Source organism: Manis pentadactyla, chromosome 10 (assembly GCF_030020395.1).
Source record: "Manis pentadactyla isolate mManPen7 chromosome 10, mManPen7.hap1, whole genome shotgun sequence".
NCBI classification, from domain to species: Eukaryota; Metazoa; Chordata; class Mammalia; order Pholidota; family Manidae; genus Manis; species Manis pentadactyla.
In genome coordinates this window covers 71,619,673-71,879,164 of record NC_080028.1, presented here as the reverse complement: position 1 = coordinate 71,879,164, position 259,492 = coordinate 71,619,673, and the positions used below count along the sequence as shown (strand labels likewise).

Genomic DNA, 259,492 nt, shown 5'->3' with positions numbered 1-259,492 from the left:
GCTACATTGTTTCCCCGTGACCCCACACACACCAGGTGCACCAATCATAACACCCCTTCATGAATCCTCTTCTCCCTTCCATACCCCCTCCCCTTTGGTAATCGCTAGTCGCTTCTTGGAGTCTGTGAGTCGGCTGCTGTTCTGTCCCTTCAGATTTGCTTTGATTTAATACTCCACAAATGAGGGAAATCATTTGGTACTTGTCTTTCTCCGCCTGGCTTATTTCACTGAGCATCATCCCCTCTAGCTCCATCCATGTTGTTGCAAATGGTAGGATATGTTTTTTTCTTATGGCTGAATAGTGTTCCATTTTGTATATGTGACACCTCTTCTTTATCCATTCATCTACTGATGGAGACTTCGGTTGCATCCATATCTTGACTGTTGTAAATAGTGCTGCAGTAAACATAGGGGTGCATATGGCTTTTTGAACCTTCGGTCTTGTTTTCTTTCGGTAAAATCCTAGGAGACAAATTCCAGGGTCAAATGGTAGTTCTATTTTAAGTTTTTTGATGAACCTGCATACTGCTTTCCACAATGGTTGAACTTGTTCACATTCCCACTAGCAGTGTAGGAGGGTTCCCCTTTCTCCACATCGTTGCCCCCATGTGTTGCTGTTTGTCTTTTGGATGGTGGCAATCCTTACTTGTGTGAAGTGGTATCTCATTGTGGTTTTGATTTGCATTTCTCTGATGGCTAGCGATGTGGAGCATCTTTTCATGGGCCTGTTGGCTATGTGTTTTTCTTCTTTGGAGAAGTGTCTGTTCAGACCCTCTGCTTATTTTTTAATTGGATTTTTTGCTTTTTGTTTGTTGAGGTGCATGAGCTCTTTATGTATTTTGGATGTCAGCCCTTTGTTGGATATGTCATTTATGAATATATTCTCCCATAGTGTAGGATGCCTTTTTGTTCTATTGATGGTGTCCTTTGCCCTACAGAGGCTTTTCAGCTTGATACCGTTCCATTTGTTCATTTTTGCTGTTCTTTCCCCTGCCCAGCGAGATATGTTCATGAAGAATTTGTTCATGTTTATGTCCAAGAGGTTTTGCCTGTGTTTTTTTCTAAGAGTTTTATGGTTTCATGACTTACATTCAGGTCTTTGATCCATTTCAAGTTTACTTTTATGTGTGGGGTTAGACAATGATCCAGTTTCATGCCCTTTCATGTTGCTCTCCAGTTTTGCCAACAGCATCTTGCTCTCTTCTTTTGTGGTTTGATGAGTTTCTTTAGTTGTACGCTTATATTCCTTTCTCTTTCTCTTTTGTGTCTTTACTATAGTTTTTTGCTTCGTGGTTACCATGAGGCTTACATGTAACAACTTACCTCTATAACCACCTATCTTAAGTTGATAACAACTCGAGTTTCGTCCCATTCTAAAACATTTTTACTCTCCTTCCCCCAACATTTTATATTTTTCATGTCATTGTTTACGTCTTTGTATCTTGTGTATCCTTTAACTAATTATTGTGATAATTATTTTTATTACTTTTGTATTTTAACCTTCATAGTAGCTTTATAAGTAATTAATCCACTACCTCTATTATATATTTACTTTTCCAGTGAAATGCAGTTTTCATATGCATCCTTGTTAGTAATTATTGCCCATTCTTTTCAGTTTAAAGAGAACCCTTTAGTATTTCTTATAAGGCAGTTTAGCATGATAAACTCTGTTAGGTTTTGCTTGTCTGGAAAAAAATCTTTCTCTCCTTCAATTCTGAATGATAACTTTATTGAGTAGAATATCCTTGCTTGAATTTTTTTCTTTCAGCACTTTGAATATATCATGTCACTTCCACCTGGCCCACAAAATTGCACTGAAAAATCTTGCTAGGCTTTTGAGGGTTCCCTTGTATATAACCAGTTGCTCTTCTCCTGATGCTTTTAATATTCTCCTCTTGTCTTGAAATTTTGACATTTTAATTAATGTGTCCTGGTGTGGATCTCTTTAGGTTCACCTTTTTTGGAACTCTTTGGGATTCCTGGATCTTGATGTCTGTTTCCTTCACCATGTTAGGGAAGCTTTCAACCATTATTTCACCAAATAAGATTTCTGCCCCTTTCTCTGTCTTTCTCCTTCTAGGAGCCCTATAATGCAAATATTAGTCTGTTTGATGTTATCCTATACGTCCCTGAAACTATCTTCCCCTTTTTTCATTCTTCTGCTCTGACTGAATTCCACTGTTGTGACTTGCTTTTGATCAAGGAAATGTTAACAGAAGGGACATGTGCCTCTTGAAGGCAGAGGCCAGTGCCTAGCTGAAAACATTCTCTTTCCCTCTGCTCTGCTGAATGGCAGTGTCCCAGATGGTTATGGCTCTGTGGGCCTGGGTTGCAATGGGAGAATGATCAGAGCATAGCCCCAGGTGACCAAGGAGGGGCACTGTTACAGGCTGAATGTTTGTGTCCCCTCAAAATGCATTGTGATATTTGGAGGTGTGGCCTTTGGGATGTGATTAAGTTTATACACGTTCATGAAGGATTTGTGGGCTTATAAGAAAAGACACCAGAGAACTTATTCTCTTGAATGCTATCATGCCATGGGAAGGACGCATTGAAAAGTTGGCCACTGAAAGCTAAGAAGAGAACCCTCAGTAGCCACCAAATCTGCTGGCCCCTTGACCTTGGACTTCCTAGCCTCCAAAACTGTCAGAAATAAGTTTCTGTTGTTTAAATCATTCAGCCTCTGATAGTTTGTTCTAGCAGCCTGAGCAGCCTATGACCACCAAATTGCACAAATGGAATTTGGGTGGTGTTTGTTACTGCACCATGACCTCATCTATCTTGACCAATATAGCATCCGAAACCATGGATTAATCACTGTGCAATACTGCCTCTTCACTGCCACCAGAAACTTCTTTAGGAGACTTAATATTACTGAACAAGCCCTTTATAGTGTATTGCAGTCCAAAATGAAAGAAACCTAAAAGAACACAAAATTAACAACACAAAGGAAGAGCAAACACCAAGCCAGGTACATTGGCCCTTTAGCTCACCCATAAGCTGCAGACAGTTTCGTTTCTTCTTTCACTTAAACCAGAGTGTGGGGAAGTTGGCCTTGGGCTAAAGGTGATAAAACAGCTCAGAGCCAGAATGTAAAGAAGTACAAAGCTAGGAAACCCTGCTGAGTGAGTCCTGCAATGGCAGATTCCAAGGCAAAGATGTTCTTCCTCTCTTCTCTCCCTCTAACATAGATTTCTGAATGTCCCTCAGAAGCCTTGTTTGCTTGTAGGCATAAAAAGGCTAATTTGACTGGAGCCAGGTCTCGGGGTCGTCTGCTAGTTTCCCAAGAAGATTCCCTTTGAAGATCAGCTCCTCTGAACTCCTGCTTTCTCTCAGTGAAGTCGGGGTTCTTGTTTGCAAAGTCGAAGAATGAACTTAGCAAACACCCAAGGTAGGAGAGCCAGGGAGAGGCTTTTATTGAGAAATAAAGTGAAAGGAAAGAGCTCCTGCCTCACACCGGGAGGGGACAAGAGAGCCCAGGGTGGTGCGTTGTCTAGGGGATTTATAGTTCCTTGAGGATTTTCAGGAATGTGGGTAAAGGGCTAGGGGTGCAGACTTGTACCATGTGCCCTGCCCCCAAGGTGGGCTGGGTTGTTGTCTGTTTGCTAGGGCTGTTTACAGTGAAGTCAGGGGTTATGCTGAGGTACCGTTGCGGAACACTCAGACATTCCAGGCCAAGTTGTTCCTGGCCTTTTGACCTTTAACTGATCTCACTGAAGATGTCTATATTCCTAGTCTGGTATCCTTTATATTGTTACATTGCCTTGACTGTAAATATCCTGCCTTACTTTTTCCAGAGGATCTCACCCTACTCTGACTACACCCAAGGCCCCTGTCTCATCAGCACTGTCCGAAGTGTCACAGTCTGTCATGTGTTAAGAGTTTTTTCAAAGTGGCTTCACTCTGATTTCCAGGGTGTCCTGATTATTTCCAATTTTAAGGTTCACCGTGTCTTTTCAGGGAAGTTGGATTTCTTCCTTTCAAATCATTGACTGCCACCAACAATCGCAAGACACAAAGCATGCAGACAGTGGTATCTGTATCATTAGATGATTTGAGAGGCAGAAAAATATCCTCCCATTCAATAAATATTGGTCACATGCCCACTCCATACTAGGCACTATGCCAGGCATCAAGGCATAACAGTGAATTCATTTTATATGTGGTTCTTACCCTAATGCAGTTTTCCATCAGGTAGGGGAAACAGAAAAAAAAAATGTAATAAATTAAGTACATATAATTGTGGAAGTGCTATTAAGGAAAAGGCATGGTGCTAATATACAGAATGAAAGAGGTGAGTGTGGGTTTGGGGGAAGAGAGTCTGATGTTAGTTTGGGGTCTTCCAAGAAGCACTCACAAAGGACGATGTGAGGTAATGCAAATAATGAGTATTTTGGGCTGAGTTGTTCCCCACCCCACCCGAAATTAATATATTCAAGTCCTAACCCCAGACCCCATAGCTCAGATTGTGACAGTATTTGGAGATGAGGTCATTCAAAAGGTGGTTCAGTTAAAATGAGGGCATTAGGGTGTGCCTAGTCCAACCTGAATGCTGTCCATATAAGAAGAGATGCCATGTAAGGGATGGGCATGCCCAGAGGAAAGGCCCTATGAGGAGGCAGTGAGAAGGCAGCCATCTGCAAGCCAAGGAGAGAGGCCTCAGGAGACCCAAACCTGGGACCCCTTTGGCTTGTGCTTGCAGCCTACAGAACTGTGAGAAACAAATGTCAATTGTCTAGGCCGCATGGTCTATGGTCTTTGATTACGGCAGCCCTAGAACACTAATGCAGTGAGTTACCCCAGCAGCTACTGAGGCAGGATGAGCTGGGGAGGGACAAAGCAGGTGCTGCCTGTTCCCCATGCAGCACTTGTTCAGGTGGGCTGTATAACTGATGGAACAGTGTCCCCCAGAATTCTTGTCCACCTGGAAATAGGGTCCTTGCAAATGTAAATAGTGGATGATCTCAGTCTAAAAACAATCCTGTATTTAGAGCGGGCCTTAACTTTAATGACTGGTGTCTTCCTAAGAGAAAGAAGAGGACAATGTAGACAGACACACAGAGAAGAGGCCACGTCAAGATAGAGGCAGAGATTGGAGGGATGCAGCCACAAGCTGAGGAATGTCTGGGACCACCAGAAGCTGGAAGAGGCAAGGAAGATTTCTCCTCTAGAGCCTTCAGAGGGGGTACAGCCCCTTGATTTAAGACTGAAGACCTCCAGAACAATGGGAGAATAAGTTCCTGTTGTTTTATGCAACTCCATCTGTGGCAGTTTGTTACAGCCGCCACAACAAACTAATAGAGGGGAAGATGTGCCTCTGAACGGCCCATAGGACCATGAGGAAAGAAAGATAGGGACTTTGCCCAGCTTCCTCCTATGTGCTGTTTCCCTCTAGGAGACCGCGGCCCTGAATCCGTTTGCCTCCTGCTGCCACTTTGGCAACTATGTGTGATAGTGGGGTTTCATCCAGGTCTGAAAATTATCAGGGGAGCCAGACCCAGATCCAGGTAGGGGAAGTGGCTGAAGGCCCAGGACAAGGGCACTGAGGTCATCTGAGCAGGAGATACTATGTGTCCAGTATAGATACCTGACTCTTGTGGCTGTGGTGAGAATTAAATAAAAGAATATGTGCAATGGGTAAACACAAAATGCGGTCTGTCCGTACAATGGAATACTGTTTAACCTTAAGAAGGAAGGAAATTCTGATAACATGCTTCAGTGTGTCTTGTAGTTCAATCTTGAGGATATTACGCTAAGTGAAAGAAGCCAGTGCCAAAAAGATAAATAATGTATGATTCTTCTTGTATGAGGTTCCTAAAGTAATCAAATTCATAGAGTCAGAAAGTAGAATGGTGGTTGCCAGGGGCTGGCAGGAGGGAAGATTGGGGAGTGAGGGTTTAATGGGCATAGAGTTTTAGTTTGGAAAAATGGAGAATTCAGAGATGGATGGTGGTGATGACTGCTCAACAACGTGAATATACTGAATACCACTCAATTGTACATTTAAAAATGGCTAAGATGTCTTCAACGAACTGGAACAAATAGTTCAAAAATTCATATGGAAACACCAAAGACCCCGAATAGCCAAAGCAATCCTGAGAAGGAAGAGTTAAGTGGGGGGGATCTCGCTCCCCAACTTCAAGCTCTACTACAAAGCCACAGTAATCAAGACAGTTTGGTAATGGCACAAAAACAGAGCCACAGACCAGTGGAATAGAATAGAGACTCCAGACATTAACCCAAACATATATGGTCAATCAATATATGATGAATGAGCCATGGACATACAATGCGGAAATGACAGTCTCTTCAACAGATGTCCAGGGGTTGAAAGCTTTATCCCCCCGTAGAACTGCTGTCGGTTTTCCCTCATCCTGTGACTCACAGGACAGAGTGGACCGCCCCCGAGGGCTGAAAGGCTCTGGATCGGAGGCCCAGCACGGAGTCACGCCAAGACTCACCCCTGCCGCTGCCCCACCCGGTGACAGGTGGGGCCGCGAGGGCGACCAGGTCCCCGCCTCTTCGCGCTGCCTGCCGGGAGCCGGAGCCTCTTCCGGTTGCTCTGGGCCACGGAACTCCGACTCCCATCGACCCCCGGGAAACCGCAGCGGGGACGCGCGGGCTCTGTCGGAACGCGTAGTTCCGTCTTTGGCCGTGCTTCATAGCCGGAAGCGGGGACGAACGGGGCTGAGAACTACCGAGGTGAAGGTACGGGAGGCGGCGAGGGGTCAATCTGCGCGGTAGTGGGGTGGCCGGTGAGGCAGTCAGAGGTGCCTGGGTTGGGTGGAAGGACATCGGCTCGCACACACGAGGAGGGTTGAGCCGCCGCCGCCGCCGCCGCCTTTGTCGCGAGTGCGAAGTAGGGACTGGAGCTGCTGCCGCGGTGACGCCGGGGACTCTGTCGCTAGCCCTCAGCCCTTCTGTCTCCCACTTCCCCGGGTCAGCGCGGCCTGCTCCTCCCCGGCCCGTCGCCCCCGCCTCCATTTCCCGCCCTCTCTTCACCACACACACGGTCCCCCCGATCATGGATCCGGGCAGTGGCGGCGGCGGCGGCGGGGGCAGCAGCAGCGGGAGCAGCAGCGACTCAGCGCCCGACTGCTGGGACCAGGCGGACATGGAAGCCCCCGGGTCGGGCCCGTGCGGCGGCGAAGGCGGCCCCTTGGCGGCGGGGGCCGCCGAGGCCCAGCGTGAGCACCTCAGCGCGGCCTTCAGCCGGCAGCTCAACGTCAATGCCAAACCCTTTGTGCCCAACGTCCACGCCGCCGAGTTCGTGCCGTCCTTCCTGCGTGGCCCGGCCCAACCGGCGCCGGCGCCGGCGCCAACCACCACGGAGCCTGCAGTGGCGCGGGAGGCCCTTCGGGCAAAGGGGCCGGGACGCGGAAGCAGCCGAGCGGGAGGCCGGAGCCCACCTTGGTGGGGTGTGGGGACACGTCTGCGGTTCGCCTCGCAGGGCGGGGTACGCGCGGCCTCGGGGCCCGGCGGCACGTGGGGCGCTGACAGCGGCGCCGGGCGCGGGCAGCCCTGTGTGGGGCGGCCCGGGCGCGGCGGAGGGCCTGGAGGAGCGGTAGCTGCGTGTCGGCGACATGGGAGGGATCTAGAGCCCGTCCCTTCCCCGGGGGCCGCAGCTACCTACTAGAACTGAAAACCGTATGGGACGGAGAGGGCCCGCGGCCATCAGTACCATGAGGCCCAGACGTGGGACAACTGGAACCAGGAGGTGGGTGGGCGTTGAGCGAGCCAGACTCAAGGAGCTGGGAGGACGAGCGCCCGACTTTTCCTTCACCTTATGCCTAGGTGAGAGAGCGTTTCTTGCTCCAATTTCTATTATTGAAACTGTAATTAACGTTTTGGATATCTGGCACCGAAGTGTCCTGCAGGAATCCCAAGATGCATTGTAGTCTTGGGATCCCGCAGAAACTGTTGGCCATCACTTCAGAGGTCTTTCAGTTTTGTAAAGCATTGTGTAAGCTTGTAAAGTTAACAGTGTCAAAAGTAAGAGGTCCTCCCGTAATGTGTATAGGAAACTACATTGATTTGTGTTCTCTTTTTCTTAAGTGGTGCTTGTCTTCTTAGTGACACGTTTAGAATTTTAATTTCGTCAAAATCGGATAGCTTATTCAGGCTGTGTGGTATTGTAAGTCACTCTTTATGTTCACGTGTCAGTAATTAGCCTGTTCAGATACTTGGTATTATAGCTTACTAGTTGTCACGTGCCGTTCTGACCATAGCTAGTAGACTGTTTTGTGTGTTTTCAAGTCAGGTTTGGTCTTTAAAAAGCTTTCTGTATTTCGGGGCTGCTTAAGTGATAGGATGACATGCTTTCGGGTACTGATCTTGTGGGAATGTCAGATGTGTGAAGTTAACTATTCTCCCCTGTATGAAAAAGTGCTTATTTTACGAACTGTCAATATTGGCTTAAAGAGAGAAAGGAATGTACCTTCGTGAGCCAGGGTATTGGAGAACCATATCACAGATGTTCTTGGCAATTTGTGAGAATCGATTGTTGATTTCTCTTTGAAGTTCCACGTTGTATTTCCTAGATAAATGGACATCATAAAAGTCTCTGGGAGTTTAGCTTCTTCAGAAACTTGCCACAGTTTCTGTATTAGAGGCAGAGAGCTTGGAGAAGTACTTCTGTGAAGTAAGTACATATATGAGCACAGTTTGAATTTGGTTGTTTGATTTTCTTGATGTTTTGCCTTTTAACAAGGAAACTTAGTATTTATTTCTTTGCTTAGATCAAGCAGTTTGGCCTACTTAAATAAAGTTCACTTACCAGCCCCTAAAAGTGCCCGGTTCCCCATACCTTATCATGCAGATTCCTTTTATCCAGCCATTTTCTTGTTTCTTTTTTGGCCGTCCCTCCTCACTCTGGAGCCACCAGCACCACTCTGGCTAGACTTGGAACTCCATTTCCAGCTTGTCCATCCATCAGCCAGTGAGTCAGGAAGGGACAGCCATCCTCAGAGCAGTGATCTGGAGTAGACATTGTTGGGTGACTAGGTAGGTAGGTTGGGTGACTGTTAGGTAGAAGAGCTGTCTTTCCTCTTACTGGCATTTGCCAACTTGCTGGTTTATTCTTAATCCTTTTCTCTGTGACACTGTTAGAAGTGGAGATGTAAAAATATCTAAGGAAGCGGTTATAAGAGAAGTACTTTCTTTGTTACTTGGTGGTCAGTTTTTTTCAGTTATATCAAACTGTTTTGGTGTTACTGACTTTGTCAACTGCTTCTACAAAATGCCAGTTCATATTTTTAAAAGTGTCCTCCTTAGGGTTGTCTATTGGAAAAGAATGGTTTCTAAATTGAGGTCCAGAGAGATGTGGGACTGTTGGATTGCATGTTTGAACCCATAGAGGTCCATAAAGTACCACCATCATAGCAGAGAACTATGCCTGGAAGAAGCAAAGAAAAAAATTGGAACTTGCCCTTAGAAATTTACAAAGGGGGAGCCATAAAAGTTGCAAGTTTTTTTATAGTGAGGAAATAAACAGAAGGGGAGCATCTTTTCTTTGGTTGTTAAGCCCTTGTTGAGATTTGTTGTGGGTCCCTGTTTTTAAACTAGATAGGAGGAAGAGCTCTTGAAGGAGGAAGTCTAGAGGTAGAACACTGAATGACTTCCTAACTGTTCCTGTCTAGGATGAATATCTGTCATTTCTCCTGAAAACAGGCTAGTTGGGTTTTTCTGGTGGTTCCTTGAGCAGCCAGTTGCCATAAATGTTTTTGCACAGTGTCAGAAGGCTGCTGGGTGGTTATGCCTGTTTCCAGCCATCCCAAGTCAAAACTTGGGATTCCGTGTTGATCTTAGCTCTCAGAAAAAGTAATACAGGTTTCCAACGGAATGATTAAGTAGAATACAAATTAAGTGTAACCAAGTGTAATTCATTTAAGTTCAGTTCTCTACAGATCCAAGTAAATTGACTACGTGATGCTCTTTAAAGTAGAAGTCCTGAAATGAATGAAAATGTGGAAGACAAGGGTTGTGTGTAAGAGAACAAACATTTTCTATGCTAGAATGTACATATTTTACTTATTTTGAGTTTCAATTTGCACACAGTTCATTCTTTTTTATTGTTGAATGAGAAGTAAGTTTAGCGATTTAATTCAGGATTACTTGGTGTCTTAGTCCATTTGGGCTGCTGTGTAGTACAGTACCACAGACTAGGTAGCTTGTAAACAAAATTTTTATCCCTCACAGCTCAGGAGGCTGGAAGACCGCGATCAGGGTGCCACCCTGGTCAGATGAGGGCCTCCTTCCCTCTCTCAGATCAGATTGCTGACTTCTTGTTCTCACATGGTGGAAGGGGCAAGGGAGCTCCCTGGGGCCTCTTTTATAAAGGAGCTGTTTGTAAAATGCATTCTTGAGGGCTCTGCCGTTAGGACTTATGTCCTCCAAAAAAACCCCACCTAAGTCCAATACGTGAGGCATTAGAATTTCAACATATGAATTTTGGGGGGGACACAAACATTTCAGAGCATAGCACTTGGACTTGTAGAGCATCCAGGCTTCTGTAGTAATGGTGTGGTGTCCTTTCCACCACCGCACCCTTAGCATCTCTCAGAACTCTGCCAGTAAAAAATGAATATAGAATAAAAATAAAACCAGCGGTCCTCAGAGGAGGAACTATCTCCAAAACATAGCACATTGTATTATGGAACCTGAATTTTAAAGAGAAATGTTCTGTTTCATAGTACTTGGTTTTTGATGGGTGTCTTTTAATGGGGAAGGAATGTTCTTTTTTTTAGTGACAGAGATATAATTCACATATCACAGAATTCACTGTAGTGGTTTTTAGTATATTCACAAAGTTAATGCAACCGTCACTACTACGTGGTGGTTGCTTGTTAATCACTGAGTAGTCTCAAAAGTGACCTCTTCAGGGTCACCAGAGTAGAGTGCAGAATCTTACATAATTGCTTTGTTCAGAAGGCCTCTTAGGCTTTATTATGATTTTAAGTGATACCTGTTGACTGAGAGATAAGTTTAGACAGAAGATAGGTGAGGTTCTTGACTGGATTTTCCTTTTCCCATGAGACTGAAATCCCTGCAGTAACAAAGTCTTCAGTGGGACAGTAAGTAAAGTAGGCAGAGAAGGTGAGGGGAAAATACTGTTCCAGGAGTGTTATTTCTTTTCCTGCCTCGTTTTCTAGCTAGTTATTTCTTACCTTGACTTAACCAATTATTAGATTTGGGCTCTTATTTCCTGATTTTACATGCTTGCAATGGCTCCAGCGTGAGGATTTAGGGAGTAAGCGAAGGCATTACATGAACCAGTGCTTTCCTTGTGAGCAGCTATTTGAACTGGTAAGAAATTTTGATTGAGAATAGGCCCTCTTTGGAGCAGCTTTTATTTACTGCAGCTTTTGTACATGGCTTTCTTCTGTCCCTTGTTTTTCACCTTCTCTGGAATTGTACTGCAAGAAAAGATAGCGATTAAAATTTCTCAGGGCGAGTTAGGGAAGTAGAGTAGATGACAAGTTTTAAGTCTTGTTTTGTTTTTGTTTGCTGGGGAGGAAATGTCTTAAAGTGTTAAAATATTACTGTTTTTCTAGTCGAAGAGAAAGGAATGAAAAGGATTCGATAGTCTTTTGTGGTGAGTTAGCAGTATTAGAATGGAAGTTTTTGAGATGTAAGTCTGGTTTCTGCTCAGAATGATGTATAGCAATTAATGAACAAACATTCACGTGTTTACAGAATGCAGGATACTGTGCTGGGCACTTGAAGTGACACCACAAGATGAATTAATCGTAGTCCTGGAGTCTAGAAAGAAGTCAGACCCCCAGTTTACTCTAATGGAAGACATAACGTGGTTGAGAGGGTTTCAAAGCTGAGCAGAGGAGTTGTTCATAGGTGCCCTTGTGTAAATCATTTCAGTCTTGTTATACTAATCGTAAGCCTAGAGATACATTTTCTGGTACCTGTTCTTTGTTAATACCATAAGTGTCTTTTAAGTTCAGATATAATTCACATAAAATTTACATTTCTTGTGTTTCGGTATTTTATTTCAGCTTGCTAGGAAATTGCTAGAGTAGAGCATCAGTTACCTTTTTACGCAGCTTGTGAGTTACTGCCATTACGGCTGGTGTATCTATTGGGCATGTTAATTTAGAATTTCATCATTATATTCACAGTTCTTAAATTAACTGGGAAGCAAGAATATGGCCACTATTTGGAAGTTCTTGGTTATTCTGACATCCTAAGGACGCTTAAAAAGCTGTCATTTGTTGATTCATACCAAAGCTTCTTAAAAGTAGTGTCCTTGTTTTCAGTAGAGTTTAACAAAGCAGGCTAGGGTATTTTTTTCCTAAGTGACTTTGTTTTAGGAAATCTAGTTGTCACAGTACTCCAAGTTGAGCCAGTTCCCCATCATAATTCTGCTTACTAGGTGAGAGAAACAGTAAGGATTTTTTGAGCATCTTTCACCAGCCTAACCTAAGAGTGGTTACACCCAATCCAAACCACATTCCAAACAGGTAATTGTAAGCCACTGACCTTGAACAAAGCAGAAAGTGCATGCCTTAGAATGTTGTTGGGGCAATCTCTGGGTTGACCGTTTCTGTAGAACCACAGTGGGCCACTGTACTACTCAGTGGTGTGTCCAGTTCCTTTGGATGGTTGGTTTTGGTTGCAAGGTAAGTGTATTTCTGTTCCCTTTGTACCTTAATGGGGCTGTCTGCAAAGTATTTTAAGTTCACCTACAATTTTTTTTGAAGTAAATAGGATATACATTATAAATAAACCTGTTTTAGGGTTGTTTGAAAAACATAGTGGATCTTAGTTACTCTACAGAAAGCCCACTCAGGTGGATGTGTGTCATTGCTTTTAGTGAATGAATAGTTCGTAGAATGTTAGGGCTGGAAGTGACCCTGGCAGTAGTACAGTCTTATCAGATAAAGAAACTGAAGCCTACAGATAGTGACTCCAATTCAGCAACAGTGGAGTCTGGAATCTGTTTGCCAACTGCTAGCTTAGTGCCCTTTCAATTACACCGTGCTGTTGACCGGGGAGAAGGGCATCCCTGGGGCTAACATCTTGACCACCAACCAGCATGGATTTCCTGAGAGAGGCCCTAGAATTTGCCTTTCTTGTGTTTATTCTTCAAAAGTTTTGTTAATATGGGGCTTTGAAAAGCTTGTAATGGTAAACTTATTGAGCAGTTACTTGCTTCATATGCTTTTATCTTCACAACAATCTTTTGAGGTTATGTTGAGCCCTTTTATAGATAAGAAAATTAAGGCTCAGAAAAGCTAAATAAATGAGGTGACATCTCCTAGTAAGTGGAGGAGCCAGGGTTAGACTCTACGTCTGATTTCAAAGTTTATTCTAGTAATAATAACTCAGCTAGTCTTCTCCCTGTGATTTGCTATGAAAAGGTCTTTTTGGCTGAGACACTTTTTCAGCAACTGAGTCCGTGAGATTGTGGCCTATGGCACCGCCTCCCTGTTCTGTCTCAGTAGTAGCAGGGTGACGTTGTGATAAGTAGGCAATGCTCTACTTTGAAATCACTTCTTCCTACATTTTAGGAAATAATGTGAGATAATTTGAAACAGTTCTGTTCACCGCTATAGCATTGTACCTTTTTATTTTGAGAGCATAGGTAGTTAAGGCAAAACCATGGACATTTCATGTGTTGTGTGGGCGTTTGGTTGTGATGTCTGCCTTTACTGGTTTTCAGTATTGTCTGTGGGAGAAAAATACCTCAGGCAGGCGGATTTGGTTGGGAGTGTATGGTCATCTGGGTGCTAGAGAATTTTTAGTTTCTTATGCAAATTGTACTTCAGCATCTCTTCAGTATTGTTTCTCTAACCCCTTCTTGGAAAACTGACACATACAAAGTTGTTTTTAGTCTATCGAACCCTGATGGAAATGCAGTAAATATATAGGTGGACTGCTACAGATGGTGAGAAAACTGAAGTGATAAGACTCTAAGGAACTAGTGACCTCTGAAAACCAAAAGAAACGGCTGCAGTCCAGGCACAGTGAATTACATACTTACTCGGTACGTACACCGTTTCAGCCTGTGGAGACTTTACAGGAGATGGGAAAAGGCTCTGTATTTCAGAAAACCACACTCATTCTGGAAGTTTCTAATGTCTTAGGGAACGAAAACTGAGATCTGTGTGTGGGTGTGCTTACAGCTGCAAGAAGGGTCCTACCCTAGAGGAGCTCAGAAGAGCCATCATAAGCTGGGTAATGGGGTGGGTGGGGGGTGGGATAAAAGTGGAAAGATTTGTACTACAATTGAGGAGATTCCTTAAGAGGATCTAGAACTGTGCACTTATGGCTCTTTAAATTAATTAAAACTAAATGTTTCAATTAAAAATTCAGTTTCTTGGTCATAGCCACCTTTCAAGTGCTTAATAGCCACAACGTGGCTAAGTGACAGTCATATCACAGCACAGAAACAGAACATTTCCATCATTGCAGAAGCTTGTATTGGACAGAATTTTGTCACAATGTTTCTCACTTCAAGGTAGCGTAAGACACTTGTGACTTTTGCGACAGCACTGAAGTTTTTATTCATTAATAATGAACACCATTTAGCCAACAGGACTAAGAAATTTAAGTAGGATGACTTTTGCATATTGTTGTTTTGTGTGTAAAGAGATGAAAGATTAGTTTTATACATATAAAGCAGTACACATTTAAGTTGCTGATTTATGGACTATGTGGGTTAAGCAATTTAAGAATTGGCCAGACTTTTATATTTAAAATATAACTTGAATTGAAACCTGGTTTTCACAGCCCACCACGAGTGTGGCCTTCACTGTACCCATGATCTGGCCAAGTAAGATCTCCGTGTTAAAGTCCTTTGATCCATAATCAAATCTTTAAAAAAATTGTATTTTTAAAAATTGAGGTGAAATCCATATGACATGAAATTAACCATTTGAAAGTGAACAGTTTGGTGGCATTTGGTACATTCACAGTGCTGTGCAGCTTACTACCTCAAGGTTCCAAACAGTCTCATCGCCTCCAAAGGAAATCATACTTTTCAAGCAATTGTTTAACACTCCCCTTTTCCCAGCTTTTGGCAACCACCAAGCTACTTTCTGTGTGTATGAATGTACCTATTCTGAATATTTCATGTGAATGGAATTGTACCTGTGATCTGTTGTGTCTGGCTTATTGCACCATTATCAAATTTTAACTAGTTTTAAGATTCACAGTATCATCTTTGTTAAACCATAGGCAGTACTGTTGCCTGACTGTCTTTTGGTAAAATCTTTCACTTCTTGTTTTAAAATTTTGGGTAATATACCTTTTATCACAGCCAGTTCATTAATCTTCCTTTACCATAAAGGATAGCATTCGTTTCTTTTAATTTGAGGTATGGCAGTTTTATTAACTAGTACACTTCTGATAAACTTTCCCACCTAATTAGAATTGTTCTTTTTTGAATACTTGATGAGGGTGTGTACTTGATGAGGATGTATCTTCTGAACATGGAGATACCATTAGGAAATATGAAACTGATTTCATTCCTTGGGAGGTTGACTAACTTCTCTTCGACTAGCAGATATGAAGTGTGCAGGACTTGGAAATCAAGCCCCAATGGTTATGTTTGCCAGCCATGAACAAGTGACTTTGGAGCTGGTAGAATTACAAGCCTATGCTCATTAGTAGCGAGTAAATCTGGATGTGATGTATATTATGAATAATAGGAGTAGAATGAGAAAGGGTTGGAGATGTGTGTGAGAGAAGAGACTGGGTACAAATACACTGACAAGTTTAAATGTAAAGAACATGTTGCTGTATCTGTGATTTTTCTGGTTCATTGCTCCAAAAACATCAGTTCGCAGATGTTGCCACCATTGCCATTTGAATTGTAACGTGATCCGTGGTCTGAATGCAAGGATAAGCTTTTTTTCTTCCATCCTGGGGAAACTATTGTCAGCTTCTTATTTTGAGGCCCTTTAATGTCATCATTACGTGTATATTAATAACTTAATTGCTGTTTGTACTTGACCCTGTCCCTGCCTCTGTAAGCTGTACAAACTCAAGACAAATGCATTATAAATGTAGGGTGTTTTGAAAAATGAAACCATGAACAGATTTTTATTATGCTGCGTTATGCAGCCATGGAGGTAGTCTTATGACTGATGTCACTGTCCTGAGAGGTGCCTTACAGCCTTAGGCATGTATTGTATATTTGTAAATCTAAGAGTTGGTTGTAGAACCAGGTGTTGAGGTGTGTGTACTGTTGGGTCTTATAAAGCCCATTTGCAGTTTGGGATGTCTTATAAGTGATGAGAGAGCCCCCCATACTGATTGTCTCCGTCTTCCTTGCCTTACAATGCTTGACCATCCTAACTGTGTCATCACTTACTCGGTTTACTTTTACTGAGGGATTTTCAGCAGGGGCTGTCTGAGGAAGGGCAAGGTGGCATTTGTGTAACTTGGAGAAGCCCATTCGAATATGTCAGAATGTTTGGTAAGTTACCGCTTACTTCATAGGGTTTGGGGGGAGCTTAAATAAGATAGCAATCAGCACATGAGGGCTCAATAAAAATTTAAAGGGATTTAGGGTAATTTGCCACAACCTCCAACCCTGCCTCCAGCACTGTGGATTTGTGAGTGTTTCTATCCCTGTCTGGCCCATAATAGATGTGCAGTACATGTTAGTTGAGAGAATTGAACTGATGGCTCATTACATATTAGGGAGTGGGGAGTCACTTGTTGAATATCTCTTAGGTGCGAGGAGTTCTTTAATTGAAACTAAACAAATGCTTATTCTCATTCAGTGCTCTAAGCAGTTCTCTCAGGCAGATGACATGCCATTTCCATGATTCAGTGAAATAATTGCCTCTCACAACTTGTACATGACACTGTAGGTTTTAAAGCCAGGAGTCAGCCCAGTGCTGGCCTCTCAGCACCAGCGTCTGCTGCCTCCTCCATCCTGAGGTTCGCACGTCAGCCTGATCACCTAGCACTGCCTGACTTTCTCTGGAAGTTGAGTGATTTTTCCTTACTATACCTGTAAACTTTTCTTTTAAATAGGAAGTGAAAAAAAAATCTTTTGTGAAGTACAATTCCTCTTCCTTCCAAACCTAGTTCAAATGCTTTTTCCATTTCTGTTAACATCCTGCTAATCGCATAGGTTGGGGTGTCTTAGACCCTTCACTCTTCCTTCCTGCACCTGTCCGGTGTCACCCCTGTTACCTCTGTGTTTAGCCTCTCCTCTCCAGCTGCACTGCGCCGCGGTGGGAGCCATGCTGATGTTGCTGGCTGAGGTGTCTTTCCATTCAAAGGTCATCCAAATACCACTGTGTAGGATCATCTGCAGCTGCGACGCTCAGCATGTCACTTCTCAAAAGATCTTGGTTGCCCTTTACCTTTCAGGGGCAAGAAACTCCTTTCTTCACTACTTCATATTATGGAAGATTGGGCCCAAAACTTTTCTTGACTTACAGGTCTTAACACTCCAGGGGAGTGAGTTTAAATGTAACTTTGAGAGATTATGAATTCACTGTTTATTGGTGTGCAGGATTCATGTGACTTCAAATTCTTCAATGTCTTTTTTGCATCTTGGAGATTCTTTAAAGCAAGGGCACTTTCATACCGGAGTATCATTAGGCTTTCAGATATAAAAATAAACTTAAACATTTAAGTATCAGTATATATTTCTCATACATCTCTTTCAGTAATATCATAAGTAGATTTTCAGCGTGACAATTGTGGAAACTGGATTGTTTCTTGATCTTAGAATTCTAATAGAGGGACAAAAACAGTGTCATTTTAATCATCATTTCTGAGATGTCATAAGGGCCCATACACATTTCAGGGACTTTATATGAATGTCCTTTGTACTTTCTTGGTATCAAATAGAACTTATTCCAGGATCTTGATGATAAAATATGTATGATTATAGAATTTTTAAAAGGGCTAATCATAGCCTTCTTTGACTACAGCTACCAAGAGAAACTAGAGAAGTAATGTGTCTTTGTTGAGCAAAATCTTACTAATCTGATCTGTGTATGCTGTTGATTACTCTTTAAATATCTGTGACAGAAAAGTTTTTGAAGCAAAATACGAGAACAAGCATACTTTTATGAGTACATTTCCATTACTGAAAAGGTTTCAAAATTGGCTGTGATTGGCAGATTTTTAGAAGTAGGTTAAACAGACTTATAGTTTGAAAACCTGAGTTAGTTGCCATTAGTTAGGTCTGGATTGTTGAGATTTTTGTTGGGTTATTGAATTTATGTTTTTACTGTATTTTAGAACATAAATAAAATGGATGTGTAATTTCAATTTTTAATAGAACTTATTTCTATTAAATAGCACCTGTGGAACTTTCTCAAGAGGAACAATTGTTGTGTGAAGGTAAGCATCTACAAGATGACTCTTTGAATATCTAATTGAAAAAACATTTAAGTTGTCTGTAGTGTATAAAGCTAAATATTGTTTTGTAAATATATATTATATCTCAATTTCTTGTCCAGGTTCAAATTCAGCTGTTAGCATGGAACTTTCAGAACCTGTTGGTAAGAAAATTTCTGACCATATGAATACAGTATTATGAAACTCTTTCACTCTCAAGATTTAAGGTGCACATGTAAGTGTCATGATTATTGTAATGCCTACATTTAACACTGACATTGAATCTTTGTGTTTGGATTGACAATGCCGTGATACATTTAGTAGTTGTCAATATAGAAGAATTGGGTGGAAGAATGGTAAAGTCAGTTTAAATAGTTATACTTGTTCCATTTACTTTGTGAAAAATTTCCTTCCTTTTTGTAACTTTCTTATTTTTAAGGGTTTTATATTTCCAAAAAGTTGATACCAAAGATATTACTTGTAGAGGAAAAAGAAAAGAGCCCCTAAATCCTGTGTCCTGGTTTTAAACTTTCCCTTTTTTCCACTGTCAGGGCATTTTGACGCTGGAGTTACTGGGCTGTTACAGATGATACATCTCCTGTTCACACTTTGTTTGTCCTTATGAAATGAAGCTTTATAAAAATAGCAATCTCTTGTAGTCTCTGAGTCAGAGCTCTGATGTCAGCAGTGAGGCCAGCTTGAAAGCTATTATCCATTTCTGTTGTGAAAGATACTTTCCTATGTGTCACTAGACATTGGAAAGTGGAACTAAATATGCAAAGTTCTATTTGTTGTTTGAAAGCATCTGTGTTTTAAAGTATAGACTATAAATATTTTACCAGAATACTGAGTTAAAATACCTTATTTCAGTAGAAAATGGGGAGACAGAAATGTCCCCAGAAGAATCATGGGAGCACAAAGAAGACATCAGTGAAGCAGAGCCAGTGGGTGGCTCCTTTGGAGGTGGAAGGCCCCCAGAGGAAAGTGCCCAGGAGATGATGGAGGAGGAAGAGGAGGTACCAGAACCCAAATCTGTGGATACACCGCCAGGTGCTCCTAAGAAGGAACATGTAAATGTAGTATTCATGGGGCATGTGGGTAAGTTGCATTCACAGCAATAAGAAATGACCAAAGTTACTGCGTACAACAAACAGAACATCTTCGCTACTTGGAGATGTTTAGTGAAACTGAATGGAATTGATCTAAAATGTCTTGACTTTTAACTTGAATTTTTGGCTGGCAAAAAATTGTCAGCACTTTATTCTTGAAGGTTGGACCGATTGACAGTTGTATAATGGAATAGAAGCTGGAAGAAAATAAGCTACAGTATATTTCTATGATGCATAATTGGTCTCTACACCACCGATGATGGCTCAGCATATTATGACATTTATTAATTAACATTCTAGAAAATGTGCCTATTTTTTTATGTGAACTTCAGTTATTCTGTTAACTTTATAGGATTGACTTTACTATGTAGTTTGATTTTGCGTAATGTAAGAAATTAATTGGAGTGAGTTCTGGATGCTAGTCAGGTTGCTGGTTTAGCACAAAACAAAACCCTATTTTATTTATTCAGGTGTTCTCTGTCTGACTTACTCCCAAAATTGTGAAAGGAAAATACAGGATTATGTGTCCTTTTTCCTTCTCTTTATCTCTGGCTTCCCCTATTCTTTTTCAGTAGCGAGAACCCTTTTGAAATTTGTAAAGGCACACCGACCACCTAAATGGAGCTCTCAGTCCTGGTCTGCTCTTGCTGTCCACTGAGGCTCCACTGCGGTAATTTATATTCTGTTGTTGCTGTGCTCTAAGCTAACGGTCAGGGAGGAATCTGTCCAAAAATTCATTTCTTTATCAGTAAAGTAGTTCTCAGTCATTGTTGAGCTGCAGGAGATCTTAGCAGCTTCATTTTACAAAGAGGAAGGTAACCAGCCAGAGCGTGTGCCCCAAATTCCTATCATTTCAGTTGCTGTTGCAAGATGTAATTATATCAGCTGAATGATGCCTTCAGTTGTTGGTGTTTTTAATTGTTGGTATTTGGGGGTTTTGTCTTTTACACCTGGTTTACACATTGTTGATGATTACTTTTAGATGCTGGCAAGTCAACCATTGGAGGACAAATAATGTAAGTATTTTCTGTTAAATAATAGTTAATTTAATGGAATGTTTTGGGCATTGCAAACATTCACACAAAGGGGGATAAAACAGATTACCCCAACTTAAGAAAAATTAATAATAAAATGACATTACTTGTAGGGAAAGCTGATGTTAAGTAGTTTTTGCAGTATGATCGTTGTTAGAATTTTCTGATGGAATTTAGGTCTTCTCTAAAATCTTCTGTCATCACCACCAGGAGCATAAATGGATTTATGAAAGCTGCGTTTTAGATTTTTTAATAAAAACTAATACAGAATCCTAGATTATGGGAAATGTCAGTCTGCTTTGAATATAATTTTCTTGGGAGTAATGAAAAGCAGTACTTGAATTAGGTGCATGGGGGAAAGTTTTTTCTAATCCATCAACTCCTTAAATTTATAATCAAAGATAGGTGGTTGGCTAACATGCTAAGATTAGAAGATATGAAAACACCATGGTTGAACTTTGGTGATGTATTCTAATATTGAAAATCTTTTTAATTAAAAGGCTTTTCTTTTTTTTAAATTGAAGTATCATTGATTTACAGTGTTTTAGTTTCAAACGTACAACACAATGGTTCAACAGTTACGCATATTATTAAATCCTCATCCTCTCTAGTGTGATTACTGTTGATCAACGTAGAAATATGTTACAGAATCATTGACTATGTTCTCCATGCTTTACTATTCTGACCAAATTATACTGTGATTGTGAATTATTGTGTCCTTTTATCCCCCTCAGCCTCTTTCCCCACCAGCTTGGTAACCATTGGTCACTTCTCAGTGTCTGAGTCTACTGCTGTTTTGTTCCTTCTGTTTTGCTTTGTTTTTATATTCCACAAATAAGTGAAATCATATGGTATTTGTCTTTGTCTGGCTTGTTTCCCTGAGCATAATACCTTCTAGATCCATCCATGTTGTTGGAAATGGCAGTATTTCTTTTCTTTCTATGGCTGAATAATATTCCATTATGTATATGTACCACATCTTTATCCTTTAGATAAATTTATCTATCCTTCATTCTATTGAAATTTATCTATCTTTTATTTTATTGATGGACATTTAGGTTGCTTCCATACCTTGGTTATTGCAAATAGTGCAGCAATAAACATAGGGGTGCATATGACTTTCAAAATCAGGGATTTTGTGTTTTTTGGGGGGGTAAATTACTGGGTCAAATGGTATTTCTATTTTTAGTTTTTTGAGGAACCTCCATACCGTTTACCACAGCAATTGCACCAATTTACATTCCCACCAAAGTGTAGGAGGGTTCTCCTTTCTCCACATCCTCAGCAGCATTTGTTATTTCTTGTCTTCAGAGAGTGGCCATCCTGACTGGTGTGAGGGGATACCTCAGTGTGGTTTTAATTTGCATTTCCCTTATGATTAGCGATGTGGATCTTTGCATGTGCCTGCTGGTCCTTTGTATTTCTTCTTTGGAGAAGTGTCTGTTCATGTCCTTCCCCCAGTTTTTAATTGGGTTATTGTTTTTTGGGTGTTGAGGCACATGAGTTCTTCATATATTTTGGATGTTAACACTTTATCAGATGGGTTGTTTACAAATATATTCTCCCCTACTGTAGGATAAGGCCTTTCATTTTTAATCCCTCCTAAATCAGACCCATTTCTTTAAACTATATCATCAGAGGATTCAGAGGGCTTATCTTCATGGTTTTGCTTTAAATAGTCTTAGTTGGTAATCTTGCCAGTTACTTGTGAAAATTTCCACAACAGACCCTAAAAGAAGCTATTAAAAAGGAATCCTTACCTAAGGCTCTATGGATGGACATGTTGGGCCCACTTTATGTATTTTAGAAGAATATATTTTTTGCTTATTGGCTGTAATTTTGGTTGGCATTTTCCTGGGCTTCTATGGTTGGTTGGAAGCATGCTCTGTAGATGACTGCAGAGCACACATAGAGATGAAGGCCAGAACAGGAAGGCTTTGATTTGGATAGATTGTGGCAAGGGAATGGTTAGTTATTACTAAGGAATTATTTTAAAATTATAATCTCTTTTTGACAAATATTTATAAAATATTAAATATTGAAATGTATTAGGCCTAATTTCTTGGACAACACTGTTGGAATTAATTTTGTTTAGTATTTACATTTGCTTTTTAAAAAAATTTTTATTCTGAAATAATTTGGCTTGGAGAAATGTTGCAAAAACAGTATAGGCTTCCTATTTGTCTTTCATTCAGCATACCTTAACGTTAACATTAAATAACTATAAATTAATTAAATAAATTAAATTAAATAACATTAAATAACTATAGTACAGTCATCAAAACTAGGAAGTTAACATTGGTGCAAAATTAACTAAACTATGTAGGTCTGACTTGAATTTTACCAGTTTCTCCACTAATGTAGTTTTTCTGTTCTAGAAGGGTGCACTGCATTTATTTGTTAAGTCTCCTTATTCTCCTCTCACTTGTGACATTTACTCAGTCTTGTCTTTCATGACCATCATCATTTGAAGAGTGCTATTCAGTGGCTTTATATGTTCTTGTATTGGGTTTGAGTGATGCTTTTTACAAAAAAATTGAGTATATAGATTTTGGGCAAAATATCACCGAAGATACATTGTACTCTTATCAGAGCATTCAGTCAGGGGTACATAATGTCAGTATTCGGCATGTTTTGTTGATTACTGGTGATATTAGTCATGATTACTTGGTTAAGGTGATGTCTGCTGGGATTCTCCAATGTAAAGTTATTTTTTCCCTGTTATCCTGGGGAAGATAATTTGAGACTATGTAAATGTCTTTTCCACAGAGATTTTCTGTGATTGCACCATCTATCCAGTGGTACCTTTACTTTAAAATAGTTGGTTTCTGAAGTTGGAATTCCTAAATTCCCTTAACTTCATTGAATAATTTGTGAGTAATTAAGTGCTTCTTTTGTCTTCAAATGTTTTCGGGTATTTGACTGGAATGGTTGACAAAAGGACACTTGAGAAATATGAAAGAGAAGCTAAAGAGAAAAAGAGAGACTTCGTATAATAAACTTTTATGATAATGATAAATACCTTTTAGGGAAATGCTGCCTGCTTAATGCTTTTGCAGTCTACTAAGATGTAAGTTCATGAAGTCTAAAATTGTGTCGTAACAAAGGAAAAGCTTCCCTTCCCCTCACAGCACACAGCAGATCAGTTCGTCATGACTTTATAACTTACACAGACAAAACTTGGAAACATCCAAACATCCTGTTGAGTAATAGACTTGTTCAGTAAATTATAAAACACTTATTTAATTGGGTCATTACCTGACAACTAAATGCATTTATAGAATTTATAATAAGCAGTAGTAGAACTTAGATTGCGTTGGAATTCAGGGAGAAAGCAGGTGACATGATAGTACTTCAGATATGATCATTAATTATGTAAATACTGGGAAGAAGAAAAGCATATGGACAGAATGGAAAAAATCTATTGAATACACAGCATCAGGTAGCAGTGTAACTCATGACCGGAGGAGCTATTTAGGTAGATAGTGGCAGCCTTTCAGAGACAGTAGAAAACGGAGGCCACGGCTGCAGTTCCAGAGTTGGGAGCAGGGACAGCGACTGGGGGTGAGAACCTTGTAGGCACAGGAGCAAAGGCCCAAAGGCAGAGGCGAGCTTATGTGTTCATGAGCAGAGAAGAGTCAGGTTTGGCTAGAGGTTTAAAAAGGAAAGTGAGATAAAAATGACATTAAGAGACAGGCAGAAAGGAAGATCATTTCCGGCATGTAAAAAAAAATTTCTTTTTGGTATCAATCTACAATTACCATAAGAACATTATGTTTATTTGGCTCCCCCCTTCACCAAGTACCCCGCACAAGCCCCATTAGAGTCACTGTCTGTCAGCGTAGTGAGATGGTGTAGAATCACTACTTGTCTTCTCTGTGTAGCCTAGCCCTCCCCATAAACCCCCACATTATACATGCTAATCATAATGCCGCCTTTCTTTTACCCTGCCCTTATCCCTCCCTTCCCCCCCATCCTCCTCAGTCCCTTTCCCTTTGTAACTGTTAGTCCATTCTCGGGTTCTGTGATTCTGCTGCTGTTTTGTTCCTTCAGTTTTTCCTTTGTTCTTATACTCCAGAGATGAGTGAAATCATTTGGTACTTGTCTTTCTCCACCTGGCTTATTTCACTGAGCATAATACCCTGTAGCTCTATCCATATTGTTGCAAATGGTAGGATTTGTTTTCTTCTTATGGCTGAATTATATTCCATTGTGCATATGTACCACATATTTTTTATCCATTCATCTACTGATGGACACGTAGGTTGTTTCCATTTCTTGGCTGCTGTAAATAGTACTGCGATAAACATAGGGGTGCATATGTCATTTTCAAGATGGGCTGCTGTATTCTTAGGGTAAATTCCTAGAAGTGGAATTCCTGGGTCAAATGGTATTTCTATTTTGAGCTTTTTGAGGAAATTCCATATAGCTTTCCACAATGGTTGAACGATTTTACATTCCCACCAGCAGTGTAGGAGGGTTCCCCTTTCTCCACATCCTCGCCAACATTTGTTGTTGTTTGTGTTTTGGATGGTGGCCATCCTTACTGGTGTGAAGTGATATCTCATTGTGGTTTTAATTTGCATTTCTCTGATGACAAGTGATGTGGCGCATCTTTTCATGTGTCTATTTGCCATCTGAATTTCTTCTTTGGAGAACTGCCTGTTCAGCTCCCCTGCCCATTTTTTAATTGGATTATTTGGTTTTTGTTTGTTGAGCTGTGTTAGCTCTTTATATATTTTGGATGTCAACCCTTTATCAGATCTTTCATTTATGAATATATTCTCCCTTACTGTAGGATGTCCTTTTGTTCTGTTAATGGTGTTCTTTACTGTACAGAAGCTTTTAAGCTTGATATAGTCCCATTTGTACATTTTTGTTTTTGTTTCCCTTGCCTGGGTAGATATGTTCATGAAGAAGTCACTCATGTTTATGTCCAAGAGATTTTTGCCTGTTTTTGTCTAAGACTTTTATGGTTTCATGACTTACATTCAGGTCTTTGATCCATTTTGAATTTACTTTTGTGTATGGGGTTAGACAGTGATCCATGTTTCCTCCTTTTTTGCAGTCATCACCTCAGCCTTTGGAGCTATGACCCTGACCACCAGCAGCGGGACCAGTAGCTCAGTCTTTGGCAGCACCACCTCATCGCCCTTGACGTCCAGCGTGTGAGCAGGTCCCGCTGGCAGAGGGCACTTTCGGATGAGCATGGATGCCCCCCACAGCAGCTCCACCACTGGGATATTTGGCTTTGGGTCAGGACGGAGTGGGAGAACTGGTCTCAAGAACCCTTTCTGGGGAGGGTTGAATCCGAACTCCCTGGGTGCAGCTGGCCAGAGCACACCCTCTACCTTCCACATGGCCAGCACACCTCAGGACACGTCTGGGATTGCAGGTAAGATTTGGAGTGGACTCGGTCTGCAGTGCAAGGCACTGTTTTAAGTGCTGACCCAGTCTTTGCTTTTAGAGCTGTACGCTGTGGTGAAGATTTAGATGTTATCACAGAAGTTATCTGTAACAGCATCAGGTACCATTGTAACTCATGACCGAAGTTGCTATTTAGGTAGAAAGCAGCAGCCTTTCCGAGACAGTAGAAAACTGAGGCAATCACCGCAATTCCAGAGTTGGGAGCAGGGACAGCGGCTGGGGTTCAGGACATTGCAGGCACAGTAGCAAAGGACCAAAGGCAGAGACAAGCTTATGTTTTCATGAACAGAGAAGAGCCAGGTGTGGCTAGAGGTTTAAAAAGGAAAGTGGGATAAAATGACATTAAGAGACATGCAGAAAGGGAGATTATTCATGGCCCTTAAAATTTTTTTTTTGGTATCAATCTTCAATTACCTGAAGAACATTATATTTACTAGGCTCCCTCCTTCACCAAGTACCGCACACATACCCCATTATAGTCTCTGTCCATCAGCATAGTAAGATGCTGTAAAATCACTACTTGTCTTCTCTGTATAGCCTAGCCCTCCCCGTGTCCCCACACATTATACCTGCCAATCATAATGCCCGCTTTATTTTACCCGGTTCTCATCCCTCCCTTCCCCCCCATCCTCCTCAGTCCCTTTCCCTTTGGTGACTGTTAGTCCATTCTTGGGTTCTGTGATTCTGCTGCTGTTTTGTTCCTTCAGTTTTTCCTTTGTTCTTATACTCCAGAGAGGAGTGAAATCATTTGGTACTTGTCTTTCTCCACCTGGCTTGTTTCACTGAGCATAATACCCTCTAGCTCCATCCATGTTGTTGCAATTGGTGGTATTTGTTTTCTTCTTATGGCTGAATTATATTCCATGGTGCATTTGTATCACATCTTTTTTTATCCATTCATCTACTGATGAACATGCAGGTTGTTTCCATTTCTTGGCTGTTGTAAATAGTGCTGTGATAAACATAGGGGTACATCTGTCTTTTTCACACGGGGCTGCTGTATTCTTAGAGTAGATTCCGAGGAGTGGAATTCCTGGGTCAAATGGTACTTCTATTTTGAGCTTTTTGAGGAACTTCCATATTGCTTTCCACAATGGTTGAACTATTTTACATTCCCACGAACATGGTAGGAGGGTTCCCCTTTCTCCACAGCCTCGCCAACATTTGTTGTTTGTGTTTTGGATGGCGGCGGGCCTTATTGGTGTGAGGTGATAACTCATTGTGGTTTTAATTTGCATTTCTCTGATGACAAGCGATGTGGCGCATCTTCTCATGTGTCTGTTTGCCATCTGAATTTCTTCTTTGGAGAACTGTCTGTTCAGCTCCCCTGCCCATTTTTTTATTGGATTATTTGCTTTTTGTTTGTGGAGCTCTGTTAGCGCTTTATATATTTTGGATATCAACCCTTTATCAGGTCTGTCATTTATGAATATATTCTCCCTTACTGTAGGATGTCCTTTTGTTCTGTTGATGGTGTTCTTTACTCTACAGAAGGTTTTAAGATTGATATAGTCCCATTTGTTCATTTTTGCTTTTGTTTCCCTTGCCTGGGCAGATACGTTCATGAAGAAGTCACTCATGTTTATGTCCAAGAGATTTTTGCCTGTTTTTGTCTAAGACTTTTATGGTTTCATGACTTACATTCAGGTCTGTGATCCACTTCGAACATACTTTTGTGTATGGGGTTAGACAATGATCCATGTTTCCTCCTGTTTTGCAGCCACCACCTCGGGCTTTGGAGCTACGACCCAGATCACCCGCAGCAGGACCAGTTCCTTAGTGTATGGCAGTACCACCCCATCACCCTTCATGTCCTGGGTGCCAGCAGGCCCCGCTGGCAGTGGGGGCTTTGGGATGAGCGTGGCTGCCCCCAACAGCAGCTCCACCACAAGGACGTTCCACTTTGCGGCAAGGTGGAGTCGGAAAACTGGTGGTACAGCACCTTTCGAAGGAGGCTTGATTTAGAAATCCCAGGGTGCTGCTGGACAGAATACATCCTCTGTCTGCCACGTGGCCAGCACGCCTCAGAACACATCTGTGTTTGCAGGTGAGATTTGGAATCGGCTCGGTCTCCAGTGCCAGGTGCTGTTTTAAGTGCCGACACAGTCTCCGCTCTTGGAGCTGTACGCTGTGGTGAAGAGACAGATGTTATCACAGTTGTTATCTGTGAACAGCATTAGGTAGCAGTGTAACTCATGACTGGAGGAGCTACTTAGGTAGTCAGCAGCAGCCTTTCTGACACAATAGGAAACAGGCCAGGGCCACAGTTCCAGAGTTGGGAGCAGGGACAGCAGCTGTGTGTGTGTTGCAGGCACAGGAGTAAAGGCCTGAAGGCAGAGATGCGCTCATGTTTTCATGAGCAGAGAAGAGCCAGGTGTGGCTAGAGGTTTAAAAAGGAAAGTGGGATAAAATGACATTGAGACAGGCAGAAAGGAAAATCATTCATGGCCTTTTAAAATGTATTTTTTTTTGTATCAGTCTACAATTACATGCAGAACATTATGTTTACTAGGCTTTCCCCTTCACCAAATGCCCCCCCATACTCCATTACAGTCACTGTCCATCAGTGTACTGAGGTACTGTAGAATCACTACTTGTCCTCTCTGTGTTGCTCAGCCCTTCCCGTGCACCCCCCCACATTAAACATGCCAATCATAAGGCCCCCTTTCTTTTTCCCTGCCGTTATCCCTCCCTTCCCACCCATCCTCCTCAGTCCCTTTCCCTTTGTAACTGTTAGTTCATTTTTGGGTTCTGTAATTCTGCTGCTCTTTTCTTCCTTCAGTTTTTCTTTGTTCTTATACTGCACATATGAGTGAAATCATTTGTTACTTGTCTTTCTCCACCTGGCTTATTTCACTGAGCATAGTACCCTCTAGCTCCATCCATGTTGTTGCAAATGGTAGGATTTGTTTTCTTCTTTTGGGTGAATAATATTCCATTGTGTATGTGTACCACATCTTTATCCATTCGTCTAATGATGGACTCTTAGGTTGCTTCCATTTCTTGGCTGTTGTAAATAGTACTGCCATAAACATATCGGTGCAGCTGTCTTTTTCAAACTGGGCTGCTGTATTCTTAGGGTAAATTTCTAGAAGTGGAATTCCTGGGTCAAATTGTATTTCTATTTTGAGTTTTTTGAGGAACCTCCATACTGCTTTCCACAATGGTTGATCTAATTTACATTCCCACCAGCAGTGTAGGAGGGTTCCCCTTTGTCTGCAAACTCACCAACATTCGTTGTTGTTTGTCTTTTGGATGGTAGCGATTCTTACTGGAGTAAGGTGATACTGTTTCCTCCTTTTTTGCAGCTACCACCTCGGGCTTTGGAGCTACGACCCAGACCACCAGCAGTGGGACCAGTAGCTCAGTGTTTGACAGCGGCACCTCATCACCCTTCATGTCTGGGGTATCAGCAGGCCCTGCTCACAGTTGGGGCTTTGGGGTGAGCGTGGCTGCCCCCCACAGCAGCTCCACCACTGGGGCATTCAGCTTTGGGGAGGACAGAGTGGGAGCAGTGGTGGCACAGCCCCTTTCTGGGGTGGCTTGAGTAAGAACTCCCTGGGTGCAGCTGGCCAGAGCACACCCTTTGCCTTCCACGTGGCCAGCAAGCCTCAGAAAACGTCTGTGTTTGCACATCAGATTTGGAATGGGCTCGGTGCCGGAGTCCAGCTCCAGCTGAGGTGTGGGTCACGAAGGAAAGGACAGCGTCAGCGAGTGAGATGAATGAGGAGACAAAACACACAATTAAAGTTGTAACATCTCCTGACATCAAGCGGCAGGGTCTTCATTTTTGTATCTTTCTACGGTTTTCATAATGTTGAACATTTTTTAAAATTATGAATAATACATTACTTTTTCTGTCAGTTTACATAATTTCAGCTTATTACCCTTAAGGAAATATCATTATTTCTTCTAATAGTAGCCATTTAAGATTTAATTTTTAACTTTCCCCTAGTCTATTTTGATTGGTAAATCATGTAAGCTACGTGTTAGGTGCTAAACAGAAAATGGCGTAAGACAGCGTGTGGGTTAAGCGTGTGGGCTATGATTTTTACTTTAAGCGTGTAAGATTATATAGACTTTTAGATATGTGTCTAAGGCTATATAAAGTTTAAGCAGGTTATATAAAATGCAATCTATATGTCTTTTGGTTATTAAGTGTAACTATATTATTAATTAAATCCTATCCTACACATGTGGGTTGAGGCTTACATCTGAAATCTAGGGACGGTACTCCTATCACCCATTCCTTAACATTCCTATGAATACAATAAAAACACCTTATTTTTTTATAATATTCATTCCACAATTTCAGATGTTTACACCTTTCTTCCTGCGTTTACAGGCACCAGGGCCTTGCAGTCCTCTTTATCCTTTATATAATAACACTAAATCTGCTCTTACTACCTTACTATTAATATAATAATATTTTATAAATTTATCATAAACTTTTATATATGGGATATTTGTCAATATAAATTTTATTTTGATCATAAATTCTTCCTATGAGAGGGTTACCAGAGGTGTCTTCTAATATTATAAGCAACATAAGGGGGGCCCTGGGCAGTGGGGACTATTAATCTTTATTACTTTGCTGTTTCATATAAGTTTCTTGGGAGAATGGGTTTTTCCATGGCCTAGGTTCCCATAACTCCTTCTCTGCCAATATTCTAAAGAAATCCTGGTTAGTCATGTTTGAATTGTTACAAAGGGGAGGACAAACTGCATCTAGTTTTAAGAGAGGCCTGGGCTGTTCTGCCTCACTTATTTGTGGCAGTACGCCTGGAACGGTTGGTCCCATAACACTGCTTTCATTTCCGGAATTGCTGCTTTGATCAATATTTTGGGTTATGTTATTTACTAAAAGTGAATAAATCTTAATTACATAAGATTTCCCATATATGAGCCCAATCACCAACATCATAACTGCAAAAATAAGTGCGGGAATTAGCAGGGGCCAGCTATGAGGTTTCCTGTTTTCAGGATTCCTCCTCGTGCCTGGACCTTGTCAAACAGCATGAGCAGCATGGCCTGCATCAGCTCGGTCTGCAGTGCCAGGTGCTGTTTTAAGTGCTGACACAGTCTCCGGTCTAGGAGCTGTACGCTGTGGTGAAGAGAGAGATGTTATCACAGATATTATCTGTAAACAGTGTCAGGAAGCGGTATAACTCATGACCAGAGGAGCTATTTAGGTGGTCAGTGGCAGCCTTTCTGAGACAACAGAAAACGGAGGCCATGGCGATAGTTCCAGAGTTGGGAGCAGGGACAGTGGCTGGGGGTGAGGACCTTGCAGGCACAGGAGCAAAGGCCCAAAGGCAGACACAAGCCTAATGTTTTCATGAGCAGAGAAGAGCCAGCTGTGGCCAGAGGTTTAAAAAGGAAAGTGGGATAAATTGACATTAAGAGACAGCAGAAAGGAAGATCTTTCATGGCCTTTTAAAATGTTTTTGTTAAAATACTAATGGAAGTCACTATAGAATTTCAGGCAGAAGGAAGTGATTTTATTTGCCATGTGGAAGATGCATGATAAGTAGTTTGGGCCCTGGTAGATTCCGTTTTCCTCACTGAATGAATATAAGTGCTCCTTGGCGCGGGTTAGAGGGAGTTGTGTACCAAGGAGGGCCTCTCTCAGTAGTCATTTTGGAGAGGGGGAGAAAACGACGTGTGAGAGCTGTGCCGGGCAGTTCTGAAGTCTGGGAAATTGTGGTTAGGAATTTGAAGCAAGGCCAGTCAGCACAGTTGTGTCTGTCCAGCAACATTCAGTCTTGAGGTGTGGACCTAAAATCAGTGGATAGAGAGTAAACCCAACCTGGTTAAATGGCACAGGGAACAGGAGGAGCAGGGGGCTGACTACAGGCCCTGATGAGGCAGACGATCCAGAGTGGGTGCGGTTGGCACGGGAGCAGGGACAGCACTGTGCTCGCAGCCGAGATCTAGGGGCAAGAGCAGTTCCGGGTTGTGATAAGGTGTGACCCCCTGAGGTTGGGTGTGGGGGAAGAGTACATTGCAAGGTCAGCACCTCGGGTGGCACCCTCCCCACCTCAGGCCTAGACAGATACAGTTACATGTGAGAGGACCTTCCCAGAGAGCTGCTGTGGAGGGTAGCCCAGCACTGGGCAGGAGACTCCATGAGGGCAAGCATGTGCAGGAGACCGAGTTCGAGTGGGCCTCTGGGAGGATGGGGGCTGACTGTGGGGTGGGGCTGCGGTGAAGTAGAGGAGAGGTGGCAGGCAAACGGGGAGGAGACATAACGTTAGTCCTGATAGAAGAGAGGTCCACTCAGTGTCCCCCTCAGCTGAGTTGTGGTGCCCAAGGGAGTGCAAAGGTTCTCCTCAGGTGGCCAAAGGACAGCTCGGGCTCTGCTGCAGTGGTGGGGGGGCAGGCTCACCTGGAGCACAGGGGTTAGGACCCAGTCACCCGTGTGCTTCCTTACCAAGGGGTGAGCTGGATAGTGGTGTGGGCTAAGGGATCCTGTGGGGATGCGTTTGCAAGCTCACCTCCCCCCAGTTCATTACCGCCTGCTTTGACACCTTTTGCTTGTGGGCCTAGTTTCCACTTCTTTGCAGTCTCTCCATTCTAGGCACATCCACACCCACCTTTGGTCAGAACACCCCTGGGGTAGGTGCATTGGGCAGCAGCCTCTCCTCTGTGGTGTCCTCAGCACCTGCCCAGGGCTTTGCTGGACCTGGAACCTTTGGTAAGCCACAAGTCTCTCTAGTCAGGGTGACCTGGATATTCCTTGAAGATGGGGTGGGGTTGTTGGGGTAGCATTGTCTATTTTCCTTGGTCCTTGTCTCCACCGCAAAAAAGAATCAAAAGGCAGAGACACAGCAGTGAAGCAGAGGAAAAGTTTTATTTAAAGTGCTTACAGAAAAAGTGCAGGCAACTTCAGAGAGAGACAGCACCCTGAAAGGTTGAAAAGAAAGTTTAAAGTGAAAAGGTTATGCACTTAGAAAGTGCAGGCGACATCAGGGAGAGGAGCGCCCTGAGAGCTTGGGGGTTCCCCCTTTTAAGGATTCTTCAGGAATGTGACTAAGGGCTGGTGTTGCAGACCTGTTGGGTGGTCTTTGAATAATACTTAGAACTAACTTAACACAAGCAACTTCCTGCTGTGATTTCTCCCTGGGAGCTGAGCCTTCTTGGTCTGGGAGCATATCAAACAAGACTGCCTGGGGGTGCGCCCCCAGGGTGGGCTGAGATATTGTCTGTTTGCTAAAGAGTAAGTTAAGAATCTTACTTCTTAACTTCCTGGGTATTAAAACACAATCTTATTTTTAAGATGAAATCCTTCCTGCCTGTGACTATGTTGTTTATGCTGGGCTGGCTTGCCATTATTAATCGCCCAGATTGCAAACTACTTGATTAGGGCCAAAGGAGAAAAAAAAAAAAACAGCATGTAGGTTAAGTCAAAAAAATAAGGTAGGCCTGCATGATTAACACAATAAAGCCATGGGTTATGCTGAGGTACTATCCTTTCTCTGGGGAATATTCAAACATTCCAGGACAACATTTTAAAATTCCATATCCAAATCTCACCTGCAATCCCAGAGGTGTCCTGACGTGTGCTGGCCATGTGAAAGATAGAGGGTGTGTGCTCTGGCCAACCACATCCACGGAGTTCGGATTCAACTTTCCCCAGAAAGGGTTCCTGAGACCAGTTCTCCCACTACGTACAGATCCAACGCCGAATGTCCCAGTGGTGGAGCTGCTGTGGGGGGTAGTCATGCTCATCCGAACGCCCCGAATGCCAGCAGGACCTGCTGACACCCTGGATGTAAAGGGCAATGAGGTGGTGCTGCCAAAGACTGACCTACAGGTCCCGCTGCTGGTGGTCAGGGTCATAGCTGCAAAGGCCAAGGTGATGGCTGCAAAAAAGGAGGAAACATGGATCATTGTCCAACCGCATACACAAAAGTAAATTCGAAATGGATCAAAGACCTGAATGTAAGTCATGAAACCATAAAACTCTTAGAAAAAAACATGCAAATATCTCTTGGACATAAACATGAGCAGCTTCTTCATGAACATATTTCCCCAGGGAAGTGAAACAAAAACAGAAAAGAAAAAATGGGACTACATTAAGCTTAAAAGCTTCTGTACAGTAAAGAACACCATCAACAGAACAAAAGGACATCCTACAATAAGGGAGAATATATTCATAAATGAAAGATCTGACAAAGGGTTGACAACCAAATATATAAAGAGTTAACACGGATCAACAAACAAAAAATAAATAATCCAATTAAAAAATGGGCAGAGGAGCTGAACAGACAGTTCTCCAAAGAAGAATTTCGATAGCCAATAGACACATGAAAATCTGCGCCACATCGCTTGTCATCAAAGAAATGCAAATTAAAACCACAATGAGGTATCACCTCACACCAGTAAGGATCGCCGCCATCCAAAACACAAACAACAACAAATGTTGGCGAGGATGTGGAGAAAGGGGAACCTCCTATGATGGTTGTGGTAATGTAAAATCGTTCAACCATTGTGGAAAGCAATATGAAGTTTCCTCAAAAACGTCAAAATGGAAATACCATTTGACACAGAAATACCGCTCCGTGGAATTTACTCTAGGAATACAGCAGCCCAGTATGAAAAAGACATATGCACCACTATGTTTATCTCAGCACTACTTACAACAGCCAAGAAATGGAAACAACCTACATGTCCATCAGTAGATGAACGGATAAAAAAATGTGATACATATGCACAATGGAATATAATTCAGCCATAAGAAGAAAACAAATCCTACCATTTACAACAACACGGATGGAGCTAGAGGGGACTATGCTCATGAAATAACGCAGGAGGAAAAAGACAAATAACAAATGATTTCACTCACATGTGGAGCATAAGAACAAAGAAAAACTGAAGGAAGAAAAGAGCAGCAGAATTACAGAACCCAAAAATGAACTGACAGTTACCAAAGGGAAAGGTACTGAAGAGGATGGGAGGTAAGGGATGGATAAGGGTTGGGAAAAAGAAACGGGGCCTTAAGATTGGCATGTATAACTTAGGGGGGGCACGGGAAGGTCTGAGCAGCAAAGAGAAGAAAAGTAGTGATTCTACAGTACCTCAGTACACTGATGGACAGTGACTGTAATGGGGTATGGGGGGTTATTTGGTGAAGGGGAAGCCTAGTAAACATAATGACCTGCATGTCATTGTAGACTGACACCAGAAAAAATACATTCTAAAAGGCCATGAATGATCTTCTTTTCTGCCTGTCTCTTAATGTCATTTTATCCCACTTTCCTTTTGAAACCTCTAGCCACACCTGGCTCTTCTCTGCTCATGAAAACATGAGCGCATCTCTGCCTTCGGGCCTTTACTCCTGTGCCGGCAACACACTCACACACAGCCGCTGTCCCCGGTCCCAACTCTGGAACTGCGGCCATGGCCTCAGTTTGCTATTGTGTCAGAAACGCTGCCGCTGACAACCTAAATAGCTCTTCTGGTCTTGAGTTACACTGTTACCAGACGCCGTTTATGGATAACTTCGGTGATAACATCTAAATCTTCACCACAGCTTACAGCTCCAAAAGCAGAGACTGTGTCAGCACTTAAAACAGCACCTTGCACTGCAGACCGAGGCCATTCCAAACCTCACCTGCAATCCCAGACGTGTCCTGAGGTGTACTGGCCAGGTGGAAGGTAGAGGGTGTGCTCTGGCCAGCTGCATCCAGGGAGCTCGGTTTCAACGCTCCCCAGAAAGGGTTCTTGAGACCAGTTCTCCCACTCCGACCTGACCCAACGCCGAATGCCCCAGAGGTGGAGCTGCTGTGGGGTGCAGCCATGCTCATCCCAAAACCCCCACTGCCAGTGGGGCCTGCTGATGCCCTGGATGTGAAGGGCGAGGAGAGGGTGCTGCCGTTCACTGATGTATTGTTCCCACAGCTGGTGGTTTGGGTCACGGCTCCAAAGCCCGAGGTCATGGCTGTAAGAAAGGAGGAAACATGGATCATTGCCTAGCCCCACACACAAAAGTAAATTCAAAATGGATCGAACCCCTGAATGTAAGCCATGAAACCATAAAACTCTTAGAGAAAGACAGGCAGAAGTCCCTTGGACATATACATGAGTGACTTCCCATGAATATATCTCTCCAGGCAAGGGAAAGAAAAGCAAAAATGAACAAAGGGGACGATATCAAGCTTTAAAGCTTCTGTACAGTAAAGGGCACCACCAATAGAACAAAAGGGCATTCTCCAGTATGGGAGAATATATTCATAAATGACAGATCCGATTAAGGGTTGACGTCCAAAATATATAAAGAGCTAACACACCTCAACAAACAAAAAGCAAATATTGCAATAAAAAAATGGCCAGGGGAGCTGAACAGGCAGTTCTCCAAAGAAATTCTGATGGCAAATACACATGAAAGGATGCGCCACATCGCTTGCCATCAGAGAAATGCAAACTAAAAGCACAATGAGATATCACCTCACACCAGTAAGGATCACCGCCATCCAAAACACAAACAACAACAAATGTTGGCGAGGATGTGGAGAAAGGGGAAACTCCTATGACGGTCGTGGTAATGTAAGATCGTTCAACCATTGTGGAAAGCAATATGGAGGATCCTCAAAAAGCTCAAAATAGAAATACCATTTGACACAGAAATACCGCTCCGTGGAATTTAATCAAGGAATACAGCAGCCCAGTATGAAAAAGACGTATGCACCCCTATGTTTATCGCAGCACTATTTACAACAGCCAAGAAATGGAAACAACCTACATGTCCATCAGCAGATGAATGTATGCACAATGGAATATAATTCAGCCATGTGAAGAAAACAAATCCTACCATTTGCAACAACATGGATGGAGCTAGAGGGAACTATGCTCAGTGAAATAAACCAGGTGGAGAAAGACAAGTAGCAAATGATATCACTCATATGTGGAGCATAAGAACAAAGAAAAACTGAAGGAAGAAAATAGCTGCAGAATTACAGAACCAAAAAAAGAAATAACAGCAAAGGGAAAGTGACTGAGGAGTATGGGAGGGAAGGGAGGGATAAGGGATGGGGAAAAGAAACGGGGCCTTATGATTGGCATGTATAATGTAGGGGGGGCACGGGAAGTTCTGAGCAACACACAGAGGACAAGTAGTGATTCTACAGTACCTCAGTACACTGATGGACAGTGACTGTAATGGGGTATGGGGGATCATTTGGGGAAGGGGGAAGCCTAGTAAACATAATGATCTGCATGTCATTGTAGACTGATACCAAAAATAAGTACATTTTAAAAGGCCATGAATGATCTTCTTTTCTGCCTGTCTCTTAATGTCATTTTATCCCACTTTCCTTTCTAAACCTCCAGCCACACCTGGCTCTTCTCTGCTCATGAAAACATGAGCGCATCTCTGCCTTCGGGCCTTTACTCCTATGCCGCCAACACACTCACACACAGCTGCTGTCCCTACTCCCAACTCTGGAACTGCGGCCATGGCCTCAGTTTGCTATTGTGTCAGAAAGGCTGCCACTGACTACATAAATAGGTCCTCCGGTTATGGGATTCACTGCTACCTGACGCTGTTTACAGATAATTCTGTGATAACATCTAAATCTTCACCACAGCATACAGCTCCAAAAGCGGAGACTGTGTCGGTACCTAAGACAGCGCCTGGCACTGCAGACCGAGCCCATTCCAAATCTCACCTGAAAACCCGGGCGTGTTGTGATGCGTGCTGGCCACATGGAAACCAGAGCGTGTGCTCTGGCCAGCTGCATCCAGGGAGCTCGGTTTCAACGCTCCCCAGAAAGGGTTCTTGAGACCAGTTCTCCCACTCCGACCTGACCCAACGCCGAATGCCCCAGAGGTGGAGCTGCTGTGGGGTGCAGCCATGCTCATCCCAAAACCCCCACTGCCAGTGGGGCCTGCTGACGCCCTGGATGTGAAGGGCGAGGAGAGGGTGCTGCCGTTCACTGATGTATTGTTCCCACAGCTGGTGGTTTGGGTCACGGCTCCAAAGCCCGAGGTCATGGCTGTAAGAAAGGAGGAAACATGGATCATTGCCTTGCCCCATACACAAAAGTAAATTCAAAATGGATCGAACCCCTGAATGTAAGCCATGAAACCATAAAACTCTTAGAGAAAGACAGGCAGAAGTCCCTTGGACATATACATGAGTGACTTCCAATGAATATATCTCTCCAGGCAAGGGAAAGAAAAGCAAAAATGAACAAAGGGGACGATATCAAGCTTTAAAGCTTCTGTACAGTAAAGGGCACCACCAATAGAACAAAAGGGCATTCTCCAGTATGGGAGAATATATTCATAAATGACAGATCCGATTAAGGGTTGATGTCCAAAATATATAAAGAGCTAACACACCTCAACAAACAAAAAGCAAATATTGCAATAAAAAAATGGCCAGGGGAGCTGAACAGGCAGTTCTCCAAAGAAATTCTGATGGCAAATACACATGAAAGGATGCGCCACATCACTTGCCATCAGAGAAATGCAAACTAAAAGCACAATGAGATATCACCTCACACCAGTAAGGATCACCGCCATCCAAAACACAAACAACAACAAATGTTGGCGAGGATGTGGAGAAAGGGGAAACTCCTATGACGGTCGTGGTAATGTAAGATCGTTCAACCATTGTGGAAAGCAATATGGAGGATCCTCAAAAAGCTCAAAATAGAAATACCATTTGACACAGAAATACCGCTCCGTGGAATTTAATCAAGGAATACAGCAGCCCAGTATGAAAAAGACGTATGTACCCCTATGTTTATCGCAGCACTATTTACAACACCCAAGAAATGGAAACAACCTACATGTCCATCAGCAGATGAATGTATGCACAATGGAATATAATTCAGCCATGTGAAGAAAACAAATCCTACCATTTGCAACAACATGGATGGAGCTAGAGGGAACTATGCTCAGTGAAATAAACCAGGTGGAGAAAGACAAGTAGCAAATGATATCACTCATATGTGGAGCATAAGAACAAAGAAAAACTGAAGGAAGAAAATAGCTGCAGAATTACAGAACCAAAAAAAGAAATAACAGCAAAGGGAAAGTGACTGAGGAGTATGGGAGGGAAGGGAGGGATAAGGGATGGGGAAAAGAAACGGGGCCTTATGATTGGCATGTATAATGTAGGGGGGGCACGGGAAGGTCTGAGCAACACACAGAGGACAAGTAGTGATTCTACAGTACCTCAGTACACTGATGGACAGTGACTGTAATGGGGTATGGGGGATCATTTGGGGAAGGGGGAAGCCTAGTAAACATAATGATCTGCATGTCATTGTAGACTGATACCAAAAATAAGTACATTTTAAAAGGCCATGAATGATCTTCTTTTCTGCCTGTCTCTTAATGTCATTTTATCCCACTTTCCTTTCTAAACCTCCAGCCACACCTGGCTCTTCTCTGCTCATGAAAACATGAGCGCATCTCTGCCTTCGGGCCTTTACTCCTGTGCCGCCAACACACTCACACACAGCTGCTGTCCCTACTCCCAACTCTGGAACTGCAGCCATGGCCTCAGTTTGCTATTGTGTCAGAAAGGCTGCCACTGACTACATAAATAGCTCCTCCGGTTATGGGATTCACTGCTACCTGACGCTGTTTACAGATAATTCTGTGATAACATCTAAATCTTCACCACAGCATACAGCTCCAAAAGCGGAGACTGTGTCGGTACCTAAGACAGCACCTGGCACTGCAGACCGAGCCCATTCCAAATCTCACCTGAAAACCCGGGCGTGTTGTGATGCGTGCTGGCCACATGGAAACCAGAGCGTGTGCTCTGGCCAGCTGCATCCAGGGAGCTCGGTTTCAACGCTCCCCAGAAAGGGTTCTTGAGACCAGTTCTCCCACTCCGACCTGACCCAACGCCGAATGCCCCAGAGGTGGAGCTGCTGTGGGGTGCAGCCATGCTCATCCCAAAACCCCCACTGCCAGTGGGGCCTGCTGACGCCCTGGATGTGAAGGGCGAGGAGAGGGTGCTGCCGTTCACTGATGTCTTGTTCCCACAGCTGGTGGTTTGGGTCACGGCTCCAAAGCCCGAGGTCATGGCTGTAAGAAAGGAGGAAACATGGATCATTGCCTTGTCCCATACACAAAAGTAAATTCAAAATGGATCGAACCCATGAATGTAAGCCATGATACCATAAAACTCTTAGAGAAAGACAGGCAAAAGTCCATTGGACATATACATGAGTGACTTCCCATGAATATATCTCTCCAGGCAAGGGAAAGAAAAGCAAAAATGAACAACTGGGACTATATCCAGCTTAAAAGCTTCTGTACAGTAAAGGGCACCACCAACAGAACAAAAGGGCATCCTCCAGTATGGGAGAATATATTCATAAATGACAGATCCGATTAAGGGTTGACATCCAAAATATATAAAGAGCTAACTCACCTCAACAAACAAAAAGCAAATATTGCAATAAAAAAATGGCCAGGGGAGCTGAACAGGCAGTTCTCCAAAGAAGAAATTCTGATGGCAAATAGACACATGAAAGGATGCGCCACATCGCTTGCCACCAGCGAAATGCAAACTAAAAGCACAATGAGGTATCACCTCACACCAGTAAGGATCACCGCCATCCAAAACACAAACAACAACAAATGTTGTCGAGGATGTGGAGAAAGGGGAACCTCCTATGATGGTCGTGGTAATGTAAAATCGTTCAACCATTGTGGAAAGCAATATCGAGGATCCTGAAAAAGCTCAAAATAGAAATACCATTTGACACAGGAATACCGCTCCGTGGAATTTACTCTAGGAATACATCAGCCCAGTATGAAAAAGACGTATGCACCCCTATATTTATCGCAGCACTACTTACAACAGCCAAGAAATGGAAACAACCTTCATGTCCATCAGTAGATGAACAGGTAAAAAAATGTGATACATATGCACAATGGAATATAATTCAGCCATAAGAAGAAAACAAATCCTACCATTTACAACAACACGGATGGAGCTAGAGGGGACTATGCTCATGAAATAACGCAGGTGGACAAAGATAAATAACAAATGATTTCACTCATATGTGGAGCATAAGAACAAAGAAAAACTGAAGGAAGAAAAGAGCTGCAGAATTGCAGAACCCAAAAATCCTACCATTTGCAGCAACATGGATGGAGATAGAGGGGACTATGCTCAGTGAAATAAGCCAGGTGGAGAAAGACAAGTAAGAAATGATATCACTCATATGTGGAGCATAAGAGCAAAGAAAACTGAAGGAAGAAAAGAGCTGCAGAATTGCAGAACCAAAAAATGAACTAACAGTTACCAAAAGGAAGGGGACTGAGGAGTATGGGAGGGAAGGGAGGGATAAGGGATGGGGAAAAGAAACGGGGCCTTATGATTGGCATGTATAATGTAGGGGGGGCACGGGAAGTTCTGAGCAACACACAGAGGACAAGTAGTGATTCTACAGTACCTCAGTACACTGATGGACAGTGACTGTAATGGGGTATGGGGGATCATTTGGTGAAGGGGGAAGCCTAGTAAACATAATGATCTGCATGTCATTGTAGACTGATACCAAAAATAAGTACATTTTAAAAGGCCATGAATGATCTTCTTTTCTGCCTGTCTCTTAATGTCATTTTATCCCCCTTTCCTTTCTAAACCTCCAGCCACACCTGGCTCTTCTGTGCTCATGAAAACATGAGCGCATCTCTGCCTTCGGGCCTTTACTCCTGTGCCGCCAACACACTCACACACAGCTGCTGTCCCTGCTCCCAACTCTGGAACTGCGGCCATGGCCTCAGTTTGCTATTGTGTCAGAAAGGCTGCCACTGACTACATAAATAGGTCCTCCGGTTATGGGATTCACTGCTACCTGACGCTGTTTACAGATAATTCTGTGATAACATCTAAATCTTCACCACAGCATACAGCTCCAAAAGCGGAGACTGTGTCGGTTCCTAAGACAGCGACTGGCACTGCAGACCGAGCCCATTCCAAATCTCACCTGAAAACCCGGGCGTGTTGTGATGCATGCTGGCCACATGGAAACCAGAGGGTGTGCTCTGGCCAGCTGCACCCAGGGAGTTTGGATTCAAGGCTCCCCAGAAAGGATTCTTGAGACCAGTTCTCCCATTCTGTTCTGACGGAGAGCCAAATGCCCCAGTGATGGTGATGCTGTGGGGGGCAGCCACGCTTGTGCCAAAACCCCCACTGCCAGTGGGGCCTGCTGACACCCTGAACGTGAAGGGCACTGAGATGGTCCTGCCCAACCCTGAAGTACTGGTCCCACAGGTGGTGGTCTTGGTCACTGCTCCAAAGCCGGAGGTGATGGCTGCAAAAAAGGAGGAAACATGGATCATTGTCTAACTCCATACACAAAAGTAAATTCGAAATTCATCGAACCCCTGAATGGAAGCCATGAAACCATAAAACGCTTACAGAAGGACAGGCGAAAATATCTTGGACATAAACATGAGTGACTTCTTCATGAGCATATCGCTCCAGGGAAAGAAAAGCAAAAATGAACAAATGGGACCATATCAAGCTTAAAAGCTTCTGTACAGTAAAGGGCACCACCAATAGAACAAAAGGGCATCCTCCAGCATGGGAGAATATATTCATAAACGACAGATCCGATTAAGGGTTGACATCCAAAATATATAAAGAGCTAACACACCTCAACAAACAAAAAGCAAATATTGCAATAAAAAAATGGCCAGGGGAGCTGAACAGGCAGTTCTCCAAAGAAGAAATTCTGATGGTAAACAGACACATGAAAGGATGCGCCACATCGCTTGCCCCAGCGAAATGCAAACTAAAAGCACAATGAGGTATCACCTCACACCAGTAAGGATCACCGCCATCCAAAACACAAACAACAACAAATGTTGTCGAGGATGTGGAGAAAGGGGAACCTCCTATGATGGTCGTGGTAATGTAAAATCGTTCAAGCATTGTGGAAAGCAATATGAAGTTTCCTCAAAAACCTAAAAATGGAAATACCGTTTGACACAGAAATATCGTTCCGTGGAATTTACGCTAGGAATACAGCAGCCCAGTATGGAAAAGACGTATGCACCCCTATGATTATCACAGCACTATTTACAACAGCCAAGAAATGGAAACAACCTACATGTCCATCAGTAGATGAATGTATGCACAATGGAATATAATTCAGCCATAAGAAGAAAACAAATCCTACCATTTGCAACAACATGGATGGAGCTAGAGGGAACTATGCTCAGTGAAAAAAGCCAGGTGGAGAAAGACAAGTAACAAATGATATCACTCATATGTGTGAGCATAAGAACAAATGATATCACTCATATGGGAGCATAAGAACAAAGAAAAACTGAAGGAAGGACAGAGCAGCAGAATTACACAACCCAAAAATGAACTAACAGCTACGAAAGTGAAAGGGACTGAGGTGTATGGGTGCGAAAGGAGGGATAAGGGTTGGGGGAAAGAAACGGGGCCTTATGACTGGCATGTATAATGTAGGGGGGGCACGGGAAGGTCTGAGCAACACACAGAGGACAAGTAGTGATTCTACAGTACCTCAGTACACTGATGGACAGTGATTGTAATGGGGTATGGGGAGTCATTTGGTGAAAGGGAAGCCTAGTAAACAATGATCTGCATGTCATTGTAGACTGATACCAAACGTCAGTACATTTTAAAAGGCCATGAATGATCTTCTTTTCTGCCTGTCTCTTAATGTCATTTAATCCCACGTTCCTTTTTAAACCTCTAGCCACACCTGGCTCTTCTCTGCTCATGAAAACATGAGCGCATCTCTCTCCTCGGGCCTTTACTCCTGTGCCGCCAACACACTCACACACAGCCACTGTCCCTGCTCCCAACTCTGGAACTGCGGCCATGGCCTCAGTTTGCTATTGTGTCAGAAAGGCTGCCACTGACTACATAAATAGCTCCTCCGTTTATGGGATTCACTGCTACCTGACGCTGTTTACAGATAATTCTGTGATAACATCTAAATCTTCACCACAGCATACAGCTCCAAAAGCGGAGACTGTGTCGGTTCCTAAGACAGCGCCTGGCACTGCAGACCGAGCCCATTCCAAGTCTCACCTGAAAACCCGGGCGTGTTGTGATGCGTGCCGGCCACATGGAAACCAGAGGGTGTGCTCTGGCCAGCTGCACCCAGGGAGTTTGGATTCAAGGCTCCCCAGAAAGGATTCTTGAGACCAGTTCTCCCACTCCGTTCGGACGGAGAGCCAAATGCCCCATTGGTCGAGATGCTGTGGGGGGCAGCCACACTTGTCCCAAAGCCCGCACTGCCAGTGGGGCCTGCTGACACCCTGAATGTGAAGGGCACTGAGATGGTCCTGCCCAACCCTGAAGTACTGGTCCCACAGGTGGTGGTCTTGGTCACTGCTCCAAAGCCGGAGGTGATGGCTGCAAAAAAGGAGGAAACATGGATCATTGTCTAACTCCATACACAAAAGTAAATTCGAAATTGATCGAACCCCTGAATGGAAGCCATGAAACCATAAAACGCTTAGAGAAGTACAGGCGAAAATATCTTGGACATAAACATGAGCGACTTCTTCGTGAGCATAGCGCCCCAGGGAAAGAAAAGCAAAAATGAACAAATGGGACGATATCAAGCTTTAAAGCTTCTGTACAGTAAAGGGCACGACCAACAGAACAAAAGGGCATCCTCCAGTATGGGAGAATATATTCATAAATGACAGATCCGATTAAGGGTTGACATCCAAAATATTTAAAGAGCTAACATACCTCAACAAACAAAAAGCAAATATTGCAATAAAAAAATGGCCAGGGAAGCTGAACAGGCAGTTCTCCAAAGAAGAAATACTGATGGTAAACAGACACATGAAAGGATGCGCCACATCGCTTGCCACCAGCGAAATGCAAACTAAAAGCACAATGAGGTATCACCTCACACCAGTAAGGATCACCGCCATCCAAAACACAAACAACAACAAATGTTGGCGAGGATGTAGAGAAAGGGGAACCTCCTATGATGGTCGTGGTAATGTAACATTTTTCAACCATTGTGGAAAGCAATATCGAGGATCCTCAAAAAGCTCAAAATAGAAATACCATTTGACACAGGAATACCGCTCCATGGAATTTACTCTAGGAATATGCAGGCCAGTATGCAAAAGACGTATGCACCCCTATGTTTATCGCAGCACTATTTACAACAGCCAAGAAATGGAAACAACCTACATGTCCATCAGTAGATGAATGTATGCACAATGGAATATAATTCAGCCATAAGAAGAAAACAAATCCTACCATTTGCAACAACATGGATGGAGCTAGAGGGAACTATGCTCAGTGAAATAAGCCAGGTGGAGAAAGACAAGTAACAAATGATATCACTCATATGTGGAGCATAAGAGCAAAGAAAAACTGAAGGAAGAAAAGAGGTGCAGAATTGCAGAACTAAAAAATGAGCTAACAGTTACCAATGGGAAAGGGACTGAGGAGTATGGGAGGGAGGGGAGGAATAAGGGATGGGGAAAAGAAACGGGGTCTTATGATTGGCATTTATAATGTAGGTTGGGCACAGGAAGGTCTGAGCAACACAGAGAGGACAAGTAGTGATTCTACCGTACCTCAGTACACTGATGGACAGTGACTGTAATGGGTTGTGGGGGTTCATTTGGTGAAGGGGGAAGCCTAGTAAACATAATGATCTGCATGTCATTGTAGACTGATACCAAAAGTCAGTACATTTTAAAAGGCCATGAATGATCTTCTTTTCTGCCTGTCTCTTAATGCCATTTTATCCCACGTTTCTTTTTAAACCTCTAGCCACACCTGGCTCTTCTCTGCTCATGAAAACATGCGCGCATCTCCGCCTTCGGGCCTTTATACCTGGGCCGCCAACACACTCACACACAGCCGCTGTCCCTGCTCCCAACTCTGGAACTGCGGCCATGGCCACAGTTTGCTATTGTGTCAGAAAGGCTGCCACTGACTACATAAATAGCTCCTCCGTTTATGGGATTCACTGCTACCTGACGCTGTTTACAGATAATTCTGTGATAACATCTAAATCTTCACCACAGCATACAGCTCCAAAAGCGGAGACTGTGTCGGTTCCTAAGACAGCGACTCGCACTGCAGACCGAGCCCATTCCAAATCTCACCTGAAAATCCGGGCGTGTTTTGATGCGTGCTGGCCACATGGAAACCAGTGGGTGTGCTCTGGCCAGCTGCACCCAGGGAGTTTGGATTCAAGGCTCCCCAGAAAGGATCCTTGAGACCAGTTCTCCCACTGTGTTCTGACGGAGAGCCAAATGCCCCAGTGGTCGAGATGCTGTGGGGGGCAGCCACGCTTGTCCCAAATCCCCCACTGCCAGTGGGGCCTGCTGACACCCTGAATGTGAAGGGCACTGGGATGGTCCTGCCAAACCCTGAAGTACTGGTCCCACAGGTGGTGGTCTGGGTCACTGCTCCAAAGCCGGAGGTGATGGCTGCAAAAAGGAGGAAACATGGATCATTGTCTAACTCCATACACAAAAGTAAATTCGAAATTGATCGAACCCGTGAATGGAAGCCATGAAACCATAAAATGCTTACAGAAGGACAGGCGAAAATATCTTGGACATAAACATGAGCGACTTCGTGAGCATGTCGCTCCAGGGAAAGAAAAGCAAAAATGAACAAATGGGACCATATCAAGCTTAAAAGCTTCTGTACAGTAAAGGGCACCACCAACAGAACAAAAGGGCATCCTCCAGTATGGGAGAATATATTCATAAACGACAGATCCGATTAAGGGTTGACATCCAAAATATATAAAGAGCTAACACACCTCAACAAACAAAAAGCAAATATTGCAATAAAAAAATGGCCAGGGGAGCTGAACAGGCAGTTCTCCAAAGAAGAAATTCTGATGGCAAATAGACACATGAAAGGATGCGCCACATCGCTTGCCACCAGCGAAATGCAAACTAAAAGCACAATGAGGTATCACCTCACACCAGTAAAGATCCCCGCCATTCAAAACACAAACAACAAAAAATGTTGGCGAGGATGTGGAGAAAGGGGAACCTCCTTTGATGGTCGTAGTAATGTAAAATCGTTCAACCATTGTGGAAAGCAATATGAAGGTTCCTCAAAACCGTGAAAGTGGAAATACCATTTGACACAGAAATACCGCTCCGTGGAATTTACTCTAGGAATACAGCAGCTCAGTATGGAAAAGACGTATGCACCCCTATGTTTATCGCAGCACTATTTACAACAGCCAAGAAATGGAAACAACCTACAAGTCCATCAATAGATGAATGTATGCACAATGGAATATAATTCAGCCATAAGAAGAAAACACATCGTACCATTTGCAACAACATGGATGGAACTACCGGGAACTATGCTCAGTGAAATAAGCCAGGTGGAGAAAGACAAGTAACAAATGATATCACTCATATGTGGAGCATAAGAACAAAGAAAAACCGAAGGAAGGAAAGAGCAGCAGAATTACAGAACCCAAAAATGAACTAACAGTTAGCAAAGGGAAAGGGACTGAGGAGTATGGGTGGGAAGGGAGGGATAAGGGTTGGGGGAAAGAAACGGGGCCTTATGATTGGCATGTATAATGTAGGGGGGGCACGGGAAGGTCTGAGCAACACAGAGAGGACAAGTAGTGATTCTACAGTACCTCAGTACACTGATGGACAGTGACTGTGATGGGGCATGGGGTGTCATTTGGTGAAGAGGGAAGCCTAGTAAACATAATGATCTGCATGTCATTGTAGACTGATACCAAAAATAAGTACATTTTAAAAGGCCATGAATGATCTTCTTTTCTGCCTGTCTCTTAATGTCATTTAATCCCACGTTCCTTTTTAAACCTCTAGCCACACCTGGCTCTTCTCTGCTCATGAAAACATGAGCGCATCTCTGCCTTCGGGCCTTTACTCCTGTGCTGCCAACACACTCACCCCCAGCCGCTGTCCCTGCTCCCAACTCTGGAACTGCGGCCATGGCCTCAGTTTGCTATTGTGTCAGAAAGGCTGCCACTGACTACATAAATAGCTCCTCCGGTTATGGGTTTCACTGCTACCTGACGCCGTTTACGGATAACTTCTGTGTTAACATCTAAATCTTCACCACAGCTTACAGCTCCGAAAGCAGAGAATGTGTCAGCACCTAATGCAGCGCCTGGCACTGCAGACCGAGCCCATTCCAAATCTCACCTGAAAACCCGGGCATTTTCTGATGCATGCTGTCCACATGGAAACCAGAGGGTGTGCTCTGGCCAGCTGCACCCAGGGAGTTTGGATTCAAGGCTCCACTGAAAGGGTTCTTGAGACCAGTTCTCCCACTCTGTTCTGATGCAGAGCCAAATGCCCCAGTGGTGGAGCTCCTGTGGGGGCCAGCCTCGCTTGTCCCAAAGCCCCCACTGCCAGTGGGTTCTGTTGACACCCTGGATGTGAAGGGCGCTGAGTTGGTGCTGCCAAACCCTGAAGTACTGTTCCCACAGCTGGTGGTCTGTGTCACAGCTCCAAAGCCGGAGGTGATGGCTGCAAAAAAGGAGGAAACATGGATCATTGTCTAACCCCATACACAAAAGTATATTCGAAATTGATCGAACCCCTGAATGGAAGCCATGAAACCATAAAACTCTTAGAGAAGGACAGGCGAAAATATCTTGGACATAAACATGAGCGACTTCTTCGTGAGCATATCGCTCCAGGGAAAGAAAAGCAAAAATGAATAAATGGGACTATATCCAGCTTAAAAGCTTCTGTACTGTAAAGGGCACCACCAACAGAACAAAAGGGCATCCTCCAGTATGGGAGAATATATTCATAAATGACAGATCGGATAAAGGGTTGACATCCAAAATATATAAAGACCTAACACACCTCAACAATCAAAAAGCAAATATTCCAATAAAAATGTGGGCAGGGGAGCTGAACAGGCACTTGTCCAAAGAATAAATTCAGGTGCCCAATAGACACAGGAAAAGAGGCACCACATCACTTGTCATCAGAGAAAAGCTAATTAAAACCACAATGAGATATCACCTCACACCAGTAAGGATCGCCACCATCCAAAAGACAAACCACAACAAATGTTGGCAAGGATGTGGAGAGAGGGGAACCCTCCTACAGTGTTGGTGGGAATGTAAATTCGTTCAACCACTGTGGGAAGCAATATGGAGGTTCCTCAAAAAGCTCAAAGTAGAAATATCATTTGACCCAGCAATACCGCTCCCAGGAATTTACCCTAGGAACACAGCAGCCCGTTTTGAAAAAGACAGATGTACCCCTTTGTTTATCGCAGCACTATTTACAACAGCCAAGAAATGGAAACAACCTATGTGTCCATCAGTAGAGGAATGTATGCACAATGGAATAAAATTCAGCCACAAGAAGAAAACAATTCCTACCATTTCCAAGAACATGCTTGGAGCTAGAGGATATTATGCTGAGTGAAATAAGCAAGGCGGAGAAAGACAAGTACCAAATGATTTCACTTATCTCTGGAGTATAAGAGCAAAGGAAAAACTGAAGGAACAAAACAGCAGCACAATCACAGAACCCAAGAATGGACTACCAGTTACCAAAGAGAAAGGGACTGAGGAGGATGGGTGGGAAGGGAGGTATAAGGGCAGCGAAAAAGAAAAGGTGCATTATGATTAGCGTGTATAATGTGGTTGGGCACGGGGAGTGCTAGGCTACACAGGAAGATGAGTAGTGATTCTACAGCATGTTACTACACTGATGGACAATGAATCCAATGGGGTTTGTGCGGGGTACTTGGTGAAGAGGGGAGCCAAATAAACATAACGTTCTTAAGGTAATTGTAGATAGATACCAAAAAGAATAAAACATTTTAAAAGGCCGTGAATGATCTTCCTTTCTGCCTGTCTCTTAATGTCATTTTATTCCACTTTCCTTTATAACCTCTAGCCACACCTGGCTCTTCTCTGCTCATGAAAACATAAGCTCATCTCTGCCTTCGGCCTTTGCTCCTGTGCCTGCAACGTCCTCACCCCCAGCCACTGTCCCTGCTCCCAACTCTGGAACCGTGGCCATGGCCTCAGTTTGCTATTGTCTCAGAAAGGCTGCCGCTGACTATATAAATAGCTCCTCCGGCTACAGGTTTCACTGCGACCTGACGCTGTTTACAGATAACTTCTGTGATAACATCTAAATCTTCACCACAGCATACAGCTCCGAAAGCGGAGACTGTGTCAGCACTTAAGACAGCGGCTGGCACTGCAGACCGAGCCCATTCCAAATCTCACCTGAAAACCCGGGCGTGTTCTGATGCATGCTGTCCTCATGGAAACCAGAGGGTGTGCTCTGGCCAGCTGCACCCAGGGAGTTTGGATTCAAGGCTCCACTGAAAGGGTTCTTGAGACCAGTTCTCCCACTCTGTTCTGATGCAGAGCCAAGTGCCCCAGTGGTGGAGCTCCTGTGGGGGGCAGCCTCGCTTGTCCCAAAGCCCCCACTGCCAGTGGGTTCTGTTGACACCCTGGATGTGAAGGGCGCTGAGTTGGTGCTGCCAAACCCTGAAGTACTGTTCCCACAGCTGGTGGTCTGTGTCACAGCTTCAAAGCCGGAGGTGATGGCTGCAGAAAAGGAGGAAACATGGATCACTGTCTAACCCCATACACAAAAGTAAATTTGAAATTGATCGAACCCGTGAATGGAAGCCATGAAACCATAAAACGCTTAGAGAAGGACAGGCGAAAATATCTTGGACATAAACATGAGCGACTTCTTCGTGAGCATATCGCTCCAGGGAAAGAAAAGCAAAAATGAATAAATGGGACTATATCCAGCTTAAAAGCTTCTGTACAGTAAAGGGCACCACCAACAGAACAAAAGGGCATCCTCCAGTATGGGAGAATATATTCATAAATGACAGATCCGATTAAGGGTTGACATCCAAAATATATAAAGACCTAACACACCTCAACAAACAAAAAGCAAATATTCCAATAAAAATGTGGGCAGGGGAGCTGAACAGGCACTTGTCCAAAGAATAAATTCAGGTGACCAATAGACACAGGAAAAGAGGCACCACATCACTTGTCATCAGAGAAAAGCTAATTAAAACCACAATGAGATATCACCTCACACCAGTAAGGATCGCCACCATCCAAAAGACAAACCACAACAAATGTTGGCAAGGATGTGGAGAGAGGGGAACCCTCCTACAGTGTTGGTGGGAATGTAAATTCTTTCAACCACTGTGGGAAGCAGTATGGAGCTTCCTTAAAAAGGTCAAAATAGAAATCCCATTTGACCCAGGAATCCCACTTGTAGGAATTTACCCTAAGGGAAGCAGCAGCCCGTTTTGAAAAAGGCAGATGCACCCCTATGTTTATCTCAGCACTATTTACAATAGCCAAGAAATGGAAGCAACCTAAATGTCCATCAGTAGATGAATGGATAAAGAAGATGAGGTACATATACACAATGGAATATTATTCAGCCAAAAGAAGAAAACAAATCCTACCATTTGCAACAACAGGGATGAAGCTGGAGGGTATTTTGCTCATTGAAATAAGCCAGGTGGAGAAAGGCAAGTACCAAATGATTTCACTCATATGTGGAGTATAAGAGCAAAGAAAAACTGAAGGAACAGAACAGCAGCAGAATCACAGAACCCAAGAATGGACTACCTATTGAAATGGACTAAAGGGAAAGGGACTGAGCAGGATGGGTGAGAAGGGAGGGATAAAGGTAGGAAAAAGAAAGGAGGCATTACAAATCACATATATAATGTGGGCGGGGGGCAAAGGAGGGCTGGGCCACACAGAGAAGACAAGTGGTAATTCTACAGCATCTTACTACACTGATGGACAGTGACTATAATAGGGTTCGTGGGGGGACTTGTTGAAGGGGGAAGCCTAGTAAACATAATGTTCCTCATGTAATTGTAGATTAATACCAAAAAATAAAACATTTTAAAAGGCCGTGAATGATCTTCCTTACTGCCTGTCTCTTAACGTCATTTTATCCCACTTTCCTTTATAACCTCTAGCCACACCTGGCTCTTCTCTGCTCATGAAAACATAAGCTCATCTCTGCCTTCGGGCCTTTGCTCCTGTGCCTGCAACGTCCTCACCCCCAGCCGCTGTCCCTGCTCCCAACTCTGGAACCGCGGCCATGGCCTCAGTTTGCTATTGTCTCAGAAAGGCTGCCGCTGACTACATAAATAGCTCCTCCGGTTATGGGTTTCACTGCTACCTGACGCTGTTTACAGATAACTTCTGTGATAACATCTAAATCTTCACCACAGCATACAGCTCCGAAAGCGGAGACTGTGTCAGCACTTAAGACAGCGGCTGGCACTGCAGACCGAGCCCATTCCAAATCTCACCTGAAAACCCGGGCGTGTTCTGATGCATGCTGTCCTCATGGAAACCAGAGGGTGTGCTCTGGCCAGCTGCACCCAGGGAGTTTGGATTCAAGGCTCCACTGAAAGGGTTCTTGAGACCAGTTCTCCCACTCTGTTCTGATGCAGAGCCAAGTGCCCCAGTGGTGGAGCTCCTGTGGGGGGCAGCCTCGCTTGTCCCAAAGCCCCCACTGCCAGTGGGTTCTGTTGACACCCTGGATGTGAAGGGCGCTGAGTTGGTGCTGCCAAACCCTGAAGTACTGTTCCCACAGCTGGTGGTCTGTGTCACAGCTTCAAAGCCGGAGGTGATGGCTGCAGAAAAGGAGGAAACATGGATCACTGTCTAACCCCATACACAAAAGTAAATTCGAAATTGATCGAACCCCTGAATGGAAGCCATGAAACCATAAAACTCTTAGAGAAAGACAGGCGAAAATATGTTGTACACAAACATGAGCGACTTCTTCTTGAACATATCTCTCCAGGGAAAGGACAGAAAAGGAAAAATAAACAAATGGGAGCAGCCCAGTTTGAAAAAGACAGATGCACCCCTATATTTATCGCAGCATTACTTACAACCGCTAAGAAACTGAAGCAACCTAAGTGTCCATAAGTATATGAATGGATAAAGAAGAGGTGGTACATATACACAATGGAATATTATTCACCCATAAGAAGTAAACAAATGCTACCATTTGCAACAACATGGATGTGCTAGAGGGTATTCTGCTCAGTGAAATAAGCCAGGCAGAGAAAGAAAAATACCAAATGATTTTACTCATAGGTGGAGTATAAGAACAAAGAAAAACTGAAGGAACAAAACAGCACCGGAATCACAGAACCCAAGAATGGACTAACAGTTACCAAAGGGAAAGGGACTGGGGAAGATGGTAGGGATGGGAGGTGTAAGGGTCTGGAAAAAGAATAGCACATATAATGTAGGGGGGTGGCCATGGGGACGTCTGTGCAACACAGAGAAGACAAGTAGTGATTCTACAACATCTTACTATGATGATGGATAGTGACTGTAATGGGGTGTGTGGCGTGGACTTGGTGAAAGGGGGAGCCTAGTGAACATAATGTTCCTCATGTAATTGTAAATTAATGATAACAAAATTTTTTAAAAAATAAAAGAAACATACAGATCTTCATTTTGTTCAATAAATTAGAAATTGTTAATACATAAAAAAAAAAAAATGAGCAGAGTAGTTGAACAGTTCTCCAAAGAAGAAATTGCTCCACATCGTTAGTCATCAGAGAAATACAAATTAAAACCACAATGAGATATCCCTTCACACTAGGAAGGATCGCCACCATCCAAAAGACAAACAACAACCAATGTTGGCCAGGTTGTGGAGAAAGGGGAACCCTCCTAAACTGTTGGTAGGAATGCAAATTAGTTCAACCATTGTGGAAAGCAGTATGGAGCTTCCTTAAAAAGGTCAAAATAGAAATCCCATTTGACCCAGGAATCCCACTTGTAGGAATTTACCCTAAGGGAAGCAGCAGCCCGTTTTGAAAAAGGCAGATGCACCCCTATGTTTATCTCAGCACTATTTACAATAGCCAAGAAATGGAAGCAACCTAAATGTCCATCAGTAGATGAATGGATAAAGAAGATGAGGTACATATACACAATGGAATATTATTCAGCCAAAAGAAGAAAACAAATCCTACCATTTGCAACAACAGGGATGAAGCTGGAGGGTATTATGCTCAGTGAAATAAGCCAGGTGGAGAAAGGCAAGTACCAAATGATTTCACTCATATGTGGAGTATAAGAGCAAAGAAAAACTGAAGGAACAAAACAGCAGCAGAATCACAGAACCCAAGAATGGACTACCTATTGAAATGGACTAAAGGGAAAGGGACTGAGCAGGATGGGTGTGAAGGGAGGGATAAAGGCAGGAAAAAGAAAGGGGGCATTACAAATTGCATATATAATGTGGGCGGGGGGCAAAGGAGGGCTGGGCCACACAGAGAAGACAAGTGGTAATTCTACAGCATCTTACTACACTGATGGACAGTGACTATAATAGGGTTCGTGGGGGGACTTGTTGAAGGGGGAAGCCTAGTAAACATAATGTTCTTCATGTGATTGTAGATTAATACCAAAAAATAAAACATTTTAAAAGGCCGTGAATGATCTTCCTTACTGCCTGTCTCTTAACGTCATTTTATCCCACTTTCCTTTTTAAACCTCTAGCCACACCTGACTCTTCTCTGCTCATGAAAACATAAGCTCATCTCTGACTTCGGGCCTTTGCTCCTGTGCCTGGAATGCCCCCAACCCCAGCTGCTGTCCCTGCTCCCAACTCTGGAACCGCGGCCATGGCCTCCGTTTACTATTGTCTCAGAAAGGCTCCCACTCCCTACCTACATAGCTCCTCCGGACATGAGTTACACTGCTACCTGACGCTGTTTACCGATAACATCTGTCTCTTCACTACAGCGTAGAGTTCCAAGAGTGTAGACTATGTTGGTACTTAAAACAGCACCTTGGCTCTGCAGACCGAGCCCATTCCAAATCTCACCTGCAAGCACAGATGTGTTCGTAGGTGTGCTGGCCACATAGATGGCAAATAGTGTGCTCTGGCCAGCTGCACCAAGGGAGTTCTGACTCAGGCATCCCCAGAAAGGGGCCGTGCCACCAGTTCTCCCACTCCATCCTGCCACAAAGTTGAATACCCCAGGGGTGGAGCTGCTGTGGGGGGCTGACACGCTCATCCCAAAGTCCCCAGTGCCAGCGGGGCCTGCTGACACCCCGGATGTGACGTGGGATGAGGGTGTGCTGCCACCGCTGATGGTGGTCTGGGTCGTAGATTCAAAGTCCGAGGTGGTGGCTGCAAAAGAGAAGGAAATGAGGATCACTGTCTAACCCTATACACAAAAGTATATTCGAAATGGATCAAAGACCTGAATGTAAGCCATGAAACCATAATACTCTTAGAAAAAACATAAGCAAAAGTCTCTTGGACATAAACATGAGTGACTTCTTCATGAACATATCTCCCCCAGCAAGTGAAACAAAAGCAAAAATGAACATATAGGACTATATCGTGCTGAAAAGCTTCTGTACAGGGAAGGACACCATCAATAGAACAAAAAGGCATCCTACAGTATGGGAGAATATATTCATAAATGACAGATCTAATAAAGGGTTGACATCAACAATGTATAAAGAGCTCACACACCTCAACAAACAAAAAGCAAATAATCCAATTAAAAAATGGGCAGAGGAGCTGAACAGACAGTTCTCCAAAGAAGAAATTCAGATGGCCAACAGACACATGAAAAGATGCTCCACATCGCTAGTCATCAGAGAATTGCAAATTAAAACCGCAATGAGATATCACCTCACACCAGTAAGGACTGCCACCATCAAAAAGACAAACAACAAAAAATGCTGGCTAGGATGCAGAGAAAGAGGAACCCTCCTCCCCTGCTGGTGGGAATGTAACTTAGTTCAATCACTGTGGAAAGCAGCATGGAGGTTCCTCAAAAAATTCAAAATAGAACTACCATTTGACCCAGGAATACCACCTCTAGGAATTTACCCTAAGAATGCAGCAGCCCAATTTTAAAAAGATAGATGCACCCCTATGTTTATCGCAGCACTATTTACAATAGCCAAGAAATGGAAGGAACCTAAGTGTCCATCAGTAGGTGAATGGATAAAGAAGATGTGATACATATACACAATGGAATATTAATCAGCCATAAGAAGAAAACAAATCCTACCATTTTCGTCAACATGGATGGAGCTAGAGGGTATTATGGTCAGTGAAATAAGCCAGATGGAGAAAGACAAGTACCAGATGATTTCACTCATCTCTGGAGTATAAGAACAAAGGAAAAACAGAAGGAATAAAACAGCAGCAGAATCACAGAACACAAGAAAGGACTCACAATTACCAAATAGAAAGGGACTGGGGAAGATAGGTGGAAAGGGAGGGAGAAGGGGTGGAAGAAGAAAGGGGGCCTTATGATTAACATGTATAATTTGGGGGGGGCATGGGGAGTGCTGTGCAACACATAGTAGACAAGTAGTGATTTTGCAGCATCTTACTACGCTGATGAACAGTGACTAATGGGGTATGTGGGGGGGACTTGGTGAACGGGGGAGTCTAGTAAACATAATGTTCCTCAAATAATTGTAGATTAATGATACCACAAAATAAAAAAATTGGAGGAAACAGCTGTGGTGCTGCCAAAGGCTGACAGGGTGCTGGAGATGGTGCCAAAAAGAGAGGCTGCGGGTTTCAATCCACAAAAACCTGACCACACGGTGCTGCCAAAGGTGGGCTGGGGTGGGGCCAGGGCTGCTGAGCTTCCCCCACCTAGGCTTACCTTACCCCAAACCCCCCAGGTGGCCTGGGTTATGCTATACGAGTCTGGGCCACCTTTCTCCCTTACCAGACCATAAACTCCGTAGGACAGGAACATCTCTCTCTGTAACTACCAAGCCCCACACAAATCAAGGCTCAGTACGTGTTTCCAGTGGGCTGTGGTCCATGTGCCCTCCATACACTACCGTCAACACATGGATTCGTTCATCAACTTACCCTGTTCTCCCTGGGACTCCTTGTTTACTGGTGGAGCGGAAGAGCCAGATCCCTGAGGACCGTCCTCTTCTCTGTAAGAGGAAGAGGCACAATTAAGTTTTGAAAAGCACTTCTAAACTTTTAGGTGGAGCCACCCTCTATCCCTACCTACTTCTTAGACCCTCCTAACTACCAACTGACCAAAGTCTAGAACAACCATGACTAAGATCTCAGTGTGTCAAGACAACAAAAAGAAGCAAAGAAAATTCCTAAAGAAATGAAGGGAGGCAGTTCACAGAAGCCATAGAGACACCTTTGTCTTAAAAGAAGCAGAAAACAATCTTCAGAACCTTACATAAAACCTGCCAAGTTTCTGAGAGTCCTAGTCACACCTCTATCTCTAAGAAAGCGGCATTCTAGTCAGGCACCTAGGGGTTCAGCTGGGGTCTAGACTGTGAAGCCTGCTGCCCACCCTCATCAGTCACTCTGTTCACTCTGTCCCATGCAAGCCCTTCCCCTTATGCCCCAGCCCCTCACGCTGTAGCATGAGGGGAAGCAGAGGCTGGTGTGGTCACACTATGTGACGACTGCAAGAGATGAGAGCAATTCAGGGTGGCACCATCTCTGCCCTTTAGATGTGCACCGTTTTGATTCTCCAAATCGAAGTCTCAGAAAGCCTAAGAGCCAAGTAAATTTCCCTCCTTTCCCACCCTCTCAATAATCCACACAGCGAATCACCCATTACCTCATTTTCTTTTCTGGACTCTCTCGTGTCTGTGAGAGGGACGAGGCTGGGCTGGAGAAGGGTGAGGCACTGGGACACCTCTTCCAGAGCTAAAAGCCAAACACAAGTCACGTGACTGACCTTGGGAATAACATAGGATCTGACCTTCAACATAATTCTGTGACTCTAATCCATCACTGTATATAAAGTCTCCTTTTCAAGTGACTAAAAAAACATTTCTTTCTGAAGTGGGGCTTCTGAAAAGTGAGTCAATTGCCAGTATTTGAAAGGGTTGTCATTGGCCAAAGTTGGAAAAGTTGCATCAGAAAGAGCAGCTACACTATACTGAGGATCATGAAATGTTTATAAAATATCATCAGTTCATAAAGATAACACAGCAAGAATCATACTGGTCACCTTTGGAGTTAACTACGGCATCAGTGCCTGCTTATTATCCTGCCACTCCAATAGATAGGGTTTGTTCTTCTATCTAGAATTACGCAGACCTTCAGTTAACAAATGCAGAGGGAAGGACAGAATTAGAACATCACCATTTTGCCACAATGGACATAGACAAAGGCAAAATATGGCCGCTAAAATCAGCAGGTGAAAAGCTCATAGGAACAATAAAGTGAAGGATCAGACTGACAACTGAGCCCAGTGGGAGGCAACCACACAGCACCTGCTCCCGATGTGATGCGATCAGAAGTGCACAGCAGCACCTCTGCCCGAATCACTAAGCTCGACACTCATCAAGCCTCAGGAGCCAACTGCCCATTTACAGGGAAAATAGGGATAGAGTAATTGTCAAAATGGCACCATGATGAAAACAAAATCCAGAATGTAGTAAATTCTATAGAACATAATGACACAGACTTTTCAAAAGTTAAGAAAAAGCGTAGTAGTAGTACCGTTGATTGAGTCTAAGAGAGGCCTGACATCCCCGCTGCGGGGGAGGGCGCGCGCAGCCGCTGCCCCAGCCCATGTGCTCCGCGCCTGCGGCGGCAGCGGCAGCAGTCGCGGGGACAGCCCGCGGGGGAAGCCTGACATCTGGAAGCCGCCAGGGCGTGCCCGCCGCGTGGGCCTGGGGCGCCAGGGGAGGCTGCGCTGTGAGGCCGGTGACCTGCCGCCTGCGGTTCCTCAGACGGGCCGAGGCGCTGGGAGCCGGGGCCCGGCAGCTGGGATAGCCGGCATCCTGGCGGGGCCAGCGCAACCCGGGGCTGTGTCTGGCGCGCCCCAGGACCGCGGAGGGGTTCTGCCAACGTGGAGAGTTTGCCGGGCCGTCCAGCCGGCCTGAGCAGCGTGCCCGGGGAGGCAGAGGCCCCGGTGCATGCGCGCCTCCCCCGGTCGACCCCGCAGCTGCCCGTGACGAGGGGGTGGCTTCCCGCGCGGCTGCGTGGCGGGCCGTGGAAACGCGGGCTCCGCTCCCGGGGGACCAAAGGGCGGTGGAGGGCGTGTCCCTCGCCCCACCCACCCCGGCGTCCTGGCGCCCTGCCCCTGGCGTGGTGCCTCGAGCATCATCGCTCCGCCCAGGCCTGTTAAAAAGTTGATTATTTTTACCCTGTCTGCTTGTTAGGCCATCAGATACAACCTTGTATAATGCTAAGTCTGAAGCGCTGAGTGTGAATTAAGTCCCCTGAAATGAAAATTTCAGTACTTATTTTGGTGGCACTTCTTGAATGCTTACTATGGACAGTGTAGACGCATCAACACTTTACATGTACTGCCTCACAACTATCTTATGAAGTAGGTCAAAATCATTATTTCCATAAGTGTACAACCTTACCTTCAGATTTTTTGTTACATATATGAGTTAAATACCTTTAATGCTAAAAAAAAAAGAGTCTAAGAGACATGTGAACCAAACACAATGAGTTGATTTTTGGTCCCTGATTCAAAGTAACTGTAATAAGACAGTGAGGGTAAGAAGGGCAAATTGGAGTGATGATAACTAACATTAAGTCATTATTATTCAGAGGAACAGAGGCATTGTTTTTATTAATGTTCAAAAAGTTTTAAAAATACACTGAAGTACCTACAGGTGAAACCACATGTTTGTACTTTAAAACACAAGAGGAAAACCAATTTGGGGTGGGGGTGTTGATGGATCAGGACTGACAAAACACTGTTAACTGCTGGAGCCACATGGAGGTTCACTATGATATTTTTCCTTCCTTTTGTGTATGTATGACATTTGATATAAAATTGTAAGGGGCAATGACTATGTATGTCAGGTCTGTTGTGATCACTGATTGAGGAAATGTGTGTACAGTGCTCAGCAGAGGGCCTAGTGCAGAATAGATCCAGGTAAAGCTTCGTACTATTATGCTCTGCATTGTCATAACTGCTTGGCTGGGGCCTTCATCTCCTATATTTGTCATTTATCATTAATGTGTCATTTATATTACTCTAAGAGCCTTCTGTATGGATGAAAACTTATGTCAAATTCTTTCTCCTCTCAAAAACCTCCTTCACGCATGTCTTACTTTTTTTCCAGCTCCGATATATTGGGTGCCTGCTTACTGACAAGCACTGTAATGGGTGCTTTTCAAACATTACCATCAATCTTTATAACGATCCTTTAGAGATGAGAAAAAGAGAGTTTAAGTCATTTACCTGGCCAAGAGTCTATAGCTACTAAGTGCCAAAGCCAAGATTTGAACCCAAGTCATTCTGGTAGCAAAACTTGATCTGTTCTCCAGTCTATACTACATCCTTTCTAAAAATAGTTATAACCACTTATTTTTAAAACTTTCATTAAATTCCCAGTGCCTAGAGGATGAATTTACGACCCAATGCAATTCAGACTCAATCTACCTTTTTAATCAAATTAGTACCATTTTTTGAATTATTCATCCTCTGTCTATTTATCTATAATAATGGCTCTGTCTTGTGTCAGGTTTCCACATAGGCATTCTGGGCTTTCTAGTTTGTTCCACTGGTCCATAGCAATCATTCAAGGGTTGGTAACTGCTGTTAGCTTAGAGGTGATCTCAGCATCTGACAGAAGGTGGCTAGTAAACACTGCATAATCAACTAATAAATGCAAAGAACCCACTTCTGCCACACCACCAGGTGCGTGTACCTGAGAGATGCCTCCAGTAGAAGTGTAGGAACTGGTAATGGCATTGCGCCTGGACATACGGATGCCACATGTGCACGTGCCCTTCGAGCAGCTCACAGCAGGGGTGCAGGTTCTCTTACGCAGCTCACCATCTGAGCTCGGGGAACTGAGGCCTCTCTTCAGAGGCCCAGGCCTAACAGGGAAATAAAAGGGGAAAACACAGATGTGCTACTGAAAGTCACCAACATTGTTTTAAGGCTTGATCCACGGTCACAAAACTGTTCTAACGCAATGGAAAAGGATAATGTTGTTAATTTTACTGTTAATTCAGCTAAACATGTCTCACAAAGTCAGAAAGGGAAAGCTCAGTATATAAAAAATTAAAAGTATGATTCTACTTACATATACTGTAGGAAACGCACACAAATCTATAGTGACAGAATGGGGACCAATGGATGCCTGGCAACGGAGACAGTATGAGAGGGAGATTTTAAGGCTTCACCAAGGGGCATGGGGAAACTTCTGGCAGTGATGGTGATGTTCATTATCTTGACTGTGGTGATGGTTTTGTGGGTGTGGAATTTAGACAAAATAGTTATTGTGGCAAGTTACTCAAAATGTTCCTCTCTGATTTCAAAGAGGAAAATTTATAGGACAATAATTCTGATAAGGATACATGTCAAAATTGATCAAATGGTACACTTCAAAGAGGCACAGTTTATTTATGTCAATTATACATCAATAAAGGTGTTAAAAAAAAGTTTAGGAGGAACCAACCACTTTTTCTAAGATTCAAACTGAAACAGAAATTCCCTAAACATCTTTCCTGTGAAATAGTCATCCAACCATTGTGACAGCACTGATGGCTCACTGACTCCTGGCTGATGAATGTCAATCACAGAGCAGTTTATCCCTGCACTAGATGCAAACATACTTTCTCTTTCACTTACTTCACCTATGGATCCCATCTGGAGCCAAGCGAAGCCAATTGTCCTCCTTTCATGTGATAGTCCTTCAGATTTTTGCAGGCCATTATCCTTCCCTCCCTCATTTCTTTACACTGGTGAGGATTTTCTCTTCTGGGCTAGTGCTTATGTACCTTTAGAAACCCCTCACCCACCACCACCCCGGGACATCTTGAGTTGCTTCACTCTCTCGCAGTGAGTTTCGGTTTGTGTCTGCCTCCTCTTGCAGGGCAGCACAGCCAACCAGCAGCACTCCGTGGACAGCAGGACTAAGGCACTCAGGACCACCACTGACCGGCCTCCTCCTAGTCTTTGTTCTGCTATCAGCCCAGAGTAGGAGCATGTTAAGCTTTTTTGGCAGCCATATCATCGTGCTGACTCAGTTTAAAAATGTAACTTAGTCCAAGCCTTTTCACACACATTTCCAACCTCTTTCCCTCCCAGCCAATTCTTCCTCAAATATAATTAAGCTAAAAGGCAGAAATCTCACATTTTTCTTAAATTTCGTACTGCTGCATTCTATCCATTGCACAAACCTTGTGATCTTTTTGTTACATACTTGGTTATTCAGTGTATCTACAAACCCTCTTAGCCTTAGCATATTTTATGCATATTAAAGAAAAATAGTAAAAGAGAATTAGATAAAATAGTTATTGTGGCAAGTTACTCAAAATGTTCCTCTCTGACTTCAAAGAGGAAAACTTACAGGTCAATAAGTCTGATAATGACCCTTTCCCAAACAGGAAACCTCACCCAGATGGATTCTCACTTACTCAGGCACAAAAGCAGCAGGGACTCCGTTGGCCACCTCGGGCTTAAAAGCTGAATGGCCACTCCCACTGCTGTCATGGCACCTGTGACAAATCACAAACCCTCAGTTAGATGATACGACCTCTCCTTTAAAGCATACTCTCATATTCCTGGGATCTTATACTCTTTCTACAGAACATAGGTTCATGCTAGACAAGAAAAGGTTGCCTCAGTTCTCAAAGATTCAGGAAGGTCAATTTATTCTAGGACTGTCCTAATCTAATAAGAAAAGTATAAAAATGCATCAAGACCTTTTGAACTATTCCGGTGTACTGATTATTTGCTAACTTCTCACCAAAGCACTGCAATCACAAATTTAATATCCTACCATCTGTAAACTAAAGACAAAAAAACACTTTAGCGACCCACCCTCACACATCCCCCAGTGCTCTCACTTAGTTCAGTCTGTAAGAGAAGAACTTCACAGGTCACAGATAAGGGCCTGCGCATGGTGCACATAATCACTGCTTATTCCAATTATGGGAAAGACAACACAGAGCCTTCAGTTATAGGCTCACTGGGGTCTAGACAAATTACCAACCTGGAGAACATGAGAAACCTGTTTTGACCATAAGAATAGTTATTTTCTCTCTGACTCCCAACACACCATCTCCCTCTGCCACTCCTGCTTAGTTGGCTGACATGAGCTCAGACTGCTCACTTGTAAAGCATATCCCTAGTATTCTTTACCTGATCTTCTAACGTTACTTCCAATCAATCTTCCAATGAACACACTTGCATTTATTAGTATTTCCTTACCTAATGTTGCCATCTACAGTATCAAAGATGGCCAGCTGTGAACCTGCAGGTTATGGCTAACCTGGTGTAACTGATGAGGACAATGGTTCTATTTCTCAAATGTAGGGCCCACTGTCTCCTCAGAGCATGTTTCCTTGACTACCTTATATACAGAGCTCCCCCTTTGTCATGACCCTTTTATAGCACTGCTTTTTAAAAATCTTTATGTACTTACAATCTATAATTACCCTGTTTCATTGATTACCCAAGTCCCAGGAGACCTTTGTCTTGCTCACTGCTCTATCCACAGTACCTGCAGTAGGCTCTGGCACATGGTGGGTCTTGGAATTTGTTGAGTTACAACAAAATTCTTAACTGACTCCTTGGAAAGCCACAAGCAGTTCTGCAGCTTTCTCAGCACCTACAACTTCCTCTCTTTCCATCGAGGAAACAGACTGCTTCCTCTATTTTTGTTACATTTTCAAAAACCAAATGATGAAACTGGTTTTATTCTCATTACTCATAAAGCTACCATACTCCAGTCTTCACTGTTCTTTGCTAAGTATTTCCTTCATCACAAACATGACACCTAAGCTGATGGTCACCTCTAAATATCTGACCACCACAAGGGTAAGACTTTCAGCATTCTCTCAAAATAAAATTTAACACATTTATATCAAAAGTATGAAGCTGATGTGGCCAGTAACTGTTGGCTTTTCTCTAGTACTTATGGAAAAGGTATATTACAAAATGTATGTAACCTGTGCCTAATGAAAGGCATAGCATTAAAGCTCTTGTTACCAAGCTCTTCCATGAAAGCCAAAGAAGGGGACCTGCCATTCACACACAGGAGGTGGCCTCTGATTCTTTTGGGGAGTGATCTCTCTTTCAACAAATCCCAGGAGCCCATGTGGGAGGCACGTTGAGTACTCTGCAGGGCATGTTACCTTCTTTTGTCCTCCTGACCAGCAGCAGATATTTGGTCTTCCTCCTCCTCCACTGTCCTTTTCTTCCTCTTCCAACGTTCGAGGGCAAGCAGAACAGCCTCCTTTGACCACGGGTCTGGGGCCTTAGGGATCTGCGCTGCTCTGTAACAGAAAACAGGATTCTAGCATTAAGATATTCTGATCATCATGCTACATAGCATGAACTTCAGGTGCTGGAAATCAGAAGCTATCCAACAAGCAAAAGGGTAATTTATACACTCACACAAATGGCCCTTAGCTGTTAAGCTACAGTCTTGGGAAAAATCCAGAAAATAAAAAACTGCTCAATAACTGGAACTTGAGATTTCTCCCTCACATAAGGAGATTCTTCCTTTCCTTTGAGTTACAGATATTCTCTCAGATAACAACTGCAGGAGAATAAAGTGAACACACTGGGAGTCTTTTCCTCCATGCTTACATTGGAAAACGAGCCAGGTTGCTCCCGGGAGGAGCGATCCTCACTGTCGAAGGCCTGCACACCACTCTGGAACTACCACGAGACAGCACACGCTTCCTGTGACCGCCATTCCGGCACAGCGTGGCAAGCACACAGGAATACCGGCCCTGCTGGATTGGGTATCGTCTTGGACGTGTTATGCCAAAGTGGTGTGGTGAAGTCCCACAGACCCTGTGGAGAATGGGAGACACATTATGGAATCAAAGCAGCTTAGAAGAATGACAGAAAGTTTAAATTCCGTAAGAACCATATGGGTTCAGTTATTTTCCAGAGAGCTTAAGCCTCTAAGCAATACAAAATATAGCATTTTTATGGCTTCCCCCATTCCACCTAAGGGCAGAAAGTGCCAGGTACTTAACAGCTGTAACTGCAATGGATTCAAAAACGTTGAGAGGGAAATCGAAAAACTGCCCACACAAGTCAAACGACAGTGGAAGAAAAGTGTGCGTATGGATGTGCAGGGACAAATTTTACAAGAATCCTTCAATCCCTTATGCTAACTCATCAGAAATGTACACCCAAAGTCAAACATTTTAAAAACCTGAATGTTCACCTTTTCAAATAAATGTACTTATCAAGGATCTGCTGTTGTCACTGAAGTTTTCAATTTTGCTGTTTATACTCAACTGGGACTAAATGAAAACAACAGTCTTTTTAAACTAATCATCTTTATCAGCCAAGTTATATCCATTCAGGAGGTTTCCTGGGAACATCACTTTGAGGTGAGCTGATACAATTTATTGGTCCAAAGACAGAAAATTAACAAAACCTATTAGAGTACTATACTTTAAAGTCAGAAGGTATTCTTACCTGAAGCAGGTATATTTTAAGTGATTTACCAAACATTCTGCTAAACTCATACTGTGTTAAAGTTCAGAGTTTTAAGAACTGAAAGAAAGACTTGCAACAACATGGATGGGGCTAGAGGGTATTATCCTCAGTAAAATAGGCCAGGCAGAGAAAGACAAGTATCAAATGGTTGCACTCATCTGTGGAGCATAAGAACAGAGAAAAAACTGAAGGCACAAAACAGCAGCAGACTCACAGAACCCGAGAATGGACTAACAGATACCAAAGGGAAAGGGACTGGGAAGGGTGGGTGCGAAGGGAGGAAGAAGGGGAATAAGGGGCATTAGGATCAACATACATGGTGTAGAGGGGTGGGCACGGGGAGGGCAGTATAGCACACAGAGAAGACAAGTATTGACTCTACAGCATCTCCCTACGCTGACGGACGGTGAATGTAACAGGGTATCAGTGGGGGACTTGATAATGGGGGGAGCCTAGTAAACACCGTGTTGCCCATGTAACTGTAAACTAATGATACCAAAAAGAAGTTAAAAATAAAAAATAAAAGGAATAGAAAAATGACCCAAAAAAAGGAACTGAAAGAAGGGAACAGTTCTATCAGCACAACTCATAGCAAAGGCTAAAGGGGGGGGCAGGTGGACCGGCACGAAGGTGTTTGAAGAGGTGAAAAGGGCACAGAACCCACTTAGGACTTAAGAAAAAAAAACTTTCGAACTCAAGCCCTCAACGGTCTGGAGAGGGTCAGCGTCTTACCGGCGATGAGGCCTCCGAGGGGACCTGAAGAAACGAGTGGGTACTGAAGGGGGAATGCGATCGCGAAGGGCCGAGGGAGGCGGTGGGCCGGGGAATGCGGCGGGGCGGGGCTTGCCGGGCTTGCGGGGCGGGCGGGGCTTCCGAGGAAGGCCGGGCGCCGGCTCCTGGCCTCCGGAACGGGGGCGGGCTGCGGGGGGCAGAGCTTGCTCAAAACCCCTCCCATTTGGGAAGATAGCGAGCTCTGTCCGGCGGCGAGCGGCTTCCGCGGCTCTCTCCGCTAGACTGCCTGCCTTCGCTCTCGCGCGTGGGCTAGAGGCGGGCGGGCATTGTGCGCTGGCGGCGCGCGCTGCCAAGTTGCCGGGAGACGGCGCGCGATTGGCAGCTCGGGGCTCGCGTCTCAGGCGCCCTGAGGCCGCGCTGCGACCCCCGCCCCCAGCCAGCTCTGCTATCGCGGTCGCCCCGGGCACCAGGTGCTCAGCAGGACACCCGTTGGCGAGACAGCGAAAAAGGAAAAGGGAAAGAAAAGCGTGGAAGTCTTTCTTTAATGTCAATTGGTATAATGTGAACTTTTTTTTCTTTTTTACTTTTTCATTAACGTATCATTGACATACACTGCTCTGAAGGTTTCACAAGAAACCTTCAATGTGGGTACTACCTCCACCGATATTATCGAGTACCCCCTATACCCCATTGCCGTCGCTCTCCATCAGCGTAGCACGATGCCACGGAGTCCCTACTTGTCTTCTCTGAGCTACATTGTTTCCCCGTGACCCCACACACACCAGGTGCACCAATCATAACACCCCTTCATGAATCCTCTTCTCCCTTCCATACCCCCTCCCCTTTGGTAATCGCTAGTCGCTTCTTGGAGTCTGTGAGTCGGCTGCTGTTCTGTCCCTTCAGATTTGCTTTGATTTAATACTCCACAAATGAGGGAAATCATTTGGTACTTGTCTTTCTCCGCCTGGCTTATTTCACTGAGCATCATCCCCTCTAGCTCCATCCATGTTGTTGCAAATGGTAGGATCTGTTTCCTTCTTATGGCTGAATAGAGTAACATTTTGTATAAGTGCCACCTCTTCTCTATCCATTCATCTACCGATGGCCACTTAGGTTGCTAAAATACCTTGGCTGTTGTAAATAGTGCTGTAATAACCAGACAGATGATTTCTCACCTGAAGCAGGTATATTTTAAGTGATTTACCAAGTATTCTGCTAAACTCATACTGTGTTAAAGTTCAGAGTTTTAAGAACTGAAAGAAAGATTTGCAACAACGTGGATGGGGCTAGAGGGTATTACGCTCAGTGAAATATGCCAGGCAGAGAAACACAAGTATCAAATGGTTGCACTCATCTGTGGAGCGTAAGAACAGAGAAAAAACTGAAGGCACCAAACAGCAGCAGACTCACAGAACCCGAGAATGGACTAACAGATACCAAAGGGAAAGGGACTGGGAAGGGTGGGTGGGAAAGGAGGGAGAAGGGGAATGAGGGGCATTAGGATCAACATACATGATGTAGGGGGGTGGGCACGGGGAGGGCAGTATAGCACACAGAGAAGACAAGTAGTGACTATATAGCATCTCCCTACGCTGATGGACAGTGACTGTAACGGGATATGAGGGGCGGACTTGATAATGGGGGGAGCCTAGTAACCACCGTGTTGCTCATGTAACTGTACACTAATGCTACCAAAAAGAAGGTAAAAATTAAAAATAAAAGGAATAGAAAAGTGACCCAAAAAAAGGAACTGAAAGAAGGGAACAGTTCTGTCAGCACATCTCATAGCATAGGCTAAAGGGAGGCAGCTGGACGCGCACCAAGGTGTTTGGGGAGGTGAAAAGGGCACAGAACCCACTTAGGACTTAAGAAAAACAAAACTTTCAAAGTCAAGTCGTCCACGGTCTGGGGAGGGTCAGCGTCTTACCGGCGATGAGGCCTCCGAGGGGACCCGAAGAAACGAGTGGGTACTGAAGGGCGAATGCGGTCGCGGCGGGCCGAGGGAGCCGACGGGGCGGGGCTTGCCGGGCTTGCGAGGCTTGCGGGGCGGGCGGGGCTTCCGAGGAAGGCCGGGCGCCGGCTCCTGGCCTCCGGAACGGGGGCGGGCTGCGGGGGGCAGAGCTTGCTCAAAACCCCTCCCATTTGGGAAGATAGCGAGCTCTGTCCGGCGGCGAGCGGCTTCCGCGGCTCTCTCCGCTAGACTGCCTGCCTTCGCTCTCGCGCGTGGGCTAGAGGCGGGCGGGCATTGTGCGCTGGCGGCGCGCGCTGCCAAGTTGCCGGGAGACGGCGAGCGATTGGCAGCTCGGGGCTCGCGTCTCAGGCCCCCCGTGCCGCGCTGCACCCCCACCCAGCCACTTCTGCTCCCGCGGTCGCCCCGGGCACCAGGTACTCAGCAGGACACCCGTTGGCGAGACAGCGAAAAAGGAAAAGGGAAAGAAAAGCGTGGAAGTCTTTCTTTAATGTCAATTGGTATAATGTGAACTTTTTTTTCTTTTTTACTTTTTCATTAACGTATCATTGACATACACTGCTCTGAAGGTTTCACAAGAAACCTTCAATGTGGGTACTACCTCCACCGATATTATCGAGTACCCCCTATACCCCATTGCCGTCGCTCTCCATCAGCGTAGCACGATGCCACGGAGTCCCTACTTGTCTTCTCTGAGCTACATTGTTTTCCCGTGACCCCACACACACCAGGTGCACCAATCATAACACCCCTTCATGAATCCTCTTCTCCCTTCCATACCCCCTCCCCTTTGGTAATCGCTAGTCGCTTCTTGGAGTCTGTGAGTCGGCTGCTGTTCTGTCCCTTCAGATTTGCTTTGATTTAATACTCCACAAATGAGGGAAATCATTTGGTACTTGTCTTTCTCCGCCTGGCTTATTTCACTGAGCATCATCCCCTCTAGCTCCATCCATGATGTTGCAAACGGTAGGATCTGTTTCCTTCTTATGGCTGAATAGTGTAACATTTTGTATAAGTGCCACCTCTTCTCTATCCATTCATCTACCGATGGCCACTTAGGTTGCTAAAATACCTTGGCTTTTGTAAATAGTGCTGTAATAACCAGATAGATGATTTCTCACCTGAAGCAGGTATATTTTAAGTGATTTACCAAGTATTCTGCTAAACTCATACTGTGTTAAAGTTCAGAGTTTTAAGAACTGAAAGAAAGATTTGCAACAACGTGGATGGGGCTAGAGGGTATTACGCTCAGTGAAATATGCCAGGCAGAGAAACACAAGTATCAAATGGTTGCACTCATCTGTGGAGCGTAAGAACAGAGAAAAAACTGAAGGCACCAAACAGCAGCAGACTCACAGAACCCGAGAATGGACTAACAGATACCAAAGGGAAAGGGACTGGGAAGGGTGGGTGGGAAAGGAGGGAGAAGGGGAATGAGGGGCATTAGGATCAACATACATGATGTAGGGGGGTGGGCACGGGGAGGGCAGTATAGCACACAGAGAAGACAAGTAGTGACTATATAGCATCTCCCTACGCTGATGGACAGTGACTGTAACGGGGTATGAGGGGCGGACTTGATAATGGGGGGAGCCTAGTAACCACCGTGTTGCTCATGTAACTGTACACTAATGCTACCAAAAAGAAGGTAAAAATTAAAAATAAAAGGAATAGAAAAGTGACCCAAAAAAAGGAACTGAAAGAAGGGAACAGTTCTGTCAGCACATCTCATAGCATAGGCTAAAGGGAGGCAGCTGGACGCGCACCAAGGTGTTTGGGGAGGTGAAAAGGGCACAGAACCCACTTAGGACTTAAGAAAAACAAAACTTTCAAAGTCAAGTCGTCCACGGTCTGGGGAGGGTCAGCGTCTTACCGGCGATGAGGCCTCCGAGGGGACCCGAAGAAACGAGTGGGTACTGAAGGGCGAATGCGGTCGCGGCGGGCCGAGGGAGCCGACGGGGCGGGGCTTGCCGGGCTTGCGAGGCTTGCGGGGCGGGCGGGGCTTCCGAGGAAGGCCGGGCGCCGGCTCCTGGCCTCCGGAACGGGGGCGGGCTGCGGGGGGCAGAGCTTGCTCAAAACCCCTCCCATTTGGGAAGATAGCGAGCTCTGTCCGGCGGCGAGCGGCTTCCGCGGCTCTCTCCGCTAGACTGCCTGCCTTCGCTCTCGCGCGTGGGCTAGAGGCGGGCGGGCATTGTGCGCTGGCGGCGCGCGCTGCCAAGTTGCCGGGAGACGGCGAGCGATTGGCAGCTCGGGGCTCGCGTCTCAGGCCCCCCGTGCCGCGCTGCACCCCCACCCAGCCACTTCTGCTCCCGCGGTCGCCCCGGGCACCAGGTACTCAGCAGGACACCCGTTGGCGAGACAGCGAAAAAGGAAAAGGGAAAGAAAAGCGTGGAAGTCTTTCTTTAATGTCAATTGGTATAATGTGAACTTTTTTTTCTTTTTTACTTTTTCATTAACGTATCATTGACATACACTGCTCTGAAGGTTTCACAAGAAACCTTCAATGTGGGTACTACCTCCACCGATATTATCGAGTACCCCCTATACCCCATTGCCGTCGCTCTCCATCAGCGTAGCACGATGCCACGGAGTCCCTACTTGTCTTCTCTGAGCTACATTGTTTTCCCGTGACCCCACACACACCAGGTGCACCAATCATAACACCCCTTCATGAATCCTCTTCTCCCTTCCATACCCCCTCCCCTTTGGTAATCGCTAGTCGCTTCTTGGAGTCTGTGAGTCGGCTGCTGTTCTGTCCCTTCAGATTTGCTTTGATTTAATACTCCACAAATGAGGGAAATCATTTGGTACTTGTCTTTCTCCGCCTGGCTTATTTCACTGAGCATCATCCCCTCTAGCTCCATCCATGATGTTGCAAACGGTAGGATCTGTTTCCTTCTTATGGCTGAATAGTGTAACATTTTGTATAAGTGCCACCTCTTCTCTATCCATTCATCTACCGATGGCCACTTAGGTTGCTAAAATACCTTGGCTTTTGTAAATAGTGCTGTAATAACCAGATAGATGATTTCTCACCTGAAGCAGGTATATTTTAAGTGATTTACCAAGTATTCTGCTAAACTCATACTGTGTTAAAGTTCAGAGTTTTAAGAACTGAAAGAAAGATTTGCAACAACGTGGATGGGGCTAGAGGGTATTACGCTCAGTGAAATATGCCAGGCAGAGAAACACAAGTATCAAATGGTTGCACTCATCTGTGGAGCGTAAGAACAGAGAAAAAACTGAAGGCACCAAACAGCAGCAGACTCACAGAACCCGAGAATGGACTAACAGATACCAAAGGGAAAGGGACTGGGAAGGGTGGGTGGGAAAGGAGGGAGAAGGGGAATGAGGGGCATTAGGATCAACATACATGATGTAGGGGGGTGGGCACGGGGAGGGCAGTATAGCACACAGAGAAGACAAGTAGTGACTATATAGCATCTCCCTACGCTGATGGACAGTGACTGTAACGGGGTATGAGGGGCGGACTTGATAATGGGGGGAGCCTAGTAACCACCGTGTTGCTCATGTAACTGTACACTAATGCTACCAAAAAGAAGGTAAAAATTAAAAATAAAAGGAATAGAAAAGTGACCCAAAAAAAGGAACTGAAAGAAGGGAACAGTTCTGTCAGCACATCTCATAGCATAGGCTAAAGGGAGGCAGCTGGACGCGCACCAAGGTGTTTGAGGAGGTGAAAAGGGCACAGAACCCACTTAGGACTTAAGAAAAACAAAACTTTCAAAGTCAAGTCGTCCACGGTCTGGGGAGGGTCAGCGTCTTACCGGCGATGAGGCCTCCGAGGGGACCCGAAGAAACGAGTGGGTACTGAAGGGCGAATGCGGTCGCGGCGGGCCGAGGGAGCCGACGGGGCGGGGCTTGCCGGGCTTGCGAGGCTTGCGGGGCGGGCGGGGCTTCCGAGGAAGGCCGGGCGCCGGCTCCTGGCCTCCGGAACGGGGGCGGGCTGCGGGGGGCAGAGCTTGCTCAAAACCCCTCCCATTTGGGAAGATAGCGAGCTCTGTCCGGCGGCGAGCGGCTTCCGCGGCTCTCTCCGCTAGACTGCCTGCCTTCGCTCTCGCGCGTGGGCTAGAGGCGGGCGGGCATTGTGCGCTGGCGGCGCGCGCTGCCAAGTTGCCGGGAGACGGCGAGCGATTGGCAGCTCGGGGCTCGCGTCTCAGGCCCCCCGTGCCGCGCTGCACCCCCACCCAGCCACTTCTGCTCCCGCGGTCGCCCCGGGCACCAGGTACTCAGCAGGACACCCGTTGGCGAGACAGCGAAAAAGGAAAAGGGAAAGAAAAGCGTGGAAGTCTTTCTTTAATGTCAATTGGTATAATGTGAACTTTTTTTTCTTTTTTACTTTTTCATTAACGTATCATTGACATACACTGCTCTGAAGGTTTCACAAGAAACCTTCAATGTGGGTACTACCTCCACCGATATTATCGAGTACCCCCTATACCCCATTGCCGTCGCTCTCCATCAGCGTAGCACGATGCCACGGAGTCCCTACTTGTCTTCTCTGAGCTACATTGTTTCCCCGTGACCCCACACACACCAGGTGCACCAATCATAACACCCCTTCATGAATCCTCTTCTCCCTTCCATACCCCCTCCCCTTTGGTAATCGCTAGTCGCTTCTTGGAGTCTGTGAGTCGGCTGCTGTTCTGTCCCTTCAGATTTGCTTTGATTTAATACTCCACAAATGAGGGAAATCATTTGGTACTTGTCTTTCTCCGCCTGGCTTATTTCACTGAGCATCATCCCCTCTAGCTCCATCCATGTTGTTGCAAATGGTAGGATATGTTTTTTTCTTATGGCTGAATAGTGTTCCATTTTGTATATGTGACACCTCTTCTTTATCCATTCATCTACTGATGGAGACTTCGGTTGCATCCATATCTTGACTGTTGTAAATAGTGCTGCAGTAAACATAGGGGTGCATATGGCTTTTTGAACCTTCGGTCTTGTTTTCTTTCGGTAAAATCCTAGGAGACAAATTCCAGGGTCAAATGGTAGTTCTATTTTAAGTTTTTTGATGAACCTGCATACTGCTTTCCACAATGGTTGAACTTGTTCACATTCCCACTAGCAGTGTAGGAGGGTTCCCCTTTCTCCACATCGTTGCCCCCATGTGTTGCTGTTTGTCTTTTGGATGGTGGCAATCCTTACTTGTGTGAAGTGGTATCTCATTGTGGTTTTGATTTGCATTTCTCTGATGGCTAGCGATGTGGAGCATCTTTTCATGGGCCTGTTGGCTATGTGTTTTTCTTCTTTGGAGAAGTGTCTGTTCAGACCCTCTGCTTATTTTTTAATTGGATTTTTTGCTTTTTGTTTGTTGAGGTGCATGAGCTCTTTATGTATTTTGGATGTCAGCCCTTTGTTGGATATGTCATTTATGAATATATTCTCCCATAGTGTAGGATGCCTTTTTGTTCTATTGATGGTGTCCTTTGCCCTACAGAGGCTTTTCAGCTTGATACCGTTCCATTTGTTCATTTTTGCTGTTCTTTCCCCTGCCCAGCGAGATATGTTCATGAAGAATTTGTTCATGTTTATGTCCAAGAGGTTTTGCCTGTGTTTTTTTCTAAGAGTTTTATGGTTTCATGACTTACATTCAGGTCTTTGATCCATTTCAAGTTTACTTTTATGTGTGGGGTTAGACAATGATCCAGTTTCATGCCCTTTCATGTTGCTCTCCAGTTTTGCCAACAGCATCTTGCTCTCTTCTTTTGTGGTTTGATGAGTTTCTTTAGTTGTACGCTTATATTCCTTTCTCTTTCTCTTTTGTGTCTTTACTATAGTTTTTTGCTTCGTGGTTACCATGAGGCTTACATGTAACAACTTACCTCTATAACCACCTATCTTAAGTTGATAACAACTCGAGTTTCGTCCCATTCTAAAACATTTTTACTCTCCTTCCCCCAACATTTTATATTTTTCATGTCATTGTTTACGTCTTTGTATCTTGTGTATCCTTTAACTAATTATTGTGATAATTATTTTTATTACTTTTGTATTTTAACCTTCATAGTAGCTTTATAAGTAATTAATCCACTACCTCTATTATATATTTACTTTTCCAGTGAAATGCAGTTTTCATATGCATCCTTGTTAGTAATTATTGCCCATTCTTTTCAGTTTAAAGAGAACCCTTTAGTATTTCTTATAAGGCAGTTTAGCATGATAAACTCTGTTAGGTTTTGCTTGTCTGGAAAAAAATCTTTCTCTCCTTCAATTCTGAATGATAACTTTATTGAGTAGAATATCCTTGCTTGAATTTTTTTCTTTCAGCACTTTGAATATATCATGTCACTTCCACCTGGCCCACAAAATTGCACTGAAAAATCTTGCTAGGCTTTTGAGGGTTCCCTTGTATATAACCAGTTGCTCTTCTCCTGATGCTTTTAATATTCTCCTCTTGTCTTGAAATTTTGACATTTTAATTAATGTGTCCTGGTGTGGATCTCTTTAGGTTCACCTTTTTTGGAACTCTTTGGGATTCCTGGATCTTGATGTCTGTTTCCTTCACCATGTTAGGGAAGCTTTCAACCATTATTTCACCAAATAAGATTTCTGCCCCTTTCTCTGTCTTTCTCCTTCTAGGAGCCCTATAATGCAAATATTAGTCTGTTTGATGTTATCCTATACGTCCCTGAAACTATCTTCCCCTTTTTTCATTCTTCTGCTCTGACTGAATTCCACTGTTGTGACTTGCTTTTGATCAAGGAAATGTTAACAGAAGGGACATGTGCCTCTTGAAGGCAGAGGCCAGTGCCTAGCTGAAAACATTCTCTTTCCCTCTGCTCTGCTGAATGGCAGTGTCCCAGATGGTTATGGCTCTGTGGGCCTGGGTTGCAATGGGAGAATGATCAGAGCATAGCCCCAGGTGACCAAGGAGGGGCACTGTTACAGGCTGAATGTTTGTGTCCCCTCAAAATGCATTGTGATATTTGGAGGTGTGGCCTTTGGGATGTGATTAAGTTTATACACGTTCATGAAGGATTTGTGGGCTTATAAGAAAAGACACCAGAGAACTTATTCTCTTGAATGCTATCATGCCATGGGAAGGACGCATTGAAAAGTTGGCCACTGAAAGCTAAGAAGAGAACCCTCAGTAGCCACCAAATCTGCTGGCCCCTTGACCTTGGACTTCCTAGCCTCCAAAACTGTCAGAAATAAGTTTCTGTTGTTTAAATCATTCAGCCTCTGATAGTTTGTTCTAGCAGCCTGAGCAGCCTATGACCACCAAATTGCACAAATGGAATTTGGGTGGTGTTTGTTACTGCACCATGACCTCATCTATCTTGACCAATATAGCATCCGAAACCATGGATTAATCACTGTGCAATACTGCCTCTTCACTGCCACCAGAAACTTCTTTAGGAGACTTAATATTACTGAACAAGCCCTTTATAGTGTATTGCAGTCCAAAATGAAAGAAACCTAAAAGAACACAAAATTAACAACACAAAGGAAGAGCAAACACCAAGCCAGGTACATTGGCCCTTTAGCTCACCCATAAGCTGCAGACAGTTTCGTTTCTTCTTTCACTTAAACCAGAGTGTGGGGAAGTTGGCCTTGGGCTAAAGGTGATAAAACAGCTCAGAGCCAGAATGTAAAGAAGTACAAAGCTAGGAAACCCTGCTGAGTGAGTCCTGCAATGGCAGATTCCAAGGCAAAGATGTTCTTCCTCTCTTCTCTCCCTCTAACATAGATTTCTGAATGTCCCTCAGAAGCCTTGTTTGCTTGTAGGCATAAAAAGGCTAATTTGACTGGAGCCAGGTCTCGGGGTCGTCTGCTAGTTTCCCAAGAAGATTCCCTTTGAAGATCAGCTCCTCTGAACTCCTGCTTTCTCTCAGTGAAGTCGGGGTTCTTGTTTGCAAAGTCGAAGAATGAACTTAGCAAACACCCAAGGTAGGAGAGCCAGGGAGAGGCTTTTATTGAGAAATAAAGTGAAAGGAAAGAGCTCCTGCCTCACACCGGGAGGGGACAAGAGAGCCCAGGGTGGTGCGTTGTCTAGGGGATTTATAGTTCCTTGAGGATTTTCAGGAATGTGGGTAAAGGGCTAGGGGTGCAGACTTGTACCATGTGCCCTGCCCCCAAGGTGGGCTGGGTTGTTGTCTGTTTGCTAGGGCTGTTTACAGTGAAGTCAGGGGTTATGCTGAGGTACCGTTGCGGAACACTCAGACATTCCAGGCCAAGTTGTTCCTGGCCTTTTGACCTTTAACTGATCTCACTGAAGATGTCTATATTCCTAGTCTGGTATCCTTTATATTGTTACATTGCCTTGACTGTAAATATCCTGCCTTACTTTTTCCAGAGGATCTCACCCTACTCTGACTACACCCAAGGCCCCTGTCTCATCAGCACTGTCCGAAGTGTCACAGTCTGTCATGTGTTAAGAGTTTTTTCAAAGTGGCTTCACTCTGATTTCCAGGGTGTCCTGATTATTTCCAATTTTAAGGTTCACCGTGTCTTTTCAGGGAAGTTGGATTTCTTCCTTTCAAATCATTGACTGCCACCAACAATCGCAAGACACAAAGCATGCAGACAGTGGTATCTGTATCATTAGATGATTTGAGAGGCAGAAAAATATCCTCCCATTCAATAAATATTGGTCACATGCCCACTCCATACTAGGCACTATGCCAGGCATCAAGGCATAACAGTGAATTCATTTTATATGTGGTTCTTACCCTAATGCAGTTTTCCATCAGGTAGGGGAAACAGAAAAAAAAAATGTAATAAATTAAGTACATATAATTGTGGAAGTGCTATTAAGGAAAAGGCATGGTGCTAATATACAGAATGAAAGAGGTGAGTGTGGGTTTGGGGGAAGAGAGTCTGATGTTAGTTTGGGGTCTTCCAAGAAGCACTCACAAAGGACGATGTGAGGTAATGCAAATAATGAGTATTTTGGGCTGAGTTGTTCCCCACCCCACCCGAAATTAATATATTCAAGTCCTAACCCCAGACCCCATAGCTCAGATTGTGACAGTATTTGGAGATGAGGTCATTCAAAAGGTGGTTCAGTTAAAATGAGGGCATTAGGGTGTGCCTAGTCCAACCTGAATGCTGTCCATATAAGAAGAGATGCCATGTAAGGGATGGGCATGCCCAGAGGAAAGGCCCTATGAGGAGGCAGTGAGAAGGCAGCCATCTGCAAGCCAAGGAGAGAGGCCTCAGGAGACCCAAACCTGGGACCCCTTTGGCTTGTGCTTGCAGCCTACAGAACTGTGAGAAACAAATGTCAATTGTCTAGGCCGCATGGTCTATGGTCTTTGATTACGGCAGCCCTAGAACACTAATGCAGTGAGTTACCCCAGCAGCTACTGAGGCAGGATGAGCTGGGGAGGGACAAAGCAGGTGCTGCCTGTTCCCCATGCAGCACTTGTTCAGGTGGGCTGTATAACTGATGGAACAGTGTCCCCCAGAATTCTTGTCCACCTGGAAATAGGGTCCTTGCAAATGTAAATAGTGGATGATCTCAGTCTAAAAACAATCCTGTATTTAGAGCGGGCCTTAACTTTAATGACTGGTGTCTTCCTAAGAGAAAGAAGAGGACAATGTAGACAGACACACAGAGAAGAGGCCACGTCAAGATAGAGGCAGAGATTGGAGGGATGCAGCCACAAGCTGAGGAATGTCTGGGACCACCAGAAGCTGGAAGAGGCAAGGAAGATTTCTCCTCTAGAGCCTTCAGAGGGGGTACAGCCCCTTGATTTAAGACTGAAGACCTCCAGAACAATGGGAGAATAAGTTCCTGTTGTTTTATGCAACTCCATCTGTGGCAGTTTGTTACAGCCGCCACAACAAACTAATAGAGGGGAAGATGTGCCTCTGAACGGCCCATAGGACCATGAGGAAAGAAAGATAGGGACTTTGCCCAGCTTCCTCCTATGTGCTGTTTCCCTCTAGGAGACCGCGGCCCTGAATCCGTTTGCCTCCTGCTGCCACTTTGGCAACTATGTGTGATAGTGGGGTTTCATCCAGGTCTGAAAATTATCAGGGGAGCCAGACCCAGATCCAGGTAGGGGAAGTGGCTGAAGGCCCAGGACAAGGGCACTGAGGTCATCTGAGCAGGAGATACTATGTGTCCAGTATAGATACCTGACTCTTGTGGCTGTGGTGAGAATTAAATAAAAGAATATGTGCAATGGGTAAACACAAAATGCGGTCTGTCCGTACAATGGAATACTGTTTAACCTTAAGAAGGAAGGAAATTCTGATAACATGCTTCAGTGTGTCTTGTAGTTCAATCTTGAGGATATTACGCTAAGTGAAAGAAGCCAGTGCCAAAAAGATAAATAATGTATGATTCTTCTTGTATGAGGTTCCTAAAGTAATCAAATTCATAGAGTCAGAAAGTAGAATGGTGGTTGCCAGGGGCTGGCAGGAGGGAAGATTGGGGAGTGAGGGTTTAATGGGCATAGAGTTTTAGTTTGGAAAAATGGAGAATTCAGAGATGGATGGTGGTGATGACTGCTCAACAACGTGAATATACTGAATACCACTCAATTGTACATTTAAAAATGGCTAAGATGTCTTCAACGAACTGGAACAAATAGTTCAAAAATTCATATGGAAACACCAAAGACCCCGAATAGCCAAAGCAATCCTGAGAAGGAAGAGTTAAGTGGGGGGGATCTCGCTCCCCAACTTCAAGCTCTACTACAAAGCCACAGTAATCAAGACAGTTTGGTAATGGCACAAAAACAGAGCCACAGACCAGTGGAATAGAATAGAGACTCCAGACATTAACCCAAACATATATGGTCAATCAATATATGATGAATGAGCCATGGACATACAATGCGGAAATGACAGTCTCTTCAACAGATGTCCAGGGGTTGAAAGCTTTATCCCCCCGTAGAACTGCTGTCGGTTTTCCCTCATCCTGTGACTCACAGGACAGAGTGGACCGCCCCCGAGGGCTGAAAGGCTCTGGATCGGAGGCCCAGCACGGAGTCACGCCAAGACTCACCCCTGCCGCTGCCCCACCCGGTGACAGGTGGGGCCGCGAGGGCGACCAGGTCCCCGCCTCTTCGCGCTGCCTGCCGGGAGCCGGAGCCTCTTCCGGTTGCTCTGGGCCACGGAACTCCGACTCCCATCGACCCCCGGGAAACCGCAGCGGGGACGCGCGGGCTCTGTCGGAACGCGTAGTTCCGTCTTTGGCCGTGCTTCATAGCCGGAAGCGGGGACGAACGGGGCTGAGAACTACCGAGGTGAAGGTACGGGAGGCGGCGAGGGGTCAATCTGCGCGGTAGTGGGGTGGCCGGTGAGGCAGTCAGAGGTGCCTGGGTTGGGTGGAAGGACATCGGCTCGCACACACGAGGAGGGTTGAGCCGCCGCCGCCGCCGCCGCCTTTGTCGCGAGTGCGAAGTAGGGACTGGAGCTGCTGCCGCGGTGACGCCGGGGACTCTGTCGCTAGCCCTCAGCCCTTCTGTCTCCCACTTCCCCGGGTCAGCGCGGCCTGCTCCTCCCCGGCCCGTCGCCCCCGCCTCCATTTCCCGCCCTCTCTTCACCACACACACGGTCCCCCCGATCATGGATCCGGGCAGTGGCGGCGGCGGCGGCGGGGGCAGCAGCAGCGGGAGCAGCAGCGACTCAGCGCCCGACTGCTGGGACCAGGCGGACATGGAAGCCCCCGGGTCGGGCCCGTGCGGCGGCGAAGGCGGCCCCTTGGCGGCGGGGGCCGCCGAGGCCCAGCGTGAGCACCTCAGCGCGGCCTTCAGCCGGCAGCTCAACGTCAATGCCAAACCCTTTGTGCCCAACGTCCACGCCGCCGAGTTCGTGCCGTCCTTCCTGCGTGGCCCGGCCCAACCGGCGCCGGCGCCGGCGCCAACCACCACGGAGCCTGCAGTGGCGCGGGAGGCCCTTCGGGCAAAGGGGCCGGGACGCGGAAGCAGCCGAGCGGGAGGCCGGAGCCCACCTTGGTGGGGTGTGGGGACACGTCTGCGGTTCGCCTCGCAGGGCGGGGTACGCGCGGCCTCGGGGCCCGGCGGCACGTGGGGCGCTGACAGCGGCGCCGGGCGCGGGCAGCCCTGTGTGGGGCGGCCCGGGCGCGGCGGAGGGCCTGGAGGAGCGGTAGCTGCGTGTCGGCGACATGGGAGGGATCTAGAGCCCGTCCCTTCCCCGGGGGCCGCAGCTACCTACTAGAACTGAAAACCGTATGGGACGGAGAGGGCCCGCGGCCATCAGTACCATGAGGCCCAGACGTGGGACAACTGGAACCAGGAGGTGGGTGGGCGTTGAGCGAGCCAGACTCAAGGAGCTGGGAGGACGAGCGCCCGACTTTTCCTTCACCTTATGCCTAGGTGAGAGAGCGTTTCTTGCTCCAATTTCTATTATTGAAACTGTAATTAACGTTTTGGATATCTGGCACCGAAGTGTCCTGCAGGAATCCCAAGATGCATTGTAGTCTTGGGATCCCGCAGAAACTGTTGGCCATCACTTCAGAGGTCTTTCAGTTTTGTAAAGCATTGTGTAAGCTTGTAAAGTTAACAGTGTCAAAAGTAAGAGGTCCTCCCGTAATGTGTATAGGAAACTACATTGATTTGTGTTCTCTTTTTCTTAAGTGGTGCTTGTCTTCTTAGTGACACGTTTAGAATTTTAATTTCGTCAAAATCGGATAGCTTATTCAGGCTGTGTGGTATTGTAAGTCACTCTTTATGTTCACGTGTCAGTAATTAGCCTGTTCAGATACTTGGTATTATAGCTTACTAGTTGTCACGTGCCGTTCTGACCATAGCTAGTAGACTGTTTTGTGTGTTTTCAAGTCAGGTTTGGTCTTTAAAAAGCTTTCTGTATTTCGGGGCTGCTTAAGTGATAGGATGACATGCTTTCGGGTACTGATCTTGTGGGAATGTCAGATGTGTGAAGTTAACTATTCTCCCCTGTATGAAAAAGTGCTTATTTTACGAACTGTCAATATTGGCTTAAAGAGAGAAAGGAATGTACCTTCGTGAGCCAGGGTATTGGAGAACCATATCACAGATGTTCTTGGCAATTTGTGAGAATCGATTGTTGATTTCTCTTTGAAGTTCCACGTTGTATTTCCTAGATAAATGGACATCATAAAAGTCTCTGGGAGTTTAGCTTCTTCAGAAACTTGCCACAGTTTCTGTATTAGAGGCAGAGAGCTTGGAGAAGTACTTCTGTGAAGTAAGTACATATATGAGCACAGTTTGAATTTGGTTGTTTGATTTTCTTGATGTTTTGCCTTTTAACAAGGAAACTTAGTATTTATTTCTTTGCTTAGATCAAGCAGTTTGGCCTACTTAAATAAAGTTCACTTACCAGCCCCTAAAAGTGCCCGGTTCCCCATACCTTATCATGCAGATTCCTTTTATCCAGCCATTTTCTTGTTTCTTTTTTGGCCGTCCCTCCTCACTCTGGAGCCACCAGCACCACTCTGGCTAGACTTGGAACTCCATTTCCAGCTTGTCCATCCATCAGCCAGTGAGTCAGGAAGGGACAGCCATCCTCAGAGCAGTGATCTGGAGTAGACATTGTTGGGTGACTAGGTAGGTAGGTTGGGTGACTGTTAGGTAGAAGAGCTGTCTTTCCTCTTACTGGCATTTGCCAACTTGCTGGTTTATTCTTAATCCTTTTCTCTGTGACACTGTTAGAAGTGGAGATGTAAAAATATCTAAGGAAGCGGTTATAAGAGAAGTACTTTCTTTGTTACTTGGTGGTCAGTTTTTTTCAGTTATATCAAACTGTTTTGGTGTTACTGACTTTGTCAACTGCTTCTACAAAATGCCAGTTCATATTTTTAAAAGTGTCCTCCTTAGGGTTGTCTATTGGAAAAGAATGGTTTCTAAATTGAGGTCCAGAGAGATGTGGGACTGTTGGATTGCATGTTTGAACCCATAGAGGTCCATAAAGTACCACCATCATAGCAGAGAACTATGCCTGGAAGAAGCAAAGAAAAAAATTGGAACTTGCCCTTAGAAATTTACAAAGGGGGAGCCATAAAAGTTGCAAGTTTTTTTATAGTGAGGAAATAAACAGAAGGGGAGCATCTTTTCTTTGGTTGTTAAGCCCTTGTTGAGATTTGTTGTGGGTCCCTGTTTTTAAACTAGATAGGAGGAAGAGCTCTTGAAGGAGGAAGTCTAGAGGTAGAACACTGAATGACTTCCTAACTGTTCCTGTCTAGGATGAATATCTGTCATTTCTCCTGAAAACAGGCTAGTTGGGTTTTTCTGGTGGTTCCTTGAGCAGCCAGTTGCCATAAATGTTTTTGCACAGTGTCAGAAGGCTGCTGGGTGGTTATGCCTGTTTCCAGCCATCCCAAGTCAAAACTTGGGATTCCGTGTTGATCTTAGCTCTCAGAAAAAGTAATACAGGTTTCCAACGGAATGATTAAGTAGAATACAAATTAAGTGTAACCAAGTGTAATTCATTTAAGTTCAGTTCTCTACAGATCCAAGTAAATTGACTACGTGATGCTCTTTAAAGTAGAAGTCCTGAAATGAATGAAAATGTGGAAGACAAGGGTTGTGTGTAAGAGAACAAACATTTTCTATGCTAGAATGTACATATTTTACTTATTTTGAGTTTCAATTTGCACACAGTTCATTCTTTTTTATTGTTGAATGAGAAGTAAGTTTAGCGATTTAATTCAGGATTACTTGGTGTCTTAGTCCATTTGGGCTGCTGTGTAGTACAGTACCACAGACTAGGTAGCTTGTAAACAAAATTTTTATCCCTCACAGCTCAGGAGGCTGGAAGACCGCGATCAGGGTGCCACCCTGGTCAGATGAGGGCCTCCTTCCCTCTCTCAGATCAGATTGCTGACTTCTTGTTCTCACATGGTGGAAGGGGCAAGGGAGCTCCCTGGGGCCTCTTTTATAAAGGAGCTGTTTGTAAAATGCATTCTTGAGGGCTCTGCCGTTAGGACTTATGTCCTCCAAAAAAACCCCACCTAAGTCCAATACGTGAGGCATTAGAATTTCAACATATGAATTTTGGGGGGGACACAAACATTTCAGAGCATAGCACTTGGACTTGTAGAGCATCCAGGCTTCTGTAGTAATGGTGTGGTGTCCTTTCCACCACCGCACCCTTAGCATCTCTCAGAACTCTGCCAGTAAAAAATGAATATAGAATAAAAATAAAACCAGCGGTCCTCAGAGGAGGAACTATCTCCAAAACATAGCACATTGTATTATGGAACCTGAATTTTAAAGAGAAATGTTCTGTTTCATAGTACTTGGTTTTTGATGGGTGTCTTTTAATGGGGAAGGAATGTTCTTTTTTTTAGTGACAGAGATATAATTCACATATCACAGAATTCACTGTAGTGGTTTTTAGTATATTCACAAAGTTAATGCAACCGTCACTACTACGTGGTGGTTGCTTGTTAATCACTGAGTAGTCTCAAAAGTGACCTCTTCAGGGTCACCAGAGTAGAGTGCAGAATCTTACATAATTGCTTTGTTCAGAAGGCCTCTTAGGCTTTATTATGATTTTAAGTGATACCTGTTGACTGAGAGATAAGTTTAGACAGAAGATAGGTGAGGTTCTTGACTGGATTTTCCTTTTCCCATGAGACTGAAATCCCTGCAGTAACAAAGTCTTCAGTGGGACAGTAAGTAAAGTAGGCAGAGAAGGTGAGGGGAAAATACTGTTCCAGGAGTGTTATTTCTTTTCCTGCCTCGTTTTCTAGCTAGTTATTTCTTACCTTGACTTAACCAATTATTAGATTTGGGCTCTTATTTCCTGATTTTACATGCTTGCAATGGCTCCAGCGTGAGGATTTAGGGAGTAAGCGAAGGCATTACATGAACCAGTGCTTTCCTTGTGAGCAGCTATTTGAACTGGTAAGAAATTTTGATTGAGAATAGGCCCTCTTTGGAGCAGCTTTTATTTACTGCAGCTTTTGTACATGGCTTTCTTCTGTCCCTTGTTTTTCACCTTCTCTGGAATTGTACTGCAAGAAAAGATAGCGATTAAAATTTCTCAGGGCGAGTTAGGGAAGTAGAGTAGATGACAAGTTTTAAGTCTTGTTTTGTTTTTGTTTGCTGGGGAGGAAATGTCTTAAAGTGTTAAAATATTACTGTTTTTCTAGTCGAAGAGAAAGGAATGAAAAGGATTCGATAGTCTTTTGTGGTGAGTTAGCAGTATTAGAATGGAAGTTTTTGAGATGTAAGTCTGGTTTCTGCTCAGAATGATGTATAGCAATTAATGAACAAACATTCACGTGTTTACAGAATGCAGGATACTGTGCTGGGCACTTGAAGTGACACCACAAGATGAATTAATCGTAGTCCTGGAGTCTAGAAAGAAGTCAGACCCCCAGTTTACTCTAATGGAAGACATAACGTGGTTGAGAGGGTTTCAAAGCTGAGCAGAGGAGTTGTTCATAGGTGCCCTTGTGTAAATCATTTCAGTCTTGTTATACTAATCGTAAGCCTAGAGATACATTTTCTGGTACCTGTTCTTTGTTAATACCATAAGTGTCTTTTAAGTTCAGATATAATTCACATAAAATTTACATTTCTTGTGTTTCGGTATTTTATTTCAGCTTGCTAGGAAATTGCTAGAGTAGAGCATCAGTTACCTTTTTACGCAGCTTGTGAGTTACTGCCATTACGGCTGGTGTATCTATTGGGCATGTTAATTTAGAATTTCATCATTATATTCACAGTTCTTAAATTAACTGGGAAGCAAGAATATGGCCACTATTTGGAAGTTCTTGGTTATTCTGACATCCTAAGGACGCTTAAAAAGCTGTCATTTGTTGATTCATACCAAAGCTTCTTAAAAGTAGTGTCCTTGTTTTCAGTAGATTTTAACAAAGCAGGCTAGGGTATTTTTTTCCTAAGTGACTTTGTTTTAGGAAATCTAGTTGTCACAGTACTCCAAGTTGAGCCAGTTCCCCATCATAATTCTGCTTACTAGGTGAGAGAAACAGTAAGGATTTTTTGAGCATCTTTCACCAGCCTAACCTAAGAGTGGTTACACCCAATCCAAACCACATTCCAAACAGGTAATTGTAAGCCACTGACCTTGAACAAAGCAGAAAGTGCATGCCTTAGAATGTTGTTGGGGCAATCTCTGGGTTGACCGTTTCTGTAGAACCACAGTGGGCCACTGTACTACTCAGTGGTGTGTCCAGTTCCTTTGGATGGTTGGTTTTGGTTGCAAGGTAAGTGTATTTCTGTTCCCTTTGTACCTTAATGGGGCTGTCTGCAAAGTATTTTAAGTTCACCTACAATTTTTTTTGAAGTAAATAGGATATACATTATAAATAAACCTGTTTTAGGGTTGTTTGAAAAACATAGTGGATCTTAGTTACTCTACAGAAAGCCCACTCAGGTGGATGTGTGTCATTGCTTTTAGTGAATGAATAGTTCGTAGAATGTTAGGGCTGGAAGTGACCCTGGCAGTAGTACAGTCTTATCAGATAAAGAAACTGAAGCCTACAGATAGTGACTCCAATTCAGCAACAGTGGAGTCTGGAATCTGTTTGCCAACTGCTAGCTTAGTGCCCTTTCAATTACACCGTGCTGTTGACCGGGGAGAAGGGCATCCCTGGGGCTAACATCTTGACCACCAACCAGCATGGATTTCCTGAGAGAGGCCCTAGAATTTGCCTTTCTTGTGTTTATTCTTCAAAAGTTTTGTTAATATGGGGCTTTGAAAAGCTTGTAATGGTAAACTTATTGAGCAGTTACTTGCTTCATATGCTTTTATCTTCACAACAATCTTTTGAGGTTATGTTGAGCCCTTTTATAGATAAGAAAATTAAGGCTCAGAAAAGCTAAATAAATGAGGTGACATCTCCTAGTAAGTGGAGGAGCCAGGGTTAGACTCTACGTCTGATTTCAAAGTTTATTCTAGTAATAATAACTCAGCTAGTCTTCTCCCTGTGATTTGCTATGAAAAGGTCTTTTTGGCTGAGACACTTTTTCAGCAACTGAGTCCGTGAGATTGTGGCCTATGGCACCGCCTCCCTGTTCTGTCTCAGTAGTAGCAGGGTGACGTTGTGATAAGTAGGCAATGCTCTACTTTGAAATCACTTCTTCCTACATTTTAGGAAATAATGTGAGATAATTTGAAACAGTTCTGTTCACCGCTATAGCATTGTACCTTTTTATTTTGAGAGCATAGGTAGTTAAGGCAAAACCATGGACATTTCATGTGTTGTGTGGGCGTTTGGTTGTGATGTCTGCCTTTACTGGTTTTCAGTATTGTCTGTGGGAGAAAAATACCTCAGGCAGGCGGATTTGGTTGGGAGTGTATGGTCATCTGGGTGCTAGAGAATTTTTAGTTTCTTATGCAAATTGTACTTCAGCATCTCTTCAGTATTGTTTCTCTAACCCCTTCTTGGAAAACTGACACATACAAAGTTGTTTTTAGTCTATCGAACCCTGATGGAAATGCAGTAAATATATAGGTGGACTGCTACAGATGGTGAGAAAACTGAAGTGATAAGACTCTAAGGAACTAGTGACCTCTGAAAACCAAAAGAAACGGCTGCAGTCCAGGCACAGTGAATTACATACTTACTCGGTACGTACACCGTTTCAGCCTGTGGAGACTTTACAGGAGATGGGAAAAGGCTCTGTATTTCAGAAAACCACACTCATTCTGGAAGTTTCTAATGTCTTAGGGAACGAAAACTGAGATCTGTGTGTGGGTGTGCTTACAGCTGCAAGAAGGGTCCTACCCTAGAGGAGCTCAGAAGAGCCATCATAAGCTGGGTAATGGGGTGGGTGGGGGGTGGGATAAAAGTGGAAAGATTTGTACTACAATTGAGGAGATTCCTTAAGAGGATCTAGAACTGTGCACTTATGGCTCTTTAAATTAATTAAAACTAAATGTTTCAATTAAAAATTCAGTTTCTTGGTCATAGCCACCTTTCAAGTGCTTAATAGCCACAACGTGGCTAAGTGACAGTCATATCACAGCACAGAAACAGAACATTTCCATCATTGCAGAAGCTTGTATTGGACAGAATTTTGTCACAATGTTTCTCACTTCAAGGTAGCGTAAGACACTTGTGACTTTTGCGACAGCACTGAAGTTTTTATTCATTAATAATGAACACCATTTAGCCAACAGGACTAAGAAATTTAAGTAGGATGACTTTTGCATATTGTTGTTTTGTGTGTAAAGAGATGAAAGATTAGTTTTATACATATAAAGCAGTACACATTTAAGTTGCTGATTTATGGACTATGTGGGTTAAGCAATTTAAGAATTGGCCAGACTTTTATATTTAAAATATAACTTGAATTGAAACCTGGTTTTCACAGCCCACCACGAGTGTGGCCTTCACTGTACCCATGATCTGGCCAAGTAAGATCTCCGTGTTAAAGTCCTTTGATCCATAATCAAATCTTTAAAAAAATTGTATTTTTAAAAATTGAGGTGAAATCCATATGACATGAAATTAACCATTTGAAAGTGAACAGTTTGGTGGCATTTGGTACATTCACAGTGCTGTGCAGCTTACTACCTCAAGGTTCCAAACAGTCTCATCGCCTCCAAAGGAAATCATACTTTTTCAAGCAATTGTTTAACACTCCCCTTTTCCCAGCTTTTGGCAACCACCAAGCTACTTTCTGTGTGTATGAATGTACCTATTCTGAATATTTCATGTGAATGGAATTGTACCTGTGATCTGTTGTGTCTGGCTTATTGCACCATTATCAAATTTTAACTAGTTTTAAGATTCACAGTATCATCTTTGTTAAACCATAGGCAGTACTGTTGCCTGACTGTCTTTTGGTAAAATCTTTCACTTCTTGTTTTAAAATTTTGGGTAATATACCTTTTATCACAGCCAGTTCATTAATCTTCCTTTACCATAAAGGATAGCATTCGTTTCTTTTAATTTGAGGTATGGCAGTTTTATTAACTAGTACACTTCTGATAAACTTTCCCACCTAATTAGAATTGTTCTTTTTTGAATACTTGATGAGGGTGTGTACTTGATGAGGATGTATCTTCTGAACATGGAGATACCATTAGGAAATATGAAACTGATTTCATTCCTTGGGAGGTTGACTAACTTCTCTTCGACTAGCAGATATGAAGTGTGCAGGACTTGGAAATCAAGCCCCAATGGTTATGTTTGCCAGCCATGAACAAGTGACTTTGGAGCTGGTAGAATTACAAGCCTATGCTCATTAGTAGCGAGTAAATCTGGATGTGATGTATATTATGAATAATAGGAGTAGAATGAGAAAGGGTTGGAGATGTGTGTGAGAGAAGAGACTGGGTACAAATACACTGACAAGTTTAAATGTAAAGAACATGTTGCTGTATCTGTGATTTTTCTGGTTCATTGCTCCAAAAACATCAGTTCGCAGATGTTGCCACCATTGCCATTTGAATTGTAACGTGATCCGTGGTCTGAATGCAAGGATAAGCTTTTTTTCTTCCATCCTGGGGAAACTATTGTCAGCTTCTTATTTTGAGGCCCTTTAATGTCATCATTACATGTATATTAATAACTTAATTGCTGTTTGTACTTGACCCTGTCCCTGCCTCTGTAAGCTGTACAAACTCAAGACAAATGCATTATAAATGTAGGGTGTTTTGAAAAATAAAACCATGAACAGATTTTTATTATGCTGCGTTATGCAGCCATGGAGGTAGTCTTATGACTGATGTCACTGTCCTGAGAGGTGCCTTACAGCCTTAGGCATGTATTGTATATTTGTAAATCTAAGAGTTGGTTGTAGAACCAGGTGTTGAGGTGTGTGTACTGTTGGGTCTTATAAAGCCCATTTGCAGTTTGGGATGTCTTATAAGTGATGAGAGAGCCCCCCATACTGATTGTCTCCGTCTTCCTTGCCTTACAATGCTTGACCATCCTAACTGTGTCATCACTTACTCGGTTTACTTTTACTGAGGGATTTTCAGCAGGGGCTGTCTGAGGAAGGGCAAGGTGGCATTTGTGTAACTTGGAGAAGCCCATTCGAATATGTCAGAATGTTTGGTAAGTTACCGCTTACTTCATAGGGTTTGGGGGGAGCTTAAATAAGATAGCAATCAGCACATGAGGGCTCAATAAAAATTTAAAGGGATTTAGGGTAATTTGCCACAACCTCCAACCCTGCCTCCAGCACTGTGGATTTGTGAGTGTTTCTATCCCTGTCTGGCCCATAATAGATGTGCAGTACATGTTAGTTGAGAGAATTGAACTGATGGCTCATTACATATTAGGGAGTGGGGAGTCACTTGTTGAATATCTCTTAGGTGCGAGGAGTTCTTTAATTGAAACTAAACAAATGCTTATTCTCATTCAGTGCTCTAAGCAGTTCTCTCAGGCAGATGACATGTCATTTCCATGATTCCGTGAAATAATTGCCTCTCACAACTTGTACATGACACTGTAGGTTTTAAAGCCAGGAGTCAGCCCAGTGCTGGCCTCTCAGCACCAGCGTCTGCTGCCTCCTCCATCCTGAGGTTCGCACGTCAGCCTGATCACCTAGCACTGCCTGACTTTCTCTGGAAGTTGAGTGATTTTTCCTTACTATACCTGTAAACTTTTCTTTGAAATAGAAAGTGAAAAAAATATCTTTTGTGAAATACAATTCCTCTTCCTTCCAAACCTAGTTCAAATGCTTTTTCCATTTCTGTTAACATCCTGCTAATCGCATAGTTTGGGGTGTCTTAGACCATTCACTCTACCTTCCTGCACCTGTCTGGTGTCTCCTCTGTTACCTCTGTGCTTATCCTCTCCTCTCCAGCTGTACTGCACCGCGGTGGGAGCCATGCTGGTTTTGCTGGCTGAGGTGTCTTTCCATTCTAAGATCATCCAAATACCACTGTGTAGGATCAATTGCAGCAGTGAACCAAGCATGTCACTTCTCAAGAGATCTTGGTTGCCCTTTACCTTTCAGGGGCAAGAAACTCCTTTCTTCACTACTTCATATTATAGAAGATTGGGCCCAAAACTTTTCTTGACTTACAGGTCTTAAAACTCCAGGGGAGTGATTTTAAATATAACTTTGGCAGATTATGAATTCACTGTTTATTGGTGTGCAGGATTAATGTGACTTCAAATTGTTCAGTGTCTTTTTTGCATCTTGGAGATTCTTTAAAGCAAGGGCACTTTCATACCAGAGTATCATTAGGCTTTCAGATATAAAAAGAAACTTAAACATTTAAGTATCAGTATATATTTCTCATATATCTCTTTCAGTGATATCATAAGTAGATTTTCAGTGTGACAATTGTGGAAACTGGATTGTTGCTTGATCTTAGATTTCTAGTAGAGAGACAAAGCCAGTGTCATTTTAATCATCTTTTCTGAGATGTTGCAAGGGCCCATACACATTTCAGGGACTTTATACAAATGTCCTTTTTTTATTTTATTGGTATCAAATAGAATTTATTCAAGGATCTTGATGGTAAAACACGTATGATTATAGAATTTTAAAAGGGCTAATCGTCGCCTTCTTTGACTACAGCTACCAAGAGAAACTAGAGAAGTAATGTGTCTTTGTTGAGCAAAATCATTAATCTGATCTGTGTATGCTGCCGAATACTCTTTAAATATATCACAGAAAAGTTTCTGAAGCAAAATATGAGAATAAGCATACTTTTATGAGTACATTTCAGTTACTAAAAGGATTCAAAATTGGCTGTGATGGGTAGATTTTTAGAAGTAGGTTAAACAGACTTATAGTTTGAAAACCTGAGTTAGTTGCCATTAGTTAGGTCTGGATTATTGAGATTTTGTTGGGTTATTGAACTTATGTTTTTAATGTATTTTAGAACATAAATAAAATAGATGTATAGTTTCAATTTTTAATAGAACTTATTGCTATTAAATAGCACCTGTGGAACTTTCTCAAGAGGAACAGTCGTGTGAAGGTAAACATCTACAATATGACTCTGAATATCTAATTGAGAAAACATTTAAGTTGTCTGTAGTGTATAAAGCTAAATATTGTTTTGTAAATATATATTATATCTCAATTTCTTGTCTAGGTTCAAATTCAGTTGTTAGCATGGAACTTTCAGAACCTGTTGGTAAGAAAATTTCTGACCATATTAATACAGTATTATGAAACTCACTCTCAAGATTTAAGGTGCACATGTAAGTGTTATGATTATTGTAATGCCTACATTTAACACTGACATTGAATCTTTGTGTTTGGATTGACAATGCCGTGATAAATTTAGTAGTTGTCAATATAGAGGAATTGGGTGGAAGAATGCTAGTCAGTTTAAATAGTTGTACTTGTTCCATTTACTTTGTGAGAAATTCCTTCCTTTTTGTAATTTTCTTATTTTTAAGGGTTTCATATTTCCAAAAAGTTGATACCAAATATATTACTGGTAGAGGAAAAAGAAAAGAGCCCCTAAATCCTGTGTTCTGGTTTTAAAGTTTCCCTTGTTTCCACTGTCAGGGCATTTTGACGCTGGAGTTACTGGGCTGTTACAGATGATACATCTCCTGTTCACATTTTGTTTGTCCTTATGAAATGAAGCTTTAAAAAAATAGCAATCTCTTGTAGTCTCTGAGTCAGAGCTCTGATGTCAGCAGTGAGGCCAGCTTGAAAACCATTATCCATTTCTGTTGTGAAAGATACTTTCCTATGTGTCACTAGACATTGGAAAGTGGAACTAAATATGCAAAGTTCTATTTGTTGTTGAAAGCATCTGTTTTTTAAAGTAGAGACTCTAAATTTTTTACGAGAATACTGAGTTAAAATACCTTATTTCAGTAGAAAATGGGGAGACAGAAATGTCCCCAGAAGAATCATGGGAGCACAAAGAAGACATCAGTGAAGCAGAGCCAGTGGGTGGCTCCTTTGGAGGTGGAAGGCCCCCAGAGGAAAGTGCCCAGGAGATGATGGAGGAGGAAGAGGAGGTACCAGAACCCAAATCTGTGGATACACCGCCAGGTGCTCCTAAGAAGGAACATGTAAATGTAGTATTCATGGGGCATGTGGGTAAGTTGCATTCACAGCAATAAGAAATGACCAAAGTTACTGCGTACAACAAACAGAACATCTTCGCTACTTGGAGATGTTTAGTGAAACTGAATGGAATTGATCTAAAATGTCTTGACTTTTAACTTGAATTTTTGGCTGGCAAAAAATTGTCAGCACTTTATTCTTGAAGGTTGGACCGATTGACAGTTGTATAATGGAATAGAAGCTGGAAGAAAATAAGCTACAGTATATTTCTATGATGCATAATTGGTCTCTACACCACCGATGATGGCTCAGCATATTATGACATTTATTAATTAACATTCTAGAAAATGTGCCTATTTTTTTATGTGAACTTCAGTTATTCTGTTAACTTTATAGGATTGACTTTACTATGTAGTTTGATTTTGCGTAATGTAAGAAATTAATTGGAGTGAGTTCTGGATGCTAGTCAGGTTGCTGGTTTAGCACAAAACAAAACCCTATTTTATTTATTCAGGTGTTCTCTGTCTGACTTACTCCCAAAATTGTGAAAGGAAAATACAGGATTATGTGTCCTTTTTCCTTCTCTTTATCTCTGGCTTCCCCTATTCTTTTTCAGTAGCGAGAACCCTTTTGAAATTTGTAAAGGCACACCGACCACCTAAATGGAGCTCTCAGTCCTGGTCTGCTCTTGCTGTCCACTGAGGCTCCACTGCGGTAATTTATATTCTGTTGTTGCTGTGCTCTAAGCTAACGGTCAGGGAGGAATCTGTCCAAAAATTCATTTCTTTATCAGTAAAGTAGTTCTCAGTCATTGTTGAGCTGCAGGAGATCTTAGCAGCTTCATTTTACAAAGAGGAAGGTAACCAGCCAGAGCGTGTGCCCCAAATTCCTATCATTTCAGTTGCTGTTGCAAGATGTAATTATATCAGCTGAATGATGCCTTCAGTTGTTGGTGTTTTTAATTGTTGGTATTTGGGGGTTTTGTCTTTTACACCTGGTTTACACATTGTTGATGATTACTTTTAGATGCTGGCAAGTCAACCATTGGAGGACAAATAATGTAAGTATTTTCTGTTAAATAATAGTTAATTTAATGGAATGTTTTGGGCATTGCAAACATTCACACAAAGGGGGATAAAACAGATTACCCCAACTTAAGAAAAATTAATAATAAAATGACATTACTTGTAGGGAAAGCTGATGTTAAGTAGTTTTTGCAGTATGATCGTTGTTAGAATTTTCTGATGGAATTTAGGTCTTCTCTAAAATCTTCTGTCATCACCACCAGGAGCATAAATGGATTTATGAAAGCTGCGTTTTAGATTTTTTAATAAAAACTAATACAGAATCCTAGATTATGGGAAATGTCAGTCTGCTTTGAATATAATTTTCTTGGGAGTAATGAAAAGCAGTACTTGAATTAGGTGCATGGGGGAAAGTTTTTTCTAATCCATCAACTCCTTAAATTTATAATCAAAGATAGGTGGTTGGCTAACATGCTAAGATTAGAAGATATGAAAACACCATGGTTGAACTTTGGTGATGTATTCTAATATTGAAAATCTTTTTAATTAAAAGGCTTTTCTTTTTTTTAAATTGAAGTATCATTGATTTACAGTGTTTTAGTTTCAAACGTACAACACAATGGTTCAACAGTTACGCATATTATTAAATCCTCATCCTCTCTAGTGTGATTACTGTTGATCAACGTAGAAATATGTTACAGAATCATTGACTATGTTCTCCATGCTTTACTATTCTGACCAAATTATACTGTGATTGTGAATTATTGTGTCCTTTTATCCCCCTCAGCCTCTTTCCCCACCAGCTTGGTAACCATTGGTCACTTCTCAGTGTCTGAGTCTACTGCTGTTTTGTTCCTTCTGTTTTGCTTTGTTTTTATATTCCACAAATAAGTGAAATCATATGGTATTTGTCTTTGTCTGGCTTGTTTCCCTGAGCATAATACCTTCTAGATCCATCCATGTTGTTGGAAATGGCAGTATTTCTTTTCTTTCTATGGCTGAATAATATTCCATTATGTATATGTACCACATCTTTATCCTTTAGATAAATTTATCTATCCTTCATTCTATTGAAATTTATCTATCTTTTATTTTATTGATGGACATTTAGGTTGCTTCCATACCTTGGTTATTGCAAATAGTGCAGCAATAAACATAGGGGTGCATATGACTTTCAAAATCAGGGATTTTGTGTTTTTTGGGGGGGTAAATTACTGGGTCAAATGGTATTTCTATTTTTAGTTTTTTGAGGAACCTCCATACCGTTTACCACAGCAATTGCACCAATTTACATTCCCACCAAAGTGTAGGAGGGTTCTCCTTTCTCCACATCCTCAGCAGCATTTGTTATTTCTTGTCTTCAGAGAGTGGCCATCCTGACTGGTGTGAGGGGATACCTCAGTGTGGTTTTAATTTGCATTTCCCTTATGATTAGCGATGTGGATCTTTGCATGTGCCTGCTGGTCCTTTGTATTTCTTCTTTGGAGAAGTGTCTGTTCATGTCCTTCCCCCAGTTTTTAATTGGGTTATTGTTTTTTGGGTGTTGAGGCACATGAGTTCTTCATATATTTTGGATGTTAACACTTTATCAGATGGGTTGTTTACAAATATATTCTCCCCTACTGTAGGATAAGGCCTTTCATTTTTAATCCCTCCTAAATCAGACCCATTTCTTTAAACTATATCATCAGAGGATTCAGAGGGCTTATCTTCATGGTTTTGCTTTAAATAGTCTTAGTTGGTAATCTTGCCAGTTACTTGTGAAAATTTCCACAACAGACCCTAAAAGAAGCTATTAAAAAGGAATCCTTACCTAAGGCTCTATGGATGGACATGTTGGGCCCACTTTATGTATTTTAGAAGAATATATTTTTTGCTTATTGGCTGTAATTTTGGTTGGCATTTTCCTGGGCTTCTATGGTTGGTTGGAAGCATGCTCTGTAGATGACTGCAGAGCACACATAGAGATGAAGGCCAGAACAGGAAGGCTTTGATTTGGATAGATTGTGGCAAGGGAATGGTTAGTTATTACTAAGGAATTATTTTAAAATTATAATCTCTTTTTGACAAATATTTATAAAATATTAAATATTGAAATGTATTAGGCCTAATTTCTTGGACAACACTGTTGGAATTAATTTTGTTTAGTATTTACATTTGCTTTTTAAAAAAATTTTTATTCTGAAATAATTTGGCTTGGAGAAATGTTGCAAAAACAGTATAGGCTTCCTATTTGTCTTTCATTCAGCATACCTTAACGTTAACATTAAATAACTATAGTACAGTCATCAAAACTAGGAAGTTAACATTGGTGCAAAATTAACTAAACTATGTAGGTCTGACTTGAATTTTACCAGTTTCTCCACTAATGTAGTTTTTCTGTTCTAGAAGGGTGCACTGCATTTATTTGTTAAGTCTCCTTATTCTCCTCTCACTTGTGACATTTACTCAGTCTTGTCTTTCATGACCATCATCATTTGAAGAGTGCTATTCAGTGGCTTTATATGTTCTTGTATTGGGTTTGAGTGATGCTTTTTACAAAAAAATTGAGTATATAGATTTTGGGCAAAATATCACCGAAGATACATTGTACTCTTATCAGAGCATTCAGTCAGGGGTACATAATGTCAGTATTCGGCATGTTTTGTTGATTACTGGTGATATTAGTCATGATTACTTGGTTAAGGTGATGTCTGCTGGGATTCTCCAATGTAAAGTTATTTTTTCCCTGTTATCCTGGGGAAGATAATTTGAGACTATGTAAATGTCTTTTCCACAGAGATTTTCTGTGATTGCACCATCTATCCAGTGGTACCTTTACTTTAAAATAGTTGGTTTCTGAAGTTGGAATTCCTAAATTCCCTTAACTTCATTGAATAATTTGTGAGTAATTAAGTGCTTCTTTTGTCTTCAAATGTTTTCGGGTATTTGACTGGAATGGTTGACAAAAGGACACTTGAGAAATATGAAAGAGAAGCTAAAGAGAAAAAGAGAGACTTCGTATAATAAACTTTTATGATAATGATAAATACCTTTTAGGGAAATGCTGCCTGCTTAATGCTTTTGCAGTCTACTAAGATGTAAGTTCATGAAGTCTAAAATTGTGTCGTAACAAAGGAAAAGCTTCCCTTCCCCTCACAGCACACAGCAGATCAGTTCGTCATGACTTTATAACTTACACAGACAAAACTTGGAAACATCCAAACATCCTGTTGAGTAATAGACTTGTTCAGTAAATTATAAAACACTTATTTAATTGGGTCATTACCTGACAACTAAATGCATTTATAGAATTTATAATAAGCAGTAGTAGAACTTAGATTGCATTGGAATTCGGGGAGAAAGCAGGTGACATGATAGTACTTCAGATATGATCATTAATTATGTAAATACTGGGAAGAAGAAAAGCATATGGACAGAATGGAAAAAATCTATTGAATACACAGCATCAGGTAGCAGTGTAACTCATGACCGGAGGAGCTATTTAGGTAGATAGTGGCAGCCTTTCAGAGACAGTAGAAAACGGAGGCCACGGCTGCAGTTCCAGAGTTGGGAGCAGGGACAGCGACTGGGGGTGAGAACCTTGTAGGCACAGGAGCAAAGGCCCAAAGGCAGAGGCGAGCTTATGTGTTCATGAGCAGAGAAGAGTCAGGTTTGGCTAGAGGTTTAAAAAGGAAAGTGAGATAAAAATGACATTAAGAGACAGGCAGAAAGGAAGATCATTTCCGGCATGTAAAAAAAAATTTCTTTTTGGTATCAATCTACAATTACCATAAGAACATTATGTTTATTTGGCTCCCCCCTTCACCAAGTACCCCGCACAAGCCCCATTAGAGTCACTGTCTGTCAGCGTAGTGAGATGGTGTAGAATCACTACTTGTCTTCTCTGTGTAGCCTAGCCCTCCCCATAAACCCCCACATTATACATGCTAATCATAATGCCGCCTTTCTTTTACCCTGCCCTTATCCCTCCCTTCCCCCCCATCCTCCTCAGTCCCTTTCCCTTTGTAACTGTTAGTCCATTCTCGGGTTCTGTGATTCTGCTGCTGTTTTGTTCCTTCAGTTTTTCCTTTGTTCTTATACTCCAGAGATGAGTGAAATCATTTGGTACTTGTCTTTCTCCACCTGGCTTATTTCACTGAGCATAATACCCTGTAGCTCTATCCATATTGTTGCAAATGGTAGGATTTGTTTTCTTCTTATGGCTGAATTATATTCCATTGTGCATATGTACCACATATTTTTTATCCATTCATCTACTGATGGACACGTAGGTTGTTTCCATTTCTTGGCTGCTGTAAATAGTACTGCGATAAACATAGGGGTGCATATGTCATTTTCAAGATGGGCTGCTGTATTCTTAGGGTAAATTCCTAGAAGTGGAATTCCTGGGTCAAATGGTATTTCTATTTTGAGCTTTTTGAGGAAATTCCATATAGCTTTCCACAATGGTTGAACGATTTTACATTCCCACCAGCAGTGTAGGAGGGTTCCCCTTTCTCCACATCCTCGCCAACATTTGTTGTTGTTTGTGTTTTGGATGGTGGCCATCCTTACTGGTGTGAAGTGATATCTCATTGTGGTTTTAATTTGCATTTCTCTGATGACAAGTGATGTGGCGCATCTTTTCATGTGTCTATTTGCCATCTGAATTTCTTCTTTGGAGAACTGCCTGTTCAGCTCCCCTGCCCATTTTTTAATTGGATTATTTGGTTTTTGTTTGTTGAGCTGTGTTAGCTCTTTATATATTTTGGATGTCAACCCTTTATCAGATCTTTCATTTATGAATATATTCTCCCTTACTGTAGGATGTCCTTTTGTTCTGTTAATGGTGTTCTTTACTGTACAGAAGCTTTTAAGCTTGATATAGTCCCATTTGTACATTTTTGTTTTTGTTTCCCTTGCCTGGGTAGATATGTTCATGAAGAAGTCACTCATGTTTATGTCCAAGAGATTTTTGCCTGTTTTTGTCTAAGACTTTTATGGTTTCATGACTTACATTCAGGTCTTTGATCCATTTTGAATTTACTTTTGTGTATGGGGTTAGACAGTGATCCATGTTTCCTCCTTTTTTGCAGTCATCACCTCAGCCTTTGGAGCTATGACCCTGACCACCAGCAGCGGGACCAGTAGCTCAGTCTTTGGCAGCACCACCTCATCGCCCTTGACGTCCAGCGTGTGAGCAGGTCCCGCTGGCAGAGGGCACTTTCGGATGAGCATGGATGCCCCCCACAGCAGCTCCACCACTGGGATATTTGGCTTTGGGTCAGGACGGAGTGGGAGAACTGGTCTCAAGAACCCTTTCTGGGGAGGGTTGAATCCGAACTCCCTGGGTGCAGCTGGCCAGAGCACACCCTCTACCTTCCACATGGCCAGCACACCTCAGGACACGTCTGGGATTGCAGGTAAGATTTGGAGTGGACTCGGTCTGCAGTGCAAGGCACTGTTTTAAGTGCTGACCCAGTCTTTGCTTTTAGAGCTGTACGCTGTGGTGAAGATTTAGATGTTATCACAGAAGTTATCTGTAAACAGCATCAGGTACCATTGTAACTCATGACCGGAGTTGCTATTTAGGTAGAAAGCAGCAGCCTTTCCGAGACAGTAGAAAACTGAGGCAATCACCGCAATTCCAGAGTTGGGAGCAGGGACAGCGGCTGGGGTTCAGGACATTGCAGGCACAGTAGCAAAGGACCAAAGGCAGAGACAAGCTTATGTTTTCATGAACAGAGAAGAGCCAGGTGTGGCTAGAGGTTTAAAAAGGAAAGTGGGATAAAATGACATTAAGAGACATGCAGAAAGGGAGATTATTCATGGCCCTTAAAATTTTTTTTTTGGTATCAATCTTCAATTACCTGAAGAACATTATATTTACTAGGCTCCCTCCTTCACCAAGTACCGCACACATACCCCATTATAGTCTCTGTCCATCAGCATAGTAAGATGCTGTAAAATCACTACTTGTCTTCTCTGTATAGCCTAGCCCTCCCCGTGTCCCCACACATTATACCTGCCAATCATAATGCCCGCTTTATTTTACCCGGTTCTCATCCCTCCCTTCCCCCCCATCCTCCTCAGTCCCTTTCCCTTTGGTGACTGTTAGTCCATTCTTGGGTTCTGTGATTCTGCTGCTGTTTTGTTCCTTCAGTTTTTCCTTTGTTCTTATACTCCAGAGAGGAGTGAAATCATTTGGTACTTGTCTTTCTCCACCTGGCTTGTTTCACTGAGCATAATACCCTCTAGCTCCATCCATGTTGTTGCAATTGGTGGTATTTGTTTTCTTCTTATGGCTGAATTATATTCCATGGTGCATTTGTATCACATCTTTTTTTATCCATTCATCTACTGATGAACATGCAGGTTGTTTCCATTTCTTGGCTGTTGTAAATAGTGCTGTGATAAACATAGGGGTACATCTGTCTTTTTCACACGGGGCTGCTGTATTCTTAGAGTAGATTCCGAGGAGTGGAATTCCTGGGTCAAATGGTACTTCTATTTTGAGCTTTTTGAGGAACTTCCATATTGCTTTCCACAATGGTTGAACTATTTTACATTCCCACGAACATGGTAGGAGGGTTCCCCTTTCTCCACAGCCTCGCCAACATTTGTTGTTTGTGTTTTGGATGGCGGCGGGCCTTATTGGTGTGAGGTGATAACTCATTGTGGTTTTAATTTGCATTTCTCTGATGACAAGCGATGTGGCGCATCTTCTCATGTGTCTGTTTGCCATCTGAATTTCTTCTTTGGAGAACTGTCTGTTCAGCTCCCCTGCCCATTTTTTTATTGGATTATTTGCTTTTTGTTTGTGGAGCTCTGTTAGCGCTTTATATATTTTGGATATCAACCCTTTATCAGGTCTGTCATTTATGAATATATTCTCCCTTACTGTAGGATGTCCTTTTGTTCTGTTGATGGTGTTCTTTACTCTACAGAAGGTTTTAAGATTGATATAGTCCCATTTGTTCATTTTTGCTTTTGTTTCCCTTGCCTGGGCAGATACGTTCATGAAGAAGTCACTCATGTTTATGTCCAAGAGATTTTTGCCTGTTTTTGTCTAAGACTTTTATGGTTTCATGACTTACATTCAGGTCTGTGATCCACTTCGAACATACTTTTGTGTATGGGGTTAGACAATGATCCATGTTTCCTCCTGTTTTGCAGCCACCACCTCGGGCTTTGGAGCTACGACCCAGATCACCCGCAGCAGGACCAGTTCCTTAGTGTATGGCAGTACCACCCCATCACCCTTCATGTCCTGGGTGCCAGCAGGCCCCGCTGGCAGTGGGGGCTTTGGGATGAGCGTGGCTGCCCCCAACAGCAGCTCCACCACAAGGACGTTCCACTTTGCGGCAAGGTGGAGTCGGAAAACTGGTGGTACAGCACCTTTCGAAGGAGGCTTGATTTAGAAATCCCAGGGTGCTGCTGGACAGAATACATCCTCTGTCTGCCACGTGGCCAGCACGCCTCAGAACACATCTGTGTTTGCAGGTGAGATTTGGAATCGGCTCGGTCTCCAGTGCCAGGTGCTGTTTTAAGTGCCGACACAGTCTCCGCTCTTGGAGCTGTACGCTGTGGTGAAGAGACAGATGTTATCACAGTTGTTATCTGTGAACAGCATTAGGTAGCAGTGTAACTCATGACTGGAGGAGCTACTTAGGTAGTCAGCAGCAGCCTTTCTGACACAATAGGAAACAGGCCAGGGCCACAGTTCCAGAGTTGGGAGCAGGGACAGCAGCTGTGTGTGTGTTGCAGGCACAGGAGTAAAGGCCTGAAGGCAGAGATGCGCTCATGTTTTCATGAGCAGAGAAGAGCCAGGTGTGGCTAGAGGTTTAAAAAGGAAAGTGGGATAAAATGACATTGAGACAGGCAGAAAGGAAAATCATTCATGGCCTTTTAAAATGTATTTTTTTTTGTATCAGTCTACAATTACATGCAGAACATTATGTTTACTAGGCTTTCCCCTTCACCAAATGCCCCCCCATACTCCATTACAGTCACTGTCCATCAGTGTACTGAGGTACTGTAGAATCACTACTTGTCCTCTCTGTGTTGCTCAGCCCTTCCCGTGCACCCCCCCACATTAAACATGCCAATCATAAGGCCCCCTTTCTTTTTCCCTGCCGTTATCCCTCCCTTCCCACCCATCCTCCTCAGTCCCTTTCCCTTTGTAACTGTTAGTTCATTTTTGGGTTCTGTAATTCTGCTGCTCTTTTCTTCCTTCAGTTTTTCTTTGTTCTTATACTGCACATATGAGTGAAATCATTTGTTACTTGTCTTTCTCCACCTGGCTTATTTCACTGAGCATAGTACCCTCTAGCTCCATCCATGTTGTTGCAAATGGTAGGATTTGTTTTCTTCTTTTGGGTGAATAATATTCCATTGTGTATGTGTACCACATCTTTATCCATTCGTCTAATGATGGACTCTTAGGTTGCTTCCATTTCTTGGCTGTTGTAAATAGTACTGCCATAAACATATCGGTGCAGCTGTCTTTTTCAAACTGGGCTGCTGTATTCTTAGGGTAAATTTCTAGAAGTGGAATTCCTGGGTCAAATTGTATTTCTATTTTGAGTTTTTTGAGGAACCTCCATACTGCTTTCCACAATGGTTGATCTAATTTACATTCCCACCAGCAGTGTAGGAGGGTTCCCCTTTGTCTGCAAACTCACCAACATTCGTTGTTGTTTGTCTTTTGGATGGTAGCGATTCTTACTGGAGTAAGGTGATACTGTTTCCTCCTTTTTTGCAGCTACCACCTCGGGCTTTGGAGCTACGACCCAGACCACCAGCAGTGGGACCAGTAGCTCAGTGTTTGACAGCGGCACCTCATCACCCTTCATGTCTGGGGTATCAGCAGGCCCTGCTCACAGTTGGGGCTTTGGGGTGAGCGTGGCTGCCCCCCACAGCAGCTCCACCACTGGGGCATTCAGCTTTGGGGAGGACAGAGTGGGAGCAGTGGTGGCACAGCCCCTTTCTGGGGTGGCTTGAGTAAGAACTCCCTGGGTGCAGCTGGCCAGAGCACACCCTTTGCCTTCCACGTGGCCAGCAAGCCTCAGAAAACGTCTGTGTTTGCACATCAGATTTGGAATGGGCTCGGTGCCGGAGTCCAGCTCCAGCTGAGGTGTGGGTCACGAAGGAAAGGACAGCGTCAGCGAGTGAGATGAATGAGGAGACAAAACACACAATTAAAGTTGTAACATCTCCTGACATCAAGCGGCAGGGTCTTCATTTTTGTATCTTTCTACGGTTTTCATAATGTTGAACATTTTTTAAAATTATGAATAATACATTACTTTTTCTGTCAGTTTACATAATTTCAGCTTATTACCCTTAAGGAAATATCATTATTTCTTCTAATAGTAGCCATTTAAGATTTAATTTTTAACTTTCCCCTAGTCTATTTTGATTGGTAAATCATGTAAGCTACGTGTTAGGTGCTAAACAGAAAATGGCGTAAGACAGCGTGTGGGTTAAGCGTGTGGGCTATGATTTTTACTTTAAGCGTGTAAGATTATATAGACTTTTAGATATGTGTCTAAGGCTATATAAAGTTTAAGCAGGTTATATAAAATGCAATCTATATGTCTTTTGGTTATTAAGTGTAACTATATTATTAATTAAATCCTATCCTACACATGTGGGTTGAGGCTTACATCTGAAATCTAGGGACGGTACTCCTATCACCCATTCCTTAACATTCCTATGAATACAATAAAAACACCTTATTTTTTTATAATATTCATTCCACAATTTCAGATGTTTACACCTTTCTTCCTGCGTTTACAGGCACCAGGGCCTTGCAGTCCTCTTTATCCTTTATATAATAACACTAAATCTGCTCTTACTACCTTACTATTAATATAATAATATTTTATAAATTTATCATAAACTTTTATATATGGGATATTTGTCAATATAAATTTTATTTTGATCATAAATTCTTCCTATGAGAGGGTTACCAGAGGTGTCTTCTAATATTATAAGCAACATAAGGGGGGCCCTGGGCAGTGGGGACTATTAATCTTTATTACTTTGCTGTTTCATATAAGTTTCTTGGGAGAATGGGTTTTTCCATGGCCTAGGTTCCCATAACTCCTTCTCTGCCAATATTCTAAAGAAATCCTGGTTAGTCATGTTTGAATTGTTACAAAGGGGAGGACAAACTGCATCTAGTTTTAAGAGAGGCCTGGGCTGTTCTGCCTCACTTATTTGTGGCAGTACGCCTGGAACGGTTGGTCCCATAACACTGCTTTCATTTCCGGAATTGCTGCTTTGATCAATATTTTGGGTTATGTTATTTACTAAAAGTGAATAAATCTTAATTACATAAGATTTCCCATATATGAGCCCAATCACCAACATCATAACTGCAAAAATAAGTGCGGGAATTAGCAGGGGCCAGCTATGAGGTTTCCTGTTTTCAGGATTCCTCCTCGTGCCTGGACCTTGTCAAACAGCATGAGCAGCATGGCCTGCATCAGCTCGGTCTGCAGTGCCAGGTGCTGTTTTAAGTGCTGACACAGTCTCCGGTCTAGGAGCTGTACGCTGTGGTGAAGAGAGAGATGTTATCACAGATATTATCTGTAAACAGTGTCAGGAAGCGGTATAACTCATGACCAGAGGAGCTATTTAGGTGGTCAGTGGCAGCCTTTCTGAGACAACAGAAAACGGAGGCCATGGCGATAGTTCCAGAGTTGGGAGCAGGGACAGCGGCTGGGGGTGAGGACCTTGCAGGCACAGGAGCAAAGGCCCAAAGGCAGACACAAGCCTAATGTTTTCATGAGCAGAGAAGAGCCAGCTGTGGCCAGAGGTTTAAAAAGGAAAGTGGGATAAATTGACATTAAGAGACAGCAGAAAGGAAGATCTTTCATGGCCTTTTAAAATGTTTTTGTTAAAATACTAATGGAAGTCACTATAGAATTTCAGGCAGAAGGAAGTGATTTTATTTGCCATGTGGAAGATGCATGATAAGTAGTTTGGGCCCTGGTAGATTCCGTTTTCCTCACTGAATGAATATAAGTGCTCCTTGGCGCGGGTTAGAGGGAGTTGTGTACCAAGGAGGGCCTCTCTCAGTAGTCATTTTGGAGAGGGGGAGAAAACGACGTGTGAGAGCTGTGCCGGGCAGTTCTGAAGTCTGGGAAATTGTGGTTAGGAATTTGAAGCAAGGCCAGTCAGCACAGTTGTGTCTGTCCAGCAACATTCAGTCTTGAGGTGTGGACCTAAAATCAGTGGATAGAGAGTAAACCCAACCTGGTTAAATGGCACAGGGAACAGGAGGAGCAGGGGGCTGACTACAGGCCCTGATGAGGCAGACGATCCAGAGTGGGTGCGGTTGGCACGGGAGCAGGGACAGCACTGTGCTCGCAGCCGAGATCTAGGGGCAAGAGCAGTTCCGGGTTGTGATAAGGTGTGACCCCCTGAGGTTGGGTGTGGGGGAAGAGTACATTGCAAGGTCAGCACCTCGGGTGGCACCCTCCCCACCTCAGGCCTAGACAGATACAGTTACATGTGAGAGGACCTTCCCAGAGAGCTGCTGTGGAGGGTAGCCCAGCACTGGGCAGGAGACTCCATGAGGGCAAGCATGTGCAGGAGACCGAGTTCGAGTGGGCCTCTGGGAGGATGGGGGCTGACTGTGGGGTGGGGCTGCGGTGAAGTAGAGGAGAGGTGGCAGGCAAACGGGGAGGAGACATAACGTTAGTCCTGATAGAAGAGAGGTCCACTCAGTGTCCCCCTCAGCTGAGTTGTGGTGCCCAAGGGAGTGCAAAGGTTCTCCTCAGGTGGCCAAAGGACAGCTCGGGCTCTGCTGCAGTGGTGGGGGGGCAGGCTCACCTGGAGCACAGGGGTTAGGACCCAGTCACCCGTGTGCTTCCTTACCAAGGGGTGAGCTGGATAGTGGTGTGGGCTAAGGGATCCTGTGGGGATGCGTTTGCAAGCTCACCTCCCCCCAGTTCATTACCGCCTGCTTTGACACCTTTTGCTTGTGGGCCTAGTTTCCACTTCTTTGCAGTCTCTCCATTCTAGGCACATCCACACCCACCTTTGGTCAGAACACCCCTGGGGTAGGTGCATTGGGCAGCAGCCTCTCCTCTGTGGTGTCCTCAGCACCTGCCCAGGGCTTTGCTGGACCTGGAACCTTTGGTAAGCCACAAGTCTCTCTAGTCAGGGTGACCTGGATATTCCTTGAAGATGGGGTGGGGTTGTTGGGGTAGCATTGTCTATTTTCCTTGGTCCTTGTCTCCACCGCAAAAAAGAATCAAAAGGCAGAGACACAGCAGTGAAGCAGAGGAAAAGTTTTATTTAAAGTGCTTACAGAAAAAGTGCAGGCAACTTCAGAGAGAGACAGCACCCTGAAAGGTTGAAAAGAAAGTTTAAAGTGAAAAGGTTATGCACTTAGAAAGTGCAGGCGACATCAGGGAGAGGAGCGCCCTGAGAGCTTGGGGGTTCCCCCTTTTAAGGATTCTTCAGGAATGTGACTAAGGGCTGGTGTTGCAGACCTGTTGGGTGGTCTTTGAATAATACTTAGAACTAACTTAACACAAGCAACTTCCTGCTGTGATTTCTCCCTGGGAGCTGAGCCTTCTTGGTCTGGGAGCATATCAAACAAGACTGCCTGGGGGTGCGCCCCCAGGGTGGGCTGAGATATTGTCTGTTTGCTAAAGAGTAAGTTAAGAATCTTACTTCTTAACTTCCTGGGTATTAAAACACAATCTTATTTTTAAGATGAAATCCTTCCTGCCTGTGACTATGTTGTTTATGCTGGGCTGGCTTGCCATTATTAATCGCCCAGATTGCAAACTACTTGATTAGGGCCAAAGGAGAAAAAAAAAAAAACAGCATGTAGGTTAAGTCAAAAAAATAAGGTAGGCCTGCATGATTAACACAATAAAGCCATGGGTTATGCTGAGGTACTATCCTTTCTCTGGGGAATATTCAAACATTCCAGGACAACATTTTAAAATTCCATATCCAAATCTCACCTGCAATCCCAGAGGTGTCCTGACGTGTGCTGGCCATGTGAAAGATAGAGGGTGTGTGCTCTGGCCAACCACATCCACGGAGTTCGGATTCAACTTTCCCCAGAAAGGGTTCCTGAGACCAGTTCTCCCACTACGTACAGATCCAACGCCGAATGTCCCAGTGGTGGAGCTGCTGTGGGGGGTAGTCATGCTCATCCGAACGCCCCGAATGCCAGCAGGACCTGCTGACACCCTGGATGTAAAGGGCAATGAGGTGGTGCTGCCAAAGACTGACCTACAGGTCCCGCTGCTGGTGGTCAGGGTCATAGCTGCAAAGGCCAAGGTGATGGCTGCAAAAAAGGAGGAAACATGGATCATTGTCCAACCGCATACACAAAAGTAAATTCGAAATGGATCAAAGACCTGAATGTAAGTCATGAAACCATAAAACTCTTAGAAAAAAACATGCAAATATCTCTTGGACATAAACATGAGCAGCTTCTTCATGAACATATTTCCCCAGGGAAGTGAAACAAAAACAGAAAAGAAAAAATGGGACTACATTAAGCTTAAAAGCTTCTGTACAGTAAAGAACACCATCAACAGAACAAAAGGACATCCTACAATAAGGGAGAATATATTCATAAATGAAAGATCTGACAAAGGGTTGACAACCAAATATATAAAGAGTTAACACGGATCAACAAACAAAAAATAAATAATCCAATTAAAAAATGGGCAGAGGAGCTGAACAGACAGTTCTCCAAAGAAGAATTTCGATAGCCAATAGACACATGAAAATCTGCGCCACATCGCTTGTCATCAAAGAAATGCAAATTAAAACCACAATGAGGTATCACCTCACACCAGTAAGGATCGCCGCCATCCAAAACACAAACAACAACAAATGTTGGCGAGGATGTGGAGAAAGGGGAACCTCCTATGATGGTTGTGGTAATGTAAAATCGTTCAACCATTGTGGAAAGCAATATGAAGTTTCCTCAAAAACGTCAAAATGGAAATACCATTTGACACAGAAATACCGCTCCGTGGAATTTACTCTAGGAATACAGCAGCCCAGTATGAAAAAGACATATGCACCACTATGTTTATCTCAGCACTACTTACAACAGCCAAGAAATGGAAACAACCTACATGTCCATCAGTAGATGAACGGATAAAAAAATGTGATACATATGCACAATGGAATATAATTCAGCCATAAGAAGAAAACAAATCCTACCATTTACAACAACACGGATGGAGCTAGAGGGGACTATGCTCATGAAATAACGCAGGAGGAAAAAGACAAATAACAAATGATTTCACTCACATGTGGAGCATAAGAACAAAGAAAAACTGAAGGAAGAAAAGAGCAGCAGAATTACAGAACCCAAAAATGAACTGACAGTTACCAAAGGGAAAGGTACTGAAGAGGATGGGAGGTAAGGGATGGATAAGGGTTGGGAAAAAGAAACGGGGCCTTAAGATTGGCATGTATAACTTAGGGGGGGCACGGGAAGGTCTGAGCAGCAAAGAGAAGAAAAGTAGTGATTCTACAGTACCTCAGTACACTGATGGACAGTGACTGTAATGGGGTATGGGGGGTTATTTGGTGAAGGGGAAGCCTAGTAAACATAATGACCTGCATGTCATTGTAGACTGACACCAGAAAAAATACATTCTAAAAGGCCATGAATGATCTTCTTTTCTGCCTGTCTCTTAATGTCATTTTATCCCACTTTCCTTTTGAAACCTCTAGCCACACCTGGCTCTTCTCTGCTCATGAAAACATGAGCGCATCTCTGCCTTCGGGCCTTTACTCCTGTGCCGGCAACACACTCACACACAGCCGCTGTCCCCGGTCCCAACTCTGGAACTGCGGCCATGGCCTCAGTTTGCTATTGTGTCAGAAACGCTGCCGCTGACAACCTAAATAGCTCTTCTGGTCTTGAGTTACACTGTTACCAGACGCCGTTTATGGATAACTTCGGTGATAACATCTAAATCTTCACCACAGCTTACAGCTCCAAAAGCAGAGACTGTGTCAGCACTTAAAACAGCACCTTGCACTGCAGACCGAGGCCATTCCAAACCTCACCTGCAATCCCAGACGTGTCCTGAGGTGTACTGGCCAGGTGGAAGGTAGAGGGTGTGCTCTGGCCAGCTGCATCCAGGGAGCTCGGTTTCAACGCTCCCCAGAAAGGGTTCTTGAGACCAGTTCTCCCACTCCGACCTGACCCAACGCCGAATGCCCCAGAGGTGGAGCTGCTGTGGGGTGCAGCCATGCTCATCCCAAAACCCCCACTGCCAGTGGGGCCTGCTGACGCCCTGGATGTGAAGGGCGAGGAGAGGGTGCTGCCGTTCACTGATGTATTGTTCCCACAGCTGGTGGTTTGGGTCACGGCTCCAAAGCCCGAGGTCATGGCTGTAAGAAAGGAGGAAACATGGATCATTGCCTTGCCCCATACACAAAAGTAAATTCAAAATGGATCGAACCCCTGAATGTAAGCCATGAAACCATAAAACTCTTAGAGAAAGACAGGCAGAAGTCCCTTGGACATATACATGAGTGACTTCCAATGAATATATCTCTCCAGGCAAGGGAAAGAAAAGCAAAAATGAACAAAGGGGACGATATCAAGCTTTAAAGCTTCTGTACAGTAAAGGGCACCACCAATAGAACAAAAGGGCATTCTCCAGTATGGGAGAATATATTCATAAATGACAGATCCGATTAAGGGTTGATGTCCAAAATCTATAAAGAGCTAACACACCTCAACAAACAAAAAGCAAATATTGCAATAAAAAAATGGCCAGGGGAGCTGAACAGGCAGTTCTCCAAAGAAATTCTGATGGCAAATACACATGAAAGGATGCGCCACATCGCTTGCCATCAGAGAAATGCAAACTAAAAGCACAATGAGATATCACCTCACACCAGTAAGGATCACCGCCATCCAAAACACAAACAACAACAAATGTTGGCGAGGATGTGGAGAAAGGGGAAACTCCTATGACGGTCGTGGTAATGTAAGATCGTTCAACCATTGTGGAAAGCAATATGGAGGATCCTCAAAAAGCTCAAAATAGAAATACCATTTGACACAGAAATACCGCTCCGTGGAATTTAATCAAGGAATACAGCAGCCCAGTATGAAAAAGACGTATGCACCCCTATGTTTATCGCAGCACTATTTACAACACCCAAGAAATGGAAACAACCTACATGTCCATCAGCAGATGAATGTATGCACAATGGAATATAATTCAGCCATGTGAAGAAAACAAATCCTACCATTTGCAACAACATGGATGGAGCTAGAGGGAACTATGCTCAGTGAAATAAACCAGGTGGAGAAAGACAAGTAGCAAATGATATCACTCATATGTGGAGCATAAGAACAAAGAAAAACTGAAGGAAGAAAATAGCTGCAGAATTACAGAACCAAAAAAAGAAATAACAGCAAAGGGAAAGTGACTGAGGAGTATGGGAGGGAAGGGAGGGATAAGGGATGGGGAAAAGAAACGGGGCCTTATGATTGGCATGTATAATGTAGGGGGGGCACGGGAAGGTCTGAGCAACACACAGAGGACAAGTAGTGATTCTACAGTACCTCAGTACACTGATGGACAGTGACTGTAATGGGGTATGGGGGATCATTTGGGGAAGGGGGAAGCCTAGTAAACATAATGATCTGCATGTCATTGTAGACTGATACCAAAAATAAGTACATTTTAAAAGGCCATGAATGATCTTCTTTTCTGCCTGTCTCTTAATGTCATTTTATCCCACTTTCCTTTCTAAACCTCCAGCCACACCTGGCTCTTCTCTGCTCATGAAAACATGAGCGCATCTCTGCCTTCGGGCCTTTACTCCTGTGCCGCCAACACACTCACACACAGCTGCTGTCCCTACTCCCAACTCTGGAACTGCAGCCATGGCCTCAGTTTGCTATTGTGTCAGAAAGGCTGCCACTGACTACATAAATAGCTCCTCCGGTTATGGGATTCACTGCTACCTGACGCTGTTTACAGATAATTCTGTGATAACATCTAAATCTTCACCACAGCATACAGCTCCAAAAGCGGAGACTGTGTCGGTACCTAAGACAGCGCCTGGCACTGCAGACCGAGCCCATTCCAAATCTCACCTGAAAACCCGGGCGTGTTGTGATGCGTGCTGGCCACATGGAAACCAGAGCGTGTGCTCTGGCCAGCTGCATCCAGGGAGCTCGGTTTCAACGCTCCCCAGAAAGGGTTCTTGAGACCAGTTCTCCCACTCCGACCTGACCCAACGCCGAATGCCCCAGAGGTGGAGCTGCTGTGGGGTGCAGCCATGCTCATCCCAAAACCCCCACTGCCAGTGGGGCCTGCTGACGCCCTGGATGTGAAGGGCGAGGAGAGGGTGCTGCCGTTCACTGATGTCTTGTTCCCACAGCTGGTGGTTTGGGTCACGGCTCCAAAGCCCGAGGTCATGGCTGTAAGAAAGGAGGAAACATGGATCATTGCCTTGTCCCATACACAAAAGTAAATTCAAAATGGATCGAACCCATGAATGTAAGCCATGATACCATAAAACTCTTAGAGAAAGACAGGCAAAAGTCCCTTGGACATATACATGAGTGACTTCCCATGAATATATCTCTCCAGGCAAGGGAAAGAAAAGCAAAAATGAACAACTGGAACTATATCCAGCTTAAAAGCTTCTGTACAGTAAAGGGCACCACCAACAGAACAAAAGGGCATCCTCCAGTATGGGAGAATATATTCATAAATGACAGATCCGATTAAGGGTTGACATCCAAAATATATAAAGAGCTAACTCACCTCAACAAACAAAAAGCAAATATTGCAATAAAAAAATGGCCAGGGGAGCTGAACAGGCAGTTCTCCAAAGAAGAAATTCTGATGGCAAATAGACACATGAAAGGATGCGCCACATCGCTTGCCACCAGCGAAATGCAAACTAAAAGCACAATGAGGTATCACCTCACACCAGTAAGGATCACCGCCATCCAAAACACAAACAACAACAAATGTTGTCGAGGATGTGGAGAAAGGGGAACCTCCTATGATGGTCGTGGTAATGTAAAATCGTTCAACCATTGTGGAAAGCAATATCGAGGATCCTGAAAAAGCTCAAAATAGAAATACCATTTGACACAGGAATACCGCTCCGTGGAATTTACTCTAGGAATACATCAGCCCAGTATGAAAAAGACGTATGCACCCCTATATTTATCGCAGCACTACTTACAACAGCCAAGAAATGGAAACAACCTTCATGTCCATCAGTAGATGAACAGGTAAAAAAATGTGATACATATGCACAATGGAATATAATTCAGCCATAAGAAGAAAACAAATCCTACCATTTACAACAACACGGATGGAGCTAGAGGGGACTATACTCATGAAATAACGCAGGTGGACAAAGATAAATAACAAATGATTTCACTCATATGTGGAGCATAAGAACAAAGAAAAACTGAAGGAAGAAAAGAGCTGCAGAATTGCAGAACCCAAAAATCCTACCATTTGCAGCAACATGGATGGAGATAGAGGGGACTATGCTCAGTGAAATAAGCCAGGTGGAGAAAGACAAGTAAGAAATGATATCACTCATATGTGGAGCATAAGAGCAAAGAAAACTGAAGGAAGAAAAGAGCTGCAGAATTGCAGAACCAAAAAATGAACTAACAGTTACCAAAAGGAAGGGGACTGAGGAGTATGGGAGGGAAGGGAGGGATAAGGGATGGGGAAAAGAAACGGGGCCTTATGATTGGCATGTATAATGTAGGGGGGGCACGGGAAGTTCTGAGCAACACACAGAGGACAAGTAGTGATTCTACAGTACCTCAGTACACTGATGGACAGTGACTGTAATGGGGTATGGGGGATCATTTGGTGAAGGGGGAAGCCTAGTAAACATAATGATCTGCATGTCATTGTAGACGGATACCAAAAATAAGTACATTTTGAAAGGCCATGAATGATCTTCTTTTCTGCCTGTCTCTTAATGTCATTTTATCCCCCTTTCCTTTCTAAACCTCCAGCCACACCTGGCTCTTCTGTGCTCATGAAAACATGAGCGCATCTCTGCCTTCGGGCCTTTACTCCTGTGCCGCCAACACACTCACACACAGCTGCTGTCCCTGCTCCCAACTCTGGAACTGCGGCCATGGCCTCAGTTTGCTATTGTGTCAGAAAGGCTGCCACTGACTACATAAATAGCTCCTCCGGTTATGGGATTCACTGCTACCTGACGCTGTTTACAGATAATTCTGTGATAACATCTAAATCTTCACCACAGCATACAGCTCCAAAAGCGGAGACTGTGTCGGTTCCTAAGACAGCGACTCGCACTGCAGACCGAGCCCATTCCAAATCTCACCTGAAAACCCGGGCGTGTTGTGATGCATGCTGGCCACATGGAAACCAGAGGGTGTGCTCTGGCCAGCTGCACCCAGGGAGTTTGGATTCAAGGCTCCCCAGAAAGGATTCTTGAGACCAGTTCTCCCATTCTGTTCTGACGGAGAGCCAAATGCCCCAGTGGTGGTGATGCTGTGGGGGGCAGCCACGCTTGTGCCAAAACCCCCACTGCCAGTGGGGCCTGCTGACACCCTGAACGTGAAGGGCACTGAGATGGTCCTGCCCAACCCTGAAGTACTGGTCCCACAGGTGGTGGTCTTGGTCACTGCTCCAAAGCCGGAGGTGATGGCTGCAAAAAAGGAGGAAACATGGATCATTGTCTAACTCCATACACAAAAGTAAATTCGAAATTCATCGAACCCCTGAATGGAAGCCATGAAACCATAAAACGCTTACAGAAGGACAGGCGAAAATATCTTGGACATAAACATGAGTGACTTCTTCATGAGCATATCGCTCCAGGGAAAGAAAAGCAAAAATGAACAAATGGGACCATATCAAGCTTAAAAGCTTCTGTACAGTAAAGGGCACCACCAATAGAACAAAAGGGCATCCTCCAGCATGGGAGAATATATTCATAAATGACAGATCCGATTAAGGGTTGACATCCAAAATATATAAAGAGCTAACACACCTCAACAAACAAAAAGCAAATATTGCAATAAAAAAATGGCCAGGGGAACTGAACAGGCAGTTCTCCAAAGAAGAAATTCTGATGGTAAACAGACACATGAAAGGATGCGCCACATCGCTTGCCCCAGCGAAATGCAAACTAAAAGCACAATGAGGTATCACCTCACACCAGTAAGGATCACCGCCATCCAAAACACAAACAACAACAAATGTTGTCGAGGATGTGGAGAAAGGGGAACCTCCTATGATGGTCGTGGTAATGTAAAATCGTTCAAGCATTGTGGAAAGCAATATGAAGTTTCCTCAAAAACCTAAAAATGGAAATACCGTTTGACACAGAAATATCGTTCCGTGGAATTTACGCTAGGAATACAGCAGCCCAGTATGGAAAAGACGTATGCACCCCTATGATTATCACAGCACTATTTACAACAGCCAAGAAATGGAAACAACCTACATGTCCATCAGTAGATGAATGTATGCACAATGGAATATAATTCAGCCATAAGAAGAAAACAAATCCTACCATTTGCAACAACATGGATGGAGCTAGAGGGAACTATGCTCAGTGAAAAAAGCCAGGTGGAGAAAGACAAGTAACAAATGATATCACTCATATGTGTGAGCATAAGAACAAATGATATCACTCATATGGGAGCATAAGAACAAAGAAAAACTGAAGGAAGGACAGAGCAGCAGAATTACACAACCCAAAAATGAACTAACAGCTACGAAAGTGAAAGGGACTGAGGTGTATGGGTGCGAAAGGAGGGATAAGGGTTGGGGGAAAGAAACGGGGCCTTATGACTGGCATGTATAATGTAGGGGGGGCACGGGAAGGTCTGAGCAACACACAGAGGACAAGTAGTGATTCTACAGTACCTCAGTACACTGATGGACAGTGATTGTAATGGGGTATGGGGAGTCATTTGGTGAAAGGGAAGCCTAGTAAACAATGATCTGCATGTCATTGTAGACTGATACCAAACGTCAGTACATTTTAAAAGGCCATGAATGATCTTCTTTTCTGCCTGTCTCTTAATGTCATTTAATCCCACGTTCCTTTTTAAACCTCCAGCCACACCTGGCTCTTCTCTGCTCATGAAAACATGAGCGCATCTCTGCCTTCGGGCCTTTACTCCTGTGCCGCCAACACACTCACACACAGCCACTGTCCCTGCTCCCAACTCTGGAACTGCGGCCATGGCCTCAGTTTGCTATTGTGTCAGAAAGGCTGCCACTGACTACATAAATAGCTCCTCCGTTTATGGGATTCACTGCTACCTGACGCTGTTTACAGATAATTCTGTGATAACATCTAAATCTTCACCACAGCATACAGCTCCAAAAGCGGAGACTGTGTCGGTTCCTAAGACAGCGCCTGGCACTGCAGACCGAGCCCATTCCAAGTCTCACCTGAAAACCCGGGCGTGTTGTGATGCGTGCCGGCCACATGGAAACCAGAGGGTGTGCTCTGGCCAGCTGCACCCAGGGAGTTTGGATTCAAGGCTCCCCAGAAAGGATTCTTGAGACCAGTTCTCCCACTCCGTTCGGACGGAGAGCCAAATGCCCCATTGGTCGAGATGCTGTGGGGGGCAGCCACACTTGTCCCAAAGCCCGCACTGCCAGTGGGGCCTGCTGACACCCTGAATGTGAAGGGCACTGAGATGGTCCTGCCCAACCCTGAAGTACTGGTCCCACAGGTGGTGGTCTTGGTCACTGCTCCAAAGCCGGAGGTGATGGCTGCAAAAAAGGAGGAAACATGGATCATTGTCTAACTCCATACACAAAAGTAAATTCGAAATTGATCGAACCCCTGAATGGAAGCCATGAAACCATAAAACGCTTACAGAAGTACAGGCGAAAATATCTTGGACATAAACATGAGCGACTTCTTCTTGAGCATAGCGCCCCAGGGAAAGAAAAGCAAAAATGAACAAATGGGACGATATCAAGCTTTAAAGCTTCTGTACAGTAAAGGGCACGACCAACAGAACAAAAGGGCATCCTCCAGTATGGGAGAATATATTCATAAATGACAGATCCGATTAAGGGTTGACATCCAAAATATTTAAAGAGCTAACATACCTCAACAAACAAAAAGCAAATATTGCAATAAAAAAATGGCCAGGGAAGCTGAACAGGCAGTTCTCCAAAGAAGAAATACTGATGGTAAACAGACACATGAAAGGATGCGCCACATCGCTTGCCACCAGCGAAATGCAAACTAAAAGCACAATGAGGTATCACCTCACACCAGTAAGGATCACCGCCATCCAAAACACAAACAACAACAAATGTTGGCGAGGATGTAGAGAAAGGGGAACCTCCTATGATGGTCGTGGTAATGTAACATTTTTCAACCATTGTGGAAAGCAATATCGAGGATCCTCAAAAAGCTCAAAATAGAAATACCATTTGACACAGGAATACCGCTCCATGGAATTTACTCTAGGAATATGCAGGCCAGTATGCAAAAGACGTATGCACCCCTATGTTTATCGCAGCACTATTTACAACAGCCAAGAAATGGAAACAACCTACATGTCCATCAGTAGATGAATGTATGCACAATGGAATATAATTCAGCCATAAGAAGAAAACAAATCCTACCATTTGCAACAACATGGATGGAGCTAGAGGGAACTATGCTCAGTGAAATAAGCCAGGTGGAGAAAGACAAGTAACAAATGATATCACTCATATGTGGAGCATAAGAGCAAAGAAAAACTGAAGGAAGAAAAGAGGTGCAGAATTGCAGAACTAAAAAATGAGCTAACAGTTACCAATGGGAAAGGGACTGAGGAGTATGGGAGGGAGGGGAGGAATAAGGGATGGGGAAAAGAAACGGGGTCTTATGATTGGCATTTATAATGTAGGTTGGGCACAGGAAGGTCTGAGCAACACAGAGAGGACAAGTAGTGATTCTACCGTACCTCAGTACACTGATGGACAGTGACTGTAATGGGTTGTGGGGGTTCATTTGGTGAAGGGGGAAGCCTAGTAAACATAATGATCTGCATGTCATTGTAGACTGATACCAAAAGTCAGTACATTTTAAAAGGCCATGAATGATCTTCTTTTCTGCCTGTCTCTTAATGCCATTTTATCCCACGTTTCTTTTTAAACCTCTAGCCACACCTGGCTCTTCTCTGCTCATGAAAACATGCGCGCATCTCCGCCTTCGGGCCTTTATACCTGGGCCGCCAACACACTCACACACAGCCGCTGTCCCTGCTCCCAACTCTGGAACTGCGGCCATGGCCACAGTTTGCTATTGTGTCAGAAAGGCTGCCACTGACTACATAAATAGCTCCTCCGTTTATGGGATTCACTGCTACCTGACGCTGTTTACAGATAATTCTGTGATAACATCTAAATCTTCACCACAGCATACAGCTCCAAAAGCGGAGACTGTGTCGGTTCCTAAGACAGCGACTCGCACTGCAGACCGAGCCCATTCCAAATCTCACCTGAAAATCCGGGCGTGTTTTGATGCGTGCTGGCCACATGGAAACCAGTGGGTGTGCTCTGGCCAGCTGCACCCAGGGAGTTTGGATTCAAGGCTCCCCAGAAAGGATCCTTGAGACCAGTTCTCCCACTGTGTTCTGACGGAGAGCCAAATGCCCCAGTGGTCGAGATGCTGTGGGGGGCAGCCACGCTTGTCCCAAATCCCCCACTGCCAGTGGGGCCTGCTGACACCCTGAATGTGAAGGGCACTGGGATGGTCCTGCCAAACCCTGAAGTACTGGTCCCACAGGTGGTGGTCTGGGTCACTGCTCCAAAGCCGGAGGTGATGGCTGCAAAAAGGAGGAAACATGGATCATTGTCTAACTCCATACACAAAAGTAAATTCGAAATTGATCGAACCCGTGAATGGAAGCCATGAAACCATAAAACGCTTACAGAAGGACAGGCGAAAATATCTTGGACATAAACATGAGCGACTTCGTGAGCATGTCGCTCCAGGGAAAGAAAAGCAAAAATGAACAAATGGGACCATATCAAGCTTAAAAGCTTCTGTACAGTAAAGGGCACCACCAACAGAACAAAAGGGCATCCTCCAGTATGGGAGAATATATTCATAAACGACAGATCCGATTAAGGGTTGACATCCAAAATATATAAAGAGCTAACACACCTCAACAAACAAAAAGCAAATATTGCAATAAAAAAATGGCCAGGGGAGCTGAACAGGCAGTTCTCCAAAGAAGAAATTCTGATGGCAAATAGACACATGAAAGGATGCGCCACATCGCTTGCCACCAGCGAAATGCAAACTAAAAGCACAATGAGGTATCACCTCACACCAGTAAAGATCCCCGCCATTCAAAACACAAACAACAAAAAATGTTGGCGAGGATGTGGAGAAAGGGGAACCTCCTTTGATGGTCGTAGTAATGTAAAATCGTTCAACCATTGTGGAAAGCAATATGAAGGTTCCTCAAAACCGTGAAAGTGGAAATACCATTTGACACAGAAATACCGTTCCGTGGAATTTACTCTAGGAATACAGCAGCTCAGTATGGAAAAGACGTATGCACCCCTATGTTTATCGCAGCACTATTTACAACAGCCAAGAAATGGAAACAACCTACAAGTCCATCAATAGATGAATGTATGCACAATGGAATATAATTCAGCCATAAGAAGAAAACACATCGTACCATTTGCAACAACATGGATGGAACTACCGGGAACTATGCTCAGTGAAATAAGCCAGGTGGAGAAAGACAAGTAACAAATGATATCACTCATATGTGGAGCATAAGAACAAAGAAAAACCGAAGGAAGGAAAGAGCAGCAGAATTACAGAACCCAAAAATGAACTAACAGTTAGCAAAGGGAAAGGGACTGAGGAGTATGGGTGGGAAGGGAGGGATAAGGGTTGGGGGAAAGAAACGGGGCCTTATGATTGGCATGTATAATGTAGGGGGGGCACGGGAAGGTCTGAGCAACACAGAGAGGACAAGTAGTGATTCTACAGTACCTCAGTACACTGATGGACAGTGACTGTGATGGGGCATGGGGTGTCATTTGGTGAAGAGGGAAGCCTAGTAAACATAATGATCTGCATGTCATTGTAGACTGATACCAAAAATAAGTACATTTTAAAAGGCCATGAATGATCTTCTTTTCTGCCTGTCTCTTAATGTCATTTAATCCCACGTTCCTTTTTAAACCTCTAGCCACACCTGGCTCTTCTCTGCTCATGAAAACATGAGCGCATCTCTGCCTTCGGGCCTTTACTCCTGTGCTGCCAACACACTCACCCCCAGCCGCTGTCCCTGCTCCCAACTCTGGAACTGCGGCCATGGCCTCAGTTTGCTATTGTGTCAGAAAGGCTGCCACTGACTACATAAATAGCTCCTCCGGTTATGGGTTTCACTGCTACCTGACGCCGTTTACGGATAACTTCTGTGTTAACATCTAAATCTTCACCACAGCTTACAGCTCCGAAAGCAGAGAATGTGTCAGCACCTAATGCAGCGCCTGGCACTGCAGACCGAGCCCATTCCAAATCTCACCTGAAAACCCGGGCATTTTCTGATGCATGCTGTCCACATGGAAACCAGAGGGTGTGCTCTGGCCAGCTGCACCCAGGGAGTTTGGATTCAAGGCTCCACTGAAAGGGTTCTTGAGACCAGTTCTCCCACTCTGTTCTGATGCAGAGCCAAATGCCCCAGTGGTGGAGCTCCTGTGGGGGCCAGCCTCGCTTGTCCCAAAGCCCCCACTGCCAGTGGGTTCTGTTGACACCCTGGATGTGAAGGGCGCTGAGTTGGTGCTGCCAAACCCTGAAGTACTGTTCCCACAGCTGGTGGTCTGTGTCACAGCTCCAAAGCCGGAGGTGATGGCTGCAAAAAAGGAGGAAACATGGATCATTGTCTAACCCCATACACAAAAGTATATTCGAAATTGATCGAACCCCTGAATGGAAGCCATGAAACCATAAAACTCTTAGAGAAGGACAGGCGAAAATATCTTGGACATAAACATGAGCGACTTCTTCGTGAGCATATCGCTCCAGGGAAAGAAAAGCAAAAATGAATAAATGGGACTATATCCAGCTTAAAAGCTTCTGTACTGTAAAGGGCACCACCAACAGAACAAAAGGGCATCCTCCAGTATGGGAGAATATATTCATAAATGACAGATCGGATAAAGGGTTGACATCCAAAATATATAAAGACCTAACACACCTCAACAATCAAAAAGCAAATATTCCAATAAAAATGTGGGCAGGGGAGCTGAACAGGCACTTGTCCAAAGAATAAATTCAGGTGCCCAATAGACACAGGAAAAGAGGCACCACATCACTTGTCATCAGAGAAAAGCTAATTAAAACCACAATGAGATATCACCTCACACCAGTAAGGATCGCCACCATCCAAAAGACAAACCACAACAAATGTTGGCAAGGATGTGGAGAGAGGGGAACCCTCCTACAGTGTTGGTGGGAATGTAAATTCGTTCAACCACTGTGGGAAGCAATATGGAGGTTCCTCAAAAAGCTCAAAGTAGAAATATCATTTGACCCAGCAATACCGCTCCCAGGAATTTACCCTAGGAACACAGCAGCCCGTTTTGAAAAAGACAGATGTACCCCTTTGTTTATCGCAGCACTATTTACAACAGCCAAGAAATGGAAACAACCTATGTGTCCATCAGTAGAGGAATGTATGCACAATGGAATAAAATTCAGCCACAAGAAGAAAACAATTCCTACCATTTCCAAGAACATGCTTGGAGCTAGAGGATATTATGCTGAGTGAAATAAGCAAGGCGGAGAAAGACAAGTACCAAATGATTTCACTTATCTCTGGAGTATAAGAGCAAAGGAAAAACTGAAGGAACAAAACAGCAGCACAATCACAGAACCCAAGAATGGACTACCAGTTACCAAAGAGAAAGGGACTGAGGAGGATGGGTGGGAAGGGAGGTATAAGGGCAGCGAAAAAGAAAAGGTGCATTATGATTAGCGTGTATAATGTGGTTGGGCACGGGGAGTGCTAGGCTACACAGGAAGATGAGTAGTGATTCTACAGCATGTTACTACACTGATGGACAATGAATCCAATGGGGTTTGTGCGGGGTACTTGGTGAAGAGGGGAGCCAAATAAACATAACGTTCTTAAGGTAATTGTAGATAGATACCAAAAAGAATAAAACATTTTAAAAGGCCGTGAATGATCTTCCTTTCTGCCTGTCTCTTAATGTCATTTTATTCCACTTTCCTTTATAACCTCTAGCCACACCTGGCTCTTCTCTGCTCATGAAAACATAAGCTCATCTCTGCCTTCGGCCTTTGCTCCTGTGCCTGCAACGTCCTCACCCCCAGCCACTGTCCCTGCTCCCAACTCTGGAACCGTGGCCATGGCCTCAGTTTGCTATTGTCTCAGAAAGGCTGCCGCTGACTATATAAATAGCTCCTCCGGCTACAGGTTTCACTGCGACCTGACGCTGTTTACAGATAACTTCTGTGATAACATCTAAATCTTCACCACAGCATACAGCTCCGAAAGCGGAGACTGTGTCAGCACTTAAGACAGCGGCTGGCACTGCAGACCGAGCCCATTCCAAATCTCACCTGAAAACCCGGGCGTGTTCTGATGCATGCTGTCCTCATGGAAACCAGAGGGTGTGCTCTGGCCAGCTGCACCCAGGGAGTTTGGATTCAAGGCTCCACTGAAAGGGTTCTTGAGACCAGTTCTCCCACTCTGTTCTGATGCAGAGCCAAGTGCCCCAGTGGTGGAGCTCCTGTGGGGGGCAGCCTCGCTTGTCCCAAAGCCCCCACTGCCAGTGGGTTCTGTTGACACCCTGGATGTGAAGGGCGCTGAGTTGGTGCTGCCAAACCCTGAAGTACTGTTCCCACAGCTGGTGGTCTGTGTCACAGCTTCAAAGCCGGAGGTGATGGCTGCAGAAAAGGAGGAAACATGGATCACTGTCTAACCCCATACACAAAAGTAAATTTGAAATTGATCGAACCCGTGAATGGAAGCCATGAAACCATAAAACGCTTAGAGAAGGACAGGCGAAAATATCTTGGACATAAACATGAGCGACTTCTTCGTGAGCATATCGCTCCAGGGAAAGAAAAGCAAAAATGAATAAATGGGACTATATCCAGCTTAAAAGCTTCTGTACAGTAAAGGGCACCACCAACAGAACAAAAGGGCATCCTCCAGTATGGGAGAATATATTCATAAATGACAGATCCGATTAAGGGTTGACATCCAAAATATATAAAGACCTAACACACCTCAACAAACAAAAAGCAAATATTCCAATAAAAATGTGGGCAGGGGAGCTGAACAGGCACTTGTCCAAAGAATAAATTCAGGTGCCCAATAGACACAGGAAAAGAGGCACCACATCACTTGTCATCAGAGAAAAGCTAATTAAAACCACAATGAGATATCACCTCACACCAGTAAGGATCGCCACCATCCAAAAGACAAACCACAACAAATGTTGGCACGATGTGGAGAGAGGGGAACCCTCCTACAGTGTTGGTGGGAATGTAAATTCGTTCAACCACTGTGGGAAGCAGTATGGAGCTTCCTTAAAAAGGTCAAAATAGAAATCCCATTTGACCCAGGAATCCCACTTGTAGGAATTTACCCTAAGGGAAGCAGCAGCCCGTTTTGAAAAAGGCAGATGCACCCCTATGTTTATCTCAGCACTATTTACAATAGCCAAGAAATGGAAGCAACCTAAATGTCCATCAGTAGATGAATGGATAAAGAAGATGAGGTACATATACACAATGGAATATTATTCAGCCAAAAGAAGAAAACAAATCCTACCATTTGCAACAACAGGGATGAAGCTGGAGGGTATTTTGCTCATTGAAATAAGCCAGGTGGAGAAAGGCAAGTACCAAATGATTTCACTCATATGTGGAGTATAAGAGCAAAGAAAAACTGAAGGAACAGAACAGCAGCAGAATCACAGAACCCAAGAATGGACTACCTATTGAAATGGACTAAAGGGAAAGGGACTGAGCAGGATGGGTGAGAAGGGAGGGATAAAGGTAGGAAAAAGAAAGGAGGCATTACAAATCACATATATAATGTGGGCGGGGGGCAAAGGAGGGCTGGGCCACACAGAGAAGACAAGTGGTAATTCTACAGCATCTTACTACACTGATGGACAGTGACTATAATAGGGTTCGTGGGGGGACTTGTTGAAGGGGGAAGCCTAGTAAACATAATGTTCCTCATGTAATTGTAGATTAATACCAAAAAATAAAACATTTTAAAAGGCCGTGAATGATCTTCCTTACTGCCTGTCTCTTAACGTCATTTTATCCCACTTTCCTTTATAACCTCTAGCCACACCTGGCTCTTCTCTGCTCATGAAAACATAAGCTCATCTCTGCCTTCGGGCCTTTGCTCCTGTGCCTGCAACGTCCTCACCCCCAGCCGCTGTCCCTGCTCCCAACTCTGGAACCGCGGCCATGGCCTCAGTTTGCTATTGTCTCAGAAAGGCTGCCGCTGACTACATAAATAGCTCCTCCGGTTATGGGTTTCACTGCTACCTGACGCTGTTTACAGATAACTTCTGTGATAACATCTAAATCTTCACCACAGCATACAGCTCCGAAAGCGGAGACTGTGTCAGCACTTAAGACAGCGGCTGGCACTGCAGACCGAGCCCATTCCAAATCTCACCTGAAAACCCGGGCGTGTTCTGATGCATGCTGTCCTCATGGAAACCAGAGGGTGTGCTCTGGCCAGCTGCACCCAGGGAGTTTGGATTCAAGGCTCCACTGAAAGGGTTCTTGAGACCAGTTCTCCCACTCTGTTCTGATGCAGAGCCAAGTGCCCCAGTGGTGGAGCTCCTGTGGGGGGCAGCCTCGCTTGTCCCAAAGCCCCCACTGCCAGTGGGTTCTGTTGACACCCTGGATGTGAAGGGCGCTGAGTTGATGCTGCCAAACCCTGAAGTACTGTTCCCACAGCTGGTGGTCTGTGTCACAGCTTCAAAGCCGGAGGTGATGGCTGCAGAAAAGGAGGAAACATGGATCACTGTCTAACCCCATACACAAAAGTAAATTCGAAATTGATCGAACCCCTGAATGGAAGCCATGAAACCATAAAACTCTTAGAGAAAGACAGGCGAAAATATGTTGTACACAAACATGAGCGACTTCTTCTTGAACATATCTCTCCAGGGAAAGGACAGAAAAGGAAAAATAAACAAATGGGAGCAGCCCAGTTTGAAAAAGACAGATGCACCCCTATATTTATCGCAGCATTACTTACAACCGCTAAGAAACTGAAGCAACCTAAGTGTCCATAAGTATATGAATGGATAAAGAAGAGGTGGTACATATACACAATGGAATATTATTCACCCATAAGAAGTAAACAAATGCTACCATTTGCAACAACATGGATGTGCTAGAGGGTATTCTGCTCAGTGAAATAAGCCAGGCAGAGAAAGAAAAATACCAAATGATTTTACTCATAGGTGGAGTATAAGAACAAAGAAAAACTGAAGGAACAAAACAGCACCGGAATCACAGAACCCAAGAATGGACTAACAGTTACCAAAGGGAAAGGGACTGGGGAAGATGGTAGGGATGGGAGGTGTAAGGGTCTGGAAAAAGAATAGCACATATAATGTAGGGGGGTGGCCATGGGGACGTCTGTGCAACACAGAGAAGACAAGTAGTGATTCTACAACATCTTACTATGATGATGGATAGTGACTGTAATGGGGTGTGTGGCGTGGACTTGGTGAAAGGGGGAGCCTAGTGAACATAATGTTCCTCATGTAATTGTAAATTAATGATAACAAAATTTTTTAAAAAATAAAAGAAACATACAGATCTTCATTTTGTTCAATAAATTAGAAATTGTTAATACATAAAAAAAAAAAAAATGAGCAGAGTAGTTGAACAGTTCTCCAAAGAAGAAATTGCTCCACATCGTTAGTCATCAGAGAAATACAAATTAAAACCACAATGAGATATCCCTTCACACTAGGAAGGATCGCCACCATCCAAAAGACAAACAACAACCAATGTTGGCCAGGTTGTGGAGAAAGGGGAACCCTCCTAAACTGTTGGTAGGAATGCAAATTAGTTCAACCATTGTGGAAAGCAGTATGGAGCTTCCTTAAAAAGGTCAAAATAGAAATCCCATTTGACCCAGGAATCCCACTTGTAGGAATTTACCCTAAGGGAAGCAGCAGCCCGTTTTGAAAAAGGCAGATGCACCCCTATGTTTATCTCAGCACTATTTACAATAGCCAAGAAATGGAAGCAACCTAAATGTCCATCAGTAGATGAATGGATAAAGAAGATGAGGTACATATACACAATGGAATATTATTCAGCCAAAAGAAGAAAACAAATCCTACCATTTGCAACAACAGGGATGAAGCTGGAGGGTATTATGCTCAGTGAAATAAGCCAGGTGGAGAAAGGCAAGTACCAAATGATTTCACTCATATGTGGAGTATAAGAGCAAAGAAAAACTGAAGGAACAAAACAGCAGCAGAATCACAGAACCCAAGAATGGACTACCTATTGAAATGGACTAAAGGGAAAGGGACTGAGCAGGATGGGTGTGAAGGGAGGGATAAAGGCAGGAAAAAGAAAGGGGGCATTACAAATTGCATATATAATGTGGGCGGGGGGCAAAGGAGGGCTGGGCCACACAGAGAAGACAAGTGGTAATTCTACAGCATCTTACTACACTGATGGACAGTGACTATAATAGGGTTCGTGGGGGGACTTGTTGAAGGGGGAAGCCTAGTAAACATAATGTTCTTCATGTGATTGTAGATTAATACCAAAAAATAAAACATTTTAAAAGGCCGTGAATGATCTTCCTTACTGCCTGTCTCTTAACGTCATTTTATCCCACTTTCCTTTTTAAACCTCTAGCCACACCTGACTCTTCTCTGCTCATGAAAACATAAGCTCATCTCTGACTTCGGGCCTTTGCTCCTGTGCCTGGAATGCCCCCAACCCCAGCCGCTGTCCCTGCTCCCAACTCTGGAACCGCGGCCATGGCCTCCGTTTACTATTGTCTCAGAAAGGCTCCCACTCCCTACCTACATAGCTCCTCCGGACATGAGTTACACTGCTACCTGACGCTGTTTACCGATAACATCTGTCTCTTCACTACAGCGTAGAGTTCCAAGAGTGTAGACTATGTTGGTACTTAAAACAGCACCTTGGCTCTGCAGACCGAGCCCATTCCAAATCTCACCTGCAAGCACAGATGTGTTCGTAGGTGTGCTGGCCACATAGATGGCAAATAGTGTGCTCTGGCCAGCTGCACCAAGGGAGTTCTGACTCAGGCATCCCCAGAAAGGGGCCGTGCCACCAGTTCTCCCACTCCATCCTGCCACAAAGTTGAATACCCCAGGGGTGGAGCTGCTGTGGGGGGCTGACACGCTCATCCCAAAGTCCCCAGTGCCAGCGGGGCCTGCTGACACCCCGGATGTGACATGGGATGAGGGTGTGCTGCCACCGCTGATGGTGGTCTGGGTCGTAGATTCAAAGTCCGAGGTGGTGGCTGCAAAAGAGAAGGAAATGAGGATCACTGTCTAACCCTATACACAAAAGTATATTCGAAATGGATCAAAGACCTGAATGTAAGCCATGAAACCATAATACTCTTAGAAAAAACATAAGCAAAAGTCTCTTGGACATAAACATGAGTGACTTCTTCATGAACATATCTCCCCCAGCAAGTGAAACAAAAGCAAAAATGAACATATAGGACTATATCGTGCTGAAAAGCTTCTGTACAGGGAAGGACACCATCAATAGAACAAAAAGGCATCCTACAGTATGGGAGAATATATTCATAAATGACAGATCTAATAAAGGGTTGACATCAACAATGTATAAAGAGCTCACACACCTCAACAAACAAAAAGCAAATAATCCAATTAAAAAATGGGCAGAGGAGCTGAACAGACAGTTCTCCAAAGAAGAAATTCAGATGGCCAACAGACACATGAAAAGATGCTCCACATCGCTAGTCATCAGAGAATTGCAAATTAAAACCGCAATGAGATATCACCTCACACCAGTAAGGACTGCCACCATCAAAAAGACAAACAACAAAAAATGCTGGCTAGGATGCAGAGAAAGAGGAACCCTCCTCCCCTGCTGGTGGGAATGTAACTTAGTTCAATCACTGTGGAAAGCAGCATGGAGGTTCCTCAAAAAATTCAAAATAGAACTACCATTTGACCCAGGAATACCACCTCTAGGAATTTACCCTAAGAATGCAGCAGCCCAATTTTAAAAAGATAGATGCACCCCTATGTTTATCGCAGCACTATTTACAATAGCCAAGAAATGGAAGGAACCTAAGTGTCCATCAGTAGGTGAATGGATAAAGAAGATGTGATACATATACACAATGGAATATTAATCAGCCATAAGAAGAAAACAAATCCTACCATTTTCGTCAACATGGATGGAGCTAGAGGGTATTATGGTCAGTGAAATAAGCCAGATGGAGAAAGACAAGTACCAGATGATTTCACTCATCTCTGGAGTATAAGAACAAAGGAAAAACAGAAGGAATAAAACAGCAGCAGAATCACAGAACACAAGAAAGGACTCACAATTACCAAATAGAAAGGGACTGGGGAAGATAGGTGGAAAGGGAGGGAGAAGGGGTGGAAGAAGAAAGGGGGCCTTATGATTAACATGTATAATTTGGGGGGGGCATGGGGAGTGCTGTGCAACACATAGTAGACAAGTAGTGATTTTGCAGCATCTTACTACGCTGATGAACAGTGACTAATGGGGTATGTGGGGGGGACTTGGTGAACGGGGGAGTCTAGTAAACATAATGTTCCTCAAATAATTGTAGATTAATGATACCACAAAATAAAAAAATTGGAGGAAACAGCTGTGGTGCTGCCAAAGGCTGACAGGGTGCTGGAGATGGTGCCAAAAAGAGAGGCTGCGGGTTTCAATCCACAAAAACCTGACCACACGGTGCTGCCAAAGGTGGGCTGGGGTGGGGCCAGGGCTGCTGAGCTTCCCCCACCTAGGCTTACCTTACCCCAAACCCCCCAGGTGGCCTGGGTTATGCTATACGAGTCTGGGCCACCTTTCTCCCTTACCAGACCATAAACTCCGTAGGACAGGAACATCTCTCTCTGTAACTACCAAGCCCCACACAAATCAAGGCTCAGTACGTGTTTCCAGTGGGCTGTGGTCCATGTGCCCTCCATACACTACCGTCAACACATGGATTCGTTCATCAACTTACCCTGTTCTCCCTGGGACTCCTTGTTTACTGGTGGAGCGGAAGAGCCAGATCCCTGAGGACCATCCTCTTCTCTGTAAGAGGAAGAGGCACAATTAAGTTTTGAAAAGCACTTCTAAACTTTTAGGTGGAGCCACCCTCTATCCCTACCTACTTCTTAGACCCTCCTAACTACCAACTGACCAAAGTCTAGAACAACCATGACTAAGATCTCAGTGTGTCAAGACAACAAAAAGAAGCAAAGAAAATTCCTAAAGAAATGAAGGGAGGCAGTTCACAGAAGCCATAGAGACACCTTTGTCTTAAAAGAAGCAGAAAACAATCTTCAGAACCTTACATAAAACCTGCCAAGTTTCTGAGAGTCCTAGTCACACCTCTATCTCTAAGAAAGCGGCATTCTAGTCAGGCACCTAGGGGTTCAGCTGGGGTCTAGACTGTGAAGCCTGCTGCCCACCCTCATCAGTCACTCTGTTCACTCTGTCCCATGCAAGCCCTTCCCCTTATGCCCCAGCCCCTCACGCTGTAGCATGAGGGGAAGCAGAGGCTGGTGTGGTCACACTATGTGACGACTGCAAGAGATGAGAGCAATTCAGGGTGGCACCATCTCTGCCCTTTAGATGTGCACCGTTTTGATTCTCCAAATCGAAGTCTCAGAAAGCCTAAGAGCCAAGTAAATTTCCCTCCTTTCCCACCCTCTCAATAATCCACACAGCGAATCACCCATTACCTCATTTTCTTTTCTGGACTCTCTCGTGTCTGTGAGAGGGACGAGGCTGGGCTGGAGAAGGGTGAGGCACTGGGACACCTCTTCCAGAGCTAAAAGCCAAACACAAGTCACGTGACTGACCTTGGGAATAACATAGGATCTGACCTTCAACATAATTCTGTGACTCTAATCCATCACTGTATATAAAGTCTCCTTTTCAAGTGACTAAAAAAACATTTCTTTCTGAAGTGGGGCTTCTGAAAAGTGAGTCAATTGCCAGTATTTGAAAGGGTTGTCATTGGCCAAAGTTGGAAAAGTTGCATCAGAAAGAGCAGCTACACTATACTGAGGATCATGAAATGTTTATAAAATATCATCAGTTCATAAAGATAACACAGCAAGAATCATACTGGTCACCTTTGGAGTTAACTACGGCATCAGTGCCTGCTTATTATCCTGCCACTCCAATAGATAGGGTTTGTTCTTCTATCTAGAATTACGCAGACCTTCAGTTAACAAATGCAGAGGGAAGGACAGAATTAGAACATCACCATTTTGCCACAATGGACATAGACAAAGGCAAAATATGGCCGCTAAAATCAGCAGGTGAAAAGCTCATAGGAACAATAAAGTGAAGGATCAGACTGACAACTGAGCCCAGTGGGAGGCAACCACACAGCACCTGCTCCCGATGTGATGCGATCAGAAGTGCACAGCAGCACCTCTGCCCGAATCACTAAGCTCGACACTCATCAAGCCTCAGGAGCCAACTGCCCATTTACAGGGAAAATAGGGATAGAGTAATTGTCAAAATGGCACCATGATGAAAACAAAATCCAGAATGTAGTAAATTCTATAGAACATAATGACACAGACTTTTCAAAAGTTAAGAAAAAGCGTAGTAGTAGTACCGTTGATTGAGTCTAAGAGAGGCCTGACATCCCCGCTGCGGGGGAGGGCGCGCGCAGCCGCTGCCCCAGCCCATGTGCTCCGCGCCTGCGGCGGCAGCGGCAGCAGTCGCGGGGACAGCCCGCGGGGGAAGCCTGACATCTGGAAGCCGCCAGGGCGTGCCCGCCGCGTGGGCCTGGGGCGCCAGGGGAGGCTGCGCTGTGAGGCCGGTGACCTGCCGCCTGCGGTTCCTCAGACGGGCCGAGGCGCTGGGAGCCGGGGCCCGGCAGCTGGGATAGCCGGCATCCTGGCGGGGCCAGCGCAACCCGGGGCTGTGTCTGGCGCGCCCCAGGACCGCGGAGGGGTTCTGCCAACGTGGAGAGTTTGCCGGGCCGTCCAGCCGGCCTGAGCAGCGTGCCCGGGGAGGCAGAGGCCCCGGTGCATGCGCGCCTCCCCCGGTCGACCCCGCAGCTGCCCGTGACGAGGGGGTGGCTTCCCGCGCGGCTGCGTGGCGGGCCGTGGAAACGCGGGCTCCGCTCCCGGGGGACCAAAGGGCGGTGGAGGGCGTGTCCCTCGCCCCACCCACCCCGGCGTCCTGGCGCCCTGCCCCTGGCGTGGTGCCTCGAGCATCATCGCTCCGCCCAGGCCTGTTAAAAAGTTGATTATTTTTACCCTGTCTGCTTGTTAGGCCATCAGATACAACCTTGTATAATGCTAAGTCTGAAGCGCTGAGTGTGAATTAAGTCCCCTGAAATGAAAATTTCAGTACTTATTTTGGTGGCACTTCTTGAATGCTTACTATGGACAGTGTAGACGCATCAACACTTTACATGTACTGCCTCACAACTATCTTATGAAGTAGGTCAAAATCATTATTTCCATAAGTGTACAACCTTACCTTCAGATTTTTTGTTACATATATGAGTTAAATACCTTTAATGCTAAAAAAAAAAGAGTCTAAGAGACATGTGAACCAAACACAATGAGTTGATTTTTGGTCCCTGATTCAAAGTAACTGTAATAAGACAGTGAGGGTAAGAAGGGCAAATTGGAGTGATGATAACTAACATTAAGTCATTATTATTCAGAGGAACAGAGGCATTGTTTTTATTAATGTTCAAAAAGTTTTAAAAATACACTGAAGTACCTACAGGTGAAACCACATGTTTGTACTTTAAAACACAAGAGGAAAACCAATTTGGGGTGGGGGTGTTGATGGATCAGGACTGACAAAACACTGTTAACTGCTGGAGCCACATGGAGGTTCACTATGATATTTTTCCTTCCTTTTGTGTATGTATGACATTTGATATAAAATTGTAAGGGGCAATGACTATGTATGTCAGGTCTGTTGTGATCACTGATTGAGGAAATGTGTGTACAGTGCTCAGCAGAGGGCCTAGTGCAGAATAGATCCAGGTAAAGCTTCGTACTATTATGCTCTGCATTGTCATAACTGCTTGGCTGGGGCCTTCATCTCCTATATTTGTCATTTATCATTAATGTGTCATTTATATTACTCTAAGAGCCTTCTGTATGGATGAAAACTTATGTCAAATTCTTTCTCCTCTCAAAAACCTCCTTCACGCATGTCTTACTTTTTTTCCAGCTCCGATATATTGGGTGCCTGCTTACTGACAAGCACTGTAATGGGTGCTTTTCAAACATTACCATCAATCTTTATAACGATCCTTTAGAGATGAGAAAAAGAGAGTTTAAGTCATTTACCTGGCCAAGAGTCTATAGCTACTAAGTGCCAAAGCCAAGATTTGAACCCAAGTCATTCTGGTAGCAAAACTTGATCTGTTCTCCAGTCTATACTACATCCTTTCTAAAAATAGTTATAACCACTTATTTTTAAAACTTTCATTAAATTCCCAGTGCCTAGAGGATGAATTTACGACCCAATGCAATTCAGACTCAATCTACCTTTTTAATCAAATTAGTACCATTTTTTGAATTATTCATCCTCTGTCTATTTATCTATAATAATGGCTCTGTCTTGTGTCAGGTTTCCACATAGGCATTCTGGGCTTTCTAGTTTGTTCCACTGGTCCATAGCAATCATTCAAGGGTTGGTAACTGCTGTTAGCTTAGAGGTGATCTCAGCATCTGACAGAAGGTGGCTAGTAAACACTGCATAATCAACTAATAAATGCAAAGAACCCACTTCTGCCACACCACCAGGTGCGTGTACCTGAGAGATGCCTCCAGTAGAAGTGTAGGAACTGGTAATGGCATTGCGCCTGGACATACGGATGCCACATGTGCACGTGCCCTTCGAGCAGCTCACAGCAGGGGTGCAGGTTCTCTTACGCAGCTCACCATCTGAGCTCGGGGAACTGAGGCCTCTCTTCAGAGGCCCAGGCCTAACAGGGAAATAAAAGGGGAAAACACAGATGTGCTACTGAAAGTCACCAACATTGTTTTAAGGCTTGATCCACGGTCACAAAACTGTTCTAACGCAATGGAAAAGGATAATGTTGTTAATTTTACTGTTAATTCAGCTAAACATGTCTCACAAAGTCAGAAAGGGAAAGCTCAGTATATAAAAAATTAAAAGTATGATTCTACTTACATATACTGTAGGAAACGCACACAAATCTATAGTGACAGAATGGGGACCAATGGATGCCTGGCAACGGAGACAGTATGAGAGGGAGATTTTAAGGCTTCACCAAGGGGCATGGGGAAACTTCTGGCAGTGATGGTGATGTTCATTATCTTGACTGTGGTGATGGTTTTGTGGGTGTGGAATTTAGACAAAATAGTTATTGTGGCAAGTTACTCAAAATGTTCCTCTCTGATTTCAAAGAGGAAAATTTATAGGACAATAATTCTGATAAGGATACATGTCAAAATTGATCAAATGGTACACTTCAAAGAGGCACAGTTTATTTATGTCAATTATACATCAATAAAGGTGTTAAAAAAAAGTTTAGGAGGAACCAACCACTTTTTCTAAGATTCAAACTGAAACAGAAATTCCCTAAACATCTTTCCTGTGAAATAGTCATCCAACCATTGTGACAGCACTGATGGCTCACTGACTCCTGGCTGATGAATGTCAATCACAGAGCAGTTTATCCCTGCACTAGATGCAAACATACTTTCTCTTTCACTTACTTCACCTATGGATCCCATCTGGAGCCAAGCGAAGCCAATTGTCCTCCTTTCATGTGATAGTCCTTCAGATTTTTGCAGGCCATTATCCTTCCCTCCCTCATTTCTTTACACTGGTGAGGATTTTCTCTTCTGGGCTAGTGCTTATGTACCTTTAGAAACCCCTCACCCACCACCACCCCGGGACATCTTGAGTTGCTTCACTCTCTCGCAGTGAGTTTCGGTTTGTGTCTGCCTCCTCTTGCAGGGCAGCACAGCCAACCAGCAGCACTCCGTGGACAGCAGGACTAAGGCACTCAGGACCACCACTGACCGGCCTCCTCCTAGTCTTTGTTCTGCTATCAGCCCAGAGTAGGAGCATGTTAAGCTTTTTTGGCAGCCATATCATCGTGCTGACTCAGTTTAAAAATGTAACTTAGTCCAAGCCTTTTCACACACATTTCCAACCTCTTTCCCTCCCAGCCAATTCTTCCTCAAATATAATTAAGCTAAAAGGCAGAAATCTCACATTTTTCTTAAATTTCGTACTGCTGCATTCTATCCATTGCACAAACCTTGTGATCTTTTTGTTACATACTTGGTTATTCAGTGTATCTACAAACCCTCTTAGCCTTAGCATATTTTATGCATATTAAAGAAAAATAGTAAAAGAGAATTAGATAAAATAGTTATTGTGGCAAGTTACTCAAAATGTTCCTCTCTGACTTCAAAGAGGAAAACTTACAGGTCAATAAGTCTGATAATGACCCTTTCCCAAACAGGAAACCTCACCCAGATGGATTCTCACTTACTCAGGCACAAAAGCAGCAGGGACTCCGTTGGCCACCTCGGGCTTAAAAGCTGAATGGCCACTCCCACTGCTGTCATGGCACCTGTGACAAATCACAAACCCTCAGTTAGATGATACGACCTCTCCTTTAAAGCATACTCTCATATTCCTGGGATCTTATACTCTTTCTACAGAACATAGGTTCATGCTAGACAAGAAAAGGTTGCCTCAGTTCTCAAAGATTCAGGAAGGTCAATTTATTCTAGGACTGTCCTAATCTAATAAGAAAAGTATAAAAATGCATCAAGACCTTTTGAACTATTCCGGTGTACTGATTATTTGCTAACTTCTCACCAAAGCACTGCAATCACAAATTTAATATCCTACCATCTGTAAACTAAAGACAAAAAAACACTTTAGCGACCCACCCTCACACATCCCCCAGTGCTCTCACTTAGTTCAGTCTGTAAGAGAAGAACTTCACAGGTCACAGATAAGGGCCTGCGCATGGTGCACATAATCACTGCTTATTCCAATTATGGGAAAGACAACACAGAGCCTTCAGTTATAGGCTCACTGGGGTCTAGACAAATTACCAACCTGGAGAACATGAGAAACCTGTTTTGACCATAAGAATAGTTATTTTCTCTCTGACTCCCAACACACCATCTCCCTCTGCCACTCCTGCTTAGTTGGCTGACATGAGCTCAGACTGCTCACTTGTAAAGCATATCCCTAGTATTCTTTACCTGATCTTCTAACGTTACTTCCAATCAATCTTCCAATGAACACACTTGCATTTATTAGTATTTCCTTACCTAATGTTGCCATCTACAGTATCAAAGATGGCCAGCTGTGAACCTGCAGGTTATGGCTAACCTGGTGTAACTGATGAGGACAATGGTTCTATTTCTCAAATGTAGGGCCCACTGTCTCCTCAGAGCATGTTTCCTTGACTACCTTATATACAGAGCTCCCCCTTTGTCATGACCCTTTTATAGCACTGCTTTTTAAAAATCTTTATGTACTTACAATCTATAATTACCCTGTTTCATTGATTACCCAAGTCCCAGGAGACCTTTGTCTTGCTCACTGCTCTATCCACAGTACCTGCAGTAGGCTCTGGCACATGGTGGGTCTTGGAATTTGTTGAGTTACAACAAAATTCTTAACTGACTCCTTGGAAAGCCACAAGCAGTTCTGCAGCTTTCTCAGCACCTACAACTTCCTCTCTTTCCATCGAGGAAACAGACTGCTTCCTCTATTTTTGTTACATTTTCAAAAACCAAATGATGAAACTGGTTTTATTCTCATTACTCATAAAGCTACCATACTCCAGTCTTCACTGTTCTTTGCTAAGTATTTCCTTCATCACAAACATGACACCTAAGCTGATGGTCACCTCTAAATATCTGACCACCACAAGGGTAAGACTTTCAGCATTCTCTCAAAATAAAATTTAACACATTTATATCAAAAGTATGAAGCTGATGTGGCCAGTAACTGTTGGCTTTTCTCTAGTACTTATGGAAAAGGTATATTACAAAATGTATGTAACCTGTGCCTAATGAAAGGCATAGCATTAAAGCTCTTGTTACCAAGCTCTTCCATGAAAGCCAAAGAAGGGGACCTGCCATTCACACACAGGAGGTGGCCTCTGATTCTTTTGGGGAGTGATCTCTCTTTCAACAAATCCCAGGAGCCCATGTGGGAGGCACGTTGAGTACTCTGCAGGGCATGTTACCTTCTTTTGTCCTCCTGACCAGCAGCAGATATTTGGTCTTCCTCCTCCTCCACTGTCCTTTTCTTCCTCTTCCAACGTTCGAGGGCAAGCAGAACAGCCTCCTTTGACCACGGGTCTGGGGCCTTAGGGATCTGCGCTGCTCTGTAACAGAAAACAGGATTCTAGCATTAAGATATTCTGATCATCATGCTACATAGCATGAACTTCAGGTGCTGGAAATCAGAAGCTATCCAACAAGCAAAAGGGTAATTTATACACTCACACAAATGGCCCTTAGCTGTTAAGCTACAGTCTTGGGAAAAATCCAGAAAATAAAAAACTGCTCAATAACTGGAACTTGAGATTTCTCCCTCACATAAGGAGATTCTTCCTTTCCTTTGAGTTACAGATATTCTCTCAGATAACAACTGCAGGAGAATAAAGTGAACACACTGGGAGTCTTTTCCTCCATGCTTACATTGGAAAACGAGCCAGGTTGCTCCCGGGAGGAGCGATCCTCACTGTCGAAGGCCTGCACACCACTCTGGAACTACCACGAGACAGCACACGCTTCCTGTGACCGCCATTCCGGCACAGCGTGGCAAGCACACAGGAATACCGGCCCTGCTGGATTGGGTATCGTCTTGGACGTGTTATGCCAAAGTGGTGTGGTGAAGTCCCACAGACCCTGTGGAGAATGGGAGACACATTATGGAATCAAAGCAGCTTAGAAGAATGACAGAAAGTTTAAATTCCGTAAGAACCATATGGGTTCAGTTATTTTCCAGAGAGCTTAAGCCTCTAAGCAATACAAAATATAGCATTTTTATGGCTTCCCCCATTCCACCTAAGGGCAGAAAGTGCCAGGTACTTAACAGCTGTAACTGCAATGGATTCAAAAACGTTGAGAGGGAAATCGAAAAACTGCCCACACAAGTCAAACGACAGTGGAAGAAAAGTGTGCGTATGGATGTGCAGGGACAAATTTTACAAGAATCCTTCAATCCCTTATGCTAACTCATCAGAAATGTACACCCAAAGTCAAACATTTTAAAAACCTGAATGTTCACCTTTTCAAATAAATGTACTTATCAAGGATCTGCTGTTGTCACTGAAGTTTTCAATTTTGCTGTTTATACTCAACTGGGACTAAATGAAAACAACAGTCTTTTTAAACTAATCATCTTTATCAGCCAAGTTATATCCATTCAGGAGGTTTCCTGGGAACATCACTTTGAGGTGAGCTGATACAATTTATTGGTCCAAAGACAGAAAATTAACAAAACCTATTAGAGTACTATACTTTAAAGTCAGAAGGTATTCTTACCTGAAGCAGGTATATTTTAAGTGATTTACCAAACATTCTGCTAAACTCATACTGTGTTAAAGTTCAGAGTTTTAAGAACTGAAAGAAAGACTTGCAACAACATGGATGGGGCTAGAGGGTATTATCCTCAGTAAAATAGGCCAGGCAGAGAAAGACAAGTATCAAATGGTTGCACTCATCTGTGGAGCATAAGAACAGAGAAAAAACTGAAGGCACAAAACAGCAGCAGACTCACAGAACCCGAGAATGGACTAACAGATACCAAAGGGAAAGGGACTGGGAAGGGTGGGTGCGAAGGGAGGAAGAAGGGGAATAAGGGGCATTAGGATCAACATACATGGTGTAGAGGGGTGGGCACGGGGAGGGCAGTATAGCACACAGAGAAGACAAGTATTGACTCTACAGCATCTCCCTACGCTGACGGACGGTGAATGTAACAGGGTATCAGTGGGGGACTTGATAATGGGGGGAGCCTAGTAAACACCGTGTTGCCCATGTAACTGTAAACTAATGATACCAAAAAGAAGTTAAAAATAAAAAATAAAAGGAATAGAAAAATGACCCAAAAAAAGGAACTGAAAGAAGGGAACAGTTCTATCAGCACAACTCATAGCAAAGGCTAAAGGGGGGGGCAGGTGGACCGGCACGAAGGTGTTTGAAGAGGTGAAAAGGGCACAGAACCCACTTAGGACTTAAGAAAAAAAAACTTTCGAACTCAAGCCCTCAACGGTCTGGAGAGGGTCAGCGTCTTACCGGCGATGAGGCCTCCGAGGGGACCTGAAGAAACGAGTGGGTACTGAAGGGGGAATGCGATCGCGAAGGGCCGAGGGAGGCGGTGGGCCGGGGAATGCGGCGGGGCGGGGCTTGCCGGGCTTGCGGGGCGGGCGGGGCTTCCGAGGAAGGCCGGGCGCCGGCTCCTGGCCTCCGGAACGGGGGCGGGCTGCGGGGGGCAGAGCTTGCTCAAAACCCCTCCCATTTGGGAAGATAGCGAGCTCTGTCCGGCGGCGAGCGGCTTCCGCGGCTCTCTCCGCTAGACTGCCTGCCTTCGCTCTCGCGCGTGGGCTAGAGGCGGGCGGGCATTGTGCGCTGGCGGCGCGCGCTGCCAAGTTGCCGGGAGACGGCGCGCGATTGGCAGCTCGGGGCTCGCGTCTCAGGCGCCCTGAGGCCGCGCTGCGACCCCCGCCCCCAGCCAGCTCTGCTATCGCGGTCGCCCCGGGCACCAGGTGCTCAGCAGGACACCCGTTGGCGAGACAGCGAAAAAGGAAAAGGGAAAGAAAAGCGTGGAAGTCTTTCTTTAATGTCAATTGGTATAATGTGAACTTTTTTTTCTTTTTTACTTTTTCATTAACGTATCATTGACATACACTGCTCTGAAGGTTTCACAAGAAACCTTCAATGTGGGTACTACCTCCACCGATATTATCGAGTACCCCCTATACCCCATTGCCGTCGCTCTCCATCAGCGTAGCACGATGCCACGGAGTCCCTACTTGTCTTCTCTGAGCTACATTGTTTCCCCGTGACCCCACACACACCAGGTGCACCAATCATAACACCCCTTCATGAATCCTCTTCTCCCTTCCATACCCCCTCCCCTTTGGTAATCGCTAGTCGCTTCTTGGAGTCTGTGAGTCGGCTGCTGTTCTGTCCCTTCAGATTTGCTTTGATTTAATACTCCACAAATGAGGGAAATCATTTGGTACTTGTCTTTCTCCGCCTGGCTTATTTCACTGAGCATCATCCCCTCTAGCTCCATCCATGTTGTTGCAAATGGTAGGATCTGTTTCCTTCTTATGGCTGAATAGAGTAACATTTTGTATAAGTGCCACCTCTTCTCTATCCATTCATCTACCGATGGCCACTTAGGTTGCTAAAATACCTTGGCTGTTGTAAATAGTGCTGTAATAACCAGACAGATGATTTCTCACCTGAAGCAGGTATATTTTAAGTGATTTACCAAGTATTCTGCTAAACTCATACTGTGTTAAAGTTCAGAGTTTTAAGAACTGAAAGAAAGATTTGCAACAACGTGGATGGGGCTAGAGGGTATTACGCTCAGTGAAATATGCCAGGCAGAGAAACACAAGTATCAAATGGTTGCACTCATCTGTGGAGCGTAAGAACAGAGAAAAAACTGAAGGCACCAAACAGCAGCAGACTCACAGAACCCGAGAATGGACTAACAGATACCAAAGGGAAAGGGACTGGGAAGGGTGGGTGGGAAAGGAGGGAGAAGGGGAATGAGGGGCATTAGGATCAACATACATGATGTAGGGGGGTGGGCACGGGGAGGGCAGTATAGCACACAGAGAAGACAAGTAGTGACTATATAGCATCTCCCTACGCTGATGGACAGTGACTGTAACGGGATATGAGGGGCGGACTTGATAATGGGGGGAGCCTAGTAACCACCGTGTTGCTCATGTAACTGTACACTAATGCTACCAAAAAGAAGGTAAAAATTAAAAATAAAAGGAATAGAAAAGTGACCCAAAAAAAGGAACTGAAAGAAGGGAACAGTTCTGTCAGCACATCTCATAGCATAGGCTAAAGGGAGGCAGCTGGACGCGCACCAAGGTGTTTGGGGAGGTGAAAAGGGCACAGAACCCACTTAGGACTTAAGAAAAACAAAACTTTCAAAGTCAAGTCGTCCACGGTCTGGGGAGGGTCAGCGTCTTACCGGCGATGAGGCCTCCGAGGGGACCCGAAGAAACGAGTGGGTACTGAAGGGCGAATGCGGTCGCGGCGGGCCGAGGGAGCCGACGGGGCGGGGCTTGCCGGGCTTGCGAGGCTTGCGGGGCGGGCGGGGCTTCCGAGGAAGGCCGGGCGCCGGCTCCTGGCCTCCGGAACGGGGGCGGGCTGCGGGGGGCAGAGCTTGCTCAAAACCCCTCCCATTTGGGAAGATAGCGAGCTCTGTCCGGCGGCGAGCGGCTTCCGCGGCTCTCTCCGCTAGACTGCCTGCCTTCGCTCTCGCGCGTGGGCTAGAGGCGGGCGGGCATTGTGCGCTGGCGGCGCGCGCTGCCAAGTTGCCGGGAGACGGCGAGCGATTGGCAGCTCGGGGCTCGCGTCTCAGGCCCCCCGTGCCGCGCTGCACCCCCACCCAGCCACTTCTGCTCCCGCGGTCGCCCCGGGCACCAGGTACTCAGCAGGACACCCGTTGGCGAGACAGCGAAAAAGGAAAAGGGAAAGAAAAGCGTGGAAGTCTTTCTTTAATGTCAATTGGTATAATGTGAACTTTTTTTTCTTTTTTACTTTTTCATTAACGTATCATTGACATACACTGCTCTGAAGGTTTCACAAGAAACCTTCAATGTGGGTACTACCTCCACCGATATTATCGAGTACCCCCTATACCCCATTGCCGTCGCTCTCCATCAGCGTAGCACGATGCCACGGAGTCCCTACTTGTCTTCTCTGAGCTACATTGTTTTCCCGTGACCCCACACACACCAGGTGCACCAATCATAACACCCCTTCATGAATCCTCTTCTCCCTTCCATACCCCCTCCCCTTTGGTAATCGCTAGTCGCTTCTTGGAGTCTGTGAGTCGGCTGCTGTTCTGTCCCTTCAGATTTGCTTTGATTTAATACTCCACAAATGAGGGAAATCATTTGGTACTTGTCTTTCTCCGCCTGGCTTATTTCACTGAGCATCATCCCCTCTAGCTCCATCCATGATGTTGCAAACGGTAGGATCTGTTTCCTTCTTATGGCTGAATAGTGTAACATTTTGTATAAGTGCCACCTCTTCTCTATCCATTCATCTACCGATGGCCACTTAGGTTGCTAAAATACCTTGGCTTTTGTAAATAGTGCTGTAATAACCAGATAGATGATTTCTCACCTGAAGCAGGTATATTTTAAGTGATTTACCAAGTATTCTGCTAAACTCATACTGTGTTAAAGTTCAGAGTTTTAAGAACTGAAAGAAAGATTTGCAACAACGTGGATGGGGCTAGAGGGTATTACGCTCAGTGAAATATGCCAGGCAGAGAAACACAAGTATCAAATGGTTGCACTCATCTGTGGAGCGTAAGAACAGAGAAAAAACTGAAGGCACCAAACAGCAGCAGACTCACAGAACCCGAGAATGGACTAACAGATACCAAAGGGAAAGGGACTGGGAAGGGTGGGTGGGAAAGGAGGGAGAAGGGGAATGAGGGGCATTAGGATCAACATACATGATGTAGGGGGGTGGGCACGGGGAGGGCAGTATAGCACACAGAGAAGACAAGTAGTGACTATATAGCATCTCCCTACGCTGATGGACAGTGACTGTAACGGGGTATGAGGGGCGGACTTGATAATGGGGGGAGCCTAGTAACCACCGTGTTGCTCATGTAACTGTACACTAATGCTACCAAAAAGAAGGTAAAAATTAAAAATAAAAGGAATAGAAAAGTGACCCAAAAAAAGGAACTGAAAGAAGGGAACAGTTCTGTCAGCACATCTCATAGCATAGGCTAAAGGGAGGCAGCTGGACGCGCACCAAGGTGTTTGGGGAGGTGAAAAGGGCACAGAACCCACTTAGGACTTAAGAAAAACAAAACTTTCAAAGTCAAGTCGTCCACGGTCTGGGGAGGGTCAGCGTCTTACCGGCGATGAGGCCTCCGAGGGGACCCGAAGAAACGAGTGGGTACTGAAGGGCGAATGCGGTCGCGGCGGGCCGAGGGAGCCGACGGGGCGGGGCTTGCCGGGCTTGCGAGGCTTGCGGGGCGGGCGGGGCTTCCGAGGAAGGCCGGGCGCCGGCTCCTGGCCTCCGGAACGGGGGCGGGCTGCGGGGGGCAGAGCTTGCTCAAAACCCCTCCCATTTGGGAAGATAGCGAGCTCTGTCCGGCGGCGAGCGGCTTCCGCGGCTCTCTCCGCTAGACTGCCTGCCTTCGCTCTCGCGCGTGGGCTAGAGGCGGGCGGGCATTGTGCGCTGGCGGCGCGCGCTGCCAAGTTGCCGGGAGACGGCGAGCGATTGGCAGCTCGGGGCTCGCGTCTCAGGCCCCCCGTGCCGCGCTGCACCCCCACCCAGCCACTTCTGCTCCCGCGGTCGCCCCGGGCACCAGGTACTCAGCAGGACACCCGTTGGCGAGACAGCGAAAAAGGAAAAGGGAAAGAAAAGCGTGGAAGTCTTTCTTTAATGTCAATTGGTATAATGTGAACTTTTTTTTCTTTTTTACTTTTTCATTAACGTATCATTGACATACACTGCTCTGAAGGTTTCACAAGAAACCTTCAATGTGGGTACTACCTCCACCGATATTATCGAGTACCCCCTATACCCCATTGCCGTCGCTCTCCATCAGCGTAGCACGATGCCACGGAGTCCCTACTTGTCTTCTCTGAGCTACATTGTTTTCCCGTGACCCCACACACACCAGGTGCACCAATCATAACACCCCTTCATGAATCCTCTTCTCCCTTCCATACCCCCTCCCCTTTGGTAATCGCTAGTCGCTTCTTGGAGTCTGTGAGTCGGCTGCTGTTCTGTCCCTTCAGATTTGCTTTGATTTAATACTCCACAAATGAGGGAAATCATTTGGTACTTGTCTTTCTCCGCCTGGCTTATTTCACTGAGCATCATCCCCTCTAGCTCCATCCATGATGTTGCAAACGGTAGGATCTGTTTCCTTCTTATGGCTGAATAGTGTAACATTTTGTATAAGTGCCACCTCTTCTCTATCCATTCATCTACCGATGGCCACTTAGGTTGCTAAAATACCTTGGCTTTTGTAAATAGTGCTGTAATAACCAGATAGATGATTTCTCACCTGAAGCAGGTATATTTTAAGTGATTTACCAAGTATTCTGCTAAACTCATACTGTGTTAAAGTTCAGAGTTTTAAGAACTGAAAGAAAGATTTGCAACAACGTGGATGGGGCTAGAGGGTATTACGCTCAGTGAAATATGCCAGGCAGAGAAACACAAGTATCAAATGGTTGCACTCATCTGTGGAGCGTAAGAACAGAGAAAAAACTGAAGGCACCAAACAGCAGCAGACTCACAGAACCCGAGAATGGACTAACAGATACCAAAGGGAAAGGGACTGGGAAGGGTGGGTGGGAAAGGAGGGAGAAGGGGAATGAGGGGCATTAGGATCAACATACATGATGTAGGGGGGTGGGCACGGGGAGGGCAGTATAGCACACAGAGAAGACAAGTAGTGACTATATAGCATCTCCCTACGCTGATGGACAGTGACTGTAACGGGGTATGAGGGGCGGACTTGATAATGGGGGGAGCCTAGTAACCACCGTGTTGCTCATGTAACTGTACACTAATGCTACCAAAAAGAAGGTAAAAATTAAAAATAAAAGGAATAGAAAAGTGACCCAAAAAAAGGAACTGAAAGAAGGGAACAGTTCTGTCAGCACATCTCATAGCATAGGCTAAAGGGAGGCAGCTGGACGCGCACCAAGGTGTTTGAGGAGGTGAAAAGGGCACAGAACCCACTTAGGACTTAAGAAAAACAAAACTTTCAAAGTCAAGTCGTCCACGGTCTGGGGAGGGTCAGCGTCTTACCGGCGATGAGGCCTCCGAGGGGACCCGAAGAAACGAGTGGGTACTGAAGGGCGAATGCGGTCGCGGCGGGCCGAGGGAGCCGACGGGGCGGGGCTTGCCGGGCTTGCGAGGCTTGCGGGGCGGGCGGGGCTTCCGAGGAAGGCCGGGCGCCGGCTCCTGGCCTCCGGAACGGGGGCGGGCTGCGGGGGGCAGAGCTTGCTCAAAACCCCTCCCATTTGGGAAGATAGCGAGCTCTGTCCGGCGGCGAGCGGCTTCCGCGGCTCTCTCCGCTAGACTGCCTGCCTTCGCTCTCGCGCGTGGGCTAGAGGCGGGCGGGCATTGTGCGCTGGCGGCGCGCGCTGCCAAGTTGCCGGGAGACGGCGAGCGATTGGCAGCTCGGGGCTCGCGTCTCAGGCCCCCCGTGCCGCGCTGCACCCCCACCCAGCCACTTCTGCTCCCGCGGTCGCCCCGGGCACCAGGTACTCAGCAGGACACCCGTTGGCGAGACAGCGAAAAAGGAAAAGGGAAAGAAAAGCGTGGAAGTCTTTCTTTAATGTCAATTGGTATAATGTGAACTTTTTTTTCTTTTTTACTTTTTCATTAACGTATCATTGACATACACTGCTCTGAAGGTTTCACAAGAAACCTTCAATGTGGGTACTACCTCCACCGATATTATCGAGTACCCCCTATACCCCATTGCCGTCGCTCTCCATCAGCGTAGCACGATGCCACGGAGTCCCTACTTGTCTTCTCTGAGCTACATTGTTTCCCCGTGACCCCACACACACCAGGTGCACCAATCATAACACCCCTTCATGAATCCTCTTCTCCCTTCCATACCCCCTCCCCTTTGGTAATCGCTAGTCGCTTCTTGGAGTCTGTGAGTCGGCTGCTGTTCTGTCCCTTCAGATTTGCTTTGATTTAATACTCCACAAATGAGGGAAATCATTTGGTACTTGTCTTTCTCCGCCTGGCTTATTTCACTGAGCATCATCCCCTCTAGCTCCATCCATGTTGTTGCAAATGGTAGGATATGTTTTTTTCTTATGGCTGAATAGTGTTCCATTTTGTATATGTGACACCTCTTCTTTATCCATTCATCTACTGATGGAGACTTCGGTTGCATCCATATCTTGACTGTTGTAAATAGTGCTGCAGTAAACATAGGGGTGCATATGGCTTTTTGAACCTTCGGTCTTGTTTTCTTTCGGTAAAATCCTAGGAGACAAATTCCAGGGTCAAATGGTAGTTCTATTTTAAGTTTTTTGATGAACCTGCATACTGCTTTCCACAATGGTTGAACTTGTTCACATTCCCACTAGCAGTGTAGGAGGGTTCCCCTTTCTCCACATCGTTGCCCCCATGTGTTGCTGTTTGTCTTTTGGATGGTGGCAATCCTTACTTGTGTGAAGTGGTATCTCATTGTGGTTTTGATTTGCATTTCTCTGATGGCTAGCGATGTGGAGCATCTTTTCATGGGCCTGTTGGCTATGTGTTTTTCTTCTTTGGAGAAGTGTCTGTTCAGACCCTCTGCTTATTTTTTAATTGGATTTTTTGCTTTTTGTTTGTTGAGGTGCATGAGCTCTTTATGTATTTTGGATGTCAGCCCTTTGTTGGATATGTCATTTATGAATATATTCTCCCATAGTGTAGGATGCCTTTTTGTTCTATTGATGGTGTCCTTTGCCCTACAGAGGCTTTTCAGCTTGATACCGTTCCATTTGTTCATTTTTGCTGTTCTTTCCCCTGCCCAGCGAGATATGTTCATGAAGAATTTGTTCATGTTTATGTCCAAGAGGTTTTGCCTGTGTTTTTTTCTAAGAGTTTTATGGTTTCATGACTTACATTCAGGTCTTTGATCCATTTCAAGTTTACTTTTATGTGTGGGGTTAGACAATGATCCAGTTTCATGCCCTTTCATGTTGCTCTCCAGTTTTGCCAACAGCATCTTGCTCTCTTCTTTTGTGGTTTGATGAGTTTCTTTAGTTGTACGCTTATATTCCTTTCTCTTTCTCTTTTGTGTCTTTACTATAGTTTTTTGCTTCGTGGTTACCATGAGGCTTACATGTAACAACTTACCTCTATAACCACCTATCTTAAGTTGATAACAACTCGAGTTTCGTCCCATTCTAAAACATTTTTACTCTCCTTCCCCCAACATTTTATATTTTTCATGTCATTGTTTACGTCTTTGTATCTTGTGTATCCTTTAACTAATTATTGTGATAATTATTTTTATTACTTTTGTATTTTAACCTTCATAGTAGCTTTATAAGTAATTAATCCACTACCTCTATTATATATTTACTTTTCCAGTGAAATGCAGTTTTCATATGCATCCTTGTTAGTAATTATTGCCCATTCTTTTCAGTTTAAAGAGAACCCTTTAGTATTTCTTATAAGGCAGTTTAGCATGATAAACTCTGTTAGGTTTTGCTTGTCTGGAAAAAAATCTTTCTCTCCTTCAATTCTGAATGATAACTTTATTGAGTAGAATATCCTTGCTTGAATTTTTTTCTTTCAGCACTTTGAATATATCATGTCACTTCCACCTGGCCCACAAAATTGCACTGAAAAATCTTGCTAGGCTTTTGAGGGTTCCCTTGTATATAACCAGTTGCTCTTCTCCTGATGCTTTTAATATTCTCCTCTTGTCTTGAAATTTTGACATTTTAATTAATGTGTCCTGGTGTGGATCTCTTTAGGTTCACCTTTTTTGGAACTCTTTGGGATTCCTGGATCTTGATGTCTGTTTCCTTCACCATGTTAGGGAAGCTTTCAACCATTATTTCACCAAATAAGATTTCTGCCCCTTTCTCTGTCTTTCTCCTTCTAGGAGCCCTATAATGCAAATATTAGTCTGTTTGATGTTATCCTATACGTCCCTGAAACTATCTTCCCCTTTTTTCATTCTTCTGCTCTGACTGAATTCCACTGTTGTGACTTGCTTTTGATCAAGGAAATGTTAACAGAAGGGACATGTGCCTCTTGAAGGCAGAGGCCAGTGCCTAGCTGAAAACATTCTCTTTCCCTCTGCTCTGCTGAATGGCAGTGTCCCAGATGGTTATGGCTCTGTGGGCCTGGGTTGCAATGGGAGAATGATCAGAGCATAGCCCCAGGTGACCAAGGAGGGGCACTGTTACAGGCTGAATGTTTGTGTCCCCTCAAAATGCATTGTGATATTTGGAGGTGTGGCCTTTGGGATGTGATTAAGTTTATACACGTTCATGAAGGATTTGTGGGCTTATAAGAAAAGACACCAGAGAACTTATTCTCTTGAATGCTATCATGCCATGGGAAGGACGCATTGAAAAGTTGGCCACTGAAAGCTAAGAAGAGAACCCTCAGTAGCCACCAAATCTGCTGGCCCCTTGACCTTGGACTTCCTAGCCTCCAAAACTGTCAGAAATAAGTTTCTGTTGTTTAAATCATTCAGCCTCTGATAGTTTGTTCTAGCAGCCTGAGCAGCCTATGACCACCAAATTGCACAAATGGAATTTGGGTGGTGTTTGTTACTGCACCATGACCTCATCTATCTTGACCAATATAGCATCCGAAACCATGGATTAATCACTGTGCAATACTGCCTCTTCACTGCCACCAGAAACTTCTTTAGGAGACTTAATATTACTGAACAAGCCCTTTATAGTGTATTGCAGTCCAAAATGAAAGAAACCTAAAAGAACACAAAATTAACAACACAAAGGAAGAGCAAACACCAAGCCAGGTACATTGGCCCTTTAGCTCACCCATAAGCTGCAGACAGTTTCGTTTCTTCTTTCACTTAAACCAGAGTGTGGGGAAGTTGGCCTTGGGCTAAAGGTGATAAAACAGCTCAGAGCCAGAATGTAAAGAAGTACAAAGCTAGGAAACCCTGCTGAGTGAGTCCTGCAATGGCAGATTCCAAGGCAAAGATGTTCTTCCTCTCTTCTCTCCCTCTAACATAGATTTCTGAATGTCCCTCAGAAGCCTTGTTTGCTTGTAGGCATAAAAAGGCTAATTTGACTGGAGCCAGGTCTCGGGGTCGTCTGCTAGTTTCCCAAGAAGATTCCCTTTGAAGATCAGCTCCTCTGAACTCCTGCTTTCTCTCAGTGAAGTCGGGGTTCTTGTTTGCAAAGTCGAAGAATGAACTTAGCAAACACCCAAGGTAGGAGAGCCAGGGAGAGGCTTTTATTGAGAAATAAAGTGAAAGGAAAGAGCTCCTGCCTCACACCGGGAGGGGACAAGAGAGCCCAGGGTGGTGCGTTGTCTAGGGGATTTATAGTTCCTTGAGGATTTTCAGGAATGTGGGTAAAGGGCTAGGGGTGCAGACTTGTACCATGTGCCCTGCCCCCAAGGTGGGCTGGGTTGTTGTCTGTTTGCTAGGGCTGTTTACAGTGAAGTCAGGGGTTATGCTGAGGTACCGTTGCGGAACACTCAGACATTCCAGGCCAAGTTGTTCCTGGCCTTTTGACCTTTAACTGATCTCACTGAAGATGTCTATATTCCTAGTCTGGTATCCTTTATATTGTTACATTGCCTTGACTGTAAATATCCTGCCTTACTTTTTCCAGAGGATCTCACCCTACTCTGACTACACCCAAGGCCCCTGTCTCATCAGCACTGTCCGAAGTGTCACAGTCTGTCATGTGTTAAGAGTTTTTTCAAAGTGGCTTCACTCTGATTTCCAGGGTGTCCTGATTATTTCCAATTTTAAGGTTCACCGTGTCTTTTCAGGGAAGTTGGATTTCTTCCTTTCAAATCATTGACTGCCACCAACAATCGCAAGACACAAAGCATGCAGACAGTGGTATCTGTATCATTAGATGATTTGAGAGGCAGAAAAATATCCTCCCATTCAATAAATATTGGTCACATGCCCACTCCATACTAGGCACTATGCCAGGCATCAAGGCATAACAGTGAATTCATTTTATATGTGGTTCTTACCCTAATGCAGTTTTCCATCAGGTAGGGGAAACAGAAAAAAAAAATGTAATAAATTAAGTACATATAATTGTGGAAGTGCTATTAAGGAAAAGGCATGGTGCTAATATACAGAATGAAAGAGGTGAGTGTGGGTTTGGGGGAAGAGAGTCTGATGTTAGTTTGGGGTCTTCCAAGAAGCACTCACAAAGGACGATGTGAGGTAATGCAAATAATGAGTATTTTGGGCTGAGTTGTTCCCCACCCCACCCGAAATTAATATATTCAAGTCCTAACCCCAGACCCCATAGCTCAGATTGTGACAGTATTTGGAGATGAGGTCATTCAAAAGGTGGTTCAGTTAAAATGAGGGCATTAGGGTGTGCCTAGTCCAACCTGAATGCTGTCCATATAAGAAGAGATGCCATGTAAGGGATGGGCATGCCCAGAGGAAAGGCCCTATGAGGAGGCAGTGAGAAGGCAGCCATCTGCAAGCCAAGGAGAGAGGCCTCAGGAGACCCAAACCTGGGACCCCTTTGGCTTGTGCTTGCAGCCTACAGAACTGTGAGAAACAAATGTCAATTGTCTAGGCCGCATGGTCTATGGTCTTTGATTACGGCAGCCCTAGAACACTAATGCAGTGAGTTACCCCAGCAGCTACTGAGGCAGGATGAGCTGGGGAGGGACAAAGCAGGTGCTGCCTGTTCCCCATGCAGCACTTGTTCAGGTGGGCTGTATAACTGATGGAACAGTGTCCCCCAGAATTCTTGTCCACCTGGAAATAGGGTCCTTGCAAATGTAAATAGTGGATGATCTCAGTCTAAAAACAATCCTGTATTTAGAGCGGGCCTTAACTTTAATGACTGGTGTCTTCCTAAGAGAAAGAAGAGGACAATGTAGACAGACACACAGAGAAGAGGCCACGTCAAGATAGAGGCAGAGATTGGAGGGATGCAGCCACAAGCTGAGGAATGTCTGGGACCACCAGAAGCTGGAAGAGGCAAGGAAGATTTCTCCTCTAGAGCCTTCAGAGGGGGTACAGCCCCTTGATTTAAGACTGAAGACCTCCAGAACAATGGGAGAATAAGTTCCTGTTGTTTTATGCAACTCCATCTGTGGCAGTTTGTTACAGCCGCCACAACAAACTAATAGAGGGGAAGATGTGCCTCTGAACGGCCCATAGGACCATGAGGAAAGAAAGATAGGGACTTTGCCCAGCTTCCTCCTATGTGCTGTTTCCCTCTAGGAGACCGCGGCCCTGAATCCGTTTGCCTCCTGCTGCCACTTTGGCAACTATGTGTGATAGTGGGGTTTCATCCAGGTCTGAAAATTATCAGGGGAGCCAGACCCAGATCCAGGTAGGGGAAGTGGCTGAAGGCCCAGGACAAGGGCACTGAGGTCATCTGAGCAGGAGATACTATGTGTCCAGTATAGATACCTGACTCTTGTGGCTGTGGTGAGAATTAAATAAAAGAATATGTGCAATGGGTAAACACAAAATGCGGTCTGTCCGTACAATGGAATACTGTTTAACCTTAAGAAGGAAGGAAATTCTGATAACATGCTTCAGTGTGTCTTGTAGTTCAATCTTGAGGATATTACGCTAAGTGAAAGAAGCCAGTGCCAAAAAGATAAATAATGTATGATTCTTCTTGTATGAGGTTCCTAAAGTAATCAAATTCATAGAGTCAGAAAGTAGAATGGTGGTTGCCAGGGGCTGGCAGGAGGGAAGATTGGGGAGTGAGGGTTTAATGGGCATAGAGTTTTAGTTTGGAAAAATGGAGAATTCAGAGATGGATGGTGGTGATGACTGCTCAACAACGTGAATATACTGAATACCACTCAATTGTACATTTAAAAATGGCTAAGATGTCTTCAACGAACTGGAACAAATAGTTCAAAAATTCATATGGAAACACCAAAGACCCCGAATAGCCAAAGCAATCCTGAGAAGGAAGAGTTAAGTGGGGGGGATCTCGCTCCCCAACTTCAAGCTCTACTACAAAGCCACAGTAATCAAGACAGTTTGGTAATGGCACAAAAACAGAGCCACAGACCAGTGGAATAGAATAGAGACTCCAGACATTAACCCAAACATATATGGTCAATCAATATATGATGAATGAGCCATGGACATACAATGCGGAAATGACAGTCTCTTCAACAGATGTCCAGGGGTTGAAAGCTTTATCCCCCCGTAGAACTGCTGTCGGTTTTCCCTCATCCTGTGACTCACAGGACAGAGTGGACCGCCCCCGAGGGCTGAAAGGCTCTGGATCGGAGGCCCAGCACGGAGTCACGCCAAGACTCACCCCTGCCGCTGCCCCACCCGGTGACAGGTGGGGCCGCGAGGGCGACCAGGTCCCCGCCTCTTCGCGCTGCCTGCCGGGAGCCGGAGCCTCTTCCGGTTGCTCTGGGCCACGGAACTCCGACTCCCATCGACCCCCGGGAAACCGCAGCGGGGACGCGCGGGCTCTGTCGGAACGCGTAGTTCCGTCTTTGGCCGTGCTTCATAGCCGGAAGCGGGGACGAACGGGGCTGAGAACTACCGAGGTGAAGGTACGGGAGGCGGCGAGGGGTCAATCTGCGCGGTAGTGGGGTGGCCGGTGAGGCAGTCAGAGGTGCCTGGGTTGGGTGGAAGGACATCGGCTCGCACACACGAGGAGGGTTGAGCCGCCGCCGCCGCCGCCGCCTTTGTCGCGAGTGCGAAGTAGGGACTGGAGCTGCTGCCGCGGTGACGCCGGGGACTCTGTCGCTAGCCCTCAGCCCTTCTGTCTCCCACTTCCCCGGGTCAGCGCGGCCTGCTCCTCCCCGGCCCGTCGCCCCCGCCTCCATTTCCCGCCCTCTCTTCACCACACACACGGTCCCCCCGATCATGGATCCGGGCAGTGGCGGCGGCGGCGGCGGGGGCAGCAGCAGCGGGAGCAGCAGCGACTCAGCGCCCGACTGCTGGGACCAGGCGGACATGGAAGCCCCCGGGTCGGGCCCGTGCGGCGGCGAAGGCGGCCCCTTGGCGGCGGGGGCCGCCGAGGCCCAGCGTGAGCACCTCAGCGCGGCCTTCAGCCGGCAGCTCAACGTCAATGCCAAACCCTTTGTGCCCAACGTCCACGCCGCCGAGTTCGTGCCGTCCTTCCTGCGTGGCCCGGCCCAACCGGCGCCGGCGCCGGCGCCAACCACCACGGAGCCTGCAGTGGCGCGGGAGGCCCTTCGGGCAAAGGGGCCGGGACGCGGAAGCAGCCGAGCGGGAGGCCGGAGCCCACCTTGGTGGGGTGTGGGGACACGTCTGCGGTTCGCCTCGCAGGGCGGGGTACGCGCGGCCTCGGGGCCCGGCGGCACGTGGGGCGCTGACAGCGGCGCCGGGCGCGGGCAGCCCTGTGTGGGGCGGCCCGGGCGCGGCGGAGGGCCTGGAGGAGCGGTAGCTGCGTGTCGGCGACATGGGAGGGATCTAGAGCCCGTCCCTTCCCCGGGGGCCGCAGCTACCTACTAGAACTGAAAACCGTATGGGACGGAGAGGGCCCGCGGCCATCAGTACCATGAGGCCCAGACGTGGGACAACTGGAACCAGGAGGTGGGTGGGCGTTGAGCGAGCCAGACTCAAGGAGCTGGGAGGACGAGCGCCCGACTTTTCCTTCACCTTATGCCTAGGTGAGAGAGCGTTTCTTGCTCCAATTTCTATTATTGAAACTGTAATTAACGTTTTGGATATCTGGCACCGAAGTGTCCTGCAGGAATCCCAAGATGCATTGTAGTCTTGGGATCCCGCAGAAACTGTTGGCCATCACTTCAGAGGTCTTTCAGTTTTGTAAAGCATTGTGTAAGCTTGTAAAGTTAACAGTGTCAAAAGTAAGAGGTCCTCCCGTAATGTGTATAGGAAACTACATTGATTTGTGTTCTCTTTTTCTTAAGTGGTGCTTGTCTTCTTAGTGACACGTTTAGAATTTTAATTTCGTCAAAATCGGATAGCTTATTCAGGCTGTGTGGTATTGTAAGTCACTCTTTATGTTCACGTGTCAGTAATTAGCCTGTTCAGATACTTGGTATTATAGCTTACTAGTTGTCACGTGCCGTTCTGACCATAGCTAGTAGACTGTTTTGTGTGTTTTCAAGTCAGGTTTGGTCTTTAAAAAGCTTTCTGTATTTCGGGGCTGCTTAAGTGATAGGATGACATGCTTTCGGGTACTGATCTTGTGGGAATGTCAGATGTGTGAAGTTAACTATTCTCCCCTGTATGAAAAAGTGCTTATTTTACGAACTGTCAATATTGGCTTAAAGAGAGAAAGGAATGTACCTTCGTGAGCCAGGGTATTGGAGAACCATATCACAGATGTTCTTGGCAATTTGTGAGAATCGATTGTTGATTTCTCTTTGAAGTTCCACGTTGTATTTCCTAGATAAATGGACATCATAAAAGTCTCTGGGAGTTTAGCTTCTTCAGAAACTTGCCACAGTTTCTGTATTAGAGGCAGAGAGCTTGGAGAAGTACTTCTGTGAAGTAAGTACATATATGAGCACAGTTTGAATTTGGTTGTTTGATTTTCTTGATGTTTTGCCTTTTAACAAGGAAACTTAGTATTTATTTCTTTGCTTAGATCAAGCAGTTTGGCCTACTTAAATAAAGTTCACTTACCAGCCCCTAAAAGTGCCCGGTTCCCCATACCTTATCATGCAGATTCCTTTTATCCAGCCATTTTCTTGTTTCTTTTTTGGCCGTCCCTCCTCACTCTGGAGCCACCAGCACCACTCTGGCTAGACTTGGAACTCCATTTCCAGCTTGTCCATCCATCAGCCAGTGAGTCAGGAAGGGACAGCCATCCTCAGAGCAGTGATCTGGAGTAGACATTGTTGGGTGACTAGGTAGGTAGGTTGGGTGACTGTTAGGTAGAAGAGCTGTCTTTCCTCTTACTGGCATTTGCCAACTTGCTGGTTTATTCTTAATCCTTTTCTCTGTGACACTGTTAGAAGTGGAGATGTAAAAATATCTAAGGAAGCGGTTATAAGAGAAGTACTTTCTTTGTTACTTGGTGGTCAGTTTTTTTCAGTTATATCAAACTGTTTTGGTGTTACTGACTTTGTCAACTGCTTCTACAAAATGCCAGTTCATATTTTTAAAAGTGTCCTCCTTAGGGTTGTCTATTGGAAAAGAATGGTTTCTAAATTGAGGTCCAGAGAGATGTGGGACTGTTGGATTGCATGTTTGAACCCATAGAGGTCCATAAAGTACCACCATCATAGCAGAGAACTATGCCTGGAAGAAGCAAAGAAAAAAATTGGAACTTGCCCTTAGAAATTTACAAAGGGGGAGCCATAAAAGTTGCAAGTTTTTTTATAGTGAGGAAATAAACAGAAGGGGAGCATCTTTTCTTTGGTTGTTAAGCCCTTGTTGAGATTTGTTGTGGGTCCCTGTTTTTAAACTAGATAGGAGGAAGAGCTCTTGAAGGAGGAAGTCTAGAGGTAGAACACTGAATGACTTCCTAACTGTTCCTGTCTAGGATGAATATCTGTCATTTCTCCTGAAAACAGGCTAGTTGGGTTTTTCTGGTGGTTCCTTGAGCAGCCAGTTGCCATAAATGTTTTTGCACAGTGTCAGAAGGCTGCTGGGTGGTTATGCCTGTTTCCAGCCATCCCAAGTCAAAACTTGGGATTCCGTGTTGATCTTAGCTCTCAGAAAAAGTAATACAGGTTTCCAACGGAATGATTAAGTAGAATACAAATTAAGTGTAACCAAGTGTAATTCATTTAAGTTCAGTTCTCTACAGATCCAAGTAAATTGACTACGTGATGCTCTTTAAAGTAGAAGTCCTGAAATGAATGAAAATGTGGAAGACAAGGGTTGTGTGTAAGAGAACAAACATTTTCTATGCTAGAATGTACATATTTTACTTATTTTGAGTTTCAATTTGCACACAGTTCATTCTTTTTTATTGTTGAATGAGAAGTAAGTTTAGCGATTTAATTCAGGATTACTTGGTGTCTTAGTCCATTTGGGCTGCTGTGTAGTACAGTACCACAGACTAGGTAGCTTGTAAACAAAATTTTTATCCCTCACAGCTCAGGAGGCTGGAAGACCGCGATCAGGGTGCCACCCTGGTCAGATGAGGGCCTCCTTCCCTCTCTCAGATCAGATTGCTGACTTCTTGTTCTCACATGGTGGAAGGGGCAAGGGAGCTCCCTGGGGCCTCTTTTATAAAGGAGCTGTTTGTAAAATGCATTCTTGAGGGCTCTGCCGTTAGGACTTATGTCCTCCAAAAAAACCCCACCTAAGTCCAATACGTGAGGCATTAGAATTTCAACATATGAATTTTGGGGGGGACACAAACATTTCAGAGCATAGCACTTAGACTTGTAGAGCATCCAGGCTTCTGTAGTAATGGTGTGGTGTCCTTTCCACCACCGCACCCTTAGCATCTCTCAGAACTCTGCCAGTAAAAAATGAATATAGAATAAAAATAAAACCAGCGGTCCTCAGAGGAGGAACTATCTCCAAAACATAGCACATTGTATTATGGAACCTGAATTTTAAAGAGAAATGTTCTGTTTCATAGTACTTGGTTTTTGATGGGTGTCTTTTAATGGGGAAGGAATGTTCTTTTTTTTAGTGACAGAGATATAATTCACATATCACAGAATTCACTGTAGTGGTTTTTAGTATATTCACAAAGTTAATGCAACCGTCACTACTACGTGGTGGTTGCTTGTTAATCACTGAGTAGTCTCAAAAGTGACCTCTTCAGGGTCACCAGAGTAGAGTGCAGAATCTTACATAATTGCTTTGTTCAGAAGGCCTCTTAGGCTTTATTATGATTTTAAGTGATACCTGTTGACTGAGAGATAAGTTTAGACAGAAGATAGGTGAGGTTCTTGACTGGATTTTCCTTTTCCCATGAGACTGAAATCCCTGCAGTAACAAAGTCTTCAGTGGGACAGTAAGTAAAGTAGGCAGAGAAGGTGAGGGGAAAATACTGTTCCAGGAGTGTTATTTCTTTTCCTGCCTCGTTTTCTAGCTAGTTATTTCTTACCTTGACTTAACCAATTATTAGATTTGGGCTCTTATTTCCTGATTTTACATGCTTGCAATGGCTCCAGCGTGAGGATTTAGGGAGTAAGCGAAGGCATTACATGAACCAGTGCTTTCCTTGTGAGCAGCTATTTGAACTGGTAAGAAATTTTGATTGAGAATAGGCCCTCTTTGGAGCAGCTTTTATTTACTGCAGCTTTTGTACATGGCTTTCTTCTGTCCCTTGTTTTTCACCTTCTCTGGAATTGTACTGCAAGAAAAGATAGCGATTAAAATTTCTCAGGGCGAGTTAGGGAAGTAGAGTAGATGACAAGTTTTAAGTCTTGTTTTGTTTTTGTTTGCTGGGGAGGAAATGTCTTAAAGTGTTAAAATATTACTGTTTTTCTAGTCGAAGAGAAAGGAATGAAAAGGATTCGATAGTCTTTTGTGGTGAGTTAGCAGTATTAGAATGGAAGTTTTTGAGATGTAAGTCTGGTTTCTGCTCAGAATGATGTATAGCAATTAATGAACAAACATTCACGTGTTTACAGAATGCAGGATACTGTGCTGGGCACTTGAAGTGACACCACAAGATGAATTAATCGTAGTCCTGGAGTCTAGAAAGAAGTCAGACCCCCAGTTTACTCTAATGGAAGACATAACGTGGTTGAGAGGGTTTCAAAGCTGAGCAGAGGAGTTGTTCATAGGTGCCCTTGTGTAAATCATTTCAGTCTTGTTATACTAATCGTAAGCCTAGAGATACATTTTCTGGTACCTGTTCTTTGTTAATACCATAAGTGTCTTTTAAGTTCAGATATAATTCACATAAAATTTACATTTCTTGTGTTTCGGTATTTTATTTCAGCTTGCTAGGAAATTGCTAGAGTAGAGCATCAGTTACCTTTTTACGCAGCTTGTGAGTTACTGCCATTACGGCTGGTGTATCTATTGGGCATGTTAATTTAGAATTTCATCATTATATTCACAGTTCTTAAATTAACTGGGAAGCAAGAATATGGCCACTATTTGGAAGTTCTTGGTTATTCTGACATCCTAAGGACGCTTAAAAAGCTGTCATTTGTTGATTCATACCAAAGCTTCTTAAAAGTAGTGTCCTTGTTTTCAGTAGAGTTTAACAAAGCAGGCTAGGGTATTTTTTTCCTAAGTGACTTTGTTTTAGGAAATCTAGTTGTCACAGTACTCCAAGTTGAGCCAGTTCCCCATCATAATTCTGCTTACTAGGTGAGAGAAACAGTAAGGATTTTTTGAGCATCTTTCACCAGCCTAACCTAAGAGTGGTTACACCCAATCCAAACCACATTCCAAACAGGTAATTGTAAGCCACTGACCTTGAACAAAGCAGAAAGTGCATGCCTTAGAATGTTGTTGGGGCAATCTCTGGGTTGACCGTTTCTGTAGAACCACAGTGGGCCACTGTACTACTCAGTGGTGTGTCCAGTTCCTTTGGATGGTTGGTTTTGGTTGCAAGGTAAGTGTATTTCTGTTCCCTTTGTACCTTAATGGGGCTGTCTGCAAAGTATTTTAAGTTCACCTACAATTTTTTTTGAAGTAAATAGGATATACATTATAAATAAACCTGTTTTAGGGTTGTTTGAAAAACATAGTGGATCTTAGTTACTCTACAGAAAGCCCACTCAGGTGGATGTGTGTCATTGCTTTTAGTGAATGAATAGTTCGTAGAATGTTAGGGCTGGAAGTGACCCTGGCAGTAGTACAGTCTTATCAGATAAAGAAACTGAAGCCTACAGATAGTGACTCCAATTCAGCAACAGTGGAGTCTGGAATCTGTTTGCCAACTGCTAGCTTAGTGCCCTTTCAATTACACCGTGCTGTTGACCGGGGAGAAGGGCATCCCTGGGGCTAACATCTTGACCACCAACCAGCATGGATTTCCTGAGAGAGGCCCTAGAATTTGCCTTTCTTGTGTTTATTCTTCAAAAGTTTTGTTAATATGGGGCTTTGAAAAGCTTGTAATGGTAAACTTATTGAGCAGTTACTTGCTTCATATGCTTTTATCTTCACAACAATCTTTTGAGGTTATGTTGAGCCCTTTTATAGATAAGAAAATTAAGGCTCAGAAAAGCTAAATAAATGAGGTGACATCTCCTAGTAAGTGGAGGAGCCAGGGTTAGACTCTACGTCTGATTTCAAAGTTTATTCTAGTAATAATAACTCAGCTAGTCTTCTCCCTGTGATTTGCTATGAAAAGGTCTTTTTGGCTGAGACACTTTTTCAGCAACTGAGTCCGTGAGATTGTGGCCTATGGCACCGCCTCCCTGTTCTGTCTCAGTAGTAGCAGGGTGACGTTGTGATAAGTAGGCAATGCTCTACTTTGAAATCACTTCTTCCTACATTTTAGGAAATAATGTGAGATAATTTGAAACAGTTCTGTTCACCGCTATAGCATTGTACCTTTTTATTTTGAGAGCATAGGTAGTTAAGGCAAAACCATGGACATTTCATGTGTTGTGTGGGCGTTTGGTTGTGATGTCTGCCTTTACTGGTTTTCAGTATTGTCTGTGGGAGAAAAATACCTCAGGCAGGCGGATTTGGTTGGGAGTGTATGGTCATCTGGGTGCTAGAGAATTTTTAGTTTCTTATGCAAATTGTACTTCAGCATCTCTTCAGTATTGTTTCTCTAATCCCTTCTTGGAAAACTGACACATACAAAGTTGTTTTTAGTCTATCGAACCCTGATGGAAATGCAGTAAATATATAGGTGGACTGCTACAGATGGTGAGAAAACTGAAGTGATAAGACTCTAAGGAACTAGTGACCTCTGAAAACCAAAAGAAACGGCTGCAGTCCAGGCACAGTGAATTACATACTTACTCGGTACGTACACCGTTTCAGCCTGTGGAGACTTTACAGGAGATGGGAAAAGGCTCTGTATTTCAGAAAACCACACTCATTCTGGAAGTTTCTAATGTCTTAGGGAACGAAAACTGAGATCTGTGTGTGGGTGTGCTTACAGCTGCAAGAAGGGTCCTACCCTAGAGGAGCTCAGAAGAGCCATCATAAGCTGGGTAATGGGGTGGGTGGGGGGTGGGATAAAAGTGGAAAGATTTGTACTACAATTGAGGAGATTCCTTAAGAGGATCTAGAACTGTGCACTTATGGCTCTTTAAATTAATTAAAACTAAATGTTTCAATTAAAAATTCAGTTTCTTGGTCATAGCCACCTTTCAAGTGCTTAATAGCCACAACGTGGCTAAGTGACAGTCATATCACAGCACAGAAACAGAACATTTCCATCATTGCAGAAGCTTGTATTGGACAGAATTTTGTCACAATGTTTCTCACTTCAAGGTAGCGTAAGACACTTGTGACTTTTGCGACAGCACTGAAGTTTTTATTCATTAATAATGAACACCATTTAGCCAACAGGACTAAGAAATTTAAGTAGGATGACTTTTGCATATTGTTGTTTTGTGTGTAAAGAGATGAAAGATTAGTTTTATACATATAAAGCAGTACACATTTAAGTTGCTGATTTATGGACTATGTGGGTTAAGCAATTTAAGAATTGGCCAGACTTTTATATTTAAAATATAACTTGAATTGAAACCTGGTTTTCACAGCCCACCACGAGTGTGGCCTTCACTGTACCCATGATCTGGCCAAGTAAGATCTCCGTGTTAAAGTCCTTTGATCCATAATCAAATCTTTAAAAAAATTGTATTTTTAAAAATTGAGGTGAAATCCATATGACATGAAATTAACCATTTGAAAGTGAACAGTTTGGTGGCATTTGGTACATTCACAGTGCTGTGCAGCTTACTACCTCAAGGTTCCAAACAGTCTCATCGCCTCCAAAGGAAATCATACTTTTCAAGCAATTGTTTAACACTCCCCTTTTCCCAGCTTTTGGCAACCACCAAGCTACTTTCTGTGTGTATGAATGTACCTATTCTGAATATTTCATGTGAATGGAATTGTACCTGTGATCTGTTGTGTCTGGCTTATTGCACCATTATCAAATTTTAACTAGTTTTAAGATTCACAGTATCATCTTTGTTAAACCATAGGCAGTACTGTTGCCTGACTGTCTTTTGGTAAAATCTTTCACTTCTTGTTTTAAAATTTTGGGTAATATACCTTTTATCACAGCCAGTTCATTAATCTTCCTTTACCATAAAGGATAGCATTCGTTTCTTTTAATTTGAGGTATGGCAGTTTTATTAACTAGTACACTTCTGATAAACTTTCCCACCTAATTAGAATTGTTCTTTTTTGAATACTTGATGAGGGTGTGTACTTGATGAGGATGTATCTTCTGAACATGGAGATACCATTAGGAAATATGAAACTGATTTCATTCCTTGGGAGGTTGACTAACTTCTCTTCGACTAGCAGATATGAAGTGTGCAGGACTTGGAAATCAAGCCCCAATGGTTATGTTTGCCAGCCATGAACAAGTGACTTTGGAGCTGGTAGAATTACAAGCCTATGCTCATTAGTAGCGAGTAAATCTGGATGTGATGTATATTATGAATAATAGGAGTAGAATGAGAAAGGGTTGGAGATGTGTGTGAGAGAAGAGACTGGGTACAAATACACTGACAAGTTTAAATGTAAAGAACATGTTGCTGTATCTGTGATTTTTCTGGTTCATTGCTCCAAAAACATCAGTTCGCAGATGTTGCCACCATTGCCATTTGAATTGTAACGTGATCCGTGGTCTGAATGCAAGGATAAGCTTTTTTTCTTCCATCCTGGGGAAACTATTGTCAGCTTCTTATTTTGAGGCCCTTTAATGTCATCATTACGTGTATATTAATAACTTAATTGCTGTTTGTACTTGACCCTGTCCCTGCCTCTGTAAGCTGTACAAACTCAAGACAAATGCATTATAAATGTAGGGTGTTTTGAAAAATGAAACCATGAACAGATTTTTATTATGCTGCGTTATGCAGCCATGGAGGTAGTCTTATGACTGATGTCACTGTCCTGAGAGGTGCCTTACAGCCTTAGGCATGTATTGTATATTTGTAAATCTAAGAGTTGGTTGTAGAACCAGGTGTTGAGGTGTGTGTACTGTTGGGTCTTATAAAGCCCATTTGCAGTTTGGGATGTCTTATAAGTGATGAGAGAGCCCCCCATACTGATTGTCTCCGTCTTCCTTGCCTTACAATGCTTGACCATCCTAACTGTGTCATCACTTACTCGGTTTACTTTTACTGAGGGATTTTCAGCAGGGGCTGTCTGAGGAAGGGCAAGGTGGCATTTGTGTAACTTGGAGAAGCCCATTCGAATATGTCAGAATGTTTGGTAAGTTACCGCTTACTTCATAGGGTTTGGGGGGAGCTTAAATAAGATAGCAATCAGCACATGAGGGCTCAATAAAAATTTAAAGGGATTTAGGGTAATTTGCCACAACCTCCAACCCTGCCTCCAGCACTGTGGATTTGTGAGTGTTTCTATCCCTGTCTGGCCCATAATAGATGTGCAGTACATGTTAGTTGAGAGAATTGAACTGATGGCTCATTACATATTAGGGAGTGGGGAGTCACTTGTTGAATATCTCTTAGGTGCGAGGAGTTCTTTAATTGAAACTAAACAAATGCTTATTCTCATTCAGTGCTCTAAGCAGTTCTCTCAGGCAGATGACATGCCATTTCCATGATTCAGTGAAATAATTGCCTCTCACAACTTGTACATGACACTGTAGGTTTTAAAGCCAGGAGTCAGCCCAGTGCTGGCCTCTCAGCACCAGCGTCTGCTGCCTCCTCCATCCTGAGGTTCGCACGTCAGCCTGATCACCTAGCACTGCCTGACTTTCTCTGGAAGTTGAGTGATTTTTCCTTACTATACCTGTAAACTTTTCTTTTAAATAGGAAGTGAAAAAAAAATCTTTTGTGAAGTACAATTCCTCTTCCTTCCAAACCTAGTTCAAATGCTTTTTCCATTTCTGTTAACATCCTGCTAATCGCATAGGTTGGGGTGTCTTAGACCCTTCACTCTTCCTTCCTGCACCTGTCCGGTGTCACCCCTGTTACCTCTGTGTTTAGCCTCTCCTCTCCAGCTGCACTGCGCCGCGGTGGGAGCCATGCTGATGTTGCTGGCTGAGGTGTCTTTCCATTCAAAGGTCATCCAAATACCACTGTGTAGGATCATCTGCAGCTGCGACGCTCAGCATGTCACTTCTCAAAAGATCTTGGTTGCCCTTTACCTTTCAGGGGCAAGAAACTCCTTTCTTCACTACTTCATATTATGGAAGATTGGGCCCAAAACTTTTCTTGACTTACAGGTCTTAACACTCCAGGGGAGTGAGTTTAAATGTAACTTTGAGAGATTATGAATTCACTGTTTATTGGTGTGCAGGATTCATGTGACTTCAAATTCTTCAATGTCTTTTTTGCATCTTGGAGATTCTTTAAAGCAAGGGCACTTTCATACCGGAGTATCATTAGGCTTTCAGATATAAAAATAAACTTAAACATTTAAGTATCAGTATATATTTCTCATACATCTCTTTCAGTAATATCATAAGTAGATTTTCAGCGTGACAATTGTGGAAACTGGATTGTTTCTTGATCTTAGAATTCTAATAGAGGGACAAAAACAGTGTCATTTTAATCATCATTTCTGAGATGTCATAAGGGCCCATACACATTTCAGGGACTTTATATGAATGTCCTTTGTACTTTCTTGGTATCAAATAGAACTTATTCCAGGATCTTGATGATAAAATATGTATGATTATAGAATTTTTAAAAGGGCTAATCATAGCCTTCTTTGACTACAGCTACCAAGAGAAACTAGAGAAGTAATGTGTCTTTGTTGAGCAAAATCTTACTAATCTGATCTGTGTATGCTGTTGATTACTCTTTAAATATCTGTGACAGAAAAGTTTTTGAAGCAAAATACGAGAACAAGCATACTTTTATGAGTACATTTCCATTACTGAAAAGGTTTCAAAATTGGCTGTGATTGGCAGATTTTTAGAAGTAGGTTAAACAGACTTATAGTTTGAAAACCTGAGTTAGTTGCCATTAGTTAGGTCTGGATTGTTGAGATTTTTGTTGGGTTATTGAATTTATGTTTTTACTGTATTTTAGAACATAAATAAAATGGATGTGTAATTTCAATTTTTAATAGAACTTATTTCTATTAAATAGCACCTGTGGAACTTTCTCAAGAGGAACAATTGTTGTGTGAAGGTAAGCATCTACAAGATGACTCTTTGAATATCTAATTGAAAAAACATTTAAGTTGTCTGTAGTGTATAAAGCTAAATATTGTTTTGTAAATATATATTATATCTCAATTTCTTGTCCAGGTTCAAATTCAGCTGTTAGCATGGAACTTTCAGAACCTGTTGGTAAGAAAATTTCTGACCATATGAATACAGTATTATGAAACTCTTTCACTCTCAAGATTTAAGGTGCACATGTAAGTGTCATGATTATTGTAATGCCTACATTTAACACTGACATTGAATCTTTGTGTTTGGATTGACAATGCCGTGATACATTTAGTAGTTGTCAATATAGAAGAATTGGGTGGAAGAATGGTAAAGTCAGTTTAAATAGTTATACTTGTTCCATTTACTTTGTGAAAAATTTCCTTCCTTTTTGTAACTTTCTTATTTTTAAGGGTTTTATATTTCCAAAAAGTTGATACCAAAGATATTACTTGTAGAGGAAAAAGAAAAGAGCCCCTAAATCCTGTGTCCTGGTTTTAAACTTTCCCTTTTTTCCACTGTCAGGGCATTTTGACGCTGGAGTTACTGGGCTGTTACAGATGATACATCTCCTGTTCACACTTTGTTTGTCCTTATGAAATGAAGCTTTATAAAAATAGCAATCTCTTGTAGTCTCTGAGTCAGAGCTCTGATGTCAGCAGTGAGGCCAGCTTGAAAGCTATTATCCATTTCTGTTGTGAAAGATACTTTCCTATGTGTCACTAGACATTGGAAAGTGGAACTAAATATGCAAAGTTCTATTTGTTGTTTGAAAGCATCTGTGTTTTAAAGTATAGACTATAAATATTTTACCAGAATACTGAGTTAAAATACCTTATTTCAGTAGAAAATGGGGAGACAGAAATGTCCCCAGAAGAATCATGGGAGCACAAAGAAGACATCAGTGAAGCAGAGCCAGTGGGTGGCTCCTTTGGAGGTGGAAGGCCCCCAGAGGAAAGTGCCCAGGAGATGATGGAGGAGGAAGAGGAGGTACCAGAACCCAAATCTGTGGATACACCGCCAGGTGCTCCTAAGAAGGAACATGTAAATGTAGTATTCATGGGGCATGTGGGTAAGTTGCATTCACAGCAATAAGAAATGACCAAAGTTACTGCGTACAACAAACAGAACATCTTCGCTACTTGGAGATGTTTAGTGAAACTGAATGGAATTGATCTAAAATGTCTTGACTTTTAACTTGAATTTTTGGCTGGCAAAAAATTGTCAGCACTTTATTCTTGAAGGTTGGACCGATTGACAGTTGTATAATGGAATAGAAGCTGGAAGAAAATAAGCTACAGTATATTTCTATGATGCATAATTGGTCTCTACACCACCGATGATGGCTCAGCATATTATGACATTTATTAATTAACATTCTAGAAAATGTGCCTATTTTTTTATGTGAACTTCAGTTATTCTGTTAACTTTATAGGATTGACTTTACTATGTAGTTTGATTTTGCGTAATGTAAGAAATTAATTGGAGTGAGTTCTGGATGCTAGTCAGGTTGCTGGTTTAGCACAAAACAAAACCCTATTTTATTTATTCAGGTGTTCTCTGTCTGACTTACTCCCAAAATTGTGAAAGGAAAATACAGGATTATGTGTCCTTTTTCCTTCTCTTTATCTCTGGCTTCCCCTATTCTTTTTCAGTAGCGAGAACCCTTTTGAAATTTGTAAAGGCTCACCGACCACCTAAATGGAGCTCTCAGTCCTGGTCTGCTCTTGCTGTCCACTGAGGCTCCACTGCGGTAATTTATATTCTGTTGTTGCTGTGCTCTAAGCTAACGGTCAGGGAGGAATCTGTCCAAAAATTCATTTCTTTATCAGTAAAGTAGTTCTCAGTCATTGTTGAGCTGCAGGAGATCTTAGCAGCTTCATTTTACAAAGAGGAAGGTAACCAGCCAGAGCGTGTGCCCCAAATTCCTATCATTTCAGTTGCTGTTGCAAGATGTAATTATATCAGCTGAATGATGCCTTCAGTTGTTGGTGTTTTTAATTGTTGGTATTTGGGGGTTTTGTCTTTTACACCTGGTTTACACATTGTTGATGATTACTTTTAGATGCTGGCAAGTCAACCATTGGAGGACAAATAATGTAAGTATTTTCTGTTAAATAATAGTTAATTTAATGGAATGTTTTGGGCATTGCAAACATTCACACAAAGGGGGATAAAACAGATTACCCCAACTTAAGAAAAATTAATAATAAAATGACATTACTTGTAGGGAAAGCTGATGTTAAGTAGTTTTTGCAGTATGATCGTTGTTAGAATTTTCTGATGGAATTTAGGTCTTCTCTAAAATCTTCTGTCATCACCACCAGGAGCATAAATGGATTTATGAAAGCTGCGTTTTAGATTTTTTAATAAAAACTAATACAGAATCCTAGATTATGGGAAATGTCAGTCTGCTTTGAATATAATTTTCTTGGGAGTAATGAAAAGCAGTACTTGAATTAGGTGCATGGGGGAAAGTTTTTTCTAATCCATCAACTCCTTAAATTTATAATCAAAGATAGGTGGTTGGCTAACATGCTAAGATTAGAAGATATGAAAACACCATGGTTGAACTTTGGTGATGTATTCTAATATTGAAAATCTTTTTAATTAAAAGGCTTTTCTTTTTTTTAAATTGAAGTATCATTGATTTACAGTGTTTTAGTTTCAAACGTACAACACAATGGTTCAACAGTTACGCATATTATTAAATCCTCATCCTCTCTAGTGTGATTACTGTTGATCAACGTAGAAATATGTTACAGAATCATTGACTATGTTCTCCATGCTTTACTATTCTGACCAAATTATACTGTGATTGTGAATTATTGTGTCCTTTTATCCCCCTCAGCCTCTTTCCCCACCAGCTTGGTAACCATTGGTCACTTCTCAGTGTCTGAGTCTACTGCTGTTTTGTTCCTTCTGTTTTGCTTTGTTTTTATATTCCACAAATAAGTGAAATCATATGGTATTTGTCTTTGTCTGGCTTGTTTCCCTGAGCATAATACCTTCTAGATCCATCCATGTTGTTGGAAATGGCAGTATTTCTTTTCTTTCTATGGCTGAATAATATTCCATTATGTATATGTACCACATCTTTATCCTTTAGATAAATTTATCTATCCTTCATTCTATTGAAATTTATCTATCTTTTATTTTATTGATGGACATTTAGGTTGCTTCCATACCTTGGTTATTGCAAATAGTGCAGCAATAAACATAGGGGTGCATATGACTTTCAAAATCAGGGATTTTGTGTTTTTTGGGGGGGTAAATTACTGGGTCAAATGGTATTTCTATTTTTAGTTTTTTGAGGAACCTCCATACCGTTTACCACAGCAATTGCACCAATTTACATTCCCACCAAAGTGTAGGAGGGTTCTCCTTTCTCCACATCCTCAGCAGCATTTGTTATTTCTTGTCTTCAGAGAGTGGCCATCCTGACTGGTGTGAGGGGATACCTCAGTGTGGTTTTAATTTGCATTTCCCTTATGATTAGCGATGTGGATCTTTGCATGTGCCTGCTGGTCCTTTGTATTTCTTCTTTGGAGAAGTGTCTGTTCATGTCCTTCCCCCAGTTTTTAATTGGGTTATTGTTTTTTGGGTGTTGAGGCACATGAGTTCTTCATATATTTTGGATGTTAACACTTTATCAGATGGGTTGTTTACAAATATATTCTCCCCTACTGTAGGATAAGGCCTTTCATTTTTAATCCCGCCTAAATCAGACCCATTTCTTTAAACTATATCATCAGAGGATTCAGAGGGCTTATCTTCATGGTTTTGCTTTAAATAGTCTTAGTTGGTAATCTTGCCAGTTACTTGTGAAAATTTCCACAACAGACCCTAAAAGAAGCTATTAAAAAGGAATCCTTACCTAAGGCTCTATGGATGGACATGTTGGGCCCACTTTATGTATTTTAGAAGAATATATTTTTTGCTTATTGGCTGTAATTTTGGTTGGCATTTTCCTGGGCTTCTATGGTTGGTTGGAAGCATGCTCTGTAGATGACTGCAGAGCACACATAGAGATGAAGGCCAGAACAGGAAGGCTTTGATTTGGATAGATTGTGGCAAGGGAATGGTTAGTTATTACTAAGGAATTATTTTAAAATTATAATCTCTTTTTGACAAATATTTATAAAATATTAAATATTGAAATGTATTAGGCCTAATTTCTTGGACAACACTGTTGGAATTAATTTTGTTTAGTATTTACATTTGCTTTTTAAAAAAATTTTTATTCTGAAATAATTTGGCTTGGAGAAATGTTGCAAAAACAGTATAGGCTTCCTATTTGTCTTTCATTCAGCATACCTTAACGTTAACATTAAATAACTATAAATTAATTAAATAAATTAAATTAAATAACATTAAATAACTATAGTACAGTCATCAAAACTAGGAAGTTAACATTGGTGCAAAATTAACTAAACTATGTAGGTCTGACTTGAATTTTACCAGTTTCTCCACTAATGTAGTTTTTCTGTTCTAGAAGGGTGCACTGCATTTATTTGTTAAGTCTCCTTATTCTCCTCTCACTTGTGACATTTACTCAGTCTTGTCTTTCATGACCATCATCATTTGAAGAGTGCTATTCAGTGGCTTTATATGTTCTTGTATTGGGTTTGAGTGATGCTTTTTACAAAAAAATTGAGTATATAGATTTTGGGCAAAATATCACCGAAGATACATTGTACTCTTATCAGAGCATTCAGTCAGGGGTACATAATGTCAGTATTCGGCATGTTTTGTTGATTACTGGTGATATTAGTCATGATTACTTGGTTAAGGTGATGTCTGCTGGGATTCTCCAATGTAAAGTTATTTTTTCCCTGTTATCCTGGGGAAGATAATTTGAGACTATGTAAATGTCTTTTCCACAGAGATTTTCTGTGATTGCACCATCTATCCAGTGGTACCTTTACTTTAAAATAGTTGGTTTCTGAAGTTGGAATTCCTAAATTCCCTTAACTTCATTGAATAATTTGTGAGTAATTAAGTGCTTCTTTTGTCTTCAAATGTTTTCGGGTATTTGACTGGAATGGTTGACAAAAGGACACTTGAGAAATATGAAAGAGAAGCTAAAGAGAAAAAGAGAGACTTCGTATAATAAACTTTTATGATAATGATAAATACCTTTTAGGGAAATGCTGCCTGCTTAATGCTTTTGCAGTCTACTAAGATGTAAGTTCATGAAGTCTAAAATTGTGTCGTAACAAAGGAAAAGCTTCCCTTCCCCTCACAGCACACAGCAGATCAGTTCGTCATGACTTTATAACTTACACAGACAAAACTTGGAAACATCCAAACATCCTGTTGAGTAATAGACTTGTTCAGTAAATTATAAAACACTTATTTAATTGGGTCATTACCTGACAACTAAATGCATTTATAGAATTTATAATAAGCAGTAGTAGAACTTAGATTGCGTTGGAATTCAGGGAGAAAGCAGGTGACATGATAGTACTTCAGATATGATCATTAATTATGTAAATACTGGGAAGAAGAAAAGCATATGGACAGAATGGAAAAAATCTATTGAATACACAGCATCAGGTAGCAGTGTAACTCATGACCGGAGGAGCTATTTAGGTAGATAGTGGCAGCCTTTCAGAGACAGTAGAAAACGGAGGCCACGGCTGCAGTTCCAGAGTTGGGAGCAGGGACAGCGACTGGGGGTGAGAACCTTGTAGGCACAGGAGCAAAGGCCCAAAGGCAGAGGCGAGCTTATGTGTTCATGAGCAGAGAAGAGTCAGGTTTGGCTAGAGGTTTAAAAAGGAAAGTGAGATAAAAATGACATTAAGAGACAGGCAGAAAGGAAGATCATTTCCGGCATGTAAAAAAAAATTTCTTTTTGGTATCAATCTACAATTACCATAAGAACATTATGTTTATTTGGCTCCCCCCTTCACCAAGTACCCCGCACAAGCCCCATTAGAGTCACTGTCTGTCAGCGTAGTGAGATGGTGTAGAATCACTACTTGTCTTCTCTGTGTAGCCTAGCCCTCCCCATAAACCCCCACATTATACATGCTAATCATAATGCCGCCTTTCTTTTACCCTGCCCTTATCCCTCCCTTCCCCCCCATCCTCCTCAGTCCCTTTCCCTTTGTAACTGTTAGTCCATTCTCGGGTTCTGTGATTCTGCTGCTGTTTTGTTCCTTCAGTTTTTCCTTTGTTCTTATACTCCAGAGATGAGTGAAATCATTTGGTACTTGTCTTTCTCCACCTGGCTTATTTCACTGAGCATAATACCCTGTAGCTCTATCCATATTGTTGCAAATGGTAGGATTTGTTTTCTTCTTATGGCTGAATTATATTCCATTGTGCATATGTACCACATATTTTTTATCCATTCATCTACTGATGGACACGTAGGTTGTTTCCATTTCTTGGCTGCTGTAAATAGTACTGCGATAAACATAGGGGTGCATATGTCATTTTCAAGATGGGCTGCTGTATTCTTAGGGTAAATTCCTAGAAGTGGAATTCCTGGGTCAAATGGTATTTCTATTTTGAGCTTTTTGAGGAAATTCCATATAGCTTTCCACAATGGTTGAACGATTTTACATTCCCACCAGCAGTGTAGGAGGGTTCCCCTTTCTCCACATCCTCGCCAACATTTGTTGTTGTTTGTGTTTTGGATGGTGGCCATCCTTACTGGTGTGAAGTGATATCTCATTGTGGTTTTAATTTGCATTTCTCTGATGACAAGTGATGTGGCGCATCTTTTCATGTGTCTATTTGCCATCTGAATTTCTTCTTTGGAGAACTGCCTGTTCAGCTCCCCTGCCCATTTTTTAATTGGATTATTTGGTTTTTGTTTGTTGAGCTGTGTTAGCTCTTTATATATTTTGGATGTCAACCCTTTATCAGATCTTTCATTTATGAATATATTCTCCCTTACTGTAGGATGTCCTTTTGTTCTGTTAATGGTGTTCTTTACTGTACAGAAGCTTTTAAGCTTGATATAGTCCCATTTGTACATTTTTGTTTTTGTTTCCCTTGCCTGGGTAGATATGTTCATGAAGAAGTCACTCATGTTTATGTCCAAGAGATTTTTGCCTGTTTTTGTCTAAGACTTTTATGGTTTCATGACTTACATTCAGGTCTTTGATCCATTTTGAATTTACTTTTGTGTATGGGGTTAGACAGTGATCCATGTTTCCTCCTTTTTTGCAGTCATCACCTCAGCCTTTGGAGCTATGACCCTGACCACCAGCAGCGGGACCAGTAGCTCAGTCTTTGGCAGCACCACCTCATCGCCCTTGACGTCCAGCGTGTGAGCAGGTCCCGCTGGCAGAGGGCACTTTCGGATGAGCATGGATGCCCCCCACAGCAGCTCCACCACTGGGATATTTGGCTTTGGGTCAGGACGGAGTGGGAGAACTGGTCTCAAGAACCCTTTCTGGGGAGGGTTGAATCCGAACTCCCTGGGTGCAGCTGGCCAGAGCACACCCTCTACCTTCCACATGGCCAGCACACCTCAGGACACGTCTGGGATTGCAGGTAAGATTTGGAGTGGACTCGGTCTGCAGTGCAAGGCACTGTTTTAAGTGCTGACCCAGTCTTTGCTTTTAGAGCTGTACGCTGTGGTGAAGATTTAGATGTTATCACAGAAGTTATCTGTAACAGCATCAGGTACCATTGTAACTCATGACCGGAGTTGCTATTTAGGTAGAAAGCAGCAGCCTTTCCGAGACAGTAGAAAACTGAGGCAATCACCGCAATTCCAGAGTTGGGAGCAGGGACAGTGGCTGGGGTTCAGGACATTGCAGGCACAGTAGCAAAGGACCAAAGGCAGAGACAAGCTTATGTTTTCATGAACAGAGAAGAGCCAGGTGTGGCTAGAGGTTTAAAAAGGAAAGTGGGATAAAATGACATTAAGAGACATGCAGAAAGGGAGATTATTCATGGCCCTTAAAATTTTTTTTTTGGTATCAATCTTCAATTACCTGAAGAACATTATATTTACTAGGCTCCCTCCTTCACCAAGTACCGCACACATACCCCATTATAGTCTCTGTCCATCAGCATAGTAAGATGCTGTAAAATCACTACTTGTCTTCTCTGTATAGCCTAGCCCTCCCCGTGTCCCCACACATTATACCTGCCAATCATAATGCCCGCTTTATTTTACCCGGTTCTCATCCCTCCCTTCCCCCCCATCCTCCTCAGTCCCTTTCCCTTTGGTGACTGTTAGTCCATTCTTGGGTTCTGTGATTCTGCTGCTGTTTTGTTCCTTCAGTTTTTCCTTTGTTCTTATACTCCAGAGAGGAGTGAAATCATTTGGTACTTGTCTTTCTCCACCTGGCTTGTTTCACTGAGCATAATACCCTCTAGCTCCATCCATGTTGTTGCAATTGGTGGTATTTGTTTTCTTCTTATGGCTGAATTATATTCCATGGTGCATTTGTATCACATCTTTTTTTATCCATTCATCTACTGATGAACATGCAGGTTGTTTCCATTTCTTGGCTGTTGTAAATAGTGCTGTGATAAACATAGGGGTACATCTGTCTTTTTCACACGGGGCTGCTGTATTCTTAGAGTAGATTCCGAGGAGTGGAATTCCTGGGTCAAATGGTACTTCTATTTTGAGCTTTTTGAGGAACTTCCATATTGCTTTCCACAATGGTTGAACTATTTTACATTCCCACGAACATGGTAGGAGGGTTCCCCTTTCTCCACAGCCTCGCCAACATTTGTTGTTTGTGTTTTGGATGGCGGCGGGCCTTATTGGTGTGAGGTGATAACTCATTGTGGTTTTAATTTGCATTTCTCTGATGACAAGCGATGTGGCGCATCTTCTCATGTGTCTGTTTGCCATCTGAATTTCTTCTTTGGAGAACTGTCTGTTCAGCTTCCCTGCCCATTTTTTTATTGGATTATTTGCTTTTTGTTTGTGGAGCTCTGTTAGCGCTTTATATATTTTGGATATCAACCCTTTATCAGGTCTGTCATTTATGAATATATTCTCCCTTACTGTAGGATGTCCTTTTGTTCTGTTGATGGTGTTCTTTACTCTACAGAAGGTTTTAAGATTGATATAGTCCCATTTGTTCATTTTTGCTTTTGTTTCCCTTGCCTGGGCAGATACGTTCATGAAGAAGTCACTCATGTTTATGTCCAAGAGATTTTTGCCTGTTTTTGTCTAAGACTTTTATGGTTTCATGACTTACATTCAGGTCTGTGATCCACTTCGAACATACTTTTGTGTATGGGGTTAGACAATGATCCATGTTTCCTCCTGTTTTGCAGCCACCACCTCGGGCTTTGGAGCTACGACCCAGATCACCCGCAGCAGGACCAGTTCCTTAGTGTATGGCAGTACCACCCCATCACCCTTCATGTCCTGGGTGCCAGCAGGCCCCGCTGGCAGTGGGGGCTTTGGGATGAGCGTGGCTGCCCCCAACAGCAGCTCCACCACAAGGACGTTCCACTTTGCGGCAAGGTGGAGTCGGAAAACTGGTGGTACAGCACCTTTCGAAGGAGGCTTGATTTAGAAATCCCAGGGTGCTGCTGGACAGAATACATCCTCTGTCTGCCACGTGGCCAGCACGCCTCAGAACACATCTGTGTTTGCAGGTGAGATTTGGAATCGGCTCGGTCTCCAGTGCCAGGTGCTGTTTTAAGTGCCGACACAGTCTCCGCTCTTGGAGCTGTACGCTGTGGTGAAGAGACAGATGTTATCACAGTTGTTATCTGTGAACAGCATTAGGTAGCAGTGTAACTCATGACTGGAGGAGCTACTTAGGTAGTCAGCAGCAGCCTTTCTGACACAATAGGAAACAGGCCAGGGCCACAGTTCCAGAGTTGGGAGCAGGGACAGCAGCTGTGTGTGTGTTGCAGGCACAGGAGTAAAGGCCTGAAGGCAGAGATGCGCTCATGTTTTCATGAGCAGAGAAGAGCCAGGTGTGGCTAGAGGTTTAAAAAGGAAAGTGGGATAAAATGACATTGAGACAGGCAGAAAGGAAAATCATTCATGGCCTTTTAAAATGTATTTTTTTTTGTATCAGTCTACAATTACATGCAGAACATTATGTTTACTAGGCTTTCCCCTTCACCAAATGCCCCCCCATACTCCATTACAGTCACTGTCCATCAGTGTACTGAGGTACTGTAGAATCACTACTTGTCCTCTCTGTGTTGCTCAGCCCTTCCCGTGCACCCCCCCACATTAAACATGCCAATCATAAGGCCCCCTTTCTTTTTCCCTGCCGTTATCCCTCCCTTCCCACCCATCCTCCTCAGTCCCTTTCCCTTTGTAACTGTTAGTTCATTTTTGGGTTCTGTAATTCTGCTGCTCTTTTCTTCCTTCAGTTTTTCTTTGTTCTTATACTGCACATATGAGTGAAATCATTTGTTACTTGTCTTTCTCCACCTGGCTTATTTCACTGAGCATAGTACCCTCTAGCTCCATCCATGTTGTTGCAAATGGTAGGATTTGTTTTCTTCTTTTGGGTGAATAATATTCCATTGTGTATGTGTACCACATCTTTATCCATTCGTCTAATGATGGACTCTTAGGTTGCTTCCATTTCTTGGCTGTTGTAAATAGTACTGCCATAAACATATCGGTGCAGCTGTCTTTTTCAAACTGGGCTGCTGTATTCTTAGGGTAAATTTCTAGAAGTGGAATTCCTGGGTCAAATTGTATTTCTATTTTGAGTTTTTTGAGGAACCTCCATACTGCTTTCCACAATGGTTGATCTAATTTACATTCCCACCAGCAGTGTAGGAGGGTTCCCCTTTGTCTGCAAACTCACCAACATTCGTTGTTGTTTGTCTTTTGGATGGTAGCGATTCTTACTGGAGTAAGGTGATACTGTTTCCTCCTTTTTTGCAGCTACCACCTCGGGCTTTGGAGCTACGACCCAGACCACCAGCAGTGGGACCAGTAGCTCAGTGTTTGACAGCGGCACCTCATCACCCTTCATGTCTGGGGTATCAGCAGGCCCTGCTCACAGTTGGGGCTTTGGGGTGAGCGTGGCTGCCCCCCACAGCAGCTCCACCACTGGGGCATTCAGCTTTGGGGAGGACAGAGTGGGAGCAGTGGTGGCACAGCCCCTTTCTGGGGTGGCTTGAGTAAGAACTCCCTGGGTGCAGCTGGCCAGAGCACACCCTTTGCCTTCCACGTGGCCAGCAAGCCTCAGAAAACGTCTGTGTTTGCACATCAGATTTGGAATGGGCTCGGTGCCGGAGTCCAGCTCCAGCTGAGGTGTGGGTCACGAAGGAAAGGACAGCGTCAGCGAGTGAGATGAATGAGGAGACAAAACACACAATTAAAGTTGTAACATCTCCTGACATCAAGCGGCAGGGTCTTCATTTTTGTATCTTTCTACGGTTTTCATAATGTTGAACATTTTTTAAAATTATGAATAATACATTACTTTTTCTGTCAGTTTACATAATTTCAGCTTATTACCCTTAAGGAAATATCATTATTTCTTCTAATAGTAGCCATTTAAGATTTAATTTTTAACTTTCCCCTAGTCTATTTTGATTGGTAAATCATGTAAGCTACGTGTTAGGTGCTAAACAGAAAATGGCGTAAGACAGCGTGTGGGTTAAGCGTGTGGGCTATGATTTTTACTTTAAGCGTGTAAGATTATATAGACTTTTAGATATGTGTCTAAGGCTATATAAAGTTTAAGCAGGTTATATAAAATGCAATCTATATGTCTTTTGGTTATTAAGTGTAACTATATTATTAATTAAATCCTATCCTACACATGTGGGTTGAGGCTTACATCTGAAATCTAGGGACGGTACTCCTATCACCCATTCCTTAACATTCCTATGAATACAATAAAAACACCTTATTTTTTTATAATATTCATTCCACAATTTCAGATGTTTACACCTTTCTTCCTGCGTTTACAGGCACCAGGGCCTTGCAGTCCTCTTTATCCTTTATATAATAACACTAAATCTGCTCTTACTACCTTACTATTAATATAATAATATTTTATAAATTTATCATAAACTTTTATATATGGGATATTTGTCAATATAAATTTTATTTTGATCATAAATTCTTCCTATGAGAGGGTTACCAGAGGTGTCTTCTAATATTATAAGCAACATAAGGGGGGCCCTGGGCAGTGGGGACTATTAATCTTTATTACTTTGCTGTTTCATATAAGTTTCTTGGGAGAATGGGTTTTTCCATGGCCTAGGTTCCCATAACTCCTTCTCTGCCAATATTCTAAAGAAATCCTGGTTAGTCATGTTTGAATTGTTACAAAGGGGAGGACAAACTGCATCTAGTTTTAAGAGAGGCCTGGGCTGTTCTGCCTCACTTATTTGTGGCAGTACGCCTGGAACGGTTGGTCCCATAACACTGCTTTCATTTCCGGAATTGCTGCTTTGATCAATATTTTGGGTTATGTTATTTACTAAAAGTGAATAAATCTTAATTACATAAGATTTCCCATATATGAGCCCAATCACCAACATCATAACTGCAAAAATAAGTGCGGGAATTAGCAGGGGCCAGCTATGAGGTTTCCTGTTTTCAGGATTCCTCCTCGTGCCTGGACCTTGTCAAACAGCATGAGCAGCATGGCCTGCATCAGCTCGGTCTGCAGTGCCAGGTGCTGTTTTAAGTGCTGACACAGTCTCCGGTCTAGGAGCTGTACGCTGTGGTGAAGAGAGAGATGTTATCACAGATATTATCTGTAAACAGTGTCAGGAAGCGGTATAACTCATGACCAGAGGAGCTATTTAGGTGGTCAGTGGCAGCCTTTCTGAGACAACAGAAAACGGAGGCCATGGCGATAGTTCCAGAGTTGGGAGCAGGGACAGTGGCTGGGGGTGAGGACCTTGCAGGCACAGGAGCAAAGGCCCAAAGGCAGACACAAGCCTAATGTTTTCATGAGCAGAGAAGAGCCAGCTGTGGCCAGAGGTTTAAAAAGGAAAGTGGGATAAATTGACATTAAGAGACAGCAGAAAGGAAGATCTTTCATGGCCTTTTAAAATGTTTTTGTTAAAATACTAATGGAAGTCACTATAGAATTTCAGGCAGAAGGAAGTGATTTTATTTGCCATGTGGAAGATGCATGATAAGTAGTTTGGGCCCTGGTAGATTCCGTTTTCCTCACTGAATGAATATAAGTGCTCCTTGGCGCGGGTTAGAGGGAGTTGTGTACCAAGGAGGGCCTCTCTCAGTAGTCATTTTGGAGAGGGGGAGAAAACGACGTGTGAGAGCTGTGCCGGGCAGTTCTGAAGTCTGGGAAATTGTGGTTAGGAATTTGAAGCAAGGCCAGTCAGCACAGTTGTGTCTGTCCAGCAACATTCAGTCTTGAGGTGTGGACCTAAAATCAGTGGATAGAGAGTAAACCCAACCTGGTTAAATGGCACAGGGAACAGGAGGAGCAGGGGGCTGACTACAGGCCCTGATGAGGCAGACGATCCAGAGTGGGTGCGGTTGGCACGGGAGCAGGGACAGCACTGTGCTCGCAGCCGAGATCTAGGGGCAAGAGCAGTTCCGGGTTGTGATAAGGTGTGACCCCCTGAGGTTGGGTGTGGGGGAAGAGTACATTGCAAGGTCAGCACCTCGGGTGGCACCCTCCCCACCTCAGGCCTAGACAGATACAGTTACATGTGAGAGGACCTTCCCAGAGAGCTGCTGTGGAGGGTAGCCCAGCACTGGGCAGGAGACTCCATGAGGGCAAGCATGTGCAGGAGACCGAGTTCGAGTGGGCCTCTGGGAGGATGGGGGCTGACTGTGGGGTGGGGCTGCGGTGAAGTAGAGGAGAGGTGGCAGGCAAACGGGGAGGAGACATAACGTTAGTCCTGATAGAAGAGAGGTCCACTCAGTGTCCCCCTCAGCTGAGTTGTGGTGCCCAAGGGAGTGCAAAGGTTCTCCTCAGGTGGCCAAAGGACAGCTCGGGCTCTGCTGCAGTGGTGGGGGGGCAGGCTCACCTGGAGCACAGGGGTTAGGACCCAGTCACCCGTGTGCTTCCTTACCAAGGGGTGAGCTGGATAGTGGTGTGGGCTAAGGGATCCTGTGGGGATGCGTTTGCAAGCTCACCTCCCCCCAGTTCATTACCGCCTGCTTTGACACCTTTTGCTTGTGGGCCTAGTTTCCACTTCTTTGCAGTCTCTCCATTCTAGGCACATCCACACCCACCTTTGGTCAGAACACCCCTGGGGTAGGTGCATTGGGCAGCAGCCTCTCCTCTGTGGTGTCCTCAGCACCTGCCCAGGGCTTTGCTGGACCTGGAACCTTTGGTAAGCCACAAGTCTCTCTAGTCAGGGTGACCTGGATATTCCTTGAAGATGGGGTGGGGTTGTTGGGGTAGCATTGTCTATTTTCCTTGGTCCTTGTCTCCACCGCAAAAAAGAATCAAAAGGCAGAGACACAGCAGTGAAGCAGAGGAAAAGTTTTATTTAAAGTGCTTACAGAAAAAGTGCAGGCAACTTCAGAGAGAGACAGCACCCTGAAAGGTTGAAAAGAAAGTTTAAAGTGAAAAGGTTATGCACTTAGAAAGTGCAGGCGACATCAGGGAGAGGAGCGCCCTGAGAGCTTGGGGGTTCCCCCTTTTAAGGATTCTTCAGGAATGTGACTAAGGGCTGGTGTTGCAGACCTGTTGGGTGGTCTTTGAATAATACTTAGAACTAACTTAACACAAGCAACTTCCTGCTGTGATTTCTCCCTGGGAGCTGAGCCTTCTTGGTCTGGGAGCATATCAAACAAGACTGCCTGGGGGGGCGCCCCCAGGGTGGGCTGAGATATTGTCTGTTTGCTAAAGAGTAAGTTAAGAATCTTACTTCTTAACTTCCTGGGTATTAAAACACAATCTTATTTTTAAGATGAAATCCTTCCTGCCTGTGACTATGTTGTTTATGCTGGGCTGGCTTGCCATTATTAATCGCCCAGATTGCAAACTACTTGATTAGGGCCAAAGGAGAAAAAAAAAAAAACAGCATGTAGGTTAAGTCAAAAAAATAAGGTAGGCCTGCATGATTAACACAATAAAGCCATGGGTTATGCTGAGGTACTATCCTTTCTCTGGGGAATATTCAAACATTCCAGGACAACATTTTAAAATTCCATATCCAAATCTTACCTGCAATCCCAGAGGTGTCCTGACGTGTGCTGGCCATGTGAAAGATAGAGGGTGTGTGCTCTGGCCAACCACATCCACGGAGTTCGGATTCAACTTTCCCCAGAAAGGGTTCCTGAGACCAGTTCTCCCACTACGTACAGATCCAACGCCGAATGTCCCAGTGGTGGAGCTGCTGTGGGGGGTAGTCATGCTCATCCGAACGCCCCGAATGCCAGCAGGACCTGCTGACACCCTGGATGTAAAGGGCAATGAGGTGGTGCTGCCAAAGACTGACCTACAGGTCCCGCTGCTGGTGGTCAGGGTCATAGCTGCAAAGGCCAAGGTGATGGCTGCAAAAAAGGAGGAAACATGGATCATTGTCCAACCGCATACACAAAAGTAAATTCGAAATGGATCAAAGACCTGAATGTAAGTCATGAAACCATAAAACTCTTAGAAAAAAACATGCAAATATCTCTTGGACATAAACATGAGCAGCTTCTTCATGAACATATTTCCCCAGGGAAGTGAAACAAAAACAGAAAAGAAAAAATGGGACTACATTAAGCTTAAAAGCTTCTGTACAGTAAAGAACACCATCAACAGAACAAAAGGACATCCTACAATAAGGGAGAATATATTCATAAATGAAAGATCTGACAAAGGGTTGACAACCAAATATATAAAGAGTTAACACGGATCAACAAACAAAAAATAAATAATCCAATTAAAAAATGGGCAGAGGAGCTGAACAGACAGTTCTCCAAAGAAGAATTTCGATAGCCAATAGACACATGAAAATCTGCGCCACATCGCTTGTCATCAAAGAAATGCAAATTAAAACCACAATGAGGTATCACCTCACACCAGTAAGGATCGCCGCCATCCAAAACACAAACAACAACAAATGTTGGCGAGGATGTGGAGAAAGGGGAACCTCCTATGATGGTTGTGGTAATGTAAAATCGTTCAACCATTGTGGAAAGCAATATGAAGTTTCCTCAAAAACGTCAAAATGGAAATACCATTTGACACAGAAATACCGCTCCGTGGAATTTACTCTAGGAATACAGCAGCCCAGTATGAAAAAGACGTATGCACCACTATGTTTATCTCAGCACTACTTACAACAGCCAAGAAATGGAAACAACCTACATGTCCATCAGTAGATGAACGGATAAAAAAATGTGATACATATGCACAATGGAATATAATTCAGCCATAAGAAGAAAACAAATCCTACCATTTACAACAACACGGATGGAGCTAGAGGGGACTATGCTCATGAAATAACGCAGGAGGAAAAAGACAAATAACAAATGATTTCACTCACATGTGGAGCATAAGAACAAAGAAAAACTGAAGGAAGAAAAGAGCAGCAGAATTACAGAACCCAAAAATGAACTGACAGTTACCAAAGGGAAAGGTACTGAAGAGGATGGGAGGTAAGGGATGGATAAGGGTTGGGAAAAAGAAACGGGGCCTTAAGATTGGCATGTATAACTTAGGGGGGGCACGGGAAGGTCTGAGCAGCAAAGAGAAGAAAAGTAGTGATTCTACAGTACCTCAGTACACTGATGGACAGTGACTGTAATGGGGTATGGGGGGTTATTTGGTGAAGGGGAAGCCTAGTAAACATAATGACCTGCATGTCATTGTAGACTGACACCAGAAAAAATACATTCTAAAAGGCCATGAATGATCTTCTTTTCTGCCTGTCTCTTAATGTCATTTTATCCCACTTTCCTTTTGAAACCTCTAGCCACACCTGGCTCTTCTCTGCTCATGAAAACATGAGCGCATCTCTGCCTTCGGGCCTTTACTCCTGTGCCGGCAACACACTCACACACAGCCGCTGTCCCCGGTCCCAACTCTGGAACTGCGGCCATGGCCTCAGTTTGCTATTGTGTCAGAAACGCTGCCGCTGACAACCTAAATAGCTCTTCTGGTCTTGAGTTACACTGTTACCAGACGCCGTTTATGGATAACTTCGGTGATAACATCTAAATCTTCACCACAGCTTACAGCTCCAAAAGCAGAGACTGTGTCAGCACTTAAAACAGCACCTTGCACTGCAGACCGAGGCCATTCCAAACCTCACCTGCAATCCCAGACGTGTCCTGAGGTGTACTGGCCAGGTGGAAGGTAGAGGGTGTGCTCTGGCCAGCTGCATCCAGGGAGCTCGGTTTCAACGCTCCCCAGAAAGGGTTCTTGAGACCAGTTCTCCCACTCCGACCTGACCCAATGCCGAATGCCCCAGAGGTGGAGCTGCTGTGGGGTGCAGCCATGCTCATCCCAAAACCCCCACTGCCAGTGGGGCCTGCTGATGCCCTGGATGTGAAGGGCGAGGAGAGGGTGCTGCCGTTCACTGATGTATTGTTCCCACAGCTGGTGGTTTGGGTCACGGCTCCAAAGCCCGAGGTCATGGCTGTAAGAAAGGAGGAAACATGGATCATTGCCTAGCCCCACACACAAAAGTAAATTCAAAATGGATCGAACCCCTGAATGTAAGCCATGAAACCATAAAACTCTTAGAGAAAGACAGGCAGAAGTCCCTTGGACATATACATGAGTGACTTCCCATGAATATATCTCTCCAGGCAAGGGAAAGAAAAGCAAAAATGAACAAAGGGGACGATATCAAGCTTTAAAGCTTCTGTACAGTAAAGGGCACCACCAATAGAACAAAAGGGCATTCTCCAGTATGGGAGAATATATTCATAAATGACAGATCCGATTAAGGGTTGACGTCCAAAATATATAAAGAGCTAACACACCTCAACAAACAAAAAGCAAATATTGCAATAAAAAAATGGCCAGGGGAGCTGAACAGGCAGTTCTCCAAAGAAATTCTGATGGCAAATACACATGAAAGGATGCGCCACATCGCTTGCCATCAGAGAAATGCAAACTAAAAGCACAATGAGGTATCACCTCACACCAGTAAGGATCACCGCCATCCAAAACACAAACAACAACAAATGTTGGCGAGGATGTGGAGAAAGGGGAAACTCCTATGACGGTCGTGGTAATGTAAGATCGTTCAACCATTGTGGAAAGCAATATGGAGGATCCTCAAAAAGCTCAAAATAGAAATACCATTTGACACAGAAATACCGCTCCGTGGAATTTAATCAAGGAATACAGCAGCCCAGTATGAAAAAGACGTATGCACCCCTATGTTTATCGCAGCACTATTTACAACACCCAAGAAATGGAAACAACCTACATGTCCATCAGCAGATGAATGTATGCACAATGGAATATAATTCAGCCATGTGAAGAAAACAAATCCTACCATTTGCAACAACATGGATGGAGCTAGAGGGAACTATGCTCAGTGAAATAAACCAGGTGGAGAAAGACAAGTAGCAAATGATATCACTCATATGTGGAGCATAAGAACAAAGAAAAACTGAAGGAAGAAAATAGCTGCAGAATTACAGAACCAAAAAAAGAAATAACAGCAAAGGGAAAGTGACTGAGGAGTATGGGAGGGAAGGGAGGGATAAGGGATGGGGAAAAGAAACGGGGCCTTATGATTGGCATGTATAATGTAGGGGGGGCACGGGAAGGTCTGAGCAACACACAGAGGACAAGTAGTGATTCTACAGTACCTCAGTACACTGATGGACAGTGACTGTGATGGGGCATGGGGTGTCATTTGGTGAAGAGGGAAGCCTAGTAAACATAATGATCTGCATGTCATTGTAGACTGATACCAAAAATAAGTACATTTTAAAAGGCCATGAATGATCTTCTTTTCTGCCTGTCTCTTAATGTCATTTTATCCCACTTTCCTTTCTAAACCTCCAGCCACACCTGGCTCTTCTCTGCTCATGAAAACATGAGCGCATCTCTGCCTTCGGGCCTTTACTCCTGTGCCGCCAACACACTCACACACAGCTGCTGTCCCTACTCCCAACTCTGGAACTGCGGCCATGGCCTCAGTTTGCTATTGTGTCAGAAAGGCTGCCACTGACTACATAAATAGCTCCTCCGGTTATGGGATTCACTGCTACCTGACGCTGTTTACAGATAATTCTGTGATAACATCTAAATCTTCACCACAGCATACAGCTCCAAAAGCGGAGACTGTGTCGGTACCTAAGACAGCGCCTGGCACTGCAGACCGAGCCCATTCCAAATCTCACCTGAAAACCCGGGCGTGTTGTGATGCGTGCTGGCCACATGGAAACCAGAGCGTGTGCTCTGGCCAGCTGCATCCAGGGAGCTCGGTTTCAACGCTCCCCAGAAAGGGTTCTTGAGACCAGTTCTCCCACTCCGACCTGACCCAACGCCGAATGCCCCAGAGGTGGAGCTGCTGTGGGGTGCAGCCATGCTCATCCCAAAACCCCCACTGCCAGTGGGGCCTGCTGACGCCCTGGATGTGAAGGGCGAGGAGAGGGTGCTGCCGTTCACTGATGTCTTGTTCCCACAGCTGGTGGTTTGGGTCACGGCTCCAAAGCCCGAGGTCATGGCTGTAAGAAAGGAGGAAACATGGATCATTGCCTTGCCCCATACACAAAAGTAAATTCAAAATGGATCGAACCCCTGAATGTAAGCCATGATACCATAAAACTCTTAGAGAAAGACAGGCAAAAGTCCCTTGGACATATACATGAGTGACTTCCCATGAATATATCTCTCCAGGCAAGGGAAAGAAAAGCAAAAATGAACAAAGGGGACGATATCAAGCTTTAAAGCTTCTGTACAGTAAAGGGCACCACCAACAGAACAAAAGGGCATCCTCCAGTATGGCAGAATATATTCATAAATGACAGATCCGATTAAGGGTTGACATCCAAAATATATAAAGAGCTAACACACCTCAACAAACAAAAAGCAAATATTGCAATAAAAAATGGCCAGGGGAGCTGAACAGGCAGTTCTCCAAAGAAATTCTGATGGCAAATACACATGAAAGGATGCACCACATCGCTTGCCATCAGAGAAATGCAAACTAAAAGCACAATGAGGTATCACCTCACACCAGTAAGGATCACCGAGATCCAAAACACAAACAACAACAAATGTTGGCGAGGATGTGGAGAAAGGGGAAGCTCTTATGACGGTCGTGGTAATGTAAGATCGTTCAACCATTGTGGAAAGCAATATGGAGGATCCTCAATAAGCTCAAAATAGAAATACCATTTGACACAGAAATACCGCTCCGTGGAATTTAATCAAGGAATACAGCAGCCCAGTATGAAAAAGACGTATGCACCCCTATGTTTATCGCAGCACTATTTACAACACCCAAGAAATGGAAACAACCTACATGTCCATCAGCAGATGAATGTATGCACAATGGAATATAATTCAGCCATGTGAAGAAAACAAATCCTCCCATTTGCAACAACATGGATGGAGCTAGAGGGAACTATGCTCAGTGAAATAAACCAGATGGAGAAAGACAAGTAGCAAATGATATCACTCATATGTGGAGCATAAGAACAAAGAAAAACTGAAGGAAGAAAATAGCTGCAGAATTACAGAACCAAAAAATGAACTAACAGTTAACAAAGGGAAAGTGACTGAGGAGTATGGGAGGGAAGGGAGGGATAAGGGATGGGGAAAAGAAACGGGGCCTTATGATTGGCATGTATAATGTAGGGGGGGCACGGGAAGGTCTGAGCAACACACAGAGGACAAGTAGTGATTCTACAGTACCTCAGTACACTGAAGGACAGTGACTGTAATGGGGTATGGGGGGTCATTTGGTGAAGGGGGAAGCCTAATAAACATAATGATCTGCATGTCATTGCAGACTGATACCAACAAAAAGTACATTTTAAAAGGCCATGAATGATCTTCTTTTCTGCCTGTCTCTTAATGTCATTTTATCCCACTTTCCTTTTTAAACCTCTAGCCACACCTGGCTCTTCTCTGCTCATGAAAACATGCGCGCATCTCTGCCTTCGGGCCTTTACTCCTGTGCCGCCAACACACTCACACACAGCCGCTGTCCCTGCTCCCAACTCTGGAACTGCGGCCATGGCCTCAGTTTGCTATTGTGTCAGAAAGGCTGCCACTGACTAGATAAATAGCTCCTCCGGTTATGGGATTCACTGCTACCTGACGCTGTTTACAGATAATTCTGTGATAACATCTAAATCTTCACCACAGCATACAGCTCCAAAAGCGGAGACTGTGTCGGTTCCTAAGACAGCGCCTGGCACTGCAGACCGAGCCCATTCCAAATCTCACCTGAAAACCCGGGCGTGTTGTGATGCGTGCTGGCCACATGGAAACCAGAGGGTGTGCTCTGGCCAGCTGCACCCAGGGAGTTTGGATTCAAGGCTCCCCAGAAAGGATTCTTGAGACCAGTTTTCCCACTCTGTTCTGACGGAGAGCCAAATGCCCCAGTGGTGGTGATGCTGTGGGGGGCAGCCACGCTTGTGCCAAAACCCCCACTGCCAGTGGGGCCTGCTGACACCCTGAACGTGAAGGGCACTGAGATGGTCCTGCCCAACCCTGAAGTACTGGTCCCACAGGTGGTGGTCTGGGTCACTGCTCCAAAGCCGGAGGTGATGGCTGCAAAAAAGGAGGAAACATGGATCATTGTCTAAGCCCATACACAAAAGTAAATTCGACATTGATCGAACCCGTGAATGGAAGCCATGAAACCATAAAACGCTTAGAGAAGGACAGGCGAAAATATCTTGGACATAAGCATGAGCGACTTCTTCGTGAGCATATCGCTCCAGGGAAAGAAAAGCAAAAATGAACAACTGGGACTATATCCAGCTTAAAAGCTTCTGTACAGTAAAGGGCACCACCAACAGAACAAAAGGGCATCCTCCAGTATGGGAGAATATATTCATAAATGACAGATCCGATTAAGGGTTGACATCCAAAATATATAAAGAGCTAACTCACCTCAACAAACAAAAAGCAAATATTGCAATAAAAAAATGGCCAGGGGAGCTGAACAGGCAGTTCTCCAAAGAAGAAATTCTGATGGCAAATAGACACATGAAAGGATGCGCCACATTGCTTGCCACCAGCGAAATGCAAACTAAAAGCACAATGAGGTATCACCTCACACCAGTAAGGATCACCGCCATCCAAAACACAAACAACAACAAATGTTGTCGAGGATGTGGAGAAAGGGGAACCTCCTATGATGGTCGTGGTAATGTAAAATCGTTCAACCATTGTGGAAAGCAATATCGAGGATCCTGAAAAAGCTCAAAATAGAAATACCATTTGACACAGGAATACCGCTCCGTGGAATTTACTCTAGGAATACATCAGCCCAGTATGAAAAAGACGTATGCACCCCTATATTTATCGCAGCACTACTTACAACAGCCAAGAAATGGAAACAACCTTCATGTCCATCAGTAGATGAACAGGTAAAAAAATGTGATACATATGCACAATGGAATATAATTCAGCCATAAGAAGAAAACAAATCCTACCATTTACAACAACACGGATGGAGCTAGAGGGGACTATGCTCATGAAATAACGCAGGTGGACAAAGATAAATAACAAATGATTTCACTCATATGTGGAGCATAAGAACAAAGAAAAACTGAAGGAAGAAAAGAGCTGCAGAATTGCAGAACCCAAAAATCCTACCATTTGCAGCAACATGGATGGAGATAGAGGGGACTATGCTCAGTGAAATAAGCCAGGTGGAGAAAGACAAGTAAGAAATGATATCACTCATATGTGGAGCATAAGAGCAAAGAAAACTGAAGGAAGAAAAGAGCTGCAGAATTGCAGAACCAAAAAATGAACTAACAGTTACCAAAAGGAAGGGGACTGAGGAGTATGGGAGGGAAGGGAGGGATAAGGGATGGGGAAAAGAAACGGGGCCTTATGATTGGCATGTATAATGTAGGGGGGGCACGGGAAGTTCTGAGCAACACACAGAGGACAAGTAGTGATTCTACAGTACCTCAGTACACTGATGGACAGTGACTGTAATGGGGTATGGGGGATCATTTGGTGAAGGGGGAAGCCTAGTAAACATAATGATCTGCATGTCATTGTAGACTGATACCAAAAATAAGTACATTTTAAAAGGCCATGAATGATCTTCTTTTCTGCCTGTCTCTTAATGTCATTTTATCCCCCTTTCCTTTCTAAACCTCCAGCCACACCTGGCTCTTCTGTGCTCATGAAAACATGAGCGCATCTCTGCCTTCGGGCCTTTACTCCTGTGCCGCCAACACACTCACACACAGCTGCTGTCCCTGCTCCCAACTCTGGAACTGCGGCCATGGCCTCAGTTTGCTATTGTGTCAGAAAGGCTGCCACTGACTACATAAATAGGTCCTCCGGTTATGGGATTCACTGCTACCTGACGCTGTTTACAGATAATTCTGTGATAACATCTAAATCTTCACCACAGCATACAGCTCCAAAAGCGGAGATTGTGTCGGTTCCTAAGACAGCGACTGGCACTGCAGACCGAGCCCATTCCAAATCTCACCTGAAAACCCGGGCGTGTTGTGATGCATGCTGGCCACATGGAAACCAGAGGGTGTGCTCTGGCCAGCTGCACCCAGGGAGTTTGGATTCAAGGCTCCCCAGAAAGGATTCTTGAGACCAGTTCTCCCATTCTGTTCTGACGGAGAGCCAAATGCCCCAGTGGTGGTGATGCTATGGGGGGCAGCCACGCTTGTGCCAAAACCCCCACTGCCAGTGGGGCCTGCTGACACCCTGAACGTGAAGGGCACTGAGATGGTCCTGCCCAACCCTGAAGTACTGGTCCCACAGGTGGTGGTCTTGGTCACTGCTCCAAAGCCGGAGGTGATGGCTGCAAAAAAGGAGGAAACATGGATCATTGTCTAACTCCATACACAAAAGTAAATTCGAAATTCATCGAACCCCTGAATGGAAGCCATGAAACCATAAAACGCTTACAGAAGGACAGGCGAAAATATCTTGGACATAAACATGAGTGACTTCTTCATGAGCATATCGCTCCAGGGAAAGAAAAGCAAAAATGAACAAATGGGACCATATCAAGCTTAAAAGCTTCTGTACAGTAAAGGGCACCACCAATAGAACAAAAGGGCATCCTCCAGCATGGGAGAATATATTCATAAATGACAGATCCGATTAAGGGTTGACATCCAAAATATATAAAGAGCTAACACACCTCAACAAACAAAAAGCAAATATTGCAATAAAAAAATGGCCAGGGGAGCTGAACAGGCAGTTCTCCAAAGAAGAAATTCTGATGGTAAACAGACACATGAAAGGATGCGCCACATCGCTTGCCCCAGCGAAATGCAAACTAAAAGCACAATGAGGTATCACCTCACACCAGTAAGGATCACCGCCATCCAAAACACAAACAACAACAAATGTTGTCGAGGATGTGGAGAAAGGGGAACCTCCTATGATGGTCGTGGTAATGTAAAATCGTTCAAGCATTGTGGAAAGCAATATGAAGTTTCCTCAAAAACCTAAAAATGGAAATACCGTTTGACACAGAAATATCGTTCCGTGGAATTTACGCTAGGAATACAGCAGCCCAGTATGGAAAAGACGTATGCACCCCTATGATTATCACAGCACTATTTACAACAGCCAAGAAATGGAAACAACCTACATGTCCATCAGTAGATGAATGTATGCACAATGGAATATAATTCAGCCATAAGAAGAAAACAAATCCTACCATTTGCAACAACATGGATGGAGCTAGAGGGAACTATGCTCAGTGAAAAAAGCCAGGTGGAGAAAGACAAGTAACAAATGATATCACTCATATGTGTGAGCATAAGAACAAATGATATCACTCATATGGGAGCATAAGAACAAAGAAAAACTGAAGGAAGGACAGAGCAGCAGAATTACACAACCCAAAAATGAACTAACAGCTACGAAAGTGAAAGGGACTGAGGTGTATGGGTGCGAAAGGAGGGATAAGGGTTGGGGGAAAGAAACGGGGCCTTATGACTGGCATGTATAATGTAGGGGGGGCACGGGAAGGTCTGAGCAACACACAGAGGACAAGTAGTGATTCTACAGTACCTCAGTACACTGATGGACAGTGATTGTAATGGGGTATGGGGAGTCATTTGGTGAAAGGGAAGCCTAGTAAACAATGATCTGCATGTCATTGTAGACTGATACCAAACGTCAGTACATTTTAAAAGGCCATGAATGATCTTCTTTTCTGCCTGTCTCTTAATGTCATTTAATCCCACGTTCCTTTTTAAACCTCCAGCCACACCTGGCTCTTCTCTGCTCATGAAAACATGAGCGCATCTCTGCCTTCGGGCCTTTACTCCTGTGCCGCCAACACACTCACACACAGCCACTGTCCCTGCTCCCAACTCTGGAACTGCGGCCATGGCCTCAGTTTGCTATTGTGTCAGAAAGGCTGCCACTGACTACATAAATAGCTCCTCCGTTTATGGGATTCACTGCTACCTGACGCTGTTTACAGATAATTCTGTGATAACATCTAAATCTTCACCACAGCATACAGCTCCAAAAGCGGAGACTGTGTCGGTTCCTAAGACAGCGCCTGGCACTGCAGACCGAGCCCATTCCAAGTCTCACCTGAAAACCCGGGCGTGTTGTGATGCGTGCCGGCCACATGGAAACCAGAGGGTGTGCTCTGGCAAGCTGCACCCAGGGAGTTTGGATTCAAGGCTCCCCAGAAAGGATTCTTGAGACCAGTTCTCCCACTCCGTTCGGACGGAGAGCCAAATGCCCCATTGGTCGAGATGCTGTGGGGGGCAGCCACACTTGTCCCAAAGCCCGCACTGCCAGTGGGGCCTGCTGACACCCTGAATGTGAAGGGCACTGAGATGGTCCTGCCCAACCCTGAAGTACTGGTCCCACAGGTGGTGGTCTTGGTCACTGCTCCAAAGCCGGAGGTGATGGCTGCAAAAAAGGAGGAAACATGGATCATTGTCTAACTCCATACACAAAAGTAAATTCGAAATTGATCGAACCCCTGAATGGAAGCCATGAAACCATAAAACGCTTACAGAAGTACAGGCGAAAATATCTTGGACATAAACATGAGCGACTTCTTCTTGAGCATAGCGCCCCAGGGAAAGAAAAGCAAAAATGAACAAATGGGACGATATCAAGCTTTAAAGCTTCTGTACAGTAAAGGGCACGACCAACAGAACAAAAGGGCATCCTCCAGTATGGGAGAATATATTCATAAATGACAGATCCGATTAAGGGTTGACATCCAAAATATTTAAAGAGCTAACATACCTCAACAAACAAAAAGCAAATATTGCAATAAAAAAATGGCCAGGGAAGCTGAACAGGCAGTTCTCCAAAGAAGAAATACTGATGGTAAACAGACACATGAAAGGATGCGCCACATCGCTTGCCACCAGCGAAATGCAAACTAAAAGCACAATGAGGTATCACCTCACACCAGTAAGGATCACCGCCATCCAAAACACAAACAACAACAAATGTTGGCGAGGATGTAGAGAAAGGGGAACCTCCTATGATGGTCGTGGTAATGTAACATTTTTCAACCATTGTGGAAAGCAATATCGAGGATCCTCAAAAAGCTCAAAATAGAAATACCATTTGACACAGGAATACCGCTCCATGGAATTTACTCTAGGAATATGCAGGCCAGTATGCAAAAGACGTATGCACCCCTATGTTTATCGCAGCACTATTTACAACAGCCAAGAAATGGAAACAACCTACATGTCCATCAGTAGATGAATGTATGCACAATGGAATATAATTCAGCCATAAGAAGAAAACAAATCCTACCATTTGCAACAACATGGATGGAGCTAGAGGGAACTATGCTCAGTGAAATAAGCCAGGTGGAGAAAGACAAGTAACAAATGATATCACTCATATGTGGAGCATAAGAGCAAAGAAAAACTGAAGGAAGAAAAGAGGTGCAGAATTGCAGAACTAAAAAATGAGCTAACAGTTACCAATGGGAAAGGGACTGAGGAGTATGGGAGGGAGGGGAGGAATAAGGGATGGGGAAAAGAAACGGGGTCTTATGATTGGCATTTATAATGTAGGTTGGGCACAGGAAGGTCTGAGCAACACAGAGAGGACAAGTAGTGATTCTACCGTACCTCAGTACACTGATGGACAGTGACTGTAATGGGTTGTGGGGGTTCATTTGGTGAAGGGGGAAGCCTAGTAAACATAATGATCTGCATGTCATTGTAGACTGATACCAAAAGTCAGTACATTTTAAAAGGCCATGAATGATCTTCTTTTCTGCCTGTCTCTTAATGCCATTTTATCCCACGTTTCTTTTTAAACCTCTAGCCACACCTGGCTCTTCTCTGCTCATGAAAACATGCGCGCATCTCCGCCTTCGGGCCTTTATACCTGGGCCGCCAACACACTCACACACAGCCGCTGTCCCTGCTCCCAACTCTGGAACTGCGGCCATGGCCACAGTTTGCTATTGTGTCAGAAAGGCTGCCACTGACTACATAAATAGCTCCTCCGTTTATGGGATTCACTGCTACCTGACGCTGTTTACAGATAATTCTGTGATAACATCTAAATCTTCACCACAGCATACAGCTCCAAAAGCGGAGACTGTGTCGGTTCCTAAGACAGCGACTCGCACTGCAGACCGAGCCCATTCCAAATCTCACCTGAAAACCCGGGCGTGTTTTGATGCGTGCTGGCCACATGGAAACCAGTGGGTGTGCTCTGGCCAGCTGCACCCAGGGAGTTTGGATTCAAGGCTCCCCAGAAAGGATCCTTGAGACCAGTTCTCCCACTGTGTTCTGACGGAGAGCCAAATGCCCCAGTGGTCGAGATGCTGTGGGGGGCAGCCACGCTTGTCCCAAATCCCCCACTGCCAGTGGGGCCTGCTGACACCCTGAATGTGAAGGGCACTGGGATGGTCCTGCCAAACCCTGAAGTACTGGTCCCACAGGTGGTGGTCTGGGTCACTGCTCCAAAGCCGGAGGTGATGGCTGCAAAAAGGAGGAAACATGGATCATTGTCTAACTCCATACACAAAAGTAAATTCGAAATTGATCGAACCCGTGAATGGAAGCCATGAAACCATAAAACGCTTACAGAAGGACAGGCGAAAATATCTTGGACATAAACATGAGCGACTTCGTGAGCATGTCGCTCCAGGGAAAGAAAAGCAAAAATGAACAAATGGGACCATATCAAGCTTAAAAGCTTCTGTACAGTAAAGGGCACCACCAACAGAACAAAAGGGCATCCTCCAGTATGGGAGAATATATTCATAAACGACAGATCCGATTAAGGGTTGACATCCAAAATATATAAAGAGCTAACACACCTCAACAAACAAAAAGCAAATATTGCAATAAAAAAATGGCCAGGGGAGCTGAACAGGCAGTTCTCCAAAGAAGAAATTCTGATGGCAAATAGACACATGAAAGGATGCGCCACATCGCTTGCCACCAGCGAAATGCAAACTAAAAGCACAATGAGGTATCACCTCACACCAGTAAAGATCCCTGCCATTCAAAACACAAACAACAAAAAATGTTGGCGAGGATGTGGAGAAAGGGGAACCTCCTTTGATGGTCGTAGTAATGTAAAATCGTTCAACCATTGTGGAAAGCAATATGAAGGTTCCTCAAAACCGTGAAAGTGGAAATACCATTTGACACAGAAATACCGCTCCGTGGAATTTACTCTAGGAATACAGCAGCTCAGTATGGAAAAGACGTATGCACCCCTATGTTTATCGCAGCACTATTTACAACAGCCAAGAAATGGAAACAACCTACAAGTCCATCAATAGATGAATGTATGCACAATGGAATATAATTCAGCCATAAGAAGAAAACACATCGTACCATTTGCAACAACATGGATGGAACTACCGGGAACTATGCTCAGTGAAATAAGCCAGGTGGAGAAAGACAAGTAACAAATGATATCACTCATATGTGGAGCATAAGAACAAAGAAAAACCGAAGGAAGGAAAGAGCAGCAGAATTACAGAACCCAAAAATGAACTAACAGTTAGCAAAGGGAAAGGGACTGAGGAGTATGGGTGGGAAGGGAGGGATAAGGGTTGGGGGAAAGAAACGGGGCCTTATGATTGGCATGTATAATGTAGGGGGGGCACGGGAAGGTCTGAGCAACACAGAGAGGACAAGTAGTGATTCTACAGTACCTCAGTACACTGATGGACAGTGACTGTGATGGGGCATGGGGTGTCATTTGGTGAAGAGGGAAGCCTAGTAAACATAATGATCTGCATGTCATTGTAGACTGATACCAAAAATAAGTACATTTTAAAAGGCCATGAATGATCTTCTTTTCTGCCTGTCTCTTAATGTCATTTAATCCCACGTTCCTTTTTAAACCTCTAGCCACACCTGGCTCTTCTCTGCTCATGAAAACATGAGCGCATCTCTGCCTTCGGGCCTTTACTCCTGTGCTGCCAACACACTCACCCCCAGCCGCTGTCCCTGCTCCCAACTCTGGAACTGCGGCCATGGCCTCAGTTTGCTATTGTGTCAGAAAGGCTGCCACTGACTACATAAATAGCTCCTCCGGTTATGGGTTTCACTGCTACCTGACGCCGTTTACGGATAACTTCTGTGTTAACATCTAAATCTTCACCACAGCTTACAGCTCCGAAAGCAGAGAATGTGTCAGCACCTAATGCAGCGCCTGGCACTGCAGACCGAGCCCATTCCAAATCTCACCTGAAAACCCGGGCATTTTCTGATGCATGCTGTCCACATGGAAACCAGAGGGTGTGCTCTGGCCAGCTGCACCCAGGGAGTTTGGATTCAAGGCTCCACTGAAAGGGTTCTTGAGACCAGTTCTCCCACTCTGTTCTGATGCAGAGCCAAATGCCCCAGTGGTGGAGCTCCTGTGGGGGCCAGCCTCGCTTGTCCCAAAGCCCCCACTGCCAGTGGGTTCTGTTGACACCCTGGATGTGAAGGGCGCTGAGTTGGTGCTGCCAAACCCTGAAGTACTGTTCCCACAGCTGGTGGTCTGTGTCACAGCTCCAAAGCCGGAGGTGATGGCTGCAAAAAAGGAGGAAACATGGATCATTGTCTAACCCCATACACAAAAGTATATTCGAAATTGATCGAACCCCTGAATGGAAGCCATGAAACCATAAAACTCTTAGAGAAGGACAGGCGAAAATATCTTGGACATAAACATGAGCGACTTCTTCGTGAGCATATCGCTCCAGGGAAAGAAAAGCAAAAATGAATAAATGGGACTATATCCAGCTTAAAAGCTTCTGTACTGTAAAGGGCACCACCAACAGAACAAAAGGGCATCCTCCAGTATGGGAGAATATATTCATAAATGACAGATCGGATAAAGGGTTGACATCCAAAATATATAAAGACCTAACACACCTCAACAAACAAAAAGCAAATATTCCAATAAAAATGTGGGCAGGGGAGCTGAACAGGCACTTGTCCAAAGAATAAATTCAGGTGCCCAATAGACACAGGAAAAGAGGCACCACATCACTTGTCATCAGAGAAAAGCTAATTAAAACCACAATGAGATATCACCTCACACCAGTAAGGATCGCCACCATCCAAAAGACAAACCACAACAAATGTTGGCAAGGATGTGGAGAGAGGGGAACCCTCCTACAGTGGTGGGAATGTAAATTCGTTCAACCACTGTGGGAAGCAATATGGAGGTTCCTCAAAAAGCTCAAAGTAGAAATATCATTTGACCCAGCAATACCGCTCCCAGGAATTTACCCTAGGAACACAGCAGCCCGTTTTGAAAAAGACAGATGTACCCCTTTGTTTATCGCAGCACTATTTACAACAGCCAAGAAATGGAAACAACCTATGTGTCCATCAGTAGAGGAATGTATGCACAATGGAATAAAATTCAGCCACAAGAAGAAAACAATTCCTACCATTTCCAAGAACATGCTTGGAGCTAGAGGATATTATGCTGAGTGAAATAAGCAAGGCGGAGAAAGACAAGTACCAAATGATTTCACTTATCTCTGGAGTATAAGAGCAAAGGAAAAACTGAAGGAACAAAACAGCAGCACAATCACAGAACCCAAGAATGGACTACCAGTTACCAAAGAGAAAGGGACTGAGGAGGATGGGTGGGAAGGGAGGTATAAGGGCAGCGAAAAAGAAAAGGTGCATTATGATTAGCGTGTATAATGTGGTTGGGCACGGGGAGTGCTAGGCTACACAGGAAGATGAGTAGTGATTCTACAGCATGTTACTACACTGATGGACAATGAATCCAATGGGGTTTGTGCGGGGTACTTGGTGAAGAGGGGAGCCAAATAAACATAACGTTCTTAAGGTAATTGTAGATAGATACCAAAAAGAATAAAACATTTTAAAAGGCCGTGAATGATCTTCCTTTCTGCCTGTCTCTTAATGTCATTTTATTCCACTTTCCTTTATAACCTCTAGCCACACCTGGCTCTTCTCTGCTCATGAAAACATAAGCTCATCTCTGCCTTCGGCCTTTGCTCCTGTGCCTGCAACGTCCTCACCCCCAGCCACTGTCCCTGCTCCCAACTCTGGAACCGTGGCCATGGCCTCAGTTTGCTATTGTCTCAGAAAGGCTGCCGCTGACTATATAAATAGCTCCTCCGGCTACAGGTTTCACTGCGACCTGACGCTGTTTACAGATAACTTCTGTGATAACATCTAAATCTTCACCACAGCATACAGCTCCGAAAGCGGAGACTGTGTCAGCACTTAAGACAGCGGCTGGCACTGCAGACCAAGCCCATTCCAAATCTCACCTGAAAACCCGGGCGTGTTCTGATGCATGCTGTCCTCATGGAAACCAGAGGGTGTGCTCTGGCCAGCTGCACCCAGGGAGTTTGGATTCAAGGCTCCACTGAAAGGGTTCTTGAGACCAGTTCTCCCACTCTGTTCTGATGCAGAGCCAAGTGCCCCAGTGGTGGAGCTCCTGTGGGGGGCAGCCTCGCTTGTCCCAAAGCCCCCACTGCCAGTGGGTTCTGTTGACACCCTGGATGTGAAGGGCGCTGAGTTGGTGCTGCCAAACCCTGAAGTACTGTTCCCACAGCTGGTGGTCTGTGTCACAGCTTCAAAGCCGGAGGTGATGGCTGCAGAAAAGGAGGAAACATGGATCACTGTCTAACCCCATACACAAAAGTAAATTTGAAATTGATCGAACCCGTGAATGGAAGCCATGAAACCATAAAACGCTTAGAGAAGGACAGGCGAAAATATCTTGGACATAAACATGAGCGACTTCTTCGTGAGCATATCGCTCCAGGGAAAGAAAAGCAAAAATGAATAAATGGGACTATATCCAGCTTAAAAGCTTCTGTACAGTAAAGGGCACCACCAACAGAACAAAAGGGCATCCTCCAGTATGGGAGAATATATTCATAAATGACAGATCCGATTAAGGGTTGACATCCAAAATATATAAAGACCTAACACACCTCAACAAACAAAAAGCAAATATTCCAATAAAAATGTGGGCAGGGGAGCTGAACAGGCACTTGTCCAAAGAATAAATTCAGGTGCCCAATAGACACAGGAAAAGAGGCACCACATCACTTGTCATCAGAGAAAAGCTAATTAAAACCACAATGAGATATCACCTCACACCAGTAAGGATCGCCACCATCCAAAAGACAAACCACAACAAATGTTGGCAAGGATGTGGAGAGAGGGGAACCCTCCTACAGTGTTGGTGGGAATGTAAATTCGTTCAACCACTGTGGGAAGCAGTATGGAGCTTCCTTAAAAAGGTCAAAATAGAAATCCCATTTGACCCAGGAATCCCACTTGTAGGAATTTACCCTAAGGGAAGCAGCAGCCCGTTTTGAAAAAGGCAGATGCACCCCTATGTTTATCTCAGCACTATTTACAATAGCCAAGAAATGGAAGCAACCTAAATGTCCATCAGTAGATGAATGGATAAAGAAGATGAGGTACATATACACAATGGAATATTATTCAGCCAAAAGAAGAAAACAAATCCTACCATTTGCAACAACAGGGATGAAGCTGGAGGGTATTTTGCTCATTGAAATAAGCCAGGTGGAGAAAGGCAAGTACCAAATGATTTCACTCATATGTGGAGTATAAGAGCAAAGAAAAACTGAAGGAACAGAACAGCAGCAGAATCACAGAACGCAAGAATGGACTACCTATTGAAATGGACTAAAGGGAAAGGGACTGAGCAGGATGGGTGAGAAGGGAGGGATAAAGGTAGGAAAAAGAAAGGAGGCATTACAAATCACATATATAATGTGGGCGGGGGGCAAAGGAGGGCTGGGCCACACAGAGAAGACAAGTGGTAATTCTACAGCATCTTACTACACTGATGGACAGTGACTATAATAGGGTTCGTGGGGGGACTTGTTGAAGGGGGAAGCCTAGTAAACATAATGTTCCTCATGTAATTGTAGATTAATACCAAAAAATAAAACATTTTAAAAGGCCGTGAATGATCTTCCTTTCTGCCTGTCTCTTAACGTCATTTTATCCCACTTTCCTTTATAACCTCTAGCCACACCTGGCTCTTCTCTGCTCATGAAAACATAAGCTCATCTCTGCCTTCGGGCCTTTGCTCCTGTGCCTGCAACGTCCTCACCCCCAGCCGCTGTCCCTGCTCCCAACTCTGGAACCGCGGCCATGGCCTCAGTTTGCTATTGTCTCAGAAAGGCTGCCGCTGACTACATAAATAGCTCCTCCGGTTATGGGTTTCACTGCTACCTGACGCTGTTTACAGATAACTTCTGTGATAACATCTAAATCTTCACCACAGCATACAGCTCCGAAAGTGGAGACTGTGTCAGCACTTAAGACAGCGGCTGGCACTGCAGACCGAGCCCATTCCAAATCTCACCTGAAAACCCGGGCGTGTTCTGATGCATGCTGTCCTCATGGAAACCAGAGGGTGTGCTCTGGCCAGCTGCACCCAGGGAGTTTGGATTCAAGGCTCCACTGAAAGGGTTCTTGAGACCAGTTCTCCCACTCTGTTCTGATGCAGAGCCAAGTGCCCCAGTGGTGGAGCTCCTGTGGGGGGCAGCCTCGCTTGTCCCAAAGCCCCCACTGCCAGTGGGTTCTGTTGACACCCTGGATGTGAAGGGCGCTGAGTTGGTGCTGCCAAACCCTGAAGTACTGTTCCCACAGCTGGTGGTCTGTGTCACAGCTTCAAAGCCGGAGGTGATGGCTGCAGAAAAGGAGGAAACATGGATCACTGTCTAACCCCATACACAAAAGTAAATTCGAAATTGATCGAACCCCTGAATGGAAGCCATGAAACCATAAAACTCTTAGAGAAAGACAGGCGAAAATATGTTGTACACAAACATGAGCGACTTCTTCTTGAACATATCTCTCCAGGGAAAGGACAGAAAAGGAAAAATAAACAAATGGGAGCAGCCCAGTTTGAAAAAGACAGATGCACCCCTATATTTATCGCAGCATTACTTACAACCGCTAAGAAACTGAAGCAACCTAAGTGTCCATAAGTATATGAATGGATAAAGAAGAGGTGGTACATATACACAATGGAATATTATTCACCCATAAGAAGTAAACAAATGCTACCATTTGCAACAACATGGATGTGCTAGAGGGTATTCTGCTCAGTGAAATAAGCCAGGCAGAGAAAGAAAAATACCAAATGATTTTACTCATAGGTGGAGTATAAGAACAAAGAAAAACTGAAGGAACAAAACAGCACCGGAATCACAGAACCCAAGAATGGACTAACAGTTACCAAAGGGAAAGGGACTGGGGAAGATGGTAGGGATGGGAGGTGTAAGGGTCTGGAAAAAGAATAGCACATATAATGTAGGGGGGTGGCCATGGGGACGTCTGTGCAACACAGAGAAGACAAGTAGTGATTCTACAACATCTTACTATGATGATGGATAGTGACTGTAATGGGGTGTGTGGCGTGGACTTGGTGAAAGGGGGAGCCTAGTGAACATAATGTTCCTCATGTAATTGTAAATTAATGATAACAAAATTTTTTAAAAAATAAAAGAAACATACAGATCTTCATTTTGTTCAATAAATTAGAAATTGTTAATACATAAAAAAAAAAAAATGAGCAGAGTAGTTGAACAGTTCTCCAAAGAAGAAATTGCTCCACATCGTTAGTCATCAGAGAAATACAAATTAAAACCACAATGAGATATCCCTTCACACTAGGAAGGATCGCCACCATCCAAAAGACAAACAACAACCAATGTTGGCCAGGTTGTGGAGAAAGGGGAACCCTCCTAAACTGTTGGTAGGAATGCAAATTAGTTCAACCATTGTGGAAAGCAGTATGGAGCTTCCTTAAAAAGGTCAAAATAGAAATCCCATTTGACCCAGGAATCCCACTTGTAGGAATTTACCCTAAGGGAAGCAGCAGCCCGTTTTGAAAAAGGCAGATGCACCCCTATGTTTATCTCAGCACTATTTACAATAGCCAAGAAATGGAAGCAACCTAAATGTCCATCAGTAGATGAATGGATAAAGAAGATGAGGTACATATACACAATGGAATATTATTCAGCCAAAAGAAGAAAACAAATCCTACCATTTGCAACAACAGGGATGAAGCTGGAGGGTATTATGCTCAGTGAAATAAGCCAGGTGGAGAAAGGCAAGTACCAAATGATTTCACTCATATGTGGAGTATAAGAGCAAAGAAAAACTGAAGGAACAAAACAGCAGCAGAATCACAGAACCCAAGAATGGACTACCTATTGAAATGGACTAAAGGGAAAGGGACTGAGCAGGATGGGTGTGAAGGGAGGGATAAAGGCAGGAAAAAGAAAGGGGGCATTACAAATTGCATATATAATGTGGGCGGGGGGCAAAGGAGGGCTGGGCCACACAGAGAAGACAAGTGGTAATTCTACAGCATCTTACTACACTGATGGACAGTGACTATAATAGGGTTCGTGGGGGGACTTGTTGAAGGGGGAAGCCTAGTAAACATAATGTTCTTCATGTGATTGTAGATTAATACCAAAAAATAAAACATTTTAAAAGGCCGTGAATGATCTTCCTTACTGCCTGTCTCTTAACGTCATTTTATCCCACTTTCCTTTTTAAACCTCTAGCCACACCTGACTCTTCTCTGCTCATGAAAACATAAGCTCATCTCTGACTTCGGGCCTTTGCTCCTGTGCCTGGAATGCCCCCAACCCCAGCCGCTGTCCCTGCTCCCAACTCTGGAACCGCGGCCATGGCCTCCGTTTACTATTGTCTCAGAAAGGCTCCCACTCCCTACCTACATAGCTCCTCCGGACATGAGTTACACTGCTACCTGACGCTGTTTACCGATAACATCTGTCTCTTCACTACAGCGTAGAGTTCCAAGAGTGTAGACTATGTTGGTACTTAAAACAGCACCTTGGCTCTGCAGACCGAGCCCATTCCAAATCTCACCTGCAAGCACAGATGTGTTCGTAGGTGTGCTGGCCACATAGATGGCAAATAGTGTGCTCTGGCCAGCTGCACCAAGGGAGTTCTGACTCAGGCATCCCCAGAAAGGGGCCGTGCCACCAGTTCTCCCACTCCATCCTGCCACAAAGTTGAATACCCCAGGGGTGGAGCTGCTGTGGGGGGCTGACACGCTCATCCCAAAGTCCCCAGTGCCAGCGGGGCCTGCTGACACCCCGGATGTGACGTGGGATGAGGGTGTGCTGCCACCGCTGATGGTGGTCTGGGTCGTAGATTCAAAGTCCGAGGTGGTGGCTGCAAAAGAGAAGGAAATGAGGATCACTGTCTAACCCTATACACAAAAGTATATTCGAAATGGATCAAAGACCTGAATGTAAGCCATGAAACCATAATACTCTTAGAAAAAACATAAGCAAAAGTCTCTTGGACATAAACATGAGTGACTTCTTCATGAACATATCTCCCCCAGCAAGTGAAACAAAAGCAAAAATGAACATATAGGACTATATCGTGCTGAAAAGCTTCTGTACAGGGAAGGACACCATCAATAGAACAAAAAGGCATCCTACAGTATGGGAGAATATATTCATAAATGACAGATCTAATAAAGGGTTGACATCAACAATGTATAAAGAGCTCACACACCTCAACAAACAAAAAGCAAATAATCCAATTAAAAAATGGGCAGAGGAGCTGAACAGACAGTTCTCCAAAGAAGAAATTCAGATGGCCAACAGACACATGAAAAGATGCTCCACATCGCTAGTCATCAGAGAATTGCAAATTAAAACCGCAATGAGATATCACCTCACACCAGTAAGGACTGCCACCATCAAAAAGACAAACAACAAAAAATGCTGGCTAGGATGCAGAGAAAGAGGAACCCTCCTCCCCTGCTGGTGGGAATGTAACTTAGTTCAATCACTGTGGAAAGCAGCATGGAGGTTCCTCAAAAAATTCAAAATAGAACTACCATTTGACCCAGGAATACCACCTCTAGGAATTTACCCTAAGAATGCAGCAGCCCAATTTTAAAAAGATAGATGCACCCCTATGTTTATCGCAGCACTATTTACAATAGCCAAGAAATGGAAGGAACCTAAGTGTCCATCAGTAGGTGAATGGATAAAGAAGATGTGATACATATACACAATGGAATATTAATCAGCCATAAGAAGAAAACAAATCCTACCATTTTCGTCAACATGGATGGAGCTAGAGGGTATTATGGTCAGTGAAATAAGCCAGATGGAGAAAGACAAGTACCAGATGATTTCACTCATCTCTGGAGTATAAGAACAAAGGAAAAACAGAAGGAATAAAACAGCAGCAGAATCACAGAACACAAGAAAGGACTCACAATTACCAAATAGAAAGGGACTGGGGAAGATAGGTGGAAAGGGAGGGAGAAGGGGTGGAAGAAGAAAGGGGGCCTTATGATTAACATGTATAATTTGGGGGGGGCATGGGGAGTGCTGTGCAACACATAGTAGACAAGTAGTGATTTTGCAGCATCTTACTACGCTGATGAACAGTGACTAATGGGGTATGTGGGGGGGACTTGGTGAACGGGGGAGTCTAGTAAACATAATGTTCCTCAAATAATTGTAGATTAATGATACCACAAAATAAAAAAATTGGAGGAAACAGCTGTGGTGCTGCCAAAGGCTGACAGGGTGCTGGAGATGGTGCCAAAAAGAGAGGCTGCGGGTTTCAATCCACAAAAACCTGACCACACGGTGCTGCCAAAGGTGGGCTGGGGTGGGGCCAGGGCTGCTGAGCTTCCCCCACCTAGGCTTACCTTACCCCAAACCCCCCAGGTGGCCTGGGTTATGCTATACGAGTCTGGGCCACCTTTCTCCCTTACCAGACCATAAACTCCGTAGGACAGGAACATCTCTCTCTGTAACTACCAAGCCCCACACAAATCAAGGCTCAGTACGTGTTTCCAGTGGGCTGTGGTCCATGTGCCCTCCATACACTACCGTCAACACATGGATTCGTTCATCAACTTACCCTGTTCTCCCTGGGACTCCTTGTTTACTGGTGGAGCGGAAGAGCCAGATCCCTGAGGACCGTCCTCTTCTCTGTAAGAGGAAGAGGCACAATTAAGTTTTGAAAAGCACTTCTAAACTTTTAGGTGGAGCCACCCTCTATCCCTACCTACTTCTTAGACCCTCCTAACTACCAACTGACCAAAGTCTAGAACAACCATGACTAAGATCTCAGTGTGTCAAGACAACAAAAAGAAGCAAAGAAAATTCCTAAAGAAATGAAGGGAGGCAGTTCACAGAAGCCATAGAGACACCTTTGTCTTAAAAGAAGCAGAAAACAATCTTCAGAACCTTACATAAAACCTGCCAAGTTTCTGAGAGTCCTAGTCACACCTCTATCTCTAAGAAAGCGGCATTCTAGTCAGGCACCTAGGGGTTCAGCTGGGGTCTAGACTGTGAAGCCTGCTGCCCACCCTCATCAGTCACTCTGTTCACTCTGTCCCATGCAAGCCCTTCCCCTTATGCCCCAGCCCCTCACGCTGTAGCATGAGGGGAAGCAGAGGCTGGTGTGGTCACACTATGTGACGACTGCAAGAGATGAGAGCAATTCAGGGTGGCACCATCTCTGCCCTTTAGATGTGCACCGTTTTGATTCTCCAAATCGAAGTCTCAGAAAGCCTAAGAGCCAAGTAAATTTCCCTCCTTTCCCACCCTCTCAATAATCCACACAGCGAATCACCCATTACCTCATTTTCTTTTCTGGACTCTCTCGTGTCTGTGAGAGGGACGAGGCTGGGCTGGAGAAGGGTGAGGCACTGGGACACCTCTTCCAGAGCTAAAAGCCAAACACAAGTCACGTGACTGACCTTGGGAATAACATAGGATCTGACCTTCAACATAATTCTGTGACTCTAATCCATCACTGTATATAAAGTCTCCTTTTCAAGTGACTAAAAAAACATTTCTTTCTGAAGTGGGGCTTCTGAAAAGTGAGTCAATTGCCAGTATTTGAAAGGGTTGTCATTGGCCAAAGTTGGAAAAGTTGCATCAGAAAGAGCAGCTACACTATACTGAGGATCATGAAATGTTTATAAAATATCATCAGTTCATAAAGATAACACAGCAAGAATCATACTGGTCACCTTTGGAGTTAACTACGGCATCAGTGCCTGCTTATTATCCTGCCACTCCAATAGATAGGGTTTGTTCTTCTATCTAGAATTACGCAGACCTTCAGTTAACAAATGCAGAGGGAAGGACAGAATTAGAACATCACCATTTTGCCACAATGGACATAGACAAAGGCAAAATATGGCCGCTAAAATCAGCAGGTGAAAAGCTCATAGGAACAATAAAGTGAAGGATCAGACTGACAACTGAGCCCAGTGGGAGGCAACCACACAGCACCTGCTCCCGATGTGATGCGATCAGAAGTGCACAGCAGCACCTCTGCCCGAATCACTAAGCTCGACACTCATCAAGCCTCAGGAGCCAACTGCCCATTTACAGGGAAAATAGGGATAGAGTAATTGTCAAAATGGCACCATGATGAAAACAAAATCCAGAATGTAGTAAATTCTATAGAACATAATGACACAGACTTTTCAAAAGTTAAGAAAAAGCGTAGTAGTAGTACCGTTGATTGAGTCTAAGAGAGGCCTGACATCCCCGCTGCGGGGGAGGGCGCGCGCAGCCGCTGCCCCAGCCCATGTGCTCCGCGCCTGCGGCGGCAGCGGCAGCAGTCGCGGGGACAGCCCGCGGGGGAAGCCTGACATCTGGAAGCCGCCAGGGCGTGCCCGCCGCGTGGGCCTGGGGCGCCAGGGGAGGCTGCGCTGTGAGGCCGGTGACCTGCCGCCTGCGGTTCCTCAGACGGGCCGAGGCGCTGGGAGCCGGGGCCCGGCAGCTGGGATAGCCGGCATCCTGGCGGGGCCAGCGCAACCCGGGGCTGTGTCTGGCGCGCCCCAGGACCGCGGAGGGGTTCTGCCAACGTGGAGAGTTTGCCGGGCCGTCCAGCCGGCCTGAGCAGCGTGCCCGGGGAGGCAGAGGCCCCGGTGCATGCGCGCCTCCCCCGGTCGGCCCCGCAGCTGCCCGTGACGAGGGGGTGGCTTCCCGCGCGGCTGCGTGGCGGGCCGTGGAAACGCGGGCTCCGCTCCCGGGGGACCAAAGGGCGGTGGAGGGCGTGTCCCTCGCCCCACCCACCCCGGCGTCCTGGCGCCCTGCCCCTGGCGTGGTGCCTCGAGCATCATCGCTCCGCCCAGGCCTGTTAAAAAGTTGATTATTTTTACCCTGTCTGCTTGTTAGGCCATCAGATACAACCTTGTATAATGCTAAGTCTGAAGCGCTGAGTGTGAATTAAGTCCCCTGAAATGAAAATTTCAGTACTTATTTTGGTGGCACTTCTTGAATGCTTACTATGGACAGTGTAGACGCATCAACACTTTACATGTACTGCCTCACAACTATCTTATGAAGTAGGTCAAAATCATTATTTCCATAAGTGTACAACCTTACCTTCAGATTTTTTGTTACATATATGAATTAAATACCTTTAATGCTAAAAAAAAAAGAGTCTAAGAGACATGTGAACCAAACACAATGAGTTGATTTTTGGTCCCTGATTCAAAGTAACTGTAATAAGACAGTGAGGGTAAGAAGGGCAAATTGGAGTGATGATAACTAACATTAAGTCATTATTATTCAGAGGAACAGAGGCATTGTTTTTATTAATGTTCAAAAAGTTTTAAAAATACACTGAAGTACCTACAGGTGAAACCACATGTTTGTACTTTAAAACACAAGAGGAAAACCAATTTGGGGTGGGGGTGTTGATGGATCAGGACTGACAAAACACTGTTAACTGCTGGAGCCACATGGAGGTTCACTATGATATTTTTCCTTCCTTTTGTGTATGTATGACATTTGATATAAAATTGTAAGGGGCAATGACTATGTATGTCAGGTCTGTTGTGATCACTGATTGAGGAAATGTGTGTACAGTGCTCAGCAGAGGGCCTAGTGCAGAATAGATCCAGGTAAAGCTTCGTACTATTATGCTCTGCATTGTCATAACTGCTTGGCTGGGGCCTTCATCTCCTATATTTGTCATTTATCATTAATGTGTCATTTATATTACTCTAAGAGCCTTCTGTATGGATGAAAACTTATGTCAAATTCTTTCTCCTCTCAAAAACCTCCTTCACGCATGTCTTACTTTTTTTCCAGCTCCGATATATTGGGTGCCTGCTTACTGACAAGCACTGTAATGGGTGCTTTTCAAACATTACCATCAATCTTTATAACGATCCTTTAGAGATGAGAAAAAGAGAGTTTAAGTCATTTACCTGGCCAAGAGTCTATAGCTACTAAGTGCCAAAGCCAAGATTTGAACCCAAGTCATTCTGGTAGCAAAACTTGATCTGTTCTCCAGTCTATACTACATCCTTTCTAAAAATAGTTATAACCACTTATTTTTAAAACTTTCATTAAATTCCCAGTGCCTAGAGGATGAATTTACGACCCAATGCAATTCAGACTCAATCTACCTTTTTAATCAAATTAGTACCATTTTTTGAATTATTCATCCTCTGTCTATTTATCTATAATAATGGCTCTGTCTTGTGTCAGGTTTCCACATAGGCATTCTGGGCTTTCTAGTTTGTTCCACTGGTCCATAGCAATCATTCAAGGGTTGGTAACTGCTGTTAGCTTAGAGGTGATCTCAGCATCTGACAGAAGGTGGCTAGTAAACACTGCATAATCAACTAATAAATGCAAAGAACCCACTTCTGCCACACCACCAGGTGCGTGTACCTGAGAGATGCCTCCAGTAGAAGTGTAGGAACTGGTAATGGCATTGCGCCTGGACATACGGATGCCACATGTGCACGTGCCCTTCGAGCAGCTCACAGCAGGGGTGCAGGTTCTCTTACGCAGCTCACCATCTGAGCTCGGGGAACTGAGGCCTCTCTTCAGAGGCCCAGGCCTAACAGGGAAATAAAAGGGGAAAACACAGATGTGCTACTGAAAGTCACCAACATTGTTTTAAGGCTTGATCCACGGTCACAAAACTGTTCTAACACAATGGAAAAGGATAATGTTGTTAATTTTACTGTTAATTCAGCTAAACATGTCTCACAAAGTCAGAAAGGGAAAGCTCAGTATATAAAAAATTAAAAGTATGATTCTACTTACATATACTGTAGGAAACGCACACAAATCTATAGTGACAGAATGGGGACCAATGGATGCCTGGCAACGGAGACAGTATGAGAGGGAGATTTTAAGGCTTCACCAAGGGGCATGGGGAAACTTCTGGCAGTGATGGTGATGTTCATTATCTTGACTGTGGTGATGGTTTTGTGGGTGTGGAATTTAGACAAAATAGTTATTGTGGCAAGTTACTCAAAATGTTCCTCTCTGATTTCAAAGAGGAAAATTTATAGGACAATAATTCTGATAAGGATACATGTCAAAATTGATCAAATGGTACACTTCAAAGAGGCACAGTTTATTTATGTCAATTATACATCAATAAAGGTGTTAAAAAAAAGTTTAGGAGGAACCAACCACTTTTTCTAAGATTCAAACTGAAACAGAAATTCCCTAAACATCTTTCCTGTGAAATAGTCATCCAACCATTGTGACAGCACTGATGGCTCACTGACTCCTGGCTGATGAATGTCAATCACAGAGCAGTTTATCCCTGCACTAGATGCAAACATACTTTCTCTTTCACTTACTTCACCTATGGATCCCATCTGGAGCCAAGCGAAGCCAATTGTCCTCCTTTCATGTGATAGTCCTTCAGATTTTTGCAGGCCATTATCCTTCCCTCCCTCATTTCTTTACACTGGTGAGGATTTTCTCTTCTGGGCTAGTGCTTATGTACCTTTAGAAACCCCTCACCCACCACCACCCCGGGACATCTTGAGTTGCTTCACTCTCTCGCAGTGAGTTTCGGTTTGTGTCTGCCTCCTCTTGCAGGGCAGCACAGCCAACCAGCAGCACTCCGTGGACAGCAGGACTAAGGCACTCAGGACCACCACTGACCGGCCTCCTCCTAGTCTTTGTTCTGCTATCAGCCCAGAGTAGGAGCATGTTAAGCTTTTTTGGCAGCCATATCATCATGCTGACTCAGTTTAAAAATGTAACTTAGTCCAAGCCTTTTCACACACATTTCCAACCTCTTTCCCTCCCAGCCAATTCTTCCTCAAATATAATTAAGCTAAAAGGCAGAAATCTCACATTTTTCTTAAATTTCGTACTGCTGCATTCTATCCATTGCACAAACCTTGTGATCTTTTTGTTACATACTTGGTTATTCAGTGTATCTACAAACCCTCTTAGCCTTAGCATATTTTATGCATATTAAAGAAAAATAGTAAAAGAGAATTAGATAAAATAGTTATTGTGGCAAGTTACTCAAAATGTTCCTCTCTGACTTCAAAGAGGAAAACTTACAGGTCAATAAGTCTGATAATGACCCTTTCCCAAACAGGAAACCTCACCCAGATGGATTCTCACTTACTCAGGCACAAAAGCAGCAGGGACTCCGTTGGCCACCTCGGGCTTAAAAGCTGAATGGCCACTCCCACTGCTGTCATGGCACCTGTGACAAATCACAAACCCTCAGTTAGATGATACGACCTCTCCTTTAAAGCATACTCTCATATTCCTGGGATCTTATACTCTTTCTACAGAACATAGGTTCATGCTAGACAAGAAAAGGTTGCCTCAGTTCTCAAAGATTCAAGAAGGTCAATTTATTCTAGGACTGTCCTAATCTAATAAGAAAAGTATAAAAATGCATCAAGACCTTTTGAACTATTCCGGTGTACTGATTATTTGCTAACTTCTCACCAAAGCACTGCAATCACAAATTTAATATCCTACCATCTGTAAACTAAAGACAAAAAAACACTTTAGCGACCCACCCTCACACATCCCCCAGTGCTCTCACTTAGTTCAGTCTGTAAGAGAAGAACTTCACAGGTCACAGATAAGGGCCTGCGCATGGTGCACATAATCACTGCTTATTCCAATTATGGGAAAGACAACACAGAGCCTTCAGTTATAGGCTCACTGGGGTCTAGACAAATTACCAACCTGGAGAACATGAGAAACCTGTTTTGACCATAAGAATAGTTATTTTCTCTCTGACTCCCAACACACCATCTCCCTCTGCCACTCCTGCTTAGTTGGCTGACATGAGCTCAGACTGCTCACTTGTAAAGCATATCCCTAGTATTCTTTACCTGATCTTCTAACGTTACTTCCAATCAATCTTCCAATGAACACACTTGCATTTATTAGTATTTCCTTACCTAATGTTGCCATCTACAGTATCAAAGATGGCCAGCTGTGAACCTGCAGGTTATGGCTAACCTGGTGTAACTGATGAGGACAATGGTTCTATTTCTCAAATGTAGGGCCCACTGTCTCCTCAGAGCATGTTTCCTTGACTACCTTATATACAGAGCTCCCCCTTTGTCATGACCCTTTTATAGCACTGCTTTTTAAAAATCTTTATGTACTTACAATCTATAATTACCCTGTTTCATTGATTACCCAAGTCCCAGGAGACCTTTGTCTTGCTCACTGCTCTATCCACAGTACCTGCAGTAGGCTCTGGCACATGGTGGGTCTTGGAATTTGTTGAGTTACAACAAAATTCTTAACTGACTCCTTGGAAAGCCACAAGCAGTTCTGCAGCTTTCTCAGCACCTACAACTTCCTCTCTTTCCATCGAGGAAACAGACTGCTTCCTCTATTTTTGTTACATTTTCAAAAACCAAATGATGAAACTGGTTTTATTCTCATTACTCATAAAGCTACCATACTCCAGTCTTCACTGTTCTTTGCTAAGTATTTCCTTCATCACAAACATGACACCTAAGCTGATGGTCACCTCTAAATATCTGACCACCACAAGGGTAAGACTTTCAGCATTCTCTCAAAATAAAATTTAACACATTTATATCAAAAGTATGAAGCTGATGTGGCCAGTAACTGTTGGCTTTTCTCTAGTACTTATGGAAAAGGTATATTACAAAATGTATGTAACCTGTGCCTAATGAAAGGCATAGCATTAAAGCTCTTGTTACCAAGCTCTTCCATGAAAGCCAAAGAAGGGGACCTGCCATTCACACACAGGAGGTGGCCTCTGATTCTTTTGGGGAGTGATCTCTCTTTCAACAAATCCCAGGAGCCCATGTGGGAGGCACGTTGAGTACTCTGCAGGGCATGTTACCTTCTTTTGTCCTCCTGACCAGCAGCAGATATTTGGTCTTCCTCCTCCTCCACTGTCCTTTTCTTCCTCTTCCAACGTTCGAGGGCAAGCAGAACAGCCTCCTTTGACCACGGGTCTGGGGCCTTAGGGATCTGCGCTGCTCTGTAACAGAAAACAGGATTCTAGCATTAAGATATTCTGATCATCATGCTACATAGCATGAACTTCAGGTGCTGGAAATCAGAAGCTATCCAACAAGCAAAAGGGTAATTTATACACTCACACAAATGGCCCTTAGCTGTTAAGCTACAGTCTTGGGAAAAATCCAGAAAATAAAAAACTGCTCAATAACTGGAACTTGAGATTTCTCCCTCACATAAGGAGATTCTTCCTTTCCTTTGAGTTACAGATATTCTCTCAGATAACAACTGCAGGAGAATAAAGTGAACACACTGGGAGTCTTTTCCTCCATGCTTACATTGGAAAACGAGCCAGGTTGCTCCCGGGAGGAGCGATCCTCACTGTCGAAGGCCTGCACACCACTCTGGAACTACCACGAGACAGCACACGCTTCCTGTGACCGCCATTCCGGCACAGCGTGGCAAGCACACAGGAATACCGGCCCTGCTGGATTGGGTATCGTCTTGGACGTGTTATGCCAAAGTGGTGTGGTGAAGTCCCACAGACCCTGTGGAGAATGGGAGACACATTATGGAATCAAAGCAGCTTAGAAGAATGACAGAAAGTTTAAATTCCGTAAGAACCATATGGGTTCAGTTATTTTCCAGAGAGCTTAAGCCTCTAAGCAATACAAAATATAGCATTTTTATGGCTTCCCCCATTCCACCTAAGGGCAGAAAGTGCCAGGTACTTAACAGCTGTAACTGCAATGGATTCAAAAACGTTGAGAGGGAAATCGAAAAACTGCCCACACAAGTCAAACGACAGTGGAAGAAAAGTGTGCGTATGGATGTGCAGGGACAAATTTTACAAGAATCCTTCAATCCCTTATGCTAACTCATCAGAAATGTACACCCAAAGTCAAACATTTTAAAAACCTGAATGTTCACCTTTTCAAATAAATGTACTTATCAAGGATCTGCTGTTGTCACTGAAGTTTTCAATTTTGCTGTTTATACTCAACTGGGACTAAATGAAAACAACAGTCTTTTTAAACTAATCATCTTTATCAGCCAAGTTATATCCATTCAGGAGGTTTCCTGGGAACATCACTTTGAGGTGAGCTGATACAATTTATTGGTCCAAAGACAGAAAATTAACAAAACCTATTAGAGTACTATACTTTAAAGTCAGAAGGTATTCTTACCTGAAGCAGGTATATTTTAAGTGATTTACCAAACATTCTGCTAAACTCATACTGTGTTAAAGTTCAGAGTTTTAAGAACTGAAAGAAAGACTTGCAACAACATGGATGGGGCTAGAGGGTATTATCCTCAGTAAAATAGGCCAGGCAGAGAAAGACAAGTATCAAATGGTTGCACTCATCTGTGGAGCATAAGAACAGAGAAAAAACTGAAGGCACAAAACAGCAGCAGACTCACAGAACCCGAGAATGGACTAACAGATACCAAAGGGAAAGGGACTGGGAAGGGTGGGTGCGAAGGGAGGAAGAAGGGGAATAAGGGGCATTAGGATCAACATACATGGTGTAGAGGGGTGGGTACGGGGAGGGCAGTATAGCACACAGAGAAGACAAGTATTGACTCTACAGCATCTCCCTACGCTGACGGACGGTGAATGTAACAGGGTATCAGTGGGGGACTTGATAATGGGGGGAGCCTAGTAAACACCGTGTTGCCCATGTAACTGTAAACTAATGATACCAAAAAGAAGTTAAAAATAAAAAATAAAAGGAATAGAAAAATGACCCAAAAAAAGGAACTGAAAGAAGGGAACAGTTCTATCAGCACAACTCATAGCAAAGGCTAAAGGGGGGGGCAGGTGGACCGGCACGAAGGTGTTTGAAGAGGTGAAAAGGGCACAGAACCCACTTAGGACTTAAGAAAAAAAAACTTTCGAACTCAAGCCCTCAACGGTCTGGAGAGGGTCAGCGTCTTACCGGCGATGAGGCCTCCGAGGGGACCTGAAGAAACGAGTGGGTACTGAAGGGGGAATGCGATCGCGAAGGGCCGAGGGAGGCGGTGGGCCGGGGAATGCGGCGGGGCGGGGCTTGCCGGGCTTGCGGGGCGGGCGGGGCTTCCGAGGAAGGCCGGGCGCCGGCTCCTGGCCTCCGGAACGGGGGCGGGCTGCGGGGGGCAGAGCTTGCTCAAAACCCCTCCCATTTGGGAAGATAGCGAGCTCTGTCCGGCGGCGAGCGGCTTCCGCGGCTCTCTCCGCTAGACTGCCTGCCTTCGCTCTCGCGCGTGGGCTAGAGGCGGGCGGGCATTGTGCGCTGGCGGCGCGCGCTGCCAAGTTGCCGGGAGACGGCGCGCGATTGGCAGCTCGGGGCTCGCGTCTCAGGCGCCCTGAGGCCGCGCTGCGACCCCCGCCCCCAGCCAGCTCTGCTATCGCGGTCGCCCCGGGCACCAGGTGCTCAGCAGGACACCCGTTGGCGAGACAGCGAAAAAGGAAAAGGGAAAGAAAAGCGTGGAAGTCTTTCTTTAATGTCAATTGGTATAATGTGAACTTTTTTTTCTTTTTTACTTTTTCATTAACGTATCATTGACATACACTGCTCTGAAGGTTTCACAAGAAACCTTCAATGTGGGTACTACCTCCACCGATATTATCGAGTACCCCCTATACCCCATTGCCGTCGCTCTCCATCAGCGTAGCACGATGCCACGGAGTCCCTACTTGTCTTCTCTGAGCTACATTGTTTCCCCGTGACCCCACACACACCAGGTGCACCAATCATAACACCCCTTCATGAATCCTCTTCTCCCTTCCATACCCCCTCCCCTTTGGTAATCGCTAGTCGCTTCTTGGAGTCTGTGAGTCGGCTGCTGTTCTGTCCCTTCAGATTTGCTTTGATTTAATACTCCACAAATGAGGGAAATCATTTGGTACTTGTCTTTCTCCGCCTGGCTTATTTCACTGAGCATCATCCCCTCTAGCTCCATCCATGTTGTTGCAAATGGTAGGATCTGTTTCCTTCTTATGGCTGAATAGAGTAACATTTTGTATATGTGCCACCTCTTCTCTATGCATTCATCTACGGATGGCCACTTAGGTTGTTTCCATAACTGGGTTGTTGTAAATAGTGCTGTAATAAACAGACAGATGGTATTCTCACCTGAAGCAGGTATATTTTAAGTGATTTACCAAGTATTCTGCTAAACTCATACTGTGTTAAAGTTCAGAGTTTTAAGAACTGAAAGAAAGATTTGCAACAACGTGGATGGGGCTAGAGGGTATTACGCTCAGTGAAATATGCCAGGCAGAGAAACACAAGTATCAAATGGTTGCACTCATCTGTGGAGCGTAAGAACAGAGAAAAAACTGAAGGCACCAAACAGCAGCAGACTCACAGAACCCGAGAATGGACTAACAGATACCAAAGGGAAAGGGACTGGGAAGGGTGGGTGGGAAAGGAGGGAGAAGGGGAATGAGGGGCATTAGGATCAACATACATGATGTAGGGGGGTGGGCACGGGGAGGGCAGTATAGCACACAGAGAAGACAAGTAGTGACTATATAGCATCTCCCTACGCTGATGGACAGTGACTGTAACGGGATATGAGGGGCGGACTTGATAATGGGGGGAGCCTAGTAACCACCGTGTTGCTCATGTAACTGTACACTAATGCTACCAAAAAGAAGGTAAAAATTAAAAATAAAAGGAATAGAAAAGTGACCCAAAAAAAGGAACTGAAAGAAGGGAACAGTTCTATCAGCACATCTCATAGCATAGGCTAAAGGGAGGCAGCTGGACGCACACCAAGGTGTTTGGGGAGGTGAAAAGGGCACAGAACCCACTTAGGACTTAAGAAAAACAAAACTTTCAAAGTCAAGTCGTCCACGGTCTGGGGAGGGTCAGCGTCTTACCGGCGATGAGGCCTCCGAGGGGACCCGAAGAAACGAGTGGGTACTGAAGGGCGAATGCGGTCGCGGCGGGCCGAGGGAGCCGACGGGGCGGGGCTTGCCGGGCTTGCGAGGCTTGCGGGGCGGGCGGGGCTTCCGAGGAAGGCCGGGCGCCGGCTCCTGGCCTCCGGAACGGGGGCGGGCTGCGGGGGGCAGAGCTTGCTCAAAACCCCTCCCATTTGGGAAGATAGCGAGCTCTGTCCGGCGGCGAGCGGCTTCCGCGGCTCTCTCCGCTAGACTGCCTGCCTTCGCTCTCGCGCGTGGGCTAGAGGCGGGCGGGCATTGTGCGCTGGCGGCGCGCGCTGCCAAGTTGCCGGGAGACGGCGAGCGATTGGCAGCTCGGGGCTCGCGTCTCAGGCCCCCCGTGCCGCGCTGCACCCCCACCCAGCCACTTCTGCTCCCGCGGTCGCCCCGGGCACCAGGTACTCAGCAGGACACCCGTTGGCGAGACAGCGAAAAAGGAAAAGGGAAAGAAAAGCGTGGAAGTCTTTCTTTAATGTCAATTGGTATAATGTGAACTTTTTTTTCTTTTTTACTTTTTCATTAACGTATCATTGACATACACTGCTCTGAAGGTTTCACAAGAAACCTTCAATGTGGGTACTACCTCCACCGATATTATCGAGTACCCCCTATACCCCATTGCCGTCGCTCTCCATCAGCGTAGCACGATGCCACGGAGTCCCTACTTGTCTTCTCTGAGCTACATTGTTTCCCCGTGACCCCACACACACCAGGTGCACCAATCATAACACCCCTTCATGAATCCTCTTCTCCCTTCCATATCCCCTTCCCTTTGGTAATCGCTGGTCGCTTCTTGGAGTCTATGAGTCGGCTGCTGTTCTGTCCCTTCAGATTTGCTTTGATTTAATACTCCACAAATGAGGGAAATCATTTGGTACTTGTCTTTCTCCACCTGGCTTATTTCACTGAGCATCATCCCCTCTAGCTCCATCCATGTTGTTGCAAATGGTAGGATCTGTTTCCTTCTTATGGCTGAATAGAGTAACATTTTGTATATGTGCCACCTCTTCTCTATGCATTCATCTACGGATGGCCACTTAGGTTGTTTCCATAACTGGGTTGTTGTAAATAGTGCTGTAATAAACAGACAGATGGTATTCTCACCTGAAGCAGGTATATTTTAAGTGATTTACCAAGTATTCTGCTAAACTCATACTGTGTTAAAGTTCAGAGTTTTAAGAACTGAAAGAAAGATTTGCAACAACGTGGATGGGGCTAGAGGGTATTACGCTCAGTGAAATATGCCAGGCAGAGAAACACAAGTATCAAATGGTTGCACTCATCTGTGGAGCGTAAGAACAGAGAAAAAACTGAAGGCACCAAACAGCAGCAGACTCACAGAACCCGAGAATGGACTAACAGATACCAAAGGGAAAGGGACTGGGAAGGGTGGGTGGGAAAGGAGGGAGAAGGGGAATGAGGGGCATTAGGATCAACATACATGATGTAGGGGGGTGGGCACGGGGAGGGCAGTATAGCACACAGAGAAGACAAGTAGTGACTATATAGCATCTCCCTACGCTGATGGACAGTGACTGTAACGGGATATGAGGGGCGGACTTGATAATGGGGGGAGCCTAGTAACCACCGTGTTGCTCATGTAACTGTACACTAATGCTACCAAAAAGAAGGTAAAAATTAAAAATAAAAGGAATAGAAAAGTGACCCAAAAAAAGGAACTGAAAGAAGGGAACAGTTCTATCAGCACATCTCATAGCATAGGCTAAAGGGAGGCAGCTGGACGCACACCAAGGTGTTTGGGGAGGTGAAAAGGGCACAGAACCCACTTAGGACTTAAGAAAAACAAAACTTTCAAAGTCAAGTCGTCCACGGTCTGGGGAGGGTCAGCGTCTTACCGGCGATGAGGCCTCCGAGGGGACCCGAAGAAACGAGTGGGTACTGAAGGGCGAATGCGGTCGCGGCGGGCCGAGGGAGCCGACGGGGCGGGGCTTGCCGGGCTTGCGAGGCTTGCGGGGCGGGCGGGGCTTCCGAGGAAGGCCGGGCGCCGGCTCCTGGCCTCCGGAACGGGGGCGGGCTGCGGGGGGCAGAGCTTGCTCAAAACCCCTCCCATTTGGGAAGATAGCGAGCTCTGTCCGGCGGCGAGCGGCTTCCGCGGCTCTCTCCGCTAGACTGCCTGCCTTCGCTCTCGCGCGTGGGCTAGAGGCGGGCGGGCATTGTGCGCTGGCGGCGCGCGCTGCCAAGTTGCCGGGAGACGGCGAGCGATTGGCAGCTCGGGGCTCGCGTCTCAGGCCCCCCGTGCCGCGCTGCACCCCCACCCAGCCAGTTCTGCTCCCGCGGTCGCCCCGGGCACCAGGTACTCAGCAGGACACCCGTTGGCGAGACAGCGAAAAAGGAAAAGGGAAAGAAAAGCGTGGAAGTCTTTCTTTAATGTCAATTGGTATAATGTGAACTTTTTTTTCTTTTTTACTTTTTCATTAACGTATCATTGACATACACTGCTCTGAAGGTTTCACAAGAAACCTTCAATGTGGGTACTACCTCCACCGATATTATCGAGTACCCCCTATACCCCATTGCCGTCGCTCTCCATCAGCGTAGCACGATGCCACGGAGTCCCTACTTGTCTTCTCTGAGCTACATTGTTTTCCCGTGACCCCACACACACCAGGTGCACCAATCATAACACCCCTTCATGAATCCTCTTCTCCCTTCCATACCCCCTCCCCTTTGGTAATCGCTAGTCGCTTCTTGGAGTCTGTGAGTCGGCTGCTGTTCTGTCCCTTCAGATTTGCTTTGATTTAATACTCCACAAATGAGGGAAATCATTTGGTACTTGTCTTTCTCCGCCTGGCTTATTTCACTGAGCATCATCCCCTCTAGCTCCATCCATGATGTTGCAAATGGTAGGATCTGTTTCCTTCTTATGGCTGAATAGTGTAACATTTTGTATAAGTGCCACCTCTTCTCTATCCATTCATCTACCGATGGCCACTTAGGTTGCTAAAATACCTTGGCTTTTGTAAATAGTGCTGTAATAACCAGATAGATGATTTCTCACCTGAAGCAGGTATATTTTAAGTGATTTACCAAGTATTCTGCTAAACTCATACTGTGTTAAAGTTCAGAGTTTTAAGAACTGAAAGAAAGATTTGCAACAACGTGGATGGGGCTAGAGGGTATTACGCTCAGTGAAATATGCCAGGCAGAGAAACACAAGTATCAAATGGTTGCACTCATCTGTGGAGCGTAAGAACAGAGAAAAAACTGAAGGCACCAAACAGCAGCAGACTCACAGAACCCGAGAATGGACTAACAGATACCAAAGGGAAAGGGACTGGGAAGGGTGGGTGGGAAAGGAGGGAGAAGGGGAATGAGGGGCATTAGGATCAACATACATGATGTAGGGGGGTGGGCACGGGGAGGGCAGTATAGCACACAGAGAAGACAAGTAGTGACTATATAGCATCTCCCTACGCTGATGGACAGTGACTGTAACGGGATATGAGGGGCGGACTTGATAATGGGGGGAGCCTAGTAACCACCGTGTTGCTCATGTAACTGTACACTAATGCTACCAAAAAGAAGGTAAAAATTAAAAATAAAAGGAATAGAAAAGTGACCCAAAAAAAGGAACTGAAAGAAGGGAACAGTTCTATCAGCACATCTCATAGCATAGGCTAAAGGGAGGCAGCTGGACGCGCACCAAGGTGTTTGGGGAGGTGAAAAGGGCACAGAACCCACTTAGGACTTAAGAAAAACAAAACTTTCAAAGTCAAGTCGTCCACGGTCTGGGGAGGGTCAGCGTCTTACCGGCGATGAGGCCTCCGAGGGGACCCGAAGAAACGAGTGGGTACTGAAGGGCGAATGCGGTCGCGGCGGGCCGAGGGAGCCGACGGGGCGGGGCTTGCCGGGCTTGCGAGGCTTGCGGGGCGGGCGGGGCTTCCGAGGAAGGCCGGGCGCCGGCTCCTGGCCTCCGGAACGGGGGCGGGCTGCGGGGGGCAGAGCTTGCTCAAAACCCCTCCCATTTGGGAAGATAGCGAGCTCTGTCCGGCGGCGAGCGGCTTCCGCGGCTCTCTCCGCTAGACTGCCTGCCTTCGCTCTCGCGCGTGGGCTAGAGGCGGGCGGGCATTGTGCGCTGGCGGCGCGCGCTGCCAAGTTGCCGGGAGACGGCGAGCGATTGGCAGCTCGGGGCTCGCGTCTCAGGCCCCCCGTGCCGCGCTGCACCCCCACCCAGCCACTTCTGCTCCCGCGGTCGCCCCGGGCACCAGGTACTCAGCAGGACACCCGTTGGCGAGACAGCGAAAAAGGAAAAGGGAAAGAAAAGCGTGGAAGTCTTTCTTTAATGTCAATTGGTATAATGTGAACTTTTTTTTCTTTTTTACTTTTTCATTAACGTATCATTGACATACACTGCTCTGAAGGTTTCACAAGAAACCTTCAATGTGGGTACTACCTCCACCGATATTATCGAGTACCCCCTATACCCCATTGCCGTCGCTCTCCATCAGCGTAGCACGATGCCACGGAGTCCCTACTTGTCTTCTCTGAGCTACATTGTTTCCCCGTGACCCCACACACACCAGGTGCACCAATCATAACACCCCTTCATGAATCCTCTTCTCCCTTCCATATCCCCTTCCCTTTGGTAATCGCTGGTCGCTTCTTGGAGTCTATGAGTCGGCTGCTGTTCTGTCCCTTCAGATTTGCTTTGATTTAATACTCCACAAATGAGGGAAATCATTTGGTACTTGTCTTTCTCCACCTGGCTTATTTCACTGAGCATCATCCCCTCTAGCTCCATCCATGTTGTTGCAAATGGTAGGATCTGTTTCCTTCTTATGGCTGAATAGAGTAACATTTTGTATATGTGCCACCTCTTCTCTATGCATTCATCTACGGATGGCCACTTAGGTTGTTTCCATAACTGGGTTGTTGTAAATAGTGCTGTAATAAACAGACAGATGGTATTCTCACCTGAAGCAGGTATATTTTAAGTGATTTACCAAGTATTCTGCTAAACTCATACTGTGTTAAAGTTCAGAGTTTTAAGAACTGAAAGAAAGATTTGCAACAACGTGGATGGGGCTAGAGGGTATTACGCTCAGTGAAATATGCCAGGCAGAGAAACACAAGTATCAAATGGTTGCACTCATCTGTGGAGCGTAAGAACAGAGAAAAAACTGAAGGCACCAAACAGCAGCAGACTCACAGAACCCGAGAATGGACTAACAGATACCAAAGGGAAAGGGACTGGGAAGGGTGGGTGGGAAAGGAGGGAGAAGGGGAATGAGGGGCATTAGGATCAACATACATGATGTAGGGGGGTGGGCACGGGGAGGGCAGTATAGCACACAGAGAAGACAAGTAGTGACTATATAGCATCTCCCTACGCTGATGGACAGTGACTGTAACGGGGTATGAGGGGCGGACTTGATAATGGGGGGAGCCTAGTAACCACCGTGTTGCTCATGTAACTGTACACTAATGCTACCAAAAAGAAGGTAAAAATTAAAAATAAAAGGAATAGAAAAGTGACCCAAAAAAAGGAACTGAAAGAAGGGAACAGTTCTATCAGCACATCTCATAGCATAGGCTAAAGGGAGGCAGCTGGACGCGCACCAAGGTGTTTGGGGAGGTGAAAAGGGCACAGAACCCACTTAGGACTTAAGAAAAACAAAACTTTCAAAGTCAAGTCGTCCACGGTCTGGGGAGGGTCAGCGTCTTACCGGCGATGAGGCCTCCGAGGGGACCCGAAGAAACGAGTGGGTACTGAAGGGCGAATGCGGTCGCGGCGGGCCGAGGGAGCCGACGGGGCGGGGCTTGCCGGGCTTGCGAGGCTTGCGGGGCGGGCGGGGCTTCCGAGGAAGGCCGGGCGCCGGCTCCTGGCCTCCGGAACGGGGGCGGGCTGCGGGGGGCAGAGCTTGCTCAAAACCCCTCCCATTTGGGAAGATAGCGAGCTCTGTCCGGCGGCGAGCGGCTTCCGCGGCTCTCTCCGCTAGACTGCCTGCCTTCGCTCTCGCGCGTGGGCTAGAGGCGGGCGGGCATTGTGCGCTGGCGGCGCGCGCTGCCAAGTTGCCGGGAGACGGCGAGCGATTGGCAGCTCGGGGCTCGCGTCTCAGGCCCCCCGTGCCGCGCTGCACCCCCACCCAGCCAGTTCTGCTCCCGCGGTCGCCCCGGGCACCAGGTACTCAGCAGGACACCCGTTGGCGAGACAGCGAAAAAGGAAAAGGGAAAGAAAAGCGTGGAAGTCTTTCTTTAATGTCAATTGGTATAATGTGAACTTTTTTTTCTTTTTTACTTTTTCATTAACGTATCATTGACATACACTGCTCTGAAGGTTTCACAAGAAACCTTCAATGTGGGTACTACCTCCACCGATATTATCGAGTACCCCCTATACCCCATTGCCGTCGCTCTCCATCAGCGTAGCACGATGCCACGGAGTCCCTACTTGTCTTCTCTGAGCTACATTGTTTTCCCGTGACCCCACACACACCAGGTGCACCAATCATAACACCCCTTCATGAATCCTCTTCTCCCTTCCATACCCCCTCCCCTTTGGTAATCGCTAGTCGCTTCTTGGAGTCTGTGAGTCGGCTGCTGTTCTGTCCCTTCAGATTTGCTTTGATTTAATACTCCACAAATGAGGGAAATCATTTGGTACTTGTCTTTCTCCGCCTGGCTTATTTCACTGAGCATCATCCCCTCTAGCTCCATCCATGATGTTGCAAATGGTAGGATCTGTTTCCTTCTTATGGCTGAATAGTGTAACATTTTGTATAAGTGCCACCTCTTCTCTATCCATTCATCTACCGATGGCCACTTAGGTTGCTAAAATACCTTGGCTTTTGTAAATAGTGCTGTAATAACCAGATAGATGATTTCTCACCTGAAGCAGGTATATTTTAAGTGATTTACCAAGTATTCTGCTAAACTCATACTGTGTTAAAGTTCAGAGTTTTAAGAACTGAAAGAAAGATTTGCAACAACGTGGATGGGGCTAGAGGGTATTACGCTCAGTGAAATATGCCAGGCAGAGAAACACAAGTATCAAATGGTTGCACTCATCTGTGGAGCGTAAGAACAGAGAAAAAACTGAAGGCACCAAACAGCAGCAGACTCACAGAACCCGAGAATGGACTAACAGATACCAAAGGGAAAGGGACTGGGAAGGGTGGGTGGGAAAGGAGGGAGAAGGGGAATGAGGGGCATTAGGATCAACATACATGATGTAGGGGGGTGGGCACGGGGAGGGCAGTATAGCACACAGAGAAGACAAGTAGTGACTATATAGCATCTCCCTACGCTGATGGACAGTGACTGTAACGGGATATGAGGGGCGGACTTGATAATGGGGGGAGCCTAGTAACCACCGTGTTGCTCATGTAACTGTACACTAATGCTACCAAAAAGAAGGTAAAAATTAAAAATAAAAGGAATAGAAAAGTGACCCAAAAAAAGGAACTGAAAGAAGGGAACAGTTCTATCAGCACATCTCATAGCATAGGCTAAAGGGAGGCAGCTGGACGCGCACCAAGGTGTTTGGGGAGGTGAAAAGGGCACAGAACCCACTTAGGACTTAAGAAAAACAAAACTTTCAAAGTCAAGTCGTCCACGGTCTGGGGAGGGTCAGCGTCTTACCGGCGATGAGGCCTCCGAGGGGACCCGAAGAAACGAGTGGGTACTGAAGGGCGAATGCGGTCGCGGCGGGCCGAGGGAGCCGACGGGGCGGGGCTTGCCGGGCTTGCGAGGCTTGCGGGGCGGGCGGGGCTTCCGAGGAAGGCCGGGCGCCGGCTCCTGGCCTCCGGAACGGGGGCGGGCTGCGGGGGGCAGAGCTTGCTCAAAACCCCTCCCATTTGGGAAGATAGCGAGCTCTGTCCGGCGGCGAGCGGCTTCCGCGGCTCTCTCCGCTAGACTGCCTGCCTTCGCTCTCGCGCGTGGGCTAGAGGCGGGCGGGCATTGTGCGCTGGCGGCGCGCGCTGCCAAGTTGCCGGGAGACGGCGAGCGATTGGCAGCTCGGGGCTCGCGTCTCAGGCCCCCCGTGCCGCGCTGCACCCCCACCCAGCCACTTCTGCTCCCGCGGTCGCCCCGGGCACCAGGTACTCAGCAGGACACCCGTTGGCGAGACAGCGAAAAAGGAAAAGGGAAAGAAAAGCGTGGAAGTCTTTCTTTAATGTCAATTGGTATAATGTGAACTTTTTTTTCTTTTTTACTTTTTCATTAACGTATCATTGACATACACTGCTCTGAAGGTTTCACAAGAAACCTTCAATGTGGGTACTACCTCCACCGATATTATCGAGTACCCCCTATACCCCATTGCCGTCGCTCTCCATCAGCGTAGCACGATGCCACGGAGTCCCTACTTGTCTTCTCTGAGCTACATTGTTTCCCCGTGACCCCACACACACCAGGTGCACCAATCATAACACCCCTTCATGAATCCTCTTCTCCCTTCCATACCCCCTCCCCTTTGGTAATCGCTAGTCGCTTCTTGGAGTCTGTGAGTCGGCTGCTGTTCTGTCCCTTCAGATTTGCTTTGATTTAATACTCCACAAATGAGGGAAATCATTTGGTACTTGTCTTTCTCCGCCTGGCTTATTTCACTGAGCATCATCCCCTCTAGCTCCATCCATGTTGTTGCAAATGGTAGGATCTGTTTCCTTCTTATGGCTGAATAGAGTAACATTTTGTATATGTGCCACCTCTTCTCTATGCATTCATCTACGGATGGCCACTTAGGTTGTTTCCATAACTGGGTTGTTGTAAATAGTGCTGTAATAAACAGACAGATGGTATTCTCACCTGAAGCAGGTATATTTTAAGTGATTTACCAAGTATTCTGCTAAACTCATACTGTGTTAAAGTTCAGAGTTTTAAGAACTGAAAGAAAGATTTGCAACAACGTGGATGGGGCTAGAGGGTATTACGCTCAGTGAAATATGCCAGGCAGAGAAACACAAGTATCAAATGGTTGCACTCATCTGTGGAGCGTAAGAACAGAGAAAAAACTGAAGGCACCAAACAGCAGCAGACTCACAGAACCCGAGAATGGACTAACAGATACCAAAGGGAAAGGGACTGGGAAGGGTGGGTGGGAAAGGAGGGAGAAGGGGAATGAGGGGCATTAGGATCAACATACATGATGTAGGGGGGTGGGCACGGGGAGGGCAGTATAGCACACAGAGAAGACAAGTAGTGACTATATAGCATCTCCCTACGCTGATGGACAGTGACTGTAACGGGATATGAGGGGCGGACTTGATAATGGGGGGAGCCTAGTAACCACCGTGTTGCTCATGTAACTGTACACTAATGCTACCAAAAAGAAGGTAAAAATTAAAAATAAAAGGAATAGAAAAGTGACCCAAAAAAAGGAACTGAAAGAAGGGAACAGTTCTATCAGCACATCTCATAGCATAGGCTAAAGGGAGGCAGCTGGACGCACACCAAGGTGTTTGGGGAGGTGAAAAGGGCACAGAACCCACTTAGGACTTAAGAAAAACAAAACTTTCAAAGTCAAGTCGTCCACGGTCTGGGGAGGGTCAGCGTCTTACCGGCGATGAGGCCTCCGAGGGGACCCGAAGAAACGAGTGGGTACTGAAGGGCGAATGCGGTCGCGGCGGGCCGAGGGAGCCGACGGGGCGGGGCTTGCCGGGCTTGCGAGGCTTGCGGGGCGGGCGGGGCTTCCGAGGAAGGCCGGGCGCCGGCTCCTGGCCTCCGGAACGGGGGCGGGCTGCGGGGGGCAGAGCTTGCTCAAAACCCCTCCCATTTGGGAAGATAGCGAGCTCTGTCCGGCGGCGAGCGGCTTCCGCGGCTCTCTCCGCTAGACTGCCTGCCTTCGCTCTCGCGCGTGGGCTAGAGGCGGGCGGGCATTGTGCGCTGGCGGCGCGCGCTGCCAAGTTGCCGGGAGACGGCGAGCGATTGGCAGCTCGGGGCTCGCGTCTCAGGCCCCCCGTGCCGCGCTGCACCCCCACCCAGCCACTTCTGCTCCCGCGGTCGCCCCGGGCACCAGGTACTCAGCAGGACACCCGTTGGCGAGACAGCGAAAAAGGAAAAGGGAAAGAAAAGCGTGGAAGTCTTTCTTTAATGTCAATTGGTATAATGTGAACTTTTTTTTCTTTTTTACTTTTTCATTAACGTATCATTGACATACACTGCTCTGAAGGTTTCACAAGAAACCTTCAATGTGGGTACTACCTCCACCGATATTATCGAGTACCCCCTATACCCCATTGCCGTCGCTCTCCATCAGCGTAGCACGATGCCACGGAGTCCCTACTTGTCTTCTCTGAGCTACATTGTTTCCCCGTGACCCCACACACACCAGGTGCACCAATCATAACACCCCTTCATGAATCCTCTTCTCCCTTCCATATCCCCTTCCCTTTGGTAATCGCTGGTCGCTTCTTGGAGTCTATGAGTCGGCTGCTGTTCTGTCCCTTCAGATTTGCTTTGATTTAATACTCCACAAATGAGGGAAATCATTTGGTACTTGTCTTTCTCCACCTGGCTTATTTCACTGAGCATCATCCCCTCTAGCTCCATCCATGTTGTTGCAAATGGTAGGATCTGTTTCCTTCTTATGGCTGAATAGAGTAACATTTTGTATATGTGCCACCTCTTCTCTATGCATTCATCTACGGATGGCCACTTAGGTTGTTTCCATAACTGGGTTGTTGTAAATAGTGCTGTAATAAACAGACAGATGGTATTCTCACCTGAAGCAGGTATATTTTAAGTGATTTACCAAGTATTCTGCTAAACTCATACTGTGTTAAAGTTCAGAGTTTTAAGAACTGAAAGAAAGATTTGCAACAACGTGGATGGGGCTAGAGGGTATTACGCTCAGTGAAATATGCCAGGCAGAGAAACACAAGTATCAAATGGTTGCACTCATCTGTGGAGCGTAAGAACAGAGAAAAAACTGAAGGCACCAAACAGCAGCAGACTCACAGAACCCGAGAATGGACTAACAGATACCAAAGGGAAAGGGACTGGGAAGGGTGGGTGGGAAAGGAGGGAGAAGGGGAATGAGGGGCATTAGGATCAACATACATGATGTAGGGGGGTGGGCACGGGGAGGGCAGTATAGCACACAGAGAAGACAAGTAGTGACTATATAGCATCTCCCTACGCTGATGGACAGTGACTGTAACGGGATATGAGGGGCGGACTTGATAATGGGGGGAGCCTAGTAACCACCGTGTTGCTCATGTAACTGTACACTAATGCTACCAAAAAGAAGGTAAAAATTAAAAATAAAAGGAATAGAAAAGTGACCCAAAAAAAGGAACTGAAAGAAGGGAACAGTTCTATCAGCACATCTCATAGCATAGGCTAAAGGGAGGCAGCTGGACGCGCACCAAGGTGTTTGGGGAGGTGAAAAGGGCACAGAACCCACTTAGGACTTAAGAAAAACAAAACTTTCAAAGTCAAGTCGTCCACGGTCTGGGGAGGGTCAGCGTCTTACCGGCGATGAGGCCTCCGAGGGGACCCGAAGAAACGAGTGGGTACTGAAGGGCGAATGCGGTCGCGGCGGGCCGAGGGAGCCGACGGGGCGGGGCTTGCCGGGCTTGCGAGGCTTGCGGGGCGGGCGGGGCTTCCGAGGAAGGCCGGGCGCCGGCTCCTGGCCTCCGGAACGGGGGCGGGCTGCGGGGGGCAGAGCTTGCTCAAAACCCCTCCCATTTGGGAAGATAGCGAGCTCTGTCCGGCGGCGAGCGGCTTCCGCGGCTCTCTCCGCTAGACTGCCTGCCTTCGCTCTCGCGCGTGGGCTAGAGGCGGGCGGGCATTGTGCGCTGGCGGCGCGCGCTGCCAAGTTGCCGGGAGACGGCGAGCGATTGGCAGCTCGGGGCTCGCGTCTCAGGCCCCCCGTGCCGCGCTGCACCCCCACCCAGCCAGTTCTGCTCCCGCGGTCGCCCCGGGCACCAGGTACTCAGCAGGACACCCGTTGGCGAGACAGCGAAAAAGGAAAAGGGAAAGAAAAGCGTGGAAGTCTTTCTTTAATGTCAATTGGTATAATGTGAACTTTTTTTTCTTTTTTACTTTTTCATTAACGTATCATTGACATACACTGCTCTGAAGGTTTCACAAGAAACCTTCAATGTGGGTACTACCTCCACCGATATTATCGAGTACCCCCTATACCCCATTGCCGTCGCTCTCCATCAGCGTAGCACGATGCCACGGAGTCCCTACTTGTCTTCTCTGAGCTACATTGTTTTCCCGTGACCCCACACACACCAGGTGCACCAATCATAACACCCCTTCATGAATCCTCTTCTCCCTTCCATACCCCCTCCCCTTTGGTAATCGCTAGTCGCTTCTTGGAGTCTGTGAGTCGGCTGCTGTTCTGTCCCTTCAGATTTGCTTTGATTTAATACTCCACAAATGAGGGAAATCATTTGGTACTTGTCTTTCTCCGCCTGGCTTATTTCACTGAGCATCATCCCCTCTAGCTCCATCCATGATGTTGCAAATGGTAGGATCTGTTTCCTTCTTATGGCTGAATAGTGTAACATTTTGTATAAGTGCCACCTCTTCTCTATCCATTCATCTACCGATGGCCACTTAGGTTGCTAAAATACCTTGGCTTTTGTAAATAGTGCTGTAATAACCAGATAGATGATTTCTCACCTGAAGCAGGTATATTTTAAGTGATTTACCAAGTATTCTGCTAAACTCATACTGTGTTAAAGTTCAGAGTTTTAAGAACTGAAAGAAAGATTTGCAACAACGTGGATGGGGCTAGAGGGTATTACGCTCAGTGAAATATGCCAGGCAGAGAAACACAAGTATCAAATGGTTGCACTCATCTGTGGAGCGTAAGAACAGAGAAAAAACTGAAGGCACCAAACAGCAGCAGACTCACAGAACCCGAGAATGGACTAACAGATACCAAAGGGAAAGGGACTGGGAAGGGTGGGTGGGAAAGGAGGGAGAAGGGGAATGAGGGGCATTAGGATCAACATACATGATGTAGGGGGGTGGGCACGGGGAGGGCAGTATAGCACACAGAGAAGACAAGTAGTGACTATATAGCATCTCCCTACGCTGATGGACAGTGACTGTAACGGGATATGAGGGGCGGACTTGATAATGGGGGGAGCCTAGTAACCACCGTGTTGCTCATGTAACTGTACACTAATGCTACCAAAAAGAAGGTAAAAATTAAAAATAAAAGGAATAGAAAAGTGACCCAAAAAAAGGAACTGAAAGAAGGGAACAGTTCTATCAGCACATCTCATAGCATAGGCTAAAGGGAGGCAGCTGGACGCGCACCAAGGTGTTTGGGGAGGTGAAAAGGGCACAGAACCCACTTAGGACTTAAGAAAAACAAAACTTTCAAAGTCAAGTCGTCCACGGTCTGGGGAGGGTCAGCGTCTTACCGGCGATGAGGCCTCCGAGGGGACCCGAAGAAACGAGTGGGTACTGAAGGGCGAATGCGGTCGCGGCGGGCCGAGGGAGCCGACGGGGCGGGGCTTGCCGGGCTTGCGAGGCTTGCGGGGCGGGCGGGGCTTCCGAGGAAGGCCGGGCGCCGGCTCCTGGCCTCCGGAACGGGGGCGGGCTGCGGGGGGCAGAGCTTGCTCAAAACCCCTCCCATTTGGGAAGATAGCGAGCTCTGTCCGGCGGCGAGCGGCTTCCGCGGCTCTCTCCGCTAGACTGCCTGCCTTCGCTCTCGCGCGTGGGCTAGAGGCGGGCGGGCATTGTGCGCTGGCGGCGCGCGCTGCCAAGTTGCCGGGAGACGGCGAGCGATTGGCAGCTCGGGGCTCGCGTCTCAGGCCCCCCGTGCCGCGCTGCACCCCCACCCAGCCACTTCTGCTCCCGCGGTCGCCCCGGGCACCAGGTACTCAGCAGGACACCCGTTGGCGAGACAGCGAAAAAGGAAAAGGGAAAGAAAAGCGTGGAAGTCTTTCTTTAATGTCAATTGGTATAATGTGAACTTTTTTTTCTTTTTTACTTTTTCATTAACGTATCATTGACATACACTGCTCTGAAGGTTTCACAAGAAACCTTCAATGTGGGTACTACCTCCACCGATATTATCGAGTACCCCCTATACCCCATTGCCGTCGCTCTCCATCAGCGTAGCACGATGCCACGGAGTCCCTACTTGTCTTCTCTGAGCTACATTGTTTCCCCGTGACCCCACACACACCAGGTGCACCAATCATAACACCCCTTCATGAATCCTCTTCTCCCTTCCATATCCCCTTCCCTTTGGTAATCGCTGGTCGCTTCTTGGAGTCTATGAGTCGGCTGCTGTTCTGTCCCTTCAGATTTGCTTTGATTTAATACTCCACAAATGAGGGAAATCATTTGGTACTTGTCTTTCTCCACCTGGCTTATTTCACTGAGCATCATCCCCTCTAGCTCCATCCATGTTGTTGCAAATGGTAGGATCTGTTTCCTTCTTATGGCTGAATAGAGTAACATTTTGTATATGTGCCACCTCTTCTCTATGCATTCATCTACGGATGGCCACTTAGGTTGTTTCCATAACTGGGTTGTTGTAAATAGTGCTGTAATAAACAGACAGATGGTATTCTCACCTGAAGCAGGTATATTTTAAGTGATTTACCAAGTATTCTGCTAAACTCATACTGTGTTAAAGTTCAGAGTTTTAAGAACTGAAAGAAAGATTTGCAACAACGTGGATGGGGCTAGAGGGTATTACGCTCAGTGAAATATGCCAGGCAGAGAAACACAAGTATCAAATGGTTGCACTCATCTGTGGAGCGTAAGAACAGAGAAAAAACTGAAGGCACCAAACAGCAGCAGACTCACAGAACCCGAGAATGGACTAACAGATACCAAAGGGAAAGGGACTGGGAAGGGTGGGTGGGAAAGGAGGGAGAAGGGGAATGAGGGGCATTAGGATCAACATACATGATGTAGGGGGGTGGGCACGGGGAGGGCAGTATAGCACACAGAGAAGACAAGTAGTGACTATATAGCATCTCCCTACGCTGATGGACAGTGACTGTAACGGGGTATGAGGGGCGGACTTGATAATGGGGGGAGCCTAGTAACCACCGTGTTGCTCATGTAACTGTACACTAATGCTACCAAAAAGAAGGTAAAAATTAAAAATAAAAGGAATAGAAAAGTGACCCAAAAAAAGGAACTGAAAGAAGGGAACAGTTCTATCAGCACATCTCATAGCATAGGCTAAAGGGAGGCAGCTGGACGCGCACCAAGGTGTTTGGGGAGGTGAAAAGGGCACAGAACCCACTTAGGACTTAAGAAAAACAAAACTTTCAAAGTCAAGTCGTCCACGGTCTGGGGAGGGTCAGCGTCTTACCGGCGATGAGGCCTCCGAGGGGACCCGAAGAAACGAGTGGGTACTGAAGGGCGAATGCGGTCGCGGCGGGCCGAGGGAGCCGACGGGGCGGGGCTTGCCGGGCTTGCGAGGCTTGCGGGGCGGGCGGGGCTTCCGAGGAAGGCCGGGCGCCGGCTCCTGGCCTCCGGAACGGGGGCGGGCTGCGGGGGGCAGAGCTTGCTCAAAACCCCTCCCATTTGGGAAGATAGCGAGCTCTGTCCGGCGGCGAGCGGCTTCCGCGGCTCTCTCCGCTAGACTGCCTGCCTTCGCTCTCGCGCGTGGGCTAGAGGCGGGCGGGCATTGTGCGCTGGCGGCGCGCGCTGCCAAGTTGCCGGGAGACGGCGAGCGATTGGCAGCTCGGGGCTCGCGTCTCAGGCCCCCCGTGCCGCGCTGCACCCCCACCCAGCCAGTTCTGCTCCCGCGGTCGCCCCGGGCACCAGGTACTCAGCAGGACACCCGTTGGCGAGACAGCGAAAAAGGAAAAGGGAAAGAAAAGCGTGGAAGTCTTTCTTTAATGTCAATTGGTATAATGTGAACTTTTTTTTCTTTTTTACTTTTTCATTAACGTATCATTGACATACACTGCTCTGAAGGTTTCACAAGAAACCTTCAATGTGGGTACTACCTCCACCGATATTATCGAGTACCCCCTATACCCCATTGCCGTCGCTCTCCATCAGCGTAGCACGATGCCACGGAGTCCCTACTTGTCTTCTCTGAGCTACATTGTTTCCCCGTGACCCCACACACACCAGGTGCACCAATCATAACACCCCTTCATGAATCCTCTTCTCCCTTCCATACCCCCTCCCCTTTGGTAATCGCTAGTCGCTTCTTGGAGTCTGTGAGTCGGCTGCTGTTCTGTCCCTTCAGATTTGCTTTGATTTAATACTCCACAAATGAGGGAAATCATTTGGTACTTGTCTTTCTCCGCCTGGCTTATTTCACTGAGCATCATCCCCTCTAGCTCCATCCATGATGTTGCAAATGGTAGGATCTGTTTCCTTCTTATGGCTGAATAGTGTAACATTTTGTATAAGTGCCACCTCTTCTCTATCCATTCATCTACCGATGGCCACTTAGGTTGCTAAAATACCTTGGCTTTTGTAAATAGTGCTGTAATAACCAGATAGATGATTTCTCACCTGAAGCAGGTATATTTTAAGTGATTTACCAAGTATTCTGCTAAACTCATACTGTGTTAAAGTTCAGAGTTTTAAGAACTGAAAGAAAGATTTGCAACAACGTGGATGGGGCTAGAGGGTATTACGCTCAGTGAAATATGCCAGGCAGAGAAACACAAGTATCAAATGGTTGCACTCATCTGTGGAGCGTAAGAACAGAGAAAAAACTGAAGGCACCAAACAGCAGCAGACTCACAGAACCCGAGAATGGACTAACAGATACCAAAGGGAAAGGGACTGGGAAGGGTGGGTGGGAAAGGAGGGAGAAGGGGAATGAGGGGCATTAGGATCAACATACATGATGTAGGGGGGTGGGCACGGGGAGGGCAGTATAGCACACAGAGAAGACAAGTAGTGACTATATAGCATCTCCCTACGCTGATGGACAGTGACTGTAACGGGATATGAGGGGCGGACTTGATAATGGGGGGAGCCTAGTAACCACCGTGTTGCTCATGTAACTGTACACTAATGCTACCAAAAAGAAGGTAAAAATTAAAAATAAAAGGAATAGAAAAGTGACCCAAAAAAAGGAACTGAAAGAAGGGAACAGTTCTATCAGCACATCTCATAGCATAGGCTAAAGGGAGGCAGCTGGACGCGCACCAAGGTGTTTGGGGAGGTGAAAAGGGCACAGAACCCACTTAGGACTTAAGAAAAACAAAACTTTCAAAGTCAAGTCGTCCACGGTCTGGGGAGGGTCAGCGTCTTACCGGCGATGAGGCCTCCGAGGGGACCCGAAGAAACGAGTGGGTACTGAAGGGCGAATGCGGTCGCGGCGGGCCGAGGGAGCCGACGGGGCGGGGCTTGCCGGGCTTGCGAGGCTTGCGGGGCGGGCGGGGCTTCCGAGGAAGGCCGGGCGCCGGCTCCTGGCCTCCGGAACGGGGGCGGGCTGCGGGGGGCAGAGCTTGCTCAAAACCCCTCCCATTTGGGAAGATAGCGAGCTCTGTCCGGCGGCGAGCGGCTTCCGCGGCTCTCTCCGCTAGACTGCCTGCCTTCGCTCTCGCGCGTGGGCTAGAGGCGGGCGGGCATTGTGCGCTGGCGGCGCGCGCTGCCAAGTTGCCGGGAGACGGCGAGCGATTGGCAGCTCGGGGCTCGCGTCTCAGGCCCCCCGTGCCGCGCTGCACCCCCACCCAGCCACTTCTGCTCCCGCGGTCGCCCCGGGCACCAGGTACTCAGCAGGACACCCGTTGGCGAGACAGCGAAAAAGGAAAAGGGAAAGAAAAGCGTGGAAGTCTTTCTTTAATGTCAATTGGTATAATGTGAACTTTTTTTTCTTTTTTACTTTTTCATTAACGTATCATTGACATACACTGCTCTGAAGGTTTCACAAGAAACCTTCAATGTGGGTACTACCTCCACCGATATTATCGAGTACCCCCTATACCCCATTGCCGTCGCTCTCCATCAGCGTAGCACGATGCCACGGAGTCCCTACTTGTCTTCTCTGAGCTACATTGTTTCCCCGTGACCCCACACACACCAGGTGCACCAATCATAACACCCCTTCATGAATCCTCTTCTCCCTTCCATATCCCCTTCCCTTTGGTAATCGCTGGTCGCTTCTTGGAGTCTATGAGTCGGCTGCTGTTCTGTCCCTTCAGATTTGCTTTGATTTAATACTCCACAAATGAGGGAAATCATTTGGTACTTGTCTTTCTCCACCTGGCTTATTTCACTGAGCATCATCCCCTCTAGCTCCATCCATGTTGTTGCAAATGGTAGGATCTGTTTCCTTCTTATGGCTGAATAGAGTAACATTTTGTATATGTGCCACCTCTTCTCTATGCATTCATCTACGGATGGCCACTTAGGTTGTTTCCATAACTGGGTTGTTGTAAATAGTGCTGTAATAAACAGACAGATGGTATTCTCACCTGAAGCAGGTATATTTTAAGTGATTTACCAAGTATTCTGCTAAACTCATACTGTGTTAAAGTTCAGAGTTTTAAGAACTGAAAGAAAGATTTGCAACAACGTGGATGGGGCTAGAGGGTATTACGCTCAGTGAAATATGCCAGGCAGAGAAACACAAGTATCAAATGGTTGCACTCATCTGTGGAGCGTAAGAACAGAGAAAAAACTGAAGGCACCAAACAGCAGCAGACTCACAGAACCCGAGAATGGACTAACAGATACCAAAGGGAAAGGGACTGGGAAGGGTGGGTGGGAAAGGAGGGAGAAGGGGAATGAGGGGCATTAGGATCAACATACATGATGTAGGGGGGTGGGCACGGGGAGGGCAGTATAGCACACAGAGAAGACAAGTAGTGACTATATAGCATCTCCCTACGCTGATGGACAGTGACTGTAACGGGGTATGAGGGGCGGACTTGATAATGGGGGGAGCCTAGTAACCACCGTGTTGCTCATGTAACTGTACACTAATGCTACCAAAAAGAAGGTAAAAATTAAAAATAAAAGGAATAGAAAAGTGACCCAAAAAAAGGAACTGAAAGAAGGGAACAGTTCTATCAGCACATCTCATAGCATAGGCTAAAGGGAGGCAGCTGGACGCGCACCAAGGTGTTTGGGGAGGTGAAAAGGGCACAGAACCCACTTAGGACTTAAGAAAAACAAAACTTTCAAAGTCAAGTCGTCCACGGTCTGGGGAGGGTCAGCGTCTTACCGGCGATGAGGCCTCCGAGGGGACCCGAAGAAACGAGTGGGTACTGAAGGGCGAATGCGGTCGCGGCGGGCCGAGGGAGCCGACGGGGCGGGGCTTGCCGGGCTTGCGAGGCTTGCGGGGCGGGCGGGGCTTCCGAGGAAGGCCGGGCGCCGGCTCCTGGCCTCCGGAACGGGGGCGGGCTGCGGGGGGCAGAGCTTGCTCAAAACCCCTCCCATTTGGGAAGATAGCGAGCTCTGTCCGGCGGCGAGCGGCTTCCGCGGCTCTCTCCGCTAGACTGCCTGCCTTCGCTCTCGCGCGTGGGCTAGAGGCGGGCGGGCATTGTGCGCTGGCGGCGCGCGCTGCCAAGTTGCCGGGAGACGGCGAGCGATTGGCAGCTCGGGGCTCGCGTCTCAGGCCCCCCGTGCCGCGCTGCACCCCCACCCAGCCACTTCTGCTCCCGCGGTCGCCCCGGGCACCAGGTACTCAGCAGGACACCCGTTGGCGAGACAGCGAAAAAGGAAAAGGGAAAGAAAAGCGTGGAAGTCTTTCTTTAATGTCAATTGGTATAATGTGAACTTTTTTTTCTTTTTTACTTTTTCATTAACGTATCATTGACATACACTGCTCTGAAGGTTTCACAAGAAACCTTCAATGTGGGTACTACCTCCACCGATATTATCGAGTACCCCCTATACCCCATTGCCGTCGCTCTCCATCAGCGTAGCACGATGCCACGGAGTCCCTACTTGTCTTCTCTGAGCTACATTGTTTTCCCGTGACCCCACACACACCAGGTGCACCAATCATAACACCCCTTCATGAATCCTCTTCTCCCTTCCATACCCCCTCCCCTTTGGTAATCGCTAGTCGCTTCTTGGAGTCTGTGAGTCGGCTGCTGTTCTGTCCCTTCAGATTTGCTTTGATTTAATACTCCACAAATGAGGGAAATCATTTGGTACTTGTCTTTCTCCGCCTGGCTTATTTCACTGAGCATCATCCCCTCTAGCTCCATCCATGATGTTGCAAACGGTAGGATCTGTTTCCTTCTTATGGCTGAATAGTGTAACATTTTGTATAAGTGCCACCTCTTCTCTATCCATTCATCTACCGATGGCCACTTAGGTTGCTAAAATACCTTGGCTTTTGTAAATAGTGCTGTAATAACCAGATAGATGATTTCTCACCTGAAGCAGGTATATTTTAAGTGATTTACCAAGTATTCTGCTAAACTCATACTGTGTTAAAGTTCAGAGTTTTAAGAACTGAAAGAAAGATTTGCAACAACGTGGATGGGGCTAGAGGGTATTACGCTCAGTGAAATATGCCAGGCAGAGAAACACAAGTATCAAATGGTTGCACTCATCTGTGGAGCGTAAGAACAGAGAAAAAACTGAAGGCACCAAACAGCAGCAGACTCACAGAACCCGAGAATGGACTAACAGATACCAAAGGGAAAGGGACTGGGAAGGGTGGGTGGGAAAGGAGGGAGAAGGGGAATGAGGGGCATTAGGATCAACATACATGATGTAGGGGGGTGGGCACGGGGAGGGCAGTATAGCACACAGAGAAGACAAGTAGTGACTATATAGCATCTCCCTACGCTGATGGACAGTGACTGTAACGGGGTATGAGGGGCGGACTTGATAATGGGGGGAGCCTAGTAACCACCGTGTTGCTCATGTAACTGTACACTAATGCTACCAAAAAGAAGGTAAAAATTAAAAATAAAAGGAATAGAAAAGTGACCCAAAAAAAGGAACTGAAAGAAGGGAACAGTTCTATCAGCACATCTCATAGCATAGGCTAAAGGGAGGCAGCTGGACGCGCACCAAGGTGTTTGGGGAGGTGAAAAGGGCACAGAACCCACTTAGGACTTAAGAAAAACAAAACTTTCAAAGTCAAGTCGTCCACGGTCTGGGGAGGGTCAGCGTCTTACCGGCGATGAGGCCTCCGAGGGGACCCGAAGAAACGAGTGGGTACTGAAGGGCGAATGCGGTCGCGGCGGGCCGAGGGAGCCGACGGGGCGGGGCTTGCCGGGCTTGCGAGGCTTGCGGGGCGGGCGGGGCTTCCGAGGAAGGCCGGGCGCCGGCTCCTGGCCTCCGGAACGGGGGCGGGCTGCGGGGGGCAGAGCTTGCTCAAAACCCCTCCCATTTGGGAAGATAGCGAGCTCTGTCCGGCGGCGAGCGGCTTCCGCGGCTCTCTCCGCTAGACTGCCTGCCTTCGCTCTCGCGCGTGGGCTAGAGGCGGGCGGGCATTGTGCGCTGGCGGCGCGCGCTGCCAAGTTGCCGGGAGACGGCGAGCGATTGGCAGCTCGGGGCTCGCGTCTCAGGCCCCCCGTGCCGCGCTGCACCCCCACCCAGCCAGTTCTGCTCCCGCGGTCGCCCCGGGCACCAGGTACTCAGCAGGACACCCGTTGGCGAGACAGCGAAAAAGGAAAAGGGAAAGAAAAGCGTGGAAGTCTTTCTTTAATGTCAATTGGTATAATGTGAACTTTTTTTTCTTTTTTACTTTTTCATTAACGTATCATTGACATACACTGCTCTGAAGGTTTCACAAGAAACCTTCAATGTGGGTACTACCTCCACCGATATTATCGAGTACCCCCTATACCCCATTGCCGTCGCTCTCCATCAGCGTAGCACGATGCCACGGAGTCCCTACTTGTCTTCTCTGAGCTACATTGTTTTCCCGTGACCCCACACACACCAGGTGCACCAATCATAACACCCCTTCATGAATCCTCTTCTCCCTTCCATACCCCCTCCCCTTTGGTAATCGCTAGTCGCTTCTTGGAGTCTGTGAGTCGGCTGCTGTTCTGTCCCTTCAGATTTGCTTTGATTTAATACTCCACAAATGAGGGAAATCATTTGGTACTTGTCTTTCTCCGCCTGGCTTATTTCACTGAGCATCATCCCCTCTAGCTCCATCCATGATGTTGCAAACGGTAGGATCTGTTTCCTTCTTATGGCTGAATAGTGTAACATTTTGTATAAGTGCCACCTCTTCTCTATCCATTCATCTACCGATGGCCACTTAGGTTGCTAAAATACCTTGGCTTTTGTAAATAGTGCTGTAATAACCAGATAGATGATTTCTCACCTGAAGCAGGTATATTTTAAGTGATTTACCAAGTATTCTGCTAAACTCATACTGTGTTAAAGTTCAGAGTTTTAAGAACTGAAAGAAAGATTTGCAACAACGTGGATGGGGCTAGAGGGTATTACGCTCAGTGAAATATGCCAGGCAGAGAAACACAAGTATCAAATGGTTGCACTCATCTGTGGAGCGTAAGAACAGAGAAAAAACTGAAGGCACCAAACAGCAGCAGACTCACAGAACCCGAGAATGGACTAACAGATACCAAAGGGAAAGGGACTGGGAAGGGTGGGTGGGAAAGGAGGGAGAAGGGGAATGAGGGGCATTAGGATCAACATACATGATGTAGGGGGGTGGGCACGGGGAGGGCAGTATAGCACACAGAGAAGACAAGTAGTGACTATATAGCATCTCCCTACGCTGATGGACAGTGACTGTAACGGGGTATGAGGGGCGGACTTGATAATGGAGGGAGCCTAGTAACCACCGTGTTGCTCATGTAACTGTACACTAACGCTACCAAAAAGAAGGTAAAAATTAAAAATAAAAGGAATAGAAAAGTGACCCAAAAAAAGGAACTGAAAGAAGGGAACAGTTCTATCAGCACATCTCATAGCATAGGCTAAAGGGAGGCAGCTGGACGCACACCAAGGTGTTTGGGGAGGTGAAAAGGGCACAGAACCCACTTAGGACTTAAGAAAAACAAAACTTTCAAAGTCAAGTCGTCCACGGTCTGGGGAGGGTCAGCGTCTTACCGGCGATGAGGCCTCCGAGGGGACCCGAAGAAACGAGTGGGTACTGAAGGGCGAATGCGGTCGCGGCGGGCCGAGGGAGCCGACGGGGCGGGGCTTGCCGGGCTTGCGAGGCTTGCGGGGCGGGCGGGGCTTCCGAGGAAGGCCGGGCGCCGGCTCCTGGCCTCCGGAACGGGGGCGGGCTGCGGGGGGCAGAGCTTGCTCAAAACCCCTCCCATTTGGGAAGATAGCGAGCTCTGTCCGGCGGCGAGCGGCTTCCGCGGCTCTCTCCGCTAGACTGCCTGCCTTCGCTCTCGCGCGTGGGCTAGAGGCGGGCGGGCATTGTGCGCTGGCGGCGCGCGCTGCCAAGTTGCCGGGAGACGGCGAGCGATTGGCAGCTCGGGGCTCGCGTCTCAGGCCCCCCGTGCCGCGCTGCACCCCCACCCAGCCACTTCTGCTCCCGCGGTCGCCCCGGGCACCAGGTACTCAGCAGGACACCCGTTGGCGAGACAGCGAAAAAGGAAAAGGGAAAGAAAAGCGTGGAAGTCTTTCTTTAATGTCAATTGGTATAATGTGAACTTTTTTTTCTTTTTTACTTTTTCATTAACGTATCATTGACATACACTGCTCTGAAGGTTTCACAAGAAACCTTCAATGTGGGTACTACCTCCACCGATATTATCGAGTACCCCCTATACCCCATTGCCGTCGCTCTCCATCAGCGTAGCACGATGCCACGGAGTCCCTACTTGTCTTCTCTGAGCTACATTGTTTTCCCGTGACCCCACACACACCAGGTGCACCAATCATAATACCCCTTCATGAATCCTCTTCTCCCTTCCATACCCCCTCCCCTTTGGTAATCGCTAGTCGCTTCTTGGAGTCTGTGAGTCGGCTGCTGTTCTGTCCCTTCAGATTTGCTTTGATTTAATACTCCACAAATGAGGGAAATCATTTGGTACTTGTCTTTCTCCACCTGGCTTATTTCACTGAGCATCATCCCCTCTAGCTCCATCCATGTTGTTGCAAATGGTAGGATCTGTTTCCTTCTTATGGCTGAATAGAGTAACATTTTGTATATGTGCCACCTCTTCTCTATGCATTCATCTACGGATGGCCACTTAGGTTGTTTCCATAACTGGGTTGTTGTAAATAGTGCTGTAATAAACAGACAGATGGTATTCTCACCTGAAGCAGGTATATTTTAAGTGATTTACCAAGTATTCTGCTAAACTCATACTGTGTTAAAGTTCAGAGTTTTAAGAACTGAAAGAAAGATTTGCAACAACGTGGATGGGGCTAGAGGGTATTACGCTCAGTGAAATATGCCAGGCAGAGAAACACAAGTATCAAATGGTTGCACTCATCTGTGGAGCGTAAGAACAGAGAAAAAACTGAAGGCACCAAACAGCAGCAGACTCACAGAACCCGAGAATGGACTAACAGATACCAAAGGGAAAGGGACTGGGAAGGGTGGGTGGGAAAGGAGGGAGAAGGGGAATGAGGGGCATTAGGATCAACATACATGATGTAGGGGGGTGGGCACGGGGAGGGCAGTATAGCACACAGAGAAGACAAGTAGTGACTATATAGCATCTCCCTACGCTGATGGACAGTGACTGTAACGGGGTATGAGGGGCGGACTTGATAATGGGGGGAGCCTAGTAACCACCGTGTTGCTCATGTAACTGTACACTAATGCTACCAAAAAGAAGGTAAAAATTAAAAATAAAAGGAATAGAAAAGTGACCCAAAAAAAGGAACTGAAAGAAGGGAACAGTTCTATCAGCACATCTCATAGCATAGGCTAAAGGGAGGCAGCTGGACGCGCACCAAGGTGTTTGGGGAGGTGAAAAGGGCACAGAACCCACTTAGGACTTAAGAAAAACAAAACTTTCAAAGTCAAGTCGTCCACGGTCTGGGGAGGGTCAGCGTCTTACCGGCGATGAGGCCTCCGAGGGGACCCGAAGAAACGAGTGGGTACTGAAGGGCGAATGCGGTCGCGGCGGGCCGAGGGAGCCGACGGGGCGGGGCTTGCCGGGCTTGCGAGGCTTGCGGGGCGGGCGGGGCTTCCGAGGAAGGCCGGGCGCCGGCTCCTGGCCTCCGGAACGGGGGCGGGCTGCGGGGGGCAGAGCTTGCTCAAAACCCCTCCCATTTGGGAAGATAGCGAGCTCTGTCCGGCGGCGAGCGGCTTCCGCGGCTCTCTCCGCTAGACTGCCTGCCTTCGCTCTCGCGCGTGGGCTAGAGGCGGGCGGGCATTGTGCGCTGGCGGCGCGCGCTGCCAAGTTGCCGGGAGACGGCGAGCGATTGGCAGCTCGGGGCTCGCGTCTCAGGCCCCCCTTGCCGCGCTGCACCCCCACCCAGCCACTTCTGCTCCCGCGGTCGCCCCGGGCACCAGGTACTCAGCAGGACACCCGTTGGCGAGACAGCGAAAAAGGAAAAGGGAAAGAAAAGCGTGGAAGTCTTTCTTTAATGTCAATTGGTATAATGTGAACTTTTTTTTCTTTTTTACTTTTTCATTAACGTATCATTGACATACACTGCTCTGAAGGTTTCACAAGAAACCTTCAATGTGGGTACTACCTCCACCGATATTATCGAGTACCCCCTATACCCCATTGCCGTCGCTCTCCATCAGCGTAGCACGATGCCACGGAGTCCCTACTTGTCTTCTCTGAGCTACATTGTTTCCCCGTGACCCCACACACACCAGGTGCACCAATCATAACACCCCTTCATGAATCCTCTTCTCCCTTCCATACCCCCTTCCCTTTGGTAATCGCTAGTCGCTTCTTGGAGTCTGTGAGTCGGCTGCTGTTCTGTCCCTTCAGATTTGCTTTGATTTAATACTCCACAAATGAGGGAAATCATTTGGTACTTGTCTTTCTCCGCCTGGCTTATTTCACTGAGCATCATCCCCTCTAGCTCCATCCATGTTGTTGCAAATGGTAGGATATGTTTTTTTCTTATGGCTGAATAGTGTTCCATTTTGTATATGTGACACCTCTTCTTTATCCATTCATCTACTGATGGAGACTTCGGTTGCATCCATATCTTGACTGTTGTAAATAGTGCTGCAGTAAACATAGGGGTGCATATGGCTTTTTGAACCTTCGGTCTTGTTTTCTTTCGGTAAAATCCTAGGAGACAAATTCCAGGGTCAAATGGTAGTTCTATTTTAAGTTTTTTGATGAACCTGCATACTGCTTTCCACAATGGTTGAACTTGTTCACATTCCCACTAGCAGTGTAGGAGGGTTCCCCTTTCTCCACATCGTTGCCCCCATGTGTTGCTGTTTGTCTTTTGGATGGTGGCAATCCTTACTTGTGTGAAGTGGTATCTCATTGTGGTTTTGATTTGCATTTCTCTGATGGCTAGCGATGTGGAGCATCTTTTCATGGGCCTGTTGGCTATGTGTTTTTCTTCTTTGGAGAAGTGTCTGTTCAGACCCTCTGCTTATTTTTTAATTGGATTTTTTGCTTTTTGTTTGTTGAGGTGCATGAGCTCTTTATGTATTTTGGATGTCAGCCCTTTGTTGGATATGTCATTTATGAATATATTCTCCCATAGTGTAGGATGCCTTTTTGTTCTATTGATGGTGTCCTTTGCCCTACAGAGGCTTTTCAGCTTGATACCGTTCCATTTGTTCATTTTTGCTGTTCTTTCCCCTGCCCAGCGAGATATGTTCATGAAGAATTTGTTCATGTTTATGTCCAAGAGGTTTTGCCTGTGTTTTTTTCTAAGAGTTTTATGGTTTCATGACTTACATTCAGGTCTTTGATCCATTTCAAGTTTACTTTTATGTGTGGGGTTAGACAATGATCCAGTTTCATGCCCTTTCATGTTGCTCTCCAGTTTTGCCAACAGCATCTTGCTCTCTTCTTTTGTGGTTTGATGAGTTTCTTTAGTTGTACGCTTATATTCCTTTCTCTTTCTCTTTTGTGTCTTTACTATAGTTTTTTGCTTCGTGGTTACCATGAGGCTTACATGTAACAACTTACCTCTATAACCACCTATCTTAAGTTGATAACAACTCGAGTTTCGTCCCATTCTAAAACATTTTTACTCTCCTTCCCCCAACATTTTATATTTTTCATGTCATTGTTTACGTCTTTGTATCTTGTGTATCCTTTAACTAATTATTGTGATAATTATTTTTATTACTTTTGTATTTTAACCTTCATAGTAGCTTTATAAGTAATTAATCCACTACCTCTATTATATATTTACTTTTCCAGTGAAATGCAGTTTTCATATGCATCCTTGTTAGTAATTATTGCCCATTCTTTTCAGTTTAAAGAGAACCCTTTAGTATTTCTTATAAGGCAGTTTAGCATGATAAACTCTGTTAGGTTTTGCTTGTCTGGAAAAAAATCTTTCTCTCCTTCAATTCTGAATGATAACTTTATTGAGTAGAATATCCTTGCTTGAATTTTTTTCTTTCAGCACTTTGAATATATCATGTCACTTCCACCTGGCCCACAAAATTGCACTGAAAAATCTTGCTAGGCTTTTGAGGGTTCCCTTGTATATAACCAGTTGCTCTTCTCCTGATGCTTTTAATATTCTCCTCTTGTCTTGAAATTTTGACATTTTAATTAATGTGTCCTGGTGTGGATCTCTTTAGGTTCACCTTTTTTGGAACTCTTTGGGATTCCTGGATCTTGATGTCTGTTTCCTTCACCATGTTAGGGAAGCTTTCAACCATTATTTCACCAAATAAGATTTCTGCCCCTTTCTCTGTCTTTCTCCTTCTAGGAGCCCTATAATGCAAATATTAGTCTGTTTGATGTTATCCTATACGTCCCTGAAACTATCTTCCCCTTTTTTCATTCTTCTGCTCTGACTGAATTCCACTGTTGTGACTTGCTTTTGATCAAGGAAATGTTAACAGAAGGGACATGTGCCTCTTGAAGGCAGAGGCCAGTGCCTAGCTGAAAACATTCTCTTTCCCTCTGCTCTGCTGAATGGCAGTGTCCCAGATGGTTATGGCTCTGTGGGCCTGGGTTGCAATGGGAGAATGATCAGAGCATAGCCCCAGGTGACCAAGGAGGGGCACTGTTACAGGCTGAATGTTTGTGTCCCCTCAAAATGCATTGTGATATTTGGAGGTGTGGCCTTTGGGATGTGATTAAGTTTATACACGTTCATGAAGGATTTGTGGGCTTATAAGAAAAGACACCAGAGAACTTATTCTCTTGAATGCTATCATGCCATGGGAAGGACGCATTGAAAAGTTGGCCACTGAAAGCTAAGAAGAGAACCCTCAGTAGCCACCAAATCTGCTGGCCCCTTGACCTTGGACTTCCTAGCCTCCAAAACTGTCAGAAATAAGTTTCTGTTGTTTAAATCATTCAGCCTCTGATAGTTTGTTCTAGCAGCCTGAGCAGCCTATGACCACCAAATTGCACAAATGGAATTTGGGTGGTGTTTGTTACTGCACCATGACCTCATCTATCTTGACCAATATAGCATCCGAAACCATGGATTAATCACTGTGCAATACTGCCTCTTCACTGCCACCAGAAACTTCTTTAGGAGACTTAATATTACTGAACAAGCCCTTTATAGTGTATTGCAGTCCAAAATGAAAGAAACCTAAAAGAACACAAAATTAACAACACAAAGGAAGAGCAAACACCAAGCCAGGTACATTGGCCCTTTAGCTCACCCATAAGCTGCAGACAGTTTCGTTTCTTCTTTCACTTAAACCAGAGTGTGGGGAAGTTGGCCTTGGGCTAAAGGTGATAAAACAGCTCAGAGCCAGAATGTAAAGAAGTACAAAGCTAGGAAACCCTGCTGAGTGAGTCCTGCAATGGCAGATTCCAAGGCAAAGATGTTCTTCCTCTCTTCTCTCCCTCTAACATAGATTTCTGAATGTCCCTCAGAAGCCTTGTTTGCTTGTAGGCATAAAAAGGCTAATTTGACTGGAGCCAGGTCTCGGGGTCGTCTGCTAGTTTCCCAAGAAGATTCCCTTTGAAGATCAGCTCCTCTGAACTCCTGCTTTCTCTCAGTGAAGTCGGGGTTCTTGTTTGCAAAGTCGAAGAATGAACTTAGCAAACACCCAAGGTAGGAGAGCCAGGGAGAGGCTTTTATTGAGAAATAAAGTGAAAGGAAAGAGCTCCTGCCTCACACCGGGAGGGGACAAGAGAGCCCAGGGTGGTGCGTTGTCTAGGGGATTTATAGTTCCTTGAGGATTTTCAGGAATGTGGGTAAAGGGCTAGGGGTGCAGACTTGTACCATGTGCCCTGCCCCCAAGGTGGGCTGGGTTGTTGTCTGTTTGCTAGGGCTGTTTACAGTGAAGTCAGGGGTTATGCTGAGGTACCGTTGCGGAACACTCAGACATTCCAGGCCAAGTTGTTCCTGGCCTTTTGACCTTTAACTGATCTCACTGAAGATGTCTATATTCCTAGTCTGGTATCCTTTATATTGTTACATTGCCTTGACTGTAAATATCCTGCCTTACTTTTTCCAGAGGATCTCACCCTACTCTGACTACACCCAAGGCCCCTGTCTCATCAGCACTGTCCGAAGTGTCACAGTCTGTCATGTGTTAAGAGTTTTTTCAAAGTGGCTTCACTCTGATTTCCAGGGTGTCCTGATTATTTCCAATTTTAAGGTTCACCGTGTCTTTTCAGGGAAGTTGGATTTCTTCCTTTCAAATCATTGACTGCCACCAACAATCGCAAGACACAAAGCATGCAGACAGTGGTATCTGTATCATTAGATGATTTGAGAGGCAGAAAAATATCCTCCCATTCAATAAATATTGGTCACATGCCCACTCCATACTAGGCACTATGCCAGGCATCAAGGCATAACAGTGAATTCATTTTATATGTGGTTCTTACCCTAATGCAGTTTTCCATCAGGTAGGGGAAACAGAAAAAAAAAATGTAATAAATTAAGTACATATAATTGTGGAAGTGCTATTAAGGAAAAGGCATGGTGCTAATATACAGAATGAAAGAGGTGAGTGTGGGTTTGGGGGAAGAGAGTCTGATGTTAGTTTGGGGTCTTCCAAGAAGCACTCACAAAGGACGATGTGAGGTAATGCAAATAATGAGTATTTTGGGCTGAGTTGTTCCCCACCCCACCCGAAATTAATATATTCAAGTCCTAACCCCAGACCCCATAGCTCAGATTGTGACAGTATTTGGAGATGAGGTCATTCAAAAGGTGGTTCAGTTAAAATGAGGGCATTAGGGTGTGCCTAGTCCAACCTGAATGCTGTCCATATAAGAAGAGATGCCATGTAAGGGATGGGCATGCCCAGAGGAAAGGCCCTATGAGGAGGCAGTGAGAAGGCAGCCATCTGCAAGCCAAGGAGAGAGGCCTCAGGAGACCCAAACCTGGGACCCCTTTGGCTTGTGCTTGCAGCCTACAGAACTGTGAGAAACAAATGTCAATTGTCTAGGCCGCATGGTCTATGGTCTTTGATTACGGCAGCCCTAGAACACTAATGCAGTGAGTTACCCCAGCAGCTACTGAGGCAGGATGAGCTGGGGAGGGACAAAGCAGGTGCTGCCTGTTCCCCATGCAGCACTTGTTCAGGTGGGCTGTATAACTGATGGAACAGTGTCCCCCAGAATTCTTGTCCACCTGGAAATAGGGTCCTTGCAAATGTAAATAGTGGATGATCTCAGTCTAAAAACAATCCTGTATTTAGAGCGGGCCTTAACTTTAATGACTGGTGTCTTCCTAAGAGAAAGAAGAGGACAATGTAGACAGACACACAGAGAAGAGGCCACGTCAAGATAGAGGCAGAGATTGGAGGGATGCAGCCACAAGCTGAGGAATGTCTGGGACCACCAGAAGCTGGAAGAGGCAAGGAAGATTTCTCCTCTAGAGCCTTCAGAGGGGGTACAGCCCCTTGATTTAAGACTGAAGACCTCCAGAACAATGGGAGAATAAGTTCCTGTTGTTTTATGCAACTCCATCTGTGGCAGTTTGTTACAGCCGCCACAACAAACTAATAGAGGGGAAGATGTGCCTCTGAACGGCCCATAGGACCATGAGGAAAGAAAGATAGGGACTTTGCCCAGCTTCCTCCTATGTGCTGTTTCCCTCTAGGAGACCGCGGCCCTGAATCCGTTTGCCTCCTGCTGCCACTTTGGCAACTATGTGTGATAGTGGGGTTTCATCCAGGTCTGAAAATTATCAGGGGAGCCAGACCCAGATCCAGGTAGGGGAAGTGGCTGAAGGCCCAGGACAAGGGCACTGAGGTCATCTGAGCAGGAGATACTATGTGTCCAGTATAGATACCTGACTCTTGTGGCTGTGGTGAGAATTAAATAAAAGAATATGTGCAATGGGTAAACACAAAATGCGGTCTGTCCGTACAATGGAATACTGTTTAACCTTAAGAAGGAAGGAAATTCTGATAACATGCTTCAGTGTGTCTTGTAGTTCAATCTTGAGGATATTACGCTAAGTGAAAGAAGCCAGTGCCAAAAAGATAAATAATGTATGATTCTTCTTGTATGAGGTTCCTAAAGTAATCAAATTCATAGAGTCAGAAAGTAGAATGGTGGTTGCCAGGGGCTGGCAGGAGGGAAGATTGGGGAGTGAGGGTTTAATGGGCATAGAGTTTTAGTTTGGAAAAATGGAGAATTCAGAGATGGATGGTGGTGATGACTGCTCAACAACGTGAATATACTGAATACCACTCAATTGTACATTTAAAAATGGCTAAGATGTCTTCAACGAACTGGAACAAATAGTTCAAAAATTCATATGGAAACACCAAAGACCCCGAATAGCCAAAGCAATCCTGAGAAGGAAGAGTTAAGTGGGGGGGATCTCGCTCCCCAACTTCAAGCTCTACTACAAAGCCACAGTAATCAAGACAGTTTGGTAATGGCACAAAAACAGAGCCACAGACCAGTGGAATAGAATAGAGACTCCAGACATTAACCCAAACATATATGGTCAATCAATATATGATGAATGAGCCATGGACATACAATGCGGAAATGACAGTCTCTTCAACAGATGTCCAGGGGTTGAAAGCTTTATCCCCCCGTAGAACTGCTGTCGGTTTTCCCTCATCCTGTGACTCACAGGACAGAGTGGACCGCCCCCGAGGGCTGAAAGGCTCTGGATCGGAGGCCCAGCACGGAGTCACGCCAAGACTCACCCCTGCCGCTGCCCCACCCGGTGACAGGTGGGGCCGCGAGGGCGACCAGGTCCCCGCCTCTTCGCGCTGCCTGCCGGGAGCCGGAGCCTCTTCCGGTTGCTCTGGGCCACGGAACTCCGACTCCCATCGACCCCCGGGAAACCGCAGCGGGGACGCGCGGGCTCTGTCGGAACGCGTAGTTCCGTCTTTGGCCGTGCTTCATAGCCGGAAGCGGGGACGAACGGGGCTGAGAACTACCGAGGTGAAGGTACGGGAGGCGGCGAGGGGTCAATCTGCGCGGTAGTGGGGTGGCCGGTGAGGCAGTCAGAGGTGCCTGGGTTGGGTGGAAGGACATCGGCTCGCACACACGAGGAGGGTTGAGCCGCCGCCGCCGCCGCCGCCTTTGTCGCGAGTGCGAAGTAGGGACTGGAGCTGCTGCCGCGGTGACGCCGGGGACTCTGTCGCTAGCCCTCAGCCCTTCTGTCTCCCACTTCCCCGGGTCAGCGCGGCCTGCTCCTCCCCGGCCCGTCGCCCCCGCCTCCATTTCCCGCCCTCTCTTCACCACACACACGGTCCCCCCGATCATGGATCCGGGCAGTGGCGGCGGCGGCGGCGGGGGCAGCAGCAGCGGGAGCAGCAGCGACTCAGCGCCCGACTGCTGGGACCAGGCGGACATGGAAGCCCCCGGGTCGGGCCCGTGCGGCGGCGAAGGCGGCCCCTTGGCGGCGGGGGCCGCCGAGGCCCAGCGTGAGCACCTCAGCGCGGCCTTCAGCCGGCAGCTCAACGTCAATGCCAAACCCTTTGTGCCCAACGTCCACGCCGCCGAGTTCGTGCCGTCCTTCCTGCGTGGCCCGGCCCAACCGGCGCCGGCGCCGGCGCCAACCACCACGGAGCCTGCAGTGGCGCGGGAGGCCCTTCGGGCAAAGGGGCCGGGACGCGGAAGCAGCCGAGCGGGAGGCCGGAGCCCACCTTGGTGGGGTGTGGGGACACGTCTGCGGTTCGCCTCGCAGGGCGGGGTACGCGCGGCCTCGGGGCCCGGCGGCACGTGGGGCGCTGACAGCGGCGCCGGGCGCGGGCAGCCCTGTGTGGGGCGGCCCGGGCGCGGCGGAGGGCCTGGAGGAGCGGTAGCTGCGTGTCGGCGACATGGGAGGGATCTAGAGCCCGTCCCTTCCCCGGGGGCCGCAGCTACCTACTAGAACTGAAAACCGTATGGGACGGAGAGGGCCCGCGGCCATCAGTACCATGAGGCCCAGACGTGGGACAACTGGAACCAGGAGGTGGGTGGGCGTTGAGCGAGCCAGACTCAAGGAGCTGGGAGGACGAGCGCCCGACTTTTCCTTCACCTTATGCCTAGGTGAGAGAGCGTTTCTTGCTCCAATTTCTATTATTGAAACTGTAATTAACGTTTTGGATATCTGGCACCGAAGTGTCCTGCAGGAATCCCAAGATGCATTGTAGTCTTGGGATCCCGCAGAAACTGTTGGCCATCACTTCAGAGGTCTTTCAGTTTTGTAAAGCATTGTGTAAGCTTGTAAAGTTAACAGTGTCAAAAGTAAGAGGTCCTCCCGTAATGTGTATAGGAAACTACATTGATTTGTGTTCTCTTTTTCTTAAGTGGTGCTTGTCTTCTTAGTGACACGTTTAGAATTTTAATTTCGTCAAAATCGGATAGCTTATTCAGGCTGTGTGGTATTGTAAGTCACTCTTTATGTTCACGTGTCAGTAATTAGCCTGTTCAGATACTTGGTATTATAGCTTACTAGTTGTCACGTGCCGTTCTGACCATAGCTAGTAGACTGTTTTGTGTGTTTTCAAGTCAGGTTTGGTCTTTAAAAAGCTTTCTGTATTTCGGGGCTGCTTAAGTGATAGGATGACATGCTTTCGGGTACTGATCTTGTGGGAATGTCAGATGTGTGAAGTTAACTATTCTCCCCTGTATGAAAAAGTGCTTATTTTACGAACTGTCAATATTGGCTTAAAGAGAGAAAGGAATGTACCTTCGTGAGCCAGGGTATTGGAGAACCATATCACAGATGTTCTTGGCAATTTGTGAGAATCGATTGTTGATTTCTCTTTGAAGTTCCACGTTGTATTTCCTAGATAAATGGACATCATAAAAGTCTCTGGGAGTTTAGCTTCTTCAGAAACTTGCCACAGTTTCTGTATTAGAGGCAGAGAGCTTGGAGAAGTACTTCTGTGAAGTAAGTACATATATGAGCACAGTTTGAATTTGGTTGTTTGATTTTCTTGATGTTTTGCCTTTTAACAAGGAAACTTAGTATTTATTTCTTTGCTTAGATCAAGCAGTTTGGCCTACTTAAATAAAGTTCACTTACCAGCCCCTAAAAGTGCCCGGTTCCCCATACCTTATCATGCAGATTCCTTTTATCCAGCCATTTTCTTGTTTCTTTTTTGGCCGTCCCTCCTCACTCTGGAGCCACCAGCACCACTCTGGCTAGACTTGGAACTCCATTTCCAGCTTGTCCATCCATCAGCCAGTGAGTCAGGAAGGGACAGCCATCCTCAGAGCAGTGATCTGGAGTAGACATTGTTGGGTGACTAGGTAGGTAGGTTGGGTGACTGTTAGGTAGAAGAGCTGTCTTTCCTCTTACTGGCATTTGCCAACTTGCTGGTTTATTCTTAATCCTTTTCTCTGTGACACTGTTAGAAGTGGAGATGTAAAAATATCTAAGGAAGCGGTTATAAGAGAAGTACTTTCTTTGTTACTTGGTGGTCAGTTTTTTTCAGTTATATCAAACTGTTTTGGTGTTACTGACTTTGTCAACTGCTTCTACAAAATGCCAGTTCATATTTTTAAAAGTGTCCTCCTTAGGGTTGTCTATTGGAAAAGAATGGTTTCTAAATTGAGGTCCAGAGAGATGTGGGACTGTTGGATTGCATGTTTGAACCCATAGAGGTCCATAAAGTACCACCATCATAGCAGAGAACTATGCCTGGAAGAAGCAAAGAAAAAAATTGGAACTTGCCCTTAGAAATTTACAAAGGGGGAGCCATAAAAGTTGCAAGTTTTTTTATAGTGAGGAAATAAACAGAAGGGGAGCATCTTTTCTTTGGTTGTTAAGCCCTTGTTGAGATTTGTTGTGGGTCCCTGTTTTTAAACTAGATAGGAGGAAGAGCTCTTGAAGGAGGAAGTCTAGAGGTAGAACACTGAATGACTTCCTAACTGTTCCTGTCTAGGATGAATATCTGTCATTTCTCCTGAAAACAGGCTAGTTGGGTTTTTCTGGTGGTTCCTTGAGCAGCCAGTTGCCATAAATGTTTTTGCACAGTGTCAGAAGGCTGCTGGGTGGTTATGCCTGTTTCCAGCCATCCCAAGTCAAAACTTGGGATTCCGTGTTGATCTTAGCTCTCAGAAAAAGTAATACAGGTTTCCAACGGAATGATTAAGTAGAATACAAATTAAGTGTAACCAAGTGTAATTCATTTAAGTTCAGTTCTCTACAGATCCAAGTAAATTGACTACGTGATGCTCTTTAAAGTAGAAGTCCTGAAATGAATGAAAATGTGGAAGACAAGGGTTGTGTGTAAGAGAACAAACATTTTCTATGCTAGAATGTACATATTTTACTTATTTTGAGTTTCAATTTGCACACAGTTCATTCTTTTTTATTGTTGAATGAGAAGTAAGTTTAGCGATTTAATTCAGGATTACTTGGTGTCTTAGTCCATTTGGGCTGCTGTGTAGTACAGTACCACAGACTAGGTAGCTTGTAAACAAAATTTTTATCCCTCACAGCTCAGGAGGCTGGAAGACCGTGATCAGGGTGCCACCCTGGTCAGATGAGGGCCTCCTTCCCTCTCTCAGATCAGATTGCTGACTTCTTGTTCTCACATGGTGGAAGGGGCAAGGGAGCTCCCTGGGGCCTCTTTTATAAAGGAGCTGTTTGTAAAATGCATTCTTGAGGGCTCTGCCGTTAGGACTTATGTCCTCCAAAAAAACCCCACCTAAGTCCAATACGTGAGGCATTAGAATTTCAACATATGAATTTTGGGGGGGACACAAACATTTCAGAGCATAGCACTTGGACTTGTAGAGCATCCAGGCTTCTGTAGTAATGGTGTGGTGTCCTTTCCACCACCGCACCCTTAGCATCTCTCAGAACTCTGCCAGTAAAAAATGAATATAGAATAAAAATAAAACCAGCGGTCCTCAGAGGAGGAACTATCTCCAAAACATAGCACATTGTATTATGGAACCTGAATTTTAAAGAGAAATGTTCTGTTTCATAGTACTTGGTTTTTGATGGGTGTCTTTTAATGGGGAAGGAATGTTCTTTTTTTTAGTGACAGAGATATAATTCACATATCACAGAATTCACTGTAGTGGTTTTTAGTATATTCACAAAGTTAATGCAACCGTCACTACTACGTGGTGGTTGCTTGTTAATCACTGAGTAGTCTCAAAAGTGACCTCTTCAGGGTCACCAGAGTAGAGTGCAGAATCTTACATAATTGCTTTGTTCAGAAGGCCTCTTAGGCTTTATTATGATTTTAAGTGATACCTGTTGACTGAGAGATAAGTTTAGACAGAAGATAGGTGAGGTTCTTGACTGGATTTTCCTTTTCCCATGAGACTGAAATCCCTGCAGTAACAAAGTCTTCAGTGGGACAGTAAGTAAAGTAGGCAGAGAAGGTGAGGGGAAAATACTGTTCCAGGAGTGTTATTTCTTTTCCTGCCTCGTTTTCTAGCTAGTTATTTCTTACCTTGACTTAACCAATTATTAGATTTGGGCTCTTATTTCCTGATTTTACATGCTTGCAATGGCTCCAGCGTGAGGATTTAGGGAGTAAGCGAAGGCATTACATGAACCAGTGCTTTCCTTGTGAGCAGCTATTTGAACTGGTAAGAAATTTTGATTGAGAATAGGCCCTCTTTGGAGCAGCTTTTATTTACTGCAGCTTTTGTACATGGCTTTCTTCTGTCCCTTGTTTTTCACCTTCTCTGGAATTGTACTGCAAGAAAAGATAGCGATTAAAATTTCTCAGGGCGAGTTAGGGAAGTAGAGTAGATGACAAGTTTTAAGTCTTGTTTTGTTTTTGTTTGCTGGGGAGGAAATGTCTTAAAGTGTTAAAATATTACTGTTTTTCTAGTCGAAGAGAAAGGAATGAAAAGGATTCGATAGTCTTTTGTGGTGAGTTAGCAGTATTAGAATGGAAGTTTTTGAGATGTAAGTCTGGTTTCTGCTCAGAATGATGTATAGCAATTAATGAACAAACATTCACGTGTTTACAGAATGCAGGATACTGTGCTGGGCACTTGAAGTGACACCACAAGATGAATTAATCGTAGTCCTGGAGTCTAGAAAGAAGTCAGACCCCCAGTTTACTCTAATGGAAGACATAACGTGGTTGAGAGGGTTTCAAAGCTGAGCAGAGGAGTTGTTCATAGGTGCCCTTGTGTAAATCATTTCAATCTTGTTATACTAATCGTAAGCCTAGAGATACATTTTCTGGTACCTGTTCTTTGTTAATACCATAAGTGTCTTTTAAGTTCAGATATAATTCACATAAAATTTACATTTCTTGTGTTTCGGTATTTTATTTCAGCTTGCTAGGAAATTGCTAGAGTAGAGCATCAGTTACCTTTTTACGCAGCTTGTGAGTTACTGCCATTACGGCTGGTGTATCTATTGGGCATGTTAATTTAGAATTTCATCATTATATTCACAGTTCTTAAATTAACTGGGAAGCAAGAATATGGCCACTATTTGGAAGTTCTTGGTTATTCTGACATCCTAAGGACGCTTAAAAAGCTGTCATTTGTTGATTCATACCAAAGCTTCTTAAAAGTAGTGTCCTTGTTTTCAGTAGAGTTTAACAAAGCAGGCTAGGGTATTTTTTTCCTAAGTGACTTTGTTTTAGGAAATCTAGTTGTCACAGTACTCCAAGTTGAGCCAGTTCCCCCATCATAATTCTGCTTACTAGGTGAGAGAAACAGTAAGGATTTTTTGAGCATCTTTCACCAGCCTAACCTAAGAGTGGTTACACCCAATCCAAACCACATTCCAAACAGGTAATTGTAAGCCACTGACCTTGAACAAAGCAGAAAGTGCATGCCTTAGAATGTTGTTGGGGCAATCTCTGGGTTGACCGTTTCTGTAGAACCACAGTGGGCCACTGTACTACTCAGTGGTGTGTCCAGTTCCTTTGGATGGTTGGTTTTGGTTGCAAGGTAAGTGTATTTCTGTTCCCTTTGTACCTTAATGGGGCTGTCTGCAAAGTATTTTAAGTTCACCTACAATTTTTTTTGAAGTAAATAGGATATACATTATAAATAAACCTGTTTTAGGGTTGTTTGAAAAACATAGTGGATCTTAGTTACTCTACAGAAAGCCCACTCAGGTGGATGTGTGTCATTGCTTTTAGTGAATGAATAGTTCGTAGAATGTTAGGGCTGGAAGTGACCCTGGCAGTAGTACAGTCTTATCAGATAAAGAAACTGAAGCCTACAGATAGTGACTCCAATTCAGCAACAGTGGAGTCTGGAATCTGTTTGCCAACTGCTAGCTTAGTGCCCTTTCAATTACACCGTGCTGTTGACCGGGGAGAAGGGCATCCCTGGGGCTAACATCTTGACCACCAACCAGCATGGATTTCCTGAGAGAGGCCCTAGAATTTGCCTTTCTTGTGTTTATTCTTCAAAAGTTTTGTTAATATGGGGCTTTGAAAAGCTTGTAATGGTAAACTTATTGAGCAGTTACTTGCTTCATATGCTTTTATCTTCACAACAATCTTTTGAGGTTATGTTGAGCCCTTTTATAGATAAGAAAATTAAGGCTCAGAAAAGCTAAATAAATGAGGTGACATCTCCTAGTAAGTGGAGGAGCCAGGGTTAGACTCTACGTCTGATTTCAAAGTTTATTCTAGTAATAATAACTCAGCTAGTCTTCTCCCTGTGATTTGCTATGAAAAGGTCTTTTTGGCTGAGACACTTTTTCAGCAACTGAGTCCGTGAGATTGTGGCCTATGGCACCGCCTCCCTGTTCTGTCTCAGTAGTAGCAGGGTGACGTTGTGATAAGTAGGCAATGCTCTACTTTGAAATCACTTCTTCCTACATTTTAGGAAATAATGTGAGATAATTTGAAACAGTTCTGTTCACCGCTATAGCATTGTACCTTTTTATTTTGAGAGCATAGGTAGTTAAGGCAAAACCATGGACATTTCATGTGTTGTGTGGGCGTTTGGTTGTGATGTCTGCCTTTACTGGTTTTCAGTATTGTCTGTGGGAGAAAAATACCTCAGGCAGGCGGATTTGGTTGGGAGTGTATGGTCATCTGGGTGCTAGAGAATTTTTAGTTTCTTATGCAAATTGTACTTCAGCATCTCTTCAGTATTGTTTCTCTAACCCCTTCTTGGAAAACTGACACATACAAAGTTGTTTTTAGTCTATCGAACCCTGATGGAAATGCAGTAAATATATAGGTGGACTGCTACAGATGGTGAGAAAACTGAAGTGATAAGACTCTAAGGAACTAGTGACCTCTGAAAACCAAAAGAAACGGCTGCAGTCCAGGCACAGTGAATTACATACTTACTCGGTACGTACACCGTTTCAGCCTGTGGAGACTTTACAGGAGATGGGAAAAGGCTCTGTATTTCAGAAAACCACACTCATTCTGGAAGTTTCTAATGTCTTAGGGAACGAAAACTGAGATCTGTGTGTGGGTGTGCTTACAGCTGCAAGAAGGGTCCTACCCTAGAGGAGCTCAGAAGAGCCATCATAAGCTGGGTAATGGGGTGGGTGGGGGGTGGGATAAAAGTGGAAAGATTTGTACTACAATTGAGGAGATTCCTTAAGAGGATCTAGAACTGTGCACTTATGGCTCTTTAAATTAATTAAAACTAAATGTTTCAATTAAAAATTCAGTTTCTTGGTCATAGCCACCTTTCAAGTGCTTAATAGCCACAACGTGGCTAAGTGACAGTCATATCACAGCACAGAAACAGAACATTTCCATCATTGCAGAAGCTTGTATTGGACAGAATTTTGTCACAATGTTTCTCACTTCAAGGTAGCGTAAGACACTTGTGACTTTTGCGACAGCACTGAAGTTTTTATTCATTAATAATGAACACCATTTAGCCAACAGGACTAAGAAATTTAAGTAGGATGACTTTTGCATATTGTTGTTTTGTGTGTAAAGAGATGAAAGATTAGTTTTATACATATAAAGCAGTACACATTTAAGTTGCTGATTTATGGACTATGTGGGTTAAGCAATTTAAGAATTGGCCAGACTTTTATATTTAAAATATAACTTGAATTGAAACCTGGTTTTCACAGCCCACCACGAGTGTGGCCTTCACTGTACCCATGATCTGGCCAAGTAAGATCTCCGTGTTAAAGTCCTTTGATCCATAATCAAATCTTTAAAAAAATTGTATTTTTAAAAATTGAGGTGAAATCCATATGACATGAAATTAACCATTTGAAAGTGAACAGTTTGGTGGCATTTGGTACATTCACAGTGCTGTGCAGCTTACTACCTCAAGGTTCCAAACAGTCTCATCGCCTCCAAAGGAAATCATACTTTTCAAGCAATTGTTTAACACTCCCCTTTTCCCAGCTTTTGGCAACCACCAAGCTACTTTCTGTGTGTATGAATGTACCTATTCTGAATATTTCATGTGAATGGAATTGTACCTGTGATCTGTTGTGTCTGGCTTATTGCACCATTATCAAATTTTAACTAGTTTTAAGATTCACAGTATCATCTTTGTTAAACCATAGGCAGTACTGTTGCCTGACTGTCTTTTGGTAAAATCTTTCACTTCTTGTTTTAAAATTTTGGGTAATATACCTTTTATCACAGCCAGTTCATTAATCTTCCTTTACCATAAAGGATAGCATTCGTTTCTTTTAATTTGAGGTATGGCAGTTTTATTAACTAGTACACTTCTGATAAACTTTCCCACCTAATTAGAATTGTTCTTTTTTGAATACTTGATGAGGGTGTGTACTTGATGAGGATGTATCTTCTGAACATGGAGATACCATTAGGAAATATGAAACTGATTTCATTCCTTGGGAGGTTGACTAACTTCTCTTCGACTAGCAGATATGAAGTGTGCAGGACTTGGAAATCAAGCCCCAATGGTTATGTTTGCCAGCCATGAACAAGTGACTTTGGAGCTGGTAGAATTACAAGCCTATGCTCATTAGTAGCGAGTAAATCTGGATGTGATGTATATTATGAATAATAGGAGTAGAATGAGAAAGGGTTGGAGATGTGTGTGAGAGAAGAGACTGGGTACAAATACACTGACAAGTTTAAATGTAAAGAACATGTTGCTGTATCTGTGATTTTTCTGGTTCATTGCTCCAAAAACATCAGTTCGCAGATGTTGCCACCATTGCCATTTGAATTGTAACGTGATCCGTGGTCTGAATGCAAGGATAAGCTTTTTTTCTTCCATCCTGGGGAAACTATTGTCAGCTTCTTATTTTGAGGCCCTTTAATGTCATCATTACGTGTATATTAATAACTTAATTGCTGTTTGTACTTGACCCTGTCCCTGCCTCTGTAAGCTGTACAAACTCAAGACAAATGCATTATAAATGTAGGGTGTTTTGAAAAATGAAACCATGAACAGATTTTTATTATGCTGCGTTATGCAGCCATGGAGGTAGTCTTATGACTGATGTCACTGTCCTGAGAGGTGCCTTACAGCCTTAGGCATGTATTGTATATTTGTAAATCTAAGAGTTGGTTGTAGAACCAGGTGTTGAGGTGTGTGTACTGTTGGGTCTTATAAAGCCCATTTGCAGTTTGGGATGTCTTATAAGTGATGAGAGAGCCCCCCATACTGATTGTCTCCGTCTTCCTTGCCTTACAATGCTTGACCATCCTAACTGTGTCATCACTTACTCGGTTTACTTTTACTGAGGGATTTTCAGCAGGGGCTGTCTGAGGAAGGGCAAGGTGGCATTTGTGTAACTTGGAGAAGCCCATTCGAATATGTCAGAATGTTTGGTAAGTTACCGCTTACTTCATAGGGTTTGGGGGGAGCTTAAATAAGATAGCAATCAGCACATGAGGGCTCAATAAAAATTTAAAGGGATTTAGGGTAATTTGCCACAACCTCCAACCCTGCCTCCAGCACTGTGGATTTGTGAGTGTTTCTATCCCTGTCTGGCCCATAATAGATGTGCAGTACATGTTAGTTGAGAGAATTGAACTGATGGCTCATTACATATTAGGGAGTGGGGAGTCACTTGTTGAATATCTCTTAGGTGCGAGGAGTTCTTTAATTGAAACTAAACAAATGCTTATTCTCATTCAGTGCTCTAAGCAGTTCTCTCAGGCAGATGACATGCCATTTCCATGATTCAGTGAAATAATTGCCTCTCACAACTTGTACATGACACTGTAGGTTTTAAAGCCAGGAGTCAGCCCAGTGCTGGCCTCTCAGCACCAGCGTCTGCTGCCTCCTCCATCCTGAGGTTCGCACGTCAGCCTGATCACCTAGCACTGCCTGACTTTCTCTGGAAGTTGAGTGATTTTTCCTTACTATACCTGTAAACTTTTCTTTGAAATAGAAAGTGAAAAAAATATCTTTTGTGAAATACAATTCCTCTTCCTTCCAAACCTAGTTCAAATGCTTTTTCCATTTCTGTTAACATCCTGCTAATCGCATAGTTTGGGGTGTCTTAGACCATTCACTCTACCTTCCTGCACCTGTCTGGTGTCTCCTCTGTTACCTCTGTGCTTATCCTCTCCTCTCCAGCTGTACTGCACCGCGGTGGGAGCCATGCTGGTTTTGCTGGCTGAGGTGTCTTTCCATTCTAAGATCATCCAAATACCACTGTGTAGGATCAATTGCAGCAGTGAACCAAGCATGTCACTTCTCAAGAGATCTTGGTTGCCCTTTACCTTTCAGGGGCAAGAAACTCCTTTCTTCACTACTTCATATTATAGAAGATTGGGCCCAAAACTTTTCTTGACTTACAGGTCTTAAAACTCCAGGGGAGTGATTTTAAATATAACTTTGGCAGATTATGAATTCACTGTTTATTGGTGTGCAGGATTAATGTGACTTCAAATTGTTCAGTGTCTTTTTTGCATCTTGGAGATTCTTTAAAGCAAGGGCACTTTCATACCAGAGTATCATTAGGCTTTCAGATATAAAAAGAAACTTAAACATTTAAGTATCAGTATATATTTCTCATATATCTCTTTCAGTGATATCATAAGTAGATTTTCAGTGTGACAATTGTGGAAACTGGATTGTTGCTTGATCTTAGATTTCTAGTAGAGAGACAAAGCCAGTGTCATTTTAATCATCTTTTCTGAGATGTTGCAAGGGCCCATACACATTTCAGGGACTTTATACAAATGTCCTTTTTTTATTTTATTGGTATCAAATAGAATTTATTCAAGGATCTTGATGGTAAAACACGTATGATTATAGAATTTTAAAAGGGCTAATCGTCGCCTTCTTTGACTACAGCTACCAAGAGAAACTAGAGAAGTAATGTGTCTTTGTTGAGCAAAATCATTAATCTGATCTGTGTATGCTGCCGAATACTCTTTAAATATATCACAGAAAAGTTTCTGAAGCAAAATATGAGAATAAGCATACTTTTATGAGTACATTTCAGTTACTAAAAGGATTCAAAATTGGCTGTGATGGGTAGATTTTTAGAAGTAGGTTAAACAGACTTATAGTTTGAAAACCTGAGTTAGTTGCCATTAGTTAGGTCTGGATTATTGAGATTTTGTTGGGTTATTGAACTTATGTTTTTAATGTATTTTAGAACATAAATAAAATAGATGTATAGTTTCAATTTTTAATAGAACTTATTGCTATTAAATAGCACCTGTGGAACTTTCTCAAGAGGAACAGTCGTGTGAAGGTAAACATCTACAATATGACTCTGAATATCTAATTGAGAAAACATTTAAGTTGTCTGTAGTGTATAAAGCTAAATATTGTTTTGTAAATATATATTATATCTCAATTTCTTGTCTAGGTTCAAATTCAGTTGTTAGCATGGAACTTTCAGAACCTGTTGGTAAGAAAATTTCTGACCATATTAATACAGTATTATGAAACTCACTCTCAAGATTTAAGGTGCACATGTAAGTGTTATGATTATTGTAATGCCTACATTTAACACTGACATTGAATCTTTGTGTTTGGATTGACAATGCCGTGATAAATTTAGTAGTTGTCAATATAGAGGAATTGGGTGGAAGAATGCTAGTCAGTTTAAATAGTTGTACTTGTTCCATTTACTTTGTGAGAAATTCCTTCCTTTTTGTAATTTTCTTATTTTTAAGGGTTTCATATTTCCAAAAAGTTGATACCAAATATATTACTGGTAGAGGAAAAAGAAAAGAGCCCCTAAATCCTGTGTTCTGGTTTTAAAGTTTCCCTTGTTTCCACTGTCAGGGCATTTTGACGCTGGAGTTACTGGGCTGTTACAGATGATACATCTCCTGTTCACATTTTGTTTGTCCTTATGAAATGAAGCTTTAAAAAAATAGCAATCTCTTGTAGTCTCTGAGTCAGAGCTCTGATGTCAGCAGTGAGGCCAGCTTGAAAACCATTATCCATTTCTGTTGTGAAAGATACTTTCCTATGTGTCACTAGACATTGGAAAGTGGAACTAAATATGCAAAGTTCTATTTGTTGTTGAAAGCATCTGTTTTTTAAAGTAGAGACTCTAAATTTTTTACGAGAATACTGAGTTAAAATACCTTATTTCAGTAGAAAATGGGGAGACAGAAATGTCCCCAGAAGAATCATGGGAGCACAAAGAAGACATCAGTGAAGCAGAGCCAGTGGGTGGCTCCTTTGGAGGTGGAAGGCCCCCAGAGGAAAGTGCCCAGGAGATGATGGAGGAGGAAGAGGAGATAGCAAAACCCAAATCTGTGGATACACCGCCAGGTGCTCCTAAGAAGGAACATGTAAATGTAGTATTCATTGGGCATGTAGGTAAGTTGGGTTCACAGCAGTAAGAAATGACCAAAGTTACTGTGTACAACAAACAGAACATCTTACTTGGCTACTTGGAGATGTTTAGTGAAACTGGAATTGATCTAAATGTCTTGACTTTTAACTTGATTTTTTAGCTGGCAAAAAATTGCCAGCACTTTATTCTTGAAGGTTGGACCGATTAACAGTTGTATAATGGAATAGAAGCTGGAAGAAAATAAGCTACAGTATATTTGTATGATGCATAATTGGTCTCTAGACCACTGATGATGGCTCAGCATATTATTACATTTATTAACATTCTAGAAAATGTGCCTATTTTTTTTGTGAACTTCAGTTATTCTGTTAACTTTATAGGATTGACTTTACTAAGTAGTTTGATTTTGCATAATGTAAGAAATTAATTGGAGTGAGTTGTGGATGCTAGTCAGGTTGCTGGTTTAGCACAAAACAAAACCCTATTTTATTTATTCAGGTGTTCTCTGTCTGACTTACTCCCAAAATTGTGAAAGGAAAATACAGGATTATGTGTCCTTTTTCCTTCTCTTTATCTCTGGCTTCCCCTATTCTTTTTTAGTAGCGAGAACCCTTTTGAAATTTGTAAAGGCACACCGACCACCTAAATGGAGCTCTCAGTCCTGGTCTGCTCTTGCTGTCCACTGAGGCTCCACTGCGGTAATTTATATTCTGTTGTTGCTGTGCTCTAAGCTAACGGTCAGGGAGGAATCTGTCCAAAAATTCATTTCTTTATCAGTAAAGCAGTTCTCAGTCATTGTTGAGCTGCAGGAGATCTTAGCAGCTTCATTTTACAAAGAGGAAGGTAACTAGTCAGAACGTGTGCCTCAAATTCCTATCATTTCAATTGCTGTTGCAAGATGTATTTATATCAGCTAAATGATGCCTTCAGCTGTTGGTGTATTTAATTGTTGGTATTTGGGGTTTTTGACTTTTACACCTGGTTTACACATTGTTGATGATTACTTTTAGATGCTGGCAAGTCAACCATTGGAGGACAAATAATGTAAGTATTTCCTGTTTAAAACAATAGAGTGAATTTAATGGAATGTTTTGGGCATTGCAAACATTCACACAAAGGAGATAAAACAGTTTACCCCAACTTAAGAAAAATTAATAATAAAATGACATTACTTGTAGGGAAAGCTGATGTTAAGTTATTTTTGCAGTGTGATCGCTGTTAGTATTTTCTGATGGAATTTAGGTCTTCTCTAAAATCTTCTGTCATCACCACCAGGAACATAAATGGATTTATGAAAGCTGTGTTTTAGATTTTTTTAATAAAAACTAATACAGATACAGAATCCTAGATTATAGGAAATGTCAGTCTGCTTTGAGTATAATTTTCTTGGGAGTAATGAAAAGCAGTTCTTGAATTAGGTGCATGGGGGAGAGTTTTTTTCTAATCCATCAAGTCCTTAAATTTATAATCAAAGGTAGGTGGTTGGCTAACATGCTAAGATTAGAAGATATGAAAACTCCATGGTTGACCTTTAGTAATGTATTCTAATATTGAAAATCTTTTTAATTAAAAGGCTTTTCTTTTTTTAAAAAATTGAAGTATCATTGATATACAGTCTTTTAGTTTCAAATATATAACACAGTTGTTCCACAGTTATGCATATAATTAAATCCTTACCCCCTCTAGTGTGATTACTGTTGATCAACTTAGAAAAATGTTACAGAATCATTGACTATGTTCTCCATGCTTTACTATTCTGACCAAATTATACTGTGATTGTGAATTATTGTATCCTTTTATCCCCCTCAGCCTCTTTCCCCACCAGCTTGGTAACCATTAGTCACTTCTCAGTGTCTGAGTCTACTGCTGTTTTATTCCTTCTGTTTTGCTTTGTTTTTATATTCCACAAATAAGTGAACACATACAATATTTGTCTTTGTCTGGCTTGTTTCCCTGAGCATAATACCTTCTAGATCCATCCATGTTGTTGGAAATGGCAGTATTTCTTTTCTTTCTATGGCTGAATAATATTCCATTATGTATATGTACCACATCTTCGTTATCCTTTAGATAAATTTATCTATCCTTTAGTCTATTTAAATTTATCTATATTTTATTTTATTGATGGACACTTAGGTTGCTTCCATACCTTAGTTATTGCAAATAGTGCAGCAATAAACAGGGGTGCATATGTCTTTCCAAATCAGGGATTTTGTTTTTTTTGGGGGGGTAAATTACTGGGTCAAATGGTATTTCTATTTTTAGTTTTTTGAGGAACCTTCATACTGTGTTCCACAGCAACTGTGCCAATTTACATTCCCACCAAAGTGTAGGAGGGTTCTCCTTTCTCCACATCCTCAGCAGCATTTGTTATTTCTTGTCTTCAGATAGTGGCCATCCTGACTGGTGTGAGGTGATACCTTAGTGTGGTTTTAATTTGCACTTCTGCTAGAAATGGCTCCTCAGCGGCACCTGACTGCCAGTGATGTCACATCTTTCTTCTGCTTATTAGCCTGTTTTTTTCCCAGAGGGGAAGGGACCACTCCCTGTTAGGCAGGAAAATAGATATGAGTGGGATGGAAAGAGAATAAGGTCAGGAAAAAGCCCACTAAAAATGACCCAGAGTGGATCAGTTAAAGCTCAAAAAGCCTGGAGCAAGTTGGCCTGGAATGTTTGAATATTCCCCAGAGAAAGGAGGGTACCTCAGAATAGCCCATGGCGTTATTGTGTTAATAATGCAGGCCCAGCTTATTTTTTAGACTTAACCTACATGCTGTTTTTTTTTTTCTCCTTTGGCCCTAATCAAGTAGTTTGCAATCTGGGCGATTAATAATGGCAAACAAGCCCAGCATAAACAACTTAGTCACAGGCAGGAAGGATTTCATCTTAAAAATAAGATTGTGTTTTAATACCCAGGAATTTAAGAAGTAAGATTCTTAACTTACTCTTTAGCAAACAGACAATATCTCAGCCCACCCTGGGGGCGCCCCCCCAGGCAGTCTTGTTTGATATGCTCCCAGACCAAGAAGGCTCAGCTCCCAGGGAGAAATCACAGCAGGAAGTTGCTTGTGTTAAGTTAGTTCTAAGTATTATTCAAAGACCACCCAACAGGTCTGCAACACCAGCCCTTAGTCACATTCCTGAAGAATCCTTAAAAGGGGGAACCCCCAAGCTCTCAGGGCGCTCCTCTCCCTGATGTCGCCTGCACTTTCTAAGTGCATAACCTTTTCACTTTAAACTTTCTTTTCAACCTTTCAGGGTGCTGTCTCTCTCTGAAGTTGCCTGCACTTTTTCTGTAAGTACTTTAAATAAAACTTTTCCTCTGCTTCACTGCTGTGTCTCTGCCTTTTGATTCTTTTTTGCGGTGGGGACAAGGACCAAGGAAAATAGTGCTACCCCAACAACCCCATCCCATCTTCAAGGAACATGCAGGTCACCCTGACTAGAGAGACTTGCG

The 259,492-nt window shown here is 44.7% G+C and overlaps 10 protein-coding genes, 2 long non-coding RNA genes and 2 pseudogenes across 16 annotated transcripts in view; 7 read left to right on the top strand and 7 right to left on the bottom strand.

Annotated features, from left to right (window-relative positions):
- LOC130679360 (nuclear envelope pore membrane protein POM 121-like) overlaps window positions 1-3,872 on the bottom strand; it is a 21,744-nt gene extending 17,872 nt beyond the window's left edge. The window contains exon 1 of the mRNA XM_057487963.1: window positions 3,808-3,872. Coding sequence (XP_057343946.1) covers window positions 3,808-3,872 — 65 coding nt within the window. The remainder of the gene's footprint in view (window positions 1-3,807) is intronic.
- Window positions 3,873-6,919: 3,047 nt separating this feature from the next.
- LOC130679359 (eukaryotic peptide chain release factor GTP-binding subunit ERF3A-like) lies at window positions 6,920-7,497 on the top strand (annotated as a pseudogene).
- An 11,717-nt stretch (window positions 7,498-19,214) lies between these two features.
- LOC130679358 (uncharacterized) lies at window positions 19,215-30,093 on the top strand. Its single transcript, XM_057487962.1, has 4 exons — window positions 19,215-19,394; window positions 25,591-25,862; window positions 27,615-27,941; window positions 29,203-30,093. Exons 1-4 carry the CDS (start codon window positions 19,215-19,217, stop codon window positions 29,255-29,257), a joined length of 834 nt encoding a protein of 277 aa, XP_057343945.1. The 3' UTR covers window positions 29,258-30,093.
- Window positions 30,094-30,310: 217 nt separating this feature from the next.
- LOC118918450 (putative nuclear envelope pore membrane protein POM 121B) lies at window positions 30,311-36,892 on the bottom strand. Its single transcript, XM_057486951.1, has 3 exons — window positions 35,511-36,892; window positions 33,431-33,759; window positions 30,311-32,800 (listed from the first exon to the last, which is right to left on the bottom strand). Exons 1-3 carry the CDS (start codon window positions 35,863-35,865, stop codon window positions 32,783-32,785), a joined length of 702 nt encoding a protein of 233 aa, XP_057342934.1. The 5' UTR covers window positions 35,866-36,892; the 3' UTR covers window positions 30,311-32,782.
- A 17,728-nt stretch (window positions 36,893-54,620) lies between these two features.
- LOC130679357 (nuclear envelope pore membrane protein POM 121-like) lies at window positions 54,621-76,438 on the bottom strand. Its single transcript, XM_057487961.1, has 8 exons — window positions 76,374-76,438; window positions 64,470-64,679; window positions 64,013-64,153; window positions 62,291-62,371; window positions 60,574-60,745; window positions 57,510-57,598; window positions 56,786-56,856; window positions 54,621-55,063 (listed from the first exon to the last, which is right to left on the bottom strand). Exons 1-8 carry the CDS (start codon window positions 76,436-76,438, stop codon window positions 54,621-54,623), a joined length of 1,272 nt encoding a protein of 423 aa, XP_057343944.1.
- Window positions 76,439-79,485: 3,047 nt separating this feature from the next.
- LOC130679356 (eukaryotic peptide chain release factor GTP-binding subunit ERF3A-like) lies at window positions 79,486-80,063 on the top strand (annotated as a pseudogene).
- An 11,699-nt stretch (window positions 80,064-91,762) lies between these two features.
- LOC130679355 (uncharacterized) lies at window positions 91,763-102,599 on the top strand. Its single transcript, XM_057487959.1, has 4 exons — window positions 91,763-91,942; window positions 98,096-98,367; window positions 100,121-100,447; window positions 101,709-102,599. The coding sequence occupies exons 1-4, from the start codon at window positions 91,763-91,765 to the stop codon at window positions 101,761-101,763; spliced, it is 834 nt and encodes a 277-aa protein (XP_057343942.1). The 3' UTR covers window positions 101,764-102,599.
- Window positions 102,600-102,816: 217 nt separating this feature from the next.
- On the bottom strand, window positions 102,817-109,398 carry LOC130679116 (putative nuclear envelope pore membrane protein POM 121B). The gene is made up of 3 exons (XM_057486952.1): window positions 108,017-109,398; window positions 105,937-106,265; window positions 102,817-105,306 (listed from the first exon to the last, which is right to left on the bottom strand). Exons 1-3 carry the CDS (start codon window positions 108,369-108,371, stop codon window positions 105,289-105,291), a joined length of 702 nt encoding a protein of 233 aa, XP_057342935.1. The 5' UTR covers window positions 108,372-109,398; the 3' UTR covers window positions 102,817-105,288.
- Window positions 109,399-116,314: 6,916 nt separating this feature from the next.
- Window positions 116,315-126,260, top strand: LOC130679127 (uncharacterized). The gene is made up of 2 exons (XR_008992118.1): window positions 116,315-116,776; window positions 122,978-126,260. It is a non-coding gene; the product is annotated as an uncharacterized LOC130679127 (long non-coding RNA).
- Window positions 126,261-127,209: 949 nt separating this feature from the next.
- On the bottom strand, window positions 127,210-149,607 carry LOC130679354 (nuclear envelope pore membrane protein POM 121-like). Its single transcript, XM_057487958.1, has 7 exons — window positions 149,405-149,607; window positions 134,923-135,132; window positions 134,466-134,606; window positions 132,744-132,824; window positions 131,027-131,198; window positions 127,963-128,051; window positions 127,210-127,309 (listed from the first exon to the last, which is right to left on the bottom strand). Exons 1-7 carry the CDS (start codon window positions 149,605-149,607, stop codon window positions 127,210-127,212), a joined length of 996 nt encoding a protein of 331 aa, XP_057343941.1.
- Window positions 149,608-149,636: 29 nt separating this feature from the next.
- Window positions 149,637-173,112, top strand: LOC130678912 (eukaryotic peptide chain release factor GTP-binding subunit ERF3A-like). Of its 5 annotated transcripts, none has more exons than XR_008992105.1 (8): window positions 149,637-149,727; window positions 161,305-161,346; window positions 161,466-161,578; window positions 162,214-162,441; window positions 163,435-163,468; window positions 168,555-168,881; window positions 170,634-170,960; window positions 172,222-173,112. XR_008992105.1 is itself a non-coding variant. In XM_057486958.1 (8 exons), the coding sequence occupies exons 1-6, from the start codon at window positions 150,669-150,671 to the stop codon at window positions 168,607-168,609; spliced, it is 546 nt and encodes a 181-aa protein (XP_057342941.1). In that variant the 5' UTR covers window positions 150,192-150,668; the 3' UTR covers window positions 168,610-168,881; window positions 170,634-170,960; window positions 172,222-173,112. The 5 variants fall into 5 exon arrangements, 2 of the variants coding, with proteins under 2 accessions (XP_057342940.1, XP_057342941.1); XR_008992106.1 differs by lacking the exon at window positions 149,637-149,727 and adding an exon at window positions 150,192-150,813; XM_057486958.1 differs by lacking the exon at window positions 149,637-149,727 and adding an exon at window positions 150,192-150,813 and having other exon boundaries at window positions 161,466-161,507.
- Window positions 173,113-197,721: 24,609 nt separating this feature from the next.
- On the bottom strand, window positions 197,722-243,317 carry LOC130679353 (nuclear envelope pore membrane protein POM 121-like). The gene is made up of 9 exons (XM_057487957.1): window positions 243,040-243,317; window positions 207,485-207,694; window positions 207,028-207,168; window positions 205,306-205,386; window positions 203,589-203,760; window positions 200,525-200,613; window positions 199,801-199,871; window positions 197,924-198,078; window positions 197,722-197,769 (listed from the first exon to the last, which is right to left on the bottom strand). The coding sequence occupies exons 1-9, from the start codon at window positions 243,315-243,317 to the stop codon at window positions 197,722-197,724; spliced, it is 1,245 nt and encodes a 414-aa protein (XP_057343940.1).
- Window positions 243,318-243,364: 47 nt separating this feature from the next.
- LOC130679124 (eukaryotic peptide chain release factor GTP-binding subunit ERF3A-like) lies at window positions 243,365-248,247 on the top strand. The gene is made up of 2 exons (XM_057486965.1): window positions 243,365-244,448; window positions 245,195-248,247. Exon 1 carries the CDS (start codon window positions 243,679-243,681, stop codon window positions 244,288-244,290), a length of 612 nt encoding a protein of 203 aa, XP_057342948.1. The 5' UTR covers window positions 243,365-243,678; the 3' UTR covers window positions 244,291-244,448; window positions 245,195-248,247.
- A 9,379-nt stretch (window positions 248,248-257,626) lies between these two features.
- LOC130679129 (uncharacterized) overlaps window positions 257,627-259,492 on the bottom strand; it is a 2,108-nt gene continuing 242 nt past the window's right edge. Inside the window, exon 2 of the long non-coding RNA XR_008992120.1 lies at window positions 257,627-258,581. This is a non-coding gene — a long non-coding RNA (uncharacterized LOC130679129). The remainder of the gene's footprint in view (window positions 258,582-259,492) is intronic.

Excerpts from the sequence above, each read along its gene's own strand:
- LOC130679355 (XM_057487959.1), top strand. The coding sequence starts at position 91,763 with ATGTCCCCAGAAGAATCATGGGAGCACAAAGAAGACATCAGTGAAGCA. Across the intron at positions 98,368-100,120 it reads GGACACGTCTGGGATTGCAG|CCACCACCTCGGGCTTTGGA; the intron begins GTAAGATTTGGA and ends CCTGTTTTGCAG. Across the intron at positions 100,448-101,708 it reads GAACACATCTGTGTTTGCAG|CTACCACCTCGGGCTTTGGA; the intron begins GTGAGATTTGGA and ends CCTTTTTTGCAG.
- LOC130679357 (XM_057487961.1), bottom strand. The coding sequence starts at position 76,438 with ATGACAGACTGTGACACTTCGGACAGTGCTGATGAGACAGGGGCCTTG. Across the intron at positions 57,599-60,573 it reads CTACTGGAGGCATCTCTCAG|CTCTGGAAGAGGTGTCCCAG; the intron begins GTACACGCACCT and ends TTTGGCTTTTAG. Across the intron at positions 55,064-56,785 it reads GGAGTCCCAGGGAGAACAGG|CCACCACCTCGGACTTTGAA; the intron begins GTAAGTTGATGA and ends TCTCTTTTGCAG.
- LOC130679116 (XM_057486952.1), bottom strand. The coding sequence starts at position 108,371 with ATGATCCATGTTTCCTCCTTTCTTACAGCCATGACCTCGGGCTTTGGA. Across the intron at positions 106,266-108,016 it reads GGACACGTCTGGGATTGCAG|CCATCACCTTGGCCTTTGCA; the intron begins GTGAGGTTTGGA and ends CCTTTTTTGCAG.
- LOC130679354 (XM_057487958.1), bottom strand. The coding sequence starts at position 149,607 with ATGGGAGTCGGAGTTCCGTGGCCCAGAGCAACCGGAAGAGGCTCCGGC. Across the intron at positions 135,133-149,404 it reads GGGGCGGTCCACTCTGTCCT|GGTCTGTGGGACTTCACCAC; the intron begins GTGAGTCACAGG and ends CATTCTCCACAG. Across the intron at positions 134,607-134,922 it reads AACCTGGCTCGTTTTCCAAT|AGCAGCGCAGATCCCTAAGG; the intron begins GTAAGCATGGAG and ends TTTCTGTTACAG.
- LOC130679124 (XM_057486965.1), top strand. The coding sequence starts at position 243,679 with ATGGATCCGGGCAGTGGCGGCGGCGGCGGCGGGGGCAGCAGCAGCGGG.
- LOC130679353 (XM_057487957.1), bottom strand. The coding sequence starts at position 243,317 with ATGAAGCACGGCCAAAGACGGAACTACGCGTTCCGACAGAGCCCGCGC. Across the intron at positions 205,387-207,027 it reads GGTCAGGAGGACAAAAGAAG|GTGCCATGACAGCAGTGGGA; the intron begins GTAACATGCCCT and ends GATTTGTCACAG. Across the intron at positions 199,872-200,524 it reads AGTCCAGAAAAGAAAATGAG|AGAAGAGGACGGTCCTCAGG; the intron begins GTAATGGGTGAT and ends TTCCTCTTACAG.
- LOC118918450 (XM_057486951.1), bottom strand. The coding sequence starts at position 35,865 with ATGATCCATGTTTCCTCCTTTCTTACAGCCATGACCTCGGGCTTTGGA. Across the intron at positions 33,760-35,510 it reads GGACACGTCTGGGATTGCAG|CCATCACCTTGGCCTTTGCA; the intron begins GTGAGGTTTGGA and ends CCTTTTTTGCAG.
- LOC130678912 (XM_057486957.1), top strand. The coding sequence starts at position 150,044 with ATGGATCCGGGCAGTGGCGGCGGCGGCGGCGGGGGCAGCAGCAGCGGG.
- LOC130679358 (XM_057487962.1), top strand. The coding sequence starts at position 19,215 with ATGTCCCCAGAAGAATCATGGGAGCACAAAGAAGACATCAGTGAAGCA. Across the intron at positions 19,395-25,590 it reads GTGCTCCTAAGAAGGAACAT|CTCAGTCTTTGGCAGCACCA; the intron begins GTAAATGTAGTA and ends CGGGACCAGTAG. Across the intron at positions 27,942-29,202 it reads GAACACATCTGTGTTTGCAG|CTACCACCTCGGGCTTTGGA; the intron begins GTGAGATTTGGA and ends CCTTTTTTGCAG.